The 231,106-nt window shown below is 37.9% G+C and overlaps 3 protein-coding genes and 1 long non-coding RNA gene across 6 annotated transcripts; 2 read left to right on the forward strand and 2 right to left on the reverse strand.

Moving 5' to 3' along the window:
- Window positions 1–2,520: 2,520 nt before the first annotated feature.
- LOC130249489 (uncharacterized) lies at window positions 2,521–12,902 on the reverse strand. Of its 3 annotated transcripts, XR_008839805.1 has the most exons (4): window positions 12,736–12,902; window positions 10,963–11,104; window positions 6,221–6,369; window positions 2,521–3,019 (listed from the first exon to the last, which is right to left on the reverse strand). It is a non-coding gene; the product is annotated as an uncharacterized LOC130249489 (long non-coding RNA). The 3 variants fall into 3 exon arrangements; XR_008839804.1 differs by lacking the exon at window positions 10,963–11,104 and having other exon boundaries at window positions 12,736–12,895; XR_008839803.1 differs by lacking the exon at window positions 12,736–12,902 and having other exon boundaries at window positions 10,963–12,102.
- A 44-nt stretch (window positions 12,903–12,946) lies between these two features.
- VWA8 (von Willebrand factor A domain containing 8) lies at window positions 12,947–191,420 on the forward strand. Its single transcript, XM_056484352.1, has 45 exons — window positions 12,947–13,182; window positions 24,827–24,904; window positions 34,599–34,729; window positions 36,837–36,947; window positions 48,989–49,156; window positions 51,531–51,695; window positions 52,095–52,144; window positions 52,465–52,573; window positions 55,450–55,554; window positions 62,613–62,744; window positions 64,088–64,222; window positions 64,303–64,380; window positions 68,989–69,149; window positions 70,270–70,383; window positions 77,593–77,761; window positions 78,072–78,149; window positions 81,058–81,173; window positions 82,103–82,209; window positions 84,156–84,262; window positions 87,775–87,846; window positions 97,753–97,829; window positions 109,752–109,827; window positions 110,428–110,563; window positions 111,211–111,330; window positions 113,019–113,224; window positions 121,145–121,296; window positions 129,850–129,958; window positions 130,889–131,027; window positions 132,737–132,939; window positions 139,400–139,516; window positions 139,980–140,044; window positions 140,144–140,269; window positions 140,896–141,005; window positions 143,037–143,191; window positions 144,906–145,107; window positions 151,252–151,333; window positions 152,704–152,908; window positions 166,943–167,051; window positions 167,793–167,949; window positions 170,646–170,754; window positions 175,703–175,828; window positions 177,682–177,840; window positions 185,506–185,604; window positions 186,762–187,000; window positions 189,260–191,420. Exons 1-45 carry the CDS (start codon window positions 13,038–13,040, stop codon window positions 189,366–189,368), a joined length of 5,718 nt encoding a protein of 1,905 aa, XP_056340327.1. The 5' UTR covers window positions 12,947–13,037; the 3' UTR covers window positions 189,369–191,420.
- Window positions 191,421–205,488: 14,068 nt separating this feature from the next.
- Window positions 205,489–207,015, forward strand: LOC130253270 (inositol 1,4,5-trisphosphate receptor-interacting protein-like 1). The gene is made up of 2 exons (XM_056491741.1): window positions 205,489–205,689; window positions 205,801–207,015. Exons 1-2 carry the CDS (start codon window positions 205,489–205,491, stop codon window positions 207,013–207,015), a joined length of 1,416 nt encoding a protein of 471 aa, XP_056347716.1.
- Window positions 207,016–214,769: 7,754 nt separating this feature from the next.
- Window positions 214,770–228,114, reverse strand: RGCC (regulator of cell cycle). Its single transcript, XM_056485384.1, has 5 exons — window positions 228,005–228,114; window positions 227,693–227,869; window positions 218,510–218,617; window positions 217,017–217,079; window positions 214,770–215,376 (listed from the first exon to the last, which is right to left on the reverse strand). Exons 1-5 carry the CDS (start codon window positions 228,039–228,041, stop codon window positions 215,369–215,371), a joined length of 393 nt encoding a protein of 130 aa, XP_056341359.1. The 5' UTR covers window positions 228,042–228,114; the 3' UTR covers window positions 214,770–215,368.
- Window positions 228,115–231,106: the final 2,992 nt, after the last annotated feature.

Consider the following 231,106-nt stretch of genomic DNA (forward strand, 5'->3'; position numbering starts at 1 on the left):
AGAGGTAGTATAAAGAAAAACAGAATATTGAGAAATTGTGTGGTTATGTGGGAAACAAAAAACAGTTGGCAGATTAAAAGGCTTGGAAGAGATGCAGTAAGAGGAGGAAGGGAAGAGAGAAGGAACAAAGAAGGAAAGGAAGGAGGGTCAGGCAAAGAAGAAAAGTGGTAAAGAGGGAGGGAGGGAGGGAGGGGGGGAGGAAGGAAGGAAGGAAGGGAGGAAGGGAGGAAGGGAGGAAGGGAGGAAGGAAGGAAGGAAGGAAGGAAGGAAGGAAGGAAGGAAGGAAGGAAGGAAGGAAGGAAGGAAGGAAGGAAGGAAGGAAGGAAGGAAGGAAGGAAGGTATAGGAGGGCATATTTAGCCATGCAATGGTGTTGCTGAACTCCTCCTGACTAAAGTTCCATTTCTTCAAAACTTTAGGGTTTCCAGTTTGCCAAAAAACCCCAATGAAAATAAATACTCTAAAAGTTACAATGATACACATTTTTATTTGACTTCTTTGGATAGAAGGGGGACAGTATCTGTATTTTGCCCTGACAAACAACTAAGGAAAGTTTTCCTTCTGGTCCTCAACAAAACACATCCTTTCATCAAAGGATGAAAGAGAGAGGAGCGCAAATACTTTGAGCTGCATATGGCAATTAGCCATGAAATGGGGAAGTAAGCGCAGAAGCACGAGAAAATGTAGCTCAGGTCATAGATGAATTTTCAGCTTTTTTCTTTTGCTGGGCCTTCTCAGTCTACAGCTTAATACTACAGCAGCTACAACTAATGTATGTAATAACTGCTACTGAAGAAAATGGTCTGCATTACTAAAAATAGTGTCAGAACAAAGGAAAAAAATACTGAGAATATAAAAGCAAAAGTAAGGGATAATCTTTAATTCTAGGATAAAGGGGAACTAGAATACAGGGCATGTCTATTGTCACAACTGAAGAGGTTTCAAAAGGCATACAAAAAACAGCAATTCAAATCAGACAAAGACATAAGTAGTTTATTGGCTTCACCTCACCTGCCTTTGGGTGTCTAAAGTAACCCATTTGACCTGAGCTGGTGAGGCAAAGCTCCCATTGGAAGGAAACAGGTGTTTCAAAGTAACAATTCATCTGAACTGTACCTGCCTTAGGTTAAGAGGAGGTGTCCTTTCAGGCTGTCTGTTTTTTTTTTTTCTCTAATGTGGACCTTCTGCAGGCTGCTCAAACTTTGGTGATGTTTCTATTTGCTCAGGTTAGAGCAGTACTAGGCAACCTAGGATATGGATTGTCACAACAGAAAGCATCAATACCTTGTTGAGATGAGGAAGACTGTACTGGCTCTGGGAGGACTGTGGTGAGTGAACCCCAGCCAACACCCGAACACCCACACAGAAACTCACTTATCCCCTTCTCAAATGAGGCAGGGAATAAACAAGCATCTGTGGAGTATTGACACTTGGCCAAAGTCAATTCACCACATAAAGTGGGACTAACCAACTTTATGTGTTAGTCAGTCGGGTACTAAAAGCCTTTATTTCACCTACTTGTTAGGAGAACTTTGTATGTTGATCAACCTGTTGAATTAAAAGATTGCTAAATAATTATTTACAAACCCTGAGAGCTATAAAAGCAATCTGAAATACTGCTATCATTAAACATATTTTGCACTACACATTTCTTCCATCAAGAAACAGAAAGATTCTAAATGATGGCTCTTTCCCATGGGCTTGTTAATAATTAGAAATCCTTACAGAACCAAGCAATAGGATTTGTGAAATACAGATGTAATATTTTTAGTGGCAACTTTTTGCCACTACTTTTCGCCTGAGCTAACACACTTGGCAAGAAATTAAAATTAAATTCCACATTTCCTGATACTGACAAGGAAGTAAGAGAAGAAAAAATTCTGATTTACTTACACACACATTCCCAAAAATAAGTTCGCTATGTTTAGCTGTCTAAACACTTTTCCACTTAAATTATTTGGTGATTTCAACTGCAATAGATTCTTCAATTTGTCTCCCTCTAGTGGATCACCCCTTTTGTATGTCAGCAGATACTTTATTTTAAATTTTTCATTTTTCCATCACTGGTTTGTGTGGCTATAATGTTATTATGATAATTGAATAATCTATACACAGAAATTACTCTATTTCATTCCTGATGACTGCATGGTTTAAATTTATATTTGTTCCTATTGCCCCCAGTATCAGCTGTCTGGGCTACAATTCATGCAAAGTATTCTCAATCCTCTTCTCATTTAAAAAACTTACAATTATACTGTATTGCTTTTTGGTCATTCTTCTGTCTTCTAGATGAGTTCAGGGACCGGATCAGTAGAGGCCTCTGTAAAGCAGCCTTTTAAGTGATCTAAATTAGGGCCTGGTGAAACAAAATAAACCTAGGCACAGTTAAATCATGTCACAAATACGGAATGCCTTGTCTAAACCTCCAGCAAGTATCATCTTTCAGCAAAATAAATATATTCTATTGCTTGATGAATATAAGACAATGTAGCCTGGTCTTATTTTTCAAAGGACCCATATGTAATTTGGGGAAGAATATATTTAATTTTAACCAATGTAGAATCTGTCTTGAGCTTATTTGTACCATCTGCATTATGATCTTAGTGTTTCTGTGGTGGACCAGAGCCCTACTGTGTTTACCATCTATAAACCACAGCAAAAAGGCTTATTTCCCACCTCAAAAATCTTACTCTAGAAAAGATAGGGCAGCCAAAAAAGTGGACTTGGCAAAGAGAAGGTAGGAATGGAAGAAGTAGATAAGAACTGATAGTTGAATTATTGCTAAATATTATTAGTATTAGCACAGGCTGCCAAACATCTTTGTGACTGCTGTATTTTATAGGCAAAAAAAAAGGTTTCAGGTTTACAAATGCAGATCTGAAGAAGAAAAATTTAATGACCTCTGGTACTGCTGTGTCTGAAGGGGGACAACTCTTCCAGAGCAGAAGTTTCTTCCTGTGAATACATCCAAATAATACTGTTAATTTTCTTTCCTTTTGTGCCCATTCCAGATAGCACTGCTGTTCAAGTAGGACATAAAATAGTTTCTGTTGTAATTGAGCAATTAGCTGCATGATTAAACTGAAGTTAGACAAGTGGTGTGAGCTGTACTTCAGAACTACTTGCGAAGTTACACGTGGGTTTATTTGTTCCCTTTTCACTGGACTCCCACCTTCCCTTCTCCAAATTCCTTCTAATACTTATGGGAATAATAATTAGGAACAATAGCAAAAAATCTCACTGTCAAGTTCCTGCATACTGAGATACTAAGCCACCACACTTTTACTCGGGCCCATTATCTCATGGCAGAGCTGATTCATCTTGCACCAGCTTAGAGAGTGGAGAGAGGAGCTCATACCCATTCCTACTTCCCTTTTTATGTCTACTTGGGAAGGGATTTCATGGGTTGATCTGGATTGAAAAATTGCATAAGAGGGCATTAGAACCTTCCCTTCCTTACCTACTGTACTCCCTGCCTCCATAGCACATAACATAGTGGTAATTAGATTGCCAGCTGCTGTTTGTGCAATAGAAAACACAGCCAAAGCACTCTCAAGCTTTAACAAAAAAAATCCTCTCTCCCATGAACTTGTGTAATTGTTCTCCTTGGATCGATTCTGCTAACGCCTACCCACTTGAATAACTGTATTCATTCTTTGAAATCAAAGTATGACTGACTAGTTGCATGCAAACTGGCTTAAGCCCTTAAATTCTAAGCTTTTGAAGACAAAACTGCATCTGACATGCTTTGTGCTGCTCTTGAACTACTTCAGCACACTATGAAGCAAGAAAATAAAAGTAGAAATGGAGGCAAGGCTTTTAAAATGTCCTTAAACTGACCTTCAGAAAGAACCAACAATGAACACTGAGAGAAAATTTGTCAATGAAGAGGAATATTGTCCCAAGTGTAAACAAAAGCTCCACAATCCCATTTAAGCATTCTTAGAACATTAATCCATTTAAGATATTAGGACAGAAAAAGACCATTGCTGAGTGAAAGTTGAGATGGGTTGGGTTACTCTGTCCAACTCAGACAACCATATTTCAATTCTGAAAATACATTCAGAGGAATTTGAGGTCTTTTCTTATTTAAGAGGCTCCATTGTGGATTTTAAAAGTGTTTATTTTACCATACAGCCACTTGTAAAACAAAGGAAAAAGTCCACCTCCTAATGTATGAGCTAATCAGGTACAGGTAGTTTAATTCCTCATAATTATCATTTTCACATTTCTTTCACTTGTCATAAAATTGAATCTTCCCAGACAGACTGTCTGATAAAATTACATAGCTAGCTACAGTACATCAAAGAGAACAAGTGAAAGTAAGTTTCATACTCGCAGACACAGAAATTCTGAATACTGAAATTGACCTAAAAATAAAGAGTTTTTTTGTATCACCTTCCTCTTTTGGAATCTATCCCTGGTTCATGCAGTTAATGTCTCTAATTTTCAATTTGAAATGTTTCATCTGAATGCGATAGAAAAGTAAAACAAAGAGCTGAAACAACAGATTGTTAAAGGTTCGTCTTTGCCTATTGTGTAAAAGATAATGCTGCTGTATTAAAAACAGGAAGAGAATTCTAGGGAAGTTGGAGTTTCCCTGGAGGACCTGTGTTAAATAGTCGTCCTGAGAAAGTAAAGATGGTACTTCACTTCAGATGTAGACTTTGAGTGACAAACATTTTCAAGGACTTTTCTTTAAGAAAAAAATCCTATCATGGCCTCATAACATCTGGCTTGACTTTTTTTTTTAATTTCTTACAATTTTTTTAGGCCATTCTTTAAAAACAGATTTAATCAATTTTTAGTTTAAAATTCCCAGAAAAAAAGTAATCTCATTCATTCTAATTTATATTAAACACAGGAGACTATACTAATACAACTCTGTGGGATTTCAAATCTCAGCCCAGGTCATTTAGAGCTATTTTAAATCTGCATTTCTGTACATGTATAGCTTGTGAAGGTTTTCATTCTGTGTTCATGTTCTGCTAATGCAGTCATGATATGCAGGCCACACTGCCTCTTCCCACAGACGACAGCACAGAAGGCACAATTTCGTGTATTTTATTTACATTGACAAGGTTGAGGGGTCAGACTGCTGACTATGAACTTTCCTGTTAGATGGACCCAGAACATATGCCAGCAGGGAATTCACTGGCAGCTCCAAGGACAGTCCAAGCAAGGACTTGGGATATTAATCTCTAAATGGAACAGCTGGGTGCTCACCTCAGCTTTCGTTCTGGAGTAAATACTTCACTGCGTGCCACTCACAGCTCTGCCCTGTGGCCAGCCAGATGTGTTGACAATTTTACATAAAAGTAATATCTACAGAGAGGTCAAAGATTCAGGAATGAGGCAATAGGTATTTTCAGTAAGTAATAAGTACTTTGGGGAATATGTAAACCCCATAAAAAGCCTCAGGCTCTACTGCACTAATGTTGTAAGTTCTGCAGCTAGAGTCTGGTAAAAGCTGTATTCATTAACAGCAAACATGAGCTTGTGAGATTGTCTCACAGTTTATTGAAACTTAATCTTTGTGGTACATGGAATTAGCCTGTGCTTCACAGGGATGATCCTGAGTTATAGGGGAGCAATATTATTCCTGTCTGCAGGAAATCTGCCATTTTACTGATGATGTTGGGTCAATGCTACGTGCCACAAGTGACACTTTGGAGGTTATTCTGTGCAATCTTCTGTAGACAGAAAAAGGCAGTCCATCGAGACATAATCATTAGGAAAATCCAAGTTGTTTATAAATTCAGGAAAAAGTAGACCTACCATTTCAACATGGAAAGGGATTAGGATTTCAGGTAATAATTGATCAGATTTTGCTTAGCTCTTATTGTATTAACAGCTCTTCTAACATTTTGTGGCTGCTTTTGAGCTGTGGGCTGCATCAGGTAAAGCTTTAGAATATAGGCACATAAGACTGGGATGGAACTAATGTATTTTACCCAGATACTACCTGTTCATTCTACTAACCAGCTTTGTGTACAGTTGCATAACACTCCAGTTACAGAGTCAAACACTAAATACAAACCAGGGAAATTATTTGGCAGATATTTTACATCTGTGTTGAGGTGGGTGAAGAGGATACCGGATTTGTTTTAGAGGACCCTGACAGCCATGAAGGACACAGGAAGGACACCAGTGCCAGTGAGCATATGTCTGATGCAGGTAACAAATAAATCAAGTAAAACACAAGTGAGCTGATACCCTACCTTGATGATTAATGCGTATCAGAAAAAGTGTGGCCAGCAGGAGCAGGGCATTGATTGTCCCTTGTATTTTGCACTGGTGAGGCAGCACCTTGAATCCTGTGTTCAGCTTTGGGTATCTCACTACATGAAGGACACTGACATGCTGGAGCCTGTCCAGAGAAGGGAAACAAAGCTCATGAATGTTCTGGAGCACATGCCTTATGAGGAGCAGCTGAGGAATATGGTGTTATTCAGCTCAGAGAAAAGGAGGCTCAGGAGAGACCTTATTGCCCTCTACAACTGCCTGAGAGGAGGCCATAGCCAGGTGGGGGTTGGACTCTTCTGTCAAGTAACCAGTGATAAGACACGAAGAAACAGCCTCAGGTTGTACCAGAGGAGGTTTTGTTTAAATATTAGAAAAAATTTCTTCAGAAAGAACTGTCAAGCATTAAAGCAAGCTGTCCAGGGAGGTAGAGGTATTCAAAAGACATGTAGGTGTGGTGCTTAAGGACATGGTTTAATGCTGGACTTGGCAGTGTTAGGTTAACAGATAGACTCAATCTAAAGGTCTTTTCCAACCTAAATTAGTCTATAATTCTAAAACACACATCCTTAAGCTCCTTAGAAGGTTGTAGTTACTGTCCAGGTATTGTCCTCTTCGGACGGTAAGACAGCACCAGGGTCTCGATTTCTGGATTTTCTGTCTCTCTCTTCTTGAAGGGGTCATTGTCTTTGCTGAAATGCTGACACCTGAAGTGTCAACACTATGCTAGGTAGCCCCTAAATCCATTAGCTCATACACGAGCATTGTCAATGCATGCTAGGTTTTATCAATCTGTGAATATCTGTAAAACTAAAGAAATCCCAGTGTCTCGTCATCTTACTAATTCTGTAAGAAATTTTTGTATCAATAGCAATGACAACACTATAGTTATAGTTCACACATATTGTTATATATCAACAATATTGTTATAATTCATGTAACAATATCATTTTGGAATTTAATTCCTGAACATTTAATTTCATGCAGTTCTGAAATCACTAAACTACTAAATTAGTTTATTGTAGCATTTCTAGTTTTTCTTGAGTTAAAAGAAATAAAAATTACAGAAATCAAATAAAAACAACCCTCCTGACTCGAAGTCCAAGTAATGCATCATCAAAAGAGCAGAGATGCCTCATCAGACAAACATGAGTGAACCAGTTCAGTATATCTTCAGTGGATTTCACAACTATTTGCACAATTTTCACAACTAGCAGAAGAATACTGGGGGTTCCAGTGGTGCTCAGGAGATGTAAAACAATGTGGTCATGGTCCTTTCAGCTTCTGTCTCAACCTCTTGTTACTACTGAAAAACAGCTGAAAGACAACGTAGTCATTGGTCATAGCCAGAACAGCTTCATGAGAGGCAAGTCCTATTTATCAGACCCAATTTCCTTTTATGACAAGATAACTCACCTGATCAAAAGAAGTCAGTAGATATAATCTGGATTTCAGTAAAGCTTCAAATACAGTCTCTCACAGGATCCTGCTGGATGAAATGTCCACTTCACATCTGGATAAACGCATCATGCAATAGGTGAGCAACTGGCTCACAGGCTGGGCACAAATGTTTGTAGAGAATGGGGTGACATCAGACTGGGGACCTGTCACTAGTGGGGCTCCACAGGACTCCACCCTCAGCCCTGTGCTCTTCAACATCTCCATAAATGACTTGAACACTGGGCTGGAAGGGATACAGAGCAAGTTATCAAATGATACAAAACTGGGAGGAGCTGTAGGCTTCCATGAGGCCAGGGAGGCTCTGCAGAGAGACCTGGACAAATCAGAGGGCTGGGCAATCACCAACCCTATGACATTTAACAAGGGCAAGTGCTGGATTCTGCACCTGGAATGGGGCAACCCTGGATGTACAGACAGACTGGGGAATGAGACGCTGGACAGCAGTGCCATGGAAAGGGACCTGGGGGTCCTGGTCGACGGCAAGTTGAACAGAGTCAGCAGTGCCCTGGAGCCAGGAGGGACAACCCTGTCCTGGGGGCATCAGGCACAGCATCACAACCAAGCAAGGAAGGGGATTGTCCTGCTCTGCTCTGGGCTGGGACAGACTCACCTCGAGTCCTGTGTGCAGTTTGGGGTGTTACAATGCAAGAAAGACATTAAACTGTTAGACAGTGTCCAAAGGAGGCCAATGGTGATGATGAAGGGCCTTGAGGGGAAGCTGTATGAAAAGTGTTTGGAAAACCCTCTCAGGCACATGGTGTGACACTTGGGGATGTCCTGTGCAGGGCAAGCAGGCAGTTGGACTTGATGGTCCTTGAGGGTACTTTCTAACTTAGTTTATTTAGTGATTCCATGATAACTTTTTACTCTTACCCAACATCCATGTAATGTTTTCATTCTCCCCTGCCACCTTCTCCTTCAGGTTCCTTGAGCTTAATTCATCATTTTTTATTTGTCCCTTTAGGCTTGGCTCCTAATCCTTCTGCTCTGAAGAAGCACAGGAAGTACATCAGAGAAGGAAGGAGAAATAAGAGGGGGAAGTCCAGCTCAACCAGTGCAGTCTTCTAGCAGGTCATCCTTCATACAAACAGAATAATTGACCTACCTGTTAAACTATTATATATTTCCCCAGTTTTCAGCAGCTCATGATTCACACATACAAAAAAATGGGTGTCATCAAAAAGCATCTTTCTGAAACAAGAATGACTCTCTTAGCAGAACTCTACTCCTTGATCTAAAGCTCATGTATGGTGAAGTACCTCATTTTAGAACTGTTTTCATGTGGGTAAAACCAGATGCAGATTTATCAGGTAGGATGAAGGTTTTAATCTTTATTCTCCCCTCCACTCTCCAGGGAAGGTAGTAAGCATTTCCATCATGTGATTTGGCTGCTCAGCCATGCAGCCTTCCCAGTCACATAGGGGTTATAGCTGCTCCTGAGTAAAACATTCTCTTTTTTGAAAAGTGGCTAAGCTATTTTTGTTCAAGTTTTCAAAATAAGTGTTCCGCCTGCGGCAGAAATCCAGCATGAGAAATTTCTGCCCAAATTATTAAAGAATGGTGGAGTAACAAACTACTGAAAACAGATGGAGTTTGGCATAAGAAATTACAGATGCCATCACTCATGGCCTTTATACTCCCTAAGCATTTATACCGTAACACATATTCAAATGTGCACTACCACTCAGCAGAGCTCTCATTTCTCTTACCTTCTGTGTTGTTTAAAAAAACCCTAAATACAGGCTTTCTGGCTGTAATACTGATCTTCAAGAAATGTACTTTCAAGTAACTAGAGGCTATTAGGTCAATCTTCCACTCCCCAGTCAGGTGGCAAGAACCTCCTTACCTCAATGTTATTATTTCTTACAAAAATTAATAATGACTTTATTCTTACTCGCTGCTTAAGCTCAGTGTAAGAGAACAAACAGCATAGAAAAACTCAGAGACAGAAGGATCTGAACTGATACCAAGAAAGCTAAGGGAGTGGATTTTAATAGAGTGGGTTTTAGTTTCTTGAAGGACATTGCCATACAAACAGATTGCAAAAATCTTTCAATCCTTAACTGAAAAGGTAGTAATTACACATTCTGAGGTGGGAAATCTATCATAAACACCATTTGTAGAATGAATTATAGCACTGCCTCTTGCTTAGAAGAGTGCAGAGGAAAGAGGTGGATATTCTAAAAACCATTAGATACAGAGAAAGACATAATAGTGGAAGTCAGTTTAGCAAAAACTAGGAGATTAGGCACTTTACATTAGAACCTTCATATCTTATTGGTGGATCCATTCTTCTTTTATATCAACTTGGATTAAACTAGGGGACAAATCTGGGATTCTAGTCAACAAAGAAACAGCTGTGAATTTCCAATTTTATTTGACTTTTATTGTTACAAATCAATTTCATACAAGAGAAGTACCTTCTGGTATATCAAATACTCACTATAGTGAATTAGAGTGGCTCCATGGAAATAATAGTTATATTTGTTCCAAATTGATACACTACAGAAGAAAACAAGCCTGGCTCTCTCTACATCTATCTAAAGCAACACATTGGTGGCTACAGCTAATTTGGGAGAACAACTCTGTTTAAATCCAAGGAAACTATTTTTTTCGAACTGAAAAGAAATGATACAGAAGTATCCCTTTCTTCTCAGAAAAATGATTGGCAAGCAAGCCTTTCTCTGTTAGTATCACCAGATGGAATCCACACCACTAGGGAATTGTATGAATTCTAAGAGATTTCTTTTTTTTGTTTCTTCACATTCTCTGGACATAGTTTCAAAGGATTTTAGTGTTAGACCTACCCTCTAGAGAAAGCTTTAGCAGTAAATGAAGACTGACTTATTCTCATTACTGCAGTCCAGCCAGACCATTTCAGTAAAATCCAGGCCTCAATGCATTCAGTAGGAGATTTCCTATGAACTTCAGATGAAGCCAGAATTTCATCTCAGCCTCTCTGTTCTTGTGTAGGAGAACTGACTACAACTAAGCAGAGATGATGTATTGTTCTTTACAGTCTGCACCTGTGTCTAATTTAGTCTTGCACTGAGAGCTACACAGCAAAGTACTTGACAGCTACTAGAGAGAATAGTCTGGAAACTGTCAACTCAGAGGGATGCTTTTAGAGCTCTCACTCTTTGGAGTAAGTTCTTTTCTGTTTAATCAAAGGAGAAGTATTTTTATTAAGAAACTTGACATTCCAAATAAGAGTGCTGTTAAGTCAGGGAATGAAAATATGAAATCGCTGTTTGCTCACCAGTGCTGTAAATCTTGCTGAAAGCCTTCACAAACACACCAGATGCAGACTGCTAAATCCTTCCACTTCATGACAGCACTGAACCACTGATGGAATCACGCTTTCCACAGAGAGGACGGAGCAAGAATCAGATATGTAAAGCCTGTATGAATCAATGATGATCAGCAAGTGAGGCAGATGCCATACTCAAGCAATAATTTAATATTGTACAGCCAGATAACATTTCACACATATACAAGAAAAAACTTGATTCTATACATTCACACTATTACATTAAATCTTGAGTGCTGTCAGGACTGAGTGTATAGACTAAGAATAGTGCAACATTCAAGTTGTGTATCTGTTTGTGTATGCATGTATACATGCAACAAAATTACCATATCCATAATTATGGACAGAGATAACAATGTTTCCATTATATCTTTCACAACAACAGTTTGAAAACCAGTAAGTATAGTTTTCTCTTGCTGCAGATGGAAACTTCGAGGCTGAACTCCAGGCTGAATTTGAAGTTTTGGAAAAGTCGATTAATTCAGAATTTTAAGACAATGCTTTAAAAAGCTGAGCATTTTATAGATACGTGACTCAGAAAGGGCTGAAATTTAAAGCATTTAGCTTGACAGGTGCATATATATATACACACACAGAGGTAAAAGGAGGCTTTGTACATTCACAGTATGAAATTACTGTGAAAATACCGTGAATCTGTACAAAACTAAAATGTCTCCTTATTTTCAGCATGGCATAAACCTATTCAGCATTCAGGTGATGCATTTAATCGCTTGCGTATCGCTTGCTATTTATTCTTTTTTATATAGCTATGTCAAAGAGGAAAAATGCAGTCTTCTAATTTAATATCCCAGATTGCTAAGATATATTCATAAACCATTCCATTGTTATTTTGCTTCACTAGCCTTCTAGTCTGTTCCAGCAGACCTTCTTGTTACTTAGCCTATCTTCAGCCTCCAGCATTTGTGATCTTCAGTTTACAAGAAATTAGGGCAATATCCATAAAAGGATGTTTCAATTTAGTTTATCCTGCCTTAGACCCAGAAAACAGGTTCACAGACCTATATTAGGTACTAAGAATAGAAATTACACCTAAGCAATACCCCAGCCAACAGGAAATGCTGAAGATCGTGAAATCTCACCTCCTGTAAGTGTTCAATGCACCTAGGTGTGCTGGGCTGCAGAAATGTCTGGGACGAGACCAACATTCCTAGTTCATAATATCTTATGGGGGCTTAGAAGTCTAGGTTGTCTATGTTTAAACTGATGCTTAGCTCCCACTTTAATGACTTTCCTTTGGGATAATTGTTCAGTGTTGGAAACATGCAGGAAATTTGAGGTTTACGGGAGCAAAATCCTTCCCTGAAACAAGAAAAATCTGAAATACAGCTGATAAGAGTGGTGGCTTCACTCGGGCTTCTACTTCCACAAAGGTCCCTCACCGTCTTTTTACTGGTGCTGAGATGCAAGTCTCAACTGGATTTTCCTTGGAATTAGGCTTAAGTTATCATGAAAGCTTCAGCCTTCCACAAATTCTAAAATTTACTCCTGAGCTTTTACATAAATCCAAGAGCACTACCTTTAGCCGGAATAAGCCAGTTTTGAAGTCTATTTCTGCAACGTGACCTTTTACAAAAATCTCACATCTAAGCCAAACGTCACTCCGGAGTAACTCAAATTCCTGCTGAAGTACGAAATGCCTGAATCCCGAGAGCGCAGGCGAGGAGCGGCCCCGGGGCAGGAGAGATCAGAGGTGGGAAATACCTTGGGCGCACAAACCCGCCTGGCCCTCCGGGCTGTTTTAAACGTTTCCAGCCGTGCAGTTCAGCCCCTCACACAAAAAGAAAACACTCTATGCTCGCAGCTGAGCCCCCCTTCTCCCGAGGGGCGGCCCCGGCCTGTGGGGCCATGGCCCGCTCCGGCCGGTCCCGCGCCCGCCCGGGCCTGGTTTCCGGCGGGACTTTGTGCGGCTGCGCTTCCCTTCCCTTCCCTTCCCTCCCCCGCGCCGGCCGGGCCGCGGCGGTCCCGGTGTCCCTGCCCTGCTGTGCTGCCACGCCGCCGTCCCCATGCCGTCGCGGGTGCTGTGCCTGGGCGGCGGGGCCGGGGGTCCCGCTGCGCGCAGGGTCCGCCTGCTGCTGCGGCAGGTGGTGGGCGGCGGCGCGGCCGCGGCGCGCTCCGGCCGCTCCGAGGTCAGGGCGCTGCACAGCTCAGGTAACCCACCCCGGCCCCGCAGCCTGCCCGGCTGCCCCTGCCCCCGGCACAGCCCCTTGTGGTACAAGCTGCGGGCTTGTCCGGGCTGCGCTGCCGCCCCTGTGCCGCATGCTCCTGGGTGCGGGGGTCCGGAGAAGGGCAACAGGGCTGGCGAAGGGTCTGGAGTGCAGGTCCAGGAGGAGCTGGGGTTGTTTAGCCTGGGGAAAATGAGGCTCAGGGGAGACCTTATCGCTTTCTTCAACGCCCTGAAAGGAGAGTGTAGCCTGGTGGGGGTCGGTCTCTTCTCCCGGCTAACACCTGACATAAGAGTGCATAGCCTCAAGCTGCGCCAGTGGTGATTTAGGTTGGAGTTTAGGAAGGATTTCTTCACAGGAGGGGTGAATAAGTATTGTAATGGATTCCCAGGGACGTGGTGGAGTCGCCGTCCCTGGAGATGTTTAAGGAACGGCTGCAGGTGGCATTGGTGCCATGGTGGTGTTCGGTCATAGCTTGGACTCGATCTCAGAGGTCTTTTCCAGCCTGGTATGAAGAGGAAGGACAGAGTTCAGACGCAGGCTTGCAGAGACACTCACTGTGGCTCGTGATAGCTCCTGGTCCAAGTTCGGCCGCAGTGAAGCAAAGGGCAGCCCTGCAGCTCCTGCCTGTGAGAACCACCCTGCTCTGCAGAGCGTCTGTCACTTCTTGCCATGCTTTCTGTTCCTGCATCACATGGCTTCCTCTTTCGGCTGGGGCAGAGCCTCCGTGTTTGTCACTGCAGGCTGCCAAGGCTGGTGCGTGTCTGAGTGTGCCGGCAGCATATGGTAATGAGATACAGGCTTGACCTTGAGCCTGCAGATGCCATGAAGGATGACCTGAACTGCCCTGGAATATCCTCTGGTGGCCTTTGAGACAGGTGATGAGCCTGTGCAGAGTAGAAGGGGTGTCTGGAAAGGGTGACATATGCCTGTGATAACTGACACTTCTTGGGATGAATGCCAAAAGCAACAAAGCTCCTAAGTACAGAGTGAGTGATGAGTAGTGATTCTGATGGAGGAGTATTTGCTCAAGATCTTAATTACATCCCTTTAATCCCATTTCTCTCCATTTTGATATTTTTTAATTTGTCTATTAGTTGACTAGTTAATTTCCTTATTTAGTTTCTGAGAAGTTATTCAAGAAAGAAGTCTTTGAGGAATTGATAGCCATAAAATTCCTTCAAGAATTTGTGAACAGATAATATTTTGTATGTGAAAAGTACTAAAAAGACTGGAGTTATTTAGCATCAAACAAATTAGAGTGAAAGAAAACAAGTTAACTATGAAGTGAGTCAAGTAAAACAAACACCTGAAGAAGGTAGCTCAGTACTTTCAAGCCTTTGGTTGGGAAACAAAAAGAAATTTAACAGTGTAAAGTGGTAGCAAATGCAGCCTTGCTAAGAATTTCATCACTTTAAATATGCTCTGGAATGCAACTGAGTTTAACTCAGTGATATTTGTGAATACACTCTGTATATATGTGAATAGTAGGAGTATTCCCAGTTACAATCAATAATGGTAGGAGTTTTGGTAGAAAGATTTAAGTCTCAAAGCTCTAGAGAGTCTTGTAGATAGTATTAGGGATATTTGCTGTCCTGACAGCTCAGACATCTCATTCTTTGTAATGCTTCCTGCTTTTCTGTGAATTTGGGACTTTGGTATTAAGAATTACTGGGGTTTTTTCCTGTTACGTGGGTGTTTTTTTAATCCACTTTAAAAATGTTTGCGTGTCCTCTTGCAGATCCTTGCATTTTTTTGCGGATACTGAAGTTACAAAGGATGATCTGAAATTTTTTGTGCCAAATATGTTTTTGCTATTTCTGTGCAGCTGCTGTAATTACCATTCTGTTGTAAGCGGTGTTAAGGTTGCATGCCTCTTCCATAAATAAACAAAATGTGTCTTAAAAGGCTGGAAGCTGTTAAGAGTAAGCTAAACAGCAAATTGTGTGTGCAATAATTTGGATGTTACCTCCCTGCCAGGTTGGATTTACTGTCTGTCCTGATGCCTTTTGAGTGTAAGGGAGGAACTGTTACCTGATATTGTGCTGTTATACGTGAAGAAGCCATCCTTCTTAGCTTTTCTGTCCAGTCTTTATGAAATAAATGTGGCTTGATGGTTCACTGGGGACTGGGGAGGAATGGCTGAAGCTATCAAGTGGTAAAGCTCAAGAGAAGTCTCAAAGTGAAAGAGACTGAATGTCAAAAGGGTAATGGCAATATCTAGGAAGGATTTTGGGTTGCACAAGTTAATTAATGAGGAAAACATTATAGTAGCTAATGTTGTAGAAGGCTGACTGTCAGAATCATATTTAATGCAGGTGTCATGCTTCCTTCTAAAAGACTAAAAAGTATCAAATATTTGTGGACTGTAGAGTTACTTGTGATGAATCAGTTTAAATGCACCATGAGCTAAATAAAGTGAAGCTCTACGTGACTCAGTGCACTTATTTGTTTTAATCTATATGTAAGATGAATATTTTTAAAAAGCTGACAGAATACACAGTATTGGAGTTGCTTTAAGGGATTAGAGGGAACAAACACAGAATTTGATGTAAACTTAAGAGCTGGAAGAATAAAAACTATTGCCAGTCTGATAGTATGAGTAAAGGAATGTCTCTCATGTGCTTTCCTGCTCAGTGTACATAAAATAACTTATGCTTTGTCACTTGTGCAGACTGGAATATAACAGCTGCATTCACTGTTTTCTGCAATGCTGCCTGTCCAGGTTCACTTCCTCTACTTTGCTTATATGAAATTTCTGGTCAATTCCAGTTCCTAATCAGACATGTGTTTAAAGCGTAAAAAATAACTCAGTAGTACATACAAGTCTATCTGCTGAGTAAAGCAATCACTTGTGAAAATTGCATCACACTTCAGAATCCTGTAATGTTTATAGGATCTAAATGATTGTGGTAAAAATTGATAATTGAAAGAAGACAATGAATTTGACTGTGTGTTTATAAATGGAATTTTTTTCCCGGTTTGTCATTGTCCAGAGACTAAAGAATTGGTTGATGATGGGTGTAAATGCTTTCTGGCACATTGCCTTTTCCAATTTTACCTGTGTCATTATCTTAATTGAAGTTCACATGTTAACACCTGTGTGTATGTTTCTGACAGTATTTCCTTTTGCTGGCCAAACCTGTTTTTAAAGACACTTAATTCTTTCTTCATTCTCATTACATTCCTATAATTGTTCATGGCTTCCTTAGTTGTACTTAGGGGGCTTCATTGTAGTGACTGAAATGATTCCAGGGACTTGATATATGGTGGTCCTTGTGTACGGTTGTTGCATCAGCACAACTTGGAAGGCAGCAAATGAAGATTGGAATTTTCAAAGCCAGTTGTCTGAAAGTTTGCAGAGTTATGCCTGGGTTATTTCAAATTATTCTAACATTTAGAAAATAAAAGGTTCATGGTAAAAAAAAGAGTGCATATTATTAGGCATGCTGATGTATCTGGAACAAAGGGGTGAAATGTCAGGTCAACTTCTGTAGGACTTCACTTTTGGTATATAACTGGATGTCAGTAAATAGTTTCTGAGTGTTAATATTTGCCAGTAGTTTGAAATTTAATTTTTTTCTGTTAAACAACTGTTACAGACCTGGTATGTGTTGATGTGTTCTACAAGTTGTGCTCAGCTTAATGCATAAGATTGAAATTATAGCTGCTTGGCATACTCAGGATAGTTGTAGGCAATGCCATTGCTAATTCTAAAGCTGTTTTGTCACTTTTGGATAGCTTTTCAGTAAATGTGAAATTTCAAAAACATTTCTGTTGATTTTCAGTTGTAGATTCATTTTGGTTGAAATACTTTTTTGAAATTATACTAATGTGCTTGTTATCTAAGCTCAATTTAGAATAGATAGTATTTTTTTTCTCCACTGAGCGAAATGTGCTTCAGAAATCTTTATACAGTTTTAAAACACTTGGAGCTAATTTTTCACAAAAGTAGCACTGGCTACAGAAGATTTGAAGGAGAGCACTGGTGATGAGCTGGGCATCTGTTACTGTGTGACTAAGACGAGCTGGTGGATATTGCTTTCTACAGATAGCTAGCAGTAACCTCCCACTCATGAGCTTTCATGCTCACGGAGGATTTCAGCCATGCAGACATCAGCTAGGAGGGCAATCTGGCATTGTGTATGCACTCTTGGTAAAAATTTTGTAACTCAGATGCCAGAGTCGGAATTAACTCTTTGCTTTGTCTGCCCCTTTCAAGTAGGGAAGAGCTGTGACCAGTTTGGTCACAGGTGACAGCCTGGATCTCAGCATCTGGAGCATGACTGAGTTGCAATCTGAAGGAAGGCTGGGAAAGTGAGCAGCAGAATTAGCATCCTGGACTTGAGGACTGCAAGCTTTCACTTATTCAGGAGATTGATGGATAGAATCCTTTGGATAACAGCCATAAAGATGGAAGGTACAGAGGAGAACTTGAAAGCTTTTAGAGAAAACTTAATGGCAGCTCAGAAATGAACCATTCAGCAGTAACAGAATGCCTGTTTGGCCAAGCAGGGAACTTCTTAAAGTCCTAAAACACAGAAGGGGAATATACAAAAGTGCTAGTAAGGACAGACAGCAGGAGTGTAAAAGTGCAATTTAATATGTAGGGACAAAACCCCTACCATCTTGCCAGAGTGCAGATATTTAATCCAGAAGGACCCTGATGAACATGAGAACTAGGACAACGGAAACCTCAGGAAGTTTAAGACGTGTGAAGATCTGCTAGTGGACTAAAGTGTTGTTGGGAAGGGACTGGCTGAGTAACAGCTTTGGTGAAAAGGCTGTGGGATTGCAGTGATGTCTGTTGAATACAGCAGAGGAAGAGATTGGCTAGAGTGGAACATCTGTCTTTGAAGGTTTTTGAGATTCAATCAGACAGAGCCACAGCTCATCAGATTTCATCTTGGTGGTAAACTGATGTTGAGGTTGAAGATGACCAGTATTTCTGCAGTGTTTAGGTATTTCACAAAATGGGCAGCTTAACACCTCTCTCACATGGTAAATGTATTACAAAGAGATATTCTGGAATTTATCAAGTCTGTGTAAGATCATCATGGTAGTAAAGATCTAAAATTGACTTTTCACTTTATAAGACTTTTGTAATTGAGCGTTATCAGACTCCCTACTTTCAGGGTATTGGCCCAAACAAATACTAGCTCTTGCTAAGTAAAGATTGTATGCTTCCTGCATGGCTGGATCATAGAATCATAGAACATGCTGAGTTGGAAGGGACCCCTAAGGTTCATTGAGTCCAGCTCCTGGCCCTCTGTGGGTCACTCCAAGAGTCACATCGTGTGCCTGAGAGCATTGTCCAAATGCTTCTTGAGTCTGTCAACGTTGGTGCTATGACCACTTCCCTGGCAAGCCTGTTCCAGGATTCAGCCACCCTCTGGGTGAAAAGCCTTTTCCTGATATCTAGCATAATCTCCCCTGACACAGCTTCAGGATATTTCCCCAAGTCTTATCACTGGCTACCAGAGAGCAGAGATCAATGTCAGATCAGATTCTGAGTTCATGTTATTGATCTTCTACTAATGCAGAAAAATGAATGAAAATGTTATCTTTCTGTAAATACCAAGATTTTGGTTTCGTGATGCCTTGGACTGTAACCAGTAAAGAAACTCATTAACCAGCCCAAAATAGACAATTGGAAAATCTAGTGTTATCATCAAACCTGAAAATTAAAAAAATAGAAGGTCTAAAAAGAATGTTGATTAGAGATTAAGTAATATTCAAATTTTATGTTTGAAGCAGTTGTTTTGGTTTTTTAGAGGAAAAGACTTCCTTTTGCCCATAGAAAACCAGAACTTGAATGGATTTTTTTGCTTAGCTTGGAGATAGGTTTTATCATGTCAACATTCATCTATTTCAGTCAGCAGCAGCTGTCAGACTGCAGCATCATGTTGACAGAAGCTGAGCTCCACTTCATCTATGTGTGAAGGCACTGGTGGTCAAGGAACAAACCTAAACCTTGTGAGTGCAGGGAATAGGTTTCTGTCCCTCTTATGTCTGGGAGGTTTCCAATACTGATGTGATGTGCAGAATAGGTAACAGTGTTGCTCAATGAATGTAATATTTGCAGGCATAAAGGTGGCCAATAAGAGCTGCTGTGAAATGTAAAAAAGAAGTAAGTTACAGGGCTACCTTTTTTTTTTTTTTTTTCCCCTCCCCTGAGCAGTGTATTTGGAAAAATTAAAGAACCTGGAAGGTATCATTTCTGTTTCTTCAAAATTCTCTTCAAAAAAAAAAAGCTCTTCAAGGATTAATAAGATCTGATACTCTTGTCTGTTTCTTTATGGAAGTGTGCTGGATAAATACCAATTCAAAGCATAATTTTTCCCCCCTCCTTCACATTAGAATGAAATTAAGACTTGGAAATATACATTTGAATATAATACAGATTTCAGACTTTCCTTTAACAGGTGTGACTTTATCACACAGAAAATATTATTAGTGGAGCTTAGCACCTTCACAGTTTTAATATTCTCTTGTTGCAGCCTCTTGAAACCAGATGGATGGTCTGTGTGCAAGTGAATGTATAATATACTAAGGAGACTGTGTTAATCTCGCCGATTTCCAGGACTAAAGAGGCCAGAAGGCAATAAATTCAGCAACCTAAAAACATAGTGTTCCTGAAGCTTCATTGTAGTATCTTACAAATATGATTTACACATGAGACTGGAACTACTTGTGTTGTGTACTCAAAAACCTAAATACATGTATTGATCTCTTTAGGTTGATTCTTTTACAATAGCGTTTCTTTATTTTAACATGGCCTTTTCAAATGTATTAATTTTATTTTTTTTATTAATGTGTTATTTTGCCCAGAAAAATGGCAAGTAGAATAAAACTTCTTTCTACTTTGTAAGTTCTTATTGTGTAGTTCATATGCAATCTTTATACATGACCAGTGTTGCTGTAAATATTTTGAACAACAATGGCTTTTTCTTTTCAGCATACAGGAATAAAGAGTAGGATTAGGGAATAGTCTCTTCTTGGGAAGTGAAGAGGTGAGGAGGGATAGTTGGTGTGACACTAGCTTTTAAGATCCAATGTGCTGAGTATGCAGTGAGACTGCATGTTCAGGAAGCTTTCTCACTGGGAATGTAACATCACATCATCCACAGTGGGTCAGAACAAAAGTCCATCAAACCTACTGTTCCATATTGGCCAACAGTGAGTAGATGTTGAGGGAGAATAAAAGCACAGGGTGTTCATGTAGGGGTGCCCTGCCAAAGTGCCTTCCCAGCCTCCAGCTCCCTCCTCTGCAGCTCAGGGGCTTGGAGCTAGAGGTGCTGCCTTTCTATTTAGACTGAGTAGAAGAAATAGGCCTGCTTGTCTGAAGAGCTCTTCTCAGTTACTGTAAAAACCAGACACAATAATGTTGTTTAGGTTTGAAATGTAGGTCTAAAGAAGAAAGCATATCATTCCGTGCTCTGCAATTACTGGGTAGCTATATGATCATGTGCGAATTTCCATACTGCCTGAGGTGCAATTCACACCTGTCTTTTTCAGGCACAGTGGAAAGAGATCATTGCATGTATTGAAGCTATCTTCTTTCTCTTTTTTTTTTTTTTTTTTTTTTTTTTTTTTTTTTTCTTTGGGGAGTCTCTTCAGGATCCTGTTACTGGTTTCAGTCTTTATGTGCTGCCAATTTTTGACCCCTATTCCATAGGCTCTCAAAAGGCTTCCTGTGTCTATATCCTGTCTGTCCCATGAATGGGATGTCCCCTTTACCTTTTGGGTTCTGGCTCTTGTTTTGTTTCAGCAGCCATGTTTCTTTGTGTACATTATGGGTGGCTTGTATCCCACTGTCTCCCCCAAAGACTGTGGTATCTGAGATTACTGTTTTTTCTGTGGGAGTCTTCACTGCTTGCCCAAGCAAGCCTGGTACAGCCTAAAAAGTCTCCACCACAAAATCCTGTGGATATAGCTCTTGTCTGCCATAGTGTGATAGTAGCTTGTGGAATGGCTTGGAGTATAAATGGGCTGTTCCATAATTTGTCATGTAGCCAAAGTTTGGGATACATGTGCTCAAATTATGGGTTTTGCTGATTTAACACAACCATTTTACCAAGCAGGTTGTTATCAGTTCCTTTCTAGCTGATGAAACACTAGACAGAGCCTGTCCAGAATGACATCTCTGTTCAAAGGGTTTGGAAATGAGGTGGAAATGGAGTAACCAAACATGAGTTTTTAAACAAGTACAGAAGAAACAAACTGAGACAAGAAAATAAAGCCCAGGTGGAAGTGTGTGATAAGATTAGTGGGCTAATCCTCCCTATGCTCATTTAGCTAGGAAAATGGACTCTGCTGTCTTGGTTTATTATTGCTTAAGGTTCTATTAAACACTGCTAACATTTTTGCTTTTTGGACAGATGCAAGCTGAAGGCAACATTTGTTTCCAGGCAGCAACAAACAATTAAAATATTCTGACTGTGTGCTCAGCTCTACCACATCTTACATACAGTTCTCTTCCAGTCTATTTTTCATGAAAGCTTGTAGAGTCCATTGATGTCTGGAATACTTGTGGGATTTTTGAACATGGTTGGATGTGTTGATCAAGGGTTAGCGTGATATGGACTGACATTTTAAGGGAGTATAGGAAATCAACTAAGGCTTTTCAGTACTGTGCTAATAAACTAGGTAACTGGAATTCTATCCTGTAGATGATGTATATGATATTTGGAAGACTGTGTATGCATGAAATAGTATTTACTATTGAGCTGAGGTGATTTCAGCTAGGAGCTAATTAATCATATACTCTTGTCTCATTGCATGTTGGCTGGAGAATTCTGAGAAAATAAACTATTACTAACAGTCTAAAAAGAGCAGGTAGCCTTACATATCCTTAAGAAATTAAAGTTGTTCCATGCTGAGCTAATGAGAGATGTCAACTCTTGCAGGAAACAATGGGCTCCTAGGGTGTTTTCATCAGCTTGGAGGCATTTTCATAGAACCTTAGATTAATAGAATATCCTGAACTCGAAGTAACCCGTAAGGATCATCAGCTCCTGCCCCTAGAATCCCACCCTAGAATTTGCCCCTAGAATCCCACCATGTGCTTGAGAGCATTATCCAAACACTTCATGAGTGCTGTCAGGCTGTGACCACTTCCCTGGGGAGCCTGTTCCAGTGCCAAGCCATACTCTGGGTTGAAGAGCCTTTTCCTAAATCTCCCCTGACACAACTTTGTGCCTCCCTGATCACCAGAGATAAGGGATCAGTTCTTGCCCCTGCCCTTCCCATCATGAGGAAGCTGCAGACTGCAGTAAGTTGTCCTCTCAGTCTCCTCCAGGCTGATCAAGCCGTGTGACCTCAGCCACTCTTCATATGGCTTCCCCTCATCCCATCACCATGGGTAGCCCAAAGTAAAAAGATGTGGTGGCCTGCCATGATCCCTATTAGCTGTTTTCTAGTGAGAAAGAGTGAGCCTGGAACTGCAGTAGAAGGAAGGGAAAGGGAGATGATGCTTACTCAGTAAAAGAGTTTTTCCTACTTAAAAACTCAAAGAAATGGGCAAGGCAGCGGGATAGCCAAAGACTAGATTTTAGTTCCTGCAGTGCTTGTGTCTGTTGTTCAGCGACTTTAATTTATAAAAGAGTTCTCAGAGTCAGGACCTGGGCTGTATGCTATTTCAGGACTTCCTTTTGGACTGTGAATGCTTCAGGCTGGAGAGGGCACCGTACTCTTTGGTTCATTTGAAATGAAAATTCAGCAAGGGCCAGAAAAGAGCTAAAGCCCTAGACAGCTGCCTAATTCTTAGCTTAGCCCAGCTCTGTTCAGAACCATTCCACTTCTGGGCTCTTGCACAGTCAAGGAAGGGTGCTTAGTTCAAGTGTGATGAGTGGGAACTGCTTGGTTCTGCTATCCCTGAGAGCCAGGGATAAATCCTTTTCTGCCTTTTGTACAGCAGTAGTGCTGTTGCCTGTGTCCCACTTTCTGGCAAGCTGCTGTTGCATAAAATGTATTATACTGTATTGCATAAAATGTGGGAACAATCACCAGCTTACTAACTTTTGCCATTATTTTAGGTAAGAATGGAGGCTGATTATTTATACTCTGGAAGCAATGTAAGGACCCATGTATGGCAGGCATGTATGGCAGGCTGTGAATCACAGTCTCTGCATTCTAGTCAAGCCCTTCAGTTTAGCAGGAAATCAGCTATAATCCTTTCTTCACTGCTTCCTGTTTGTTACTGTAGGTGATTCTACACCGGGTATTATAAGTCTAGCTCTTTGCCATGAATTGTTTGAGCCATGTCAGAGCCTGGGGATTCTCAGTCCTGTGAGATGAGCAGGAATATCTGGGTATGCTGGAAGAGTACTGCATTTAAGTGCAAAACTAGAGTCATGGCTGACTGAAAGGAGAATTACTGCATGTGTGGGAGGAGTTTAATTGCCTCTTTTAATTTGGGCAAGCTGCTTCTCCAGCATCTCCCTTTCTGGTTCCACCATTGGTCTTCCAAACTGTTTGGCTTCTTTCATGGTACAGGAGATAGGCAACTGTAGATTGGGTCCTCTTGAATGGAGTAGGACAAGGGCATATCTGCAAGAGGATTGGATTTGATTTTGTCTATGGGCTCTGTACTTTCTGCATCTCGCTTCTGAGAAAAGCATAAATACATGAGACCATTCCAAAACTTGGTCTCAGTTCATGGAAAGGAGATGTAATCAGAGCTGTGGCAAAACTATACCCCTGTGCAGCAGTCTTACTCCAGCAATCTTCTCCATCCTCATGCGTGCACTACAGTGCAGTGGAGGCAGTGTTATCTTTAGCAATGGTAATGGGAAAAATGTCATTTTGCTAGTCATCTTAGTTTCATGGTCTTAATACTTGTGAACTCATTTGTAGGGCCCAAACCCTTGAAAGAAAGTAATAAAATAAAAGATAAACTTTGGTGTTCTTACTAGTCCAAACCTAATTTTACTGGATTTTGAGTGTTGTGCTGTTTTTCAGTGTGACTACTGCTGAGCTGGTCCTTGCCTATTTCCGTACTGGAAACTAGATTTCACTTTTAATTTCCATGAGAAATGCACAGGGCGTGCCCTGCAATTGAATTCTAGCCTGTGGCTGCAGAAAGATAGATAAGACAGGCAGGTCCTAGTGAAGAGACCATTAAGTAAAATGGCCAGATGCTTTAGGTTTGTTGAAACCCAGAGCAAGAAGTGCTTGAGACCACTCAAACTTTGGAAAGGTGCCAAGTTCAGCAGCCATATAGTGAGGGAGTGCAGGAAGGGACTACTGGCATAAGTCATTTTGTACCTCCAGAAGATACTGTTCCAAGCTGCTTGAAAAGATGGGAAAATCATCACTCCTACAAGTGTTTGTCACTGATCATAGCTGGAATTGTGTTCTACAGTGTGGTTGATTTCCATAACTCCCAACAACTTAAGGGTCTAAGAGCAGCAATAAAAGAAAAAATAGGAAAAAGTAATATTAAATTTAAATTGTCCTGATATTCTGAAAAGCAGCAGAGCCTAATTAGTAAACACAAACACATTGGAGGCTGCTTTGTGAACACACCACAGCAGGCCTATGATTTAAATTTTAAGGACTTTAAATAGTTAAAAGTATGTAAGTATGTAAGTATGTAAGAACTAAAAGACTTATTTTCTTTATTTTAGGTGATACTGTCACTATTGGAGATGTGTCTTTTAAACTCAAAACGCCGAAGAACCCAGAACTTGTTCCACAGAATTACAGTAAGGATCTGCTTTCTCTTCGAATGAGTTTCAAGGCTTTATTCAAAAAAATTCTACTCACTCAATCACCTCACTGACTTTACTGAAATTATCTAAGAAATATATTTTGAATAGTCATGCAGTTTGGGGGAGGCTGTCTTTGCTTAGTTCATTACTGTATGTCTGGTTCAGCTGGCTGTTTAGGAATCTTAACTTTGAATATAACTTGTCCCACTGGTCAGTGGGACAGTAAGAGAATAATTTGTATGTTCAGAAGGGTCTTATCCAGGGATTACTTCTAGAAATGATCTGAAGTTGTTTGGTCATAAAACTGTGGCCATTTAGAATTATCATTCAGTTATGATACAATTATATGTCCTAGGACTTTGCAGATGTAAGGTGTTTTTCTACTGTGATGTTTAGTATTCCCAGATTATCACATAATTGTTGGCAGCAAGCATACAGATCTTTGCAATCCATCAAGTTAATGAGAAGTCAGTTGCATGGTCATGAAAGATGCTGTCAAATGGAAAATACACAGCCAATTATGCACATTAACAATGCACCCACATGTACCTAAAATTGATTCACATTATCTTTTGATACCTTATTACAGACTTATCACTGGTTTGCAGCCATCCTTATTTTCTGACTCTTCATGGAGAATACATGCTTCATGAGCTTTTCCTTTTGTACCATGGATCACAAGTGAATCATGTTTGCGTTGTGGCTTTTCTCAGTACACAGGCCAGATGTTTCCCAAGGATCCAAAATGATCAGCTGCCATTTGTTCAGTACTTTCACATGTAGGCTGCTGGATATCCAGAATGCAAGTTAAAAAACAGCCCCTAACAACTGATTTTTCCATTTGGATAAGTTTGCAGACCAAAGCCAAGCACATGTGGCATTCTGAAAGGGTATGCAAGTCTTACACTACTGTTTACACCAGGAAAAGCACTGAGAGCTCCCAGTGACTGTCATTGCACAATTCTATAGGTGGAAATTGGGTGTAATCATTGACTTCAAGTGGATTTACTTTGCATTTTGAATCAAGAAAAGTCCTGGGGTAGTGGTCGTTTTGTTTATTTTTTAGAAGGATGGCATTGGTAATATCAACAGTAGACTTCCCACTGCACAGCTGGCAATAAAAAGTTTGCATTGTTTTCTTAGGCAGTAGTGTTGCAGTTCATGAGATAGGCTTTAGGTGGTCCTGCTTGAGCAGGAAGGTTGGACAAACTGGCACCAAGAGGTCCCTTCTAACCTCAGCCATTCTGTGTTTCTATGATTCCCCATTTTGTAATAACTGAGGTAGTAGACCGTTAAAATTGACATGTTTAGATAATTGTTTCTTACCTCTATTTTGTCACACAACATTTTGTGTGAAATACTTTCCCTTGGAGACATATAGCAGAAATGCAGGATCATAGAACAGTTTTGGTTGGAAGGGGACCTTTAAAGGTAATTTAGTCCAACCCCCCCTGCAAAGAGCAGGGACATCCTCAGCTAGATCAAGTTATTGAAGGGGACAATATTAAAAGGAAGATTTTGTTTGCTTTGACTGTTTGACTGGTGTGAAATCTGCTAGTAGCCTGGTGGTCCAGATCACACATCTGCATCTGGACTGTGAGTTGCTGAAGTCTCATAACTCTGCAAGCATCACACTTTCTCTTACTTACCAGGTGATCTAAGGTACCAGAAATTCCCAGTGCCCTATGCCAACCCTTGTTACAGGGTAGCCCATGAGGAAAGGGTTTCTGTTTTAGACATAATGACACTTCCCATTCCTTCTGAGTTCCCTGGGAATGCAGCCAAACAGTTGAGAAATGTTGCACAGTATTATTACTTTTTACAGCTCCTTAAATAATAGATTTTTGCTTTTTACCCTTTATTTTGTAGGCCTCTTTTCTCATATTGATCATCAAGGACATCAGTTGTCTATGCTAATCTGTTTCACTTATTCTGTTAGATTGATTTGCTTTCTTGTTTTCTGTGCTGTGCCCAATGTATTAATTATAACAATGCTTTACCAGTCACTATTACATATTTTGTCCAACCTGCACTCTTCACCAAGTTAAATGTTAGTTCTAAGTTACTCTAACTGCATCACTTTTCAGTTCTTTGGATTGAGAATGTAAGAGAATTATGAAAGTGTTTGGTAGAATCAAAGGAGAGATTTTTCTATTTATTTACTATAAGAAGGAAAAAGTGGTTGAAAACTGATAGTGAAGGTTATTAAGGAACTGTACGGAATGAGATCTTAGCTAAAATTTGATACCAGGTAATAATAATGGTATTGTTACTAATATAAGTCTGATACCAAGTAACAGTAACATTTATTAGAACATATGTGTTATTAGTAGTCTTTTTTCTAATTTTTAATAATCATGACTGAAAGGAGCCTGTGTCATGCTCGGGATTCTGTTGTTCATCAGTAGTCATGTACTGAAAGAAGGCTTACTTAAGGTACAAAATTTTGCTTGTAAATGTAAGTATCAAATGAGTTAAAATTAAGTAAGGTAGAATACTAATATATTTCATAGCAGAAAATCTATTTCAAATACTTGAGTGCAGTTTCTTTGTATATTTAGACTTAGGAATTTTTTTTATCCCAAGTTCTTTGATTGTCTTACCATGAAGAACCAAGATATATTTGTGCAGTGAAGTAGATTGTATTGACTTCATGTTGATTATCATTTTGTTGTGAGATATTTAGAATGTATGTGCATTACTTAACATATATTTTTCTTCTTTTAAGAGTACTTGTCTTTTTGCTGGGTGAATGACTGCTGTAGATACAAGTTATTTTGGTGTAAACCAAATGGAAGTAATTGTATGTTTATACTCATTTATAAACTAAAATATCATATATTTGAAAATTTATTTTAGTAATTAATACTAAATTTAAGTGAAAAATGTACTTACCTGATTTCTTTTTCACTAAGACTAGAAATAATTGGATAATTTGCTTAAGTGGAAATATCCCTGAGAAGGTCTCTTACATTGTAATGTTTGTATTGGAGTAAGAACTAGTAGGAGGGAATTGAAGCAATTGCAGTTCATTTACTAGTAGTGCATATGATATTGTTTTCTAGCTATTTGTCTAAAGCAGAATGTTTCTGCCTTTGTTCTTCTGCCGGATAAGAACCATGTTAAAACATGATGATGTTGAAAGTTCATATCTATAATTTGCAGCAAATTTTAGGTATATTATAACATACTCTAAACTTAGCGTTGTTTTGTAGGCTTAAAAGTAGCCTTAAGAATATGAAAAAATCATAGCACAGTAAAGAATGTAAATGTATTACGTACCTACAAAACTTTTCATTTGTCATTTTGTCACATAATTGATACCAAAATATTTCTTTGTGGTAGCAAATTAGATTGATTTTAACTCCTTTATTGCACCTTATTACATTATGCAGAAATGGATAGGAAAGGTATTGCTGCTTGCCCTATGTTTCCATGTCTTTGCTTTTCAGGATTTTTCACAGGTCCCTAGCAAGTTCTCTATGAAATGCTCCATTCTGTGTGTTAATGTGAAATACTAATTTGTTTTGCTGTTGTTGGCAAATGGCTTTTTCTTGGAAGACAATAATTGAAGGTACATCAAATCGGGGTTCTTTTTGTAAGTGACAAGTAAAAATGAGTCATGCATGAGGGAATTTTATTAATGGGATTTCTGTCATAACTGTGTCTGACACATTTTAGAAAGAGGGCACTTATTTTTGCACTGCTTGTTCTTTTATCAGTAAAAATTAGCCCTACATTTTAAAGTCTCACCAGGTCTGAAAGCCTGTTTCTTTAATTATACTTTGGAGAAACTTTGTATGATGGCAAATCCACAATAGGACAGGAAAAGGGATGTTCTTTTGCAGCAGGGCTTTGCTGCTTTGTGAAGGTGCAAGTGCATTTGAGAGAGTTTACATGCAAATGCTTTGAATTGTGAAAGATTAATTTGAAACAGTGTCATTTTTGCCAGATGTCCTCAATCTGAGCATCCCCCCAGTGTGTGATCAGAAGTGACGTGTGTAATGAAGGTCTAAGTGATGAATTTTGTTAGTTTTTTTCAGTTGAAATCTATGAAACAGTAATTATTGCAAGAAATTAAAACAATATTTGTGCATGTAATAATCTCTATGTCCTCACAGGGTGGTATGTGCCACATAGTGAAGCTTGGACCGGTGTATGTTCAATTTTTCTCTATGTAGGCTCAGATTTTCACTGGAATGGATGCTTGTTCTTTTTTGTGTTAAATTTACATCTGAGTGTCAGGAGTGCAACACTTTCTAGACAGGTTGTATTGCAGGATGACTGTAATTTCATGCTAACAAACATTTCAGTCATTAAATTTCTGCATTTCTAGCCTCAGGGAAGGTGTCTGCAGTCAGAGATTGTGATTATTTCAACAATTTGAGTTTTCATGTAGGCTTCCAACTGTTCTGCTATGTCACCTCATCCAGAATCTGAAATAGTGGGCTTTTTGTCAGTAGAGCTCTGGACATTTTACATCATTATCCCAGTTTTGTCTGTACTGAGAGTGAGGCACAGGCATACATGGGGTCATGGAAACCTGCAGAGAAGGTCTGGATGGAGCTCAGGCAGTTGTCTGCACTGTTCTTTGTGCTTCAAAGCAAGGTCAGCTAAATCCAAACCACTCCTGAGAGGTGTTTGTTCTCCTTGTTCTTAAAATGTGCTTGTGATGTAGATTTCAGAGCTTCTCTGCACACTTTGCCCCAGTAATTAAGGATTCTTTTATGACGAAAGCTTGTCGGAATGCTTCATTTAAGAATTTTGGGCATACTTTTAGCTGCCAGGGGTTTATTCTATCTAGCATAACCTTGAAGCAGAGAACTTTTTTTCCTCATGGTGGTTCTGTCTTGCATATTGGAAAACAGTTATTTCTCTTCTATGCTCAATTCAAATATATTTTGATAATTTTTCTTGTTTTTTATCCTAGGTTCTCTCATACTTTTTGGTGCTCAAAAACAGACACACTGTGTCCCTCCCACTAGAGTCTGAGCTATGGATAACTGTTCTGATTATGTATTTTTCTGAGTAGTAGGTCCAGCTAGGAATAGTCTCATTTATTCCATGTTTGTGCCGCAGGGAGAAATTTAGTCTTTAGAATCCCATTCAGGGTTTCTTCCAGAAGCTATTTGGTTTTACATGTTTCCTTTATATTATGTTTTAATTTCTACTCACATGGAGAAATATGATTTATCTGTGTAGAACTAACACCTTCCTGTGAAGTAATCAACTCAGAGGAATTGATAAATGAGTTTATGCTCTCATCCAAGAAGTAACTTCCCCCTTTCTAAGCTCCTGCAAAAACTTGCAACTTGTTTCCTTAACACCGCAAGACCAAAAATTTTTGGAATGAAGAGTATTCCCATGAAAAATTTATGAGGAAAAATAGTATTCCAGTGAGAGCTGTCTGTGATGTAACCACATTATGAGACTGAAAACTCTTTGGGTTCTGTGCATCATCATAAAATGGGAAGAGCAGCAATGTTTTATTTGCTAAATGGCAACAGCTGAACACAGACCATATAGGAGTGCCTCTCCACCTTGGCCGTGCTGCCTCCTTTACCCTGTCCTGGGCAACTCACTCTCTTTCCTCATTGTCCCCCAGCCTGAAAAAACTGTGAAGTAAGTCTCAGTGAACTCATTTAAAAAGCAAAATAACAATTCCCTTTTTGAAATGTATTTATGTTTTTAGACAAAGACCACCTTCCTTGTCCCTTCTCCCTTAGCTGTGTTTCACGGCTGCTGCTCCCTGTGTTGGATGTACTGCACGCAGCCATGGACAGCTCCATCTGAATACCCCTCAATATTCAGATGGAAGGCACATCTTGTTCCTGTCATTAACTTTTATCTCTCCTGAAACCAAGAGTCATTTTTGGATTCTGAGCATGCCGTGAAGGGAAGATTCAGGGTATGCAGAGGTCTTTTCCTGCTGAAATTATGTATATTGATGTCTTCTAAGTGCTTGTTGGTTATTATGTGATTGACCAGTCATACAGGGACAGGACTTCTGCTGTGTTTTGTACTGCATCTAGAATAGGTATTCTTGGGAATTACACATCTCCTTCATTCTTATGGGATTTCTTCTGTAAATGGGACACAAAGACTTGCCAGCAGATACTGTCTGGTATCTCAAATGAATCTTATGGCTTCAGTGATTGTGCTAAGAATTCAAGTATGAGTGAACTGGAATATTTCCGAGGCTAGCATAGCCATTTCAGTCTTGGCTTTATCAACAGCTGATTTGTGGATCAAACAAGAACAGCTGCTGCATTTGCTTCAAAATCTATCTAAAACATTTTCTACTTTTTTTATTTGGGGATTTCTCTGCTCAACTTCAGCTGCTCACTTCACAGAATGTTTGTGCAGATTCTGCTAGGTGCTGTTCTACTTATCACTTATTACGAATCAATAGAATGCAGTTTCTTTTGCTGTCTGTCCTTGGTACACAGGAATAGCAAATTGTAACACCAACTACTCTCCTGCATGTGCCAGATGGTGTCTTAGAGAATACACTGCAGAGGCTTGCTATGCACCATTCTGCAGATTAGGAATATAGGACCTTCTATTTAACTGCTGCAAATCAGCAGAGTGCCACTAAACAGATTGTGCAATCCCAGTTTGCATTAGATGCTATCTGACTCATCAGGTAATTAATAAAAATTGCTGTAATATACTTGCTGATGCTTTCCTCAGTGAATTTGCCCTGTGTTCTAAATGTCATAGAAAATTATTAAAAGCCTTGCAATGCAAAGAACACAGTACAAGTAGTCTAAAATTATATAAATGATATACAAGATTCTGAGTATGTGCGTCTGTGCTTTTGAAAAGCATACTGTGCCTTGGAAACTCTGCAGCACAGACTGCACGTACAAGAAAATGTTACATTCTTCTAATTTTAAAAAGACAACTGGGCAGGTCAAGTAGGTTTAGTATCTGAACAATGTACAGCTATTACATGTTAGAAGTGAAGGAGCTGACAAGTGGAAGCTGCTCTCTTGACAGTTCACCTTAGGGAATGCTAGCTTGGAATTGTTGGCGTCATTTGTAACAGGCTTCCTTTGAGTGAGTTTGCAGATGTCAATGTGCTACTTTGTGATTGAAAACATGTATTATAATTGATCTACCTGTTGTCATTTGTGAGGAGCAAGATGTGAATGGGGAAGCTTTTTCTACGAAACGTATCAATAAGGAATTGTCTTTTGTGACCTTTTCTCAAAAAAAGCAGGAAATTCTCGGACAGTAAGTTGTATTTTTATATTGCTGTTGCAAAGTACATTTGGACTGTTTAAGCACAATGATGATAATATAAGCGTTCTTAGATTCCTTAAGGTTTTCATGGAGATCATGTTCTAAGATTTTACGGTTTTTTGAATGCTATACACTAGTGTTCTCTTTTACATGATAGTTTTTCTTGCAGATTCTGCTGAACATTCTAAAGTCCTGTAGCTATTTATGGTACTATTTTAAAGTGTGAACCAAGTTTTTTCTTGAGACCATCCTAAAAATGAAAAAGATTGCTACACATATTAATGAGAATTGTGCCAGAGGCATTTGTAGTCAGGCTGTGTCAAAGCTGGTTTTGCTGTGCTTCTAATTCATGAATTTTGACATGAAAGAGTTCCAAGCTTATTTTTCCACTGCAAGCAAAGTACTTTTTCTTTTGAGAGCAGCTATTGTAGAAATACACTGGAGGCAGGTACTTGGCTTCATCCAGATAGAAGTAATAGTGAATATGAGGTCTGCCCTAAAATTTTAATTGTACCTTGAAGATAATACTTTTTCTTTGTGTTATACTTTGCAAATTTCCATATCTGTCCAGAAGCAAAGTTTGGACACAGCCATGTGTGATCTATTACCCTTTATTTCCTAAAGAATATATCTAGTAGGAACTTCCCTAATTTCCTTGAAAATCTTGTCAAAAGGAGCATGTTATTCCCTGTGAGGAATTGATTTGCACTTGGCCAGCTGTGTATGGTACAATATGCATTGCTTTTGAACTACAGTACTTCAGCAAGGAAGAAGAAAACATTTTACATTAATATGATCTCACTGCACCATATATGAAAGGTAATCCTGGACACACTAATGACAGTTGTTCAGAAAACAAAACTAGACAATAAGGTAACCTGAAATGCTTGTTTACAATTAATCTGATAATCCTGGTGCATAGATTGCTCACCTGCATGTGAACACTGTTTCTGTTCACATTGGTAGTAAGGGTATTGTAAATTTCTCTGAAAGTAGATGATTTCAAATGGATTCTCTGAATACCAGACCAAAGACCAAAACCTTCAGTTAGTTTTTGTTAAAATTTTCCTTAATCTCCCTTATGCTTGAAAAATCTTCCTCGATTCTCACACAGTCATTTAATGCTGTTTCTATGATCTTGCAAAAATGGACTTTAATTCATGTTTTGAAAGATTCAGAAGTGAACTGAAACCCCTTCAGAACCGAGTGGTACTATTGCCTGCTGGCCTTAACTGTGACCTGCATATATTGTATCAGATGTGACACCAGGGCTTGTTTTTGTAAATGTTGCCTTCTAATTGCACCCAGTAATCACACTGAAAAAAGGTAAATAACCAAGTATTAGTTTGGAGATTTCATGGCCTCTTGCTTCTTTCTTACTGTACTTCAGCATCCCAGTCACTGCCCTTGAGCCTCCAGCTTCAAACATCATCATTGGTCTTGTCAGACTCTTCTGAAACAACCATACACAGACATGCATCCATAAATCTCCCTCTTGATTTGCTTGTTTGCCTTCTCCTCCTGCACAAGTGCTTTTTGCTTGTGGCTGAGAAAGAGCCAGGCTTTGCTGGGGGGTTATGTGAAGGACTTTTCTGGCAATGTATGGCAATGAGTGTGATGTATGGCTCCTTCAGTGTGCTGTTTCTGCATGATGCTTTCCAGTGCTGCCAACATTTGTATATATGTGGCAGAAGTTTTAGTTTAATTGTCATCAGGTTATTGATTTTTAAATTAATGCATATATTTCCTAATAGAACAGGTCTGCTTTGATTTGTGTTTTATTGTGATTTTGGAAGCTGTATGATATAAATGTAGTGATAGGGCAAAGTTTGTATTTCCTTGATAATTTAATTGTGTGGTTTATTGTGTCAAAAAATAAGCAAGAATGCAGTTGTCTTTTAAAAAAGTAACAAATTCATTTTGTCCCTGAACACTAATCTTAGTCTGGTGCCATCAGAGTCTTGGGGTTTCTTTGAGCTTCACAATTCACAGAAGCATTGGGATACAGGCTGGATAAATACTTTACAAATTATATTTTGTGAATACATTATGTAAATGTATAATGTATTTATATTGTATTAACTAATGCTGGAGAGTCCACTCAACATTGAGTAATAAAAACCAATCTTTATGTTGATCAGTTTAATGTGAAATAAAAATCTGCAGCCTTTTTTCTGGTTCATGTTGGTTGTGTTTTTGAAGGATGAAGCTGTGCACAGACAAATGCAATGGGTAAGACAGATGTATAAACTTTTATACATAAGTTAAGTGGTCTGATATAAACTCTGTGTGGAATTCTCTGCTTTTCAGCTGTCCAGATTAGGGCAATGCATCTTCGTGTATTTTAATTTTGCAGATAAGCTCAAAGAAAGTGTTGAATGGCCAGGTATCTAACACTTTCCAATATTTAATAACTTGTTCCTTTCTTTTTGTTTCATAGTGACAGAGTCTCTGGCCCAGTCTGTAGTCCACCATTTAAGATGGATAATGCAGAAAGATCTTCTTGGCCAAGATGTTTTTCTTATTGGGCCTCCTGGGCCTCTCCGGCGATCTATTGCCATGCAGTATCTGGTGAGTATGTTGCTTCAAGTGTGTTGGAGATATTATTATTAATGTCAGTCATTCTTATACTAGACAAATGGTAAAAGGTAGAAAAAGTCCTGGAAGGCAAGCTACTTAGGAAGTAAATAAGTTTTTTCATAAATTTGCTTTCCAAAGCTCAGTTTTTGTTATAGACAAATAAAGTACAGACATTTTAATACATATTTTTCTGCTTAAACTCCAGGGGAAATAAAAAGAGTTGGAAAACTGTGTTACCATATGCTGTCACAAATGGAGAAACAGTTTGTTCTCGGCATTATGTGTGTTAGAAGATTAAGATATCTGCCTAGTGCTGCAGACAACAAATCGTTTTTGCTTCATTACATAAAAAAAAAAGAGATGAAGGAAAGGATTTGAGAGAAAAGTGTTCTGAGTAACATTTTAGAACAGTTATTCTGAGTGTTTAGAAAGTAGATGCGTGTATGATCCTCTCTTGTAATGTGGGAAGGACGTGCCTACAGCCATCTGCATAAACCATAGCAGCTCCCTGTACAAAATTTCACGTTTAGAAAGTCAGTGCCCTTAAATGATCAGGAGGAGGGGGATGTCTGCCCCAAAAAGTGATGTGGGTAGGACTTGGTCTGCCATGAGCTCTTATCTGGGATCTGATTGAGCAGAGGGATCACAAAAGGAGGCTTATAAACAGTTAGTAAAGATAAAGTAAAGATCAAACATTCCTTTCAAAATCAAAATATTCTAATTCAAAGGCTAGCTCTCTGAGGTAAAGCATAGAGGAGAAAGCTGCTAGAACTTTGTAAAGGAGAGGAAAGGTTTTTTAATTCAGCAAACCAGATGTGCTACTTGACAGTTTGATGCATTCCTTAAAAAAAATGACAAGAGTTTGGTATAACCTGAAAAGAGGACTTGGGAAAACACCTGATATCCAGGCAGAGGATATAGATTGTGCCTTATTTATGCCACACACTGTATGCGCTTGAGACCTATTAGAAAGGTTGTAGTTTACTGGTTCAATGCCATGCCAAAAAATTATGTGAAGGCTGGTCTTTCCATGTGAGCTAATACATGCTGTGGTGCCTTGAGTGAAAATATATAAGCCTGGAAAACTTCTATTTGCTGTTTCTGAAAGCTACTATACATTCCTACACAAAGCTAATTGTTGAAAAACACTCTTCTTCCCCTTTTAATGAAAAGAAAGTGCAGCTGTATCTGCCCACAACATAAAGGAATTGGTGGATTTGTAACCCAATAGGCACTGCAAAATTGGAAAGGAAATAGTTTTAATTGGGTTTTATATATTTGCTTTATATTTTTCATACAACTGTAGTTGAAAGTTGCCTGTTAAGAGAGGTCTGCTAAATGAATGACATCTTTAATTGAGGAGTAAGGGCTAAGAGCATTTCATTATGAATCTGTTTCCTAGACAGAATACATGATAAACCAGATACTTAAGTAGCAGAAATATCTGTTAAAAATACTAAGGAATTGTTTCTATTCCTTTAAGATAGCAAATTCTAAGTATATCTCACACTGATGCAAAATAAGGAAAACAGTAACCTGAGGGTTCTTCTTTTATAAATAGTTTATAGTTATACAGATGCAGAGTGCATCTCATGACAGCCAAGGAGGAGAGGGTAAGTATAATATAGTTCATCAGTGTACTGACATAGCATGTGCGGGTAATAATCACAGCTGCATCACAGTATAAGTGTTACTGAACTGTGAGAGTTGAATGTTTCAATCTTTTACAGAAAACTTCTGATTTTTGTTTGTGATTTTTTAGATGCTGGCTCTTTTTCAGAGTCTGGAACCAGAAGATTAACCCACAGCATGTTACAGATGTTCAATGGAAAGAGTATATAGCTGGTTATTACGTTTTTAGAATAGGTTTGGGGAAAATAAAAGTTTATTGAGCAGAAATTCAAGCCATTTTGTTTGAGGCAGAACACTGTTAACATTTTAAAAATAAGAGATATTAGATTTTGTTCAGAGTTATTTCAGATCACTGTGCTGCTGCCTAGAACTTTTTTGTACAATTATACCATTAGGTGCATTCTTAAAGTTCAGTCACTTGGGTTATAGTGTTATTTTTGCAATAACTTTAGGCTGTTGTCCACAGGAGCTGACAAAGCGGGAGGTTGAATATATTGCACTGTCGAGGGACACGACAGAAACTGACCTCAAACAGCGACGAGAGATCCGAGATGGCAGTGCTTTTTATCTTGATCAGGCAAGTTGCAGTCACACACCACCTAGTTGTTATTCACAAGTAGTTTGAAGCAAGTCATGATTTATATTATGAAAAATCAGTATGTGGATTGACATGTTTCTAATCCAAGCAGAAAGTCTCTTGCACAATGATCTCATTATTATCATAAATGTTATCTTTACCCAAATCTAAAATTACTCTGTCTCTTAAGAGTACTACAGGGTTGATTTAGACAGACCATTTTTGATAAGAGTAAGATCCATTCTGTGCAAGATAAGCACTACCCTTGCTATTTCTCTTCCTCAACACTTGCAGCACATTAGAAGTATTCCTTAAATTAATCTTATAATCTAGTTTAATTGTAAAAGTGTCTAGTCCATGTGTTTTATGACTGCTCTGTATTGTGAAACCCAAGCACAGTAAAGGGTCACAATTGGGAGATTTGATTTGAAACCTCACAGCTGGTCTGGAATAATATCATGATTTAAACACTCCTGCCATCCATCTTGCCCCAGACCAGTAGTTTATTTAGCACAGCCATAGACTGACTGTGGTTAGGTAAGATTTCTCTTCATAAATTATCAGTGGAATGTTTCCTTTCTGACTGTGCAGGTAAAATACACATTTTATACAGACTTCATGTGAAATGTCTGTTTACTTAGATACCTAAAATTTTTACAGAAGTTAGATTTCTAGTTAGATAGGATGGGTGAGTTCCTGTATAAACTTAAAGGAGTTATGTAAAAGAATTTTCAGTTGATGATGCTATAGAGGTTAATATCACCATCATACAAGCATATGGAAAGCTTTGTTCTCTCTTTTAGAGAAACATATTTCCTTTCTTTTTTTTCCCCTTAAATTCCAAATGATCTCTTTCAGCTTCCAAACTTTCAAGAAACCTTTAAATAGCTTTTTTTGAAAACACAAAATGGCTTTCAGCAGTGGAAGATCATCAGAATGAAGAATTAACAGTTAGTCTAAATATATTTTAGTTACTTCTAGGACTTCAAATGAATTCCTGCTTACCTGGAAATGAGAGGATTGCACAATAGGGGATAATTTGAAGCACTGTACTATGTATTAGGGCTGTAAATGGCTTCTCAAATACCAGAGGATAAGGCTTTTGTGTAGCTTGTGGGATTAACTCATGGACTAATGTCAGCTCCACACCTCTCTGCTGTTATGGACAGTCTTATCCTCACACTAGCTACAGGATAGTCAAGGTAATTGACCCATGGTGTAAGAGCATTAGTTAACTAACATTTGTAAGAGCCACTGTATTGAGGACTGTGAGAAGCTCACCAAGATGTGAGATGGTCTGTTACCTCTGTATTTGTCTGTAGACTTTGATCCCAGTGTGAGACAGCTTCACTTTGTATAATCTATTTTGAGTCATCTCACTCCAGCATGAACACTCTGGGAAGATTTGCTTCTTAAAATCAAGGTCTAAGATGACCACCTTCCTCATTGAGTTAGAAATTTTCAGTTGAAAGGTTTTTGCCAAAATCCAGCAAAGTAGTACTTCAGACCAAGACTTTTCTTTAGCAAGATACCAAAGTACTAAAATCAGTCAGAAGCATTTGCGTCTTTCCTGAGCTCATGTTTTACTCATTGTATTTATAACTAATGTATGTTTAAGCTCTGAATGGAACTTAGAAAAATAAATACTTACTATTTTGGTGAACACTTTTAAAATACTGGGAACATGAAAGATGAATCATGAAACATGAATAGATAGTGATGTTGCAGCTGAAGTTTTCTCATCCTGCATTTTAGTTAAAGATGCATAAAATGTGATGCATAGTCATGTTTAAAACCATCATAGATCTAATTATTCCATTCTATTATTGAGCTATAAAGTTTTACAGATTACACTGGTGCCTGAATTTCAGTGAGTTCATGTAATGATTTTGAGGTTTGCAGGTGCTGTACTAATTCAGAGCATTACAGAAGCCAGACAGTACTCTTCTTTACAAACCATTGACTGAGAAAGGTATGGGTATGAAGCCTTACAAAGCATTCCCTAAGGACCTTGGATTGCTACAGCAGGCATAGCTGTAGAGAAGGTGAATTCGTGTGATGGACTGAAGACAGTAGACTCTGCCTTTTAGATTTTTGTACCATTTCCTTTCCTGTAGAATCTCATGCTTGCTCTTCATGTCACCCAAGAGAATACAGGAGAGCTTGCAAGTCTGGTTTCCAGAACATCATGTATCTGAATTCTACGGGTTCAATAAAACTTACTTGTTGTTTAAGATATAAGAGGCTCTTTGTAAGCAAGTCATAATATAATAATAATGTAGTTATTTTACACTTTGAATAATATACTGTAACAAAACCTGGCATCTTGTGACCAGAAAGAACTTTAATTTAGTGGATCATCAGGTTTGCAGACGCAGAAAGGTTTGCAAATTTGTCTCTGAGTGATTTTTAAGATGTTATAGTTGTTTATAGCTCCACTTTTAATAGTGACAGATTAAATGCTGTAAATTATTATCTCAGAGGTTTCAAAACATCTGCTATATTTTAATATGAAGTTGCAGATTGCAGTTACTTATTTAAAATATATTTGAGAGGTGGTTGTTTGGAAGCAGTTGTTGAAATTCCATATTGAAATATATATTGAAGGAGCAGCATATCAAATATTCTTGCTTATCAGCATTTCGTAGTACTGGAGTGAATCAAGTGGGTGAGTTGGAGTTACGTAGTTAGAAGAGTTATCTGATGAAGACTGAAAAAAAGGGGTTTATTTACCTCAGAAATAGATAATTAAATAAAGGTAAATATTGAATTGTCAAATTCACTGCCAATTAAAATAATGTAAAATAAAGAACTTAAGATGAGATAATGGTGAATTGTTTGTTTTGATTCATGTACTGACAACAGAAAATTCTGTTTTCTTGTCTTTACTTTGGGCCATTAATTTTGGCTTTCAGCTGTTAATTTACTGTTAAAATCCTCAAAAATGTCATTATTGCTGTTACTGAGCTAATTAGGTAACCTCTTGGTTTTATTCTCTAATTTGTTGCTTGGGTTAATTATATTTTATATCAAGTAATCAGTTAGAATTACTTTATATTGCATAAATATTCAAATGGCACCTTCAGATTTTACTTTTATTGATAGAAAAGCTTGTCTTGCAAATGAGTTTTCTGCTTCTATAACTGACAGTTAAGCTGTCAACTTCATTGAACCAGTAAGAAGATTCTAATAGCCTATTGTATTTCCAAAAATTAAGGAATTAGATTTGATTTTTTTGTCTTTTTTTTTCCATTTCTGATGTAGTTTTTATTTTGTGTGTACGGCTACATAAGTCACATCTCTGGTTTAAACTCTTATTACTACAGCCTCTTACATTAATAATTATTTAATATAATAGAATTTCTAAGGAAATCCTACATTAATTTAAGTGGCAGGTGAATTTGGGAGAGCAGCTAAGCCATTTTGTTAGTGCTTGAGAGATGTATTGCTCCAGGATTGTGTTGCACACCACATTGTCCAGAATGCCCATTTATGTTTACCCTTTATCTTTCAGCATGTGCATTAAATGAAGAAAGCTTCCCAAACACAAACCATATAATAAAGTGTACAGTCTTTTCTGCTCAAGACAAATTAAATGAGGCTGGAATAAGTAGAAAGATGTCATATGGTTATGTGCTGAAAACTTGAAAATACAATGTCGTGTTTTTGAAGATTTGCTGATTAAGCTGCATCCACTGAGTGTATATAAATTTATCTCTGTCATTTCTATCTGTACAAAATTAGACTGTTTTGCAGTGTCTTTGAAATATGTGAACATACTCATTTTAATACCATACTTTTACATCCCTAACTGTATCAGCATCATCAGTTATACAATGGTAAAATGTGAAATTAATTGTCGAGATACCAGAAGAATAATATTCTGACATGGCTTGAAACACTTCATGTAGTAAACAATCAAACACTGAGTGACAGAAATGACAGCTTAAACTATCCTGTCTGTAAAATGAACATAACATAAAATCCCCTGGAGTAGACTACCCAGACTTGAGTTTGGCTTCTTTTAATCAAAGCAGATTAGAAAGGGGATTATAAAATAAAACGTGAGATTAATTGAATGAAATTATAATTATGTTGGAGTGTGAAATTACAATATTTGATTGTGTGTGTGTATACACGTATGTATGCATGTGTATAAAAATAAAAAGTGTAGTCTGTAGAAAGAAGCGACAAACAATGCACTCCAGAAGTGTGGATGTTCCTATTAATTTTCTTATTTTCTCCAACACTGGAGACAAAGAGGGAAATATTAGGTAGAAATGAACAGTATTTGGATGAAATTAATCTTTGTTGATGTTGACATAGTATATCTTTTATCTAAACTAAAAATGCCTGTTAATGACCCCTATATGGTAGTCTCTTAACTTGTAGAACTGATTTTGGTATAATCATTTGCAGTACTTAATTCTTGCTTCTTAAAGTGTAATTTAATTGCATTTGTTAGGCTAGCAGCTCAGACTCTGGTATCTTATTTTGATGTACAGGGCATATAGATGAATATCAGTGATGCAATGTGAGGAATATTAGGGTCATGTATTTATAATTCCTTATAAAAAGTGTGAGATTCTTTTTTCTTATGTTTGTGTTTCTTACATGTATTTTCCACTTCCTTTTCAGCTGTTATTTCCTGCTATGGGGGAAGGAGCAATCATAATATCCATAGGCAATATGGACTTGATGGATGGTGCTCTGAGTCAAAGTGATTTAAGAGTGATAACTAACTTAATAATTTTTTAGATTTCTATCAAGTATTTAATTTTATTTTGCTACTCATCAGGAAGAAAAAATTTAAATTGCCCTTCTCCCTCATTCCTGTACAGAAGATAAACCTTGCCTAGGTTTATTTCTTTGTAGGCATTTTTGCTAATAATCTGTTAAGAACCTCAGTTTGCTTTCTGCTGTGCCTGGGTTCTGGCCATGAGGCAAAATGTTTCAGGTGTCTGATGTAACTGTGCTCTCAAACTAAGATACTTGGTGTAAAGCAGCTAAAATGGCTGGACCCTGCCAAGGTTGGGACATAATTTCTTGTAAATACAGTTTGCAGGCACTGTTGCAAAAACACCTGGCTGTCATGTTAGGGTAAGGGGTAATAGAAGTAAAAACAGATCACTTGACGTGTGGTACTTCAAAACTGAAAAAAAATTGTGTGGAGGAAGGTGAAATCAGTAACTGAGGAAGCAAAAATCAATGACAGAAATGAAGGACTGTTCCAGTTCTTGTAACATTTGCATATTTATGCTCTCGTCATATGTTGATTCACTTCCTAGGGTAAATTTTTCTAGATGGGTTTTCTGATTTGAGACTCGAATAAATTGAGGAGTTTATTTCTTTAGCTGCTTTTCATTCTGTGCCATGGTATAGCATCATAAAATAGATGCTCACCAGTTCAGGCCATTCATCGTCACTGAAACTACTGCAGACAGCTGGATTCTTTCTTTGGATACTAGCTAGCCTGGCTGACAGTACTCTGGTGTACTGCAATTTTTCTGTCTTTTGTGGGATTTTAAATAAAAAAGGGAGGTTATAACAATATCTGCTCTGTAATTTTGGTAACTCACAGGAGAAAAATAGCTATAAAAATACCCAGAAAACACTTGATTAACTCAGTGGGGAGGTAGGCTGAATAGTGAAGATGTAGCCTCCTGCTCCATTACACTGGAGAAAAAGGTTGAATTAGTTCTTAAGTTACCTTTTTAATTTTAACTAATCTTATTAGTTACTATTACATTGATTTTCATTAAATATGAACATCACATTTGGAATATATGTAACTCAGTATATTTGTGGCCTAAGTTGAAAAATGCAAAACTGTGGCCAATCATCATCTACAAAGTGAAAAATTTTGTAACAAAAGATAGAATACACAGTTTTGGTGAGTGTTAGACCTGTTTGTCATCTCCTCTTGGAATGGCATTATACATTCATAACTTTTTTATTAAAACCATTTTATTTTAAACAACTAGCATAATATTTTTAAAATATTTAAGGAAAAATATAACATTAAAAAAAAAGAAAATAACATTAAAAACATAGATAACATTAAAAGCTGACACTTTAGCTTTTAAAGTGGCTGAATGTGGCTTTAGTAGGCTTTTATCTTACTCCACAGTTTTTGCTGATACTTTTATTTTGGAGAAAGCCTGTTCTCATATTCAGTCATTTACTGGCAGTCCTTGTCAACTATGGAAGTCCCAGATGACTGGAAATTGGCAGATGTGACACCTATTTCAAAGAGCAGTTAGAGCAAATTTGTGATTGTAGGATTCTATTACTTCAGTCCAGTAAGCAGTTGTCTATTTTAGTGTGGTACAACCAGTTTCTAGTTTGCTCAGCTCATAAGGGAAAACAACAGCTGGGGAATTAAGAGGCCTTAAAGCTGAATAAATACCTTGAAATATAGTCTTTGGAGACATACCATTAGATATGTCTTTTACACATATCTTGAAAATCTGACGAAGCAGTTTCCCCAGGAGGAGAGAGTAAAAGCTCCTAATATTCCATTCTGCTTCTCTGCCATTTCTTCTTCTGTTTTCTTTTACTTGCTGGATAGTTTTAACAATTTAAAATTTAAAGGTTCAATTAATTGTATTGGACTCAAAGAAACAAATTCAGATACCAATTTCTCTGAGTTTTGTGATATTTGTTATCATGATAGTTTGCAGGAACTCAAACCTCATCTATGGAAGATAGACTATACCATGTATTTAATAGTTCAAGTTTTGTCAGCAAGTTTTGCTGCAGCCAGTCAGTGTTGTGTTAGCTCAAAACCAGCACAAGTTTTGTGTTGTCTTTACCAGATAGTTGTTCAGGATCTCTTTTCATCCTAAGTGACATCTGGACATTACATTGTTGTGATGTTTGAGATGAGTGAAATGAGTGGAAAGAATTGGGTGGATGAGTTTGTGCAGGATATTGTGTAGGTGGTGGGAACCAGAGACTGCATTGGAGGACACATCTGAAATGTAGGCTGATGATGTAGAGAATCCTTCCCTCATTAGTTCTTGTGTTCACTGAGTTGCTTGTACTGTTTGTTGTTTTTCTACGTTCTTATGGTTGCTGTGCTTGAGACGTCATGGTAAGGATCCAGTTTTCAGAGCAGGGGCAAGTCATCATCTAAAAAACCCTAAAATGTACCTTGAGGTAGCTCCTGTAAAAGACACAGTTATTGATTACTGTTGAGCAACTTTTAGCCTTTTAATTGTAAAACAGTTCTGAAATTTAGCCTGTCCATCTATTCTGAATGATGCCAAGATTAGAAAAAAGTCCATTGGAGTTCGCCAAGAGTCTTTCTCACAGATTTCAGGATAACCAGAATTTTCTGGTGTGCAATAAGCATTTTCCTGCGAGAAAAGAACTACCACTTCAGTTCTGGTATGTGAAAACTATACTGTTAAAATTATTGCAGCTTTACAAACTATTTTGGTAAGCTATATATAAATGTCTTCTTTCTCCAATATTTTTACACTTCAGTGTGTTCATTGTGGTGAGCCTTTTTCTGTCCTTCTTCCTGTTCTGACACTATATAACTTCATCCATATGCTTATACACTGTGATTTATGTCAAAATTGGGGTTTACAGCTTCCTGCATTTTTTCATATTTTCATATTTTGCACTGCTCATCATGGTTCAGCTACAGGAAACTCAGTGAAAGGCTGCCTAGGGTTGTCTTGTTCCTAAGGTGTTTTCGCCTTTAAAGATATATTTTTTTTTTTTTTTTTTTTTTTTTTTGGTAGGTGCAGTGTGAAACCATTGTAAGCATTCTGTGTAATGTATTTGTTGCATAAAGCCACTACAATGTAAGCAGTGCTGTGGGAAGTGTTTCTACTCCCAGCCTCTGATAGCTGCAGGTATTCCCTGGAGCAGATATCCAGGCTACCATCCTTCCAGAGCTCTGGGAGCACAGGTGGGAGGCAGCAGCGTCTGTCCTCTGATAGTCCCTCTGCTGCAGTGACAACAAATCTGAAAGTAAACGTTTATCAAATCCTTCTTGGGCTTTTAACAAGAATTAATATGTTTTATCTCAGATTCAGTGACAAGGTTACATGATATAAACCCTCCTGTCAAATTTGTGAATTATGTTAGACATTTAGAGTGAACAAAACTAATGAGAGAGGGGGTCAGTGCAACTCTCTCTGGGTTCTTATTACAGTATTATCAAGATTTGTTTCTTTGAAGCATTTTTAAAAATTCTTTTCAGTGACAGATTGCAAACTTACTTTTTTTCCTCTGATTTTTAAAATGCATTTTAGCTTCCATACCAATCCATCAATACAAAGCTAAAACTAATGTTTTCAGAGGATGCCTTGTAGTATACCTAGCTCATTGGAAAAAAAAACTTAGTACTCATTACCAATCAGAATGCAGAAATGGCATAATTCAGCAAGAGATATTTCAGCTGTTCTGGTCTTAAGAAAAGACTTTATGCTACTTAACACAGAAACTTTAGAGGCAGATGAAGTGTGTACTTACTTCATTGTATTCTAGAGAACAATTTCCAGTGTTCAGATATGCTTTGAAGAAAAACACATCAGAGTAAGTTAGTGCCCAGGAAGTGGTGGTGGTGGTGGTGGTGGTGGTGTCATTTTTATGAGATGTTTTTGATTAGGAAATAACCCGTGGTTGTGCATTCAACCTTTCCTGAGTCTGATTGTAAAAGGTGCATATAGTGAGGCAAAGAGCATTTGAAATTTTATTTTATTGATTTTTATATTTTATTTTTTGAATAAAATTCAAAAAAGTATTTTGAATAAAGACTTCAAACAGTTTCCAAGTTCTGTACTTTTAAAATTTTGGTCCTGTAAGCTGACGATCAGAAGTCAGCACAGTGTATGTAGTAAGCAGCTTCTCAAGACTGCATTGCTAATGGAGAGCATTCTCTTTCTCAAAATTAATGATTGTTATACACTTCCTAATATTTGCTGTCTACTCCTACAGCAGATTGTCTTCATATACGAGTTCAAGAGAGAGGTTTTTGTTAGTACTGGAAGCCTGTTACTTCAGCATCCATAGTGTGCGTGTCTCAACATGAGTCAACAAGATTCTATGGATACTCAAAATATTTTGAAACCATATGAACAGAATGTGTATTTTCCTCTGGCTAGTAAAAATCAGTCACAAAGTCTTCATAGACTTATAATATGCAGAATCCAACCAGCTTGGCAAATAAATTGTTTGTTAAAGCAAATTCTGGCTGTGTCTCCAAACTGCATTTAGACAAAATAGCATTTTGTTCATGCCAGGTATTGGACTGTCTGCTGGAGACTCAGGTTTTCTATTCAGCAGGTTGGAGCAGATTTTTGACATGACCAATGACCTTCCAATGGAAGAATGTTAGTAGAAAATTTGTTCTTTGTACACATTTTATGGGATGAGGAGAGAGGTGTTTTATGTTGCCTGTTAGGCAACATGATGTCCTGAATGAAGAAAAAAATTCATTGCCCTTTTTAAAGAATTAGTGATTCAGTGGAAGAGAATAATCTGAGGTTTATTCCATATTTAATGGGCTTATTCCATATTCCTCTGATACTGATTATGAGGCTAGATATAAAAATGTTGTCTTTTGAAGAAGAGAACTTGATCTGGAGATCTGTACCAGGATTTGCAAGTGCTTTTTTTTTCAGTAATGTTTACCTGATACATTAGTAATTAGGAATTGTTTCCATCTTAATAGTGATGTGAAAAGTTTATTCCGTGGCTAATTTGCCAGTTGTTAGTTATGCTTCTGAATTGCACAGAAGAGTTGTATTGTTTAGTGTTGTGGTGGTATAACACCAGCCAGAAATTAAACTGTGAATAAGCCTCTGCCCTTCCCTCCTTCCCCTTCTGGTGAGAGAGGAACAAAGTCTGAGATATGGGTTGAGATAATAATTTACTGGAAGCAAACAACAATGGAATAAGAAATGCACAGTAAAAGCAACAATATTAACAACAAAAGTACACACACAGGAAAAAAAAAAAGTCTTTACACACAAAAGGTGTTCACCACTTCATCTTAGTTCTGGCTTCTCCAAAGACAAGATGGCAGGTGCTCCCACAGTCAGTGCTTCCCATCCCTAGCTCCAAGACAAATGAAAAAATTAAAAGCAATAGTGGACAACCCCCTGAAAACCAGATCACATTATACCATGCCACCTGTTTCTGGACAGCTCTGTGGGACTCTGTTCCATGTGGCACTGCTGCTTTTGACCAGTCCATGCCTCTTGGTTGACCTGAGCTCCTTTCATCCTGGTTTTGCTGCCACTTCATTCCCCGTGGCCACTTCCCACCCTGGCACCATGCTGCACTGGCTCTGCTGAGGTTTGACTGTGCCAGCTCCACTTCCAGACCATTTTGCCAGGCTGCACTGGCTCAGCTCTTTTCATCACAGGAGCCACACTCTTCTGAGGAAGGGGACGGGCAGGTGTGAGGGAGTGCAGGGTCCACATGGCAACCTCTCCTATAGAGAGAGAGTGGGGACAGTGTCCCAGCTGCTGTGTGTGCTCTCCCTTTGCTTCCCCTGAAGCCACACCCCATGATGACCTGTGTGGTATAGAGCAGCAGCCTGGCCAAGCCCATGTGGCTCTGAGCTCTGGCCCCTCTCCCAATCCAGGGCAACTGTCTTCTGTAGTCTCCTCAGATGGGTGTCTGAGTCAATTGTGTGCTTTAAACCCCTGCAGCAATTAATTTGTTGTGCTGAGCTCATCTTTGTTTCTACTTTTGCCATATGCATTTGTCTTTCATATATTTGTTTTCATATTTTTGGTGGGTTATTTTTGTATTCTGGTGCTTCTTCATTATTCTTTTTCATATCTTCCTTCTTTCTCTCTGACCTATTTTTTGGCATCTCTTCTATTCATCAGAGATTTCCATCTAGCATTATATGTCAGGTTCTTCTGTAGGAGTTTATAGAGACTTGCTGGGAAAAGATTTCATTTGTACTCCCTTTGCAACTGTGCTTGTGTCTAAAATTGTGTTTAAATGTGATAGGAATGCAAATAAAGACTCTGGTGTCTCTAAATGTTGCCTATGCCCAAACCTGCCACATTGTTACCAGCTTAAACATCTGCAAATCAGAAGAAGACAAGAATGCATTGTATTTTAGAGTCTTTTACTGGGCAGTAATTATGAATATTAGCTAACAAGTGTACTTAATGTACCTGAGTTAATGTCATTGTAACAAAGTTGCACAAAACTGTCAGCATCAGAGGTTAGTTTTATATTCTGGCTCCACCTTAAGGAGCAGCCATATTCAAATGACCAGCAAAGTAGAAAAGAAACCATTTTCTAACCCTAATTTTTCAAAGGATTATCAAGTTAATGGCTGCATTTTTATTCTGGTTTTTTAGAAGACCATATTCAGTTAGGGAACATAAATTAAATTAATGCTTTTAATTTTATCACTCTCTTAAAAATCTGTTTATTTGTGGCACTATTTTGCTTTCATCATCCATGTTTGGTTTCAACAGACTTTCATTCTAATAAAACTAAAGTGATGTACTGAGGATGAATTATGCTAGTGCATATTCAGAAAAATATAAAGGAATACTGGACTTTTTTCTAAACATCTTAATGTAATTTTAAATAAGTTAAACCCCCTTAATTGTATGTTTTCTGTTAAAAATACTATCCCAGAATTGTTTGATGTTGTTAAAATACCCGAAAATGCAGAATACTATGACATATCAAAAAGAAAGGATGCCACATATATTTATATGTACTGTGTTTAGTCTAAAATTCTCCAAGGTTTTATATCTTATTGTGTTGGTACAAAATACTGGAACTTTTTTCTGTCAGTCCCTGTAATAGTTAGGCAGTAAAACTCCAGCTCATGAATGTGTAGCACTGTTAAAGGTGGTCAGATATCACCCTTCCTGATCACTACTGATATGAGTCATGTTGATTCTTACAGAAATAAATGTTGTTTTGGGAAAGTTCTTGGAAGATTGGAGAAGTTCTTAGAGAATCTTTTTTAACAGGATTGAATTAATTATGCAAAGTTTATTTCTATTAAAATATTTTGGGGCTTTATTTTTCTTTTAAAGTGTGCAGTTCGTGCAGCTACTGAAGGCAGAATCCTTGTTCTGGAAGGCTTGGAGAAGGCTGAGCGGAATGTCCTGCCAGTGTTAAACAATTTGCTGGAGAATAGGGAAATGCAGCTTGAAGATGGTCGTTTTCTCATGTCTGCAGATCGTTATGACAAACTTTTGCAGGTATGGAAATGCTGTTCGAATTTTGGGGGTTTTTTTCCCCCTCCTCTTCTTGGTAGTTCTGGAATATTACAGTGAAGGAGAGAGTAATTAGGAGTCAAGTGGGGGAAATCTCACCAAGGTTTCAAGGTTTTTTTCTATGTTGTCTACATATGAAAAAGAGTAGTCCATGTTAAACTTGGATGAAGCCTGTATGTTTCTAAAATGTGAAAGCCACAATGTGAGAATAACTAAAATGTCCTTGTGAAAAGATACTTAAGTTGAAATTGTTGCCATGAAGTTCATATAATTCTTCGTGGTGGTTGCCTTGTTGCTAAGCTTTTAAAATATTAGGACAACAAAAGAATGAGGTCAAGATGAATATCTCTATTCAGTCACTATATCGGTGCTGTTTTGCCTTTAATTTACAAAAGTATATGTAAACAGCAGTCTAAACTATAGAAAATGGTTAGAGGCTTTTCCTTTGATAGGAAATGGGGATTTCAGTGCTATCATTACTGCTTTAACTATTTTCATTTCTTTGGGCTTTGAGTACCACTGCTTGTGTGGATTCTCTTCAGGCTTTTTTTTTTTTTTTTTTTTTTTTTAAGTAATTTGCATCTTGGTTCCATGTACTGTAGTTCCCAGCCACATACCTGTCAGTCTGACACCTGCTTCCTCACCTTCCTCACCTGTCACACCTGTGGTTAGGTGTATGATTCAAACCTACATGGCAAAGCAAGGGCATTTGCAATAAGCCTTCAGTCACTGATCTTAATTGTATGAAATTACCAGCTCTGCTAAAGTACCATAGTGTATTTCTGAAAATATATCGTTATTTCTTATGTCTTTCATCTGTGGTTAAAATTCCTCTGATCCATGCCTTTAAAAAAAAAAATTGTAATATTTAATTAATAGACACAGTTACTGGAAGCATTATTATTATTATTATATATAAAAAACAAGCATTTAAAATGTAATTGTATTTAAAGAATGAAAATGAGAATTCAAACTCAGATTTGGTTGTTAAACATCTCTCTTCCTTTTAAATGCTTTTCTAATGATTAAGTGTTTTAAAACAAGTGCCTCAGGCACACTCATGAAAGTATATGAATTAAATAAATCTCTTGCTACAATTCTAAATCTAATATTGTTGTTTTGTTGTTTGGGGGCTATTGTACCACATAAACTAATGTTCAATTTCTCTTCTCCTATGTGAATAGTTACTCAGCATTTTGATCTGAAAGAAATGTATTCATATTCATAACTGTGTCCAGTTCTGGACCCCTCTGTTTAGGAAGGATGTTGAGATGCTTGAGCGCATCCAGAGGAGGCAACAAGGCTGGTGAGGGGCTCGGAACACAAACCCTGTGAGGAATGGCTGAGGGAGATGGGGTTGTTCAGTCTGGAGGAAATGATACTCAGGGGTGATCTTATCACTCTCTACAACCTCCTGAATGGTGGTTGTAGTCAGGTGGGGTTGGTCTCTTTCTCCAGGCAGCAACTGACAGAACAAGAGGACACAGTCTTGAGCTGTGCCAGGGGAGATACAGGTTGGATATTAGGAAAAAGTTTTTCATGGAAAGAGTGATAAAGTACTGGAATGGTCTGCCCAGGGAGGTGGTAGAGTCGCCATCCCTTCATGTGTTTAAAAAAGACTGGATGTGGCACTTGGTGCCATGGTCTAGTTGAGATGTTAGGGCATGGGTTGAACTTGATGATCTTGAAGGTCTCTTCCAACCTAGTCATTCTCTGAATATACAGTTTCAGGGAGGAGTTAACTGTGATTTGGATAGATGGACAGCATTTTTGTATGCAAAGAATCCTTTGCTTGACATAATGCAGCATATAATGTCCTCATGAAGGAGACTAGTTCTGTATTATTTCATATAATGAAGTATAATTTGTGAATGAAGCTTCTAAAATGGAGATTTTAGTTGCCTTTACACTTGTAAGAGAGGGAAAAAAATAAAAAACCTTGTTCATCGCAACACACTTGTAGAGTTTTAGAATAAAATATATTTTGTGGTCAGTTTATTTTCTGTTCTTTGTAAAAAGAGTGTTGTATTTGTACATTTTCACAAGATGTAAGGTAACATCACAACAGGCACCATCATCTCTAAGGATTTTGGTCAAAATGCTACAGGTCTGAAAGCTATACCTAATTAGTAATTTTTTCTGTGTTCATTTTGGAAGAACTTGATTTTGTTGTCCACAGATTTGACCAGTTCAAGTCTTTCTAGCCACTCTGCATCAAAGACAAGAACATTTGAGAACATTACCACGTTTAGGCTGGGGGACTGGGGCTTTTAGTTGAGCTGGAGCTTAGTCATCATAAGTTTTTAATGCCACAATGTGGGGTTTTTTCCTTCCTGTTGCTTTGTTTTAATTTATTTAGGAGCATACAAAATCAGAGTTAGATGCATGGAAGATTGTTCGGGTTAGCGAAGATTTTCGAGTGATAGCCTTGGGCCTGCCAGTACCTAAATACTCTGGTAACCCTTTGGATCCACCCCTTCGCTCTCGATTTCAAGCTAGAGATGTTTATCATCTGCCCTTTAAGGTGAGTGTGGTAGCAGAAGACTGGATTGTTTGTGTTGGGTAGAGATAATAGCCTGATGTTATGTTCTTCTTACCTCACTTCAGAAAAGAATTATTGGGTAACAAATTTGTCTTAAAGTGCATTTTTCATATTTTCATATCGAATAATAAATTCCTGGAATGCAGTCTTAGAGTTCCCATGGAACGCTGCAGCAGAAAAGTGACTTCCATAACACAGCTTTAAAAGAAAGAATTTTATCTTTTTTTTATTCTTAAATAAAATTAATTCTGTGTCAAGAACTTAGTAGAATCCTCATGTCTAAATTAGAGGGAAAGATAGAAAATGCTGCATATCATGACCTGTGACCCACAGTATGATGCAAAAATTAATTTACTCTGTGATTTTTTGTTCTATTTCCAGGACCATCTTCAGCTATTATATTCAATCGGATCAAACATTTCCACTGAGAGGTAATTTTTCATAATTAAAAAAAAAAAAAAGAATGAAGAAGCTATGTCCTTTCAGGATTCCATGCTATTTTTGTGTCTCTGTCACCACACAGAGACCAGAAGCGAAGAAATTTTTAATACGTGTGAGCGTATGCTCACACAGCTTTTTGTATGCAGCCTTCATATAGTGAATCCTTAGTGCTTTAGAACTTCAGTCACATCTTACTTGTGTGCACTCAGAAGTAGTTCCAGCATCCTTTTCTATATTTAACTTTTTATGCTTTAGTATTTTAAATGCAGATAGCATGTATAAAACTCTATAATTACTTTTTCATATGCAGAGTTTCTCGGCTCCTGTCTTTTGCTACAACTCTCTGCTCTCAAGAATCTTCTACATTGGGACTTCCAGATTTTCCTTTAGACAGCTTATCAGCTGCAGTTCAGATTTTGGTATGTACATACACGTGCTGTGAAACTGTATGGGTTTAAAATGTCTCAGAATTAGATCTGGTTTATTCATTTTGTTAGAAGAAGTTTAACATGAATGTTTTTAAAAAAACCTGAAAACTAAAAATAGTTTAAGGGAGAAAAGTCTCAGATATCTCTGGATAATACTTTAATCAAACATATGGCATAATACTAGAGAATAAAGTGTGGTATGACATAAGATTTGTATTGTTTATTAAATGTATCTTAGTGCTCATTTCTCCCCTGCCCTGGTAAATCACCTTACCTGACTCTGACTTCAGGACATACACAGTATATCTAATGGCACTAAGGTAGTGAGTGCAGAGAAATAAAAACCACAATCTAAAAGTGCTTTGGATTTAATGTTACACATGTAAATCAGGTTGATTGCATTACAAAAACACCTATTTCTCTCCACTGACACCTTAAAGGATTTAAAACAAATGTGGGCATAGGAAACAGTTAAATTGTATGAGGTGAAGCCTACATTAGGTCTTTGGGCTGACTGGTGGATTTAGAATGAACAGAAATGGAAGATTATGTCATGATGAAAGATGCAGTGCTTCCTGGCAGCTAAGTCCAGAGGGAAATAGGAATTATTCATTTGCAGAGTTCACAGTGACAGGTCAGGCAGGTCAGGACTAAAGCTGTATCAGTTTTTCTGTTTTCCTGGATAGTCCTTTGTCCTTGGACTTTATAATTACCTGGTAAAAAGTCAAAGACAACATGAAAGATGCCTCCTGAAGGAGGTCATGGACATGAGATCTGTATAAAGAGAGAGGGATTGGTGCCCTTTTGCATGAAGGAAGGTATGGTCAACCCAGGAGGGTAAAGTACCAGGAGAATTTCTCAGACCCACTCTACAAGATGCAGGTGTCTGTAGAAGGAGCTCTGGATAGTTCTCTTTGTCTCATGTGCAGTTATTTTACCTATGGTACTGCTCAGCAGCAGATCACTTCTTACATATTTGATTGGATTGTATACATTAAAGTATATCAATTACTTGTGTTACTGTGGTGCTCAGTCCCCTCAGTTGTGCTGAATACTTACAGACAGAATTTGTTCTTTGAATTAAGTGTCCTACATTAGATATTAAATGATGAAAATTTAAATTCAGTGAAATGAAGTAGTATTTGAAGGCTTTGGGGAAAATACACCTTTGGATTTTGAAGTGAATTGCAGCTTTTTATACTTTTGAGCCACAAAGGGAAAAATTATTTTTAAATGAATGCCAGATGGCTTTCAGAATAACAGAAAGAAATGAGCCCTAAGCTATTATCTAAACTATGGAGTGAAGGAAGCATTTTATTTTACATTAGAGAATGTGAAGTGTTACCATTGTATGACAGTGTCTTTTGTAGATAAATGGAAACTGTTTATTTTAGAGTTAGTTTTAATCACTTGGATTTCTAAGCTGTGCTCAGTGATTTCAAACAACATCATTTTTCCTTTGTATGCTGGGTCGGTGCCATACTCTGCTTCTAGTTTAGTTAGTCTAACTGTTTAAAAAAGTGTGAAGAGAGTGCATTGTGTTGAGTAGTTTCTTATCTTCTGTCATAGAGTCACACAGTTCCAAAACATAATTTCTTAGTTTGAGAACTCCTGCCTGACAAAAGGGGAATTTTTTTGTAGGGTCTTTTTCTGAAGAGGCTTATTTTATACATTCCATTGTAATTATTACTAATTTGAGATAATGTGGAAAAATTACATGGTATGTCTTTATAGATAGGTGGAGGGCTTTTAAAATGCAGTAAAGGGCTCCCTGATCCTTGAATCTGTACGTTAACTATAGTGCAATAAATGGTTTATTTTTACTGATTTTTTTTAAAAATGTGGAACATTATAAATAGTGTTACTGCTTATAAATTGAATTACGCATTTCATAAAATATGCGTCTCCTGGCTTCATTTTCAAGGAACTCTTCTTTCACTTGTGTGTTTATGTAAATCCAAGTGTATAACTGAAAATCAGTTAATTTCATTTGAATTGTTTTATTTGCTTTGATGAAGGCTAAAAAGATAGTCAAATTACTGTTTTCCATCAGTGTTACACACAAGTAATCCTTAAAAATCTGCAAGTCATTTTTGAAGCAAACCATCAATACTTAAGTTAGAGAGTTTGAAATGCCTTTTTTTTTTACCAGGAAAGGCTTAGTGCATAGTCTTCAGTAGTCATAAATGCATTTCTTTTTCTTTTTGCTGCAGCAAAATAGTCAAATATTTTTCTAGTTCGGGCAGCAATTGACAAAAGACTTAGTACTTAAACCTAACAAGGAGATAATAAAAAAAAAATAGTTTGGTGTTTTTTCTGTAGGAAGTGCAAGCATACTTTTTTTTTCTTTTCAAAACAAAACAGTTTTAATCAAACTGTTCAGAAATTTCTGTGAACTGATTTGTTAAGTCTAATTGGTACAATATAATAGAATCAAAATTAAATACTATAAATTGCTGTGAATGTGTAGATCATTATCGAGATACAGATTTCTTGTCATATGGTTTCTTTTCTAGTAGTACCAACTCATTTACCTGTGGTGGGATTTGTCTCTCTTGGCTGTATTTGTTTTTGGTATCTGAGCCAGTCACTGTAGCTTCCATTTAAGCACAAGAAAGAAAGTAATTTTTAGGACATAGTTCTTCTAATCTACTTTATTTAAGTCTAATCTACTATATTTAAATTATAATGAATTACACCTGAGAAGTGCCTGTTTCGACTTCTAGTCAAATACTGCTTATAGTGGTCCTTTGTATATTGCCCTTACAGTCTTATTTTATGTTCAGAGCTCTGCAGAATTTTGGGTTAATGGTTGGTGACAGAATGAGCCAATAAGTTTTTCAATTTTTTTTTTAAATTTGAATTAGGATTCCTTTCCTATGATGTCAGTCCAGCATGTTATTGACCGGCTTTACCCCTATAATCTTTTCCTCGGAAAGGAAGGCAAAACTGCAGTCAATGACATGTTAAAAGTAAGTATTGAATGATATATTTATATTACAATTCTAGGGAGTGATGGATTATGGCAGTAGTTCTCCTGACTAATGGTATATCCTGGTTTAGGGCAAATTTTGGGAGGAAGCTTTAGAAGTAGTCTTTTCTGGAAAACAAATTCAAGTGCGCCTCCCCCAACTGATTTGGGAGGTACACCTTCTTCAAGAAAAGTGGAAAAAACTGTTTATTTAACAAGCAAAGTACTCACAAACATGGAAAAATGAGTAATATTAAACAATAAAACCTCTCTCTGTTCTGAAGAGATGGAAAGTTCAGAGACTGTGTCATGGGGGGTAGCTCGGCTCAGTCAGTCTCTTATCAATTCCTCCTGTGCTGGAAAATGCCATGTCCTGGCCCCAGTGGGCCACAAGTGTGAGCTCCCAGCATTCTTTTGGGTTTTTAGTCCAGTGCAGGGTTGATCAGTTCCAAGAAAAAGGAGAAAAAAGCCAGAGTCTCAGGAACTTCTCTGCCTCAGCTAGCTAAAAGCAAAGGAGAGCTCTCTCCTGCTGTCCGTGCTGCAGACAGCACGCACTGAGAGAGTGAGGAATGCAGGAGAGCGAAAATGAAGCTTCTGCACACACAAACTATGCGCCACTGCTTCCCCCTCCCTTCACTCTTGGATCTGGTATTAAAGGTGCAGAACTTATTTCTGGGTCAAACAGGCAATTTGGGATACAATTCAGCATCATAAAGTCACCACAGGATATGGTACTTCATTACTTCTGTATAAAAACAGAAATCTTAGGCAAATTAAATGACTACATTATTGCTGATGCTTTAAACTTTCATAACATTATTTTAAAAAAACCATCATAAGCTAGTTAATTTCATTATAGTGAAAGGTGAAACCTCTAGGATTTTTGAAATATTTAGACATCTCAGTTAAAGGCTGTGAAAAAGTCCTCATTATGTAATAAGTGGTTAATCAATCTGAAAGTAGTTACTTGTATGGTTAAGGTAGTTAAATGCTTAAAAAATACCTCTGGCATTTGACATTTAAGAGGAGATTCTAAAAAGAATGTAGATACCACATGCACAAAGTACATTCACTATTGCATGATTATAGATTGCATTGGTTTCTGGATTTGGTCTGTGTTATTTTTTGTTGTTTGTTGTTGGTCAGATCTGTTTTGCCAGTTTGTCCATGTATAATAGTAGTTTACAAAGCCTATAATTACAATGGATTATTTAATTTATCTTTTAAAACTTAACCACAGTATCAGTTTTCTTTAACTTTTTAATATGTTGTAGGAGTTACATATGTTGCAGAAAATTAGCATTAAAAGATTTTAACCAGCTCTTTCAGTCCTGAAAATTAGGTACTATTTCTATGTGCATATTTGGAAATAACCAACTTTGTAGCTAGCAAATATTTGGTTTCCCTAAAACCAAGTTTATGCGTCAGGGAAATGTTTGCCGCCCATCCCTGCTGACACGTTCTTTCCCCCTTCTCCCTCCTCCTTTTTGCATTGGAGTTCAGTTCTGTATTCCCTGTGTAACTGGACTGCTCTTCTACTTGTCTTCCTCAGTTTTGGCATGGACAGTCCTTGCATTTGATTAGAAAGCTGTCCTGAATGACTTTTCTAAACCATCAAAGCTGACTCCTGTGGGGTCCTACCTACCACTTCTCTGAATAAGCCAATATGGCCTGAAGTGCAGGACCTGAAGTCATTTGTCACTTGCCTTTAACTGTTGCACAGGAACTTCCACCTGCATATGAGGAAGAACTACTTTACTGTGTGGGTAACCCAGCATGGGAACAGATTGCCCTGAGAGGTTGTGGAGTCTCCCTCACTGGAGATATTCAAGAGCCATATGGAAATGATCTTTTGCCATGTCCTCTAGGATAACCCTGCTTGAGCAGAGAGGTTGGACCCGATGACCCTCTGTGGTCCCTTCCAACCTGACCCATTTGGTGGTTCTGTGTCATGCTTTCCTTCCACCACAGTTTGGGATGATTGAAGTTGCCTATAAAAACAATCATCCATGTGGAAATACTCTTATCTGTTAACAGAGAAGTAACAGTCTCTTCAGTCTTAATATGCCTTTATTTTCAATACTTTGTCATTTTGTTTATTCCTTCAATTACACATGGTGAATGTCTTTGTGTTTAATACCATCGGCTTAATTTTCTTTTCTTTAACTTTGTGTTATGCATGCTTTTGCTTCTTGTATAAGACAGATTGATTTGGCTCGTAAAATCTTTCTCAATAATAGTCTACCTTTAAATACCTCATTAATAGACTTTTCAGTGTTATTTTCCTCTTTTTGAAAAAAATCTTCCTCATCGCTACCTTCACAAACTTACTATGTCAACAAGTACATATAATCTTACTTGGAATTTTATTCTATTTGCACACCACAAATTTTGTTAAGCAATGAACCTTAAGAAATACAGAAAAATACTTGTTGTATTGAGGAACATCTGTTTATAATGATGTTATAATAATAGCAGCTTCAAAACTGTATAAAATTTTAATGAGAGATTATTTTTTGCATTCTCTAAGAATGGTGAGGGAGAAGAGTCTAGCAAAAGCAAGACTTCTTATTTCTATGGGTTTCCTAAGAGTATCCAGGTAATAACTGCCACTGAGTACTTCTTTCCGTGTAAAAGGAAATCTTAACTGGATGGTAACAAGAGTTGAAAAAAAAAAAATACTGGAAGCATGTTGACATTGATGGATTAATTTGCATATTCAATCACTTCTTAACATCGGCTAATATTTAAAGAAAAATAACCCCCAAATTTCAGGTAACGGAATGTAAAGTTTAGGTGTCAGACTCAGAGGCAGACATGGGGATGTAGTCATATAGCTGATGACATACCCTAATTTCAGGATATCCTCCCTTCCAGTCAGCTGTTGGAGCTGAGAAGTGAGATAGCCATTGGTTATGCCAAACCGGTAGTTAGTTTGGGCAGCTATTAGATGCTCTGTATGTTTCCTGAAGAGATCATATTCTTAAAGCATTGTCTTGCAAATGTTATCTTCAACTTGGAGAAATCCTTTCCTTGTATACCTTGCTTACTGAGACTGCACCAAGATCTAGGCTTTATCTGTAATTCTCAGTAATGAAATGTGAAATATTGACTTATACCTTCCCTGGCAGTGAAGGTAGTTTCTTGGGAGTATTTGTGGATGAGAAACTTGGTGTGACCCAGCAATGTGAGCTTTGAGCCCGGAAAGCCAGCTGTACCCTGTGCTGCATCAAAGACATATTGGCCAGCAGGATCAGAGAGGGGATTCTGCCCTTCCATTCCTCTCTGATGAGACCCACCTAGAATAATATTGAAGAAAAAAGGATGTTTATCAACCAGCGTTTTAATTTGATACAAATGTAACTCCTTGTTTCCAGTTTGCATAAAAAAGGTATTTAAGGATTGCACATTAATCCAGCATCAGCAGTGGTCTTTAGAGGTACTTAACATACAAAAGCATTTGTACAAGTGCTACAGTTTGCAGCTTTCATTAGTTCACTAGCTTAGTAGTTCACAGACAGACAGGACAAAAGTACCAAAATAAACTTTCTGATGAAAGTGAACTTTGTGATGCGCCTTTGTTTACCCTTATTTGAAGTTTCTGCCTTTTGACAACTGTATCAATTTGTATTCTGATTCTTAAAGATGATCCTTAATTCAGAAGAGCTGATGAAGGAAAATATGAGTTGGTTGGAATTTTGCCCTTCAAAATTATTCTGTATGTTGATGAAATACTGACATGACAAGTTATTTTGACTGACAGATGAACATTTGAAATATAATTGTAAAAATTAAGTAAAAACGTGTTTGTTTTTTTCTGCAAGACTGAGATACAGAGAAATCACTGGTTTCAACAAAAACAGCTTCCAATGAAACATTGTCAAACAATAAGCTTGAAGCATGTATGATGTGTTTCCCACAGCACTGGAGTTTTCTGTATGCAACTGAGAGGCTTTTATAAAACTGATTGGCTTCATTTCAGCCGTGCATTGTGGCAAATAAGAGGCTCCACATTTTCTATACTTATTTCTTCATTGTTCCATGAACTTTTAGTATTTTACTCCAGATTCATTGGATGTTTGGGTTTTACTCTTTTAATTCTAGCATATCTTTGTGTGCCTTTTTTCACAGTGTTGGAAACACCTACTGTTTGGATTTTTTTACCTTCTCATCAGGAGAATCTTTCAATGAGATTTTAGAAAAATACATACAGAACAGATTTGTCTTAATAAAAGAGCAAGTCACTTTTAGCCTATATCCCTTTTTAGCTTCACTCTAAAGCCCTAGAATTTTTCTTCATCTTTTTCATGCTTTGATTAATTCAATGCTTACTGTCTTGATCTTATATCAAATAAAAGTTTGTTTGTTGCCTTTACTTATTCTTCTATTACTTGCACACCCACTTTAATCTTACCCGACCTCCACATTGAAAACTGTTTCCCTGCCTCACGGTACATAGGAATGCTTGTAAGACTGTAATTCTGTTTCATGTCTAGACAATAAAGAATTCTTCAGGATTCTTTTCTAAGATATTTCTGTTGCAAATTTTGTTCTAAGGAAGGATTTGTTTCTCTCTTACTCCTTCCAAAGTATTTTATAATCTTTGGGGTTTTGCATTAATAAATGTTCTTAGTGCCAATACATACCATTGTAGTGGAATCTGTCAGACTTCATATATCAATCCATCCCATCTTGCATTTACAGTTCATATTTTACTCCTTGTGAAGTAGTCCAGTCCTCTGGTTCTGTGGAAAATTCTCTTTCCTTCCCATGCAGAATCTTCCAGCCTTTGGATGACACTTTTGAATAGCCTAGCTGCCCTGTGGGTTCAGCTGAGTGGTCATCTGAAGCTAGGGCTCATTTAAGTTCTCTGTTCTTTTGACCAGTTGGATTACTGGTGTGTTCTTTGCATTTTCCATTTTGAAATATTGCCAATCATTAGATGCTTCCAAGTGGTCAGAATTCCTCTTCCTTTTTTCCCTAGCTTCTACAGTTTGCCTTTTCTCATGTGTTCATAGGCATGCAGAACATGGCCTGACGATTATGAGCTGCCAAACCACTTCCCCGGTTTTCGGTGATTGATCTATTCTTTTTGCTTTCCTCTGAGTCGATGAGGCTGCCTGCTTCTGGCTTTCCAAGTATCTCTTAAACTTTCTGATACTGAATGTGCTTGGTAGTTGTTCACTCAAACCACAAATATTTTTTCCTTTGCAGCTATCAGCTTGAACATGTTATAGACTAAGTATTTAATATGTTGTACAGCCATTTTATGCCACTCTAAATCCATTTCTGCCTATCATAATTCTAAATGAAGAGCTGCATCAAAGAGACCCATCTTGGTCTGAAAGCACAAGCAGTTTTGTTTGCTGTTCTGTTCAGATGTCAGTGCAATATTTGCTAGAGGTTGTTAAATTACTAGAGTATTCAGTTCAGCAACATCTGTGTAATTACATGTGATAAATTTGAATTCAGGAGGATGAATTTAAGTTGTCTAAATTCAGTAAAAATTTGCACATAGACATTCTTCTTTCACTGTCCTGACTTAATGTCTAAAATGCTACAGAACCCTCAACAACAACAAAGAATAACAAACAAAACCCTACCAAAACAAAAACAAACAAACAAACAAACAAACAAACAAAAAAACCCCAACCTATAAAAAAAAGACTTTAGAAATTTTAAACTCCTAAGACCTTTCTGTACAAGTTCTGCTGTTGCTGTCTCTAAATCGTTGTTACCCAGTATCCAGCAGATGCTGGTGCAGGTAATCTTGCTCACTCAGTTATTTTCTCTTGTTGGTAAGGGCTTTTGTGTGCAAGCAGTTGGCAATTTTGTATATAAGCACTGTTGACTCTATTTGAAATGCCATTATCTTAGTAAGAATATTGCAATTTATTAATGAAGGTAAGAGTGAGAACATTTGGTAGCTGCTTTCACAGAATGCTAGTTGGAGTTTCTTAGAATCATACTTGGAGATAGTACTCAGTAGGCATTCCTGTCCTCTCTTCTTGTTTAAGAATTTAATGGTATCTGAAGTAGACTCAGCTGTTACAATAAGAATATAATTTAGTGCAGCCCTTTACTAAAGCACGTTTATCTTAAATACATGTTTAAACATAGTATTTTTGTAGGCTTTTGCTCCAGAATGGAAATTTACAAAGTGATGAAGAGAAAAAGCTGTTATAAAAATCCATCTCAGTTTTCTTTTGAAACTTAAATAGGCAATGCTATGAATCCTAGTAGTAATAATACTATATGCCTTTTAAAAGTGATTTTACATTAATGACTTCTGTTAAAAATCCTCTGTTTTCTAAGAATTCTAAAGAGTTGGACAGTATTCCTTTTTCTCTTGTTTACTCAACTTTCGCTCTGTTGAATAAAATGGCTCTATGAATTCAGTAGTTTCAGTTATTAGCTTTTTTTTGTGCATAAAGTTCCCAATATGACTCTCCTTACTGAACATTTTTAAATGGTTTTCGTGCCTTCTATGTACAGCAAAAATTAAAATTATAACACTTGAAAGAGGATTGAGAAAAGTATGTCCTGTTTCATGTCCTTGAAATACCCAGAACATGCTGAAGGCTTAATTTGTACAGGTTGTCCTCAATTTTCATTGTATGAGGCAGCTAGGAAACTAAGTAAATGCAATGTTTGCTGGTTATTTTTATTAGTAGTCAGATGTTTAAATCTACAGTAATGAGCTGCAGAGATAGGTGATCTATTATTACACATGCTAAAGGCTATGGTTCATTTCTTGTGTTCTTTTAGACAGATTAAGAACTTGGCAAAGTCACCATGTGACATTTTCACTTTCCATCTGTCATTACAGTGAATAAGTACACGATCTCTCTGCTTTTAAATGCTCTGGTTTTAAATGTAAAATTATATAGGCCATCAAGAATGTGAACACAGGTATCTGCAGTAAAAGTTGAAGTAAATGGATTTAGGACTTCACAAGCTATTAATACTGAATTGCTCCAGCACTACTTTAGAAGGAACAGTTTTAAAAACCAGGAAGTTGTATTTAATAAATTATTTCCTCACTCCTGAATTTTACAGCGCTTTGAGCTTCAAGATTCAGAAAAGCACTTGTTTCCCAGGAAGATTACTAGAGTAGAAAGTGTACATGGAAACAAACCCTTCAAAGCTGATGTAACTGTCCAAATTGGTGAAAAAGAAGTGACATTCCAGGTATGAAATTATATATTCATCAAATTATACTATGTTTTAAAACTCACAAACTAGTTTTTGTCTCTTCAAGAATTTGACACACTTGATACTTAAAGTCATTTGCACTGAATTTTTTTTTTTTTTTTTTTTTGGTAGAATAACACATGGTATTTATTTGAGACACATTTAGATGCTGGAATATAAGTTTATGGATACACATGATTTTATTTCTAGATAAACCCATAGTTTCCTCCATGTGAATCATTACAGTTTGGATGAAAACGAAGCCTTTAAATTTTTTTGTTGTTGTTGTTTTTTTGGATTAGAATAGTGGAGAGTACTTAAGATGGTCTTAATGCTGCTTTCCCTTTTTCTTTTTATAAAAACAATAGTCTGTCTTTGTTTACACTTGAAATAAAATCTAATGAGTGCTTGGTAATATTCTGACACAGGATGTTGGGAAAATGGAACAAAGTAATCACATCCAATATGATTAGTTTGAGTTGCTTCCAATTAAGTTTATGACCTGCTAGGTGGTGAAATAAGTTCTTACTCAGGAAACAGATGCTGATCTGAGAATTTGAAGTTCATGTTGAATTTGGAGAGTCTTGAGAGTCTGTAGAGAAGGTGAATTAGAGGGAGTCCGAGAGATTATAATAACATTGGTGAGGAATATCCTAAGAGAGTTTGTCCTGTGACAAAATTAGAAGGGGAATAACAGCAAATGGGAATTTTTCAGGAAAAGCTGAGTCTGTAGGAACTTGATTAAGTTCTTTTCTGAAGCAAAGTTTTTTGTTTTCATTTGATTTACAGTTGATACATTCTGAAAGTACTTCTGCAGAATGTCTCTCTTATGCTCTCTGAACTGGAGGGCATAAGAAGTTTACAGATGAAACTGTTTCCAGACTAGAGCAGGAGGTGGAAATGTAGAGCAAGTACCTTGACATGGTGAACAATTGAAACTCTTCAAAGTTTGGGTCAAAGTAGTTTCTTCAGATTTTCACAATGATAATTGCTCTATCTCTTCCCTGTTTCTCTGATGAGCAGTGAATATTGGTGACTTTTTATTTGTCTCTTTCATGAACAGCCTGAAGTTCTTTGCATACTCCAATGCTGTAATTGTATTGATTCACATTTTTAAAAAAAATCAGGAAGAGTGGTTGAAGGAATTTGTCTATTAGAAAGGTGGTTTAATTTTGTGACAGTGACAGTTTCAAGTTTGATGAATGACAATTATCAGCAAAATATTACAGTAGTTTTGGACAAGCATAAACTAGTTCATACGAAGCTCAGAGTTATCACAATATAACTTATTTAATTTTTGATTTTTTTTTATATTTTGATTTACTTTTTTTTTTATATAGGTTCCAGCTGGAACTGGAATGTTAAAAAACCATTCTCAATCAGATACTTTCATAAGGACTTCCAGCCATAATCAACTGTTGGCAGAAATGATGCAATCCCATATGGTTAAAGATATGTGTTTAATTGGAGGAAAAGTAAGAATTAAAATTTCTGTTCTCCTTTCTTCCCCATGATCTTTAGAATGTAGTCTAACTAATATTTTTTAACTTTTTAGGGCTGTGGCAAAACAGTTATTGCGAAGGAGTTTGCTGATATACTGGGATACAGCATAGAACCTATCATGCTATACCAGGTAAAGAAACTGTCTGCTGATAATCATGATTTCAATATGATCTCAAATGGAGACTCTCACAGCACTAAAGGTGTTGGGTGTTTTTGCAAGCCCCAAGCTCTGTTAAACTTAAGAGCAATGTCATAGCCAGTGGTCACTCAGTACTTGTTTGGAAAGAATTGTCTGTCTTAGGTTGTAGTGCACTCTAACCTCATGGCATAAGCTGAAAACTTACAAGATTTAAAAGTAGAATTAATTAATTTGCTAGCTTTTTGCACAGAGATCACATGTGTAAGGTTTTCTTCATAGTCCTGAGGCATGAAAGTGCTTAAATAAGATATAAAGTCAAGGGTTTCCTATGACCTTATGAGTCAAAATATACCAAATATAACAGGATTTACAGTTCTAAGTGATAATTGGCAATGCTGCAGGAAAATATTAGCATCAGATTTAGTGCAACATGCTGGTCTCTTTCTTTGATCCCTTTTCTGTTTTAATTTTTTCCCAGACAGCATGAAGACCTCCAAGGGAAGAAATGGCATCTGATTGGAATGTATACTGGCATGTAGGGAGAAACACTGACAGGGATGGGTGGTGAGGTTGAAGGGTTGAAAAAGTGGGAGGAAAATAGAAAAGAGAAATACTGATCATGATGATGATGATGAAAAAAGACAGTCCATTTAGTGTTTTCCTGTACTGTTGAGAACCTCCCCAGACAGGATCCCACTGCTTTTCCTTCCCCCTCTATGTGGATTCAGCTGATAAGGGTGAAGACTTTGAAACTGCCTGCATAGCTGGAGTCACATGGGTGACTTCTGCCCTTTTCTTATGCTTTAATGTGGCAGAGTGTGAGCAGATTTAGGTTCCAGGGCTACATGTCCTCATCGGTGTTATGTCATATTCATAGTAATACACCTGGATTCCCAGCAGTGCCTACTATCTTTTGTATAGTGGCCTATTAAAATAGGTGTATAGTTTCTGAGCCAGAGCTGCTCTGAGTACTTCTCTCTGTACTTGTCACTGTAAACATAGTTTTAAATCATCCCAGAATAAGAACTTCTGTAACTTGACAAACCTGCTGAATGGCAAGCACACTCTAACTCTTGTATTGTTGCACACAATACAGAATTTGGTATTCACCAGCAAAATTAAATAATTATTTGCTTAAAAACATGGCCACTGTTTCTCAACTCTCTACCTTTAATTAGTATGGCTTCAACTAATATGAACAGAAGGCTTCATTTTTGGAGTCACATGAGCAGAGCTGACAATGCAACTGTTTATTTAGTAAACGTTTTTCTTTGAAAGGGGTCTGTAATTTCTATAAAAATCTAGGAAAGGATTTAAGGTATTTCCCACTGAAGTGAACCTTTCCTTTGGTTTTACCAGCTGATCAAGCTCAGAGGGCAAAGGGGTTTTATGGAAAGGATTTTGGTGATATCAAAACAGTATCAATAAAGCAAATAAATGACTGAGAGCTGCATGTTCACTGTAAATTCCTGTGTAACCAAGCTAAGATCCACACGTGTATCTATACATATAAATTTTTCCTAATGTACAAAGTGTTATGTAAACTCAGAAGTTTTTACAAAAAGCAGTGGATAAAAATAGTATGGAATGTAGCTGAACTATAAATAGAATTTCAGAATGCATTTGTTTTTTTTTTATAACCTATATATTACTTTGCATAGCAAAGTAATAAGATAATATAATGATGGAACAAATGTTAAATTCATACACTAATTCATCAGTGAAAACTATGAAAAGTTTGATAATGCTGTAAATTTAGCATTTTTTTCTACTTTCATTCAAAAAAGCGTCTTCGGGTTTTTTTCAGAGAGACGTAATACTGTCTTGAATCTATTTCTAAACTTAAGGAGGCTTTTCTTTTTCTGTGGTTCTTATTTACTTTCTGATAATTTTTGCAGGCATAAAAATGAGTAGAGAGACATTTACCTTTGGTCTGTAGCAATAGTACTGTTTCTCCTCAGGCTGACTGAAGTAATTTTGGATTTTTTTTTTTTTTATATATGTGTGTGTATATATATGTGTGTGTGTGTATATAGTCTTTACTTTTAATATTTGCTTCATCGTTCTTTGAAATAGAAGTTGATTTAAGGACTTCAATAGTGTGACAAGATGTAGCTCTCAATATTGATTTCACAGAAAAAACAACTCTTAAAAGCTTTTATGTTGTGAAGTGAGAATCAAATTTACCTAAAGCAAACCTTTTGGAACATAGAACATCTCTTATACTAACAGTTGGTTGAGAGAGCAGTTCCAGTCTCATTTGTGATATCTGACATCATTATATGGATTTCTCATTATATGCAGTTCTATGTAGGTAAATTGCTGAGAAAGGAAACTCATCCTGATTAGAAAAGGTTTGTTTTTAAGTTGACTTTAATGCAGTTAAGCAACAGAAAATGAGAAGCAGTGGCCAGCTAGTGCTTTGTGGACTGTAGCTAGGGAACTTTTTGTCCAAATTGCTTAAAATAAAATATTTTCTCCCCCCAGAATTTCAGAGGAGAAAAAAAGTAACAGTCAAAGTGATGTTATAACAGTTTTTCCAGCAAGTTGCTCCTTTTCTTCCCTAGCAAAACCAGTTTTGTAAGCACATCACTAGTGTTTGTGTACAGTGGTGTTTTTGTTTCTAGGACTCTTTTTTTTATGCCTGACCTCATATTTTTTCTTTACCAAATCCTTCCAGTTTTTTGTTTGAGAAATACTAACAAAAGATGAGTCCAAATTGGCATGAAAAGCAGGAAACATAGAGTCTTAATGCATAATTGCCAAGAACATGATTAGTACTAAAAGCCATGAAAAATGGAGGCTTGTTGGAGGCTTGTGTTGGTATAGCTGCTAGAGGGAGTGCAACAGAAGTTATCCCACTTGTTTTTCCTCCTAAACATATTTTTTTCTGTATACAAACTGCTCTAGAAAATAAACAACGAAATGTAAAACACATAAGTTATAATGACTGTTAAAAATTAAAATATTTTTTTTGTTTCACAAGGCAATATATTGTTGCCATTTCTTTGCCAAAATAAGAGGAATAATTAATTATTATACTTCAGTTACCTCCCTTCCAAAGGGAGACCTCATTAGTGTTAGAGTACTATAAGATTGGTTTTAATATAATTTTTTATTTGAATAAAATTTACTAAAAAATGGGTTAACATAAATAAATAAAAACAATAAATCTCTGGGCAGGTACTTAGTCATAAAATAAATTCTTTACAAAAGCTGTGCAGGTATTAGTAATGGCATTCCTTTTTAATCATTCCTTAACTAAATCTCAGTCAACCATTTAAATCACAATATATATTCATGTTATAGTTCAGAAAATAATTTGCATAAAATACTCTTCTGAGTTTATCTGCATGAAATTAATGCTTGATTCTCATTGTTGGAATTAGAGATGAGCATGCTGTATAGCATACCATGTTCCCAGTCAACTCATACTGTATGTTCTTTCATTTCTCTAGAGGTGAATTATCCAAAGGTGTGTTAGTTAAGTATTCATTACAGCATTTACTAGCTGCTGAATGCACAATTCTTATGCAAGTCCTAAACCCAAATTTTTCTCTCTCTTTAATAAAAATGTTTCATATCTAATTCATTAATAAAATAGGATAGAGTGACTATAGCCATAAAACAATAGAAATACAACAGTAAAAATACAGTATATTTTGTGGATTTGACTGTGAGACTTTTAATTAGATAAATGTGGAAGCACTGAAGGAACCAGACTTTGTCCTGTTATTTTAGGGCTTTTAAGGAAATGTAGAAAAAGGAAATTATTCAGGCCATATGACGTAATGTATTCTATTTTTATTCTTTAAAGTTCAAAGGGTTTATAGTTGTGAAAAAGACATATGCAAAAGCTACAATTACAATAGAAAATATGTTTTTATCTGATTTTGTGTTGTATTCACAGCACAGCCTGAGGAAGGAATTTAGTCTTCCAGATCATAAAATTACTATTATGTCTGTGTTTCTCTGGTGCTTACCTGTTGTAATGGAACATCTACAATATGTGTGCTGGAGGATATGCTAGATTTTGTCTTTGGTTGTATTCTTTGAGCATTATTTTGTGATAGACTATGTACTTTTGATAAATTCTGTGTTATGAGCTTCTGTCTTACTCTGTTCATTATTCTCTGGTGCTTCCACTGCATTTTCCTGCTGAGAGGTGGAATGTCATGCTGGTTTGTGTTCAAGATTAATGATAAAATCTTTGTTCTTTAGAGTGACTTCCATATGAAAGAAATTATTCTTGTTTGCTCCAGGTGTAAATTGCTGCCCCCTTCTGTACGTGGGGCTGTACAAGTGTACAAGTTGTCATATGCTTATGTTTTGTTAAAGGGGCAGGGAGGAGAAAGGTTTTTGTTCTTGTTTCAAAGAGGTGATATTGGCAAGTCTAGAACTTCAAAAGACTGTTTTGCATTTTGTGAGTAGATTTGTGTGCGTATTTCTAATACTCTTTGGAAAAGTAATTGAAGATTTTCTGCTAATCTTCTTATATTCTTGGGAAGAACAGAATGCAGTTTTTTAAGAGGAAAGCATGTACTCATAAATTAAGAGAATAGATCATAAATATATTCCTCTGATGGACTGATCTTGCAGGATATGACAGCTAGAGATTTGCTGCAGCAAAGGTACACTCTTCCGAATGGAGACACTGCTTGGAGACCGTCGCCGCTTGTCACTGCAGCTCTGGAAGGAAAGCTTGTTCTTCTTGATGGCATTCATCGAATTAACCCTGGCACTCTAGCTGTGCTCCAAAGGTCAGGGTGTGAGCTTGGATAAGTTGGGTGCACATGATGTGTGTGTTGAGTGCATGCCTACTGAGATCTTAAGTTCCTGCTGGTGAATATGGCTTTGAAACTTCAGGAATACTGTAAAGATCAAGCTGAGCACTGAAGTTTCATAGAATATAGTGCTCATTTTTTTACTTAAGATGAGAAGCAATCCTTAATTTTTTGTAAGCCTAAAATAATAAGTCTGAATTTCGGAATGACCTAGATTTTATTCTACAATAATGAAATCTAAAAATTAGCAATATTTGTGCAACAATTTTAAAATGCAGGATGTCAGAAAACATTTGAAACACTTTGAGTGCATTATACTTCTAAACAAGCATGTTATGTGTTACACGGCATACTTTATATTGTTTGCGAAAATCTATTTTTAAACATTATTTCATAATTCAATAAAAATAAATTAAACTTAATAGAACACAGTAATAGCAAATACTATGTTAATAATTATTTAAACTGTCAGGTCAAATTTTTATGCCATTTCATATGCATGCATCATATACTGCCTTTTGCAAATCAAAGGGCATTGTGAGCTTTAAAAAGCATGTTGTAGCAAAAGCATTTTCTTCTTTCTCTTATTTTATATATATATGTAGAAGGATGGAATAGAGTTTTATACTTGCCTGTGTGTTTTCCTTTTCATCTGTTTAGTGTTCCTTTCTGATTTTTAGTTCTGACATGTGCATGCATTATAGCTAATCAGCTTCTGCATCACAAAATAAAAGGTGGGTCTCTAGGTATGTTAATCATTAAAGCCAGATGAAAGAGAGCATTTCAAGAAATGAAAGTATATTACTTGGTACAAGCATAACAAAAAAGCATTTTCATGCAATTTATGCACACTGGTAAGACAGATTATTTTATTTTTCATATTCTTACCTTACGGTTTTAAACTAAGTTGACTGACTATGCTCTAAAACTTATATATGTTATTTTACTTCCATGTCTGGATGCATCTTGAATTGGTATAATTTCTTCTTTTTACTGAGATGTATTTTAACTGAGATACCTTTTAAAACACCCTTAGTTGTTATACGCATTATAAAAATTAATCAAAGGCAAGATAGAACTTATTCTTTATTTTCAGACTAATACATGACAGAGAACTGACACTATATGATGGCACCAGATTGTTAAGGGAAGATAGATACCAGAACTTAAAAGAAGAATTGCAGCTCTCTGATGAGAAACTACAGGCAAGGTAAAGTATCAGCTGTGACTATAGAATGCAAACAAAACTTCAATTTTATAATTTTTTCCCTAATAAAAAAACTATGAAATGCTTTTCTGTTAAACTGATTCCTTCTAATTTCTAAGAGAAAAATCTTATAAATATTAGGTTCCTCCTGAGCTCTATTGCAGTATGGCAAAATTATATATTTAGAGTGCATGAACTAAAAGGAAAACATTCTATATCCTTTTAGAGAAGGAGTTAGAAACTGAAGAGAAATTCTGAGTAGGTACAAAAATAGCTATATATTACTTAATTTTGGAACATTTTATTAAAAGTCTTGGAAAAATAAAGCTAAATTGAGGTTAAAAACTGCTTTTGCCCTATAAGCTAGAAAGCTGGTATTTAATTTACAACTAATATGGGGCAGGAAATCCTAAGGATGGGTTGGGACCCATTATGCTTATTCTTTTTGTTCCTTTACTTCCACTTGTCTGCTAGAAACATTCCACAGATAGAAATGTTTTCTAGTCATCTGAGGCCATACTTTTTTATGTCAGACCTCCATGCTCATGTTTATGCTGCAGGGTGTGTGTGTGTCCAAGCTTTGAGGACACCCAATGGGTTTATAGCAGGGGTACATTCGTGATGTGTCACATGTTTTCTCTCAATTGTCCTGCTGAATCTGATTTTTTTGTTTGACCTCCATAGGCCGCCCTTTAGAAAAGCTGCTTTTCTTTTACTTCCTAGTTGTTTCCATTTTTCTGGTTCCCTTTTTGATCAAAATACAGTGGGTTTAAAAAAACAGGCAAGAACTGCCCCTACAAAACCAACAAAAAACTCAAACTTCATTCTAAGTCTTCTTGTTGCAAATTCTATCTAGTCTGCAGAGGCCATACACCAAGCTAGATGGTCATTTACTGCATTGGTTTTATTGGCATGAAGAGCTGTATATGAGGGAAGTGTTCTGTTTATCAGGATTTTAAGCACAGACTTTGAAAAGAGCAGCAAAAAAGCTCCAAGGCCCATCTGAGATGGTGTCCCTACTGTGCATTGGACTTTGTACTATGAAGTACATCTGTTGTGCCAGTCTGCTCCCTGCTCTGTGTCCATGGTCTTGTCCAAGGTGCTTTCAGGCAGAATGGCAGTGGCTGTATTGTTTTGCCTAGTACCCTTTAGTTCATTGCCAATACACTCCAAAAACCTGGGCAGTTCATCACACAATCATCTTCAGAGCTGCCACTCCTAGTGGATCAAATCTCTCCCACAAGAATAGAGATTTACATCTGGATCCTGCACATCCTTTTTTGTTCTAACAATGGCTGTTTTGGCAGTGGGCTCCCTTTAATCTTCACTATCTGTTAGGCCATGAGCACTGTCCAAGCTGTCTTCTTTAATGATTGTTCTGCAAACCCTTCTCATTTGTTTCACCTCTGTATCTACTTTCCTTCTTTTCAGCCTTATTGAGTAATCTTTTGGTTCAGCTTTTCAGTGGTAATTGTGCATTGTTCTGGTTACTTTGGAGGCTACAAAAGTTGGGGTTTTTTTTGCTTTCCTTGAAAGGCTGTCTCTTTCCTTCAGATTCAATGTACAGCTTTTATCTAACCACCTCGATATTTTGTTATATAAGGTTTCTGAGTTGCTAAGCTCTTAATTATCTGTTTTACTGATGGTGAGTTTTCATTCTCTAATCCATAAGTGAAGGGTGTCTGTTGTACTAGACAGTACTTAGTCTTAGAAAATAAGAGATTGTGTAGACATTCCTATATCTGGAAGCTCAGTGTGACCATTTAGCACCGTCTTGGATGCAGATGAACATTCGTGTTCCTGAATTATCTGAAGTCCATTTTGCTGAGAATCCTCACCTCCTAGGTGAAGTGTTCAATTTGCCCTTGTTTTCTATAATGACTTACTTTTAAAAGCTAGGTTAAAGTAATGGAAACATGTGTCTGCTTCTTTGGTTTGGCTTTGGGCTTCTTTGGCATCACTGGATGACTCCTCTATAGAGAGGGTACTGTTCTCATCAGCCCTTGATGACTGAAGGTTTTCCAGGACCTCATCCTGGTTTTGGTGCCTTCCTTATTCTGAAAACATCACTGCCTTTTAACTTACTCCAGGATGCAATGTCAATATTTGCTGTTTTGTTCTAGGACTGTATTCATTCTTGCCACCCATCCTTTTCACCAGTAGTTACCAGTCACTGCAAATTTCAGTACCTTCCAGTGTTGCAGAATCCAACAGAATTAATCAATCAAATGATATCTGAGGTACTGACAGCTGATTTAATCACAGATTTTAATCACAACAATGCTCACTATCTCTCCTTTGCCTGCAATATGTTGTCTTTGGAGAAGCTACATAGAGTATGTTGTAATATGAATTTATTAGCAGATTGGCTGGGTAAATTCATGCCTAAATCACAACTGGGAGATGCTTTCTATATTGATGAGAGAAATCTCTCTTGCTGCATGCCAATAACTGTTACTAGTGGCTTTAGCTGGATTTCTGAAGATAAAAGACAGCTTTACTTATCCTGATTTGCTGGATTTGACTAAAGTAATTTCAGTGACACTGCTTTTTGCCAGGCCTGTAGAATATATGGTGTCATTCTCAGTTTTGTTATGACTGAATCTGCAATGTTTGAGTGACACATTGTTTACCTAATTTTCCAATAAGGGAATATTAATATGCTCCTCCAGTTTTAGCACCTTTAATCTTTAGTGCTTCAATAGTCAGAATACTCATATGTGTAGTAGAAGAGAAAGAAGAAGAGCATCAAGAGGTTTGCTTGGGTTTTTTAACTAAAGGGATGGTATTTCAGATCACACTGTGATCTAGAGAAGTCAAATGCCTCTGTGTAGAAATGCAAACAGTATTACAGTACAGAATGTGAATGTGCTTAAACCATGATGATGTTATTAGTGGTGCTGGACAAAGAGGAAAGTATGGTTTAGTTTTGAGATTGTTTTCAGTTTTTGCAGATTAGAGCACTATTATTCAAAAGCTATGTTTTTGACAACATTTCAAAGTTTTATTACTTTTGTAAGAGCTAATAAAGTATATTCTGATTTTAAATGAGGTTAATTATTGTCATTGAGTAATATGTTCACTATTACTTCGTTACATTTCTACATCTGTAGAAAAAATTGTGTTTTTCTAAGAAGGGCTTCAGGCTGGTGGGTACAATAGCTCTCTCAGGAGTGACAAGTACAAACAGTGCATTGCCCTTGGGACATTTTGGAATACTCCTTGGCCTGCTGAAAGCCTCTAAACTACCAAGTAACTAGTGTGACCACAGAATCTTTTTTCCTATATTCTTTATTATGCCAGTTTGGCTGTGAAGTTAAGTTAGCAAATGGTCATAGAACACATTTGCTTCTCTGAGGAAACTAAGAATTCATGTTTATGAGTTTAAGGAGAAGAAAAAAAGCTGCCCTTGAGAAAGTGACAGATGGTCTTTAAAGATATTTTACATAGAAGTAAATTATAGCTGCTGATACCTTATTCATTTAATGATTTCATGATTCATTTCCCTGAACAAGTTCAGAGAGTAAGAGAAAGTGTATCCAAGTAGTGTGCATATCCAAGTTTTCTACATAGAATTTCTTCTGTAATCATCCATTACTTCATGAAGACAGATACTGTAAAGGTAGCACACAGCCTTACAAATCAAGCAGCAGTGTTTGTCTCAGGATGCAGTATTCAACCTGTTTGTGTGAGTATACCCTCTCAACACATACAATTGCTAAGTCCTTGGTGTGGTGAGCAGAAAGGCAGCTATTATAGGAAAATCTAGGAGTAGGTACATAATAGGATAGTTCAAAAACTAAAAGAAGTGTCTCATAATGCATGGGTGGTTTTAATGCCTTGCAGACAGTGGACTATTTTCCATGTGGTTATGTTGAAAGGAAATACACTGTAGATAAGACAAATATTAAGTGTGACAGGGAGTGAATTTAACAAGCAAAATAATTTTAATTGCTTACATTTTTTAGCTTTTACTTCATTTGTTGTTTAGGGGTTTGGCTTTTTTCCAGTTTAATGAAATTTAAGATAAAGTTGTCATCTGTTAATGTTAGACTGTGGTGAAATTTAAAAGAAACAGCAAGAAAATAACAATAGATCACTTTGGTCCTAGTGTTACAATAATTCCCAACTTACAAAATTTGATAGAAAATGAGATTTATTAAATCATGTTACAGGAAGAGATATCCAAAAATAGTGTGGTCCTACAAAAAATAGCATTAGAAATGCTGTTCTTAATTTTATTATTGTATTGTATTGTATTGTATTGTATTGTATTGTATTGTATTGTATTGTATTCTATTCTATTCTATTCTATTCTATTCTATTCTATTCTATTCTATTCTATTCTATTCTATTTTTTAATGAGAAGCTTCAATTGCTCAAAACCATGGTCAATAACAAGAATTTTTTTCCTAAAATCATCCTGATCAGTGTGTGGGATTTTCATTGTAAGAGCAATGGTGGTAATCCTTGGCTGAAATTAAATTGATGTCAAAAGAAAGACAATCATTTTATTAGGAAAGTGCCTTGCTGCCTGTACTGTCAGTAAATGTTTAATAGAGAGGATAGAAACTCCTTGTGTGAATCAGTTAACATCAAATCTTCCCACTGTGAGGCTCATTAATTTAAAAGATGCCAAGTTTTTAACAAGACATGCTTACTTCATCTTCATCTGTAAAACCCACAAGATTTCTTGTCATGTCAAAGATTTCTTTTCCATGAAGTATAGCTCCATGTAGGAGCCCCTCCATATTGTATTCTTTTTTGAGACTTGATCTGGAATGTGATGGAACAGCTTTGAAGCTCTTCAGTTGTGCTGATGGAAGATGGGAACTTACAGAGCACTGTAGAACTGAATAGTTTATGGTATTTAATAATACACTTAGCCTGACATTTTCAGCATTGCAAACATAACTCCAAACAATAGGCTTTTGAAATAGCCAAATAGTTCTATTCATGTTTACAGCCTGGAAACCTGCAGCAGTGATGTTGCCCAAGTCTAGAGGGTATGTCATTGAATTGAACTGATATCACCAAGTTAGCTTAACCTGACTTTGCATCTGCTGTCCTCCCACTTCTTTCTGTGCCCTCCTTGACTGTCCCCACCAAGCTCTTTGAGGGCAGTAGCTAGGAGGTGATACAAAAGAAATGCAATTCCTTTACCAGGAAATTATACAAAAGAAATATGATTCCTTCACCTGAAAACTGACTCCTTCTTGTGTTCTCTTATGGTATTGCATAAGGGCCGGAATTTGATGAATGTCTGAAGGAGGGTTGCTTTTTTTCTTAGTAATGTTAGGGAAGGTAAGTCTGAAGGTATATTTATCTGATCTAGGAAATGTTTTCTTCTGTAATAAAGCTGGCTAATGTTCCCATACCTTCTTTTATGCTTAGTGACAGTGACATTCCCACTGGTTCCTCTTTCATGTGATGTTTTCAGACATCTCTTTCTATTTTTATCAATCAGGGAGTAGCTTCCAGGCTTATGACTTTCAGCTGAGAGTAACTCATACCACTGCCTTTGTTTGCTTTGATACAAGAGACTGCTGTAATTGCCCTGTTATATCACAGGTTTATTGTTGTGATGTACAGATGAGCCAACCATGCTCTGTAGGTTTGTCAATTTATGTCTTCAGTAATTTGTATGAAAAATGACATGGTAACAGCAATATAAACTGCCTAATAAATTTCACTTGGTTTTTCCAAATGAACATCCCCTATTTTAATATAAAATTAGTTGATGAAAGCAGGCCCATCTTGCACAAAATTTGACTGGTTTTTGTATCTAATGTGTTCCTCCATTGTTTCTGCTGCTTCTGGAAAACACCTCAGTTTGTCAAAGTGTGGTGCTAATAACACCAGGGTCTCAGGTCTGATCTGTATGGGTCATTCACTTAAGAGTTGGACTTGATCCTTCTGGGTTGCTTTCAGCTCAGCCCATTCACTGAGTGTGTGTGATGCTGTGATCTTACAGGTGTGCTGATTAATGAGTACCAATGAGTGCCTAGTCAGAGGAGGTGAAAATATTACAGAGATAAGGGATACAAAAGATGTGAAGAAGGCAAAGATATCAAAATCCAAGGCAGCAGTCTTTTAGTACCCTAACATACACATCTAAAAGTTCTATATTTAAGTTTGTGTTGCAAGTTCCTATTATGTTCAGTGGAGTCAAGACTCTTAGTTACCAAATCCTCAAGTGAGATCTGGGAAACACTGACTTAAGCTAGGAAGTCAGTTCCATAAATATTTTAAAAGCAATAATACTAAAAGTACCTTTTGCAGCCAGGAACAGTGTGTGTTTTTTCACAGGAAGCTGTGGAGGCAGATAGGATGAAGAAGGGAAGTTCAGAACGGTATTAGAAAAAAATTCTGGGCAAAGAGAAATTAAAGCAAATAAAGATCTATCCTATTATGTCTTTGAAGATATGGTTGGGGGGATGCTGATAGAATATGAGAGGGACAGACTACTGTCTAGTGGCTAGACTTTTGTGCTTGGTTTATTTAAGGAGCCGGGATGGCAATTCTGGAGTTCTTGTAAATCTTAATCTTCCACTGAAGAGACCTGTCTCCTCATGCTGACTCTAAAATGAGCCAGGGGTGAAGAGATTGGTTTGGTCTTTGGAGCCTAACTTTCAAGAGTGTTATGAAGTTAGACGTATTAATCCACGGACCACAAAGAGCATCTGTAAGGGAATGTTCCTAAACTGTTACTAAATTCAGCTCTTCACAGTATCTAGGCAGATCTCTTCAGTGTCATCCTTTCTGTCAGTCTAATTCAGTAAAAAAAGTTACTCAATACTGCAGCTCTGGTAGGTCTTCTTTTTTCCCTGCATTGCCTATAAACACCCTGTTCTAGGTAAAGCACTCGTGAAAGTCCATGAAATGAGTGAGATGTGCCCATTTCAGACATACAGCACAGTAAACTGTAGCTTAGTTGGTGATATTTGTCCATCCTGTGGCATGCAGGTCCTGTTACAGATGAAGAGACTTGGGTGCACTTCTGAGCATAAGAAAAAAGTGTAAATTAAAAAAAAAAACAAGTTGCTTTATGCAGCCTGTGTCTTTTTTAAAAAAAATTAAAGTTGCATTGCAAATGATCTGAATATACTATGATATGTTTCAGTACAATAATTTATCTTGTTTTCATGTATTGTAAAACTTAAATATTTATTCCTTAAGCCAGGTAATGCATTTCTAAACTCTTTTTTGCAGGTCAATCTTTCCTATCCATCCTTCTTTCAGAATAGTGGTCATGGCAGAACCTCCTGTCATTGGAAGTAGTACCCAACAATGGCTGGGTCCAGAGTTTTTGACACTGTTTCTTTTTCATAATGTTCGATCTTTAAGCAAGAGTGAAGAAATTGAAATTATTAAACAAATGGTAAGTGCATTCAATACTTTAGGTGCTTACTGACTATTGCATACTGAACAGGATCATTTGCTACATATAAAATATATTGCTATTTCAGTGTAGCATAAAGGAGCTGATTTTTGAAGCTTATCAAAGCAACATACCTGCTTATCTTTTAATGGCATCATTCTTATTTTAATATTAAATGCTGCTGTAATAAAAATTACTCATTTGTCATAAAGCAACTGTGCCAATTCTATGTTTATTGCTTATGTGGAATTTGGATATCTTGCTTGGATATCAGAACTTAGATATCAGATTAATACTCTTTTTCTTTCAGATTCCAAATGTACCCGGTGTTGCTGTGGAAAAGTTGTTGTCAGTAACACACAAGCTTCGGGAGACAAATGATGCCACCGTGAGCCCTTTTTTATTTCTTTTTTCTCTTTGAATTTACTATCTCCTGCTGCGACTGTCTTAACAAAGGCTAGTGAAACATGCCAAGCTATAGTGTTATTTCAAAGGCTGCCTGATTGGAAAACCAGCCCCAGAAAGCTATTGCTGGCAATTACTGTGCTGCATACTATAAAATACTTTGATTTATGGTGTATGTATTTGGAATCTCCAGAAGTTTTAGGAATTTACACAAATCCCAGAGAATCAAGAACAGAGCACGTTATCAGTGAGTTTAGGTATGTGGTTCACAGTGAAACATGCCTGAGGTGCCTTTTGAATGTGTATGAATACAATCACATGTGTTCTGGTATTTTGTAGTCATCATAAAATGTAGTCATTATAAAATGACAATGGGCAGCAGCAGAGATTCAGAAAATAGAAAGCTCCAGAACTCCGGGCTGTATTGCTGCTGTAGGCTATTCTATTAAAGAAGTAATGTCAAGAAAAATAAGTTCTGCTGACAAAGTGACCACAGAATTCTTTAAGAAAACATAGTTAAATCATGGTGAAAAGAAAAAGAAATTATTCCTATGGCAGCTAAAACACAGCATGCCTTTGATGTAAGTAAAATGTAAAACATTTTTAGTGGAATCCAGCAGCACCAGCTTAACTAGTACAAGTCTAATCCATTGTCCTTAGTTTTCATTATTTTAACATGGATAATAGTTTTTATAGTTTTACTATTTAAGAGGCTGAGAGAGGCTGTTATGTTCTTTTGAGCTTAAAAACATAAGTAAAAAATTGACTTCTATGTACATTGTTGGGACATTGTTAAAATTATTGAGTGAGCTTCCTACATCTAATGTATAAATGTATTGGTTTTGACATACTTGGAGACATACCATGCCTGAATAGACCGTCATAAAAATATTTTCCAAATATGTGGATATCTGTAGAATTGTGAAATATCTAAATGACTTATGTGATCCTGAATGAGAAGTGAGTCACAGTATGGTTCAAGAGAGGATTCTTGTAGATCAGTGTTGACATGAGGCATTTTGGGGACAGCACACCTGTGCAGAGAGATTAAATATGTGCCTTATGTACATCAGGCTATTTATAGGGTTGTCCAAGTACATAAGTCTCTGCCAGAGATTATCCTGAAATATTAACCATTGTTTAAAGTGATTTTGTTAACAATGGAATACCTGTAGACTGTTCACTCTGTGGGCGTTGTCTGCGTCATTGTAATTGTTTGCTTGATTTACAATAGATTCTGGAGACCACAGTCAAGATCCTGTTGAATTAGATGCCTCACAGATACATATTAAAAAATTGTCACTAACACAGTATTGAGTTTGCAGTTGTTCAATATAAAAAAACCCAAACAAATCAGGTAAATCATGAGGAAATTTTGTTGACTATACTTTCAACTACCAGTTGGAAATACTCAGAACTTTTCATCAATGGTCCTATCCTCTATGGATAGTAAGGATAAAACATTTACCCTTCCCCCTTGCCCTTGCTACAGGCATGGCTGTGTAGGTCTTGAAGTAACTAACATATGAAATGCCATCATTTACATTGTCGTATCCACAGTGTTGGGTTGTAAACTGTGGTTGTTCAGAAGGTGCTTCACAATCTTCTGTCAGTGAAAGCAGGAGGAGCAGGAGTAGTAATCATTGCACTTAGCTCAATCTGAATAATTCTTGCTCATTGCTCAGATGTGTGCTAAAAATACTATTCTTTCCCATAATTTGAGAGAAGTTTTGTGTGATTTCATAGAATTTACTTTTTTTTTTTAATTTAAATGCCTTTTTGTCACAATTGTTTTTCTGGGGAAGGAATTGATGTGAAGTAATTTCTCATGCTTAAAAATTAATAAAGGGGAAAAAAAGGCTCTGAAGTTCATTAAGTGTTGCTTTTCTATATTTTGTCCCCTGGATTTCAAATGTCAAGATTTTTTCTTCCAATTGAAACAGCAACATATATTAAGACAATTTTAATGCTGTTATAAATCTTACATAAACTTGTATAAACCCAAACAAAACATTTTGAAATTACCTAATTAAAATATTTCACTTGAACCATGCAAAACACGGTGTGACTTATCAGATCACTCTCATTGTTGTGTGTTTCCTGCTAAAATAATTTGTATTAGATACCTTCATCCGGCAGATATAATTATAGAATGATTTCTTTCTCAGTCTTTGGGTCTTTCTTTGTATACATGATTGGTTGTGTTGTGGTTCTGTTTGCTTGCTTTTTAAAATTTTGCTGTGTTTGTTTAAGGTCTGCCTTCCCTAGCATTGAATAATTTCTGTAAATCTTTGCTGAATCATGTCCAGTTTTTAACATTTGTTTTAACATGTAGACAACAGCAAAGGACACAGTGTTCCAGTAATGGCCTGCCCAGAAGGCGTGTGCAGAGGTGATACAATCTCTCTACTGCTGCCCAGTGTTGTCTTGTTTATATGTCTAAGAATCTGGCCAGACCTTTTTGCCAGAGTATTACATGTGGAGCTCATGTTCAGTTTGTGAAGAGCAGATGAGTTTTTAGCACACTGATCCTTTCATAGTATCTAACCTGCTTTTTATTGCTGGTATTAATGTTAGGGTTTATATTGCACATAAAATTCAGTTCACGGCACATTTTTCTTCCTGTTTCTTATCAATATAAAATATCAATGATATTTTAAGGTTAATCTTTTGATGACATAATAATTTCCATGACAGTGACTTATTGCAAAAAATACAGAATTACAAGCTTGCCAATTAAAGTGCACGAGTTCCTGTAGAAGGCACAGAACATCTATGAATCAGGAGAAAAGTTGAAGTAATTCCTTTTGGATTATGTTTTTCTCCTGACTTGTTTGCTCTTAATCCCTCACACAGATTAAATAATTAAACTACCCTGTATTTTTTGACAGGCACAGTCACTGGCCTCGTTTTTATCTACTCGACAGCTGTTGCGAATTTGTCGTCGACTGTCACAGCATCCAGATGAAAGCCTTTATGATGCTGTTAATAAAGCCTGCCTTTCCAGGTAGAACTGCTAGTTTTGGTGGAAGTTCAGGAGCTTCTTGGTCAGTTGCCAGCATGCAAGATAGCTTCTAATGTGTTTTAGTAAATTCTTGCTCCTTAAAATTGGTAATTTCTTAAAAATATTTCTGTGGTATTCTCAAACCTAGAAGCTAAGTAGAAAGGACTTGGTACTCTTTTCCCATCCTTATGAAGATATGTCATTACATTATATAAACTAGGGCACCATTATCAGCATCACTGCACAGTCTAAAAACACTCAAAGCAGAGCCATATTAATGTCTAGTTTGACCTATGTTTCATGGACACTTGGTTTCAGTTTTAAAAGCTGTATCTAGAAAAGTTGCGAGGGATTTGTTTGCTTTGGGATTTTGTTTGTAGGTTTTGATTTGGACTTTTGTGATTTGTGGATTTTTTTTTGTGTTTTTTCGTCTTTTCAAAAAGAAAGTTAGTTATTATCAATAGGTTTGGAAAACTGAAAATGTCTAGTTCTAGACACCTCAGAGCTTACTCTTTCTCTCTGGAATCTGAGATCCAAGTGAATTGAGTCATCAGAAAAGGTATTTCCAAAAGGCCATTGTTTCTGTTGTGGCTCTTATTTGCAAAGGAATGAGGACATTACATACCACCCTACATTACAACCCTATTGCAATATTTGATAACACTGAAGCCTTTTAAAAAGAGTAGACTGCCACAAGAGTAGCTCATTGCCTATGAAAGAAACTGAATTCCTCTCCTTGGGGATAGGTGAAATGTGGAAGGTTTTTTGTGAAAGGAATAGACATTCAGGGTTTAGAGGTGCAAGTGAATCTTCATTTTAGATTTTAGATTACAGATTACATTAGATTTAGAACTTAGATTAAAGAAAATACTTATAACTTTAAAAACAAAAACTCTTAAAATACAACCTCCCTATTATTCTCCTTCTTTTAGATTTTTACCAAACCTCGCCAGATCAGCTTTACATAAAAATCTGAAGGATTGTGGTATTGAAAAAGATCCAGAGGCCACAGAGAAACTAGAGGGAAAAGATTACGCATGTAAGCTTCTGCTGGTTTTTTCCTGCTCTACATGAATGTTATTCAGTTTGCTGGACATATAAAGGTGTATTAGTTATCCCCAAAATTAAATGTAAATTGCTTCAGTTATGTCACTGACTTTGTTCTATCAGAATGTGTTGCTGCTCACAGTATGTTGTATTGTCTACTGAATTCCCTTCCTGTGAAATTTTGTTATCCATCATGTTTAAGTTTTTCTCAGTCTATAAGATCAATGGTCTCAGGCTTTTAGTACTGCTTTTTCATTTTTTTTCATCACAGATAGCTAGTCCTCTGTACAGTTACAGTCTTAGTTTGATCTTAACATTTCTTTGTTCTGTTTTTTTTACCATTGCTTCTTTCTCTCCCGTGTCAAAATAACCTTTTTATTTGAGATTTTTGTAAAAGTTTTTGTGCTGTCGTTTGCTTTCATTCTGGCACACACTTCATTGTTATTCTCTTTATTCTGTTTAAATTCCTGTAGTAGTTGCATGTCACCTTTATTGAGCAGGTCTTTGTTTCTTTGGCTTATCCTTATCCAACTTGTACTCATTTGTAGTGGCTTTCAGGGCTATGCATGTATTTCTACTTCTGCCATTTTCCTCACTTCTACTTTCTCATTCCTGTATGACCCCCTTCATGCTGCCTGTCTATCTTTTCGAATCCTCTGTCAGGCAGCATACTGTGAGCAATTTGTCATTTTCCATTCACAATGTTTTTCCTTTTCTCTGACTCACCAGTGTTATCTCTGCTCTTGTTCTTCTGTGTGTTTGTTCCCAGTTTTGAGATGTTTTCGATTTCTGTATTTTGACTGTTAGATCTTTGCAGTGGTAAACACATCTTTGGTTTTAATTCATGTGGATTCTATTTTTATGAATTTATTAATTTGTGTGTATAAATAGAAATACATATGTAGATACCGATATATTAATGGATATATAGTTTCTATTATGTCCAGTATAATATGTGTATATAACAATATACAAGTATCTATGCACTCATACGTACTCATATATATATACATATATATATATGCAACCATCTATGTATTATTATATCCCTTATTCACATTTTACATATATATATATATATATATATATATATAAAACTATGTATACAAAATAATTTGAACCAGTTGTGTGATGCTATCTGCTTAATTTTTTTTTAGTCTGATTACATGCCTTGAATTTTCTGTTTCATGCCATAAAGGCAAACAGCTAAAAACAGCTGTCTAGAAATAAGGTATTTTCAGTTTTATGTCATGCCTCATTCAGAAATTAGTAGCAAAAAGAGATTATTTTTATTGCATATGTTATTATTTACACTTATTGTTATTTTCCTAAGTAGTGAATTTATGCTTCTTTATATCTAAGACATTTTTTAATGTACTTTTCCTCTCAGAGGTGTAATTGAGGGATGTTTTAACTATGCAGTGCTGAAAGAGAGAATCAGCAGTGGGTCTATACTGTTGTGGTGGACATGCTCCCCCTCTCATCTGAGCACCCACACAGCCACTTGTCACCTCACTCCACAGTGGGACAGGGACAAGGCAACAGAAGAACAGTGTGAAATCTTGTGGCTTGAGGAAATGTAGCCTTAGCAGTATTGGTGATGTTCCAGTAATACAATGAGAGTGTGAAATTAGACCAAGGCAGTGGTCACAATTTCTGATGTTTCTTATGGTCCTTTTCCTGTAAGATCACCTTTTCATCATTTATTGTAATACACTTCTTTACAGTTTTAAAGATAATTTAAATTCATGATAATGAAACCTTTTGTAAATTGATGCTTTCCCAGTGTTCACTTTCTTTAGATAGAAATAAGTTACTGCAAACCACAGCCTTGTTAAAATTTGTAAATTATTACTTGCCAGTGTTGGGTATTGATTGCATGCCTGCTTCGAGGATGTTGTAAGAAATGCATTTGCTTGTTTCCTGAAAAATTACTAGGTGAAATAAAAAACGGGGTTCTGAAGATTGGGTCTGTGACCATGCCAATTTATAACCCAGCTGAGAAAATGAAAGTGCCAGATGTTTTGTTTTATGAAAATGCACAAGTAAGTACAGATCTCTTGACTTCTGACTTACAAAAGTTCGTTAAATGTGTTATTAATGGGTAGGCTCATATGTGTAGCAAATAATGTACTAACTAAATTTTAAGAATGTATTTCTGAAGTGGTTTATTTAGTCTTAAATTTTTCACATAGCTTTTGGTGGTCATTTCAGACATGCATTCATCCCTATTTGAAGAGATTATAACAATTCTGTTGAACATTTTATTTATGTTTACTGCTGCTGGACTGATCCACTCTTAGAGCTGGATTGTAGATTACATCCTGAGACTGCATTTTACAAGCCTGTTGCATAAAGTTGTACCTCCCTGGGATGAGTTGATTTTGGCTAAACTCCAGATGCCCACCAAGCCAGTCTATTAGTCCCCCTTCCCAGCTGGACAGGGTGAGAGAAAATAAGCTGGAAAACTTACAGGTTGAGATAAGGCAATTTATTAAGCAAAAGGAAAAGTCTGTGTGTGGACAATCAAAAAGAAAAACCAACAATTTAATTCTCTACTTCCCATCAGTTGATGTTCAGCCACTTCCTGGGAAGCAGGGCTTCAGCACATGGTGGATGCTTGGGAAGGCAAACACTGTAAATAACAAATGCCCCCACTCCTCACCTTTCCTTAGCTTTTGTAACTGAGCTGATGTCATCTGGTATGGAATATACCTGTGGTTACTTTGGGCCAGCTTGCCTAGCTCTTTCCCCTGTCAGGATCTGCCCACCCCAGACTACTGATGGAGTGGGAATGCAGGGGAGACAGTGCTGGTGCTGTGCCAGCCCTGCTCAGCAGGAGCCAAAGGTGTGTTATCAACACCTCTCCAGCTACCAGTGCAAGGCACAGCACTGTGAGGGCTGCTAGGGGAAAATGAACTCATGGAATCATTGAATATGCTGTAATAATCACTTATTAATTAGACATTAGCTTTGATTAGTTCATAGTAGTTGTAAAGAGTGGATAGTGAATACAAGGAGAAAGAAGGGCTTTGTGACTGTGGGATTTTTGGTTTCTGTTTCTCCAGCACCCCTTTTGTAGAGCAGCTTTCATCTCTATCTAGCATGGAAGCCTCAAAACTGTCAGACAAAGGTATCCTTGGGAAGAGATTTACTCTCTTGATAACTTTTAGAATATTCTGCTACTGAAAGGCAACACTGGTAGCGTGATCTTGTGAAATACTTTGCTCTTAGGGGCCTGGTATGGAGTTTCATACTTTTCCTTTCCTAGTCTTTTTTCATATCTCACTTAAAATTTTGCCCCAGAAGGACTATGGTTACATGGGTGTCACCCATTAAAGGTAATGACAAGCCATACAAGGGGAACTGATGACAGAGTTCTTAATCTTCCCTACTAATATTTCATGTTAGATTTTGTTTTGTGTTGCCATTTTGATAAAGCACATAATTTGTGTCTGTTGGAAATGAAATCCTGAGTTCTCCTAGCACTTAACACCTGCATTGCTTTTTCCATCTTCTTGCTTATAGCTTCAGAAAACTGTGTTCAGATTTTATTCAGGGGACCTCTGTTAAAACTGTTGCAGAGAATGATCTGCTCCATATCCCTCCTTGAATACCTATACTTGCTAAATGGTGAAGGAAACAGCAACCAAATACCAGTCAGGATAGGTATTCCAATTTTAAATGAATTCTACTCTTATTTTCTGTATTGCTACTTTTCAGTTTGGTCATTCAAGTGCTGTAGTGATCATTTAAGAAAACCTGCTAGAGAATGAATTTGATTTGAGTTTAGTGCAGTGCTTCATTACCTAAAAGCTACAGAAATAAACTGAAAACAGAAAAATATATGTCCTCAGCCCTTTGCAGTGCTGCACAGTGTAATGAAACATAGATTTTTGTCTTTGTATGTTTGGTCTTGAAGCAATTCACATTACAATGAAATTTAATATTGCCATGAAACATTGCTGTTGGTTCACAACAGATGGCATAGGGATGGGAATATTTTTTTTTAGGTAATATGCCAAATGCCATTTTCAGACAAGGCATTGGGGAATATGGATTGATAAAGGTGGCACGTGTCTCCTTGCAAGTCCTTTGCATAAATAGCTAATATTAAATGTCTGCATACATCAACATACAATGCTAATTTAAGTCCTGGTGCAAAAAAAGAACCAACAAAAGAAGTATCAATTCATACTATTTCTTGTGGGTAATCTGCTTTGCAAGGGAGCCATAATGTATGCATATTTGTTCAATTTAGGATAAAAAAAGTAATGAAAAGGATGTATTTGTGCCTTAGCAGTAAAATTTTAAAATGTAATCAGTGGATGTGGTAAACTGGCTTCCTAGAATTTCTTCTGTATCTGATCAAATTTATTCCCAGTTATAAATTTCTAGTGTATACACATGCCAGAAAATAGAATATTTTGCCTTGAAGTGGTCTCCTTAAATTGTGTGTTGAGAATTCAATAGTCTTTTGAAATGCCTGGTTAGGATTTCAGGGTATTAAGCTGTCTTTACAAGAGTTTCTTTCCCCACCCCCAGCCTATTCTAGAGAGATTTGGAAATTTAAACTATCCTTCACACAAAAACTGAGGGTTTCTGTGCTCAGAAATTCAAAGCAAGCTGCTGATTTTTAATTTTTATTTTAATCAAGTGCTAGAGATGAGATGATAAAGTGTTTATTTAAAGGCAATCATTCATTTCTCTAAGTAGGTTGACTGACCTACTTACGGATGACCTATTTTTACTAGATACAGTGGAGAAATATACACGACTTTATTGCGAGTAAAGTAGTCTGCATTGCCACATTATCCTGAAATCCTTTCTATCCTTTTAAACAAATCATAAGTGAGATAAGGTTAAATTATGTACAGTCTGTGTTACCTTTTATGATATTGGATATATATAAAAATATACCTCCAGTATTTTGGCTTCAATTAGGCACATATAAAATAATAATTATAAAAATTGAATAGTTAGGCACATATTGTAAGACATGTGTAAACACTTTCAGACTTGAGCATGCATTTTCCTATCTTTGTTTTCTTTAAAAACAGAGTTTAAGTAGAACAGGAAATGTATATTTGTTATTAAGTTGGACTCAGTGTTTAATGTTTAATAAAATATATATGTATGATTAACATATGTATTTTATTCTGTCTTTGATTTCTGTAATGTTCTACTAGAATATTGCTGGAAAATTGGCACAAACTAAAAGAAAGTTCTTACACTCTGGGTGACAAGCATTCAACTAGGCTAAAAGGAAATATACAAGGAATGATTACAGAGAATTAGAGATTTTTAGGGAAATCAAGTGCCCACAATGAGTTTGAGAAGAGGATGTAAATGCTTCTTTGTTCTAATCACTGGATATATGGCCTCTGCTATTATTGGCTGAGAGGCTCTTGCTATGAAATAAGTAGCTGTAAATACAAAGTTAAAAATGTCTGGCCACAAATCCTTGCATTTAGGTTCCTGTGGTACCACTGTCATTAGTGAATGCATATACTCAAGAGCATAAAATCAAGTGAAAATTGTGGTTTTGTTTCTCTAGCATATGATGGTAATGGAAGATATGCTCAAGGACTTTCTGCTGGGAGAACATCTTCTTTTAGTTGGCAATCAGGTGAGTTAAATGCTCTTGCAATGCATGGAACAAACTCATTATTCAATAATGAAATTAAATCTCTGTTTTCTGCTTTGTAATTGCATTCATTTCTACTACTGAGGTATTTGGCCTGTTTTTCAATTCCTTATTTAACAGTGTCCAGAGGTTTTATGGGCACACATTTGTGGAAAATATAAATGCTGAAAATGTGTTTTATATATCTGTCGGAGTAAAAAGTCAAGGCATTAATCATAGAATATTCTGAGTTGGAAGAGACCCACAAGGATTATCAAAGTATAACTCCTGATCCATCCTGAGGGACCATTCTCAGGAATCACATGCTATGCCTGATAGTGTTAACCATATGTTTCTGTCAGACCTGACCACTTGCTTGGTAAGCCTGTTCCAGTGCCCAAACACCCTCTGGATGAAAAACCCTTTTCTGATATCCAATCTAAACCTCTCCTGATGTAGTAATAGCTATATGTAACGTCATTATCATTAAAATCTTCAGTTAATGGCTTTGGTTATCCTTCTTGACTATGTAGGAAATGACTCCTTTAAAATCTCCAGAGGTAGGTAAGAGGTGTACACTTCAGTATTACTTAAATCTCTTAGATAGCTAAATATTAGTTTTCTCTAGAAGAGTAACAGGTTTGTGTAGTTCTTTGGCTAGTATCTTTGCTGATCAATACTTTATTGGTGAGGTTGGTTTTTCCTCAAAAAAGTAATCCCCCTTAAGTTTAGCTATCCCTCAGCAAGGAAGCAATAATTTTTTAGTAGATGTTTCTCTCTTTGTTTTGTGATATTCTTTAGAAAATGTCTAACACAAAGCACTAACAATCTAACCAACATGGCAATGAACATAAAATGCTAATTATTATTAATGTGTGTATATTGAAGTATAGTCTCATCTGTTTTGCATCCTTGTTATCAGCTAGAATTTACAAAGATGGTGTCTTTGAAACCTCTGTAGACTTTTGATGGATAATGCCAGTTTCCCCAAAAGGTTAAAGCTCTTCATAAATAGAAATTGATCTATTTTATAAATGAAACAAGATCTATCTTTTTGATTTCATAAACAGTGCTGTCTATGCCTGCTTCCAAGCTGGTGTTGAAAATGTTACATAGTACAGATTGCCTCAGCAGCTGCTGTTAAGGAATAGCAGGAGCAGGCTGAACTACAGGAAAATGGAAGCAGGGACAGAGTCCTAAGTGACAACTTTTGCAGTCCCTCAGTGCCAAAGCAAGAGCACCAGGTCTGGAGACAGCAGCCATGGTCAGCCAAATGCTCAGTGACTGCTGGATTGGTCCATGGTGAATGAGGCAGGTCTGAGATTGAACTGGAAAGTCCAGTCAGCAGGCTGGCGTCAGCAAGATACAGGGCCCAGCACAGTCTTGAGTGTAAATGCTGCTCCCAAGGCATGGGGGACAAATGGAACCTGGCAAAGCGTGAAAACCATGTCAGAGTGGACCTTCAATCCCAACAAGTAAAACCCTAGGCGTGGGGAAAGAGCTTATGTAGATCAGTGGTACAATCAGAGCTCTGACACGTGCCTCATTTGGCAGAAAAAATTTGAAGACTATGCAAGTGCGATTACTAGGATATAAGGTGTTTTTCCAGCAGTTGTATTCTCGTCTCTAGTAAGTTCATGCCACATTTTCTCACATCTTTTGTGTTTCTAATGGAAGACAGCATTAAAAGATTTTACTGGATTGAAGTATTGGAACTTACTGCTTTGATTCCAGACACTAGCTCAGCTGTGCCATTAAGTTGGAAAATTATTTGATTTGCTGAGCTTTCTCTTTGGCAAATCAGCAATACAGTTGTTGTTTATTTAATTGCAAAAATACTTTTGAGTACTTCCAGGTTTACTATTTACAAACTTGTTCCACAGTTTTTAAGTGTGACTAAGAGAAGGTCAACAGGCCTTTTCCTTTCAATATACTGTTTTTAAGTTTGAAGTGCTGTATTTGCCATTCTACAGTCTTTCAGAACCACAGCAATCATTCTTCATTTCTCGGGAATGACAGCTAACCATTTAGAAATTCCTTGGCTAATTCCTGAACTATTTTACTGTAAATTTTTGCAGCTTGTGATGAATCATGTTCAAGTACTTTGAAAGCAACCATATTACATCAATTGTGCTTTCATGCAGCCTTTGCAGATACCTCACTGAAGATATTGGACTTTTTATCCATTTTTTGTAAAGAAAATTATTTTTAAAAGGATTGTATTTTTTTCTGTTCAGTTACTTTTATCAGTTCAGTCTGTATAAGAAGCTAAAGTTTTGTGATTCCTTGATAGATATATATATCAGTGTGTACCTGGTTTCTCATTTGGAAGAAATAGATAATGATTTTGAGGAGATATAAAGTACTGTTTTGAGTTCCTTTCTATTAAACTTCTTGTTAGTGAATGAGTGAATCATGGAAATTCAGCGTAATAACTTAAAATTAAAATTCTCTGAACGTGGGTATTTCAAAACATAGGACTAAACATCCCTTTGAATGCTTGTGTCATTTTCTAGATATTTAATTGAGTTGGCATTTACCTAGGACATAATTTGGTCTTTCAAAATGGTGACTGTGTATCTCCATTCAACTGTGATTTAATGAGTAAGGCTTGACCTGTAGCCCTTCTTTTAGAGTCTGGATTTGGTTTTGGTTGGTTGACTAAATCTAGTTTTCCACCTTTGCCTCTTTTGTTTGCACAACACATGTACATACACAAAATTCTTGTTAGCTTAAGGCCTCTGTCTTTTCAAAGTCTGTAAGTGTGATTTCTTCTACAAATCTAAGAGCTGACTGATGAGAGCCCTTTTATCAAGATTGTTTTCAAGATACAAACTCTGACAATTAGTATCAGTAAATTATAATTAAATTATCTTGGTGGATGTTAGGGACTGGCTTTCTTAATGAAACTGAGGAGAGTTTGCAGACAAGTGTTAGATGCCAACAGATATTTTTAGAAATACTTGATTTCTGGAGTAAACTACTTTACGACACTTCATTCATGTTTGTTCCCTTGGGCTTATATGGCCCAGGATTTCACAGCATAGATGTTTTACATGAAATATAAATATTTGTTTGCAGTGGTTGATGATTTACTTTGTTTGCTAACTGGAATGCCTTTCCATTCCGTATATAAACAAACAGGTTTCTTTGAGTTCTCTGGATAGAAATGAATTTTCAGCTATGAAATAGCTTCCAAGTAGAGGGCATGCCAGTGCCTTAAATATGGGTTCTGATTTTGCTTCCTGAAAGACTCTGTAGTCAGAGCATGAATGAGACCATCCATGACCATCTACAGTTTTGCAAAGCACCTGCAAAGCAGCTTCTTCTTTGGCATGTTACTCTCACACCAGCAAGCAAAGAACAGCAAGAGCCCCCAGTTGTTTCAAATGTTGCAGTAACTGTTTGCACACTCATTAAATACAGGTCTTGCAGTGGCTTTTGAGTTTCGTGAGACAGACTGGAGTAGTGATTCTTACTACCTTGGAAAATTTTTAAGCTGTGTTTTTGTGGTATTTTTCCTGATGGACAATGTGCAGTTCATGGATTGGCTGTCTCTTGGCTTGGCTACCATGGATTAGCTACCACTACTTGCTGTCTTTTACTGTCTCCTTGGATTTTCTTTGGCAAATGCAAGAGAAATTGTGTTAATAAATAGAATTTGTTTATGTGGGAAACCTTGGAAAATTGGCTGAAATGATTTTAAATGTTAAATATAACATTTCCCATGTTGTTGCATTTGGAGGTTATGTAAAGAGTTGTGTTGGATGCTTTCACCTTTATTAGTGAGGTCTTGGCAACCATCAGTTGTCTTTGAAGATACCAAACATAGTATGTATAGTTGCATAGTATCTGTGGCTTTCTGGATAGAGAGGGCTCACAACCATTGTGCTTCTAAATTGTTTTATTGCCATGAAATTCTAAAACACCCAACAGCATGTTAAGCAAAATTAAAGTGATTTTATGTGGCATCTCTCTGTTGCCATGATTTATTGAGTGAGCTCTTCAGAAGTAGAATGAAGAATTCTGTGAAGGTGCTAAATGTTGTAAATAATCTGAAAGAAACTCTGGCAGCATTTGTTAAAAGTGTTGATGTGAACCAACAGTAAGCAGACTACCAGAAGTACATGAGTTATGAGTACTTGTCCAGCCTAAGAAGGTGGTGAGTGGACTGGAGCATCTCTCTTACGAGGAAAGGCTGAGGGAACAGGGCCTGTTTATCTTGGAGAAGGGGATCTTGTCAATGTACACCAATACCTTAAGGGTGAATGTGGCCCAGTTCTTTTCAGTGGTGCTCATTGAGAGCATGAGGGCAAACTGAAACACAGGAAATTCCAACTTAATATGAGGAAAAACTTGTTGAGCTGTGAAAGTGAGAGAGCATTGGAACATGCTGCCCAGAGAGGCCATGAGGTCTCCTTCCCTGGAGATTTGCAAAACCCTCCTGAGCGCAATCCTGTGCAACCTGCTGTAGGTGAACCTGCTTTAGTAGGGCAGTTGGTCTAGATGATCTCCACAGGTCCCTTCCAACCCCATCCAACCTGTGATTAAATGAACTTAGAAATGTAATGGCATTTTGGTGCATTTACTAAAATATATTTCCCTGACTCAAGAATGTAATTTCATCCTTTCTGCTGCCTTTCTTTAACTGGGAGATCAACTTACATGAATTCTTGGGCTCACACTAGGAATTTATTTTTTTCTTGAAGAATTTAGTAGGACAAATTATTAGGTCTTTCTTAAAGATATTTAAAATGACATGCTTGATTAGATCTTTTCTTCTAATATAATATTTTTATTCCTAACTCATTGTGAAATTGAATTAAGTACAGACTGGGAGTGTAATAATATCAGTCATCAAAAAACTTGAAATAGCAAATGCTTGGCATTTCAGCTTTTCTAGAAATAAATCTTGTTTTCCTGCTTAAACTTGTTTAAAAATAGACAGTTTCCTCTGCAAGTCAAGAATGTACTATCCTAAACCAATTTTTTATTATTATTGTGAGCATGAAGAAACTGAGCTCCAAATGAGCTAAATTGGGCCAAACGCTATGATATTTCTTGTCTAGGGAATTAGGTATGACAGTTGTGGAAAACTTGGGAAATATTTCTCTTTGACTTGGTACAGTCAGTGTGCACACTGTAGGCATGCTTTTTAAATGTGCCTCTGCTTACAGTAGTTCTGCCTTTACATGTTAAACTGAAGAACCAGATTTTTAAAAGAAATGGTGAATTGATTTTTCTTTTGGATATTCTTTTCTCAGAGATTCTTTCCATCATAAACTTTTCATATGCTTCTCTCCATTGGACCACGGTTGTCTTACCTCACTGGAAATGTAATGATTATATTTAGCCTGGCAGGGCTCTGGGTTGAAGGGCTCTGGTTGTACTTGAGGTCAGAAAAAGGCATAAACTCCACCAGCTTATCTAGAACTACAGTCAGAGATGTAGCCAAAGTATTCCATTCATGATTCCTATCAGGAAATTAAGTTAATTCTTTCTTCTTTTGCTGTCACTATAATTTTTGTGTGGCTCAGATGATAAACATGTAACAAAAAAATGAGATACTAAACTACAAAACACTTTTTTAACTCATAAAAATGTAGATTGAAGCTGGGGCAAGAGTTAAAATTGTCACTGTTTTTTCACCACTATTTAAATTTGTTGCTAACATTTGAGCAAGGTAGCCATGATAGGATTGATTGCAGTGGTCCTCTGGTAGCAATATCTAGTGTCTGCTGGTGGCACACCTTCTGCAGTTATTAAAATTACTTATTCACATTTGTTCCAAGCAGGGCTTCTCAACACCTGGAGTGTGTGAAATAATTTTGCGTAGGTACTACAAGTTGCTTTGCTGATAATAGCACCATTTTTATGAAAACCAGAGATACATTCTCTAGTCTAAAAATTGCAGAAACACATACACTGTGGCCACGAAGGGTGGTTTGGTGCCATGTTAAAAACGATGCGTTATCAAAAATGTTTCCATTTTCTTTATTTTCATTGTTCTGCAAAAAGTTTCTGTGATAATGATAATTCAACAGTTTCTATGACGTTAGAAACTGAGAACACTGACATGAGGGCTCTGTCTACTAAAATTGTTAAATTTGTCTTTCATTCTCTAATACTGTAATTTTTTAAAATTAATTCTAAAATGAAACTTCTTAAGGTGAAAAAGTGATAAACTGCTTTTTTTACTGGTTTCAAAATTTGTTTAATTCTTTTGTAATGAAACAGGTGCTCTGATACAGAGAAGTTGTAATTGCAATGTTTCAGCTGGAAGGCAGTACTGAAGAGCACAGCATGGCAACCTCTTTAGCTGCTTCAGTATGACCTATAAATTGACCTATAAATATTTAAAAGAAAATAAAAATGAAGCAGAATGGTTTAGATTTTTTTCTTTTTTTTTTTTTTTTTTTTCTTTGCCGAGTAGCAGACTGTTAATTTCAAAACTTGGGTCCAGTTCCTTTGGACTATAACTTTATTGTCTTTATTTGGGCTATGCAGGGGATAAATTTGTCCCACTACTGTCAGGTCTGCATCCTGAATTGCAAAATGCCTCCTGGGACTTATAACAACCTCATTTATATTTGAAACTGCAGCTTCTGCTAGGAAATTAAGCAGTTTTATCCTTTGTAGCAAGTGTTTACACTATCAGTTAGAAGGATTTTTAACTAAGGAATTATTTTGCCTTCTAATTGCATAATTTCTTGTTTGTTATTCATTAGTGAAGATATTTACTTCCCATTTTTCTATTTCAGTTGTCCCATATGTCTGATGGAGTAAAAATCATCTAATATTTGCTTTCTGAAGTATTTTTATTCTGTTCAGATGAAATACCAACACAGATGTTCTTTTCTCTCTAATTAGCATATGTTTATATTGCTGTTAAATTAAGTAACTGCAGTAGTGTGCATATAAATAGCACTCAGCAAGTGTTAATGGCAAAGTGGCTTGTCCTCTGAACATTACCTTAGGCTGCAATAATTGCAAAATTACATGAGATTATCTTCTGAATCCAATCCAGGTTCAGCTCAGTCTTTTAGTATGTTCATATGAAAGATAGATCAGGTTATTCCTGTTTAAATAGTTTACTGCTAGCTGTGTGAGTGTCCAGAAGACCCAGCTTGATCTTTGGCATCAGGGCAAAGGAGAGTGACTTTCTTGCCATTTTTCTAATTTCTTGTTTCTTAAGTGCCTGTAACTAGAGTTGGTTTGGTTTTTTTTCCAAACTATGTTAGTGTTTTCCACATTTCTTGTTCACTTGAAGAAGACTACTACACATATTCCTTATCCCATGGAGGTCAGGTAAATTTGGAACAAACCTGCTCTTTCTGGCCTTACACTAATGCATAGTACTTAAGGAACTTAACTTAACTTAATCCAAGCTCTTGTTTTTTGTAGTTTCTTAATGGTACTAAAGAACCTTCTGAATATCTTTGGTCTCTTCCTTCCTTTCCATTATATTGTGACTTCTCAGTAAAGTAGCTGAGACCAAGAGGAGTGGTAACTTGTCATGAAGTAGGAATGTAGAGGGATGGAATCAAAAAGCTTTGACGTGAACTTTGTTCCAGCTACTGTTGCCAACCAAAGATTTTATGTGGTACACCACAGCCTCTGTGAAGGCACACAATGTACCCTCTGAAGCAGTTCAGTCTAGAAGTTGGGCAATGTTAACTTGTTTATAATAGCTGAAACCTGGTGGGAATGCCTTTTGGCTTTTAAATACTGCATGCACCTTTTAAAAAATGTATGATGTTCTGAAATTGAAGTATACTTAAATAAAAGGAGATAATGCGAAGAGTGTGGCAAGATGCACAGATAAAAATGAAGAAGGGTGAGATGTGGTCACAGCACAGCTCCCATTGGCTTCACAGGGTTACTTTGGTAACTGGTTTTTTTAAATTACAGTACCACTTTGTTTAGTATTAAGTATGTTTTACATTGATTCAGTATGTTGATCTATTTCATCATCTTTATACTTGCCACAGCTGGCTGGAGTCCCATTCTGCACTAAACAGGATACGCAATCTGCTTGGGATCAGTACAGAAACTCTGTGCAGGCATCTGCCCAGCCATCTTTGGCTCTCTTAGGAAAGGAAGCTGCTTTCAGCATGGGTGTTTTGTGCTTGACATTAGAAATATTCCTGTTTATTCACCCATTTGTGATCTGACTGAAAGTAGCAGGAAACATATGTGAATAAAACTGTCTGTGTGCACCACTAGGGGATTCTTAGCCTGTTTCTGGTTACTTTTAATGTCACTGATAAAATTTCTCATATTTCCCCCCAAATGGGTATGTCCTGTAAGTTCCTTCAAGAACCTGTGAGCACAATTTCATCCCATTTCACAGCAGTGGAGAACTGTTTTAGGTGACAGTTTTCAGAAACTACTGTGAAAGGTGTTGAGTGTGTTGCAGATTCTTACTACACCTATATAAAGCTGTAGATTCTTCTGAAGAATGAGGCAGAGCTAGATTTGTGAGGAGGTGTGTGGCAGGGCATTAACAGAGTTGGCTCTTCTGTGTGGGAGTCAAGTCTGCAGTAGAATGTAGGTAGTTCTATTTTTGTCTCCTCTGCAGTATTTTTTCCTCTGCTCTCATGGTGAGAACTCTCCTTCTGTGATTTCATTATACATATGTGTGTGATTCTCTATTCTTACAAATGTAGTCAGAGGAGAGATTGTGGTCCCATTTTAAGAAGCTTAAACAGTTTGCAGTTCTGCAGCTGGCAGTTACCATCACTCAGCTAGAACTTACAGTCATAAATGTCATAACTTGCAGCTCTGAAGGCTGCTATTCTGTTTGGATGCCAAGTGAAACAGATTAGTGAATCTCAAATTGGTTTAATCTAATCTCTTTAATCTTTCTTTGGGTTATATTTATCTTCTTTACACTGGTGTGGACTACTAGATACATTCATGCAGTCAGAGTGAGAATCTCAGCAAAGGGATAATGTCTTGTCAAACAGCTTTTGGCTAGTCTATAACTGAGCTTTTCCTTCTACTGTTTCCTTTTTCTTTGCAACCTGTAACACTCTCACTGGCATTCTGAGCTTCCAAGTCTGCAGTCCCCTCCTTGCAGGAGGGATAAGAATTTCTGCATGTGAGCTATCATCTTGGTCTGCATCTACATTAGCATTTCAGACCAGATCTAGAAGGTACTTTTGAAGGGAATCTCCTTTCTGCAGTTCGATACATACTCATTTCTCTTGGGATGAGAGTGAAGTGGAGGATGTTCCCCAGCAGCCCACCTAATTCTTTGGTAATTCCTTCCCTGGGAGAAAGCTAGGCCTGGACTGAAGTACCAGTTGATAGAATGTTTTTGTGGGGCACACCTAATTCACTGTCATCATTTTCCACGGCTTGCTAGTGCAGACATCCTTCAACAGAGTTATTAGATCAGTTTTATCTCTGGAATTCTGATTCCGTCTACATCTCTTTTTGCAACACCAGTGGAATGGGATCAGCACCTATTACTAAGGCTGTGCCCAAATTCCATGTGACAGTTACAGGATGTTTCCTATGACCACCAAAAATTAACTTTGCCTATTAAGCACAAGACTAATTCCTAGCATTGATATTGCAATACCTTTGTGAAATAAAAAGACTGGAAAAACTTGTGTTAGTTAAAGGATGCACAGCATGTATGACCTAACTCTAGGGGCACAATCCTATTTCTGGTTATTTCTAGTAAGACAGCTAAGTATTTTGTGAATATATGTATATATAAAATAAAATACATGTAATCAACTTGTGTTCAGAATTTTCTGAAACAGATAGAAGTTGTATTTACCTATGAAGCAGCATGGAGAGTATTTTAACCATTTTGGCAAGTTATGTTTTCTGTCTTTGTAACTCTTAAATATGTACATCTGTATTATGTCTTAATATTATATTTGTTTTTTGCAGGGCGTTGGGAAAAACAAGATTGTTGACAGATTCCTTCACCTTTTAAACAGGCCCAGAGAGTATTTACAGCTGCATAGGTAAGAATGTGTTAGATTTCCATACTTTTGTTTTTATTCATATTTCTCATATTATCAAAACTCATCTTTCTGAAGTATAATGTGTTCTTACTGTTTGAACAAACTCTCCCTAAGTGGCACATAGAACACAGGAATGTGTCTGGCAGAGGCAGTAAGCTGACAGGTTGAGGAGTGGGTACAAGAAAATGATGCAATCACTGTTTGATACCTGAGGAAATAGAAGACAAACTGTGCTGATGCTAAACTTTGTTCATAAAACAAATTATATATTGCTGTCATTTCTGGAAAGATTTCCCTAAGCATGAGGTATTTTGTAAGGGAGTAGGTGTTTGAATGTATCATTCAGACAAGAAACATTTTACATAGTAAAGGCTTTTTGGCTTTTTTCCTTTGGCACTCCTGCTAAGTGCATGTATTTCTTTCTCATCCATAAAAGTTTGGATTAGAAAATTACATCATAAGCTAAAAAACAGACTTCAGGACAATAAACCAGCTGAAAACAATTCAAAAGCTGAAATAATATAAAATTATCTGCCTGCTTTTTATGACATGAACTTGAAACTAATAAATGGAAATAAAGAATAAATATGTCTAGAAGACTCATTTTCAATTGAACTGGATCCCATTTTAGCTTCATTTCTAATCTTTATCTCTTTGTCTTCAACTTCCTAGCTTCATCACCCTGTCTCTTTCCATAATCACTGTTTTTTAAATAGTGCTAATAAAAATGTCGATCTTCAGTATTTTGCCCATTAACGACACAATCTCTGTAACATTTTCTCTCTCACTTTCTCACCCAGAAAGTCTTCAAATGTCTTGTACTTGTATTCCTGGTACATGAATAGCTCTATCTCATTACTTTTTTACTGGTGTTTTCCTTTGTACTATCTATTCTAGACTTCCATCACTTCTATATGAAATACTTCTTTTAAGACCTCCTACTTTCAGCTTTGCATTAACTTTCCTGCTTGGAACACCCACCTACTTTGTCTGGATAAAATACACTGATTTTTGCAAATCCCAATTATGTCACAAAGTACTACAGTATTTCTGTCCTTTTGTGTATTCTCCATGAGAAATGATGAAGCAGAACAGTCTTTAATATGAATCCATATAACTCAGGAGAACGTTGTATAAGCACTGTGTTTGGGGTTTTCATGTGGCTGTAGAATGTATAAATTACACCATGCTATTTGAGACATCACTAGGAAGGAAAATGTGCATTTACTGTCATGCCAGTACAGTATTCTATGGCCTCTATAAGGTACTGCTTAGGATTACAGGGTTTAAGAGATAGATTGACGTAAGAAAATTAAGCAGAAAATGAGCAGTCCTATGCAGTTTTACAAAAATAATTTGTGAATATAGAAAAATCAGAAATTTCTATTTCCTGGGTAGCATTTTGAAATGCTATGTGAAGAACTCAGTCTACATAACATTTTGGTTAAACTTTACAGGATGTTTACAAAAAACCCAAACAGTTTCCTTGTAAGCTTTTACATACTTTGTGGGGAGGATTCAGTTGGTAGCTTATGGCAAAGATATATTTTATTAGAAAATATTCTAAAATGTGCACTTCGTCTTTGGTAGCCCTGTGTATTTCTTCAGATTTCCTAGCTAGCTACCATAAATACCTTTCAGTATGACAAGGAAAGTATTTCAAAATAAAATGCTTGTAATGGTGCTCATATACCTGAATTACAGATCTTGACAAATTCGTTAGGGTAGGGTTTTTTGTTGGTCTTGATGAAAGAGTGTAAGGAGTTCTGCTGTTCTAATTCTACATATGTTCAATAACATTCAAGCAGAGAGTGTTTGCCTTAAAGGCAATAAGCTATTACCAGGTGCCATTTTAAAATCTCACATTTTATGTCTTGTACTTCAAGAGCATGGGAGGAAATAAAAGACAGAAAAAGGGACGTCTGTTTTACTTGCTGTGCAATTGATTTACATGGGGTCAGCCTGACCTAAAGGTTTGGATTGCTTATGAAGGTTATAAATCCTTTCTCTTAACCTTTCATGCAGCATCTCATTGAAAAGTTTTGTATTCTTGAAATTTGTAAGTCTTATAATTCATTTTGTTACCATAAAGCAGAAAATCTTAGTGGAAGGAAGCTGCAATTAGATTCAATGATGACAGAAATTAAGAAAAAATGTGTGCTTATTATCCAAAAAGTTGGCTGCTTTCTCTTGCATACTTCCTAATATTAGCAGCTGATCATGGGTTGTCCAGCTCTCTCATTGCATTAACTGTGGGGTTATAGAAACAGGTAATATGACACAGGCTCAGCACAGCCTTTTCCTAGGACTGCACATATTAAGCATTTTGCTTCTTTTCTGTGTTAAGGAAGAACTTCCATTTGCCAAGATTTCCCTGCCATTCCTTTCCCACAAGAGTAATTTTCAGCAGAGAAATTCCAAATTTTGTTTACCCTCCTGGTATGGTTGTTGCACTTTTGTTCACTCAGGACAACAGCTACATGTTACAGAATAAAGAACAGCTTTACCTTGTCTAATATTAAAGAACTTTTAGGAGTTCTTAATAGAAATTAAACAGGTACTGCTTTTACAGCCAGTGACTAAGAAACTGTCTGTAAAAGAAAATTTTATATTCTCCAAGCTAACAAAAGAGACTTAAGTATTTGTGTTGCTTCTAAATTAGTAACTCTAGAAAGCCTCATTATTTTATTAACCTTTCTGTTACTACTTTTGCTATTCTTCTGTGAGTGATGTTGAAATAATTTTCCAGTGGTTCTACACAAAAATCTGAAGTTAAATTTGGTGGACTAAATTGGTATTTTATTAAATCAGGGAAATAATTTTCATGGAGACTGATAATCACAGAATCATAGAATGTGCCAAGTTAGAAGGGAACCAGTAGGATTGTCAAAGTCCATCTGCTGGTCCTGTGCAGGACCAAGTGTCACACCATGTGCCCAAGGGCATTGTCCAAATGCTTCTTGAACTCAGACATGCTGTGAGCACTTCCCTGGGGAGCCTGTTCCAGTGCCCAACTTCCCTCTGGCTGGAGAACCTTTCTCTAATATTCAAACTAAACCTCTCCTGACATAACTTTGGGCTATTCCCTAGGGTGCTGTCACTCGTCACCAAAGAGAGGAGTTCAGTGCATCCCCTCATAAAGATATCTTGCTTTATTATTCTTTATTGTATATTTATATTTAATTCTATCATTGCTTTTTTTATTCCCTCATGATATCTTGCTTTGAACAAAGTGTCTAAACCCAGGAAGATTCCACAGAAAGAAGAAAAAAGATAAAACAATTTTAGAGAAGACTCAGGCAAGAACATATACCCTGTTAAGACTGTAAAATCCTTCTTAGCACTAATGAGAGCAATAGATAAGAATAAAACTGTAAGCTCCCAGCTCTCCTACATAAAAATGTCAGAAGAAAGTATCATGGACTTTAAATAGTTGTCTCCTTTGATATGATCATAGAAAAAAAAGATTAATTTTACTTCTCTTATCATCAAATTGCTAACTAATTTCACACAAGAATGTTTTTTCTGGAGTAAGATGTACTTTATCTGTAATTTAAACATTTAAGTTTGCATCTATTTGGCATTAAGTCATACTTTCAAGCTGTGTTTTGTATTTAAATTACAATGATTTCTCCTCCTTACAGTTACTATTTTTGTGGTGACTATATATACAGAACTGCAGCATTTATCCTTTTGTTTTCAGTGCAAGCTTGATTTATTGTTCCAGTTTGGGAATTTTGGAAGGATTTTTTTGGTTTTGTTTGGGTTTTTTTGGTTTTGTGGCAATTTTGGACATTGTGAAGAGACTTCTGATAGAAAGTTTCCTAAAAGCCTAGGTTCTGACTAGGAAGATGTAAACTTTAGTGACACAATTTTGATGGTAGTTTCTGGTGGTATAAATGAGGTGCTAAATGTGTAGGCATGTAGATTAATATTTATGTATCAAGTTTTTGGAGTCATATGTTGTTATCTGATCTTAGCTTTCGTCAAAATACACTGCTACGCTTAATACAAATGCATAAAAAGAGAAAAGAAATATTTATGTGTAGTTTATTCTGATACACTATGTCACCTCAAGCAAGACCTGTGAAAGCTGTCACCTCTGTTCTGCTCGTGTTGGATTTGCTTTGAGTCACATGGCAAAAAAGAGCTACAAGTAACAGGAAATCTCTGAAATTATCATCTGCCATCATGAATTGTGCTCTTAATTGCTCTGATAGCAAACAAAAACCTCTCTGTCTTGATAATGTCTTTACAAAAAGATTAATTGCAGAACATCTGTGCTGTAAGAAACATGTTTTTTAGGTTCAGGAAGGCATGAGGTTCATTTTTCTATGTCAAAACCTTTTCTTTAAATTTTGGTGTACATTGTGCTCCTTGAGTTTTTGAGATGTTCAGAATCTGGACACTGGACACTGTCTTGAGCACCTTGACTCTATGTGGCCCTCTTTAGCAGGGGGGTTGGGCTAGGTGACTTCCAGAGCTGCCTTCCAACCTCAACCACTCTGATTCTGTGATTTAGCAATTTCTGCAAGGTAGCAGCTGGATGACCCCAGCTAGCTCTTGTTCAAGGTTTGTTGTAGTAATGTTGTAGTCTTCCAAAAAAAAAAAAAAAAAAAAGTTAAAATTAGTTTATCTTCATAAAATTATATAATCCAGCAGTGGTTGTTGCATTGGGTGAGACCATTTGCACTGTTCTTAGCTGATGCTCAAATGTGTTATAGGAACAGTAGTTAAAGTTGTGAGAATTAAGAAACAGCTTCAGACTCAACATTGTTTTCAGAACACAGAGTGTTAATGAGATTAAATGTGATAACTTTTAGATCATCTATTTGTTATGAGATGCATATAAATAATGAGTGATTGTTAAGCAGAAGTGTCTCAGATGTGTTTCCAGCTTCACGCTGTGTCAGCAACAGATTAGCTGTAGCAAATGCAAAATTTGGAGCCCACAATCTCCTCTGCAGACTGCCTATCACAGACATTCCTCTGTACAATTGAAAATGATAAGGAATAAAAAGTACTGATCCTTTTCTGTTGTGATGGGAACTTGGTTGCTCTTAGCTAGTGGGAGAACTGGATCCCTCCTCTGAGCTACTACAGATAGTCAACTTCAACTCTGATGTTTTCAGTGTATAAATCTGCATAAGAACATCACCATCACTTACAGAAATAGAAGCTTTTGATGTGAAGACTGCAGTGTAATCTACATCAATAATTTATTGATGGCTATGAATGGATTTTCTGCTGCTCAAAAACCTCAGTGAATCTGCAGAAAATGTGAAATGATTAGTTCCATTCCATTGTTCTCCTTCTGTGTATCAAGAAAATAATCTTCTAGGAAATTACTTTATTATGAAAAAAGATAATATGAATCTTCACAGAGTCATGTGGCAAAAAGAGGGAATGTTTTTTAGTGTATGAGGGTTGTTCTCTATGAAGTCAAAAATGTTAGAACATCTTGTAAATATGATGTGATACTTTTACCTGAAAATAGAGAATGTAGGAAGTTTTCTTCTTTAGCTTTTGATGAAACAGGTTTTACCCCTAAATTAGCCATGTTAAGTCTTAGTTCTCTTAGTAAGTCTTACTTACAAGTTGAGATAATTTATTTTTCTAAGCATTTACATATACACTACAGCATTTTATCTTTGTTTTAAGTGTGATGTTTGACACTGTCAATGGAGTACTAACTGCTATTGGAATTCTATTTTGTATCTAATGATCTTACTATTCTCTTTCAAGATATTGTACATTGTTCTATGTGTCCCAATACATCTTCTTCCAAAGAATTTGCTTATCACATCTTTATTTGATATCACATCTTCCTGTCAGAGTTGCTGTATTTATTCTAGTGACCGACGATTGGAAAGTGTGATACAGGGTTCATTTTAAAAATCTACTGCATTTTGTGTTATGTCTTTTCTAGTTCCCTAATAAATTACAGTAATCTGATGATCTTTTTTCCAAAACCTACCTGAGTTTGCATATGTTATCCTTTTCAAAAGAAATGTAATTTTGCTGCAATCTTTAATAATCAAATTAATGGGGAGTTTGGAATAGGAAAATGAGCTTATGGCATCCCTACAAGCAATACTTGCTACAAACTGTGCATTTGTCTTTAGATCTTAATTTTCTTTCTCTCTTTTTCAGCACATGTAATAAGTATAAAATCTAATTATCTATTTCCCCTATTGAGATAATTTAAAACTACCCTTTCAGCTGTATTGACTTAAGATTTTTTAAATTGTAATTTAAAAAGCTGTTTCAGAAGCAACAGCTTCCTTTGCCCAAGACACAGGTGCACACTAGAATTATAGTGTACCTGTTCTCAGAATTGCATGTGATTATTATCTCTTGAAAGAGTATAGGACCACATGAAATAATTTAAATGGTGATATAGCTCTGCAAGTCTATTTTTAAAAATGAACAATACAGAAAAGCTTTCTCCATTGTGGACTGTTGAAGGAAGTGTTCTATAACTGCATTAGTTTATTTCAATTGAACACAGGAAAGTGGGGGGAGGTGTTGTGTTGTGGTTTTATATGTTGGCAGCCAGAAACAAAAATCTAGGTAATTTTTCCTCATGATTCATGAGTAATGAATATTTAGATTATTTTCTTTTAATATTGTGCTTTATAGTGTGTGCTTCATCCTTTTGTAGCTCATGTTGGGAAATAAGTAAAAAGAGGATACGTTTTTGTCATTAAGATTTATGTAATGAGGCACTGAGTGCATTGATTATATAACAGATGTCCTTATGGTGTTTTACTTGTTTTTAACCTGTTTTCTTAAATACATTTTCAGTCAATACAGAGTTGCAATGCAAAATTTCCAAGATTTCATGCCAGCTGATGGTCCCTGTTTCCAATATTAGCTTTCAAAAGCTGGCTGACTAGCTCAGCTATTGTCAGATTCCAGGTGTTAGAAAGCTACTTCATTTGTCTTTTTTGTAGGAATTGAATTCAACTTTAATATCCTGCTGCATGGCTGTTAGGAGAAATAGCTCAGGTTAGAAGACCCTGTTGTTTCATTTTACTCTAAAGCTGAAGTAAGAGTTTCTCACTGTTTAGTCAATTAAATGTATTCTTACAAGCAATAAGGGAACCTGCAGGGTGTCATGTTTCCCCATTTATGGATTTTACAATTAGGGTGAGTGAATTTTACATCTTGTTTTGGCAGATGGATCACGTACAGGTAATTGTGTAACTTCAGATTTAAGCATATAACATGAATTAAACATAATTCCCTTTGACCTTTCTTCTGCCACCTGCGGTCATACTGAGTAATGAGTACCTTTATAGTAAAAATAATTTCTTGCATTTTAAACAAACTTATGTCCTGCTGAGTAGCTGTAACAGCTTAGCAGGGGGAAAAAAGCTGGATTTAATTATCAGTGCATACAGATAAGTCAAAAAGCCTTTACAGGGTCATTTTTAACAGAGCAATGAGACATCTGGTTGGCTTTTCAGATATTTCAGAATTTCCTAAATGTAGCAGTCAGATCATGCAATGCAATGACTCTGTCATGGGTTGGCTAAAAAAATTAATTTGTGAATGTTAAAATCATGCAGATTGATTCTTTGTGTTGGGATTGCCTGCTTTTCATCAGGATAATCCATGAGTGGATTAACTGATCAATTAACAGCTTCAAATGGCCTTTGGACTAATTATTCTTCAAATACTCTTTAGAATTAGGTCACAGCAGATGGATATATTCATGATTGACATGTAATTGAGAAGAAATATGTATCTATGTACATAGGTATTTAGATAATAGATTCCTCCCAGAAATGAAGAAATTCTAGAGCATACATTTTGCATCTCTGATTTTTCCTTTAAACTACATAAGGTTTTTGTGTAGTGAATTGGAAAGCAAAACCTTGGTTTATGTAACCTTGTTACCATGAGCAGGGACCCCTACAACACAAAGTTGACTTGCACAAAGAATCTCTAACCCTTTTAGCCTCAGTGTAAGTACATACAGAAGCCAGGACTGTATTCTTCTGCACTTGTCAAGATGGAGTAATTCCAGGGAATGTGAGTGTTTGTGATATTGGCTGGGGCCCTGACACTGTGTCCTGTATTTGGGCATAAGCCTTCCTGGGGACTCATATCTTAAATTAAAGTGTTGGAACACCTTTTGTTAAACTAGAGAATAACATCTAACTCTCTGAGGTTGATGGAAATTTCTCCTGACAGAGTTCATAGTTCTTCTCCAGAAGGAAGGCATTGCTGTCAGTGAAACAGAAACCATCACAGTTTGAGTCATTCTGCAGACCTCAGAAATAGCTGCCTTTAGGGTAGATAATGCAGCAGTAGTGAAAAATAAATAAAAGACAGTGATATGAGCTAATAAAAAACATGAGAAGAATTCTCAGAAGGCCTACTATGAATTGAGTGGTCCTGTCAGAAGAGCTGCTGTATTTCAGCAGTAACTATAGTTTTCTTTTTATTTTCTTCCTTTTTATAAAAATTTTCTTTTTAAATGGAGCACTTGTGAGATGAAGTAAAAGTACATTCTTAGGAAAGACATTAGTGAACTCTTCACATTTTTCTTTCCCAATCAGGTGAAGACAAAATCAGTTCAGTTGAGTAAGAGGACAGTATGTCAGACAGTTTTTCACACTCACTTCTACATTCCTGCAGCCTTGCTTCTTTGTGTCAGACCTATTTTCATCTTGGGTGCTAAATGTGATGAAATTAGGAGGTTTTGGTATTCATGTCTTTGTCAGAGCCTCTTAGTTATTATTAAGGTGCTACTAGTACGAAGTGAAAGTGAATTGGAGTTTTTAGTTCCTTTCCTGTGGGAATTTTGAGTGCCAGACATATTTTAGACATATTTCACATTTAGGAAATGCTACTTGTGTATTGTTCAAGACTATTTCAGACTTAGTGTGTTTTTATCTTTCTATTTACATAATTCATTACGAAGTGGAAATTTAAGAAAAAAACTGTAAGGAGACAATTTATTTTAGCCATTCTTTACTGTGTTTGGGTCATGGTAAGTTTCTGAAGAACAGAAAGTAATGATATTTAGGTGTGTAGCATATGATTTTGAAAGGAAAATAACAGTAATCTGTAATAACTATTGTAAAATCATTCTTATATACATGTCTGAATGTAATGGCCTGAGCAAATAGAGGAGTTTCACATACACTTATCAAGCCAATGGAATTAATATTTGACTTATATTTGACTTACATTTAACTTCTGTAGTACATTGCAAATCCCCCTATATATTTCCTTAAATATTAAGGCAAACTATCAATAAAGCAGAAGAAAGATAAAATAAGAAAAAACTTAGAAGATAGATTCAGGATGTCAATTTTTATTTTAGTTTGATACCTTCTGTATTTTTTTCTGATTATACTACTTTCGTAATAGCAATTAAATAAACAGTAAGCTCTTGTAGTGTTGTTTTTTTTTTCCCCAAAAAATATGTCAATTCTGTCTTCTTCGAAGAATGAGATCATCCTAAGGATTTGTGTGGGCTGCTGATTATTATGGAATACTAAGCACAATTTTGTATTCCATATTAGGGGGTTGTAAGTAATCTCTGCCGAGCCAGAGGATTAACTTGCTCTGCAACAGTTAATTACTGTTTCATTTTACAGTAAAACACCATTTAACATTCTGGTCTTTTCTTGTGTCATCACCTGTGACTGTCCACAGCTTCACTAGAGATCTCCATTTCCTGATGTGTTCTGTTCACTTATTGTTTTTCATACATTATCTACGTGCAAATTTATGCTGTAAAGCATCCTGTAATGCATCTTCCTTTATGTTATTCTTGGCCTATGCTATCCTCAGGTCCTCTCATTTTCTCTCCTTTCTGTTGCTTTAAAGAGATCACAGTTCAAATTTGACAAATTCTTCCCCTTTTTACTTTGTATTAATTCCTCAGAATGTTTTTCCTTGTGTTATTTCTGACTAATTAGTATCTGTGACTTTCATATTCTCTAGTGTTTGGTTTACACATATGAAAATTCTTCTGCATCTGCAATGGTATAGACTTGAACCAGAAGTGTTAACTGGTAGTGGTGTAAGTAGATTGATACATACAACCTGAGAATTAAGTCCCTAAATAATGTGTATACAAGAAACAAAAATCATTGGTTTGTTGTTATTTTTGGATCTGTTATTGATTTCTCTGCCCAGCGTATAAATGGGTTAGACACACAGGATGACAGCAGAAGTTTTGTTTTTGTGTCCACAGTAGGATTTCTGAGATAATAGATTAGTGCTACTGCTTATTTTAGTGATCTAAAAAATATGTGTTGCAAGTGAATACAATGATAATATAACTATTAGGGGCAGGATTGCCTACTTTTGATAGGGTTAAATGAAGTAAAGGTGGTCCTGTCTTTGTAACCTTTCCCCTTCTGGACTGAAGTTCAGATCAAGTAGCTAAATATTAGAAGTCTTTCTTTCTGCCCTCTGCTTTAACCCTGTGCATGGGAACTGTGGGATAAATCAATCGTGGTCTTAAAGCTAAACAAGAAATTATAAGTTATTAGGACAGAAATCCTGCTGACAGCAGGTTCAAATAAAGGAAGTGTGCAAGTTATGCTCTCAGTTTAAAACTGTAATTGGAAGCTGGCCACTTAACAGTGTGCTGCTAACAGTACTGTTTGATTTCCTGTACCCATGAAGCTTATCAGGATTGTTGGTTTTTACAATATGTTGCAAAATTAAAGATAGAACTAAGGGGATATTTGGAAGAGTGAGTCAGCTAGGCTTAAGCAAACAGTTTTGTTACACAGCATGGCTGTGAAAAGTAAGAGATTTTCCTTGCATCAAATGTTGCATACAGTTCAAAGGTTACCAATCTTACCAATGGACCTTATGTGGATCTCAAGCAGCGTTAAGAGAGGTTTTCCTGATGGGTTTTCCTGATCTCCCATCATTCTTTTGACACAGACTAATCTAAGTTTTGAAATACAGGAGGGAAGGGATGGCAAAACCAACTACCCTAAGACTGAATTTCCTGTTGCTCATGAAAGCGTGGGAGTCATGGGGACCTTCTGTCATCACCCATGTCTGGATTATTCTCTAGCTCATTGGTCCTTCTAAACCCCAAAGTAAATGGGGTTGATTATACAGATCATGATCAAGGTCAGGGCAAGTATTTTATACAATCAGGAGGCACATTCCCTAGGTTATGGGCATGATTAATGTAGGTGAATCCATTGTAGTGGTGTCTATTGCTTCACCTTTCTGAATTGCAACTATTTTTCTATTCATCTGTACATTTAGTGGTGGTTAAAATAGATTGAAATAGTGAAGATTAAGGAATATTTTCATTACAGATATTAATTAGCAGTATTTTAAATTTGAAAAAAAGGTAATTTAGCAATTCAAAGACAAATAAAAATTAGGAAAAAACAAACTGTGCTACAAAAGGCTCTGTCCCCTCTTATACTGTTTATTGTATAAAATGTAGCAAGCTGGTAGGGCTTAATTGATTATAAGAATTCTACATTATTGGTTGTTGGATATGTTTGCTTGTTTGTTTGTAGGTTTTTTGCATGATAATATGTGGAGAACAAGCTAAAACAGTATCAATTCCTGTTTGTCACATAAATGACAGTTTCAGCTAGAAAGTTTTACTATAAATAGTAACATCAATAATGTGCCTGCATACAAAAAATACTGATTCCTTTCTCAGTTATTTTGTTTTCAGGGTTTATGAGAAATGGAGAACTACTGTGAAAGTCCTGGCAGAGGCAGGGATACTCACATTTGACCGCTAAGCTGGCATACTGTTGTTCCCAGTTATTCAAGTATTCTAAAAAAAAGATACTTTTTTCTCTTAGAAAAATAGACTATTCAGTTTTTCATTTATTCATTTTGAATTTTATTGTAACTAAAATTCCTGTGTTTTTTTTAATTAATACCATCTGGTTTTCCACATTTCAGGGATACCACTGTACAAAGCCTTACCCTACAACCTTCTGTAAAGGATGGTCTTATTGTATATGAAGATTCACCACTGGTCAGTAGCAGCATTTAGATTTTATATTTGGAAATGTTTTTGATTTAAAATGTTGGTGATTTGGTTTTTCATGGCATAGTGAATGGGCATAATAAAAAACATTTTATTAATTTTTATTTAGTCACATTTGCTGTGCTAAATGTGAACAAGATTATCATCTTGGGAGTCTCCACATACAAAATGAGTATGGAAAATAATCTAGTATTAACCTGGCACATTCTAACTGTTAGATTGGTATTTGCCTCCTTCTTTGTAGCACCTCACACCTACATGCTAAGTTGGGCTCCTAACAGCTGTTGCAGCCATTCTTCAGTTTTCAGCTACATACTGACAGTCTAGATGCAAACTGGCTTGGCACTTCTCTGTCTGCACTCCAAGTTGTTCACAGTCAGGCTCTTCACTTCCCTCCCTAGCACACCCATTTTCATCCCTATCCAGGAGAAATGGAAACACACAGCTTTTCTGCCTCCTCTTCCTTCTGTTGTGGTTTGGTCCCAGCTTATCCCTATTCTGAGTCCCTGAGGTGTCACTGCAGCTCACTGAGAAATCAGAATGCAGCTCCTTGTAGGGCAGTGATGTTATGATTCCTTTCTCTTCTAGGTAAAAGCAGTGAAGTTCGGACATATTTTGGTAATTGACGAGGCAGACAAAGCACCAACAAATGTTACCTGTATCTTAAAAACTTTAGTAGAAAGTGGGGAAATGGTTTTGTCAGATGGAAGGCGAATTGTTGCCAGTAAGTAGAGCCAAAGTTTTCTTAATTTCAGTAAAATGTAACGTGTTGCTGGTTTTCAGCAATAACATTGCTGAGTAGGGACACAGACCAGTCCAAATGTATAAATTGTTTGTTGCTCAAAAGTTAACAATTAAAGAATGTACAGTCATTTTCTTTACTACTTTTGCAGTAACCACCATGGGGTTTTTTTTAAATTAGCATTCTTGTGAATTTTACTGAAGAATTAAAAAAACCTAGACCCTGGAAGTGTTACTTGATCAAATAATGTCAGACTTATATAATATCACATTTTATTCACCATTGGCTTCACCATTTTAGTGAAATTAAATATAAAGGGAGCAGGTAGTCCACACCTTAAGAACACTGGATGCATTTTTACGTTTTTTCAATTAAAACACTTAAGTTACATTTTTGTGAGACGAACTATGAAACTTTAAAATAAAAGCTAGAAAGCTCAGTTGAATTATGTGTAAGAAGCTATTGAGTCTTTTTTTTTGTAACTGTTCTTCTAATTCTAAGAAGAATATAATTAAATTAGAAGAATTTTTTTTCTAATTCTAAGAATTCTTCACCTAATCTAATTATGTTCATTCATTCAGTTTTGCAGAGCTTAAATATGCAAGTAATACATTTTATTTCTTTTTCAGATCATGCTCATGCAGAGGGGAGAGAAAACGTAATAGTTATTCATCCTGATTTTAGAATGATAGTTCTGGCAAATAGGCCTGGATTTCCTTTCTTGGGTAATGACTTTTTTGGCACATTAGGTAAGTGATTCGTATTAATTTATCATCTTTAATGGACTTGACTAATAGAATATCTGTCTTTATTAATTAGATTGCATGAGGAGAAGGGGCCTTATGCATATTGATACTTTGTTCCACATAAGGTACTAAGACTATCATGTAAATATACATATCTTAATAAAAGTGCCCAGACTTGCCCTGAATGGAAAAGCTGTATGTGATCATCTGTGTTAAAACTCTTTTGTTGTATGGGATCTGAACAGATATTGCAGACACAAGGTAATGGGAAATCTTTGCTAATGAGTGTATAGAGTATACAAATACTGCAAACAAATTAACTGTAGGCTTGACACCTGACAGCTCTCTCAACTGCTCACTAGTTTTTCCCCCATATCAAACAAGCTGCATCTCAGGTGCTGTCCTGTTTGGTACAAGAGATAGTAGCTTGATGGATTCTTCTTTTCTTTCAGCAGTAAAGGCAACTGTATTTTTGGCTGCTAGCACTGTGCTACCTGCTTCTTAATCCTCATTTGCTTCTCCACGCATGTGGCCATGTATGATAGCTTTAGTAAAATACACATATTTGACAAGATACTTAATTTATCTCAATATCAGGTAAGGCTGTCCATATTTCACATCAATGATTTTCATATCAACAGAAGCCTTATTTTGGAAAACTGGTATGTCCCAGAAATTCTGTGCATCAACAAAGATTCCTTAGAGCTTCATCTCACAGCAAAAACAAGAAGTTGCACATGGGCAAGTGGTGAAGAATTCATTGGCCTGTATAGTCTGGTGTTAGTTTCAGTGGGCCTCTGGCAAGGTTTTGGCATTGTTGCTACATGATTTTGAACTGAATACTCTCCAGACTCCACTGACTGTATTATCTATGTTAGCTTGGCCATTTATATGCAGGAAACTTAATTTATGTGGTTTTGCCTGTTAAATTTGGCTATAATGCTTAATCTGCAAGAAGTAACATTCTCAAAAAAGCAGGTGCAAACCCAATTCCATATTATCTAGTAGTTCCTTGTTTTTCAGGTGAGGTTCCCACTGAATGGGAATTCCCTGTCTGAAACTCAATGACTTAATTTCACCAAGTCCTTTTTCTGCAGGATCTGGTCGTGCTTCTTCAAAGTTTTCTACAACTTATTTTATGAATAAACTCAATTTATAGATAGTATATTTGGGATCAATATAATGTCAGTGTATGGAAAGACTATTTTGCCAAATTTCTTACAATACTTCAAGACAGGCAGGGAGAAAATAGAAGATAAATTCAGTATTTTCTCTAGACTTCTTAATTGGGTTTGCATTAGAGCCTTCTGCATTTCAAGATTTCCCTGCATTCTATAGTGTTTTGAAGGAGTTCAAAAATTGGTTACATTCAACCAGTTATGTTTTCTTAAAATATTTTTTCTCATGTTTTTTCCTGCATTCATCTGACTTCTGTATCTTCTTGAAGTTCATTTCTCCCTCATGATATCAGCTTCATTGAAATAACAGGAGAGATCTCTGTGTTTCCAGAAAGCTCAATGTTCTTCATAGTTTTGTACTTCACATTTTTCAGTTTTAGCAACCTGTTACTCAGCATTCTTTTGAGTCATATCTTTTCTATAAAGGTGCAGTATTAAACTTAAACAGGTTGTTGTGATGCTACTTCTTTATAAATTATCTAACTTTGTGCTTTTTTTTTTTTGTCTTTGTAGGCGACATTTTTAGTTGCCATGCTGTTGATAATCCCAAGCCACAGTCAGAACTGGCAATGCTTAAACAATATGGTCCTGATGTTCCAGAGGCAATTCTGCAGAAACTGGTAGCTGCTTTTGGAGAGCTCAGGAGCTTAGCTGACCAAGGAATTATTAACTACCCCTATTCAACTAGAGAAGTTGTGAACATTGTAAAACATTTACAGGTACAGTACGTCAGATTTAATTGAAAACTTGAGTTCATCAATACGAATTTTATAATGCCTGAAGGCTTTAGATAAAAGATGCCATTATTGTTTATGCATTTTTATTTAATTCTTGTGAAACACTTTACATTTTGAAAGAAGCATGATATTAAAGACATTCAGATAGTCAGAGGGTAAGGATCACAGATTTACATGGGCAGATATTTTTCTGCATATTTATTCATAGAAGGAAAAAAAACCCTGTAAATCTGTTTTTCTACTGTGTGAGAAAAAAATTCCATACCGTTTGCAATGTTCATACTGGCCCTCTTTATAAAACTCTATATTCAACATACTTCCAGGACAGAGCAACTGTTCATTTTATTCTGCTATAAAATTTGTGGGTTTGATCCTTTCCTGTGAAAAAACAAGTTCCTGCTGCATAACAATAATACATCTGAAGTGGATTTTTTTCTAAGAAAAATGCTGTGTGGATAACAGCTCACCAAGGGAATATGTAGGATTCATGATTACTTCCTGCACACATTTAACTGTAAAATTGTGAATTCTGATTTAATGATGATCTGGTTTTTAAGTATTACAGTAAAGTCTGACTTCTGTCTTTATAAATTGAAGGATGCTTTTTGCCTGAAGTATTTGAAATATAAAATGTCTTAATGCTCTTTGAAATAGCAGTGGTTTTATTTTGTCCTGTTTATAATCCTAAAGTTGTTAATTTGTTAATTTATAGACCATTTCTTGAATTATCAAGTCCTAGATTTTTTTTAGTAGTGGAAATTAATGTAATTAATACAAATAGAATATAATTTCTCACAAATTTTGACCTTCTGCTCCTGTGTTTTATACTGAATAGTTTAGAAGGATTGCATGATAATTTTATGCTTCTGGTCATGAACATATTCACACATATTCACACCTATACACAGACATTCAGATACTGCAGGGTGGAATTACTACATTTAAAAATCTTAATCTCCCCAGATTTCTGGGGAGAATAGATTTTTTGTCCTTTGTGGTCTCTAGAGTGACATCTCAAGGCAAATTGATGCTACTATGTTATCAATACTATAAAGAAAAAATAATGCTCTGTAACTTTGTACTAAGAGTTAAGAAGATTCAGACCTAAAGGCTGAGGAATCCAGATAAACACATGAGCAAAGCAGTCTATTAGAATCCATTACCAGCTGATAGGTATTTGTTTATCAAGCTGCTAGAACACGTACATGCTGATCTCTAAACACACAGTTACATTCAAAATGACAGTGAAAAGAATTACAGACCTTAGGAATATTTGCTGTGCTGCTGAGAGGCTAACTTTTTAGGGTGTTTGTTAAATGAATTCCTTTTTTGTCCTCATACCTTTCTGCTTTCTCTACCTTCCTTCCTAGCTTCTTTCCTTCATCCTTTATCTCCAAGTAACCTGAAGGTTTACTGATTTGTATTGGTAACCAGTGCAGAAACATAAGACTTAATTCTTGTTTTACTTGAGTGTGAACAACATCTAATTGAAGATTGAAAGAGCTGCATTGCTAATTGTCTTAAAGGCTCTTACTGTCTGCTTCTGTCTCCTTCACTTAAGCAGATTAGTATGGTCACTTCAACCTGGACATTGGGTGCAGTTCACTGGGGAGGTTTCTCATCTGCTAAGCTTTCACCTCTTTCAAAGTGTAAATATCCAAATACATCTCCAACATGCATCTTTGACTTGTTTTGTACCATTTATTTTCAAGATCCCAGTCTCCTTCCAAGAATGCAACATTTTGTTTACTGTAACTTGTTTTTCAATCTGAATAATAAAAAAACTAGGAGTAGCCAAATGTAAACAATGAATATAAACATAATGGTTATTCCAAAGTAAGAAACTTCTGGTCTTCAGGTAGAGAAGAAAGAGGAAGGAGGGAAATGAGTCAATAAAATTGCTGGTTCTTAGGAAGGAAGGAGGGAAGTTAGTCATGTTGTTAAACGATTTCCCTTACAGCAGTTCCACAGCCCTGCTCTCTTTGTACTATTGTGTTGATTCCTTTCACATAATTTTGGAATTTTTTTCTTGTGTAAAAAAAGGTTGAAAGTTTTGGAGGAAAAAATTGCTTTCGGTTACTACTGCCTGAGAGCACATCTGAGCATTGGGACTAGTCAGTTAAAATATGCTGATTGCTATGGTATCAGCATATTGTTAGGCTAATCTCTGATTCTGATTAATTGTGATCTTTAGCATTTAGGATACACATAGGGAGTGCAGTTACAAGATTATCCTCCCCTAAAGATTATGCAAGTAGGGAATGTGTAGTAATTTAGTTGTAGCTTATACACTGTGCTCAGAGCTAGGTTGCCTATACTAACTTTTTCATAGGGGAAGTAATTTTGGTGATGCTTGAGATACCAAACTGTTCTGAAGACCCAAAACTGAAGGCATAAGGGAGAGTTGTCTAATGCAGATACCTAACTTGATTGCTGCAACTTTTCCTCCTCACATACTGTATAAGGAATTTGAGTTTTGCTGATCTAGTTGACAGGTGACCTGGATACAGCCTTTTTGTCTTGCCCACCTCCAGTTTTCAGACTGTCAAATGTCAAAAGTCTTTATGTTAACAGTAGCTTATGGGTAAGCTCAGAAGCTCTGCCCTTGCTCTGTTGGGTTACCATAAGGTGCCTGTAACCAGGGTATGCTGTGGCTGCTTCTCTGCAATCCAGTATGCTGTTTTTCATGAGACCTTGGTAGATGATAATCAGGACAGCCATGTTAGTCTAGATAAAATGGCAACAGTTTTTTCACTAACTCTTTTTTTAAGTTTCAGAAAGCTGAGATTTTTTCTTGTAGTTCATCTTTCTTGTTTATATATGAGATTGTTTCCTAATAGTAGGCACTAGTATAAGAGTTTTTGAGCAGTAAGTGCCTAAGAAACCTTCTGGATCTGAAGTTTACTCATCATCATGTTTTAAGGCCTATTCAGTAAGGTTTTGTGGTAAGATAGTGCTTCTTTTTTTTTTTTCTTTTTTTTTGTGTTCAGCCTAATCTCAAAGGGAAACTAGGCTTATCAAGTAACAGTTTATATCCCCCTTCTCACTTTGCTGCCTAATAACCTTTTACCCTTTTGGCCAGTCACAATGGATCTCAGTTATCAATTTTCAGAGATAATTAGGTTTCTGCTGGCTTAATCAAAATCAGTGGATATGTGACAGAGAGGAACTGGTTGGAATTGTAGGGGGATAATTTAGCTGTGTCGTTTGACAGTAAGTGATGCCTACTAAAGACATGAGTACTGGTTAATCCATTAGTATGTCTGTCACTCAGGATGAGCCATAGGCATGGTGCTTCTGGCCCTGCTGAAGGACAACTGAGGAGACAGAGCTGGCAACATTGAGTTAAAGGGCATAGGGCTGGGTGCAGGGGAAAACCAAGAGCACAGGGGAATGAGCAGGTAGGCAGAGATCTGTTAGAATGTGCAGTGAGCCTGTGAGATGGTGCTCACAGCATGGAAATTAAGGCACCAAGATACATAGGGAAGTGAGTGTTAGTGAGAACACAAGGTAGAAGTCTAAAACAAAAAGTCTGGACTCATTAGAGACTGAATACCAGATGATTTATCACTTTCTTTTCAGGGCAGTGGTAGAGATACAGTAGACCTCAATGGGTATAGCAGATTTAAATTAAGCTTCTTGATTTCTACTAGAAAATTACAATTTTGCTCATAGATTTTACACAGACTGTAGCAATACATATCCTCATGGAATGTTAGATCCATAAAAATGAAGCTTTTTCACCAAGTCAAATTCTTTATCAAATAAAGCATACAATATATAAATAAAAATATAAAATTGTTGAAGTCAAAAAACTGTTGCTTACTATTTTAAGGAATAGCCAAGAATCTAAGCTGTGAAAATAATCTAAGGTACACACAGAAGTGTTACTTGTAAGGGGAAGAATCAGTGAATGGCAACCAGACAGACTGATAAGAGATCAATATTTTCTTCTAGTAATCTCATTTTAAAAATCAATAGAAACCAAATTGTTTTAATGTTCAGCTCAAACCCCAAACATTCAACCTTTTTAGGTTTTATTGTCTTTTTCTTTTTTTCCCTTTAAGTGAACTCTCATTTTCTTTCTTCAGTAAGCAGTTGTCTAAGCAGTTATTAAAGAGGGATTGGATTTGTTCTGGTTAAAGCCAGAGAACTGTGATTTTTTTTTTAATTGCTGAGATAGAGGACCTTTGTACAAGTGGCTCAAGTGGCTTGTGTTTGTAGAAGCCATCTGTTGTACCTCAGGAAATTTTTTATGATGTCCTGCTGACACAAGAGGCATGGAACCATTGAGGCAATTCATTGCAGAAAAGTGTATTGATGGCAGAAGTTATGCAATGATTCAGAAAACTGTAGGGAAAACTGGATATTATTTGAAGATCTCGACCAAGGTTTCTGCAATACCTAGTGCAAGGCGGGTGAAAGTGTAGTTAATGAGAAAATTAGATAGCTTGGTGCTAGGGTGATGGTTGTGCTTTGCGCTGAGAAGAACAGAGAAAATGCAGTATTCATCATATAAATGTTGTTTTAGAATGATGCTCACTTTTGACTCAAAGGCAATTCAAAATATAGAAGTTAACACTTTCACTCCTAAACATTGTCATGAACTTTTCGATTCACCTTACGTGTGAAATGTTTATCCAGTGTTTAGTTAGAATAGCTGATGGGAGATTTGGTTTCATTCAGTAAGAACTGGACATTGTAACAAGCATGGCACAGGCTGTAGAATGATTTTATATTACCCCACAATAACTTTTATTTTGCTAAGCTGAACTTCTAATCAGTCCCTCATAGACAGGTTTAGAAAGCAGAACATAATTTAACATCCTTTTATAACAACGCCAGTACTAAAATATTCTGTGCCACGTACACCACAGATAAAAAAAGGTTTGTACAAGCTTAATTTAGCAGTGGTATTCTAGTCTATCACAATGACTAGCTAATTTTAGTATTATTCATGTGACAGGTATTTTATTACCGAGATCAGGTATTTATAAAGTTGGGACAATATTAAACTCCTAGTGCTGATATTTGATTAAGAGTACAGGTCATAACATTTCTGAAAATCTTTTGTTTCCTTCTGTTTTAATTTTTAATCAGAATTCAAGTATCTGTATTTTTAATACATTTATAAAATTCTCTGACGCTTAAGTCTGTTTTGCATGTTCTCTGTACCAGCCTAGCTCACTAATGGGGAAAAAACAATTAAGGCTAGAATTTTCTGAAATACCTCTTCACAGTTTTATGTTCATCTCTGTAAATGTGCCATACTGAGCTGGAAGGATCTAGATCCTTGTCTGAGAGATCTAGTATTTGAATGAAAGGCTGTGGAGAAAGAGTGAGATATTTTTAAATGGAAAGATTCTCACTCCCATATCTTGCCAAAAAAAGGATAAAATAAATCAGTTAGGCAGAAAAGTTCTAGGATATACAGCAAGTTGGTAATTTTTTAAAAAAAATCCTTTTATTTGATTTGCTCCATTTACATCTGTGGTGGGCTAACCCTGGCTGGATGCCAGGTGCCCACCAAATCTATTCTGTCACTCCCCTCCTCAGCTGGGAAGAGAAAATATAATGAAGTGACTGTAGATCAAATAAGGGCAGGGAGAGATCACTCAGCAATTACTGTCACGGGCAAAACAGACTTGACTTGAGGAAATTAGTTTAATTTATAGCAAATCAAATCAGAGTAGGAAGATGAGAAATAAACACAGATCTTAAAACACCTTCCCCCTTCTCCTCCCTTATTCCCAAGTTCAACTTCACTCCTGCTTTTCTCTGCCTCCTCCCCTTCAGCAGCACAAGAGACTGGGGAAAGGTGGCTGTGATCAGTTCTTCACACGTTGTCTCTGCCACCCCTTTCTCCTCAGGGGGAGGACTCCTCACTGTCTTCCTCTGCTCCAGTGTGGAGTCCCTCCCATAGGAGACAGTCCCCCATGAGCTTCTCTATTGTAAGTCCTCCTCAGTGGCTGCAGTTCTGCAGGAACTACTCCAGCCTTGGGCCCTTCCACAGGGTCACAAATTCTGCCAGCAAACCTGCTCCAGCATGGGCTCCTCTCCCCATAGAGCCTCAAGTCCTGCCAGGAGCCTGCTCCAGTGTGGGCTTCCCACAGCCAGAGATCACAGCCTCCTTTTGGCATATACCCACTCCAGCTTGGGGTCCTCCACCTCAGTGGCTTTCTTAATCAATGACATCAGTTTCTCTGGGTGGCTTTGTGATGTTTAAAATTCTTCATTTCTCTTATTTTGACTTGTAGAATCCTAGAATAGTTTTGGCTGGAAAGCACCTAAAAGATACTCTAGTTCTCATCCTGCTACTGTGGGAAGGGACACCTTCCACTAGACTAGGTTGCCCAAAGCCCCATCCAACCTGTCCTGGAGCATTTCAGGAGTGGGGCATCCACAGCTTCTCTAGGCAACCTGTGCCAGTGACTCACCACCTTCATAGCAATGAATTTCTTCCTAATACCTGATCTAAATCTGCCCTTTTTCAGTTCAAAGCCATTCCCCCTTGTCCTGTCACTACATGCCCTTCCAGTCCCTCTGCATTCTCTCTTATAACCAAAGGTGTTACAAGGTCTCCTTAGAGTTTTCTCCAGTCTGAGCAACTCTCTCAGCCTGTCTTCACAGGAGAGGTGCTCCAGTCCTCTGATCATCTTTGAGGCCTTCTTATGGACTCATTCCAGCAGGTCCATGTCTTTCATATGTTGGAACCCCAGAGCTGGAAGCAGCACTGCGGGTGGGGTGTCATCAGTGCAGAGTAAAGGGGCAGCATTCCCTCCCTCACCCTGCGCTGCTTTCAGTACAGCCCAGGACATGTTTGGCTTTCTGGGCTGCAAGTGCACATTGGTCATGTCCAACTTCTCACCTTCCAGCACTCCCAAGTCCTTGTCAGAGCTGCTCTTGGTCTGTTCATCCCCCAGCCTGGGCTGATGATACCATGATACCCCAACCCAGGTGCAGGACCCTGCACAAAGCCTTTTGAGCCTCATGAAATTCCTGTGGCCCCATTTCTCCACCTGTCCAGGTCCCTCCAGACAGCATTCCATCCCACAAGCATGTTAGCTGTATCAGTTAGCTTGGTATCATCTGTAAATATTCTGAGAGTGCGCTCAATCCCACTATGTCATTGATGAAGATAATAAACAGTCCTGGTCCCAGCACAGACCCCCAAGGTCTGTACTGACCATTTGATGCACGTCTCCATCAGGACTCTGAGCCATTGCCCACTACTCTCTGCATGCAACTATACATTCATTTAATTCCTTATCCAGAACAACCAGTCCAGCACATTAATAAAATTTTAATTGCTGTTAAAGATATTAATGAAAGTCTGATAAATATTTGGGGTTTTTAAATGTACATAGCACATTTCAACTAGTATTTTTCCCTAAGGAAAAAAAAGTTTGTGAATTTCTGTGTCTACTAAAATCCATCATGACCTAAAATAGTCAATTGTTAACCAAACAGTGTGTCATCTGCTTCTCTATATTCAACATTAAGAGTCAGAATTCTTAAATTAATTGTATGTGTGAATTATATGAATCTGTGTCATTCTGTCATATCTTCCTGGTTTACAGGAAGCAAATTTTTAAAATCCAGGCTGTTATTAATTCTATTCTCCAATGATTACACCATCTTGTTATGTGTATAATGGAAGTAATTCTTTAAACCATTAATGGTGTTTATTGTTAAATAATAGTCACATGCTTTTTTTGTTTAAATCAAGTTTAGTGTCAATAATTTCATTCTGACTTGTGGAAAAGAAAGGTAAAGATTACTTCAGAACTTGTCTGTCAATCAAAGTTACTGTCACAGTCATTCATTTTAGATGTACATAGTGATATGCTGTAGCTTAGTAAATTGTCACTAAAAGAAATTTGGTGGTCTGTTTCTTCACAGAAATTTCCATCTGAAGGACTCGCAAACGTTGTCCGAAATGTATTTGACTTTGATTCCTACAACAAAGAGATGTGTGAAATTTTATACAACACTCTGCACAAATATGGGATACCTATAGGAGCAAAACCGACCAATGTACAGCTGGCCAAGGAGTAAGAATAATATAAGATATATATTAAGAAGACATTTTTCTCATGATCACTTTTTATAGTGTGTTATCTTGCTGCTAATTGATTTAAAAACAACCTGGAATTCTTGGAAGTCAATCCTCCACTGGTTCAAATTTACAATCTTTCAAATAAGTTACAACAATATAAATTACTTCATGATTGAGTATTTGCTTATTAATAATATTTCATCTATAATGTCCATGTACATATTAATAGCTTGTAAGGTAAACAGATATATTTTAATAAAGGGAAATACTTGTTTCTTCTCCTGTGTTTTTAATTGAATTGCAATACACTTCTGTCCTGTTACTTATTGTGTAAGTCTGTAGAAAAAAAAAAGTTGTCTTCAGTGGTAGTTGGATTTTGTCTTTGGTGCTTACAGAGGGCTCTACAAAAATATTTCTCCTGAATGGAGCAGTGCATGTAAGCTCCAAGAGCAGCTTTTGTATGTGTCTGTAAATCATTGTTATCCTTTAATTCTATTACTAGTTGAGATATTACACCATATACTTCTTTTGCGGAGGTTAGAATCGAAACAGCTACGTTATGTAGTAATGCCCTCACGTCTTCAAGCCATCCCCCACTCTCTGAAGGGGCCTTACCAGAAAGCTGGAGAGGTACTTTTTACAGGGGCCTTTATTGATAGGACAAGGGGCAATGGCTTTAAACTGAAAGAGGGTATGTTTAGAGCAGATATTAGGAAGAAATTCTTTACTATGAGGGAGGTGAGACACTGGAACAGTTGCTCAGGGAATTTCTGGGTGCCCCATTCCTGCAAGTGTTCAAGGCAGTGTTGGACAGGACTTTGAGCAACCTAGGCTAGTGGAAGGTGTCCCTTCCCATGGCAGACAGGGCAGAAACCAGGTGGTCTTTAAGGTCCCTTACAACCTTATGTATTATTTATGATTCTGTGAAACAAATTCACAGAAAACAGGCTTAAGTAGATCATATTAAAAAAGCAATTAGACAACATACTGTCTTGAACTTTAAAACATAATTCATTTATGAAGAAACAAATATTTCCCTTTCATGGAGAAAGCTTTATTGGAGACATGGAAAATTGAGTTTTCAACATGACATGCACACTTTATATTTGCTAAGGAGGGACTGATTTTTATGGTGTGATGTATTGATAGTGATTCTGGTGCTGGTGAGTGACGACTGGAACAAATTGCCCAGAGAGGCTGTGGAGTGTCTCTTACTGGAGATATTCAAGAACCTTTGGATGCAACCTTGTGCCTCATGCTCTAGGGTGACCCTGCTTGGGCAGGGAGGTTGAAACAGATGATCACTGTGGTCCTTTCCAGCCTTACACATTCTGCGTCCCTGTGTAGGTTTCTCCTGCTGCAGCACCACTGTTATTGTATCTAAAATCCTACATATAATTATTAAAAAACTATTGGCAGCATAGTGTCTATGGTGCACCTTTTAATTTTGATGACAGGACTATTACATGCCTGGGGAGCCAGTATTTGGGCAATGTCAAAATCTGTCAAATTGACAGATCATGCTTGACACTCTTGCCCTAATTTCTCTGCTGAACATCACTTGGTAATTTCTGTTTTAAAGAATTACAATGTTTGTCATAGTTTTTGAGAAATTTGCTCTGTGTATAATTTTAGAAGTATTAGATTTGGGAGAGGACCCTCTAATAATGAGACAATCAGAGGTTTAGGAGATATAAGAGGAAGATTACTGTAATTGGGGGCTGCTCAGTCTAGAAGTGAGACAATAAAAGAAAAATGTAATTATATTGAACTAAAGATCATCACCTGATCATTTTGAATTCATCACTGAGGTTTTCCAGGACAGGTTACACCAAGGGTGATGGACTTAGAAGATCTTCACAAGATGCTCATCAAAAACTTGACTGGGCAGGCAGCTGTGAGCCCATAATTTGTACACTGAAGGCCCAGGGGAGGAGAAACTACAGGAGCAGTTCACACACAGCTCATAAAAGCAGCTTTTTCTTAGATCTCACCATGCTGAGCACCTGGCTTTGATGATCTATCTTTGTCTCAATCTCTCACTTGCATCCACCCCAGCCAGCATTTCAAGTTCTTACCCCTCTATTGTAAGACAACCTTGGGTTTGGTCATGAGATTCGCTCCTGTGGAGCATGTAAGCCACATGCAGGTCACCTTGAATTACAGCCACATCTTTCAGGTTTAGGCACAGTTGATTCTGTTTTGAGATTAAAGAACATTGAGATAATGTCTCCAAATCTGTTCCAGCCCATATTGCAAGCTCCCATGATGGACAGACACATTGAGGTAATTGGGTATGTGTTTGGACTGCTGCAGAAAAGGTACTGGAGTACTGACCTCTGTACTGTTTTCCATGAATCTGAGAATAGGATAATGGTGTTAATCTAGTCTGGCCCACTTCCTTCAGAAAAGATGCAGGTTATTGTAAAATCTTGTCTCATTTTTTCGGGATTCATGCCTGAAGACCTTCAGAGATGAAGTTTTGTAACCTCCCAAGGCAAGTCAGTCTAGTTTCTAAATAGCCTCAGCACTAGAAAGTCACCTCACAATCTTCCCTGTTTTTAAAAAAGGCCTCTCTGTGGTTTTATTTTTCTTTTATGCTCCTTGTCTTCACTTGGTGTATGTCCATCATTAAGTATTGGGTGTGAAACTGATCAAGTTCATTTTTGCTGGAGCCAAGTACAGTAGTATGAGAGTACAGAATAGAAATGTATTGGCATTTTGAAAGTCCAGCATATTTGCATTCCGTGCAATATTTAACTCATCTCTCATTTTTCTAAATATAAATATCCACATCCTTTTTGCAAAATCCTCCATAGCTCTTAACCTATTTTCACTTCATGCAATCAACTTTTTTCACACTTACATTTTTCTTACTGTATTGGATTTTTTCATATTGGTTTCATGACATGTCAGAATCATTTTCCATTTTAAGCTTGTTTTCCTACCTGCTTCTAGGCTCTCAAAAGCTGGCAGTCTGAAGGTGTGATTTCTGTGTTGTTCCAACAACAGCATATCCCCACAGATGACTTCTGTGCCCCAGTCTTTTTTTGGTAGACTTTAAAGACTTACTATCTATCATAATAAATTGCTCAGCAGTTCTATTAAGTAATATGAAAACTGGGATAATAGTCCAAACCAATTCTGCCTGAGGATGTTAGTCATACAACAGCAAAATCATTATATAAGAATATGAATTCTGTACAATTAAATTTTGCAATACAGAAGCATTTCCAGGAGATTCTGGGGCAGGAAAATCATTATAGTGAAATGCTGACTCCTTTATATAGGTGGTCTCTGGCACGTCTTCACAATAAGCTTTGGAGAAGTCTGTCACCTATTACTGAATTGAAAAGAGAACTTGTATAAATCAGAATTATTTAAATTGCTGCTGCAACAGAACTGCTGTAAATATAGGAAAAAAATCATGAGACACAAGTAACAGGCTAAAATACTGAGTCTCAATAGAAGAATTATTTAGGTATGTATCCAGCTGAAATGGCTGAAATCCAGGGTAAATGAAACAGATGCTTTCAGTGACCCTTATGGGAATTTTGGATTAGACTCTGGAACTAATATACCTGTTCTTGGAAGGGAAGATTAGATGGTGAGTAATGATCATTTACAGAATGGTTCTTGCAATAGTTGTTTTTTCAAGAGAGAAATTAATTTGTTGATACTAATTTTATTTATTAGAAAAATTAGTATCATATATTAGACCTGTAAAGGAGTGCTTTACTTGGTCTTTTTGCTTTTTCAGTTGTTCATTTTTTTCCCAGGTAGGATAACCATTCTTCAAGGCACTGACATGTTCAGTGTTGTCAGGTGTTAAAATATTGTCTCTCCTGGTACCACCTGTCCACTAGTTTATAATTTTTATCAGTATTTTATGTAAAGCAGATGGATTGTCTATGATGGTTTGCCAAGACATAGTAGTAAAATGAATTATTCATGATACTAACTCATTATCTTTCTTTATGTATACAATTACATTTTGTTTTTCCCATTGACATCTGCTATGTCAGATTTTCCTGAATTCATGTTAATCTGCCATTTTGATGCACAGTTCAGGCCGCCTGCAATTTCTAGGTAAAACAGCATTTAATCCTAATTCTGACATTTATCCTTGATGAAATTGCCATTCCGTATTTTTCCTCCTGTCTCTATTCACTTTGTGCTTCCTATAACTTCAGTGTTTCTTTTAGATTAACTGGGTTTTTTATATGTAATATAAATATGTAAATTTTAACAGCTTTGTTTTTCTCTTGAGACTGTTCTTTTGTGTGGCTTTTTTATCCCTCCAGGTAATCTGTAGTTATATTGGATATGTCTCATATCATACATATCCATTGTCAACCCTGTGTGTTGCGGGGCCAGCTGAGGAAGAGGAATTGTCAGGGAACGGGAGTTTTAGCATACAACTGTTCTGAATGTCTGCTTCAGAATGTCTACTAAATGTCTTCAAATCAAATATGTTTGGATAAATTATGGAGAACTGGTTGGCAAGGACTTTTCCTGATCTTAGTTAAGTCCAAAAAGGTTATGTGGGATGGAAATCTTTTCAGCTAGTTGGAGCACAGGCTGTTACTGGAGGCCTGGAATTATACATTCTGTGCCAGCACTGAGCTGGTTTACAAGATCTTGTATTAAGCAGCTTTGTTGTCTGTCGTAGTTCTTGTCCACAGCTGAACTAATATCATGTCTGGCAGTGAAGAATTTGCTTTCAGTGGAACTTCAGTTTTACAAGATTCATATCCATCTTCTAGTATGTTCTCTGAGAGCTAAACAAATAACTTTATAAAGCAGGTTCTGTTGACTTTTTGAACACAGTTTGGTGATTTAGGTTTTTTGCTCTTTGATCATTTTTTAAGTACCCTAATATGAATTTGTTTTCTTAAATGAAAAATATTAAATTGAAAGAAATTGTGTTCTATAGGTGTCGCTTTAAAAAGTTTTCTAGCAGCAAGTTTTGACAGATTATTTCCCCTTTGATAGCTGTGCATGCAGAAATTCAGGCTAAATATTAATTTTTTGTAGACCTACAGCTGTAGGTCTTGTGCAATCACTTTTCTGAACAAAATACCTGCCCATATATATATATTTCATGGACAGCAGTAATCATGTAGAAAACCAGGATCTAAAATTAAGGGTGAAAAAAACATAAAAACAATTTTTAATTTTCTTTAAGCAACAGGCTTTGATACATCCATATTTAAAGAACTGATCAGGAATAATTCCTTAGAACTTGCTTTTAAATCTTGGATTTCTTACAAGATTAACATTAACAAGATTAGATGCAGTTTACCTGTACTTTTTCTATTCTAGAAACCCTTTCCAGCTTTTAAGGAAGGCAAAAATCATGGATTGCTCTGTACACCCCAGCTTGGAGAGACCAGTAAAGTTTTAGTACCAATCTTACCCAGCCACTGCACTTTTTCTACCTATCAGATCTCTTTGCCTTACAGATTTTTGCCAGTGTTGACATTTCCATTGTATCCTATCAGCCTTTTATGTAAATGCTATCTGGTTAATTAATTTGAAATACAGCAGTGTAGCAGGAGCATCTAGTGAAGTTTTTACTCATCCTGTCACTTCAAGTTATTTTCAAAATCTGTTTCTTATAATTGTAAGTCCTGGGAAAAGAAGGTAATTCCCTTACTTCGATGTGTATCATAGTTATTCATTAGGGGAAGGCTATTAAGATGTATACACATTTTCAGTGTGAATATGTTGTTCTAGTTATTCTGCACCCTCACTTCCTCCTGAAAGTCATTCAGGAAGCAGACTGATTGTAAGACCTTAATGACACCAGCTTCTTCAATACTCTTAGTTTTTCTTAGACCAGACTTATGCGAGGGAGCAGTGAGACAGCAAAGAAAAAAAAGTTGTCAGGCCCTGGAAGAATGGCTCTTGACAAAGAGCTTTGTATTATGAATTCTGCTTTCTGTTTTATTCTGAAATTCAGATCTTCATTTCCCTCCTCTTTGCTATTTATGATGATTTGCTCTACTGCCTCAGAGAAACTACATCATTCAGAAACAGGGAAGAGAGCAAAACCTCAAAAATCTAGGTGAAAGTAGAAATCAGTCTTCATGAAGGAATAGAGGAACTATTAGCAAAGAAAATCTCCAGAAAGCTGAAAAAGAGTGAAAATGTTTGTTTGGGAATGCAGTCTGCAATTCTGTTGCTATAAAAAGCAGGGTATTTGGTTAGAGCTGGTTATTAACATGTGTTTTTTTTTAAATTTTAATAGCTATTCATGATCATTAGTAAAGTTGATTTCTAGGATGTTGTCCATGGAAGTAATGTGTAAGGAATTAAAACTAAAGTCCAGATCCCTGTGAGAGCTGATGTTCCACTGAGCTAATGGGAAATAACTGTTACTGATTATAGGCATATCAGAGGTTGTGCTATTCAGAGTCATAGAGCAAAAGGAAGTCTCCAGAGTATTTTTGCACACAAGACAGCTTGTGGCTCAAGACATAACCGGTGCTTTGCCAACAAATCATTTAGAAACCTAAATGGAAGCCTGAAGTAAAATTCTAGTTCATAGATATCTTAACTCACATTTAGTCTAGTGACTTGACTGCCTGTTTTTCTGGTTGCATGAATAAATGTATCTAAGAATTTTGTATAGGTTAAAATACTGCATGAATGTTTTTTCCTAATGGTGTTGAATGTTGCCATTTGCCATGGAAAAACATAGCCCCATGTACTTGGGAGTTTTTATTTTGTTAGGGTTTTTTTTTTAATCTGGTTTAATTTCTCTTCTTCATTTGGGATGAATTTCGGCTATACTAGCTAGGTGTAAGAATGGAAAAATGCAGAATGAAGTGAGGAAAAATGTCAAATTAATCACTCTACAAACATTGATATCTATGGATATTCTTAGTCAGGCAACAAACAGGCAGTGAAGAATCTCCTGGTTCTTTGACTAAAACAGGAAATTAATGAGCTACTCTTTCCTCATTACATGCCCCAATGGCACATTGCTGGCAGCTGGCCATTTATCTTTCTGTGAGCACCACTGTGATCTATAGCATCCAGACCATTTTCTGTTTGCAAAACAGTGTCTTTGGCTGTCTGACTGCCTTGGCAGATGCTCCAAACACAGAATGGCAATGCAGGCTGAATGAATGACTGCAATTTCTGGCTTTTGGTTGCTTGAGGTTTAGTATCAATATACCATTAAGAAATGTTAAGACATCTTTCCTGAATTAGTAGCAAAGATTAAGGGATATCTGTATTCATTCCCTGACTTTCCCCATAACTTCTTAGGGGAAAAATAAAATAAAACTAAAATTCTCAGAGTTTTATATATAGTCCAGCTGATCTTTTAATTTTTTTTTTTTTTTTTTTTTTTTTTTTTTTTTTTTTTTTTTTTTTTCTGGGGGGAGGAGGGGGAATCCCTTCTTATTCTGAAAATAATATAGAGAACAAATTATACAAACCTCTAATATCTGACAGTGCCAGGTTGATTGGTGAGGAGAGGGAAATAATTGTAACGGTAGGAACAAGCATAATCAGATAAGACAGAAGAAACCAAGCAGATACTTTTAACAAACAGTCTAAGAGAACTTCCTTAAAATAGACTTTGAAGATATTTATAGAAACTGGGAGAAGGAATGTCTTCTATTCTCTTGCCAAGTCCTGTAGCTGTACAATAAAATGCAACAGCATGTAACACAGAATGCTTTTTTGATAGGAGGTCTCTTTAGGAGTGACTGGTCCCAAAGAAAAGCCAAAAGTTATGAGTTTGTTAGCATGAAGATATTTGGCCAATTAATGAAGTCAAACTGTAAATCACTTCAGAGGAAAGAAAGAAAGAAGGAAAAATTGCACTGTTTGTATTTTGCTGTGATGCTACATTGTCACACATAAGCATTTTCTTTTCCTGTATGAATAAGCTTTGCTGTGATCCACATATTTCTTCCTTAGATAAAAGATACAGAAATGAGGAAATTAGACCAAGATGAGCAAATGTGGCTTTTGAGGAAGTCCCTGTCCTTTCTGTAGACTGTAATGGCCAGAAGGCAATGGGATAATCTCAGGTCTCTATTCCTTTGACTTTGTTCCTGTGAGCAGTGGTAAAATAAAGAGAACTAGTTCACAGAACTGTCATTGCATGGTTAGAGAGCCACAGTGCTTACTGTGCTTATTCTACTGGTCTTTTAGAAGAGTGAGCTACTGACAGGAGTTCCTTTAAGGGGTGCTGTCACAAGCTGCTTGATCCAAATAAAGCAAAGCAAGAGATGGTTTGGATATATCTCACATAATTCAGACATTCCTTTTGAGGGCATATTATATGCATTGTTTCTTCTTTTATGATGCTGCTTAGATTGTGTCTGTATGAGTAGTCCAGAAGGCTAAAATTTTTTGTGATTTAAAATGTGAAAAAGGAATTAAATATTTTAGCAAGGAAACACTTTCTGCAGGAGAATCTTCACATATATTTTGTTGAAAAAATGTACTTGTCTGAATTATTTATTCCATATCACTTACTGGTTAATAAATGTAAAAATTCATTTGTTCCTATATTATTTGACAGACTGCCATTACCAGATCATAAGTTTATGGGCTACTGGAAAGTTGACCAGCCAGGAAATGCACAAAAGAAAATGCTGTGTCCATCAGAAACTCAAAAAATAGATGTCAAGGTTTGTCTTTTAAAATATTTTTTAATTCGTATAATACTGGTTTTATGTATTGGGATGTGAATAATCTGAGATATAATTAATTTCTTCAGGAAAAAAAGGGTGTATACAAGGCATGGTGCTTGTCACTTGTTTTTGGAGTTTTTACACTGACTAGAAAAATTACCATTATTGTATACTTAGCCTTCACTGTTTAAGCTTGGCCAGAAGTTCTTGAAAAGAAGTATTTATAAAGATATTGAAAGTACTTAATCTGAAAAAACTTTGTAGTTGTTCTAGATGTTTGGGGATGGCCAGCTACAGGCCCCAGATCTCAATTTTTTGGCTAAGATCAGAGACTGAAAAGAAAGCTGTTTTCTATTTCTATTTTGCCTGCAGCTGAAGTCTTATGGGTCTTTGGCATTGGCAAGTTTGTATCTGAACTTTTGGTACAATTTGATCTGCAGCCAAAGTTTCTAAGTCTTTTTCGGCTCTGAGTTCTAGGATTAACTTCAGTAATTATTACTCCAGTGAATAAGGAAAAACCTGTACTTCTAATGTGGTTTATGGATGAGATTTAAACTTTATATATTAAGAAATTGCCATATAATGTCTTTGAAACAGAAATATTCTGGTATTTTCCTTGTATAAGCTGTGTTTTATCAGTACATGATATCTCCTCATGCTACTAAGTGATAATGGTTGCAAACCATGAAGAGACTAAAGAGGAGAGGCACAAGGTTTCTATACTGTAATGGAAAAGTTAGTATGGATATTCAGAGTTTATAAAAAAGGCATTTCCTTGTCCTTTTAATTTGTTTAGTAATAAATAAAAAATTATTTAGTTGTTTTTTATTGTTAATAGTATTACAGCATAAAGAAGACTTCTGTGTTTTCATATTTCATGGGAAGTGAAATATTTTAGGAAACCCTCATGGTTATTATTTGTTTTAGGGCCCTGTGTACTTAAATATTCAACGCTTTCCAGTGGAGCGACATGAAGCCAGGTCCATCAGTTTCACAGAAGAACTTGCTTTTTGGACACTGCCTTTAGAAGAAATTAACTTAATTTGTGATGTCACGGTAACAAAAGGTACAGTAAGAAAAGCTACTGACTTTTGTAATGATCTGCAGTTTTACAAAGAGGTGAGATGTCCTGGGGATGAGGAAGGACTGGACTGTTGACTTTGTAAGTGCTTACCAATAGCCAGTGACAGAATATAAAAGGGCAATATGAGGGATTTCAAGTGTAGAAACAACACTCCAGTGCATTGACAGTAGTGTGTATTTATAGATGTGCTTGCAGTAGAGTATAGTAATAATATTAGCAATTGTAATATACCTACTCCTATAATACTAGTAATCAAAAATATGGAGTATGAAGTGAACTATAGGAATAATAACACCTTTTTTCACTTTTTTTTTTTAAATAGTAGGTGAAATACAAAATTAATCCACTGAAATCAGTCCATAATTTCACTGAGTCAGTGGTCATTGTAAGGATATGCGTCTGGCTCAAACTAAGAGGAAGATGTGTAATTAAAGTAGAACACAGCCACAAAATTGCAAATTTGTTAAATTTGCGTGTTCAACACTGCATTACTTGACAGAAACAATTATTTTACTTTTCCTCTCTCAATTCAATTTTAATACAAGTCTTTTAACTTGGAGAGTTCTGTGCTTCTTTTCCTCTGTGCTCATACTGATTCTTTCTTACTAGACCAGACTTGCATTAGTTACCTCTACAGCTTATGTCCCATAGGGAATTACACCATTGGGAATATTCATAAATGTTTTTAGGGTTCATCATTAAGCATGTCTTGATGCCTTAAGTTTTTAGCTTTTATATTTTTCAGATCCTGTATTACATTAGTGAATAACTCTGAATTCCTTACAGAGTGTTAGTAAACTCTCTTCACATTTTAGTCAGACAAAACAATCCTTCCAGGCCTGAGAACCAAAGTCATCATCAGGCCCAAAAAGTACAAACAAAAGTAAATTGGGGAGGCACAAACGAGGGGAATGTGACTTCATTACCTGAAGCTGTAATTGAGCAATAACCTCTGATGTGCAAATAGACCAAACTTATATCTGTCTGAAAAACTTGTGACCTTCATCCATCTTGGGCATAGCCTCTGCCAGGCTCTTGCACTGTCCAAGGTGTATCTGTTAAAGGCCTTTAATAAGTACCTACTTTATTCTCTAACTCTGTCTAGCCTCTGTTTTAGGTAACCATTCCGAGGCATCAGTCTAAACATTATTATGTATTATAAACAGATCTTTAATGATCAATACTGGAACGCTGCTCTTTCTACTTGCACTCCAATTTGCAAATACATTAGCAGACTTCCATGGAAATGAAACAGAATTTAGGTAGCTTAATATTGGTTTCAAGAATTGTCTGAAATTATTCAGGAAGGTGGTTTATGTGAAAAGTTCTGTACAATGTTTGCATTCAACCTATGTTTAATTATTAAATACATTAATTTAAAGAGAGGATAGGATAGAGAAAGAAGAAACAAGATTATAAACCAGCAAAATCAGATGAACATACTAGCAGCTGGCAGACACTGCAGTCATGCCAAACAAATGTGTCTTGTACTACTTGTTTAGAGTTAATAGTGTTGTGGCAAGGTTCTGCCTATTAACATTTAGTTAATATCAAGAGATCATTTCTTTTTATCTCCTGTCAGCAGTGGTAGTTTTCCAGTACTATTTGCTGTATCATCTGCCAAGTTTATGGCATGTCTGTTTTCAGAAGAGAAATGCACAATGCCAGTAGCCTTTATTTTCTTATTTCAGAAGAGGAACCTGAAAATGTTCTTTATGTTACTACATGCAATCCTGTTTCCTTGTACTTCATGAACATTTCTAGTACGACTGGATACTTTGTGGATCTTTATGACCTCTTCCCAAGAACAGTTGGAAGTGTCTGGCAACCTTTTGTGACTGCAGCACCACTGGGAAATCCACTTAAAGGTCAAGTGGTTCTACATGAAGAGGAGGTAAAAAAAGTTAAATTTCAGCTAAAAGTTTAGTCATGGGCAAAGTAGTATCATGAGGGTATGTCACTGGGGATGCTATCTCTGCAGACTGGACAAGGCTACCTCCTGCTGAATCTTCTCTCTTTTACTGTAATTTTTGCTTGGGAGTTGTCTCCAGCTTTAGTTTTTAAATGGAGGTTTTCCTCTTGCACCCTTTAGCTGGACAATGTCCTCTTCCATTCTTGAAGCTGAGTTCTACCTGCTTATCTTCTCTTACTGATAGAGGGAGATGGTCTTTATGGGGGAAACAGGGAGAGTGGGTCAAGTTCAGGAGTTTCAGTCAAACCATACATGTTCGCAATGTACGGAGTAAAGCGTGTTATACAAACTTAAGGTCTGCTCCAATCTTGTCACCCTTTTACTTTGGAACTAGTATATAAAAGAGACATTGTCTGAGTTCACCAAGTAAAATGTTGCTTGTATTTGCTTCATATTTGTTTTGTGAATCCTTGTATTTCTTCTTGTGTAATCTGTGAGACTGAAAGGAAGACTAGGTAAGCCTTGATATCAGCAATGCAATTTGAGAACCACTGACAATTTCAGTGTCAGTTTGGCTCAAATACTTTTTTATAAACAACTGTTGCATACTTTGCACCTTCCCTTACTATCTGTGAATTTCCAATTCAAAACTTATTTGCCCAGGAGTGGGAAGAGACAAGAGTATACTAGGCTGCTGATGTTCTTTTTTTAACATTAATAATAGTTTATTTTGCTACCTACCAGTCATTGTGGTTTGACTCAGGCGTTAAATCAGTCCATATTGTTGTTGACTGTTTTTTCCTTTCTTTGAATTTCCTCTGTCAACTTTTCAGTAGGTGAGAGACTTCAATCTAGAGGAACCTTTCCTACATCGAGTTGGGGTGTTAATAGTTTTCAGTAATTTCTGGTATTTCTGCAATAACGTTGTTACAGGAACATTTTTCAAGTGTTGCTGCCACTTTCTGGTGTCAAATGCTGCAGTTAAGCTCAGTGTCTTATGAGAAATCCTGTTCGTCTGCCTTTGGTAGAACTGCCTATACAGGTGCTGCTGTCTATTGGATACTTTCCAATGCAAACTGGAAACAGTGTGATTCTGAGGTTACCTTCTTGTTGAACAGCTACAGAAATATCATTTGGGCTATTTTGAGGTGCACATAGCACATTTTTTTGTTCCAAATAATTCTTGGCTTACTTTGGTGAAGTTGATGCAGGAAACTAAAACAGATGGCAGTGTGTCTCGTATCTGAGAATGTTTAGAATGTCTCACACTTTTTAATATAAAGCCAGCAATATTCTTTACGTTCTAAATCTCCAACATTCCTAACATTTTGTTTTTAACTGAATCACAGTAGCATCTGGTGTCAGAAATGAAGGTTGTTCCATGAAGATTTAGGTGGTTATCTCAGAGTCTGATTTTGGCTGTCCTCATAGAATATACCTTTTAGTGATGGTATGATAGATACCTTTTTCAGACTCTGAAATAAAATTTATTCTGTAGAGAGACTGTGGTAGTTCTATGTCCCTTTCCAGATGAGTTCAGTCATGCTGTAACCTCATATTTTACTCTGACAAAGCTTAAATATTGCCTTTCTTGGCAAGTGCTACAGGTGAATACATCCTGTCTATAAATAAGCCTGTTTTACACTGGAAAATAATACAGAATTAAAATATTCTGAATGTTTTGCATTATCTTAGAAATTTTTATGCATTTTTACCATTACGGCAGACCTTATTCACTGTTTCTGAAAATATGTTTCATTTGATTACAGACTTGTTTGCAAAAAGTCCTGTTCTTAGGGCACCATTCAAAGTTAATTTTAGACTTATTGAGAACTTAAGCAAGCAACTTAGAAGACAAAAAAAGAAGAAAAATTATTCTTTTGTATGTTGCATGCTCATATCCATGGACTACGTTGGTAATTTATTTGGGATTGGTTCTTAAGTGAAGCATTAAAACATAGAGTGCTGCTATTGTAGTCTTCACAGCCACTGCTATCCTTCCTTATGTTGGGTCCAAGTGTTAGGATCTTTAGTTCCCACTGAATCACAAGAGGGATTCTCAAGCAGTGTAATTTTTCTACACAGAGCTTAGGTTTTATTCCTAAATCCTCCTGCAGTGGAGCCATGCAAAAATCATATGCTCTGTGCACCTGTGAAACAAGGTGGATGTTGCTGGGTATGAAATTTAATCCATTATTATTGATGTTAGCAGGTGAGCATATGGTCTAAGATAATCATCTGGGTACCTTCTGTATTTGCTGGGATAGAGGTGACCTGAAGAGCATTTCATCTTAGCTAAAGCAGAACATGTTTAATTGCCCTCTGGAAGTGCCTCTCTCTTTCCACTGTCTACAGAAGGAGGCTTGGCATACAGTCAAGATGCCTACATTTGGGTATACTAAGATCACTGTCAGGTATAATCTCAGAACTTGTAGCATTCAGATGTTAAGAAGATTAGTGGCACATCTGCATTTTGAGCAAGGCTACAAGAGTTGTACCTGGGTGCATCAAACAAAACAAGAAAAGCTAATAATGTAAATAACATATGTGATGCTTTAGAGATTCATCTGTGTTTAGTTGCACAAAGACTAAGAAGTATTAACAATATTTGTAGAAATAAGAACTTGCATTTATTAAATAAAAGGGCCAGTTGACAGCTGCTATTTCATAATAATCAATATAACCCATTAATTAGACAATACCAAAAGCAGCTTTTTCAATTTTTTTCTTTTCATAAAGGTCCTTGGAGATTAATGTTTCTGACTGAGTTATAAAAAAAGAACAGTTTTAAATGGATGATAACCTTATTGGAAAATATGAAATGATGATATTGTGGCTCTTCAAATAAGTTTGTGTGTTTTATCTTGTTCCCTGATGACATCCATTTAGATTCAGTAGAGCCCTCCAGTGAAATAAAATGAAAAATCACCATTTCTTCCTGTGCTTTTAAATTAAAATTTACTGAAAGTAAACTCCTCAGGGGTTTAACTTAATGGCACAAGTGGGAGATTTATCTGATTTTAAGCCACATTTACATCTTCTTGGAAGAAAGGGTAGATAATTTTATTCCTCATGGTGGCCATTGGTCTCAGTGTGGGCAAGCTGTTTTGACTCTTTTTGTTCAGACTAAACTCACAGAGTTTGAAAGGACTCTGCAGAAATCTCAAGTAACTTCTTTGTGAGATGGGAATTGCATTTATCTTTTCAAAGCAGTAATGCCTCTGCCATCTGTCCTCCCCACAAATACTTCAGGGCCTACTCTAAATTCCTGCTAAAGCTTTGTGTCCCCTCCTCCCCCTGAGCACTTTTCTTTCTGCATCTATCACATCTACTGCTCAGAAGAACAACTACAGGCAGAAAATATTTTGATAACTTTTATGCATTAATTTATATGGGGTTGTAGGAGCAAACTGCACATGGAGAATTGATTTGCCCATAAATTAATAGCACATTTCAAGGATTTTTAAAAAGCACTTTACTGTGTTGAAAGGCTTCAACTGGACAGAGTAACCTACAGGCTACCTCAGGGAGCACAACAGGCTTCGTTCAGGCAATGTCCTGCCAGCATCCTTTAACTCTGCTTTTATCTTTCTTGCTCAGGAAGTGGGGTGGGGAGGGAGGGAAATGCTTTTCCCTGTCCCACGTGCTGCTGCAGTTCTGTCAAAGCTCTCTGATAACAAGGGAGTGAGGGTGTCTGTGGCACAGAAACTGACACAGAGATCCACCTCACTCACCACATATAGGAGATGGCAACCAGTTTTTAAAAGGAGACCTTTTTTAACCGATTGTGATCTGGCCATGATGCACAAGTGAGGATCTGAATAGGAAAGTACCAGAAACACAGTAATAGTAACTTCTGTAACCTCTAGTCCCCATGATATTCTGATGTATGTCTTCAGAACAAAGGGTGTAGTTTCTTATTTTCTTCAAAAACTAGTTCTTTTTTTGATATTGTATAAGGCTTTCCTTTTCTACAAGTAGACTTTATGGTGAAGGTCTGCTTATATAGAAATGTATGCACCTTCTGTAGAATGGGAGAAGGCTCATTTTCCATAAGCACAAAGCTTATACCACTACTCGTTCTCAAATCACTGAAGTCTCCAATACAGTAAAGTCTCCCAAATCATCTGAAAGACACCACTTGCATTAATTAAACACCAGCAATCTACTTGCATACATTTCCCTACCTCTGAAGATGTAATGGTTTGAGCCCCAAACCATAAATTCTTGCAATAGACTTTTTCCTGATGAGCAGTGTGTTAATGTTTCTGTCTGTTCCTATTATTTACAGTGTCAGGGTTGTTGTGTTTCTATCACTCAAGGGATCCTTGAGTAGCTCTAATAGAAAAGGTGGGACAGGAGGCAAGAGGATGTATGATTATCCTGCCAAGCTAAGGATCAACCTCAGTCTAAAGCAGACAGTGTATTTGCAAGCTTGCTTGCTCAGGACAACATCGAGGGCAGAACAGATCAAAACTGACAGTGAGTTTGGGGAGAAGAATACAAGAATTTTAAACTGAGTTACTTGCATTGTCCCACTCTGAAACTTCCCCAAGCTCTCCCCTCTGTCTGCAAAACCATAAGGAGCAACTTCCCATACCAGCAAAATGAAGTCACAGCCCTGTTTGGTTTAAGAACTTTTTAGAGGAAAATGCTGGCTAAAATAAAAACAGCAGTAAGGAAAGGGAAACTTTGCAGTAACTAAAAATAAAGGCACACAACTTCACAAAATTGGTTATTGCATCTGTCCAGAGTTTGGAATTCCAGACACTGGGGTCGAGAGGTCACCCAAAGGTTACTTTTCTCCCAGTCAAGAACAAACAGAGCGGAATTGCACTCCAGTGTCTTCTCCCAGCCCACTTGAAGAGTTGCCAGAGCTGCTCTTGGATGTGTTCACAAGTGACGCAAAAATCTATTCTTGAACACAGACAGAATATACATCAGTCACTTAGCACAGAAGGAAGCCATTAACATCAAAAGGGGTGGAGTAGAGAAGCTTTTTATATTACCAACTGGTCTCATAAATTTAACATTAAGTGGAAGAATGTAATTGATTCGTATGTGTTCTTTATCTCACGTGGAAGGCTAATGCTGTTTCAGAATTGTATAAATGAAATATGGCAAAAAACCAAAATCCAAAGCAAATGTCCTATTTTTTTCCTGAACCATATTTCTATAATTTCAGTTTGAAACACATAAGCAAGTTTCTTTTTTTAGAAATATTGAACTTGAACTGAAATTCCCAAATGCTCCAAATAACATGGTAATATTTTAAATACTTTACCATATTTAGCTTCAAATTACTGTCATTATTAAAGTCAAGTCTCAAAAATATTTCTAGTGAAAGTATGAAGAGTACCCAAAAAGAACAAAACTGCTGTGACTCAGATTGTTTGTATTTGTTTTATTTAGGGGAATTCGTGGGAATTTATGTTTTACTTCCTTAACGTCTATTGTGCGTTATTGCACATGTTGTACGTAGGCAGTTTACTTTTAGTAAGTCCTCACAGAACCTAATGTCCTTGCAGAACTGGATGTTTCCTTGAATGGCAAACAAATAATTGAAACCAAGGCTTAATTAACTTACTCCTTTGTACCTTTTGAATTTCATTTTATGCAATTAAGGTTGTCCCTGAATGACTATTGTCTTGAATTCTTAAACACATTAGGAGCAGCTATACTGCTTTGCAAAAAGAAATGTTTAAAAAGCCCCCATCATTTGATAGTATGTGTTGACCCTTGGGCATTGAGTAACAAATGAGAAATCTGAAGAAGTTCAAAATTTAGCACACCATATTTTCATGTGATACATGGAGATTTGCACCATCCCTGTCTGCTTCTGGTCTCTCATCTTTTTGAGTCGTCCTGCTGCCCTCCAACAGCTTTCCTACCTCTGACCTTATAAGAGAGTGCAGGCCACAGAAGGATTGTCACACCCTGGGATATTTAATAGGCTCCACAGTATCAGGAGTGTGAACTTGGAGAGAAGGCACTAAGCCATTTCTTCTTTCACCAGTTTGTCACCTTCAGTGAGACTTAAGCAACAGAAAAATGGTAAGAAAACATAAAAACTGAAATGAAATATTTTAGTGAATTGACAGAACTAATTGGTATGTCTCATCTGTAGCTTCATCTTAAACATGTAAGCCATACTAGTCCAGTTCCTAGAGGTTATGCAGAAGTGAATGTGAGATGTATAGATAAAATGCTGTGGAAAAACTGTCATATCATTCCAGCTTTTGCATGTACTTAACCTCTTCAATTCGGTTTCTCTATGAACTTTGAAATGAGCCAAGAAAATCCAGTTTACGTTTCGCAACAAAATCTAGATCATCTTTTCAAGATATTCTAAGTGGCTTGAGTTGCAAAAGTCCTTCAGATAGATTTGTTGTAGTCTCTTAAATGAGCTTGAGATGTACATGGATCTGCTTTTCGTTTACAGAGCAATGTTGTGTTGTTGCTGGACACAGGCAACAGTTCCCTTCGCCGACTTGTACTCTCACCAGATGCTCAAGACTCTCCTAAGAGAACATCTTGGTGGAGCAACAAAGAAGAGAGGGTGAGGAATAGAACCTGCCCCTATTATACTAAGTTTTTTAAAAACAAGTGTCAGTGTTGGAAAAACAGGATCATTAAGTTTTTCCTGGTTTTACAGCCCAAGTGTTTAATTGTTTACTCTTATGTATGTTTAAATGTCTTACACATAAAATAGCATTGTTATGGAATATTGATATAAAAAATATAAATAAATTTTCTGAAGATGTGTCTTTATCCCTTTTTAGGGCTAGAACTGGAAATAATGGAACATTTTGTTACAATTAATTATGTCCAAAATAATGAGCTCAGTTATGATACAATTAATAACTAGGAACAAGACAAGCTAGATAGCATTTGAGAGGTAATTAAAGCTGTGGATTCTTCTAAATAAAGGAAAAAAACTAGTATACTTTCAGAGGAGTCAGGGAAACTCACTGGGGCAAATCTAACAAACACTAATTGTCCTATGATGGATTTTTATACAGAGCAGCTACAAAATGTGCCGAGAGTTTTCACACAAAAACTGGCTGGTGTTCTACAAAGAAACAGGGTGAGAGTAAATTATGCCCTTGTATTCAATTGATTTATATCAGATCTCCTTGTGTATATCCCTATCTGATTATTCTTTTCTTGGCTTCCAATTTTATAGAAACCGCCTCATTGTACTGGATGTATTGGAGGGTCAAACTCACACCATCTCACTTCCAATCAGTCTGAAAGCTGTTTTCCTGGTGGCTGAAGACCGGTGGCTCTTGGTGGAAAACGAAACAAATAAGTTAGTTCACCTAGTTTTCTTGATGGCATTATTTATTATTTGTGTTTCATTTGTATTCAGGAGTTTCACACCTGGTCTCAAACTTGTTTTTTCTGTTTGTGAGACTGGCTGGACTTAAAAAGTGGATGTTTAAGATGCAGATTTGCTGTGGTGAAAATGCAGGTAGACTTTTAGAGTAGGTAGTTAAGAGGATATTCCAGCTTCTGAAAGTCTAGACTAGCTTTGATTATATATGTGTTAATATTAATTTTACTGAGGTGATATTGGTCTTTAGAAATCAGAATGTTGGTGGACCTATCTCTGGAAATACAGACATGTTGTCCAGAGTTAGTGCTTGCTTCCTTTACTTTCATGATTGCATGAAAGCAATGTTTCTCTGCTGCCTCATTTTTATAAATGCAGAGCAAATGAAAGTGTGTAAATAGTTACCAGAAGACAAATCTGTCAGTTGCTGGCCTACCCTTTCCTATCTTACAGATGTTTGGGAAATTATATTTATTTTAGCAAAAGGTGTTGATAACCTTGTTTATAAAAATGTAGAATGTTTTCACTGTTTCAGAAGATAAAAGTCCTGTTTAGAGTGACAAGTATAATCAGGAATTATTATAAATGTGTATTTTTTACAGGAAATTTCTTTTAACCAAGCGTGCCCATATGGAAGCTCAAGACAATGAGGTTTGCCAGCTGCATGCATTGAGTGAAGAGCCAGCTGACATGGGATTTGGCTTAACAGCAGGTACTGAATGCAGGCTTGGCTAGTTCCTTTTTATTGTTCTTTCTGTCATTTCTGTTTGCAGCTGAACAAACAAGACTCTTTAAAGGTCTGAGTAACCATCTTTCTGATTCTGTTTTTGCTCCCTTATCATGTTTGGTTAAGAATAACAACTTTTCTCAAGGCATGGCACATTCCATGCTCAAATTTCAAGTTGTTTGAGTAAAGCATTTTTGTTTCATTGTAGCATTCAAGACCCTCAGTCATGGACTTTCAGCAAACAGACAAGCATGTAGAACGGAAAAGGAGGAAAGATGACTAGGCAGGAATTAGAACAGGAATAGAAGGGAACAAATATACTAATGGTTCCAGGCTGTAGACTGTTGCAGGTCTGCTGCTCAACTCAGATGAGCTAGAAAACATTTCCTGACCCTTAGAAAAATGCAAACACCTGCTGTTAAAACGGAGCAGAAGTCACAGTTCCTGTAGTTTTGTTGATAGCATGCAGGAGACCATTGGGGCCATCACACTTGTGTTAAAAGATAGGGGGCATTTGATCAGTAAAATTCCCAGATGGGGTGCCAGGCATTGAGGTATGTCTTTCCTTACAGTAAGAAAGAAATCTGCAATGGTTAACATTCTGCCTGGTAAGATCTGTCTATCTTCAAATCTGATAGCATTTTCAATCTGAGTGTTTGATCACAGTGCACAAAACCTTTAGTCCACTTGGTTTAATAAGACTGGAAGTGCATGTGCATCCCACCTAACAGTTCATAGGTTTTGGTCATTATGTATCAGAGAGACAGAGGAAACAAATAGAGAAACCACTTTATATCTCTTAAAGAAGGAACAAGTTTTGCTCTGGTTCTTGTGGCTAGCATAAATAAGAAAAATTAGATTAACACAGTGTAAACATGGTACAAACAAATATTATTGAAGAATAATGGGGCTTCGTTTACATAAACAGCAACCAGGTGGATACCAAAAACTAACCATAGCCTAAATATCCAGAATCCTTTTTAATTCTTGTACAGTTTACTCTACCAACTTATCAAGTGCTATCAGAGCACAGTGGTTTCCTTCCTCTTACTACCTTATTTAGAAACCATTCTGGAGTATCATCCCTCAGATGGATAGAAATGTTATTATAATTTCCAGTCTCAGAGTATTTGTGTGCAGTTTATTGCTGCATGCTTTCTGTGCTATTTTTATCCTTTGTTATCTTGTTTCTTCTCTTCCAGTCTGAAATGTTATCATATCCCCTGTCTACCTTTTTCCAAATCATCCAGCAAACCCCAAATGTAACATCTTCAGCCTGTTCATTTTCTTTGAGGCAGAATCTGTGGCGGGAGGACTAAAAAAAGGTAGACTGGTGTGGGTTTACTGCTGACCCAGACTACTTATCCTTTGAGGGAGGACACATTTTCTCCCACTGCCATGTAAACAAGACAGTCTTATGCCCATCAAAGTGGAAACAGTGTAGAGCTAAAGATAGCAGATTCTGACTGTGTTGATAATTTGAGGCAGGGTAAAGGGCTCTAACAGATGCACAGAATAAAATTTAATTTTTCTTAGCTTAAAGACGAAGAAAACCAGACCATTATTTTAACAGAAATGCATTACAAACAACATTATTTAAATTGCAAAGATAGCAAGAGAGTCACCAAGAAATGTCACGTTGACACTTACCTGTGCAAACCTATGTTTTGCCTTTTGGTGCATTTGCATTATAACAATTTTCAATGAGATCACATAATGTTCTGTTCTATTCCATAGGCTTCCTGCCTCATTTGTATGGTAGAAGGCAAAATTAAGTGGTATAAGCAGCTACAAAGCAAGTATTTCCTGATTTTAAGTACTTGACTTTACAAAAATAGGATTACTTCCTTCTCCTCTGTGTTACAGTATAGTATAATCAGATCTTCTGCTATTTAGTAATTTTATGCTCAAAGTAATAGCCAATGTTCAGTGCTCAGCACTCTTACAGTTAATATTGTTTCCTATTGCACATCTGGATGTAATGACTTTCATTTTGTTTAATTTTATCCTGTTTAGTGTCAGAACTGTGTGTGCCTCAAGCAGTTTCAACTGACCAGCTATCTTCTGAAAACCTCAGTGCAGCTGTGGGACAAAAGATCAGCTCCCCCAACAGGATCTTCTCAGATGAGCATAATTATGCTACTATTGTTGTTGGTTTCCCAGACCTCTTGGTAAATACTCAGCGTTATTTTACAATTAAATAATATAGTCTCATTTATTCTGTAACTCATTAAGTACCTGTTTACCAAATGATTTGGAAAGAAGGGAATGACAGCAAGGGAAAAATTCATGTAGTGTACACCATTTTTTATAGTAGTCTAATCTAGAGGGCTGTCAGTGCTTTTTTAGGTAATATGAAGTGGGACAATACAATGTCTAGCACAGACAGAATTCATTTTTTGTAAGCTCTTTACAATGCTGGCTAGAGTAATATTTTTTAAATAATGTGTTTTTACAGTTTTTTTAATTAAGCATAACCTCTGAGAAAAAGGATAAGTGTGAACTTCTTGCCCAGTGTGCAGCAGGTAGCAAGACTAGATAAGGAAAAAGAAAAAAAGATACAGAAAATTATAACAAAGCTATAAAACCTCTTCACTACTGAATAATGTATCTAAGTGTAAATACTGCATGTAAGTGTGCTCACTGCCATGACACAGTTAGAAAAGGACCAGAAAAGAAAGTGAAACTTTGCAGTTTAATGACTAGGGCTGTTGCAAGGAGTAAAGACAAATACAGGGAAAATACAAGCAGTATGTTTAATTCTTTGGACTTTTTTTTATATTTGCTGCCTAATGGTACATAAAAAGGATAATGATTATGGAATAAATAATTGTATGTCATGTTTATTTGATAAATTGGGGCAAATTAGTAAATATAACTGTTAACAGACATGCATTTTGGGAAAGCTGAATGGCAGAAGAAAATTCTTTGCAATCCAAAATGATTCAAAAATATGTTCTTGTCAATAGGACAGTCTTTGCAATTAGCTTTTGAGTTTTTCTTGGTTTTATATTACCAGATGGTTTATTCAAGCTTTTCATAGTACTTACAATACATGTGAGTTTATTGCTGGGAAAGGGAGGTGGTCTAGAGGAGGGAGTAGTAAAGAAGCTGCACTCTTCCATGCTAACACACCAATGCAAGGGGTGAAGCACTTTTGGCTCTGCCTGATTTAGAGCAATGTACCATCTTTTTTCATAGACAGTTTTAGATATCCATGTGAATTTCAAAGAGGAACTACTAAGGGTGGGTGTAAGAGTGATGGGGCAAAACTTCAGATTCGTGTTTAGTGCTGGTGGTGTAGGTGTTTAATATGAACAAGGTATCTGAGCTCTTATATGTAGTAGAATTGTTCAGTTTACCAAACACTGAGACCTTAAAGATGATTTTTTTCACCAGGTTCTTCAACCATAGTGGGAGATGAAGCCAATGGCTTTCATGTGGAGACATACACTTAAATCTCTGAACCTGGAGCTAAGTTCCAGCCTTATTGCTTAGCTTTGAATTTATTACTGAAATATCTGTTTGTATTTATCTATATTAGTGGAAACCTAACAGTTTTTAGATCATTTGATTCCAAAATACGTTATTTCAATGTTTTTTGTTCCTGGTTCAATTAAAAAAAAAAAAGTTGATTCAACTTTGGATCTTCAGAGCATCTTGATGCCTAAAACTCATGTAGATGGTTTGTAAGTTTTCACACCTATAGGAGTTTTTGTTGACAAAATAATCTGGGTCTTTCATTGACATGTGGTAGCATAAGATGTAACCACAATAGCCACATTTTATGTGAAATTAAATAAGAAGTGGAACTTATCAAGAAGTGTTTGTTCTTAGATTTAATAATAGTAATGTTTTCTTCAGTAGACACCTTCTCTTTTGCAGTCTCCCAGTGAAGTGTATAGCTGGAAAAGAAACTCCTCTCTGAGTCACAAACGTGCTTCTCCTTCTGATCCACTTTATTATGGAGCCCAGAGGAAAACAGGAGCTGCAAAACAAACCAATTGTGTTACTTTATTGGCTTCTAATCAAATAGTCAGAATTTTAGCACCTGGAGATGTGCCTCTGAAGGATATTTACCCAAAAGGTAGAGGTTCTTATACTTGTGCTGCAGCACACTTTTTTGTTTTGTTTTGTTTTGTAATCTGCTATCACCCATTAATTTTTCCAGAATGTTCTTAAATAGTTACAGAGCAAGTACTTGAGAAGGAATGAGTGTAGTTGTACTTTGTTTTAAAATTAATTTTAATCTTACTAGCATGCCGAATTATACTTCTGAGGAATTAACAGGGTTTCTACACTGTGGATATCTCAGTAGATGGGATTTCCCTCTGTCTGCAGAGGAAACCAAGGAATAGATTATGATCATTCCAGTTCAGCAATTGGCCTTCACTAATATTTCCAGCTTATGCTCAGCATCATACAGAGATGCAGTGATAAACCTGTTGTATGACTAACTCAGAATTCTATCCCCAGCAGGGGCAACAGGAGAGGTTATTTTGGAAATGCACGTGAGCCTGTCCACTTCTTTGTCTTCCTCTTCATACTTTCTCAATATTTGCACTTGTTTTGCTGGGGATGTTGCAGAGGGCACCCCTTCCTCAGGCTTTAAATCTTCTTTTATGGCAGTGTTGTCTACAAGGTTATCTGGTGCCTCTTTGAATCTGTGCATCTCCGCAGCAAACTCACAAGTTCATGATTTTTTGTGATCAACTGATCTCTTAACAGGTTTATCCAATGCCCCTTATTCTAGCATTGCAGGCTTGGGAGAGTAACAGTTCTGCCTTCACCTTAACCATCACCTTTCTCTACAATCTGAAGAGACCCAGACTATTTAATTCTTCTCCTGTCCAAGAGAATGGTGCATGAACGACTTTCACATGCAGCTAAACCATTCTCCGTTTTGACACTAATAAGCAGGTGTAGACTACAGATCTTCAGACATTTTTGTGCTGCTATGCCAAGCTTTCTGTTATCATTATAACTTTAGCTTCTTCATCCAATTCCTAAAAATATACCAGTTAGTGCTAAATAAAAGCATTTGTGAGTTTCACATTAATTACCTTTAGGAATCTCTAAAGTTCACTATCAAAAGAGAAAATGCCCAGAATATTTGCATATGGTAGAATGGCTGGGTTTCATCTGCACAAGAAGCTATTCCTGATTTAGTCTCTGTGTGAATTCTCTGTCCCAGAATAAACATTTTATTCCAAATTAATTCAAACAGAATGAATGATCTAATCTCCCTGTCCTCATTTAACACAGATCAACTTCCCTATGTAGAGAAACTCTTTTATTTATTACCAAGAGGTTAAAACATTTACTTAACTAAAGAAGCCAAGTCAAGGATATCAACAAGGTAGAAAACTTCAGTTACCTGCTTTTGTAACTGAAGGAAAGATTACCTATTAAAAATATTAAATTTAATAAAGTTACTTGGAGTTAAAATCTTGGAACTAATTATACAAATTGAGGCTGAATCTTCTCATAATTCATAAATTGCAGAAGGGTCAGACTGGGCCACTTTCTTTCAGGCCTTTGCAGAAAAAAAAAAAAAAAAGCCCAATCTGAATCTGAAGTAGATATTTTAGAAGGTAAATCTTCTGAGCTTTTGTTAAAAGTAGTTAAAAATAGTTTGCTAATTTAGGAGTGAGGGAGGTATCTTCTCTCAGTGCTTCCAAAAGATACCTAAATTGAGATCTTGACTGCTATTTCTAAAAGCCTTTTAAGTTGCTCTGCTATGTAACACATTGTATTGCTAAATTATTATAATTAAAAACCAGGGGTCATTCTTCATGAATCCAGGATACCAGTAACCTGAGCATGTTATCAGTCTAAGAATTGGCTTCTGTCTGACTCAGCAGTTTATTTTTTTTTCTCAGCTGTGATGAAATATATTTATGAATAGAGATTGATAGCTTTAAATGTATAGAAAGTTGTATGAGGTTTGTACAGTGTTTTATGGCCATATTTATATTGAAAGATTTCATGCCTTGAAGATCGTTATCATTGATTTTTCTTTTCTGAATGATGTTTTAATTTAAGAATTACAAAGACTAATTTTAACTGAATCGTGTTTAATATAACCTTACTGATTCAATTAGATAGGACCTAAGCAAGATTCTAGGTTTTCTGTACCATGGCCTTTTTCAGGACTTTTTCAAGACATTTCCATTTATCAGTTAATGGCTGGATTTTCTAGTGGAGGAGGAGCTATGAGGAAAATCCTATGGCAACCTGTGCTACACAGCACGTCATGAAAAAAATTGAAAAACTAATTAACACTGAAGTAATGGTGCTGATGATAGTAGTTATTATTCATGGTAGGAAGGATTTACCATGAAGAATTATGAGAAGGACTACAATTCTGAATGTGATAGAGATAACAGGTGAAATTCAATATGGATTAATTTGTAGGAGATAGGAGAAAGAAAAAATCCTAATTCTACATCAAATAAGATGGGCGTGAAGAGAAATCTTACTAGCATTTTTTTGCTTTCACAATAGAGGGTTTCATTAAGATAGCAGTTCAAAGCTCAGGAGCACTTGTAAAAAGCAAATCAAATGTTAATAATTACTAGGGAAGAAACAGAAAAAAGCAGAGAACCTCTTTTTGCTGTTATACAAATCCGCATGTCCTTAACACTGTTCAGTTTTGGTTCTCCATCTCGAGGTGGGTAGAGCCTGAACTGCCATAAGTTCAAAAAAAGACAACAAGGATGAGCAAGATTGTATTGGCCAACCCTCCAACGTGTGAAGACAAGATCAGGAAAGGAACATATGGTAGAGTTCCACAAAAACACATATGGCATGGAGATGTGGAAAACAGCCCCTTGGAAGTTGTTGGTGGCTTGAGGAAAATACCATGTGCACTTGTCTGTTCTTACACATTTCAAGCATCTAACTACTCCTGGAGACAGGATACTAGATTTGAGGGATCTAGTATTGCCCTTATTATGGCACACATGAAAAATATTTCCAAGTGAAAAAGGGAAGACAGAAAAAGAGAAGCATGTGACTTTGTGCTCACTTGGAAGGTGACATAATAAGGTAGTAGCCCTTATGATGCCCATTTGAGATTCTATTCTTGCAACCTTCTCTACTGGGCTGTTGTTTCTTCTGGAGTTTGCCTCTCAGTCTCACTAATTGACAGAATATTTGATTGGATACACATTTAACTGCTACCAATTTCTGCTTAACAGTCTTGGTCCCTTGAAATTCAATCTTGCTTATTCCTAATTGTGCTCCATTTTTTCTGTATTGGAAACCCTTAGTTACTTACCTATGAAAGTTGTATCCTTCCCTGGGACATGGTAAAAGCATCTTGCTACGTGAAATCAATTATGTGTCAGACCCTGGAAGTTCTTGCCCTATTGTCTTCTGTTGCCTTTGAGAAGTTGTTTTATATTTTTGATTTTGTTTTCATATCTGTCAGATTTTCTTTCTCATCTTCTGGGACAATTGGTCAGCTCTGGCATACAGCCTTCCATTTCTATTAATAATTCAAAGTACTCAGCCAAACTCTAGCATACTCCAATATGTATTACTGAAGCTGTTTCAGGAATAATAAGCAAAGAAATAATTGCCTATATGTTTTATTGGAACTGTAAACCAAATTATAGTTATATTTTAAAATAAATTATAACAAGTAATAATTTCCCCAAAGACTGCCAAATAGATGTATGGATACAAAATATAAACTCAGACAAGAGATCATGGCAAAATCCAACAAAGAAGAATTAATGTAGAGATGAGGGACTACTTGAGATCAAATATTTACTTGGATTCTCAGCACTTTCTATAGATTAACATAAAATAACAGCCTATTACTGAGTGTGTGTCTTTGTAAGTATGACAGTAACTGGAACATGTGGTGTAGCACACAGTGTTACCAAAATAGCCTTGACACATCATCTGGTCCATCTCTTTATATAGGGGCAGGATGACATGTGTAGTCTCTTCTTAACTGATTTTTGTCAAACAATTGGCCTATTGCATTGCCTCATTCTGTTTGTATGAGAAAAGCTTTTCATGGTATCCATCTTTCTGTAAACAAAACTGACTACCTCATGTCACCTTCACTCAGGGTGATATTGCTCTCTTTATAATGATCTTCTCAATAGGATTTGATGTGTTTTTTAAAAAAAATCTTTGTTTATATAAAAAAAAAATCCTGGCATTTGTCTGTATAATCCATCTGTTCTGACTGCCTTGTCATTCTCAGGACTCTTTCATGTCACAGAATTACAGAATGGGTAATTTGGAAGGGACCACTTGAGGTCATCTGATCCCATCTCCGTGCTCAGCAGGGTCCTCTAGAGTATGTTACTCAGGATTGTGTCCAAACACAATCCTCCCCAGGGAAGGAAATTCTACAGCCTCTCTGGGAATCCAGTTCCACTGCTCCATCATCACAGTAAAGAAGTTCTTTTCTCATGTTCAGGTGCAACTTTCTGTGTGTTATTTTCTGTCTGTTGCCTCTTGTCCCGTTGCTTGGTGCCACAGAGCAGAGCCTGGTCCATCCTCTAACACCCTTCCTTTAGATACTGACAGACATTGATGGAGTCACTTCTCAGTTTTCTTTCCTTGAAGCTAAGCAGGCTCTGGTCCCTCACCCTTTCCTATAAGAGAGTTGTTCCAATCTCCTCTTCATCTTCATAGCCCTGCACTGGACCCACTTCAGGAGCTCCATGTCTCTGTTCTGAGGAGCCCAGAGCTGAACATTGTGTCTGTTTTCCTAAAGTTTGATGTCTGGAGCTGTGCATAGCTGTTCTTCTTGGTCAAGCTTTGACAAAAGAACAAACTGCACTTGTTCATGTCTGATGTTCATGTTTCATCATCAAGATTCTTGACTGCATTTCTGGGAGCTAGCCAGCAGTTCTTGTGTAGCATTTAAACATTTGATTGCCTTTTTGTCCACTTCCTTCTCTGCAATCCTTTGTCTTTTTATTGTCTTGAATTTGTTTTATTTTTGTTCTTTCTCTAATTTATTAACTTAATTTTCAACTCTTATCCCACAGTTCTACCCTTTCTAGTTCAGTATCTGCCCTTGTTCTAGATCTTCATCAGAATTTTTAATGTGTATCTTATTCTTCATTACTAACAAAAAAGAGAGCACATTTTAAAACAGTAAAAAATTCTACCTTCATTTTTCCAGATCTTTTTCCCCTGATTCTGATGTGTTTGATATTCCCATTTTTATGAAGATGAGTAAAGTCAATAGACATGCTGCTGTAGGCATGTGTATTATAGATATATAAACTGAATCTGCATAAAGTGTCACTGTGAGTTATTCTGTGTGCTCCTTCGAATATTAGATCTCCTTGTGCTGCTGATCTTACTGGTCTTTTCTGTGTGTGCTCTATGCAAGCCTGAACGCTTCTGCAGGTAAGGTCAGGCTCCATCATTGCAAGGAAGTGGAAGATATGTTGTTTCAGAGTAAAATCTAGACTTGTTTTCACCTTGTGACAATGACATTTTGTGTCCATACTGGGCAGTGTGTTTCAGTCTTGTGGTTTCTTTTCTGAAAAACTGCATCACTTTACTCCACCAGATGAAAGTCAGCTGCTAACCGGGAGCCACTTCTGAGCCAGGCACAGTGTACTTGTAAGTTGGCAAAAGCCAGTGTAGGCACATAAACACAAATTTTTTTCTGAAGGAAGGACTATATATTAGCTGTATTCATTAAATTGTCCATAAACAGAATATTTAATGCTTAATAGCCTGGGGCCTGTAAGTTATAAAATCTTTGCATACCAAGAATCTGCCTCCAAAAAGAGTGGTTCAATTCCAGGGAATAGTGTTTAGCTTAGTATTATTGAGAAGTTTCCAAGTGGAAGTCATAAATACAATGATTTGAAATGTGTTCCTCAATATGCTTTTAAAGTCAGATATACAGCTGACATTCTCTTCAGTGACAGATCAAAACAGTGAGTTAGGGATTGCAGTAATGCTTGAATAGTGCTTTTGTGAGCAGTGCTATATTTGTGTGCAATTTTGACATTTGCCATACAAATACATTGTTCTTTTGTAACTGTGACTATCTGATTACTCACTATCATAATAATAAAACAATTCCTTATTTGCAAGTTATATTCCTGTATTGAATATGAAAGCATATCATTTTCTGACAGGTACTGTATAATAAAATGCTTAAATTTAATCTGCTAAATGCAAATGTAATAACCAGTTAATCATGCAGCTGGAAAATAACATGTTTGTTTGTTTTCAGATGTCACTCCTCCACTAGCTGCTGGATACTTGGAAGTGACAGATCTTAATTCAAAGAAAGTCAAATACATTGCAATTCCTAGGTAACTGATTTTATTGATTGGAGCACTGTCATTTTAGAAGAAGAGCAAAGAGAATTTAGTGTCTATTGTTACAGGATAAGTAAATATTTCTTTTGATGTGAAAAGTAAGACTAATTCATACCTAGCGTAAAATTCTGCTGACATTGTAGTATATTTTTATAACATTATGTATCTGTTTTTACTAGGTACTGCTGATGAAAATGTAGCAATTAATTAGTATTAATTAATTTAAAAGGTAGCCTTATCTTCTGATTTTCATTTCCTTTGTTCCTTCCTCCTCTTCCATCTACTTTATTCTCAACCCTCTTTCATTATGGTTTGCAGTCTTTATTTTCTTTTCCTTTTTCTCTGTCTTTAGGATCTGGGAAAGACAGGCAAAATGATCCAGTGCTAGGTGTTAGGAAACTGGGAATCAAGTTCTGGTCCAATATAAAGCTCACTTTGAAAATAGCTTGAGCTTTTCTGTGGATCTCCCTTTGGAAAGTACACATTCCCAAATATCTTGCATGATACACAAATATCTTGTATGATAAATTAAAATAGCCAGATTCTATGGCTTCTGTGTGGTTTTAACATCTGTCTCTCACAACTGTAGAGAGTGTTTGCAAATGTTTTATTGTATAAAGGTATATTTTGGTCCCAAATTGTCATTTTCTAATGTAATGATAGTAATAAAGATTTTTATTTTAAATGGCACTCTTTCCACTTTGCATACTTAAATAGCACATGTATGAAACACACAAATAATTATTTTTTTATTCTCTTCATTTGATGTTGGTTTTGGCAATACTTATTTAAATTCATCTTGGTTCATTAATAATCTGGGGAAAAAATTTAAATTTAAAAAATTTAAATTTAAATTTAAAAAATAAAGCTGTGTCATTGTTAAATGAGTATTTAAGTCTTAATATTTTATTAAAGCTCTAGAGAAAGGAGTTACTCAGTTAATGGAAATATATTTTCCTCAGTGCTTGGATCATGTTCTCTATATTTCTTTTTTAGTTTTACATTTTTCTGAAGCATCTTTTTACATTTTTTATATTCTTAATAATAGGTTTGGTTTTTTTTCTAAAGATGGACTACTTTTAGATAGATTAGAAACAGTAGTGTATCTAAACAACAGCAGTGGTTTTGGCAGCATATTAACTTTCAGCCTGGTCCTTTATACTGCTTCTTATACAGTCAGATGCCTTTTGGTTATGTCCAGTTTCAGTAGGGGGAATGTTTCAGTTAAAATAGGGGGTCCACAGGGCATTAGTCTCTCAGGAAATGAGGATGTAATTTCATTTAATTGTCGCCTTAACTGCAGAAATACTCATCCCCTTTTAATTGCAGCTTTGAGAAAAATCACATTAATTCTTGTTTTTCAGTTCACAGTCTCTCTCTCCGTATACATCTTGGCTCTCTAAGATCTCAGATGCTGATGCCCTGCTGGCACCGCTGGGCAAAGTGGGTTTGGTTACTGTGGACATGGGAGGAGGTGTGAGGCTTTGGGAAACTGGGCTGGAAAACCTCCAGCAGTCACTGCAGGAGTGGAGGAACATGATTGGCCAAGAAGATGGTCGTCCTGTGCAGGTAGGACTTCACAAAGCTGAACTGGAAAATGTAACAAAAGGAGCTATGGATGAGTTTTCAGCTGGGAAAGGAGTTGAGGGGAGAGCTGTGTTGAAAAACACTGTGAAGTAGAAGTGCACCTGTTAGAAAAAATTGATGGACTTCTTCCCTGAAAAAAAGAGGCACAGTAGCTTAATTTAAAAACATTTTGTAACCCCTGTAATTATGGTTACTGGCAGACTCTTTGTCTTACACTGTTTGTATTTTTGCCAAATTCCAGTGCAATTAAATGCAAATAAATTCTTTATCTCCTACTGATTTTTAACTGTAACTTCCAGAATGTAGAATAATGAAATTAATTTTTAAGAAAATTATATGCTTCTCCAGAGTTCAGATTCTTGGGAAGAAAAAATATTGGGGTTTTACTTTGAAAAATAAACTTGAAACCTAGGTGAAAAGTACCTTGAATTCACAGTAGAGCCTTCGGCTAATCTTAATAATTTTCCCAGCTGAGCAGAGTTGCAAGGATCTCCATACAGCCATGTTCTCATGTGGAATGTTTAGATAAGTGCTGAAAATACACAGCAGATACATGTATGGTTTGTGTGTATGTATGTATATATGTTTATGTGAGTGTTAATGTATGGGCTAATATGTGTGATCACCATTGCAACACAGAGGGAACATTCAGGACTGTTCAGGACTGTTGCATCTTTAATTAGAATGGGGAAATAGAATGAGTCTATTCTTAATTAGATGTCTCTCTGGTTTTGGTTGGGGTTTTTTGTGAGATGTATTAGGCCAAAATATCTTTTACTTCTTTTCCCACTCTTAGCTCCCTTTCTACAAAATGTTTTGTGGTTACAGAGACTTGGGCAAGAATTGCTCTTGTTACTGGACCTCAGCAAATGCCATTCATAAAAGTCATGAGAAAAGGGAGCTGTTTTCCAGTAGCACCTTAGTACTCCACACTTGTGGCTTTGCCAGTGCCATGTTCATTGCCAGTGCAGTAGCACTAGCACCATCTTATGGTCAGATATAGTCGGTTTCCACCAGCCCAGGGAGTTTAACTAGTTTTAATAGCTATTTTTTCATTTTTCCTTTTTTTTTTTTTTTTTAATATCTTGTTATTTTATTCAACAATATTACTGTATTTTCAATAATAGCCAACAAATTATTTGACAATACTGACTTGGAAAGTACATGCTATGAGAAAATTTAAGTCATTTAACTAGAAATCTCAAGTAGCCATTTTAGAGAAGGCTAAGAAGTTTTCCCACAGTCAAAGCAGTTTTCAAAATCTGCTGTAGAATTTCTCTCCACTGATAGCCTGCCTCACTACTAGGCACACTCCAGGGTAAAGTCTCCTTAGAATATCTTTTTTTTCTGTTTCAAACCAGTGATTTGTCAGAACTGAAATAACATGCTCTTTGATTTGTGCTAAAGGGCTGGAACAAAGCCTCCTATGTGATCTTCTGACTTGCATGATTATCACTAACTTCTGTTTCTTGCTTTACTTTTTTGCTTTGAATGGAGAGATAATGAGACCTAAGAAGCTTTGTTTACAAAGGCATGGCAGAGCAATAAGAAATAAATTAGGTCTTTTATTTCATGTAATCTCCAGTAAGATATGTAGTTGCTGTGTAAACTCTGTACTTCACTAATTGGCTAGGAAGGTTATCACCTTTCCTACTTAATTTCCCAGTAGGTCTACACATAAAAGCAGTACTTCATTAAGGCATTCATTTCTGGAAATGAAAGGATCCTATTACACATTCATGTAACTTCCCTGTGTAACTGAACATAGCAAGAACCATATCTCTCAATCCAGGGACAATTACTTTGCTAAGAATGTTGCACCTAAGTATTCCCTGATACCTGGTTTTGCAAAACTGGACATATTTTGCAGCCATGTATTGATCTGATCATTCATGAAAATGATCTTCTTTTATGCAATATTTCGTGCACATGCTTGTGTTAAGTAACTTGGAGTCTAATGAGGTTTCTCTAGTTCTTTGACTAAACCCATCATGCCCAATCATCTTGTAGCAGAAACTCACTGTAAGAGAATTGTCAGTGTTCTACATATCACACACCCACCTCCAATTTCCCCTTCCCTTAAAACTGCTGTTGTTGCATCCCACAAGACTGTGACAGGCTAAGCAAAGCTTAGCAAAGCTAAACATCCCTTTGTGGTGATGTTCTTAGACCAATCCAAGACTTGTCTATTTGGTTGGGAACCACTGATCTGCAGAAGCACACACAAACTCTTTGAATCTTCCTGACCCTTTAGAGAAAAAAATATTCGAGACCTTTCAATATAAATATAGTTTCAAAGAACTGGAATCAAATCTTCAACCAGGCTTCAGTTGGAACTCTTGGTACTATCTTCTAGGGCTGCATTTTTGCTTTCACAAACATGTTAGCTCTGAGAAGGAGGCTGGATATTCATAAGCAATGAAACAGAGGAAAACAAACAGCTGTTCCACTTGTAATCAGTAATTAGACTCCCTTGATATAATTTGTGGCAATCTTCAAAACAGTCAACATTTGTTTTGTATTGTTGACATACTCAGCAAAGTTCAAACTGCTGAAGTCTTGAGGCTACCAAATTAGTTTATCAAAATATGGTATGTGTTTACCTAAGCCTGCATTTATACAGGCAGGTCAGAATTTTTTGTCATTTATTGAAGTTTTAAACTGAAACTAATACTACAGTATTCTGAAAGGATTAAATTGGAGCATCTGAAGTACAAAATCTAAACAAAATACTGTATTTTCTAAAGCTGTGAACTCTACTCCAAAAGCAATTGGGCTTTTTCACTTCTTGGTGTCGCTGACAAAAAGGTCACTTCATTATCAAATTCCTGAAGAGGATTTGAAGGACAATTTATTTTTAAAATCTTGCCCTAAAAGTTTCATGGCAATAGGCAGACCTTGTTAAGCTTGTGTTACTTTTTGCAGTGCAAGGGTTATTGATGGAAATTAAATAGATCAGCACTGTAACATTCTGATATAGTTCAGATATTGTCTTTCAGTAAGCACTATTTAGTGGTAGGTCTCATTTAGATAAAGTACAATGCTTAGATAAAAATAATTAAAAGGTGCATCATTTAGAGGTATTTCAATAGATGTCAAGGCATTTACATGTGGCTATAGCAAAAAGTTAGTTAGTTTAGTTCTGTATTCACTCCACTTAGTGTTCTCCTGCTGTAGACTGCTGTCCAAAATGTTTCATGCTATCTACTCAGAATGCCATTGTTTTCAGAAGTCCCAGGACATACCCAAACCTGTAGAGTGCATAAAAATATACTTAGTAAAACATTGCAAAAGCTTTGTCATCTAGTTTATGCTAATATGTGTCTGAATTCAAAATGAAATTGACAACATTTTTTTTAATCCAGGTGTAGTCTTGATCTAGGTAATATCATCATGCAAAGTGACATCCTGAAGCTGAGGATAGTCTCCTGTCATTTCAATACCAAAATTGTCCAAAGAAGTGATCTGATTAATTTAAGAAAATAATAATAATTCCTGTAAACTAAGACTTCTTAGGGGCTTATTTGGGTAGGGGTTTTTTTTTGTGTCTGTTGTTTAATGTATTTGTTGAAACTGCAGTATCATCTCCTATGTGCATGAGATGGGTTTTTGAAATTGCAGTAGTGTTTGTGGCTATATATAAAGGCCTAATAAGTTAAGTAGTTGTGATTGTAGCTATTTTGATTTCCTATGGACTCTTCTCTCTCATTTTTAGTATAGGAGCCTTCCTTATAAGCATTCAGATACTTAGTTGGAAATTAATTCATATTTACATCTAAGTGAATAGTTAGCAAGGGAGAAAAGAGACTTCTTTGCATTTTCCTATCTTTCTGCTGTCCTAAAACAGGGTCACAATTTCCTGGTATATCCCAGGTCTTAAAGATCAAGGCTCGCTTGTTCTACAGTACACTTCTTCTTCAAGGATGGATATTGCTCATGTCTCTTTGGCTTATGGCAGAACCCCACTCTAACATAAGTGTTCTGTGTGTTTTTCCTCAGAAACTTAAAAAGCTATAACATTTGACCCAGATTATGTCTCCTATAACTCTGGGAAACTCAGATGAGTTTCCTAGATGATGCAGGTTCAGCCAGTATGATGTCAGGATCACATAGTGTAGGACTGAGCAGAGCAAAGATATAGCACATGTGAATTGTATGGGCACCAGCTGTTTAAAAACTGATAAAGTACATTTACCTGTGAGCTATGTAGAACCTGAATAATACAACACCTACATCATCCCAGCTCTCTAATTTGTAAACTGATGGCAACATTCGGCTTAAAAAATCATATTTTTATTTGTAGGTGTCAGTCCAAAGGAAGTGTTTGAGAGAGACACTGACACCTTAGTGTTAAACCAGGCCCTTCCAAAGAAACGGATCAGCATGGAAATGTTTTCTCCCATTTTTTCCTCACTTTGCTTTTGTGGCTTCACCTGACATAAAGGTTCAACTGGAGTCAAAGTTGAGTACATTCTTGATGTATTCATAATGCCAGGAGTTTTACATTTACTGTTAAAGTTAAAAGAAGGCCAAGCACATTAAATAAGGTGAGGGGTGTGCAAATGTAGCTGAATGTGTGTACAATATTTATTCACACACAGGTACATGTATATATTTGCAGACAAACACACACGTGCTCATTTTTTTCCCCAGTTGTCATGCCTAGACATGGTTTTCTTGAGTTAGAATTACCTGAAGAGGTCATCACAGCTTTGCAGGCAGCCAGTCCCACAGGGACTGTATTTCATAATGAGCAAGAATTGAAAGTCGATTTGGATAGTGATCATCTTACTCCCTTCCTTGAATAGCCTCATTTATTCCCTTTGTATTCCATGCAGCTAATCATATAGAACTCTACATGAAGTATTCACCCCTTAATACTTTTTTATTTTATTGAATGCATCATTTTTTTCTCTTGTTATTTTCTTGAAGCTCTACTTTAAAGTTCAGGTTAATGCGAGTTCACCTGATGAAATTTGATTTTTTAGATTGGATGTTTATTTAAAGAGTAATTGATTCTGGAGTTTCAGTGATTCCAACTTGCTTATGTTTACTGCTCAGAATCTACTCTAATCTATACTGATTAGGGCTTTACTCCCTTTTTTAAAAGTTACACTGTACTTTATAATGTAACAAAAATCCAGCTTTTCCCTTATGTTTCCTTATGTTAAGACAGAACTGGGCAAAGCTGCAATTCTTTAATGGAAACAAAAGCATGACCTTTGGCAAGGGTGGCCCGTTCTTCTCCCCACCACCCTCTCCCGTTCTCTTATTTTCTACTTTGCACCAAGCAGACTTGGTCTGCTGACCACATGAGGGCATCAGTGGGCTAATAACAGTGATTTTCCTCAGCTTATAAATACTGTTGGTGCAAACCCCATAAATGATGAGAAACGCATGCAGTGGTGTGTTCCTGTAAGTTTGTAATAACCATATTCTGCAGATCTGCACAGGATTCTGAAAATCTTGAAATACTGCAGATTGCAGAGTTATCTAGTCAGTAGGTGGATTCCAAGGTATAGTTTGATAGCGTTTCCAGTTCTGAGATCCATGAGCCCCAAATCCACAGTTTAGTTCTGTGACCTCTTCCCAGACCATATAATTTATTCAGCTGAGGGCTAGTGGCTGTGTACCAGCCCTTGAACGAAGGCACCTGAGTATGGGGAAGCATGAGACTGGAAAGCTGTGAGCTCACAGAGCTGGATAAATGCATATCTCTAAAAGTATTTATGGGATAAAGCAACTCAGATAAAGATCATTGGTTCTCTGCCAGATACTTTTTCTATAAATTTCCTCAGCTTGAGTGAGGCCCTTGTTGGAAGCACAGTACAGACACGTCTGAAATACATTCTCTTTCCTAAGGAGACCTTCCAGTCTAATTAGAGCAGACATACAAAGAGCAGGAGGAAATAACCTTAACTTTGTATTAGAGCAGACTGAGCCAGTACAAAGTTCTCTTTTCTTCCTCTGACCTTCCTGTGGAAGCCCAAAGTTCTCATGGGAGAAAATATTATTACCTCAACACACCATCTTGAAAATCTCAGAAAGTCTGCAGTAGTGCACATTGCTGACATAAAGGTTGGAGCTCCTAACACCAGTGAAATCCAGCTGCCTCAGCAAGACAAATGCATACTAATAATTATGCCTTTATGAAAGTGTTTCCCTGATTAGTGAAAGGACAAACATAGGGAAAATTTAAATAATCTCATATGTTACACTATGCCAATTATAAGAGGCTTTCCTTTAGGAAAGAAAACAATGTAGTAGATGTTAAATAACTTCTGCCTCTGCTTCTTAAGGATGGCATTGACAAGGTCCTAGGTATACAGAAAATCAGGCTTTTCTCCTTCCACATGTAATTTTTTTCAACTTTATTTTACCCTGTGATATTCAGCCTGGACCATTCCAAACTGACATAATGTGTTCACTTATCTTTCTAGCTGGTCTAGGAGGTGTGTAGTAGCCACAATAAATAATGAAGTGAGACATTATTTGTCTCCTGTGAAAATATTTCATAGTGGATTACAATCCTAAAAAGATGATGACCTCACATCTTATAGTTGGATAGAATTGACTAGGGAATTTTAAATAATGACAGAGGAAAATGGACTTTAAACAGGTATTTACATAACAGAAGATCCATTAGATAAATGTATTATATTCTCTTATTACTTTATTTAGTTTTCCAGCTTTTAAGCCACACAGTGTATATTTGTGGGCAAAATTCTCTAATGTATCTGCTGTGCAGAGTTTCTGAGTTGGTTCTTCAAGTGACAGTATTTTGTTCAAAAAAGAGGCCACAGCAGCATTTTGGAAAGTGGTTTGGTTTTTTCAGTTGGTGTGTATAAACTTGATTTGCAAGCCAGATGCATCTTTTTATAAGTTTCACTCCAAATCTTCACCTCTTTCCCATCCAGATTCACTTTTCTAAAATGCCATCAAAGTTATGATGCTTTTAACAATTCTGGTATTCAAGGCAAAAGCTTAATGCCTGCATGAGTTTTAAATGCTACTTTTGGAATTAAATGTTCTCAGGAGTCAGATAATGCATGAAGCTTCATTAGTTCAGTTTGAACTCTTGCAAAATTTTACAAACAAGATAGAAAATCAAAATGAGGTCAAATGAAAAAAAGAAAACATACTAAAAGTTCTGCAGTGCAATAAATGTTTTTTCATTTCAGGATACAGTGGAAGAAACAATGCATTTCACACATTTTTATTGTCTTGTTTAAGAGTGAATATCTTTTCTGTGGAAAAATTATTTGTGCTGTTGTAAACAGAAATTATGATAATAATTTTTAGTACATAGTGAACATAATACAAGCCATTAGAGGGGGTTTTGCCTGTTTATGCCTTTCTCTCTCTAGTTTGTTTAAGTAGATTATAAAAAGTTTTCTTTCTCTCTTTAGTAGAATCATTTTTACAGTAGGGTGTAAAACCACAGTGGAACAGGCAGGTTAGCCTGTGATCTGCCTGATGTAGAACTTCTTTGCTCTTTGAGAATGTAATGCATATATTCATGCTGCTGATAAAGAATGTGTTAGAGGAAGGTATGTTCTTGTGACCTGTTACATGCAGCCTAGGATAATACTGAGGATTTAAGGTTGGAGAAGCTCAGGAATAAAAGAAAAGCAGTTATTTTGTTTCAGGGAAACATCAGTCTTTTGCACATCTGCAGAAGTACATTCTGCATTCCATAGAGTACATTTCCTAATCCTTTGTGCCACTGTGGGATGGATTACTTAATGCATTTTTCACATGGAGCACAGTTGTGTTTTATTACAAAGTAAATCTTTTTTCATAATAATGTTTGAGAGTGAAAGCAAGTTTTGTACTAACTTTAATGAAGAAATTAGCATCTCCAAAATCACCCATAAGGCAAAAATCTACAAGGTTTTTCCTTCTTTTCCTGAAATATTCTTCTGATCCCTGCTCGATCTTTGTCTATGGCACAAATGAATAAAGCAAGTTAAGATACTTTTTGCTTTATAGTGGGCTTATATTCATATAACTAATATTTTTCAGCAATAATTTAGTGCCTTCTCTGGAAAGTAACCCATATTCTTCACTGTCTATAAACTGCCCTGTTTAATATATTTTATGTTAATGAAAAAGCAAAATACCTGATTAACTCTTTCATTCCACATCTCAGATATGTTACAATAAGAGCAGATATATTCTAATTTGGATCTTAGAAGAGTTCTTCCCTTTATGATAAAAAGAGTAAATGAAGAATGGGATCTTTCCAGCCTACATCTGCCTACTTTCCAGGGCTGTCTAATCATGCAACTAATTAAGCTAATGCATGCCTTCTTAATTTACATTGAACTAAGCACCTGAATTGTACAAATTGTATTCTAGCTCAGATCTTAATGCATTCTTTTCCCTATTTTCTTCTGATCAACACTAAGAAACAACCAGTAACGCAGTATTATTACTAATAGTAGAATAAGTGCTTGTGAAAACAATATTTGGGCATCCTAAAATTTTCTTTTTAAAGATTTTCCCTCACAAATATTCTTTCCAGCTGTAAATATTGAAGCTGTGTTCCTGTTTGGTTGTATAATTTGCATACATTTATTCAGTTGTGACACATGAAATCATGCTGGTTGCATCTTTAGTAAATATGTTCTATGTGGAATGACCCACTGAATGCTTAAAAGGGCTTAGTAGACAGGTTGATTCCTTGTTGCCACATGAAACAAGGAGGAATTCCATTTATTTCTATTATGAAGATGTAAAAGCCTGTAAGGAATGCCCAGCTCTACTTAAACATTCCCAGAAGGATAAGAAATACTTGATTTGGGGAGGTTTGAAGAATGGAAATACAGACTATTTTTTAAAGTAAAAATTTCATCCCTTTACACCTGCAGGATGTTAACCTGGAATGGTTTTTTTCTCTTTTTTCTACCTTTTTGTACCTGGAGTATTAAAACAAGCACTGTGTTTTATGTGAGAGGATTAGATATGAGTTCACCCTGTCAGGGCCAGAGATAATTAAAACGAAGAGGTGAAAGGTCTGTTCCCCTGTACACAGGGCAGCTCACCCCCATTGGAAACCAGAGTTTCTTTGCCATTCCTGAGGCAGAAACTTGCTTTTGTTGCTGTGAGCCCCACAAAGGAACTTTCTGGCAAGCAGTCCTGAATGGGAGGCACTGACACCTCCTGTGCCCTTCAGGAATTTTAATGAAGTTAACCCTGTCAGGATACAAAAGTAAGCTGCTTTTTTAAAAGACCATCCACTCTGGCCTATTTGCAGTGTTGCAGTGTCAGTTACAGAGCAGGATGGCAAGAATATCTACAACCAAAAAAAAATTATTTGCATCCCAGTCAGCTGAAGCTAAATTTGATAATGCTTTTGGTCAGTTTTACTCAGAGAGACAGAGAGATTTTTTTGCAATGCATTAGAAGAAAATGAATTCTGAAATCGAAAGTTGGAAGTACTGTACTGTATTGTGAAAATAACTCATATGTTAGAATGACATATTAGTATGTGTGGGACATCAATAATCTTAATAATAGAGTACAGTATCCATCTTTGTAATTCCCACGCTTTTATTGTGGGTTATTTTCTAATGGGTTCATGCAAGCTCTTTTCTTCCCATAGCTGTGACAGTGTCTTGTAGGGGTAATGCACAGTGTATCTGGGTCAGCTGTATGCTCCTCAACAAACACAGCTTCTGTCTTTACTGAGGGATTAGAAAAGTGTCAAAAATATGCCAGTGCTTCCTTACTCTCCAGGGGTTAATGTTATTAAATTAGATTATTTCACACCAGAATTCAATAGAATTCAATCCAACATTCACATAACTGGCATGAATGTAGTTCTAGATCCTTTTCCAAAATAGTTAAGATTTGTTTAATACACAATATACCATAGTTTGTCTGACCAGCTGAAGTCTAGACAAAACTACCAGCCTTTGGCTCATCTTCACAGTGGCCACTGTTACAGACTGGTATGTGTTTAATGGCTGTTTGGCATAAATATGGCACAGATGTGAAACACCTGTGTTGTTGAGTGCAGTAAATCATGTAACTGACTTTTTTGAGCCTCTTTATCTTCTTCATGAAGGATGATAAGACCACTTAGTTTCCAAACTGAATATGTTTGTATCAGTTTTCCCTACGCTGCTCACTCTTAGAATCCCAATGTTGTCAGGAAGGAAGAAGGAAAAAAGAGTGTAACCATGTAAAACCATTTTGGCATACATTCATATTTTTCAGAAGGAAGAGGAAGTTGTTCAGATAGCATGTATCTCTCACTGAAAGTAAAATCAGTGTTTAGTTCTATTCCTGCCTGCCTTACTGTCAGGGGTTAATGGATGTGTAAAAGGCAGGACCAGAAAATTAAGTCAAAGCATTAACAAGCCATGGTATTGGTTGTTGTTTCTTGATTTCCCTTTTTCTTAACCACTCCTTTCATGCATTGCCTCTTAAGAAAAGCACATTCCTTTGGCATCTTCCTGACCTGAACTGTTCATATTCTTCTCACACAAAATTTTGGTTTTTTCTATTGAATATGCAAGACCTACATAACCTGCATCACAAAATCCTTATGAATGCACCCATTACCTATTGTTGTAAGTGCCTGAAAATATAGAAGGAAAATGTGAGAACAAAAATATTTGAAATCAGAGACTAAGATCATTGATGATTAATGACAATTAGGACTCTACAGGGAATAAAATAAGAATTGTGTATTCCAGGAGAGGATGAAGACTTTGAATAAAAACCTGCCCAAACAGGGAGTGGAAAAGTGCTTTTGCACTCTGATTGTGAATCACCATTATGTATAAACAAGTTTAGATAATTTACAATTGAAACATGTGTGCCTTGAATGTTTTGGAAATAGTGGTTATTTTGGAAATCAAAAGGAACTTTCAGAGGGAAAAATTCAGTTTTTCCAGCTATTCTACTCTGACCCGTGCCTCATAGCTGGAGCTCAAGGCTGCAAGACTGAATTCGTGTGTTGTTTCACAAAGCCATAATATGCACACCAGGCAGTATGGAATCTGCACAATGATGAAGTAATGAATAGTGCCTTTCAGTGCATTTACAGCTAGGAAGAGCACAGATTTCTCTCAAGAACGGGTGATTAATCAAAACTTGTTGAAAGAAACAAAGTTCATACAAGTCTTGCAATTAGATTCAAATGGAAAATATTCAGGAGGGGACAGGTCAACTCTTAAGCAAGGAAATTATTTATATATTTGAAAAATACCTATCGTAACAGTAATAGAAATCTCACTGTAGAAATTACAGTCAGACCAGCTTGGCAAAGCTAGTGTCGATTTTAGGTTTGCTTGAATCCTTTCTCTGCTTTTAGTACTTGTTTGTCTTGTTTTCTCACTCCAGGCAAACTAGATATTTCCTACTGAGTGTTCTTCAGTTTCTCAGGTTTCTAATCCATGCCCCTTAAATCTACCTTTTCCATAGTTTCTAATGTCAAGAATTCCTCCAGTCCCAAGAGGGGTGACTTACCTATGGCTCTTCCATCTCTTTATATTTGTCATGCTAAAGAATATATCATTTTCCAACAGTTTTTCTCTTCAGTTTTTTCTTCATCCTTCCTCTGATTTCATGTCAGGGCTCATTGTTTATTTATTTGTAAAATATATCTTCAATTCAAATGCAGGTATTTGGTAGTCTAACTTCTAGTTTATAGAGGTGCTTTCAGAGTAGACACAATTTGTTTGCTGTAAAATTACCTTGAAACTTGTAAAATTACCTTCCATAGATATGGGAATGGGAAGGAGAAAAGTCTGACAAGTCACTAGGAGACCTCAAAGAAAAAACGAGAAGTACATCCAGAAGATTCTCTTCAAAGGATTCTAGGGTGTGCTAATATAATGCAGTTTCTAAGTATATGGTAAATTTGAAAAATAGTTACCCCAGCAAACCAGTGCTAATACAAATTAGTTGTTAAAGTATTCAGAGTTAGCAAAATTCTATTACCTTTTGTCTGCATAGGTGAGACTTAAAAGTAAATGAAACTACTGCAATTCACTGGCATGATATTTGCACATCTGCTGGTGGTATTCCATTCCAGTATCATTGAATTTTCAATTCTTTTATCCATTCAGCCATTAACTATATATAAAAAGAAAAATAGTGAAGAACTCACATTCTTAATCTTGGTAGTTTGTAGCCCATGTTTCTTTTCCTCTTTCTCAACCAATTTTTTTCAAAGTTTTAACAGAAACTAAGTATTGGATGTTTGGTGTCCTTTTAAGAAGAGAAAGCAAAAAAGTCATTATAAGATAGAAGATTTTCTATTAACCACATGCCATTTCAAAGTTACAAATATCTACTTTAATGAGATATAATAAGATCAATAGTGTTGTAAAATAAGTTTATACTAGAAACTTGTCTAGTGCATGTGTACTAAAGATGCTATTTGTAAACGACTTATACTTGAGAAAGATATATGAGCACCGAAGCTCTTTTGTCAACAGACCTTTTCACTGAAGATTTAAACAATGCTTATATTTTGAAATTTTTAGTGGAATTTTTCAATTGAAAAACTTTACAAAAATAGAATACAACGTTTGCATCACTGGTTATAGTTATGTTTGTTTCCTAAAGCTTTCTTTTGAAGAAGGAATATTTATCTATAAGGAATACATAAGCATGGACATGTAAAAATTTTTCCTAATTTCATGTTTCTCACTATAGAGTAATATTTTGTTTTGTTTCGTGAGGCTGAAACTATCATATTGGGGTTATAATTTTGTCTTAAACTAAATTCAGCAATTTTAGAGGAAATCTCTTAAACCAAAAAAAGTATATAACCCTAATGGTAACAGGCTGTTGTGGTTACATGTTTCTCCCTATACAAATGTTAAATAGATGTAATTTATCAGATTAGATCTTGATTTTACACTAATGGCATGGTTCACAGAGGATGTATTGTACCTCTTTGAATTGATATAAATTCTGTAAAGGGAAAGAAAATGATGTTTTGAATAGTTGCCAGGACAGTGTTGTTAGAGCACATGTTTTCAGTTCAAAAACACGTGTGGAATTCATGTCAGCATGAAGTTGAGTCTGCAAGACAGGGCGTTCAAGGATTAAGCTGCTCTACAGTGAAAAACCTGATAATGCCAGTGAACTTCTGAGAAGGCAATAAATCATAGTTATTGGGACACATAAATTCATTGGAGAATTAAATGTATTATGGTAGATAAGAAGAAAGTTAATTTTAAGTGGTTAGAGACATTAATTTTCATTAATCTCAGTCATTGGGTTTCATTTAAAAAAAAATAAAGTGGCACTAAATTATAGAAGCTTAGTAAGGGGCAGTTCACACATGATTCACTGATTTTCTACCTGACTCAGAGTTCATAACGGGAAGGGGTATTTTTGCCTTCAGTCACCACTGAAATCTAGCCCCAGCCCAAAGTGACTCAGCCCTGACCCTCTGGCAGCTGTTGGGCGTTCAGCTGTGCTGTGAATCAGCAACGCAAGTGCCGTCAGCGGGCAGGTCCAGAAAACCCAGCATGGGAGACCTTCTGTGCTCCTGGCATTTTTGGGCATTGAGTGAGCCTGTCATTTGAACTGGCCATTTGCTGACCAGTCTCATCTCATTAGTCCATGTTCATGAAAGGAACATGGATCTACCCATCAACTATGGGACTGTGGGACTGATGTTGGGTGCACATGAACTGTGTAAATGGATGTGCAGTGCTGTGGATATACAATACTCTGAAAAGTGTTTGAACTGCAGGTGGTTCTGCCTACAGAGGGATTTTGAGTACATTGGGCAGTTACCAGGTATCAATTTCTAGTGTGGATATTAACAGAATTCAGAGGGGTCCAGATGTGGCAGTAGTCTTAATTTGGGTATGGGTTCTAATGTGCCACTGCTTTGTTCTGAGGTGCAATGTTGCTTTTATTGAACTAATGCTGGTCCTACAGCTACTCAGCACACCTAGTATATTATTATTTGGTTGTTAGGGTAGTTTGGTTTTTTTTTTCTATAAGAGGTATTTACATCTCTCTTTCTCTCTTTTACAGATAACTATTGAGAGGGAAAGTGGTTTGGATGTCAGCTCCCCCAAACATGGAAAAGTGGATCCATTCAACACGCCACATGTTGGTGGAAATGTGTGGGCTGGTGGAACAGGTTTGTCATTGTTTTTTGTAATTTTTTTAATGCATCATTGACAGATATCTAAGGGAGATGCTGTGTCAGTCAAAAATGGTTTTGTAAAAAGCTGTCCTCTGCCTAGAGCTATTTTGCCCAATATGGGATTGCTTTATTGTCAGCAAAAGAAAAGAAGTATTTGCAATGTCAGACTGTATGTAGCAGACCTCTTGTTCAATTATATTTTTATTGTTTCTTTTTACTGGTCATACAGAGTACAAGAAACCTGCAGCAACAGAAACTAGGCTGATTCAATTGCCATTCTCTTAGATGTCCCTGTAGCTGCAAAAATTCAGGCAGTGTAGGCAAGAAGTACACAGAACAGGCAAAGTACCTCCCAATTCTAATAGGTCATGGTAGTGATCACTAAATAAAGTGATTTGAAAGCAGTGTAAACCAAAAAATTCTAGGGAGAAGACAGAGTCTGGGACCAGGAGCTTGGAGGAGATGTACAAGATTTATGTGTCCTATGGTTCTTTGTACAGCATAGAAACCATTATGAATCTTGTCTCAAGGAACTATAAACAAGTATTCCATGGGAGTTCTTTATCATGATAGCTGTTTGGTTTTGGAAACATTTGGCAATAAATATTTCAACTGGGTATTGTTAGCAACATTTTTGGAACATGTGCAGATGACAATGGAAGCTTTAAAGAAAATGTGTTCTTATTTTTTTATCAAATGTATGTTCCTAATGGTTTTTTATCTCAACCATCGTAGGTGGGAGAGACACTGCTGGGTTAGGTGGCAAAGGTGGGCCGTATCGACTGGATGCTGGCCACAAGGTGTACCAGGTATCTCAGGCTGAAAAGGATGCTGTTCCTGAGGAAGTTAAGAGAGCTGCTCGAGAGATGGGTGAAAAGGCCTTTAAACAGAGGTAATGTCTAAGTCTTTCTTTTCTTTTCCATTTCCCAGAAGAATTTGAAAAATATGGCTGAAAAGAATTTTCTTTCTTAACTGCATTTATCAGCTTCCTTACCCTGTTCATTATCACTTAACAGAGATTACCAGCACATGTTTAGCTATTCTCAACAAGACATGTGGAATGTTTTATTGAATTAAGCCACAATCTTAAAATGACTGTGTTATTTGCTAGAGTAAAACATAGCTAGATGGAGAAGGAGATTGAGGTAAATATTTCTCTTTTTCAAAAGAAATAGATTATATGAAAATTTCCTTGAATTACAATGATTCCAGATCGTATGTTGTTAGGAATTCATCATTTAGCAAGTGTCTTTTGAAATGGACCACTGCAAACAAAAAAATTGCTTCTGTTTGAAAGATCTGTAGCCAGATGGTTAGAGCATGGTGCTAATAATATTGTGGGTTTGATCCCTGTGTGGGCCATTCACTTAAGAGTTGGATTTGATGATCCTTGTGGGTCCCTTCCACTTCAGAATATTCTGTGATTCTGTAATTTGAACTATTAAGCTTCAGCAGCTAATTAATATGAACAGCAGGTCTTCCCAGCATGAGTGTAATAAAGTGTGATTTCTGATTTCTTCCAGCAACTGTACTCTCAAGTCAATCTCTGATATTTTGTATTTTAAAAAGCATTCCCCCTCTTCAAAATTGCTTCTGAGCTGTTTCATAATAGAAACAATGGATATATATGGGCTTGGGTACTGTACATCTGTCTGTGCATATGTCCATATACAAACCTGGCATGCTTTGATGAGTTTCTACTGCCTGTGTAGTGATTTACTAAAACAGAGAAAATGGGACATTCTTGGCTACTGCAACATGCTGTGGGAACAGTGCAGCTATGCTCTGTAAAATCTGGGTATCTCTATATGAGGTGACAAAACCCAAATGGGCTGGCATGTGCCAGCTGCAAATGTAGCCTGTTATGGAAACCACATTTGACTTGGATCATTATTCTGTACCACTTGTATAGTTATGGGAACTAACAGATAAGAGTAAGGAGATTGGGTTTCTCAGGCTGACAAAAAAAAAAAAAAAAAAAAAAAAAGGAAACTGCAGATTTCATTGCTTTGTTTACACAGGATTATCTGGAAAGGAGAAATTTCATATTAAAGTTATTGATGCTTTCCTGGCTAGATAGTATTTCTAGTAGTAAACATTCTAAATTGCCCTATTTGACAAAAATGAAATAAATGTCTACTCTGGAATAGATGCAGTATTTTTCATGGTATTTTTTCTGAGCTACCTTTCACTTTGGATCGATACAGAGTAGCAACAAAGTAAAATGGCACCTGAGGTTCTTTTTGTTTGAAACAAAATGTTTCTCTTATAGATCTGAAGATACTGAATTCTGTTGGCGGGATTCATGAAATTAAATGTACAGCACTGAAAGTTACTTTTTCCTACCTGTTATGAATAAAACGTGGCTATAATGATTATGTGTATGTAAAACTTTAAATAGAAAAAGACATCATGATAGAGATAACAAAGATTTGATGTTTGATTTTAATATTATCTTCAAAGGGCTAGTCTAAACAGCAGTTCTCAGGTATACTTTATGATCCAGCCAAATAATTTGTGATAGTGTTACAAAAATTTGCCATTAGAAATAAAATTAGCCTATACCTATTTTACCATCCATTTATAGTTCAGTTAAAAAGACAGTATTTTTTAAACACTGTGAGTGAGATTATGCTGTTACAAAGTACTTGTTTGAAATAGGCTGGGCACAAATCAGCCAATATGCTTTAGGTCAGGACTGAACCCAGCCACATGCTGGGGCTGGGGTGGGCAGGTACCCAACTGCTGCCTCTCTGTGTGATGTTGGGTCATGGTAAGTACTGAACATTGGGCACTCCCAGCATATCTGCCTGTCCTCTAGCACATTGTTCACTGTTGGACCTCTGTAATTACATTCCAATGGTGAATTTCACCTATTCTGCTGAACTGTGTTGTTTAAAAGGTGATACAGAACTTGAAACAGGCACCTCTTTGCTTATAAAGAAAGCATGTGTCTGTTTTCATGGTGCAGGTGTGCTCTCTGTTACATGCCTCTGGACAGGATGGTGCATGACATTTTCTATGGGGGAGCACATTTTTGTTAATGTTCATTTAAAATTTCTTTGTTTCAAGGTTTCTTCATTTAATGAAGCATGAAGATAAGTATTTGAGACAGTTACTATTTGTAGGTCTTCAAGAACAGATTTTATAGTGTGTCTTTACTTAACCTTTGTGTTGAGGCATGAATCAGGATATGTTTAAAATACTCTGACTGTGAAGCAATGAATAGACACTTGTGATCCTTTTATGTACGGATAGCAACACCTGAGCCAACAAATCCTTTCAAATTCGATCACATTTTTCAGAACCTCTGATTTACTTTGCAAACTTTAAAGCAGATTAGGAGAAAGTAATAGATTAGTAACTTTAATAAGTTTTAATGTGATACAGTCCCTGTAGACATTGGTGAACATCTGCCTTATCAAAAATTCACAAGAGCAGCTGCCACTTCTCTGATTCGTCTCTTCTGTGTACTTGTGCTAGTCTAAATTTCCCTGTTATCAAGTAAATAAACTTTCAGTTTACAGAAGTAAGTGGAAGATATGCTTGTTTCCTGAACTATTCTTAGCTCCTTGTTCTTTCCTTTAGACTGAAAGAGATTCAGATGAGTGAATATGATGCATCAACTTACGAAAGGTTCTCTGGAGCAGTCCGGCGTCAAGTTCAGTCACTCCGCATCATCTTGGACAATCTGCAGGTAATCTTAGATTCTCTGATAAGGAAACACAGGGAGGTCATTACATTAGGCCCCAAATACTATCCTGCTAATATCCTGTTAACATCTGGTGGTCATATCTTTGAAGGCTAAAAACAGATTTAGGTTATAATCAATTAGGAAAAACCAGTTTCATGTAACTGTTTTAAAAAGCAGCCTACAACTGGATCCCAGTGCTCATCTCTACAAGTTACAGTATTCTCATTCCACACCTTACAGAGATTACTTACTCAGGAGCACAGTTTTGGGACAGAAAATACTACTACACATTATGAAAAGAATTTGTGAAGCTGTGTAGAGCCCTGTCTTTGTCTTTACCTCAATCCAAAAGAGTATTTTTTAGCTGGGAAGTGCAAATGCTATAGATGTTAGAAGAGGCATCCACTCCAGGCTGGAGCTTCACTGCATATGCAGCTGAAAACATTGATTTTTCTCAGGTTTGTTTTAACTCTTGCTAATAGAAATAGGTATAGCCCAAATCTCCTAAGTGGAAACTCACTAAAACCACCAATTTACCTTTCTTTTGGTAACTGGTGTGGTGATTGTTCTGAGTTTAATACTAGTGTTTATATGCAGGGTAAATAAAATTGTAAGTGCATTGTTTCTAGGAGGCATCTGCTAATCTTCAGTGAAAATAAAAGGAAAAGTGATTTACACCTTATAAAAGTGATTTATGCCGTATCATAGTTGATTTTAAATATTTCTGTTAAGGGCTACTAACCAGTAGTGTATATATACCTTAGTTTATTAGTCACTTTTCAGTGTCTTAAGCAATAAAATTGAAATACAGAAAGAAATCACTCTGTGTGATAAACAGCCTCCTCCTAGACAAAGAAATCCAGTCCCCTGGTATTGCAATTAAGAAGGGTAATATTATTTTCCCTTCTTTATATCTTTAAACCTTTGTAGCTACAACAGCATTACTGTAATCACATATATACACAGAGATCCATTAGCCAGTTTTATTATGAATGTTCCAATTGAGAGAACTCCTCCTGTACTGAACATTAAAGTTGTGTATGTTTAGGTGATTCATGCACTTAATATGTCTCAGTTCAGGTCACAGACTTTCAGCTTATAGAGACAGCTCTCTGTTGAAAAAAAATTGGATATGTATCTCAGTTTCTTCTACCACATTTATATCTAGATGGGTTTTTTGCCATGTTTCTAGCACATGTGCAATTGGAAGCACAGCTGGGTATGAAATCAGTAAGTGAATCTTCAGTTTGAAGTCTTTTTTTGAGTCTGCCTTGTCTGTCCCTTGGAGCCAAAATTCTTATGTTCAGGTATCATGTTAATCATAATAAAAAATAATATATTTTAATATAAGGAGACGTATCCTCTTGCTTTTTAAAAAAAAGGTCATTTTAATGTCAAGGCAAAGTCTTATAAGGCATAGTATTTTATGAGGCTTCATTAACTTCCTGCCAAAACCTGTCACAGCTAACCACAAAGTTAGGAAATGTAATTTATGATGAAAAAAACAAATTACTGAATTTGAAAAAGCTAGGCATAGAATAAGAGCAATAGTGAAAGAAAATATTTTGCATTATAAATTTTTATAAAGATTTTGGTAGGGATTTTATAAGAAGGTGGTCTAGGAAAATGAATAAATTATAACAGGACATAAATGATAATAAGTGTCACTTAGTTGCAAAATGTCTTTTGTTAATAAGGAAGCTCAGTACAAATACATTTCGTATGATATTTTTGAGAGAGGAAAAAAGGTTGTTTGAATTCTTCAGCATGATAATGCACCCAGCCCTCATGAAGAGCTGTGCATCTGTCTCCCATTATTTTCTGTGTAGTCCTGAGTACACCATGAGTTCTCAACTAGAACAGTTTTCTTTCTGTTATCTTTCTGTCAGTCATTCCTCATATCTCAAATAAGAAACCAATGGCAAAGTCATTGCAGTAAAATTTGCAAATCAGATGTCTATGTGTATTTAACTTTATGAAAATCACAAATTACCTTCTCAGTAGAGAGTGTTTGGCTTTTTAAAATTGTTTGAGTTTGCTTTGTTTCAAACTGTGTTCACATAATCAAAATATGTTGCCCATGTTTATTTAACCTGGATTTTCTCTTCAATATATCCCATTTTTATTATTATTTTTGTGTGCTTGTTTAAAATATATTTATTTGATTAAATTTTATCTCCTTAGAATCAAGACACTGAGATTCAAGTCCAGTTGTCTGTGGCTTGCCAAATGTTAGTAGGAGCAGAAAGAGATTTTTGGAATAGGCAGATCTTGAAAGTGATACATAAACATAGTCTGAGATTGTAATTTCATTGTTCATTTTGCTTTTTATAACTCGCTGATCTCTGTCAGCTCTTTGAACAACATTATCAAAACATAATGAGTTTTTGTTTATCTCCTGTAGAAGTAGCAAAGCCAGAAGTCCAGGAAATCCTGTCACTAATGGGCTCTTTCTTCTCTCCCCTGAAGCTTGTCTGTCTGGACTCCAAATTCAAAAGGTTATGATCAGTCAGTCACTCAGAAAGACCTTCTTTAATGTTAGGTGACTTGCTTTCCAGAAAGTACTTCTCTTGTTATTGATTATTGCAGAGGGAATTAGAGGCAACTGTCCCTGTAGCTTCTGAGTATCATTTAGGCCCTTACATTTAAACTGGGCAAATCTGACCCTGAGTTACTGAGCCTGCTGGCCACTGTCTGATTCAGACCGTGTAGGAATGGTCTGGTCATAGCAGCAAGAATAAAATAGTAGCAGTCCTATAATAAGCAGGGCTTGGAGAGCTGGCAATTTGAAAAACCCTGTGCCCTGTCAGTAGCAGTTTCATGATTTCAGCAGCTAAGGGAGCATTTGTGTCATGTTTTCCCAGAAACAAATGCAGACCAGAACTGGCAGTGTTTAATACATCCTCTGCCATTACGAGCTACATATTTAGATGTGATAACTTTGCATACACAACTTTTTCTGACATTTGCAGACATAACAGCTGTATGTTTAATTTTTTTTTGTAAATATGCCTATGACATATTTTCCAGTGAAAAGAATTACTGTAGTGGTGCACTGTGATCAGCCACTACTGTATTGATAAGATACAGTATCTAGCACATTTTTCTAATTTCAAAAGCAGCACCATATTTTCCCATCAGTATGGTTGCAGTATATTGAAATTGTAATATGGTGTATGTCCTTTCTAGTCAAATATAAAACAAAGGTGTATATATATATTTGTTATGGTTTTCTCTTAAAAGTGTAAATGTTTTTAAACTTAAGTTGGTTTTAAACATATGAAAATTGCATATTAAAAAGGATTTGAAGTTTCTCTGTAATATGTAAAATGTGTGCATTGTATAACACTCTTGCTTAAGAGGGTTATTTTCTTCAGCATTCGTAATAGGAAACAAATTATTAGTAGTTCTGCATGGAAGAGGCAGACACTAAGTAGCCTGATTTTAGCATTATTTTGGAAAGAGGTAAGATCAGATTTTGTCAGGATTCTTTCCTATTTTAAGATAAGATGTCCACTCTATGTTCCTCCAATAAAATTTCAGCTCAAATTCCGGCTTTTGTTGAATAAACTTCCAAAGATATTAAACTGATTGTAGCTACATCCATAGTTAAAAGCCATTTTCTTCCCTTCTGAGATTTGCTAAAAGGCTGAGGTTGCCATGTTTTTTGGGAAACAGGAAGCATCTGTAAGGCTTTTGATTTTGTTAATCAAAACATTTTTCTGTGGCTTTGTAGTCTTTCTCCCACTTATTTTCATGGGCAAGTAGTCCATTAATCTTGAGTAATTATAGGCAATAGTCTAAAGTCCAGATTTGTTTCCACTGAAACAAAAACTCATACATTTAGTCCAAAGCAAAATCAAAGATTCTCTGAACCTGAAGTCATTACCTGCCTGTTCAGACTACACAAAACTATAAAGATTCATCCTTTCAAATCCCAGGCCTGCACTTTACTGAGGATTTGTAATGTAAGACTACCTGCTCATCAGAGAGGAGTTGATTTTAATTCCTGAAAGTCAATGTTTAAGGCAGTTTGTGTCCTGTTGGATATTTGATTTTCCTCCAGTTGCTGACCAGCAATTTGCTGAGAGAGCAAAAAGATTATATATATATGAATTCAAAATAGTCTTTCCTTGTTGGACTTACTATTGTGATGAGTGATTTTAAAGTGAAGATTTAAACAAATTAAATAAACCATAAACCCCACATATACAGACTTTGCTGTCTTTAGAGGGATCTTATGTATGATTAACCTATCCTACCTTATGTTTGATGAAGCTATCCTTTGGAAACATGCTTAAATATGTTGCTTATAATATTATAATATTTAACTGCATGCTCTGTGTACAGGAGTTCCATGAATATTTGAGTTCATGAATTGTAATGTATTTTCATCAAGTCCTTTTAACTAAAACAGAAGAAGTGTTTGTTGAACTGTCTCTTGAGTATCCAGATTTTAAAAGTAGGTTTTTAAAATATGTAGTTAGTTTATACTGTTAATATTGTTTGAAAAGCAGCCATTTACCATTGCCTAAAGTGGATACTCTTTAGTTTTACCTTAAAGTCACCCAGTGATTTTTTTTGTTCTGTGTGACTGAAAACACCAAACGAATGGTCAGTTATGTGTGTCCCTTCAGTTGTATGTGTATCTGAACAGGCTTGCACGCACATTTTCAGTGTATTTGCAAGAAGGGTTAACATTTCTGCATTTCACAGTTAAACTCCCATAAATGAAACTAGACCAAGTTACAGAGGGAACATGTTCTATGTCAGTGTTGATTTTTCTTTCAGAGGAGAAGACCAGGACAGCTGTGAACATGTGTTTGGATTTCTTTGACTTACGCCAAAACTATCACATCATTACAAAGAAATTGATGCATATGTCATCTGCAGGTTTTAAATTGTCTAACACACACTCACATCACTGACTAAGATTTTTTTTCTGTTGTAGGCCAAGGGTAAAGAAAGACAATGGCTGAGACACCAAGCTGTTGGAGAGCTGGATGATGCCAAAATCATTGATGGGCTGACAGGAGAAAAAGCCATTTATAAACGACGTGGAGAACTTGAGCCACAAGTAAGTATCCAACAAGAATCAGGGAAAGGTGGAGAAGAGCTTAACCAGTTTGCTGATTTCCTAGTGGTTGTACAGTATCTGTGCTTGGAGTTTGAGTACACTATATGGATGAGAAACTCAGAAAAATATCTCTGACTCTGAATGTCTCTGACACAGAGGCAACCAGAACATGGAAAATTTGCTGTACCTCTTCATATAGTCTTATATAAATATTTCCTATTGACAACACTCAGAGAGAGGACACCAATCTAGGCAGTGCTAAATTTTGATCCAATGCAACAGTTTTTTATATTATTTCATATTTTAATGGTCGGAAGGCAATTACCAGAAAACATATATTTTGTTTGCTCTTATAGAAAAAAGGAAAATATTTTCTCACAAACTTAATTTTTGTTAAAAAATAAGCTGATCCTCTCAAAGTTTTTTTAAAAGTGCGTTACAACTGTATTTTCCTTATTCCATGGTATGAAAATAATTTCAACTTCCACAGATACTTGGATCTACAAGAATAAAAATTATGATAGAAAAAAAAAGAGTGAGGAAAAGCCATTAAGATATTATAAAATTGACTGCCTGATTCAGTGATTCCTTAGAAGCCTTTACAGTTAGACCTATGTGAGTCAGCAGCAGAGAAACCACTTGAATCAGACCAACTAAACCTGGCCAAAACTAGTGGGGCTAGTCCATAATATTTAACAGTAATACCTAATGACAGATTGCAGTTTCTAAGTACACTAAGTTGGATTTTTTTTTAAATGGCTGAGTACAGCATCTTTTTGCATGTCAGCTACCCACATGTGATAAATCCCTGGAATTATTTTTTTAATGCTATTTGGTCTTTATGTTTCTTTGAATGATTTTTGTAATTTGGCACTGCTGGTGTGAAAGATGAGTAATGGAAAAGTGATTGAATCTTCAGTTTGTTTCAAAATGTGTTTACTCAATGTATCAATTTTAAGGCTTTGTAAAAATAATTCAATTAGGGAAAAAACGGACCTTTTATATCACAAAAAAAAGGCCAACTTTTATATTTAAAAGGACACGTTTATAAAAACCAAAATGAACGTAGGATTTAATGGTTCATCTATTCTTTTGTTTCTGGTAAGGCAGGCCACAGTCTATTAAAAGAATAATTAAAAGAATAAAGTAAACAAATCCTATACAGGTAAAACCAATATTTTTGCTATTTGTTTATATTGTGACTGGTTTTTTATCAGATCATCTTTAATAGCTTCATACTTGAATCCAGGCACATCTCATTGCATGCTAAATAAAACACCTCCCTTGAATGTACTGTGCCAAAAATTATTAGAACAGATGGGATTTGTTTTCAGGAAAAAATAATGGTTTCAGCATTAGAATGAAGATGGAACTAGTAGTTAATCAGAACAAGATTTCAAACATTTTTGGAATGTTATTAACCTCAGCAGAAAAAATTTTACAGTCATATACAGTCCCTGTTAGTACTGCATGCCAAGGAAAAGCAATTCCATTATGAGCCTTGGCAGAAAGAGCTAATTTGAGAGTTTCTGTACTGAAATAAAATGTTAAAAATCAAAACTGAAACAGAAAAAGTATTTTCCTGACAAACATATGTGGAATTTTTTGAGGTATTTTGTTTCCAGTCATTGAAGGTGAGGGAAAACAGCAAGCTGAGTTAACTTATTTGAAATAGAAAAATATTTGGATTTTGTGTTCTTGGAAAACAACATCCAACAACAAAACCGAACAGCGTTTGCTGCGTAGAATTTTCATGATTTGCAAAGTGCAATCTCTTTCTGGGATGTTTTGTCTTTGCTGCTGTTTGGCTTCCCCGCTGGTGCTGGGCTGAGCTGTGCTGTGCTTGCCTGCAGCCGGGGAGCCCGCAGGAGAAGCCCAAGCGGCTGCGCCTGGTGGTGGATGTTTCCGGCAGCATGTACCGCTTCAACGGCGTGGACGGGCGGCTGGAGCGCTCCATGGAGGCTGTCTGCATGGTCATGGAAGCTTTTGAGAGCTATGAGCACAAATTCAAGGTAATTGCAGCTGGGCTGGGAGCGCTGTGGTTATTGCATAGGGCTGTGCGAGCAGTGGAAAAAGTGTTTCAGCAGTCAGTCTGGCCAAAGAATATTATTCATTCCCACGAGGAAATAGACATTAATCTATTTCTAGCAACCTGAAAAGTAATGCTAGTGAAAGGGTAAGAAACATTACACATTTCAGCAGGGGAGTATTCAGTCTGAGACTTTGATTTAGAGAGATTTGCTGAGGTTTTTTTCTGGTTTTATCTATTTCTTTGAGAAGAAACACTAAAGCCTACAAAACATAAGTAACTATGAGCTTCATGACATGCAGAGATACCACATCCTTCCATCCACCCAGAGTGGACACAGAAGTACTTGCATAGGAAGAGACCAGACTTCTTTGTCTCTTCTCTCTTCTAGTTAATTGAAAACAAGAAGTAATTTCTTGTACTGAAACATACTAGGTTCCAAATGTTTCCAAATTTAATGGTAGCCTGCAAATAAAATGTTAATAAATGTAATGCTCTTTTTGTCTCAGTAAGCCTAAACAAAGTATAGGCCATGGTTCTTTAGCCAAAAAGAAGACAGGAATGGCAGTCCCCAGTTAATTCTGGACATATCCTGTGTTTAACAGAAGAATGGAAATGTTCCACTACCTTTACTGAAGAGCATATCAAGCATAAGAATTAAAATACATCTGAACAAAATGTAAAATCTCCTAAACAAAGTTAATAAAAACTTAGGCCAGATCAACTCAGTCAGGTCTGCTCCACCTTGTTCCTCTGACAACACTATTCTACAAGTTTCTGTTCTTCCACAGAATCTCATGTACAAAATCAGTCATGTGCTTTTAGAATGTCTTCTAAAGTACAATCATGCACACTGCTGTTTTTCAATAGAAATGTCTATAAAAGGAGATAGGCATCATCTTTTTTCATAAGAAAACAAGGCCTGTGCTACCATCTTCTTTGGCTTTCTTTCCCTTAAACTTTCTTAAACAGAGCATGCTGCAGAATTTCAAACAAATTTGAAATTATGGTTTTGTTCCCAAAGTCACTACGTTCCTGAAAACATAATGAAAATAGGCTGGGTAGAGACTGATGTGGTGTAATCCTGTTACAGGAAAATGCTGTAACCAGAAACTTCTACCTTAGCTCAGAGAAGCCATGTGGGAACTCAAATGTAATTTAAAAAATAACTGGAAATCAGGGCCTTATTGATTCTGCTGTTTATGTATCTCCTGCTCACTGATAATAGAAAAGTTAAGGACAAATATTTACAGTGACAGTGCAACTAGGCAGCATGATTTGTGTAGCTTGGTAAATCAGCTATATCTGAGCAACACAGATATGAGTATGGCAAATGCAGGATCATTCACACAGAAAAGTAGTGGACACAAGGGTAAATATCATATATTGTAGTGCAGTCAACATGGTTTTGTAAAGGGAAGTAAGGTATCTATGTGTGTGACAAGCAAGGTTGGTTGGTTGGTAGGTAGATTCTCCTCGGCCAAAAGCAACTGACAAAGTCTCTCACCAGGGGCTTTTGGGGATAAAAGGGAAATCCTTTAGATAAACAAAATACTCCCAAAAATGTAGGAAACTGACTTAGTGGTCATGTTTTAGTGGGTCAGTGGTGGAGCTGTGTTGGGATCTGTGGCAGAGTCCATGCTGTTATGTTGTTCTGTATATTTGTAAGTGATCTGTTAAAGGGGATGAATAGTGAGATGACAAAAGTTGCTAAATATATGAATTTATTTGAGAAAATAAAAAGGGAAATCCAGCTATAAGAAATGGAGAAGGAACTGACCATAAATGGTGGCTGAGAAATAAAATGGTAGCTGGTGGTTTTAGGTGTAAAGTGCTGCAAGTGGAAGAATTTTTATTTCAAATACATGGTAAGAAAGTCTCAGCTTTCTGTTAGTCCTCACTCCCACCTATAGACTGGTGCCCAACAAAGATGTCTTGTAATTATGTTGTGTGGTTCTTTGAACACTCCATTCTCACGAGCTGTGAAAAAAGCTAATAGAATGTTCTAAACTATTTACAAAAGAAGAGAGAAGAAAGAATGCATGAGAGTGTTGCAATAAACATCCATAGTGCATTCACATTAGGAGTAATGTGTGCAATTTTGCTCCCCATCTCACAAAAGTTCTTGTAGAGCTGAAAAAGAAGAGAGGGTAACAAAGATTGCAAAGGGTGTGAAAGTGTCTGTGTACAAGGAATGACTAAATAAATAAGCAAGTTACTTAGTAAGAGCTGCTCAGTGTGGAGGAGATAAAAATCAAGGAGCTGATGAAATCTTGACTTAAACAGAAATGGTGACCAGGGGACAATTGTTCATTCTGCTCTTATTTTAAATAATAAATTTTTTTACATTCACACGGCTGAGGAAAATGGCTTAGAAAATGATAACCCTAGAGAAGAATGTAACACAATGGCAGAAAACCACTTGTCCTTATTTCCAGTGAAGCTCCAATGCTGAGAACCCAGAACCCCCAAGTGCATGGTAAAGGAATGACATGTAAAACTAGACATGCAGCCAGCACACCGTGGAGTATTAGTTAAGATCATTACAAACTCTCTTCAGTTCTGTGATTTTAAAGTCTGTGGGTCAGGCTTCAGAGAGCAGGAGGGGCAGTGATTTTTTTTTAAATATCACTGACTCCATTCTGTACAACTCTTGACACTTTGCATGATGCTGCTGATTTTTCTCAGGACAAAGCTGAAGGTTTGGTATGTCTGCAAAAATACATTTCTCATATCTAAGAGAGGAGCTATTTGAAAAAGAACACACAACTGTGTAGTGTGCAATTAAAAATCTGCAGTTTATCACTTTTTTCTTTCTTCCTTTTCCTTATTCTCTTCTTCCCTGATTTTATAAAAATAGACTTTTTTGGCCTTCAGATATGCCTGCTGTTATCTGTTCCTGTTGTAGCCCCATCTGCACAGCTCGCAACAACATATGCTGAAAATTTGAGGGGTATCTTGTAAAATATGTGTTGAACCAAGGGGATCATCTAGCTTGTTGAGCAAAGGGGATTTACATAGGAAAGTTCCCTTCAGCTATCTAACTGCAGTGCAGACTTTGGAAGGCAATTCCTGGCTTTTGGTCAGGATGGCTTTTCTGATGGTTTGCTTTGCTAAATACAGTTGTGAATTAATCAGATGGGCTTTTCCTTGGCTGTTTATCCTACCCAGCTGAGCTTTCCCCATGGGTATCAGGGATGATGTTGATTGTATGATGATCTTAACAGCACTGAGTGAAGACAGAAAATAGATTCTTCTTGCTTTCTTATATAGAAGAGCTGAGTAATGGGTATATGACTGCACCAAGCAGGTAATGAAGTTACCTTTTATAAAAGCAGACAAGTGCAGTAGGTATTTTTCAGCTTTTTATGTTCATGTGGGACATCCTCCCTTACTTCCATTTCCCATAAATGCAGGTAGTGAATCATTCCTTGTCAAGGGAAAAACAGGGGGCCCATCTTCTGAACATCCCATTTTAGGTGCCAATTGTTTAAAAATGCACGGGAGGGCAGTTTTTTCTCTTTTTTTATCTGAGGTAGTACTACGTCTGTCACAAGCTGTATGTTTTTACATCATCCCCGATTACCATGATTTGCACACATAATGGCAGATTTAGGAGGTATGTCCAGTAAATTATCCAACAGCAATTTTATGAAGCCTTGAAAATATTGTGCCTCAATAAATAGGGTATTATGTACCTGGTAGGAAAAGCCTGAATTATTATTTATAGCTATATTAAAGGGATATTGAAGATTTTATATGCCTCTTTTAGCATTCTGTGTTTGTAAAATTTACTGTGCAGGCAGCACTGCTAATTCAGGAAAAAAAGAAATGGTCCACATGTTTGGCAAAATAGTTTCTTTTAAATAATAAACAAAAGGTTTGAAATAAGCTCAGATAAATAAAATGTTCACTGTTGTCCAAAGAAAAGATGAATTTATAAAGATCTAGCCCTCCAGCAGAGTCTAATTCACACTGCCTTTTACATTCAGCACACATCTTCTTTCAGCTTTTTAAATGCCTTCAGAAATGAAACCTTTTGGCATAGCAGCTGCAGAAGACAAAGTCTTCCATTTTACCCATTTTAGGCAGCAGCAACCATGCATTCAGTGCAAAATGTGACAGTGGAACAGAGATTGTTTTAACCTTTCCCTATGGAAAGAAACCAACAAAATTATGCTATTTCAAGATACATGTTTACATGCTGTGTACTCTGAATAGAGGAGTCTTTGTGTCAATGTACCTGAGGCTATTGGAAAAAAAGCTTCTGTGTACCACAATAATATATTATTTCAATTAAGCTGCACTACAGCAAATGTATTTTGCTGCTGGATTTGTCCTGAGTTCCTTTGCTTGCAACTTTGTAAAGCAAAACCAAAGTCAGTTCCAAATAAGATTGTATCGCAACTTTTCTCTCTCTTGTAACTCCATCCACATAAGTCCTCCTTAGGGAATTTATGGGGGAAAGGCATCAGATTGGCTCTCTGCTTTTCAGAGGCACTTCTTCTGTGCTTGTCTTTAGCTACTGCAAAGGAAGGAAGTTGGCTTTGACAAAGTCTGCATGTGCCTGCATGTATTAGGGTTCCCAGTTGACCAGGACTGTGGAGCTGTCTGCACCTTTTCTTTACAATGAGCTCACTAAGATAATATGAAATCACTGAGGGTTCATTTAGTAGAATACAGATCAGGAGAGGTAATCATTTACTTCAGAAGAGATTTTAATTCTTTACCATTTCAGAGTGAGCTTCTTTGCCCTAGTTTTGCTCCTCTCCCAAACTCTGTTTTCCTAAATTGTGACAGATTCAATACATTCCCCTGGGCAAACATCTCTCTTCTGTCACCTCTAGAACTTTTCTGTAAGCCTACTCCAATTCTCCTTTCCCAGGGAGGGTGTCCCAGCCTGCAGTCCTATGTTGATTTAAGTCAATCCAAGTCAGTGCAGCTACATTCCCTTGCTGTGAACTCACCCAGCTTCACAGTTTGGAGAGCTGATCTTCCCTAGAGCAAACTCACACTCATTAGATTTTTGTTACTTCTGGTCCTTGACTTGGCTTCCAGATGAATCACAGGACCATGAGCACCAGCACAAGAGGGCTGTTGACCACAGCTCCTCTCTTCCCCAGCACAGCAGGATCTGGAGGCCCTACTTGACCCAGAATGCAGCAGTCAGGATGAATCAAATAGCCACTTCTCCCCTGCTGCCTCACCAAATGTTTTTAAATCACAAATAGCATAGTAAGCTGTCAGCAAAGAAACAAGGAAACTGATAACATCTGTTAAAGATAAGCACACGTATCGGGTGCATGCATGGGCACACACAAAGAATAATAAGCAGCTCTGTGAGCAGGGAGCAGACAGGACATGATGTTCCCAGGTGGATGCCTTTCCATGCCTGCAATAGTTTGCTCAGATCATTTCAGCCTCGCCTTGCCCGTAACCAGGTTGTCTGTTCCCGCCTTGTGCAAGAATGTGGAGGGGGCCCTACTGTAGGGTCAACATCTAGTGTTTCATCTAGGAGATACAGCAGTTCCTCTTACACAAGATGTCACACTGGGTTTAAAATCACACTGTTTGAGATGAAAGCTTGGTCTATTACTGATGTGTGTCAAGAACCACAATGATATTCCCAAACAGCAAAGTTTGGCCTATTCCCATGAACTCAGTATGGCAGAGCTGACTCAAGGACAGGCAGTGGGAGACATCCAGGAAGCCAGGAAGGAGCCTTCTAAAAGGAATCAGCCTTTTTACACAGGAGAGGGGCAGCATTTTGCTTTGCATAGTTAGGTTGTTGATTTAAAAGTGGTACTGAATGCAAAACTGCTCAGCAGAGGATGTGCAAGGTTTCATAATTAAGAGCCTACCCTAGATGTGTGGGCATTTCTGACATTGCATAAGAACCACAAGCACTGTATTTTCTGCCCCATTAAACCTCTGCTTTATTTAGTTCCTCTGATTTGAATAGTCTTTAATTTTTAAACAACACTCACGCACACATTCCCTGTGCATGCTTCAGGTTTTATTAAATGGGATATATTCCTGTTTTATTTAGGAAGTATTTTGAATGTAACCTCAGCATTATTCTCAAAATTTGTATATTTTCATTTGTGGTGTCTTCATATCCATCAAGAGAGTCTGAAGCATTATTGGTGATAAGAAATAGGTTTTGAAGACAAAGCATCTGGCAAACTGTAAGCTTTGCATGAGTCTGGGTAGCAAATACTAGGCATTTGAGAGCTGAGGAGAGTAGAAGAGAAAAGCCAACAGAGCAGAAAGAAATAGGATTGTGTGGGGACTAGATTATATAAAGATTTCCTAGGGAAAGGAAGTCTGATTTACGTGGGGCTGTCATAAAATGGTCTGACCTTGGGTGAAATAATCTACAGTATATTGCACATTTGCTCTTTAACAGAGTGAGGTGTCACCTTTAGAAGTGTTGTTCCAGCTGCTCTAGCTTTCTTTTGATAGATTTTAAGCAAATTAGTGATGTGGAAACAAAAAGAGCTTTGTCTGTTTGTCTGGAGCTATTTCTCCTGTCTCTAGGACCTGACTTACACCAAATAAAGTGTCTTTCAATAGGAAAGAAAAGACAGAAAGACTGTGAGGAATAGACCTGCCTTTTACCAGATGATTATGTGAGAATTAGGGATGGTGAACCCAGCAGGAACCTGTAACTGTACTTGAAATAAAGAAAACAGAAAGATAAAATGCTGCATCAGGGCTTCCTGTCAAGTAAAGGCAGGTCTGTGCCAGCTAGGCAGGGGGATATACAGACATGTTCATGCTGAGGAATTGCCAGCTCAGGTCTCCCTGGGCTCAGATTCTGGACACTGTGCTCTCTTGCTCAGTGTAGACAGCTCTTAAATCCATTTTTGTCCTGCTCATGAATTCTCCCTGACACATCCACAACACAAAGGGTAGGTCAGGACCTTGCCATAACTCAGCTTGTCTTGATTTTCATGTAACAATGAAGCTCTCACATAAAACAGAGGCCTTTGCAATATTACGTTATTTGTTCAACAGGATATTTGAGCTATCGTAGTTCCATGTGTCAATTTTGCAGCATCTCACAGGAGAATGATGTGCACACCATCTCCTTTGAAAACATACAGGGGCTCTTGGAATTCACTTCTCTATATACTTTCAGCAATGGCTTTGATCTGTTGTGCACAAAAATAAGGGTACTGATTTTAAAGAAAGGGGACTTGTAGTACCTTTTTTTTTTCAGAGCAGAATGAGGTCACCAAAAAGATTCATCAGACGTAGGAGCTACTTTCAAACAATGTGCTTCTTGTTTGTCAGACTCAAGAGGATGAAAATTGCTGCTTTAAAAGAAATACGTAGACAATGTGAGAGGGCAAGGTCTTGATCTTACACATCATCGCTCTGCAGTTGGTGGGATGATGTGAAAAACAGACCATGGAAATAAGGAACTGTTCCTTAATTTCATTATTTAGCAATTCTTTCCTATGTTTTCATGTCAGTGAGAAATTGCAAGTAGCTCCCTTAAGTAGCTCATAAACAGAAACAGGGAACTGTACTTGGGGTCTTTTTGTTGAAAATTGCAAATTGCCTTTGATCTGTCTTATGTCATTGTGAGCCAAGGGCCATTTGTGAGTAACCTGTGACTGATGATGTTTCTTTCTTGCAGTATGACATTGTTGGACATTCAGGAGATGGCTTCAACATCGCCTTGGTTGGGAGTGACAAAGTTCCCAAGAACAATAAGCAAAGATTAGAGATTCTTAAGGTAAATCCTAGTGACAAGTGATGCTGGTAATTAAGGATTTTATGACTGTAAAGATAAAACTGTAGGTATGCAAAACATGAGGATAGTAAAATAAAAGACAAGAAAGGAAAAATCTGTGTATTTGCTTAAAATTGAAATAGGACCTTTTAGAGACATGGCAGAAAACAAATTGTACAAAAATAGTGGAAGCTGGGTATGCCTTATTCTGGGCTGCTGCACCCTAAATGTGTCATTTTGACTACCTGTCAAAGGATAGGGGAAGTTCCAAAGATTATACAGTGATATAGATAGCTCTGCCCAAATCATGTGATATTTTTAGTGCATAAGTGACTCATTCAAAACTGTAGAGGGATCCCAAGTCAGTGATTTAGCCTGGTACCTTCAAGAAGTTATGCATCCCAGTAGCATTGGGAAAATGCGTCAATGCTAAATTTTAAACATGTTAAATTACAATGGCAAAGTGTATTCACCAAAACTTTTCTCTAGTAGGATGAAGAAAAATTGAATATATTGTAGGATTTACCTGATTGGTAGCTTGATAGGCTAGAAGCATATATTTGAGCTTCCTTCAAAAACCATTTTTAAAATAGCTCCTTTGATTAGAAGAACCTGTAACATCTAAAATTCCTGGCCTTCTACATAGGTAACAGCTTCATCAATGAATATGGTGTATTTTTTTTTTTTTTGTAACAGCGCTAACAAAATGTTTTATAATTTTTAAATGTGACTGACACTGTCAGGAAACAGATATTTGACAATAACTAAATCACTACTAAGATTGGAAAGTCCAGTGTAAATTATGAGCCTGCAGGAGCTATTCATAGCATTAGGAAACTAAGCCCTGTTTTCTTCCTAAAATACATAGGAAATTATCTACTCAAACTGCAGCTGACCAAAGTGTTTTACCTTCCCTAAGGCCCAGTCTAATTAGGTCCCCATGCGGGTTTTGATTGTGTTTTTAACGAGTGCTGCTGTCTTAAAATATGACACATTATGTACAAAAAGCTGCATCTTCTTTTCTATTTGGAGCACTGTCTGCATTTCTGATGGGTCCCCTAATACAGCAGGGGAATGTTTACTCCTCCTGTGCTAGCTGAAATGAGTGCTTGTTCCTGAAGTCACCTTATGTGTTTCCACGTGGTTATGTTGTGACACAGACCATGCATGCCCACGCCCAGTTCTGCATGAGTGGAGACCACACCTTGGAAGGGACAGAACATGCCATTCGGGAGATCGCCAAGGAGGAGGCCGACGAGTATTTTGTTATCGTCCTGAGTGACGCGAATCTCGAGCGCTACGGAATTCCGCCATCGAAGTTTGCACAGGTCTTGACCACCAACACTCAAGTCAATGCTTTTGCCATATTTATAGGATCCTTGGGAGACCAGGCAGATAGGTAAGTGTGTTTGGTTTATGCCTAGTACTGCTTGCTTTCATTCAGCATAAATCTAAATTGTGCTTTTATTGCAGTGAGTTGCCCATGCTGTTGTTCTGCACTGAGGTCACAGTATCAAAAATCATAGAATGGTTTGGGTTGGAAGAGACCTTCAAATATCATCTGTTCCAACCCTCCTGCCATGAGCAGGGATGTCTTTCATTAGATCACAGTGTTTAAAGCCCCATCCAACTCAAGTTTGAACACTTCCAGAGATATGGCAAAGACAGCTTCTCTGGATGACCTGTGCCAGTGCATCATCACTCTCATTGTAAAAATTTCTTCCATATCTCCAGTCAAAATCTACACCCTTCCAGTTCAAAACTGCTACACCTCATTCTGTCATTACAGGCCCAGTAAAAACTCTCACTATGTCGTTACGAGCCCCCTGTATTTATTGAAAGGCTTCAATAAGGTCTCCCTGGACTTTCCTCTCCAGGCTGAACAACTCCAACTCTCTCAGCCTGTCTTCATAGCAAAGGTGCTCCATTCTGCTGACCATTTTTGTGGCCATCCTCTGGACCTGGTCCAAAAGTTCCATGTCTTTCCTGTGCTGTGGACCACACAGCACTCCAGGTGGGGTCTCACCAGAGTGGAATAGAGGGGCAGAATCACCTCGCTCACCCTGCTACCTGCACTGCTTTTGATGAAGGAAAGCCAGGGTACAATTGGCTTTTTGGACTGCAAGTGCACATTGATGGGTCACATCCAAGTTTTCACTCATCTGGTTTTTTTTACTATTATCATTATTAATGTGCTGGTGAGAAGCTTCTGGGTTGTGCAGGGAGGAGACTGGCTTGTGGATCCTGTTGACATCCCTTATAGCCAGCAAGTTCAGAGCATCCTCTGCATCCAAAAGGAGCAGCTGATGCCATCCTCCTGCCGCAGGATGTGCACTATACTCTTATGTAATTGGCTTCAAAAAAGCCAAAAATTTGACTTGGATACTCCCCTTGTGTTAGAGACATAAATTCTTTGGAGTGTCTGAGACAATATGTCTGGGTTTAGTTCTACTCCATAATTTCACTTTAAAATGTTCGGGCACAAGGGAAAAAAAAGAATTTCTGTCCCAGGTGTTCTTCCAGATTCCATATCCACCAAGTACCAGTACCAGCAGCAAAAAGCTGGTATAGCCACAAATATCAACAGTGTCTTTTCTATTTCTGTTTGAGTCTTCAACTAGAGGAGAATGAAAGAAATCTGAAAGGGAGTTGGCCCTCGGTAGATAATTTTAAGAAGTAAAAGGTTGAAAGACACAACTGCACAGACATCATGAGTTGTGACTACAGGTCTGTACCTCAGAGCTGTGTTATTCATCAAAAGAGAATCCATTCTGAAAGCTTATAATTACAGAAAGTTCCTTTACTTTTGATAGAAATTTAAAAGAGAAAAAACATCTTTGACCATATCCTGCTGTGTAAGAGATCTTACAATAGCCTAGTTTGCTGGGTATGGAAAATGCACACAATGCTGTCACTGAAATGCATTTCTATGTATGTGGACGTGCAGAATTAGACAAAGCCTTCCTGTAACTGCTGTGGAGGAAGGAGAAGGGAATTCTGTGTTTTTTAAAGCTTCTTTTAAAAGTGAGAATTTACTTAGTAATTTAGCATTGAAAGAATAGTATAGAGCAAAATCTTATGCAAAAAGCGGAGAAGAAGTAAATCCCAGGCCTGCTAACTGGACATGAGGGAGATGGGGTTTGTAACATGCATCTAGTTTGACTTTTAAGGGTGAGTTAGGCTGTGAAAAAAAATGTGTCAGGTTAATATTGGCAAAAGAATCCATTTCTGTGTAATCTGCAGCAATGTCAAAGAAGAAATACAAAGAGCACAGTTAGAATCATTGGACTTGTTGAACTGAAAGAGCTGTGGGTTCATGGCAGTTGATTTAGTATAAGTATCTTCATTTCCAGTGTAAATCTATAACTGTCCTCAGCAAACCAGTTGTGGTGATGCCTCATGTGATCATGGTACCTTGATCAAAATGGAGTTCTGGCATGTCAGAAAAAGAACATGGATAGAAATCTCAGGAAAGACTTCTGTTCATGTTGCTGAAATTAACTCTGTGCCATACCTGCTCCCAGTGTTTTCTCCCTCTGCTGCTTTCCCAAACATTTAATTGCATGGTGACAGCAGTGTGAGGAATCCTGTCTTGTGGTAGGAAAGATAATTTGAGGTGTAATTGTGTCTGTGTCTTGTCCCTCATTCTGCTCCTTAGGCTGCAGAGGACACTGCCAGCAGGTCGGTCTTTTATTGCCATGGATACCAAACAGATCCCTCAGATTTTGCAGCAGATCTTCACATCTACCTTGTTGTCAAGTGCCTAAGCACCACTGATGTCACCAGGTGTGAACTGAAAGAGGAAACCCACTCCTGCTGGAGCTACGAACCCTAAAACTGAGGATAAACACAATTATTAATAAAATATGTACCCTTCTCTAATCAGCCAAGCAACCATAAATCTACATGATGGCCAGGCTGTAAATTTTTCCCCAGAATCTCTCAAGTGACTTAGCACACTCAAAGAGCTGCATCGGGGCACAGGATGGCGACAGAAGGAATGTTTTTCTGGAGGGACAAACAAACAAAGGACAGTCTGTGATCATTCCTCTGCCTGCTGTGTTGCCAGCACTAGGGAATCATCTCACCCTATTTCATTAAACATGGTTCACTGGGATTTGGTAATCCTGTGCAAGGCAGATCCAGGCAATCTGTGTCAGGGTTTCACATGCCTATGTTTGAATGGGTGGTTAACTCCATCTCTGATTTAAACAGGACTGCTCTTGCCAGGCAGGAAATCCTTCCTTCCTCTCCTATTGCTTTCTTCTCTTGATGGGCACCAGGGCTTACCCTGACTCTGGGAACAATGGAGCAGTTTGGAAACACTGACTGTCACATGTAAACATTCATTATCTGATCAGGCACGGTGCTCCGAGTTGTCAGATCTAGTGGCTTTCTAGAGAAAGTGTCTGTTAAGAAGTAAAATAGCACAAAAGTAGATTGGTTCAGTTCTGCCTATGAAAAGTAAGGGGAAAGGGTCAAAACACTGTTAAGAACCCAAGAGGCAGTGTTTCCAAGGAGGGAATTCCTGCCACGTCCCCTTTGCACGGCCGGTGATGCTGCATCCACTGCACAGAATCCCTGGGACAGCTTCAGCACATGGGGGTGACTCTTCCATCAGGAAACAGAAAGGTTGCTAGTGCTTTGCAAGAGTGCATTCATGGTCTGTTTTTCTTGGGTCATTTGAAGGTGAAACTGGAGGAGAGATTTAGGCATGAAAAAAATAAGTTATTTTTTATAAAGCAAGAGGAAAGAACATTTTAGCAAGATATCTGTGTTAGAATGTATTTAATATCCAACTTAGTTGTAAAGACTTACTTTATAACTCAATCAGTGGGTGTTTGGTTTTTCCCATGAGGTGATAATTCCTCTTTATCTACTGAAGAAGAGATATTTTGTAGTTCTTTGGGAACAGTGGAATACTCGATGAATTGAATGTATGATTTAATTAAACTGGTGCGGGGGATGTGCACCATCACTGACTGATACTCTGCTGATATTAATTAGAGAGTAACTGAATAAAAGAACATTCAGGAAAAGTGCTTATAAAAATCTGAAGGAGGAATTTATATTCTTTTAATATTTCTCTTACTCCTGAAGTTGATCAAGCTGCACCTTGAGCGGTATGTGTGGAAGGGAGGAGGCAGATTAATTTGGCCTCGTTAAATACAACCAGTGGTGTTTTAAGCTTATGGTGGTCATTCTCTACTCCGTCAGTCCTGCAGAAAAAAATCTTTACCAGAGCATCAAAAATGTCCCCTAGGATGAGTTTCAAAGTCTGGGCAGCTTTCAAATTCTTTATGACAAGACGGGACAGAAGACATTTTTCACAGTCTTACTAGCATTGTTATGATAACCATATATGTGAAAACAAAGAGATTGAAGATGCAGTTCCTGTTTGGAATTGGGAGGAGAAGGTTGAGAAGGTTATCTCTGGTTGGAACAAATGCACATGTACGCACACACATACAGATGCTGCTGCTAAGGGGAAGTGCGCTTCAAAATAAAAATGTCTTGGTCCTTTAAACATATGATAAAATACTAAATGCAATAAAGAATTGATATATTAATAAGGCTCTTAATAAATATGTGTTTACATGGAAATTCTTTTAGAAGTCTGCCTTTATTGCTAGCAGTCCTGAAAAAAATAAACTTTTTCTTGCCATTAACAAACAAATGCACTGTACACTTTCTACATGACTTGTGTGGATAAACTTTCTCACCTCAGATTTACATGCAGTAAAATACTGTTATTTTTATCATTAAAAAATTAGTGCTATATAAGGAAAAAACTATGATAAATCCAGTTCTTAATCTTTTGTTTGATCATGCCTCTAAATTATACTTCATGTATAAGTGTCATTTACAATTACCTTTCTGTAGTGTTTGGTTTGGTTTTTTGTTTTTTTTTTTGGTTTTTGTTTTGTTTTGTTTTGAGAGCTGCCTGTTGTATTTCAGTTCATGTTCCTTGGGTCTGTAGGATACAGCCATAAACCTGCCCTCTTTCAGTTTAAGGCCATTACCCCTTGTCCTATTGCTACATGTCCTGGTAAAAAGTCCCTCTTCCTCTCTCCTGAGCCAGCTTTAGGTACTAGAAGGTGCTGGAATATCTCCTTGGAGCCTTTTCTTCTCCTGTTGTCTGACCAACCCCAGCTGTCTCAGGCTGTCTTCACAGGAGAGGTGCTTCAGCCCTCTGACCATGTTTATGTCCCTTCCCCAGACTCACTCCCAGAAATCCATGTCCTTTCTGTGCTGGGGCCCAGAGTCTCTGTCAGGAGTGGACAGGAAAGAGGTACAGCACTAGATTTTGAGAGAAAGAAGAAATGAGTGAACCTTTTTTTAAATTTTCAGTTCAAAGGGAAAGGGCTTGGGTTTTGGCTTTAGTAACATTGCATTGCAGAGCATATTTGACCTGACAGTGTCTCTCTAAATTATAAAAATTCAGGGCAAAATTTTCCCCAGGCTCTACATCTCTCACCTGCTTTAATGCCCATCACTATCCCAGGGACATCAAAGCAGCAACTGTGCTTTTCCCTGTCCCACCAGGACTTGCAGCATTATTTCACTGCTCAAAAAATCAGAAAACACTCCTCTTTCATGTTCCTGGGATTTGCAGAGCTTCCTAATATGCATTTATTTTTAATTAGTGGAATGCTTGAGAGTAACATGGCTTTGTCTGGCTGACAGCAGCCCCAGTGGCTGCTCTCATTGCAATGCAGGCACCAGCTTTGTGTGTCACTCATCCCCTCTGAAAGCATGTAAAGGTATTTTTCATCTCTTCTCACAGTTTCATAAGGCACTTTTGCACTCATCAGTTTTTATGGAAAGACCGTGTTTCAGCAAATGAATAGAGCTGCCAGTTGGAGCAGGGCCTGGCCTATCACTAATGCTTTAATAGCATTAGTCACATCAGCAGTAGTGATTTTAATTACCTCTTGTAATGCAGATTTTGGTCTAATTCTGTTTCTGTATATAATGTGTTCATACCCACTAGCCAGTTAGCAGCACTACACAGTCATTTAGGATTATTATTTAACTTTGGTGCAAAAATTTCAAAAAAAAAAGAAAAAAGTAAACCAGAAAGTCCAGGCAGATGAAATTTCAATCAGAGCAAATGAAGGTGATATCTCACTCAGGCATGTGAGATTGTTTACAAAAATTTGTAGCAATAAAATTCCCCTACAAAAAAACAGCTTGCAAAGCAAACTGATCAGCTGAAGGATTTCCTCTTGTAGGAGACTGGCTTCACACCACCAAAATAAACAGGTAACAAATTGCCTAATTCAGAAGTGTTTTTGCTTTTGAAATTGCTGTGTCAATGTGAACAGCATTGTCAGTGAATAAAATGTTTTAAAGTCAACTACATTTTCTGGGAAATAAGTATATGTGGGAAGATTGCAGAAGAGATTTTACATTCTTCAGGATGAAGGTGATGGTGGATTTTTTCCAAAGACAAGGACAAAATTACAACATTAGATGGTCATGAAAATGAAGTTATTCAATTCTCCACCTTTTGACAGGACAAGCATATAAAAATTAAAATCTATTTTTAAAAACCAGATACTTTAATATTACTCACAACATCCTTAGTCTGAACATCTGGCATGACTGCATGCTGAAAAATTCTGTGTATCAGAACACAGATTTACTACTACACTATTTGATCCTACTTAAAAAAAAAAAAAAAAACCACAAACAAAAAACAAACAAACAAACAAAAAACAAAAAACAAAAAACAAAACAAAAAAAAAAAAAAAAAAAAAAAAAAAAAAAAACCTCATTGCAGTAAATGTAAATGAGAGTTGGAACTGTAAAAAATATCTGAGATATTGACCCAGGTTTTTCCACCCATCACATGCAGTTTTTCTTTGGACAGACTGAGCTGTGCAAATCCAGGTAGGGCTGGAAGCTAGACCCAGACCCTGGTTGCCTAAGGCTGTGGATCCCTACCAGCTGGGTGGAACCTGGCACCAGAGTTCCCTCAGTTCCAAAAGAAACATAAGGAGAGAGAGCAAGCAAGGGAAAAAGGGACAAATTCCTCATTTTCAACCTGCTCAGCTTTCTGCACTGACTTGATTCAAATACCAAAGCAGGCATGGTGAGGATGGAGGTGAGAAGAGCAGATGAAGTAGCCAGAAAGATCCACCAGGCCCAGCCACAGCAGCAGAGTTTCCCCCAGTGGAAGCCGCAGCTGGGGGCCAGGAGAGGCTGCTCAGGGGAGGCACTTTGGGCTCACCAGCAGCAGTGAGGTGCTGCCATGTCCTGCCCAAGCGCCACAAACCCACCCTGGCTGACGAGGGGCAGGCTCAGCGATGGAGCTCAGTGCCAAAGTCAGCACCACATCAGAGCCATGAGGGCTGAGCCTCTGCCTTCAGACCTTCAGCTCTTGTGCTTAAGCCTCCTCATCAGCAACAGGCATCAAATAAACTTCCCAGGAACGTGCTCAGAACAAATTGAGGCTTGTTAACCTCATGGAACAGTGGCATAGGGACTAGAATACATCTATGCTCCCTGCATTCAAATTGCAGGAGCTTTCTTTTTAAATACGTACAAGTTCATTCTAGCACAAGCCAAAATTTACTGGCCCCTGGAACCTCTTACTGAGGGTGGAAATATTCACTCAGCACCTATAAACTAAACACATCTCATAAACATGAAGAGAAAAAAAAAGTTCTTTTTATATCCGGACTTGATACAAAGCCCATTCTTAGCAATAGCCTTTTCAGTTCAAATCATTAAATGAATATTTTATATGAACTACTCACACCAGGCTGAGTAAGATACAATATTATATGCAGCCTGTGGTCTGGAAAAAGTCCACAAATAACATTCATGGTTAGGAAAATGTGTTATACTGAAGGGTGATATAAAGAATAGTGTCCCACATATTTTTGCTGTCGTCATGACTAAATCATGCTCCATGCCATCTGCACCAACATCTGCATTTCAGCTTGGATTGGTTTGACATCTGCAAGGTCACCTACTTTGATTTCCAAGTTGATAATTATAAACAAGTTCGAGGTTTTTAAATAAATATATTTTGTTAGAAACAAGGATGCTCCCCTTGAGTGCTGCATTCAGCAGCAGAAGGAGTGGCAGAATTCTGATGCACCAAAATGACCATATATTTTTTTCCCCATCAGAATTATCTGAAACTGCTCTGAAGGTGTCCCCCACTCCCTGCTGTCTCCCCAGCTCCCTTAGCATTCCTCAAGAGGGTGAACAGGGAATACTGAAACTCTGTCCTCAGCTGTACTGAGGACTGAGTACCTCACTGCATCCCTTTAGAAGAAGTGATATCATGTGACCAAAAGAGCAAAATCAGGGTAGTGATACAGTGCCATAGTCCTCCTCACTCCCTCAGTTTTCTGACATGACCCACTTTCAGCATGGCACAGCTCCCAGAGAGAGAGCCAGATGTGAGGAAAAGGGACCTCACATTCATCAAGACATTTGCAGTTAAGACCCTGAGGAGGACCATATCTATGTTTAAGCACAGATTTCATGGGACAAGGGCTGAGCAGGCAGGCAATTGGCTGAGGCTGGCAAGCAAGCCCCTGGTGAGGATATGTTCTAAACTGGCTGTCAGCTTGATGTCTGAGGGCAACAATTGTATTAGGAGGAACAAACAGTGGAGTTCATGCTTGCCCAGGGCCATGCTGACCTGGAACACACGGGTCTGCCATGCTGCAGCTGCTCCCCGTGTCATCACTGAGTTCTCCTTGGCTGTTATCTTCTCATTTGGAGAGGACAGAGATTGTTTCCTGCTCCTGCTGTGATTTCAAAAATTTGCTGCAAAGGTTGTAGCTGAGTACTGAACAGGCATGGACTGATGGAGCAATGAAGTGGGGAAGTCACTGGAAGTGCAACTAAAAAAAATTTTTCAGAAGTTGCCTGACTCTCCCTCATTCTTAAATTTTTAAGTCCCCTCAGTTGCCATTGCACTCAAGAAGGTCTCCATGCCCATGAAATAACAGATTTCCTCTGTGTTATAGTGCATTTCAAGACCTCAAAACTCTCATCTTCTTTAGCACCAGCTCAGAAAATGAATATCATCATCCTCTCAAATCACTCCTCTCTCTGCTGCAAATAATACTAGATGATCAAGGAGCCTGTGGTGTCTGGTCTTTTGCAGGCAGGACAGGTTGGAAGCAGAAGATCTTAATATACACCAGATCTGAATTAACACAGCAGAAGCCTCACACCCCAATACTCAGGAGCCAAGCCCTGAACTGCATCCATACCCAAACATGGGCCAGCATTAATGCTGCTTGTGAACTGGGTGCAGAGAAGTGTGAATTATGTTATTAAACCTCTAGACACGTGGTATTAAGTCTGAAGTCATTAAGGAGTTTATAATGCAATGAAAATAGAGTGTCCTTTCTCCTCTGCTTTTTAATTCAATGGTGAGATTTTATCCACATGCATATCGCAGATAAATCATTCAGTTAGAACTAGATAGCAACAAAGGCCAAAATACCATTTAGAACTAGCATTTTAAAGTGTTAAGCCAATACTTAAAATCACAAAAATATAAGCAAAACATTTCCATAAATGCATCTGAATTATTTACAAAGCAGCTGAAAGATCCAGTGTTTGGTCAAAAGCAGCTCACACCTCATTAGCCTTTATCTTTTTTTAATCATCCTTCCTGTTCAGTGCAGCTCCTAAGGGGTGTCTCAGGATTGACAGGCAGATGCACAGTTGCTTAACACAAGTTAAATCTCACCCACTGGCACCTGCAAGTCCCCTCCACCAAACCCTGCACTCCCTTCTCAGCCTCATCCAGATGGTTTGGCTGAAAGAATGCACGAGTGGTTTGCTGAAGCAAAACACTGTAACGTACCCCAAGCATCTGCAGCAGGTCTCTGCACTGACACCTGGGCATGGCCCTTGCAGAGAGGTGTCACATGAGCCTTTTGAGGTGTTGTTTGCTCCCTCCACACAGCACACCTGCCCCAAAATCCGTTACACAAACTGGCAGGGTTTAAAAGCCTCCAACTTCTCAAGCACTGCTGTGTGCCCTCATTAGTCTGCCTCATTTGCAGGGTGGGGAAGGAAAAAAAAAAAAAAAAAAAAAAAAAAGGAAGCAACGGTGATTCTCTGTAAAAACAAAAAGGGAAAAGATCCTTCCTTTCACCATCACCACCAAAAATGAAGAGGGAAACCAGGAGAGAAGTTATTTTTCTAAAATAAATGAGAGCAGAAGTAGGTGTGAGGGGGTAGCTAGAAAGAGGCAGGAAACAAGTCAAAGCCAAGCTGGCACAAACAAAAGCAAATGGCCAAGAATAAGTGTGCCCAGGCACAGGTTGAGACAGAAGAGACCCTAAAAAGAGCTCTTTTCTATCCTCTGTTCCTCCTGAGTGCTGAGGACAGTGGCTCTGAGAAGGTGTCAGACTCCAGACTTGCTGTCTCCTCATCCACCCAGCAGCTTTTCCAGCCACCCTTTGGAGGCTTTGCAGGGCAGCATCTCCCTGGGCTTACAGCTGAGACCTGCTCCAGAATGCGTCAGAAAACAAACTCCTCTTCAGAGGGCTTGAGGCCTCCTGTCTGTCAGCTCACAGCCTGCAAAGCCCAGCCTAACTTGAGGTAATGGGAGACAAACCAAAAGGGCACTGAGCTCTTTCCATGCCCATTTCCATGGAGGGATCTGAAAGCATCATTATTTAACTCAGCTGGCTTTTCCTAACAAAAGGCACGTTGTTCTTCTGGATGACTTCTTCTAGGAAAAGCATGTGTGTGAATGTGGGAACTCAGACTGGCAATGCAATGAAGGTCAAAGTTTAGTCATTTTTCCTCAAAATGGGAATTCAGCATTTCATAGCTTTAAAAAAACCCCTAACCAACCCACTTTGAATCTGTCAATTTTCACGCTCTGTCCAAAACTAGGTAAGCATCATTTGCTCAGCCCTTAAACTTTTTTTAATCTCCAGAGTTCTAGGTGGATCTGGACCCAAACCATGGGGGACCAGACTCCAGGCCTGAATCTCCAGTTCCTTCCAGGCTGCAATACTCACTGCTGCTGACTTTCCACCATGTCCCTAATGGGTGATGTAGCCACCAACACCCTCCACTGCCTCAGGGTAACAGCTCCCATCCTACACCATTCCTTCCCATTTCTCATCTCCTGCTTCAGCAGGATCACTGCAGGTGGGAAGAATTTGCTGGTTTTAACCTTATGATTAATGGATATTTTCATGTGCATGCTAATCAGATGTGCCAGTGTGCTCCAAAGCCCCTGTAAGGCAGGCATGCCTCCTACAGGAAAGGGTGGTGGAAAATGAAACAGGCAGAGGCTTTCTCAGCATTAAAGTATTATGGTACAGGATAACAGTAAGTCAAGACAGGAATTAAGATTCTTGCAACAAACCCATGATTAAAACAGTTTTAACAAGAGCTAATGCATGCAAATATTTAGGTATTTGAGTATCCCTTTCTAGTGACTGAAACTCCCAAGTAACCATCAGTCATGGAGCCTTGGTTAACAGTGAAAAATGCCAAGATGAAACAAACTCCTCAGGGAGTCACAGACAGAAATTCTATGCATAGGCATAAAAGTAACTTGTTCCATTACAGATGGAGTTTGAACATTACTTTTGCAGTTCAGATGCTGTGGTGTTTGGGAAGACACAGCTGGTGGTGTGGCTTAACCCTTTTCTGAAAAGCTAATTATTTTATTAATATTTGTTTCATCTGTGGGTGATTGCTGCAAAGCATGCCAAGAGATTCGTAATGATAATTTGCTTATGGAAAAAACTTAAAAGCATGAGACATCCCTATGAGTCACATTAACCCTTGCACAGCCAGGGGTAATGGTACATGTTTGCACCAGGTTTGACACAATCTAATTGCACCAAGGTGCTCTAGGAAAGTCCAGCTCCATCTTGCAGGCCCACCTGAAGATAAATCTCTTCATTCAGGCTGATGGGCTTTATTAATGTATGCCATTTGTATCTCATGCATATTTTTTAAAAAAAGAAACAAGAAAACAGCAATCAGAGGATTTGGGGGGGTCTCTTCCCTCTCCTAGTGAGCATGGCAAACATGTTGGCTCCTAGATTCAGAGGGCACCATGCTCCAAAGGGCAGCACAATAGCAGATCTCTGCTGGGATCTGAGAGGGTCAGCTCCAGCCCTCAGCATGCAGATACACAGGAGGAACCTAAGGGCACAGACAAGTAAGAAGCTCAATAAAATGGCTAATCCATCACCATCCAAGCTCCTGCTGGCTGTTCAGCAGGGTGCCAGCACACACTGATCATTTCTGCTTGGACTTAGAACCCACAGTCAGTGGTCAATTCATTTTCATGCAATCCTCCTTTTCACCACAATACTGTTGGAAAACCCTTATAATGAAAAAAAATCTCTACAGCTTCTCCAAATACAAGGACAGAGTTTGGCATTAAACCCCCAAGGGATTCAATTTGTAAACAGACACCTCATTGTGCTCTTGTGGTCAGTGTCTGGGTTTTGTGAGTTTTGTCCCTGAAAAGCACAATCTCCTTTTTCTGAACAACTGGAAGAAGGAGGTATATAACAAAAATAGCTAAAGACCCCCTGCCTTGGAGGTAACTCAATCCTCCTCTGGGCACAGACCACCAGCTGCTGCCCCATGGCTGTCAAGTCCCAGGCCAAATGGGGCAGCTCACCCTTCCCTTGGCTTTGGGAATACCAACACAACACAGATCCTGCCAGGCACCTCCTTCTGCAGGGCCCTGGGCCAGGGGAGGCTGTTGTTGGCACAGAGCAGCCCCTGAGCCCACTTCCCCAAGGCCAGCCTTCCACATCTGTGTTTCTAGTATTTCCTAATCCTCAGGAGTCCAGGAAATCCCAATCACTAACCAATCTCTCATTATCTTAAAACCAAAAATCCTGTTAATGGCTTTACCTCATACTCTGCAGCTCTGGAAACTTGCCCAGCTCCTTCTTGAGTTACTTACTTCAGCTGATGATCTTGGCAGGTTTTTCCCCCAGATCTTGGCTACTGTTCCTTGGTGAAACTGTGCCTAACCCTCTTGTTTTGTGGTTGTCTGTCCTCAGGCTTGACTCCACAGGGCATTCATTCCTGCAGCCGTTCACAGACCAAAAGCTGAGCAGGCAATTAATCAGTGCAATGGAAGCTCTCGGGCACCTACAACCAATTAACGACTTCACCATGTGTTCATTAGTTAGGAAAATGTTTCCATGCATACACATGTGATAAAATCACTGTGAGTGGTTAAACCTGCTTTCCATAGCTTAATTTAAAAACTAAGCTTTATTGCAGTGGCTCTCCCATGGCAAGGCTGAAAGGTGCAGCCCTTGCTCCTGTGATTCCTTTAATAAAGTTTAATAAAATTCCCATTTACAAGCATCTCTTGTGCCATTATGTGGCATGAGGTACATGAGACAAAACTCTTCAGAGCCAGCACCTTTATTAAAAACACTGTCAGGGTTCCATCTGGAGCTCTTTTGAGGGTCAGTGGGATTTAATGACTATCCTTGCTTTCAACATCGAAAGCTGAGCAGGGGCTGTGCAAAGCTGAGGCCCAGCCATGGACAACTGGTGGAAGAAAATAGCTCCAAGTTCCAAGGCGAGACACCATCCATCCAGAAATCAGACAGGGATGTAGGATGGGGTCTAAATTCACTGAAGACATACATTTGCACCTGACAAAATGTAATGGGGTTCTACAGCTGTCTCGTGTGTTTGGGCTCAGTTCAACTCTCTCTTATTAGGTGACACTTTTGAGGAGTTGCATCCAGTCAATCACCCCGTGATTTGCCCTTGGGGTGTATCCACAGCGAGGTTTCAGGCAGGTTCAGGGCTAACCCCATCAGTGCCTGTTGCTTCCTCAGCTGCATTTTGACCAAGCTGCTCAAGCAGGGCACTGGAATGCTGCTTTCAGGAGCCATGGACATGCACAGGGGTGCTCATGTCAGCTGCCACAGTCCCCAGTGCAAAACCCGCTGGCACTGGTGACAAGGACATTGGAGACTAAGCTGTGTCTCCTAAAAGAAAGAACAGAGATTTCTCTATCCCTCCTAAGACAAAACAGAAACAATATCTCAGATAATTTGAGCAAGTTTTGCTTGCAGACCAGTTCTTTACCCTACCACGTTATCCATAGGAGACCATTGCCCCATTGAGCCAGGTGACTTGAAGGACTTAGAATTCTCTTGGCCACCACTCCCAGGCAGCCTCTGTCTCTTCTTTGTCCTGAGTTAGCAGCACAAGCAGATCTGGGAGTTGTGCTCAGCGCACGCCAGCTGCTGCATAATGACGCAGGGACAAAGGAGACCCGTGTTCCCAGGCCTGGCATGTCCCAGCAGAACAGTCTCCTCTTTGTGGCTTCAAAGAGCCCTGCACTATTTACAGCACTTCAGTTTCTGTTCTTCAGCAGTTTCATGGTCATTGAAAAACAACTTTCTAATTTTGTAATGCTGCACAAAAAGCACAGACAGGATGGATTTGTCAGCTGCTCCTGCCTGTAAAAAAATAATAATTTTACCACCAAGTCTTCCTTCACCAGACTCTTTTCTTCCCCAATACTCCCTCCTACCAAGAGCTTTTTCAGCTTCTGCCTTTGCAGGTGGACAAGTACCTCACCTCTGGCAAAGCACTTTGTTGAGGTGATGGGAACATTGCAAAGGAATGCACAAGGCTGGACTCAGAGAAAGTAATTTTACATTTCTGAGTCTGGAAAAAGCTGTGAAGCCACATTAACAGATTAATAGACCTGGGAGCTCCTGTGAGATGACAGTGCAGCTCCTGACCTTTTGGGTAGTTTGTGGGAGGCATTGGTTTGTATTTATGGTGAATGCAAGAAGAGGCTGCATATTGTTTGCAGCATAGAACCATAGAATATTTTGGATTAGAAGACACCAACCCCCTGCCATAGGCAAGGATACCTGCCACTACACCAAGTTGCTCAAAGCTCTGTCCAACCTGGCCTTGAACACTGCCATGAATGAGGTGTTCACAGCTTCTCTGGGCAACCTGTACCTGTGCCTCACCACCCTCATAGTGAAGAATTTCTTCCTGTTATCTGATCTAAATCATGAATCCAAAATTAGTGTCTCATGATTGGGGAATATTTGAGGGGAAGGTGAAAATTAGGTCATAATGCTGTGGAATGGCTACAAAGGGGCTACAAAAAATAGCTGGAAGTATCTGTATGACTGTCATTGCTTACCATGGACCTACATACCTGTCACAACATGCTTGAGATGCCTAAAGTGAAATCAAAGGCTTATTTGAAGTCCAGAATGACTTACTGTCTGGTTCCTTAATGTCGCACTAGAAGAGAGCAAATTGAGACGATCCTGCAACATTTCTGAAAGAAGCTTGTCTAGATAGTGAACACCAACAAAGACTTGGCAAAGTCAGAGCCACCAAGATTAAGTTGGTTGTATCTGAAGAAACACTTTTCTTTTTCCACTTCTGAGCTCAAACATACTCATTTTGGAGCCCTCCTTTTATTCAGAGGTCTGCTTTGAGATCACACTAGGTGAAATTTCCCCCTTCTTTTTAGCAAAGCTTCCAGCCCTTCTGGTTTCAGGAAAACTTTAAAAATATGATACAAGTCAAACAAAGGATTAAAATGCTGTAGTAATTTCTGATGTCTGCCCTGAAATCAGGTTTGAGACAGTTTGGAGTCTCCTTGATGTGTTTTGAATACTTGTCATAGCTTTAGCTTTAGCTTCCTAAAATGTTCTTGTCTCAGCAAGGCAGACAAAAACATGGATGACTGTTTGACCTGAGGAGATCAGATACACCATCCTGAAAGAGAACACGACTTTTGGCTCGGTGTGTGTGTCCTCAGCAGTTTGCTATTTGACCTTTCTTAACAAACAGCACTTCAGCAGTGGGACTGGGAGCTATTCCCCAGGCAATTCTTTGTGCCACCGTCATTGTTAAATATTTAGATGTCATTTTAAAATGCTCTCTACATTTCAGAATATTCACCATCAAGTGTTTGCACCTTCTTCTCTGGGCACATCCTCAAAGGCTCCTGGTTGCGTGAGTCTCCTTACCATAGAGGGGCAAACCTTGGACCAGCAGTGTCTAAGGTTTCCAAAAGCTTTGCTAAATCTGTACAAACTGGTTCTGGCTGGAACATTTTACAGCTGGGGTGCTGGGGTGGTCTGAAGAGTTTGTTTTCCTCCCTTTGTGCTGCATTGAAATCCAAGACGAGTGATGAGGGGGCTGGAGAAGGTACTAGAGCATTTATGGTCACAGATGGGGGAGATGAGAAGCTTGGGCCCAAATCTCTGGCAGCCTCCTGTTTCCAAATCCAGAACATCAATTTTATTGGATTCAGAGGTTTTAAGACAATGTCAGCTTTCACCAGAGTGATCTGGGACCTTGGGGTAAAAGAGCAAGCATCTGGCATCCAAGGTTAACATGTTATTCAGGCAGAAGCACAGGTCCTTGGAGAGTGAGCATCAGAAGATAAAAATGAGGGGACACAGCCATGAAAAGCTCAGCAAAGGCAGCAAGGTATGCCATAAATTAATAATCAGATCAACTTACCAGATAAATACAATTAAATGAGATACAATTACTGAAAGTCAAACAAGTATGCAGAAAAAAGGGTAGAAAAATAAGCTGCAGTTTTAGATCCTCTCTATGTGTCAGCTGGAGTCTCCTTGGAAGCCTTTCCATGCACTGGAAAGATTTTATTATTTATATTCATTCACAGAGACAGGTCTCCACCTCAGACCTTGGATACAGACCAGTGTCCCCAACCAGCCACAGACAAAGGGCTTGGAGCAGAGCACTGGAGGGAGCCCTTAGGTGTATGCTAAGCCCAGAAAATCAGATAAATGCCCATGACAGTGCCTTTTAATGCATGTCTGACATGTGAGCTCAATACAAAATGGAGAACTTGGATGTGGCCTGCAGGGATCTGAGCAACTTGTCCCATACCCGCTGCATGGGAGAAGAATTTGGCCCAGGATACACAAATCCACTTCTCAAAGTAATTTACATGTTTCAGGGTGAAAAAAATCCGAAAAAGGCTCAAAAGGGAATCACAGATGTGGACTGCACCAAAGAGGGTGGAGGGAAACCTCCAGTGAGTCACATTCTTCTGGAAGAGGGACATATGCTTGCAAGGAATCTTTATTTTGGGCAAAGTCAGTCACTACTGAGTCATGCCAAAGCAACATCACTCAGATGTTCAGGCAGAGAAAAATATCTACACTGCCTTTCCCAAACAGAGCAGGTGACAAATGCCATGCAGGGAAGTGACAGTGTCCATCTGCAGCCTTGGTGCCTTTCAGAGAGCCCTTCCTCCTCTCTGAATCCTAAAACCCAAAAGTGGACAGGAAAGAGGTGGAAAGAGGCCTGGGGTTCAAACTGATCAGTTCAGGTCCCCAGGAGGGATGTGGTTGCCCCCCTGCCGTGAGTCAGGGTCTGGAGGGCACCCAAGTTGCACCACCCTGGCCCTTGTGCAGCTGCCAAGGACAATCCCTTCAGCCACAGGAGAGCCTGCCAGCCTGATTCCTGGGAGCAGGAGGAGCTCCTGGGGCAGGGAGGGGTGCTGGGGGCAGAGAGGGGGAGCATGGGAGGCAGGAGAGGAGAAAATGAATTAAGGGCAGAGAGAATATCTCTAAAAAAAGCCAGAAGGCACCTACACATAGTATATAAATAAATACTTTCCTGTCCCTAATTTTGGCACATGTGGAAATAGACTTTTTTTGCCGTGCATGCTGGTAGATCTGGGGGTGGATCTCAGCAGCTGCAAGAGGAGCACATTCCTCAGTGACTCCCTTCACGTCAGGATGGAGGCAAGGAGAGACCTGCAGATGTCCACCCACTGCTCCTTCCCTCAGCTCCTGCACACCCAACAGTCCAAAAGCCCTGGATATTGGGCAACTTCAGCATCCTTAGGAACAAGGCAGAAGTCCTGCCCACACACATCTCAAAACTCTATTTCCTTTCACTGAAGCAACTTCTACCCCTCCAGGCTGGAAGCTTAACAAAAAACCTTAAAAGGGATCTACTGTTCCAGGGTGTTTTCCAAAGAGGGAGCACCTGTGAGCACGTAGGAGGACAAACCTCAGCTCAAGCTGAGGCACCCAGGAAAAGTACCCACATCAAGCCCATTATTTAGAGCCAATGTAATTTTCCTAGAACTGGTAGGGATTTAGGTTGATCTGGCTTGCAGATGGGGAGAGGCTCTCACACGGGGTCAGGCACAGCAGCTCAGTGTCTTTAAAACAGGCAGTAGGTCTGAGCATGGCGCTGGCAGTGAGTCAGGTCAGCTCCTCATCCGGGCGGCTGAGGTTTCACAGCACAGAGTCAGCAACTTTCTCAGCTCCAGTTAAAGCACAGAGTGAGCTAAATATGACAAAACTGCCTGAAGCCAAGCCTCTAAAAGCTGAGAATACATAATTTGATGCTAAAGTAGGTCTTGATTTCTATTGAGCTGGCTCTCTGATGCACATTCCTGCATCGGCTGCTTCACATTGCATCAGGCAGGAGTGACCACTTGTTCACTGCTTGCACTGTAGCTTGCTTTCTGAAGCAGTGAGCCAACAAGCCAGGTGGATTCAAACTTGCCACGCAGAGGCTTGTGTCAGTGTTTGGGTGTTGTTTGGGCAAGCTTCCATTAAAAGCAGTTTATTTTGCCCAAAGCTTTAGCAAGGAAGTAAGTATGCCAAAAGGGCCAAGACACACATGGCCTGTCCATCAGCTTCTTCCCTCTGGATGAATGACATTAACGCTATAATCCATCCATCTGGCATACCTGAAAATGGTTCAGGATGCATCTCTGTCAGCCCTCCTTGGATGGCTGCAGATGAGGCTACCCAAGCCAGAGAGAATGAGGCTTTTAGAAGCACTTCATTCTCCCAGTTCTACCATCTCCCAAACCTCCCTTCACCTTCTGCTTGATGGAAGATGGCCTGGGGAGCCCTGCTTGTGTGGCAGCTCTGGGCTGTGACTGGAATTCTCGTCCTTCTCTTGGTGCTGTTGTTGGGACTCCACAGAATCAGACGTGATCCAAACAGCAGTGGCCACAAGGAGAGGTCCAGCAGCAACTTGGCGGAGGAGGAAGAAGGACACAACATGCTTGCAAAGAAAGAAATAGAAAGCGACAAGGCAAATGTGTAAGAGGACGACAAGGATGGAAATGAAAAAGGCAGCAATGTGGATGGAGAGGCAGAAAGCAACGTTGGCAGTGAAGTAAAAGAAAGCTCTGATAATCCAAAGGAAGAAGTAAACAACGATGAGACAGGGGAGGAAGTCAATGCTACTGGAAATGAAGAAGACAAACACCATGCAAACGAAGAAGACGGTGGCCACAATGTCAAAAGGCATCTTGGAAGCCTTTTAGAGGAGCGCATACAGTTGCCTGTTCTGGACCTGGACAAAGGTTGCTCCGTCATAATGGATCTGATGGACAAACTCATACCCATCTTTGGACAAGGCTTGTCCAAGAGCTTCTACCCGGTGCCACAACAAGCCATCGGAGTGGGCAGTGCCTTTGAAGGCTGGAGTCCCAGCGCACAGGACCTTGTGTACCATGTGCTGGTACCACTGAGTCCCCCTCCAGGACATGCCTTCCACCTGGAACTGGATGCTGCAGGTGTGCTCCAGAGGAACTGCTGTGTCCGTGTGGAGCTGCTGTGCACCTGCACGAGGGAGCAGCTGGGGGAGGACATGCTGTGCTTCCTCCACCACTCTGAGGAGGAGCTGAGAAGGAAACAGGACCCCAGCCTCCTGCACATCCTCTGCACTGGCACCTATCTGGATGTGGAGAAAACTGTCCACTGGTTCTATAGATCCGTGAGAGTAGCCTGGCTGCTTTTGCCTCAGTCGCGCCATTGGCATTTAATGTTGCAGCCCTCCAGCCGCTCCTGTAGATTTCAGCTAAGCAGAGACCAGGAAAGCTTCACAGCTGAGGTCATCTTTGGAGTGCAGCAAGGAGACTCAGATATCTTCGTGGGCAGCCAGTCTACAGAAGCAGGCATCCCAAGCACAACATGGCTGGAGACTTACGCCGTGGCAGAGGCAAAATTCTTCAGGCACATTTCCATGCAGGCCCCTCATGACAGCTGGCACTGCAAGTGCCTGCAGCTCCTCAGCCGCATCCTGGTGGGTGTAGGTTTCTCCAGCTATGCCCTGAAGACAGTGGTGATGCACCTCCTGAGCACCGTGCCCCTGACACAGTGGTGCAGGAAGGATTTCTGGCGGAGAATGAGGGACACCCTCAAGTACCTCCGCTGCTCCCTGGACACAAAACTGCTCAACCACTTTGTCATTGGCAACAAGAGGTTTCCTATGGAGATCAGTCTGCCCTCCGACTTCCGTGTGGCTGAAGCACCCAACCTCTTCCAGCACCTAGCCAGCAATCCAGATGCCCACATGAAGGCCATGCAGGAGTACGTTCATCTGCTGCATCAGCTCAAACAAATGCTGGTCTAAGCCCAAGAAAGAGACCCTCATGCACAGAGCTGTGCTTGTGGGGCCTCATTTACTGAATATATTAATACCTTCTAGTTAGTGAATTTACTGTATATATTAATATGCTCTAGTTCCCTTCAGACAGTTGAATTTGGGGTCAACCTTCTTTTGAGCCATTCAAGCTAACCCCCAAAACGACTGGATTCTGTACCAAACAACTTCAGCAAAACTCAGAAACCATTGCTGATACTTGCTTGTGTCTGCAAGGAGCTTGACACAGCAGAGGGTCACTGTAGGGCCCCAACACAACAGTGGTTTTGCTCCCTTTGGGGAAAACCCAGCATCTTGGGGTCTTTTCTTCACACAGCCAAGGTGACAGCGGCAAGGCCTCATGGGGCAGCAGAGAAACACTGACCTGGTTAACACACATGCACATACCACATTAACATATACTTTTTTTCTATTTCTAATCTGGTTTCATGAAATTCGATGGGGGCATCACACTAGGCTCTGTATACAGGCTAGCAGATCACTCACCACATGGACTGGGGTTGTCTGGAAATCTTACATCTTTTTTTCCATTAGGAACAAGAGACTGTTGTAATTCTGGCAACTGAGATGAGCTGAGGGCATCAGTTTCCATGCAAATCCCTATGATATCAGTCTGATTATGGGGGAAATAAAAGTTCAAAAAACACAGGAATTGGAGAAAAGCCAAAGAATATGAAAATGGGAGGCTGAGACCTTAACTGAGCAAAGCTGAGAGAAGTCATTTTTCCTGCCTTCTCCCTTTTGTGTGGTCAGTTTGCAACCACATATTGCTACTATGTAGTAGTGCTCCTTCTTGATAAAAAATCTACATTTGCAAGGCTGGCAGGTCTGTCATCCTGCCATCTGGTTCTCACAAAAGCCAAGAAAATTTATTTATCTTGAAAGTATTTACAACTTTGAAAAGATACAACAGAACTGGCCTGGCTTTAAGAAATGGTCTGTAAATTGTAGAGGAAACATCTGACATTATATCAGTGATTTAACAGTCACATACTGCAAATGCATTTATATGTACAGATATAAAGCAGGAATTGGTCTTTTGGGATCCCAGTTTCCAGTCTGTTAGCATGGTACTGTGTGCACAGACACCAGCTTGTGTAACTCTGCCTCTGAAAACTCTTCAGAGAACTCTGTTGTGTGCCAGAAACTGAGAAAGCAAATCATTACAGCCCTCAAAATCCTACCCTGCCTTTTTCCTGCTTCTGCAACTTCACCCCTACTACTGAGCTCTTCTTTTAAGGACCAATACCATCCTACCTCAGGCCAGGCTTTTATGTATATTGCATATCTGTGCACATCAAGCCCTCAAAGGAAGGGTTTTCCTCGAGGAACTGGCTCAGTCCAGAGTCTGTTTCCCATTTTGGACATCATCATCACCACACCAACTGCTCACCCCTGGATGGAAAGAGAAAAGAAGACCGAGAAATAAGAGCTGCCTGGAAATTTTTCCATCAAAGTCTAGACACGTCATTGTGGGGAAAAAGTCTGCAACAGAGGTGCTCTGCAAGTAAAAATTCCTGAATAAAAAAAGTATCTCAGAGAAGGTTCCCAGAAATGTTTGGGTGATTTTATTCTCCCTTCCCCTCATTTCATTAGGTGCTAATGATGGCATGTCACAGGAGAGCACAGAAGCTCGACTGTCTCACTCTATTTTGAATATCAGCCAATAATCAGAACCAATTTAAGCCACCTTTTTTTTTTACACCAGGCTTTTGTTACATGGGAGCCAAGAGACATTTCAAAACAGCTATGTTATTCAAAATACATAGGGAAGTCTGCCTCATTGGCTTGGTAATGTAAAATTTATTTTTAGTCAAAAAGAAGCCAGTTTTTTGAAAGGTGACTGGAAAAGCACAATTGGCAGAGGCTGAATGGCTTCTTCTTATTTAACCACTCAGTCATGAGGACTAGGGAAGAGTGGCAGATGGTCCAGCCATCACTGTGAGAAAGGCTTGTTTTAGTCTTAAATAGGAGTCCATAGACTCATGTGAGCCATTGTGGATGTGTCCTATTAAAGAAACACTAAAACGGATCTGACATTTTAAATATTTAAATGTTTTTCAATCCAGATTGCCCATTATCTGGGTGTTTGTTCTCTTCCCTCCATCCCTATTCCTGCTAGGGATAAATTAAGTAACACAAATACCAGGGCCCATCCTCTGAAGCTGAACCATTTAATCACTAAGTAAATTAAAATTAAAAACAAAACAGAACAAAACAAAACAACAAAAAAAAAAACCAAAAACAACAGATGTAAGATTCCAATAAACTGTGTTTTGGTGCTTGCTGCTGGTCTAGCACAGTCAAGGCATGTGCAAGGCTGCAGCTGAGCCAGGCAGGGCAGGGGGGGACAGGAGCAGAGTCACACCACAGCCACACTTGGCTGTCCCTTGGAAAAGGGATGTGATGAGGGAGCTGCTGCTCCTCAATGCACAACAAGGCACTGATGATGCTGGGGAAAGCTAGAGTCCATGAAACAGTCTAAATGCTTATACACTTTTCCTGTGGCCCCACAAATCAGGGGATAGGGCTAGCTGGGATGCAGAAATCCTGGGGAGATGAGCAGGGTCTCATTTAGCTCAGCTCTGGCTCTGGCTGTTGTCTTCCTCTGAGGTTACAGGCAAGAGGCTCACATCTCTCACAGTTATTTCTCAGAGGAGACCATGTGAATTTTGAGCCAAAAAAGAAGAACAAGGAGGAAAAGAAATCTGCAGCCTCCAACTGTCTCTTCTTTCCTTTTGCCTTCTGTGGATGGACCAGCTGGCAGACAGCCTATCATGCCCATCTTTTGGTCCCATTTTGGAAGACTGCTCTGTAATAAGGAGTTTTGTTGGATACAAAGAGATGTAGAGGGAAGAGAACTGCTCATGGGAAGCATTTTTTTGTTAAGAGGGACCTTCACAACTGGTGGAGGTGCATTTCAGCAATGCATTTCATCAGGGATCATGTGTTTCTTTATACCTTCATGGCCAGTGGAATTGGAAATAAACACATGGTCCCTGATTAAAGCATTACTGAAAACACTAAACAAGGATACTGATGGATTTCTGACAAGTTTCTCAAAACTCTGCAAGTTTCCTCTGCAATCATCTGGGCTGGAGTTACCTGTTAGCAAGCTCAGGAAAAACCCACAAAGTTGGATCTCCTTATTTCATTCAACAAGGGCTCAGGAGTGTCAGACACACTTGCTATGGCAAGATATTTCCTACAAGAATATTTAAAGATCAAGTGCTGTGAGCAAGAAGCTCTAATCCTACACTCAGCATTAATGCAGCCTTTGGATCCCCCATGGACACAGCCAGCCTCCTCTGGCCAAGCACCAAACTTTCACCTCTCCCTCCAAACTGGGGCTGCTGCAGGCTGGAGAGATCTGCCCTGAGCTTTATAGTGGAATTTATTTATTGTAGCTTGCCAAAGGACTTTGAGGCAGCTGATATATGGCTGCTAATGTAGTAGTAACTACTGTTGTATTAGCAGCACATTGTACCAGCTGTCAACAAAATAAATTATCTGGGATGCTATTTGGAGACTGAGAGCTGAGCTGTTCTGTTTGCCTCTAAGAAAAAAACATGTATTTTGTTTCACATCATAAACTCTACACATAAAAAAACATAAATCTACTGTACATAAATCAGTTTTCCAAGAGCCTAAAACTACTAAACTACACACAGCCTTGAGAACCATCTATGGAGCATCAGAGTCCACTGAAGTCACAGCTTGAAAGCACAAAATGTTTGTGGGTATAAGCTCTTAGCACCACCCTGTTGCCAAATCTCATGGGGGAAAGAGCATCAAGTCCCATCCACCCTCATGAATCACTCTGCTTCCCAGAGAGATGGAATAAAACCAGGGGACAGCACAATCATTCACTCATTTTTAACTGAGACACTAGGCTAAATGTCTCCTGAGGTGGTGTAAATAGTGCTCAGAAACTCCTACTTGGGTTGCACAAGAAAGCTGACACACTCCAAATTTGTAGACTTCATGGAGCTCAGCTACACACTGACACAGGCATAAATCCCAGCCCTCCTGCAAATTTCACCATGGACTTCACTGGATTCATTCAGTCCTCAGCCACTGAGCCACACATTATGGATAATTTACCTAGAAATGGTCTGCAGCTGAGATAACCACTGGCATAGTCCTAGAACGCTTTTTATTTAAAAAACAATAACAAAGGCTCTGATGCCTTGGGAAAATGGAGCCACAGGCCTCTAGTCTGTAGCTTTTAAAAGCTTAACTAATAAATATTTTAACCCTCCAAACACAGGTGTGAAAGAACAAAAGCAACCAAAGCACTGGGGTGCCTTTTTAAAGACTGGCCTATTTTAATCCCACAGCATTTGACTGATAGGTCTCTTAACCTCTAAGAAAGAAAAGAACCTTGAAAAGGTCTGGTTTACAAATTTGATTTACAGTTTAGAGTCTAAACTGATGAGATGTAGCAACCAGGATCATCTTACATTATTGCAAAGTTATCTAGAAAGCTAAAGCTGTTGGCCAGGCTGCAAAAAAAAAAACAAAAACAAAAACAAAAACAAAAACAAACCAAAAAAAAAAAAAAAAAAAAAAAAACCAAACAAAAAAAAAACAGTAATGTAGCAAGTAACATGGAAAAGAGGAGATTTCCCCATTGAGAATATGGATTTCATGCTGTCAGTATGCAGAACTGGATTGAGTTCAAGAGCTGCTGCAGTCACATTGCCTTTGCTTCCAAACTTTGCAACTTTGGAAGTTTCTCTCCAAGTCTAGCAGACGTCATGTCTAGCCCCTTCAGATAAATTAAATCTCCCATGATGGGCTCCAGTGGTGCAAACACCACTCCTTTAGGCAGCTGGGCACACCTGAGCCATCTGAGATGAGCTCCAGAGCAAACCCATGCAGGGTGGACCTTTCCCACTGGTGAATTCCTAATGTTTCCCAGCAGACAGAAAATTCCTGTGTCAGTTATCTTTGCAAGCACCCACTACCAAAAACAAGACTTTAATGAATCTGTGAAGCTCTGAACATGGATTCTCCTGCCCTCTTTGACCCTCCAGATTAGGCAGTGCTGCTGGAAATCAGTTCCATACTCAGCATGTACCAAAACGCCCAGAACAGTAACAAAGAAGGGGAGAAGGCAGCAGCACAAGGGCCATGAGTTGAGCCTTTCCCTTATAACCAAGTTCCATCACTGCCAGTGTAATGGTTTTCCTCCCTCATGAAAGCTCACCTGGCTGTCAGTGCATCAGTGGTGGCTACAGATGGACACAAACCCAGAAAAAACCCTGTGTCTGGTCTCTCTCCCTCATTAAGGTTGCTAAACATAATGTGTAACCTGGTATCAGCTTGTACCAAGGACACACAGAGTCAACAGCAAAGCCAAGATAAAATACATTAGCTCAAGCCTTGGATGAGGGGTTAAACTAATCCATTTAACCTTGAATTTGCAGTAGGTGAAGAGCACACATGAAAATAATTGTTTCACCTCACCGTCCACAGGTTAAGCTGTGGCAACACATCTGCTTAGTCTAAGCTGCTCATTTCCATTTCTGGGTGCATGGTCTTGGCACAACAGTGCTGAGGCTCTGAACTTGACTGAAGTCAAATTCAGCATTGTAGCATGAGAGGGAGGTCAAAACAAGGGCTGAAAATCCAGCCAGGCCCCGAAGGACAGTGCAGTCTGCAGCAATGTTCCTTTGGGATAAAGTATGACAGAACTTTTTCCAGCAATGCATTTTTCACTGCCATATGTAATCAGATGATGAACTTAAGTCATAAGCATCCTCCAGTGAAATGAATCTACATTAGTGCCTTCCTCCTGACACATTGAAAATTGAACATAAACTGGCAGGAATTCAGATAAACAGCTCCACAGAAGATACTCCCAGATTTGCAGCTGATGAGCTCCAGATCTGCTGTATTAGCAAGAAATCTCCACCTGTTCATGCACAAACAGGATTTAAAAAACCCAAACAGATGGTGACTTAATCCTCAGCTCCATCACCACTGACGTTAGACAAAATGAACGCCTTGCTAAAACCTTTGCTGAGAGGGGAAAAACTTTCAAAATTGGGTGTCTGTAAGGACAAAGTATTGCTATTCCAAAGTGCTGCACTAATGTGGTGATTCCAATCTATAAAGGGAGACATCTGACTTTAAATACTGATTATAGGCACAGAGTGTTCAACAGGATAAGCAAGAACTGAACATACAGAAGTGGAAAATTGATGCCTCAATCCAACCTGAGGATGGAGGAGCAAACAGCTGTCCATCTCCCACCACCTGGGGATCACCTGAAGTGGCCACCCCCCTTGTTCACATTATCAACTAGCATTAAAATATAGAAAAACAGGCAAAACTATTGATATTCCAGGTTTAAAAACATACCTCATGCTAAGGATGCTTCTTAAAATGGAAGCACGAGCTTGCCCCTGGTGTCCTGGTTCCCCTTCCCTCAGCTCCTGCTGAGAGCCAGGGTCTCTACATTTACCACAGTCCTATACCAGCCAAAGGAACCCCTTCACATCTGGGACTGGGAAGGAGGGGCAGCACCCCTCTCAAGTTCCACAGAGGAAACACAAAGGAATAATTGCCCCTGTATGTTTACAGCACAGTAGCAGTGAATTTTACACTGCTAATAATGAGGTTCTTGGGATGCAGGAGCCTCTGAGAAGATCCAGAGCAAGAGGGACATCACTGACTCAAACCAGAATCATACCTATTTCCTTCACAGATCTGAAAGTTCACCTACTGCAAGCATGAAACTTTGCCCTCCTAAATCACTTTACCCCCTTTCTATTCTAAGGAGCAATTTACCAACAGAATCTGCAGTAGGAAATGCTGAAAGGAATGTTCCCTCTTCAGGGAGCAACACTCCACCTCACACTGCTCCACTTTACATTGCCCTTCTGCCTGAAAGAAGGAAAAAACCCAAACAACCTCCAGACTCTTTCAGACTGATAAAAATGTACCCAATTCAGATGTTTTTGTTTCTTACTAATGAATAAAACTAGAGGCAAAAAATTATACCGTGTTTAACAAAATCCAAATATTTTGGTAAATTTTTAGGAAATCTAAAATCCAGGGAGAGGGATCTGCACCATCCTTACAGTGTGCCTATTAGGAAATATACAGAAGCTTTTCTCCAAGCTGCAGAAGGGAGTTCCAATCTGTCCTTTAAAGTCCCGGAAGCAGGTACCACAGGTACACACACTCAAAGATGACACATCAAGGGGACACAAGAACTGAACCATTCAAGCAAGTTCTCACAAGACAGCTTTGGTCAGCACTAGGCAGGAGCTGAAAGCAGCCCAGCCCCAGCTCCCTTGGTCTGACAGACTGGAGAGCAGAGCTCAGGCAGCAGAGCCAGGTGTAATGCCTGCAGCAGCTGGAGGAGAGCTCACATAATGATATTCCCAGAGCCTAATGCATATGGAAAGAATCAGGTTCCTTGTAAAAGCACAGGTTCACCTTCCCTCTTTCAGCACCACACTGATGGCCAGGAAGTCTTTCCGGGGTGGTTGACTGCTCCAGACCCAAGGGCCTGGTTTTAGAAATTTCCAGACACAAGTTTTCTCAGTGGTACAGGACCTCCATGCCTTTAAATCTGACCTTCCACATAGTGAGTGCTTCATGGCAAATGTCTGAGAGTTTAAAACCAGCTTTTACATAGAGTTTTAAATAGATGTTATTGTTCAGATGTCTAGTAAGTCAGTGTTATTTCATTTATATTAACACAAGTCTGAAGTAACAGTTTGACCAAATTTATTATTTTCCTGATTGTATTAATTTTACATAGTACAAAGTTCTCTTATTTAAGCAACCACATTAAACTAGCATAACAAATTTTGCCCAACAGGAAATAGAGCATTATCAAGATATTTTAAAGCATGTTGTTTTCAATAAGAGTTTAATTTGTACTTATATTTCAGAATTTCCATGTTCATAGGAAGCTTCTAGACATTTGGATTCCAGTTCAGAATTTATTTGCATACAAAAATATATTATAATGGAAAAAAGCATTAAAGTCTTTAACTATATAAAATTACAAATATATTTGCATGAAAGCAACTTTAAATTAAAATTCAAGCTATATTTTAAAGCAAAATACAGCTCTAACATTAAGTTCTTATTCCATCTGCTGCAAAATGAAAAAAAAAACAAAAAAAAAAAAACCCAAAACCAATGTTGCCAGTTAAATACTTGTAGGAGTTCACAAAGGTTATGTTCAGAGGGTGTCTTGGGGAGCAAAGTTATCAGACAAGGGCAGCAGTTCTCACTGACTGATGTCACATATCCTTCAGAGGACATTCACATGCAAGCACAGTGCTGAAAATTCATTTCACATACCTGAAAATACAGAACAAGAAAGATCATTAAGCTCTCTATTAAGTAAGATTGCATGTTGTTGACATAGACACTTGCCTATGCCCAGCTTGCAAGACTGCCTGACAAGCCAAATTATGTCTGTTTTTTAATTTAACATGAAAGCTGAAATGCTGGTGTGCAAAAAAGACAAGGCAAGCACTGTTTCAACAAGTGCATTAGGCTTGGAAAAGTATCTGCACAAAGTTCTGTGTAACCTCAAAGCATATACACAACTCCTCAAAAATGTGATGACAAACACCAGATGGAAGTTGGACTTCTTCCTCACTGTACAGTGATATTGTACAAATGGAACTCTGCTTAGATCACTGGAGATTTGTCTAGTTGGGATTTAGGAAAAAAAAAAAAAAAAACATACACACACAAAAAAGCACAAAGCCACTAGAGCAGGTGGCAGTTCCTGCCTTCACTTTTGATGTACTTGCAAAGGAAAAAATGAAACCTACACATTATAGGCAGACCCTTTAGAGTTGCAACATGGCTGTGCAAGATACAGCAACACAAATATTTATTGGTTTGGCTTTCATTGTCCTACACAAATTTTCAGAAACTTGGATTTTTTTAAAGAAGAGTGGTCAATTAAATTTCAGTAGTAATTGAGTTAGCTCAGCTTACATCCATGGCAGAAGACAGGAAACTAGAAAATGTATTTTAAGTATGAGAAGTGAAACCAGGATTGAAATACAAGTAAGACAGCAGGGAAGCAGGAAGCTCATAAGGGCAGCTGTCTTAAATTATGTCCACATCTTCAAGAAGTACAGGGAAGGGAAAATACCTAATGAATACTCAAAACTCTCAGTTCATAGCTTGAGAGGGCCTTGTTTATGTTACTATTTAGGTCTAGTCCTACAACCTGTTGGTTTGGGCTCTATAGCCCAGTTGCACACAGAAAACTCTCCAACCTGAAACACAATAGAAATGGTATTATGTCCACAACAGAAGAGGAAGAAGCAAAAGGAATAGGCAGAGTACATGGTTGGCAATAGGTGGCCAGTTTTTTGGTTGTTTTCCTTTAAAAATCATAATGAAGAATTCATTACTGTAGCTGAAAGATACAAGTTCTAGATAGCGGCAGAAAAAGTGATCCAAACTCCATTCCTGGTAAAGACAAGCACAAACAGGATTTTGACATTTAGTTTCAGTCAACAGATAGAAATATCTGCTCTGATTTCTTTCATAAAGCAAAGCCTAGAACAAAAAAAATTTTCCTTACCTAAGGATACTCCTCCAGTTACCCAGCTTTCTAATGAAGAAATAGGTCACCAGTTTTAAACAGAGTTTTGAGTATTTAAGAAACTGATGCTTATTAATGATCCACTGTCAAGGAGGGGTGAATTGCAGGTGACTCAGAGGTGAGACCAGGGATGCATGGAGTTCAGCCTTTGTCACACAGGCTAAACTGCATGCCTTGAACATTCAGGAAAAGTCTGAATTTAGCCTGGTTTACCTTCTTATCCAGATAATGATCCGCAGGACTAGCAAACCAAAAGGAAGCCATGTTATATAAACTATTCCTGTTTTTCCCTTCCCTCTCTCCCTATACATTGGCTTTCAACACTCTTTGTAACAAGTAAGAGGCAAACAACTAATAGAAATCTACTTACTTGCTAGTGTTCTGTCAAGATCAGCAATGAAGTCCTCTAGTTCTTTTGTGTCTCCAAGCTTTGCTGCAAAATAAGGGTCAATACAGTTTAGACATGATGTGTTTCTCTGGCTAGAAGAAACACACAAGCCTCCAAATAATTTTAGGAATACCAAACATGCTGTGGATTATCATCAGCAAAGCTCAGAGTTACTGCAATGTCCAAAAGCACTTAAACATGGGAGACTGAACCAAAATTCTAGCTTTTTTAGTTTTCAAATAGAAAACAACAGATAGATAGCAGCACAAAGCAATACTTTATGTAGTCTCCTTAAAAAGAAGGGGTTGCAGTGAAAAATGAGATACATATCAACCTGTCCATGTGTTTGCTACTGTGGCCACCTTTCATCTCTTCAGATGCTGCCTGCATGACCCTAATCAACCCTAATGAGCTCCAGTGCTACTCAAATCTCAGTCTTTTAAAATCATGTCAGTATCACAGGTTTGCTGTGCTGCCAGATCCTCTGATCATACACTATAAATTTGGAACCAAATATCCACCAAATTTTCCACTCCTGGAAACACCACTGGTTCCATTCAATCTAGTTTTACAGCAAGTTGCTTCCTTATCTCATTTCTGTAGTATTTTCCAAGCCAGTTCCACCTCCTTCTGTCTTCTCATCAGGAAGAACATCTTGTCCTCTAGTGTAATTCGTCACCAAATATTTCATGTCAGTTTAATTGAGCTCTTTTTTGCTACTTCATAGAAACTGTTACTCATTATTTCTCCCCTAACATCCCAGTAATTGAAAAGAAAGCATCTAGCTTGGTTTTTTTGTGGCTGGTGACTGTGGAAAAGATATGAAAGAGTGAAAGGCATGTGAATATGCACCTGAGGAGAGTAGTTACAACAAAAGCACCATGCAGTACCTATGTGTGAGTGTTCACTTATTGACATGTTTGCTCCAGGGTTAATCCAAGTTAACCTGAATGAATAACCTGAATGTCCTGGGAAGGCAGATCAGCTGCAAGACAGAAGCCTCTTTGAAAAAGCATAGCTTCAAAGGAGGAAGGAATTGCTAATATATGGCTTGTATAAGCACTGTGTAAGGTCTATATGGATCTGAGCAGTTGTGTTAACTGGCAGCACAAGGCTTCCCTCTTCCCCTGCATTCAGGCATTTTTACAGAGAAATGGGACACTAGCCGTTGCTTCAGTAAAGAAGTAACACAAGTTAAAAATTAATCCTTATCAGCCTGAAAACTAATTTTTTAGCTCAGTGTTTCAAAACCAAAAGAGTTGCCAGGCCACCTGCAAAGTGCAGATACAGAATGTGTGCTCAACAGTAATCCTGAGTTTTGCTGTCATTAAAAAAACCAACAAAAACCAGAAAAAACAACAACAAAACAACAAAAGAAAAAAAAAGTTCATGTAAGCATGTGAATCCTGGCTCCCAGCAAGAAGTCCATATAAGTGAAGATTAGGAAGAAATGCCAACAGTTAAAATTAAGATACCTTTACAAGGAGTTACTGAAGGGGACAGCAAGCTTGGAGTAGATGCAGTTGAAGAGTTGAGCTTTTCATCACTGAGACTGAAGCTATTTCTGTAGAGGGAATCTGCACCTGTAAAAAAAGCAACATTATAAAGTAAATTTGACAGCTTCTGCAAGTTTGCAATATAATTGAATGCAAAAATGCAGCCTTTTCTATACAGACTTCAAAGTCTGTAGAGCTCCAATTTAAAGTCTTCCAAACCAGAGAAGTGAATAAATAAACCCTTTATTGTGTGAAGACTGCTGCTCCCACTCCTACTGTTAAAAGGAAAGTGGATCTAGGCAAAATCCTTATGCCCACTAAGGAAAGTGTCAGCTTTCCCTGAAGTCAGCACCATTTGAAAAATTAAACAGAAATTAAAATTATTCCACATCAGCAAAATTGGACCTGGTAGGACCTGCCTAATTTATAGTATTCTGAGAAATTCTGTTACCTAAATTTTTCAAAAGTTACAAAAAAACCTGAATAGAGAGCTCCAGGACAAGGAGAGCCCCCGAGAATAAAGAACACATTTAGTATGGTCCTTTATCCCCAAAGCAAGCACACCCCTTTCTCCACTCTGCTGTTTTAGGTATGGCATTTTTAATTCTTTTATTCTGTGACCCTGTGGAGCTCATGAAGCAGTAGACTGGTACACAAGATATCTTGCAATCTTATTTTAGGTGATCTTTCAAAGGAAGCCTTATATGCCCTGAAAAGGAACAGAAAAGGACCCAATACCATTGTGATGTTGTTGTATGAGGCCATGAGTTCAAAAAGCATATTTACGTACAGGGCACCCCAAATATTAGTCCTGGCTTCACTGGAAGGAGGCATTGCCACCCTTCTAGAGACACTAAAACTGCTGGCCCTGCAGTTTCAAACCAGTGACCTGAGAACTGTAGTTCTACAAAAAGACACCACAGTGATACAAACACATCCATGGTCTCCATTTCCTTGGCACATTGCTAGGACATCAAGGTATCTCAGTGGATGGGGTGGTGACCACCACTGCCTGCCACTGAGGCCAGCACTTCTGCTCCCTGCAGCACACACAGCACTGTCCCTGGGAGGTTTGTCACACTTCCTTGGCTGCCTGTGCCATTTGCTGTGCCAGGAGAGGACTGCTTTAGCTGAATTAAGGGTGTCTGGATGAACTGGCCAAAGAGGGCAGGACCAGCCTGCCTCGGCAAGATCTGCACATCCACACCTCCACTGAATGTCTGGTGTCTCAGACAGCAGGCACTGAGACCATCCTCTTGCAGACTCCTCTGCCTCCAGTTCACTGTCTGTGGGAAGAATGTGTGTCCACACCCCACCTCCTCTAGCCTGCTGTCCTTTCCAGCACAAAAGCACCTTCCACAGAAGCATACAGGCACAGTGTCAAGTCAGAACTGATGACTGCACCTACAGTCTCTCAGATCCTTCCTCAGCCACAAAAGCCGATTTGTTTGATCTGTGCCAGCTTCCGAGCTCACCTCTGTTACAATGCACACTGAAAAGGCTTGGGGGAAAAGCTTCAGCCTGGAATACTTTCCTCTTTCCCATGCCTTTTGGCCCACCACTGTGCTGTATGTTTCAATTTCCTCTGCCATCATCTCAGATCCTGTTCTGGCAAACACTTGTGACCCACAGCACCACACAAACAGTGACGTGACCCACATCTGTCACCTGGGGCTATTGCCACCTGGGCAGCCACCACTTGGCATTTCTTGTTTACAGAGATGGGTATGCTTCTTCAAACTACCCTCTAACTGCAACTTCTTTACCTTCGCTCTTAAGAAGTGCTGTTCTCTCTAAACTTCAGCAGACCAAAACCAAGCCACTTGACACTCCAAATACGAGAAAGACTTTGTGAATACAATGCAGAAACTAGATCATTTTAGATAGAAAAAAAATGGGGGGAAAAAAGGATAAGTCCTTGTAAAAGTAGCTCCTAAAAACAGGGGGAAAATAGAAAAAAGCCCCAAAACTAAGGGTGAAAGAAACCTGGTAGTGCTCTGCAATGATGTCACCAGTGCTGTACTGCACCACTTGAACCCTGTACATTACCCAATACTTTCTCTCCGTTAGAGGTTTGGCAATTTTCCTCTGAAATCAGTTTACAGAACAATTGCCTACTAAGGCCACATTTTTTGCAGCCTAGATGAAAACCCCAGTGACTAAGAAACACAGAATGGAAAATTCTAGCTGTTCAGGATAAAACCCTTACCATCACCAAAAAGCCAAGTAACTTGTAATAGCTCACACAAACAGTGCTGTAGCCAAGACTGTAATTCACTGAAACATTGACAGAACAGACCAAAGCTAAAACACTTTTCAGGCCATTTATTTGAAAAAGGAGAAAAAGAATTTCCAAATTAATTCAAATTTTAAAGGTTTTACAGTTCATTGAATTAGTAAATATACAGAGAACTATGGTTATAAATCTGAGTATACTTTCAATGTGAAATCTCTGCTACTAATATCAAGATACCAAATGTAGCAAGGCTGGGTTGACATCAGAAAATATTATTTCATACAGGCTTCCACAAACCTTATGCTGGAAATATTTACAAATAGACAAAGAAAATATAACAAAATTGTTGCTTTAAATCTCAAGATGTTTTCCTACCACTTTCAAAAGGTGAAATGTTTTCACGTAAGTTATCTTGATGGGTTGTAATAGTTTCAGGAAAATATCAACATTTATCTTTCTCAAAGCAAAAATATACTTTATCTACTGACTGTGGCTTATTCATGCCACCAAGCATCAGAAATTCTAGTGATGTAAGGAGGAATGCATTGCCTCCACCAGCAAGGTCACCATAACTGCTGCAAACAATGTTCTGTTAAAAGATACTTGTGACATCCGCCACAGAAAAATATCCTCTTTGGCAAAGTGTGGCTGTGAGGCAGAAAGCTCTGGGAAAAGGACACTTCAGTCTTTGCTCTCTACCAGCTGCCAAAGCCTAGATTTGCTCATTCACCTCCAATAATGGCCCTTGGAAGAGTTCCAGTGCCAGACAAATGCTACATCCTCTGCAACCCAATAACCAGGGGCTGATGCCAGGGATCTCACTGCTGCTGTCCTTCCTCACCCAGCTCCTTCTCTCCCTCCACAAGTTTGCAATTCATTACTTACTATTCACTTTGTACATTGATTCTAGTCCCTGTGCTTATATATAAACTACGCCACTTCAGCTGTTAAAAAAAAAACAACAAACAAAAAAACCCCTCAAATTGCCTCTTAAAAATTACTTAAAATCTGAGAGTTTTGTCTGAGCTGATTAGCATCAGTCAAGCTACACTGCAAAATTAGGGGGTAGGAATAAATATGAGTGTATTTTACTTTGGCAAAGTAATCTGTAGTTAGTATAACTTTACTGTTCTAGCATATGGTTCAACCACAAAATAACCCATGGCAACACCATGTAAATATAAAAATGTCCCCATGAAATGAGCAATTGAAAGGCTCTCAGCAGTAATGAACTGAAGGAGAAAAAACCTCAAACTTTTCATTTTAAAAGAGACAACGGAAAAGTTCAGCTGTGTAGCTTCTTTAATATCATGTTCTAATACCATGGCTCAAGATACAATTTTGAAGAGTACAAGAGTTGGAAAAATTCTTACTGCAGTTTTCAGTGGGGAAGTTTTAGGGAGAAAAGTAAAATCACATCCCTAAAGCTTTCAGAGAGAAGCTTCACAAGTCCTCTCAAGCATCTACAAATCATTAATTCATTATAAAACAGTAACACAGCATTTAATGACTGGACTGCACAACTAGTTCCTAACAGAGCATAGCCTACTTGCTACAAAATCAGAAAAAAAAAGTCTGGAAATTGTAATATCACCAGTAGTAGTGAGAAATATTCATGATACAAAAAACCTGTTTCACAATGCATATGTTTCAGCCCCCAAGGACAGTGTTTATTTTTATCATCACACTTACACTTGGCTGCATTGTTTATTTTTGTGGGGATTTTGCCTAGCTAACAAACATCTGTTCCAACACTGACAAAAAAATGACACTTTTCTCTATTGACACATCTAAGCACCATTATTTAAAAGGATTTCAAATCACATAGCTACACAAAAGTAATCTTGGAAGCCTGAAATCCAGATGTACAAGCATGTTTTCTCATTATACACAGAGCTTACCTTCCCACTCCTCCCCATGCTTACGAGCTATGAGGCAGTTTCTAACTCCAGCCCTACCTTCACTAATCTTCCTTTCTAATGAGCAGAGCAATGGGTATGGTGAAGTGACAAAAACTGCATTTCTCAGCACACTGAAATACCTCTAGAGAAGGCTATGCACCTGAAATTTCCAATATTTCTTCCCCTTGAACATATCAGTAATGTAATAAAAATTGATTTCTCTGATCATTCCATAAAAGGGACTTTCTCCAGAAGAGTCTCAATCACTTTTTTCATTGTAAGCATTTTATTGTCCTGTTTGAGACAAACCATCGGAAGTGCACAGACACAAGCTCCTCCTTTTCATGTTACAGGACTGGCATTTGCTGCAGAGACCAAAGGCTCATCTACTGCACATCCTGTCTCACAGCAGATGCTGGTAGAAGAGTTTTAGAGTGGTGCAGCCACACATTGATAGCTGCAAGATGAGCTCTACCAAGTTCTCTCACTGCACACTCCAGTCTCTTTCCTGAGACAGCAGGGGCTTCAGCCCAAGCAGCCCTCAATGGCCCCATCCCTCCTGCTGGGATTTTATCAACTTATTTTTGAGTATGGGAACTTTTAATATCAATAATACCTTAAGGCAATAAATATCTTTTACTGTTTAGGGAAGAAATAACACCTCATTTCTTTGAAACACACTAATTTAATTTGATTTCCTCATACTGGTGAGGTAGCAGTCACTTTCCTAATGTCACTTAGGAGTCTCCAGAAGACTTTCTAGTCCCCACCCAAAAAAATCTTTTTTGCCTGACAGTCCCAGACTATTTAAGCATTTGGAAAATATTTTCCACCTTCAATCATTTCTGTTGCCTTTTTCTTTGCCTTCTTTATGGTCACATATTACAAGACTGACAATGTAAACAGGTTTTTCAGGGTGAGTGCAAACAATGCAGTACTAACAGATGCTTCACCTCTGGATAGGATAGACATTAGCATGAGCACATGGAGACATCCACAGCCACATCCCTGTAAACACAAGTGCTGGCACTGGCTTAACCCCTGCACCTACTTGATTTTAAAAATAAAAAAATTAAGAGTTCTAAATGCACTCAGGATTTCTTTCTTGTGCTTAAAAGCCGTGAGACATTGCCCAGAAACCATTTACTTACCCCTAAAAAAGAAATACAAAGAAACACCACTGGTTGTATTCAACAAGAGTTGAATTGATTAATTCATTTTGCAATGCTTTTAACAGAGAGGCAGGAAGCTGAACCTGCCTCAAGAAAACGTGGAACTAAAAGTGTCAAACATTTCTCAGAGCATGACAACAAATTATGATGTAGCTTCTCAGTGTTATTGTAACTTTGGCCCAAGAAACACTAAAGCACTTCCCTTCTCAACCTCTCATAAGTCCAGCTTCCCATTCATTATCCTAAGCCTAAACTTGGAAGATGTCCTGACACTGCCATGTACTGCACAGGCACTGTGCACTGACTGGGCACACATTTTACACAGGAAAGCCTGCACTTTTTTTGCAAGCTTATTCCAACACAAGGCAATAGATAGCATTAATTAGTTCATTAATACAGCTGCATCTACACTAGTGGCTTCTGCCAGCACAGCACTCTCTAGCACAAATCCTCCTTTATCACAGCCAAGACATGCTGTGAAAGCAAAGAGTTATAAAGTATTCCTCAGCTTGGAAGTTCCAGCACAATTAATAATCTAAAGAACAAACCTGCTGGGCTCCGATTCATTTGAATACATCAAGTTGAAACAGAACCGGTTCTCACTCCCAGTCCAGAATCTCTGGAATGCTGCAGTAACTCAGCAGCCATCATGATTTCAGCACTGAGCCAGTCAGCTGTGGTGGTTAATGTAATACTCCTGGGCCCAGATCATCACACACATCTGCATCTCTGTTACTGCAAGGTCTAGAGTCCATTGTGCTACGTTTGTTAGCCACAGCCAAGCCAGACCTCGTCCAAAGATCGATCGGTCAAATGACAGGACAAGATGTGGGAGAACAAAGTACTGCTGCACCCATTTTTCACACAGAGTCTTCAAAATCCTACTTTTTCCCAAGAGCCAGAAATGTGTAATATAAGAATTCAAAGTAGCTTTTTTGGAGCTACCTCCCTCAGGAGATTTTAAGGATAACAGAATATTTGCAGGATTAACTGCATTGACAGAGATCTTCTGTTAAATTTCTGTTAAATTAAAGGGGCTCATGGCAGAAACCTCAGGAGAGGAAAGACTTTCCTTACCCTCCTAAAAACACTATTGTTCAAGAATAGCCACTTGACATCTGTTAGCAGCTTCCCATGAAGCTAAATTTAAGGCTGATTCAGGGGCACTGAAGCAAAGAGTGGCAACAGTATAAAATGTTGCCTCCTACTGTTCCATCCTTGGTGGAAAGATATCACTGCAGGAGCAGCCAAAAGATACATATGCCTAACCTTCAGCCACACCACATCAGTTAGGAGGATTAGATTGAACAACAAACAACAGATAGCACCAAAACACAATAGCCTGAACTGTTCTACACACGATAAAGTGTCTTGGCACTGGATAACAAGATTTTGTAAAGATGTAAAGAATCTTCATGAACAAGTTGATCATTCAAAATACCCGAAGATAATTTGGTTTTAAAAGATTCCTGTTATCAGAACTTGCTCTTCCTGTGATAATGCTTAGGTTAAAATACCACTGCAGAATCAAGGGGTAACTGGGCTGAAAGAGTAAGGTCATTAATTCACTATACTGGCTAACACTAAATTAAGAAATCAAAGGGAAAATAAACTCAAGAAATACTTGAGTTTGAACTGAAAGAACCTGGGTAAGTAGGCAACTCCCTGCATTTATTCTTAAAATAGATGTAGGGAGTGTAGCTGGATTACATCAGACACTAGAGCCTGTTTCATAAAAGGAGCTCTTCATAAATCCACAATTCCTCTCCAATCCTACTCTAACTTCAAAATAAAAAGTTGACTGCACTGAATGACTCCTTTAGGAAGAAGTGTTGTTCCTGAGCCATGAGCAGAGCTGGCTGGTTTTTTTTACTTTCCCCTAAACATATCCTCAGACTCTGGTGCACCCTCCTGGTGCCTTACATGCCAGTGATTTCAGCTTCTCCAGAGCCACTTTTCACATGATGCATCACCAAGGAAGGAACTTGGGCATGGGACAAGATTATTTCCTCATACAAGATCTTTGAGGACTTTGTATAGAGCCATGAAACCCTGTCTCTATCCTACTACCCCACTACTGTCTTCAACCTAAATCCCTGTGGATTTGCCACAGAAATTGTTATTTCCCAGATCTTCCTGAAGATCTGTTTACCTCTTTTACATGAGCATGCTGTTTTCTCACCAGGCCTTCTGCCCTGCCAGAGAACACTGCCATCTTCTTCCAGAGATCCTTCTTGTCAATTCTAACAGAGCAATTCTAAGCAGTTTTCAAGATTTAAGTTTTTTGAACCACAGCAGATAGTCATCTGTAGTTACTTAGCATTTCTCCATACAAGAATAAGTTCTAGATACTGGATTGGGGTTTTTATCATTTTGTCAACAGTAGATTATTTTGCTCTGTCATTACAAGTGTCTCAATTGTGAGACACAAGAAGTGTATGTGAAAGGTTAACATATCACAATGATGAAGACTGCACAAGAAATAGTAACACTAGGGCTGCCAGTTTGACTGAGTAAAGACAGATTTCACCTTGCACACCCTCAACCATCTGAGAGAAAAACGTTCAGTCTAAATTGGGCACACAGCTCTAAATCCTCCTTGGAGGTAGAGAGATTCTTAGAAGGAGTTCTACACTTACTACATTATGAAAAAAAATTGCATTTTGATCTGTTTGCACAGAAAAAACCCAAAGACAGTGCTAGGGAAGGTCTTCAAGTTCAGCAGAGGTAAAACAATACTTTTGCTTGTCAACAAAATTAATTACATCCACGATGATGAAATAAAGGGCTCTAATAATCTGGAGAATCTATGCTATCATAGTTCAAGTACTGGAGAGATAGCACTAGTGGTTAAGCACTAAGTCAACAGAACTGCATCTTGAGTCCCTGAACTGATAAAAGGCAGAACAGATATTAAAGAGCAGTCTTATTATAAATAGCTGTAAAACAGGCAAGTTTCATCAAACTTCTCATACAGCTAGGAACTTAACAAAACAAACAAACAAACAAAAAAAAAAAAAAACCACCAAAAAAAGAAAAACAAAAACCCAACAAACAAACAAGCCAAACCAAACACAAAACCCAAATCAACAAAACTGGTTATAGTTTGCATGTAGAAGGACTTACTTCTGAGAAGCTAACCTACAGCTCTCAAAGAGAGCAGCAGTTTCCAGCCTCACTACCTGGAAGAGGAAGGATTCTTTCTCTCCCTGATTAGTAAAGCCAGTAAGAGGGGTTGAACTTTTTTCCAAGTTAACAAGGAAAAATTTAGTTCCGATTCTATATTTTCTTGCTCCAAGTAGCTTTCTACCCTGTCTGTTTCATGTTCTGCCATATACATCTAGTGTACTTGGGCACAAGGTATGCTAAAATCAGCACCTCTGAAACAGTGATAACACTGTCGTCCATTCCGGTGGATGGATGGCTGTCCGTTCTTCCTACGGGAAATCTGGCTGAGTTTCCACCTGTTGTGGAAAGCACGTTTTGGCTCACTCTGTCCAGGTGGTTCTGGTTACCGAGACACAGCAGACAGTCCCTGTGGAGCTCAGGGACGTCTTTCACTGCAGATACCGGGACGCCCCGGTGTCCGGCAGCCGGCTGCCAGCCGAACCTTGTCCCACAGACAGCTTCTTAGCTCTCCCCTCCGTTCAACACCAGCGAGCAAAACCAGCGGGGCCAGACTGTGCATCCCAGCGGTTCTAACCCAGAAGGTAAAGGAGAAGGCACCGCTCTTACAGCAACAGACAGGATCCCGATCCCGCTCCCGCATCCTGTCTCAAAGGGAACGATGTGCTGGTTCAACCCCCGCCCCCGGGACCGGCTCGGACAGACGGACGGACCGACGGACACTCACTGTCGGACTCGCTGAGGCCGCTGCCGTCGCTGACGCTGGCGCTGCTCCGCCGCTTCATGCGCTCCAGGTGCTCGCCGTAGAAGAAGCGGCGCCGGCCGGCGGGGCAGGAGAACTCCTCCAGCACCGCGTCGAACTCGCCCAGCGCCTCCGCCAGACCCTCGCCGTCCTCCCCTGGCGCTGCCGGGCGGCGGCAGCGGAGTCAGGACCGGACCGGACCGACCCTGACCCCGCCCGCCCCCGGCGGAGGGAAAGGGAGGGAAGAGAAGGGGAGAAGGAAAGGTCCCGCCCGCCCCCTCGTCCCGCCGCTCCCACCTTGCCCCGCCGGGCGCTGGGCTGGAGGAGACTTCATGGTGGCGGCGGGCGGAGATGCCCCAGCGCCGCTGCCGCTCCCGCCCCAGCCGAGCGCCGGGCACGCCGCGCTCTTATAGCGCGGGGCGGAGCGGGGCGGAGCGGGGCCGGCCCGGGCGGTGCAGGTGCGCCGGGCCCGTCCCAGCCCCGCAGGGCCGCCAGCAGCGGGGAATGTCACCGGCAGCGCTAAGCCAGCGTGTGCGGGGGAGGATACAGCGGGAGTCAGAGCCGGCTGTAGGGAGGGACTGTCACGGGAGCACAAGGCTGGGTCAGAGTACCCGGCCCCACGACTGCAGCTCGCCGGTGCCTTTGCATACAACAGCAGTGCTGCTCGGCCAGCCCCGGGATCCCTTTCCTTCCCCATCCCCATGGCATTGTGCTGGCATCTGCCTGTGGTTATTGCTCTGTACCTTGGTGGGCAGTGGGCACTGCCACAGGGGCAGATAGGCCAGCTAATTGCGGAGGATGAGCCGAGGAGAAGAGCAGGTGGCAGAGACATGCAGGGAATGCTCAGGCAGAGGGAGTCACGGCCAGGGTGTCAGGGTGTTCTTCAGCGGAGTGCTTTCCTTGTTCTCAGCAGGAAGATTCTAGCACTTGTCCTGAAGTCAGGTAACCCTGATGTTTATACATGCCACAGCTACGAAGTTCTGCTTTCATGTTTTTTTTTGTTTTAAATGTAAGCTCTCTGAGCAGCTAAAATACCAGTTCTGTTAAATACTCATTAGGGAAGACTCTGTCATATTTAGTTATGCCTGTAAGTATAACAGTAAGTACTGAAAACAAACATCAGGTGCTGTTCCATGAGAATGCGTCAGGAGTCAAGATTATGTTTGTGTCCTGATAAAAATATTTAGAATTAAAAGAGTCAGGGAGAGGTAAGAAAAAACATCTCAGAAACTTTTTGACATTTTCAGACATGCTGTCATTGCTCCTGCAAAACACAAAATGAGAAAAACAATGCTCTCGACAATAAAACAGATTTGTTCACCTCTCCTTACTGGCTGATATGGAGGCATTTATTTATTTTTGCAGTGAATCAAAAGAAGTTCTCATGGCGAAGTTCAATTGTTATTTATTCTGTGGCTTCCTCCTCTCTGTGGTCTTCCTCTGTTTTTCTTTCTGCTAATAAAAGTGTCTACAAACAATTCTTTTTAAAGAGCATAGTGACACAGATGGAAAGCGAGGTTAAAAAGCAGGGGACAAGGAGATACAAGGGTATGACATCAATAGAACAAGCAGGATGAAAGACAATGGATGCAAGGCAGAAAGGGGAACTGTCAAGGATGTGACTGGGCACAGCTCACAGCCCAAAAAGACAAGGACCTGGCCCTGCACTGATGTCAAATCTCTTTTGCTCAATCACATCTGATAATCCTACCTGTACCCCACACATCCCCACCCAGAACTGGTGCTTGGTCTATAGCACAGCCTGGCACAGGGGCAAAAGGTGTTTGAGGTTAGCTTGAATCTGTCCATTTTCTGACGAGCACAGGCAAAATAACCAAAGGCTAAAAGTCCCCCTGTGCCCTTCCTGTTGGTTCTCATAAAGATGGTCAAGCAATTTCACAGCACTTTGGGACAGGGTCTGAGGTCATGTCACAAAAAGCACACAGGGGGATGAAGCTGTACAGGAAGGGTTGTGTTGCTTGGGGCCTTGCTGCCATGAAGAGGGCAATGACCTGCCAGCTTCTCTCTTCTTGTGCTCCTGGCCTAGACCTCCTGCATGTCCTTTCAGCAGGTTTTTCTCATCTACTGCTCAGCCAATTCAACACATTAGAACAGCAGAAAATTCATCCAGCAAGAAAGTGAATGATTTTCTGTAAAACTGAGTTGAATGGGTTCAGTTGAGGGAGCTAATAAAAAGTGGGTAGATAGTGTGTGTGGATAGGTAGGGGGAAAAAACAACTGCTACCCTGGCATTGTCTCTAAATTACTATCTCACATTCAAATTAGCCATTTTTAGAATAATTTATAGGCATGCTGAAGAAATTATTCTATAAACTTCCTTTCTTTACAGCCATGTGTTTGGGAAATCTCCTTTCCTTAAAGCAACCTGGGCTTAAAACTACTTAGCTGTATTTACTGCTCCACAGACTAATCTCTTAACATTTCTTCCAGTAAATACTCATGTTTTCTCCTAAGCAGCCTTGATTCTGCTGAATGCAACCGACACAGCTGGTGAACTTCAATTTTCCACATAAACCATTAGTTTATACAAGGGGAAACAAAGATTCACTTCTATGTTTACTGGTTTTATGTCACAGACCATGTAGCCATGCATATCCAGTAATATTCTTGAAAGGCCCCAGCATGCTCCAGCTACACTTTTGCCACAGATGCCAACAGGAGCAGCCAGCCCACATCTGGCAAAATGAAGAAGTCACTTTTAAGTGCATGGCCTGAAACGCTGCAGGCTGACACGCCTGGCTGCTCATGTTTATGGAGAGAAACATCCAACACAACTCCTCATGTAAACCTCAGCTACTGAATCCCTCTCATTTTCTAGGCAGCCATCCAAGCTGCATTTAAAGTGAATTTCTTCTTGACCATTCGACACAGTGTCTCCAGATCCTCCTCAGCTGGTGACGCAATGTTTACAGTGGTTTCCTACTGCATTTTTAACCTCACAAACTTGTGAGCCACACAGCTATTTGAATCAACAAATCCTGCCTGTAAATATGCTTCAGGGAAATGCTTTTAAAACAGGCACTTTGATATAGCCAGGCTGCAAGGCTTATGAAGTACTGGTTTTCTAAATGAAGCACGGAGTAACTTGGGACACAAGACATTGTGTTGCTACACCAAAGTGACTCCTAGAATGGGTTTAAAAAGGCTTTGATGCCGTAGGTTAAATAATCTTGTTGCTTCCAAAGCATGGCCCAGAGATTCATGAACAACTTCTGAGGTATTCTTATAAAACAGGGGGAAAAAAGTAGAGAAATGTACTGGAAATAGGTTAAAATTCACAGTGCAGGTGCAGCACCATATGCACATACACAGAAACTGGAAGAAACTGCAGAAGGAGGAATTTGCAAATCTGAAACGGCTGAAAAGTTTTTGTCTAAT

Source organism: Oenanthe melanoleuca, chromosome 1 (assembly GCF_029582105.1).
Source record: "Oenanthe melanoleuca isolate GR-GAL-2019-014 chromosome 1, OMel1.0, whole genome shotgun sequence".
NCBI lineage: Eukaryota > Metazoa > Chordata > Aves > Passeriformes > Muscicapidae > Oenanthe > Oenanthe melanoleuca.

Excerpts from the sequence above, each read along its gene's own strand:
- VWA8 (XM_056484352.1), top strand. The coding sequence starts at position 13,038 with ATGCCGTCGCGGGTGCTGTGCCTGGGCGGCGGGGCCGGGGGTCCCGCT. Across the intron at positions 13,183-24,826 it reads CAGGGCGCTGCACAGCTCAG|GTGATACTGTCACTATTGGA; the intron begins GTAACCCACCCC and ends TCTTTATTTTAG. Across the intron at positions 167,950-170,645 it reads GAAAAGGCCTTTAAACAGAG|ACTGAAAGAGATTCAGATGA; the intron begins GTAATGTCTAAG and ends TCTTTCCTTTAG.
- LOC130253270 (XM_056491741.1), top strand. The coding sequence starts at position 205,489 with ATGGCCTGGGGAGCCCTGCTTGTGTGGCAGCTCTGGGCTGTGACTGGA. Across the intron at positions 205,690-205,800 it reads AAGAAATAGAAAGCGACAAG|GAAGAAGTAAACAACGATGA; the intron begins GCAAATGTGTAA and ends GATAATCCAAAG.
- RGCC (XM_056485384.1), bottom strand. The coding sequence starts at position 228,041 with ATGAAGTCTCCTCCAGCCCAGCGCCCGGCGGGGCAAG. Across the intron at positions 218,618-227,692 it reads CGGCCTCAGCGAGTCCGACA|GTGCAGATTCCCTCTACAGA; the intron begins GTGAGTGTCCGT and ends CTTTTTTTACAG. Across the intron at positions 217,080-218,509 it reads TTCAGTAACTCCTTGTAAAG|CAAAGCTTGGAGACACAAAA; the intron begins GTATCTTAATTT and ends CTTATTTTGCAG.